The sequence below is a fragment of the Leopardus geoffroyi genome, chromosome D3, assembly GCF_018350155.1.
Source record: "Leopardus geoffroyi isolate Oge1 chromosome D3, O.geoffroyi_Oge1_pat1.0, whole genome shotgun sequence".
Taxonomy (NCBI): domain Eukaryota; kingdom Metazoa; phylum Chordata; class Mammalia; order Carnivora; family Felidae; genus Leopardus; species Leopardus geoffroyi.
Window position 1 is genome coordinate 76,156,338 of NC_059339.1, and position 270,494 is coordinate 76,426,831.

The 270,494-nt window shown below is 44.7% G+C and overlaps 2 protein-coding genes, 2 long non-coding RNA genes, 1 other non-coding gene and 1 pseudogene across 8 annotated transcripts; 4 read left to right on the top strand and 2 right to left on the bottom strand.

The window, feature by feature from the left end:
• Positions 1-722: 722 nt before the first annotated feature.
• On the bottom strand, positions 723-20,848 carry NARS1 (asparaginyl-tRNA synthetase 1). Its single transcript, XM_045459142.1, has 15 exons — positions 20,617-20,848; positions 19,271-19,350; positions 16,009-16,074; positions 15,823-15,915; positions 15,647-15,736; positions 14,195-14,273; positions 12,569-12,639; positions 10,341-10,427; positions 8,430-8,651; positions 8,125-8,324; positions 7,566-7,701; positions 6,025-6,138; positions 3,011-3,142; positions 2,585-2,716; positions 723-1,850 (listed from the first exon to the last, which is right to left on the bottom strand). Exons 1-15 carry the CDS (start codon positions 20,657-20,659, stop codon positions 1,719-1,721), a joined length of 1,677 nt encoding a protein of 558 aa, XP_045315098.1. The 5' UTR covers positions 20,660-20,848; the 3' UTR covers positions 723-1,718.
• Positions 20,849-23,540: 2,692 nt separating this feature from the next.
• Positions 23,541-61,441, top strand: LOC123588365. The gene is made up of 3 exons (XR_006707822.1): positions 23,541-23,763; positions 48,868-49,068; positions 61,369-61,441. It is a non-coding gene; the product is annotated as an uncharacterized LOC123588365 (long non-coding RNA).
• ATP8B1 (ATPase phospholipid transporting 8B1) lies at positions 60,206-188,870 on the bottom strand. Of its 3 annotated transcripts, none has more exons than XM_045459227.1 (28): positions 188,317-188,870; positions 125,758-125,960; positions 107,385-107,482; positions 104,915-105,028; positions 102,778-102,876; positions 102,602-102,663; positions 99,778-99,850; positions 99,608-99,678; positions 97,505-97,587; positions 97,228-97,386; positions 96,777-96,865; positions 94,622-94,812; positions 92,080-92,288; positions 89,698-89,741; positions 88,831-88,987; positions 83,082-83,270; positions 81,266-81,378; positions 79,023-79,187; positions 78,167-78,278; positions 76,857-76,932; positions 73,512-73,644; positions 72,814-73,102; positions 68,453-68,676; positions 66,586-66,669; positions 65,559-65,804; positions 65,103-65,241; positions 63,016-63,146; positions 60,206-61,840 (listed from the first exon to the last, which is right to left on the bottom strand). In XM_045459227.1, the coding sequence occupies exons 2-28, from the start codon at positions 125,936-125,938 to the stop codon at positions 61,616-61,618; spliced, it is 3,756 nt and encodes a 1,251-aa protein (XP_045315183.1). In that variant the 5' UTR covers positions 125,939-125,960; positions 188,317-188,870; the 3' UTR covers positions 60,206-61,615. The 3 variants fall into 3 exon arrangements, with proteins under 3 accessions (XP_045315183.1, XP_045315184.1, XP_045315185.1); XM_045459228.1 differs by lacking the exon at positions 188,317-188,870 and adding an exon at positions 179,273-179,400; XM_045459229.1 differs by lacking the exon at positions 63,016-63,146 and having other exon boundaries at positions 60,206-61,441; positions 65,090-65,241; positions 188,317-188,838.
• LOC123588364 lies at positions 65,235-71,350 on the top strand. 2 transcript variants are annotated; one of them, XR_006707821.1, is made up of 5 exons: positions 65,235-65,384; positions 65,648-65,929; positions 66,541-67,038; positions 68,461-69,964; positions 70,212-71,350. It is a non-coding gene; the product is annotated as an uncharacterized LOC123588364 (long non-coding RNA). The 2 variants fall into 2 exon arrangements; XR_006707820.1 differs by having other exon boundaries at positions 65,648-65,740.
• A 32,266-nt stretch (positions 188,871-221,136) lies between the features above and the next one.
• On the top strand, positions 221,137-221,913 carry LOC123587502 (annotated as a pseudogene).
• Positions 221,914-225,210: 3,297 nt separating this feature from the next.
• Positions 225,211-225,283, top strand: TRNAK-UUU. Its single transcript has one exon. It is a non-coding gene; the product is annotated as a tRNA-Lys (tRNA).
• Positions 225,284-270,494: the final 45,211 nt, after the last annotated feature.

Sequence of the window (270,494 nt, forward strand, 5' to 3'; positions counted from 1 at the left end):
TTCAAAATTCTCCATTCATTTACACAATTAAAATTTAGACTAACTGGGTCCAACCTCTTCCTCAAATTCTGATCAAATGAACTGCCTAGTTGAATCCAGTCAGAGCTCATTCACTTTCTTCCAAGTACTTTTTACTTAAAGATACAGGCCAAATATACGATATATCTTTTTAAGTTTATTCATTTATTTTGGAGGGGGTGGTGGGGGTGGGGGGAGGGAGGGAGGGAGGGAGAGAGAGAGAGAGAGAGAGAGAGAATGCATGTGTATGAGTGGGGAAGGGGTAGACAGAGAGAGAGAGAAAATCCCAAGCAGGCTCCACACTGTCAGTGCAGGGCCCAATGTGGGGCTCAAACTCACAAACCGTGAGATCATGAGCTGAGCCCAAATCAAGAGTCAGACACAACCGACTAAGCAGGCCAGGCGCCCCACAGGCCAAATATACTATAAATGCCCCATTTCCATCTGTCATTTCACTTAATTGCAAAATAGGATATAATCTAATGTGTCCAAAAATAACAAAGATTACAAAACTAGAGCCCACATCTAATTTTTAAAACTTGTTCCTCTTCACTATTATGTAATTTTAATAATACCTACTAAATTTGGTAATATCTAACGTCCCATATACACATTATGGAAAATAAAAAGATTGACAAAAATGAAAAAGGCATGAACTAATGTAAGACTGAGATGTTCAGCTTTAGAAAAATTAAGCCAGCAAATAGTTTTTATGTGTGTCCATTTATTGATTGCTGGGAATACAGCCTATTGAGAATACATGACATGCATTTTGGGAGAGAAATTAACCAAATCTGAAATGAAGGCATTCAATAAGCCTGCTAGGAGTTAATAAGGTAACACAGATTAGATCTAAAGACACGGTGTGGGAAGACTCAGACAGCCACGTACAATTGTCATTAAGATTCCAGCTGCAAATTCTTTTGGAATTTATTTATTCTTAATTACTTAGAAATTACCAGGAAAGAGGGAAGCTCACTGCCTCTTTAGCTTAACCTAACGCTAGGAAGCAAAAAAAAAAATTTTTTTTACTGTAACTTCAAATTGTTTAGGGCAATTCCATTTTTACAAATTCTTCCACACCAATTCATATGCTTCAGAATTATAAGCAGCTCTACACGATTAGAAAAGATTAATAACCAATGCAAAAGTGTGTTTGTTTGATTCCAGTATCTATTACTGAATCACATTGTTCTAATACTAGCAGATTTTTACACCACACTGTCAATTTTCCCCCAAGATGTTCTAACTCACGGATACAATAAAATGACATAAATTAAAGAATTCCAGTTACACTTAACAGGACGAAACGATTAAGTTACTGGAATGTCTTAGTCCATAATTAAAAACTGTTTAAGTATATATGCGGCATATATGATGCAAAAATTAAAACCTATAATTAGATAAAAATGCTGAAATGGATTTATAACTGTAGTGTTACATGCCACATGTTTCCCCCAAACTTTCTGATGGATATTATTTTTTTAAATGACAATACCAAAAAAACCCAAAAAAACCCAAAGACAATACGGATGTTACTTGATATCCAAATGATTTGGATTACTTTTGGTGGTAGAGAAAAAAGAAATAGATAAACATGAATGGAATAAAAAAGGGAAGATTTTGGCTTTTTTTTTGAAAGAGGCAGTCTGTTCCTTTCATAAACTGTATTCTTTCCTTAATGTTTCTGGAGGAATCAGTTATGGTTTGCAACGCTGGACAAATCGTGGGTATAAGCATACGTCTCGGATGTGATACCTATTCAGAATCCAGGTCAAGAATCGTTCCAAGCCCAAGCCATATCCGCCATGAGGACATGTGCCATATTTTCTCTGTTTAAAAAAAAAAAGAACAGATGTTTAAAATTTTGTCTAAGATATTAAAATTTTTCTACTGTGAAATGAGTTCACTTATTGTGGTTAAGAATTCAACTCTATTTTTAATTTTTTTAAATGTTATTTGTGAGAGAGAGGGAGAGAGAGAGAGAAGCAGAGAGAGGGGCGAGGGATCCAAAGCAGGCTCCGCACTGTCAGCACACAGCCCAATGCAGGGCTCGAACTCACAAACGGTGAGATCATGACCCGAGCCGAAGTCAGACGCTCAACCAACTGAGCCACCCAAGCGCCCCAAGAATTGAACTCTTATTCTATTTGCTTTCATAGGCCATGTGTGTAGAAATGATTTGGTATGAAAAATAAACCAGGGGTTAAGTGTCACCCTGAAAAAAAGAGATTTCAAACTTTTAAACTAAGTCAACGTCTCTTTTTATCAGAGGGAAATGCAAGCTAGCCTAGATGCTGGTAGAATCTAACAACAATTTTTTAAAATTTTAGTAGCAATGACAAGGCCAGCAGCTAGTAGCTTTTCAAATGAAGTGCACATATTATTGGACAAAGGTAAAACTAGTAATAATCCCATGCCACACTATTAGAACATCAAGCTGAATATAGCTCGTTCAAACACCAAAGTACCACACTGACTTCTCGCCTTTTAGGTTTCAATTTATACAGAACTATTATAATGAAAACAGTTAAGAGTGTAAAAACCAAAACAAAACTGTTCTTACCTGATCTGTGTACCAGTAGTAGGGAGTGGGGTCAATCCCTTCCCTTTTATAACCCGCCAGCATTTCTTCACTATCCCAGATACGCATTGAGCCTCCCACAATCTCACCAACATTTGGCATCAACACATCCACCTTTAAAAACAAGTAAATAAAATGCAGTTACTACCAAGCTGTCAGTCATGACACGGCTCTAGTTGCAAGGAAAACCACAATGAAGCTCTTACAGCTAACAGAGCACAAAAGATGTAATATTCAAATCCTGTAATTTAACAAGAAATGTTAAACCCAATCAGAAGACAAAACCCACTTCTTTAAATATTGCCATTCTAGATGTATAATGCAGCATTTGCCATGAGCTGTATCTTATTCCAGTGGCAGTCCCCGCCCCCTTAAGGAGCAAAATTATGATCTGAATCACAAACTGACAGATTCTGTAAGGCGGGAATCCTCAGGACATCGCTGCATGTAGAAGGACTTGATCTCTACGGGAAATCGACATAGCAAGATGGGCTCATTAATGGTGTCCGTCATCAGTCTCTCAGGAGCTTCTGGGATATCCTGTGGTGAAATAAGGCTTCATTAACATTTACTACTCGAAAGGCAACAAGACAGAGGCAGCTCTTACCCAGAAGCAGCCCTTATCTCATGAATGCAACACAGCAGAGAATACACACCCATCCACAACCCATACCCATGGGTGGAAGCAACAGTTTCTTTCAAAAACAATCAAGGTATTTTAAAAACTCACACGCAGTTATTAAACCAACTGCAAAAAGATCCGCTTCCTTCTACAGTACACCTCAAGAGCCATGCTGCTTGAGAGACGAAAACCAAACCACTCAAGTCGTTATCTCTGTGACTAGATACTGTTCAGTTTCTTTTCTCAGGGGCCAGTTTCGTCTAGCTCTGAAGCAAACATGGTCCGCTTAGTCCCGTATGGCATAAGATCATCAGTGAATGTTCCAGAATATCACTGGTCTACGCACAGTGTTATTAATAACACTAATCTTTAAACTCTCCTGTCATCTGTACTTCTTTTCCTGTTACAATAAATCTATGTGGCTTCAATGGTAGGAAGACAAGAGTCATAAGACAAATAACCAGTGTCAAGTTCCTAAGCGTAACCGCACGTAGAATAGTTAGCCGAGAAATGTTAGATGATGAAGAACAGGGCTAATCTGCTTCTCATTCGAAACATCATCTGGGTAAACCACACATAAATTCAAGTTAAAACTGAAAAGTCTTGTCTCAGTACAAACTGACCAAGAGAACAGGACAAGACTCATTGGTATGTTTAACCTAAGAGCCAAACTGGAGTTTAGCAATCACCTGGCACAGGGGTCACCAAGCCCCAGTCCCGGGAGGCCTGTGCCCTCTAAAGTAAAGAGAGGAAATGGGAGATGAGTTGGATAATACTGGTCCCTCAGCTTTCATCTGCTTTACCTACTAGAGTGAGATTTAACTGGGAGGAAATGGTATTAAAAAAAAAAAAATTAACGTTTATTCATGTTACAGAGAGACAGAGAGAGAAACAGAGTGCGAGCAGGAAAGGGGCAGAGAGAGAGGGAGACACAGAATCCCAAGCAGGCTCCAGGCTCTGAGCTGTCAGCACAGAGCCCGACGCGGGGCTCGAACTCACGAGCCGTGAGATCATGACCTGAGCCAAAGTTGAATGCTTAACCGACTGAGCCACCAGGCGCCCCCGGGAGGAAATGGTCTTACTGCACATTCCAAAAAGTTGGAGGACCACGTATGTACTCTGGTGTCCTCATGTGTACGGGATGACATCAGCGTACAATAAATGCTGACAAGCTTCGAGGGCCTTTTGAGCCTCGGACCTAAGCATTCAATTCACGGAGTCCTCACAACTTGGCAAAGCTGCTCTTACCTCCACAGTGGAGATAAAGAACCAGGGGGTGGGGTCACTGGCCTCCCATTATGAAGCAGTAAGGACACAGGTGGGACCTAAGCCCACCTGGAGGGCTTCTTACTCCAAACATTGTGCTGTTTCCACTCAACTTTGTGACACTACTTTGCTAAGTTTTAGGTAATAACAATTCTCAAATCTCCAATACAAACATTTTTTTAGAGTGTTTATTTTTTGAGGGAGGGAGAGAGAGAGAGAGAGAGAGAGAACATGAGCGGCAGAAGCACAGAGAGAGAGGGAGACACAGAATCCGAAGCAGGCTCCAGGCTCCGAGCTGTCAGCACAGACCCTGACGTGGGGTTCAAACTCACAGATCATGAGATTATGACCTCAGCCAAAGTTGGACGCTTAACCTACTGAGCCACCCAGGCGGCCCCAAAATTTTGTTATTATACACCACCAACTGAAACACTAGAAGTAATTTATAGAGGTCTAATATACTGTTTGTCCTCTCTGTAGATTTCTTCCAAAAATGAAACAAAACTCTAGTTAGCAGCAGCTACTCATATGTATATATATATTTTTAAATAGCAATACTCAAATTTTATCTATAAAAACAGATTTGCAAATACTATGTAAGAAATGATTAAATGCACAGGGAAGAGGGCTTAATAGCATTAACAATCTATACCTCTAATACACATTCCCAGTTTATCTGAAACACTAGACCACCTTCCCCATCAAGGCCTGCTCTCTTGGTTTGCATTTCAAACAACAGCTATTTTCTTTGACTCTTCTCCACCTGAAAAAGTTTTAATATACTCTTTTGGGAGAAGAATCCTCTTTGAAAGAGCCAGGTTACTTTCTCCAGACAAATAAAACGAACATAAACATACCAATATTTTTGTATGTAATTCCATTTATTTTTTTAATAAATTAACTTATTTTGAGGGAGAGTGAGCATGAGTGAGGGAGGGGCAGATAGAGAGGGAGGGAGAGGGAGAGGGAGAGAGGGAGAGAGGGAGAGAGGGAGAGAGGGAGAGAGGGAGAGATGGAGAGGGAGAGATGGAGAGGGAGAGGGAGAGGGAGAGAGAGGGAGAATCCCTAGCAGGCTCCACACTATCAGTGCAGAGCCCAATGCGGAGCTCAAACTCACGAACCGTGAGATCATGACCTGAGCTAAAATCAAGAGTTGGACACTTAAAGGACTGAGCCACCCAGGCGCCCCCTGCATGTAATTTTAAAGTTTACACCTTTCTGAAGCCTCCCACTAGTCTTGAGAATTACCACTAGAGTAAATCTAGACCATGGATTGATCATGGAAGAAGAGGAAAGAGGCAAAAGAGAAGATGTGACAGCTATTTATTGAATACTACAGAAATGTACCGTTCTAAGGCTTACTCTACACTTGCGGATTCTGAGTCCTAACAACCCCAGGGAGGAGGTGGGTCTGTTGTTACCATTTATTTGACCAGAAGCAGATGCCTCCTGCATTACTGGCTAAATAACCAGAGTAGCAATCCACTTACTCACAATGACACCTTTGAAACAACAATTAGAAAGCAATACATACCTCTCCAAATTCATAGAAAGTTCCATCTTCTTTCTTTATGTCGTGTTCTTTCAGCCACACAATAGCATCTGAATAGTTCATTCGCTTAAAAGGCCGTTTGGGGGGCTTGAAGTTCTATAATGGAAAGAAAAAATACAGTGTATGTAAAGAAGCAGTAACACTAAAAGCTCCATTTTAAGAAAAACTGTTTATCATTATTGCAAAATGTTATTTCAGACTAGCAAACAACGAGGACAACGAGGACATTCCTACAAATGGAATCAAAGTTTCTCTTAAAAATATAAGTACAGAGGGGCGCCTGGGTGGCGCAGTCGGTTAAGCGTCCGACTTCAGCCAGGTCACGATCTCGCGGTCCGTGAGTTCGAGCCCCGTGTCAGGCTCTGGGCTGATGGCTCAGAGCCTGGAGCCTGTTTCCGATTCTGTGTCTCCCTCTCTCTCTGCCCCTCCCCCGTTCATGCTCTGTCTCTCTCTGTCCCCAAAATAAATAAAAACGTTGAAAAAAAAAAATTAAAAAAAAAAATATAAGTACAGAAATGCGGGAACGTGGTCAAAAGGTACAAACTTCCAGTTATAAAATAAGTCAGTCCTGAGGATATAATGTGCAACAAGGGGACTATATCTAACAATACTCGATTTATAAATTTGAAAGTTGCTAAGAGAATAGATCTTAGAAGGTTGCATCGTAAGAACAAATTGTGTATCAAATCATTATGCTGTACACCTGAAACTAATAAAGCTATGTACCAATCGTATGTTTAAAAATATATATATGTTGGAGCGCCTGGGTGGCGCAGTCGGTTAAGCGTCCGACTTCAGCCAGGTCACGATCTCGCGGTCCGTGAGTTCGAGCCCTGCGTCGGGCTCTGGGCTGATGGCTCAGAGCCTGGAGCCTGTTTCCGATTCTGTGTCTCCCTCTCTCTCTGCCCCTCCCCCGTTCATGCTCTGTCTCTCTCTGTCCCAAAAATAAATAAACATTGAAAAAAAACAAAAATATATATATATATATGTATATATATGTATACATATACACACACACATACGTATGTATGTGTATACATATGTATACATATACATATATACATATATATGTATATATATGTATATATGTGTGTGTGTGTGTATATACACATAAACAGTGAGTTATTTCAGAGCTCACATCATTAAATCTAGAAAAACTGATGGTGGGGCGCCTGGGTGGCGCAGTCGGTTAAGCGTCCGACTTCAGCCAGGTCACGATCTCGCGGTCTGTGAGTTCGAGCCCCGTGTCAGGCTCTGGGCTGATGGCTCAGAGCCTGGAGCCTGTTTCCGATTCTGTGTCTCCCTCTCTCTCTGCCCCTCCCCCGTTCATGCTCTCTCTCTGTCCCAAAAATAAATAAACGTTGGAAAAAAAAAAAAAAAAAATTTAAAAAAAAAATAAAAAAAACAACAACAACAACAACAAAAAAAAAAAAAAAAAAAAAAAAAAAAAACTGATGGTGAAGACTTCATTACTTTCCGAAAAAAAATTATGATTTTGCATGCCCATAAAACAGTACTCCTACCGGGTTGAGGTCGCGCACTATGCTTGCTGCGGGTGATTTCAAGACTCTGTCCACCACATCACAAACCAAGTCCTCCAATCGATTCAGGAGCTCCTCAAAGGTCAGGAAAGGGCACTCTGCTTCCACGTGTGTGTATCTGAAGAACAAGACACTAGCTGGGGGCCGCTCTTCTTTTCTGCCAAGTTTCTCTCAAGCAAGGACATTAACATTGCAAAACTGCCCAGAAATGTGCAATTCCAGCACCACTAACCAACTCCCAACTCAGCAACTTAGTTTTAGGGCGCCTTTCTTTCCCCTGTGAATAGTGATTTGTTTATCCCTTATAAAGGATCAAGGCCAAGTGAAAAGAAGAGCCCAAAGCTAGCTCTGGCCTAGGAGGCAAAACCATACATGACTTCCATTAATTTGTTGAACTGCCTTCCACATACCCTTTTAATAGGTCAATTTTTTTTTTTTTTTTTTTTACATAGTCATCATTTTCCTACATAAAGATTGCTTCTCTAAACATACGTTCTTAAAAATATTCTTTTTAAATAACAATAAAAAGACAATTCTGTACTCAGCCAGGTGCCTTCGTGTTCTGGACTGTTCTGCCCGGTATGACTGTGCAATACAAAACACATCTCCCAGAGCCGGAATGCAGGTCTCGAGGTACAACTGAGAGGACTGAGTCAAAAATGCCTCTTCCCCAAAATAGTCCAGCTTGAAGAGCGTAGCACCACCTTCCACCTGTGTTTGCACTAACGTTGGAGGAGTAACCTGTTCCAATGGAAAGGCATAAATAAAGGCTAGTGAGTGCCACCATTCAAGTGTAAAAATGGCAGAAGGTATTGTTTGTTTTACAAAAGATGAACACACACTTACTTCATGGTATCCCCTATCAAAGAAGTGATCTCGAAAGCACCTAGTGACCACGGAACGTGCTTTCAGGATCTTGGACATGTTTTCTCCCCGGATCATCATGTGTCGGTTGTTGAGCTGGACGTCAACATCCGACTCCTCGTTTATCAGGTTATCGGCTCCTCCGGCAGGGGCCAACCCGATCAGTTCCCAGAAGTCACAGCTCAGCTCATGGCCACCGGGAGCCTACATTTTAGAAAGAGGGGTGGGGAGAAAGGAGAGAGAGGAGAAGACAAAAAACTAACATTATTGAGGATTTTAATTTATGTCAAAATTTTTGGTAACCTGGTATTGCTAAGACCTCATCAGTATTAGCCTACTTTTCCAATCACAAAGACCCAATAATTCAATTTTATATTGATATTTTTAATATTCCTCTCAGAGTAAATATGCAATTTAAAAACAAAATAGAAAAGCACTAACTAGAAAATATATGATAATCTTGCAACTTGGAGTAAGGACTAACCACCATTACCAGCCAGTGTATCTTCTCACCTTTGCCCGATAATTTAAAATAACACTTGGGGCGCCTGGGTGGCGCAGTCGGTTAAGCGTCCGACTTCAGCCAGGTCACGATCTCGCGGTCCGTGAGTTCGAGCCCCGCGTCGGGCTCTGGGCTGATGGCTCAGAGCCTGGAGCCTGTTTCCGATTCTGTGTCTCCCTCTCTCTGCCCCTCCCCCGTTCATGCTCTGTCTCTCTCTGTCTCAAAAATAAATAAACGTTGAAAAAAAAAAAAATAAAAAATAAAAAAAAATAAAATAACACTTTACTTATATTAAAAAACTCCTTAAATGCAAAGATTTTACCAAAAGCTGTTTCTCTTTGGAACAGATATATGACAGAAATTCAAATTCTCCCTAATAATTCCATTAATAGTAATTCATTTTAGAAGCCAGGCATCATGGAATATATGTAATTATCTTGGTGCCAAACCCTGGAGAGCAAGTAACACATCATAACGACTACTCCATTTTGCAAATGACATTACGTCAGTGAACTTGAATCAGATATTTATTCTTTTTTTTTTTTTTTTTTTTTTTCAACGTTTATTTATTTTTGGGACAGAGAGAGACAGAGCATGAACAGGGGAGGGGCAGAGAGAGAGGGAGACACAGAATCGGAAACAGGCTCCAGGCTCTGAGCTGTCAGCACGGAGCCCGACGCGGGGCTCGAACTCACGGACCGCGAGATCGTGACCTGGCTGAAGTCGGACGCTTAACCGACTGCGCCACCCAGGCGCCCCCAGATATTTATTCTTAATGTAGGTTCTTTTACATGAAGTCTGGGAGACCCTCTTTTATCGGTATTTCTAGTCTATCAGGAAGACTCTAGGGGCTCCCTCTGGTGGTTAATATGCCACATTCGTTCGTTTTCTTAGCCAGCCAACAAGCAGAACCACAGTAATTACCTGAACGATAATTACCAACAAGTAGCTGTAACTGGTGTGGGTTATGGGCCTGTTGGCTGGAGAACAAACAACTCTCTATCAGAATTACAGTTCACTTTTTCTAAAAGAGACTTTCAAATTCTGTTCATAAAATTTCAGATTCAGGTTACTGTCCTCTCATAAAATTTTTTGGGGAGATGGCTCTTACTTCCACCTTGCTGAAAAAGTATTCACACACCCGTAGCAAAGTGGCTTTACTATGGCCCCTGAGGGTTATTTAAGAAATCTGTAAAACTGGAAATCCCTGAGTTTGTTGTACCATGTGAGATGTACAGTGTACATATCTCGCTGGAAAAGGTAAAGGGATGTTAAATTTAGCAAGGACATCACAGCAGCGGGTTCATTTCCCAAATACAGGAAGTACAAATAGAAAGCACAGGAGAACAAACAACCACCTATTCATCCAGTGAGGAATTCAATCTACTCACCTGCTTGCCCTTTGGGGTCAGATTTAGCATCCCATAGACTGCAACGCTACTCTCGGTGGCCAAGACTACTCCATTGTAACACTGACACTGTAAAAAGATTAAAGCTCAAATTTACTGACTCATATTTACGTCAAAATATATGTTCCAATGCATAGAAAACTAAGGGAATTACTTACATAGAAGTTACCTGGTCTAAAACCGGTAAAATAATACGGCCATTAGTATTTAGTACTAATATCTACTATTAATAGCTATTTTTGTGGGGGAAGGATCCATCTATTTACAGATAAACATACAGAAGTAAATAGACACTTTATACACATATATATGCAGAAATGACAGTAGCCCACATCTCTTAAAAATATCTGAACAGTCCATTTTTTTCTTTAAAATTCAGACTGTTGAAATAATAAACAGTCCACCTAGACTATGATCGTCGATACTACTAAAATCATTAGGACAAAAGTGACAAGTACCTTTATAAGGGAGGGGTCAGACTATCAACACTTCAACTCACTATCATCAAATCATAAAAAAAAAAGACAACATGTGTCTTTATGTGTTTTATGATGTGATGCGATTGAAAGAGCAGAGCCTCGCCCAGGAAGTAGCTGTGTCAAAAACAAACAAACAAACAAACAAACAAAACGAAACTAAACCAAACCAAACAAAAAAACCCAAAAACCTGAATCTGATAAGCTTATAAGAAATACAGAGGATAGAGGAACATGTTAAATGACATCTCAGGATGCAACCAACCAAATCTAGAATGGACAAGTTCCACAAGACAACCAACTAGGCTTTTTCTTTTTCTTTCTTTCTTTTTTTTTTTTTGGCTTTTTCAAACAAATAAACAGCAAGGGTTGGTTGTGGGGGGGCGGGTGGAGGGAGTGAGGATGGAGGAAGAAAAGAAAAAGGAGGAACGGTTACAGACTGAGATTTCAGACCCACATCAACTCCAAGGAATACATAGATCTGGTTTGGGTTCTCATTCAAACCAACCAATTAGGAGTGGTCTTCATTTTAGGAAGTTGTGATAACATTAGCATGGTTATCTTAGAAATATTTTGGGGCGGGGGGCACCTGAGTGGCTCAGTTGGCCTCGGACTTCGGCTCAGGTCACAATCTCACAGTTTGTGAGTTCGAGGCCCGTGTCAGGCTCTGTGCTGACAGCTCAGAGCCTGGAGCCTGCTTCGGATTCTGTGTCTCCTTCTCTCTCTGTCCCTCCCTGCTCATGCTCTGTCTCTATCTCTCAAAAATAAATACACTTAAAAAATTTTTTTTTTCTTGGAGATGCAAATTCAAGTATATTTATATGAAATGGTACAATGTCTGGGCAGTAAAAGTGGGGGGGGGCGGTGTAGAAAACCAGAACTGGCCACACATTAGTCATTACTTAATGACTTAATGTTTTTGTCCCCCTAAAATTCGTATGTTGAAATCCTGCACCCCAATGCACGGGGTGAGGAAGTGAGGCCCCGCAGAGGTGATGAGGATGAGATGAGGTCATGAGGGTGGGTCACGGGGTTAGCGCCCTTTTAAGAGTTACCAGGGTTTGCCCCCCTCCTCTGCTGCCATGTGAAAATGCAACAGGAAGTTGGCAGTCTGCAACCAGGAAGAGGGCCCTCACCAGAACACAATCGGCCTCTAGAACTGTGAGAAATAAGTTTCTGTTTGTAAGCCACCCAATCTATGGTACTTTATTATAGCAGCTGAAACTGACGAAGATGTTAACGAAGCTAGGTGATGAACCCCTGAGGTTTCCTCATACAGCTGACCTGGAACAATCTGGGAGTTAGGGGTGCTGACCCCCTGCACCGTCAAAAATACACTTATCACTTGATTCCCCCAAAACTTAACTAACAGCCTAAGGTTGACCAGAAGCCTTACCAATAACATAAAATCAATTAACATATTTTACATATTATGCGCATTATATACCGTATTCTTAAAGGAAACTAGAGAAAGGGAGACGTCGTGAACAAGGTCATAAAGGAGAAAATACACTTACGATACTGTAAAAAAACCCACGTGCAAAGCGAACTTGTGCAGTTCAAACCCATGTTGTTCGAGGGTCAACTGTACTGTTTCCTATTTTTATGTGTTGGAAATTTTCCATAATAACAGTTTAAAATACATAAACCGCTCCTAAAATTCCCAAAACTAACAGTAAAGGAACTTACTGAAAATAATCAGATTTTCAGCTATAAGGAAGAAAAAACACTTACCAAGTCATCCGACAAGACACATTGAAGATAACCCGTACCATCCCGCAACACTAGGAACATTAAATTCTTTCCTAAACGTGAGAGAGAAAAATTTAGCCAGAATGTTCTCAAGGCACGTAAAAGTACTTTCTCATAATTTGATATTAAAAAAGGAAACTCCATGGTTAAGTGTTAAAAGGTCAAACCTCCCTTGTGGCCCCCTTCCTCCGAAGCGGCCACTGGTAACATCACTACTCAGTATTTGTAAAGTTCTTTACTTTCTGCACTCTGCTCCCAAAGCCTATGTGAGCCTCATGATCCACGTGACCATGGGAAAGCAAGACAGTAAGCCACGTGAGACGAGGGATTAGGTCTTATTCACCCCTGCATCCCCTGTAATAACCTGGTGCTGTGTGCTCAGTGGGAGGGGCATAAACATTGCTGCACAGAACCACTCTTTTTATTTATGCCCCATCTTATTTCCAAAGGATGTGATAACTCCTTACAATAAAATACATGTAATAAAAATAATAATACGAGGGGCGCCTGGGTGGCTCAGTCGGTTCAGTGTCTGACTCCCGATTTCAGCTCAGACATGATCTCGCGGTTCCGTGGGATTGAGCCCCATGCTGGGCTCTGCACTGATGGTGAGGAGGCTGCTTAGGATGCTCTCTCTCCCCTTCTCTCTGCCACTCCCCCACTTGTGCCCGACTCTCTCTTAAAATAAACAAACGTTAAAAAAAAAATAAAAATAAGAGAAAGCAGAAAGAGCCGAGGGAGAAGTAGAATGCAGATACACTAATTATAAGAGTCAACACTACTGCCATAAATAAATTTCAGATCTGGCTTTGTACTTCCTGTAATACATCCCCTGCTTTTCATTAAATAATTAAATTCAAGTAGACAAATATTTACTGGATACTTCTGATCTCTGTGGTTGCTTACCGTTAAATAGCATTTAAATAATCTTTAAATAACTTGTATCTTAAATGCTTATTTATTTATTTATTTTTGAGGGGGCAGGGAGCAGAGACAGAAAGAGAGAGAGGATCTCAAGCAGGCTCTGCGCTGACAGTGCAGAAGGGGCTCGAAGTCACAAACCATGAGATCATGACCTGAGCCGAAATCAAGAGTCAGACGCTTAACCGACTGAGCCACCCAGGTGCCCCAGCATTTAAGTAATTTTTAAACCTGTAATAGTCATATTACAGAAGAACAAAGTAAGGCCATGGTTCACATCTTTTATTTTATTTATTTATTTTTTTTTTAGAGAAAGAATCTTTTTTTTTTTTTAATTTTTTTTTTCAACGTTTTTATTTATTTTTGGGACAGAGAGACAGAGCATGAACGGGGGAGGGGCAGAGAGAGAGGGAGACACAGAATCAGAAACAGGCTCCAGGCTCTGAGCCATCAGCCCAGAGCCTGATGCGGGGCTCGAACTCACGGACCGCGAGATCGTGACCTGGCTGAAGTCGGACGCTTAACCGACTGCGCCACCCAGGCGCCCCGGTTCACATCTTTTAAAACCTAGCTTCCAATACCAAAAATTTCACCCCTCTCCCCAAGAAAAGGTTTTTAATGTTCTCCTTCACCTAAGACCAGGGATGTTTAAAATTGAAGAGAGAAAAGCAAAGCTATACCATTTACCTTGCCTACGCAGCCTGTGGACCCAGCCAAATACCTTTACTCTTTGGCCTCTGTATCCTTCCAGTGCATGAATCTTCACCTGTCAAATTGAAATCAATAACATTTGACCAACTGTGTAATTTACCACATATCAACTTCTCCACTACTATTAGACGGATGACAGTAAGTGTTAAAGATTCACAAATGGGGGGCGCCTGGGTGGCGCAGTCGGTTAAGCGTCCGACTTCAGCCAGGTCACGATCTCGCGGTCCGTGAGTTCGAGCCCCGCGTCGGGCTCTGGGCTGATGGCTCAGAGCCTGGAGCCTGTTTCCGATTCTGTGTCTCCCTCTCTCTCTGCCCCTCCCCCATTCATGCTCTGTCTCTCTCTCTGTCCCAAAAAATAAAAAAAAAAAAAAAAAAAAAAAAGATTCACAAATGGTACAAAACTACAGTCATTCTACAGCAGGTCAGAACCAACAAGTTTCACCATATTGGAGTGGTTAAAAAAAAAAAAAAAAATCCAAGTCTTCTCTTAGTGTAAAACTGACCCTGAGAAACATCGGGAATCTCAGATACTGATATATAAGCAATGATGAAATGAACTCATAATAGCAACAACCAGTCCACACAGAGCCCTCTCCTGCCCTCATAGTCCCTCCTGACATCGAAAGGTGGAAGCTAAGCAAGGCCAGCTTTTGCTTTGGAGGGGTAAGGAGAGAGGAGCACAGGAAGGGGAGCATGAATGCAGCCAAGACAGCTCATCGTTAAGGACACAGGAAAAATAGGAAAATTCATCAGGAGCAAGAACGACTTGACATTTAAGTATGTCCACTCACAGCCCAGCATCTGTTCTAGAGAAAATACAGAGGCATACAATTCACAAGATCACAAAATGTTTTATCTGTTTAAAAAAGTCATGAAAACAGGGGTGCCTGGGTGGCTCAGTCGGTTAAGTGTCCAATTTCAACTCGGGTCATGATCTCACAGCTTGTGAGTCTGAGCCCCACATCAGGCTCTGTGCTGACAGCTCAGAGCCTGGAGCCTGCTTTGGATTCTGTGTCTTCCTCTCTCTCTCTGCCCCTCCCCGCTCATGCTCTGTCTCTCTCTCTCTCTCCTTCAAAAATAAATATTAAAAAAGAAACACCACTATTAAAAAAAGTAATAATGAAAATCATGGATTTTGACCCCTTATTTTATGGTGAGGAAATGGACAGGTAGGGAGGGAGGACACTTAGGCAGCTTTTAGGCAGGGCAGGAACCATTCAACACCTAATTAGTAAACTTTATAATAAAACGAACCCCAGAAGAACCAGCTTCATAACTCGAAAATGTAATTTCTCTCTACGCCTTCTAAAAGGCAAGGAAGGGTAAATGGTGCAAAGGAACAGACCATGGGGCACGCCCCTCAGACACAGAGCTGACAGTCTGGCGTGGGAAGTCCACGATACTTGGGACAACACGTGTCACACTCACACATTTTGGCTCTGGGAGACTTGGATCGTTTTTGATGGTAATTTTCTTTGCTTCTTCCAGGTTCTTTTCTCTTCGCAAATTGTCTTCTGCCTAATTTTAACCATAAAACAATCTGTTAACACGGTTTCTAGTATTCTAACCCAAAAACCGTTCACAGTCGCAAAGTCATGACTCACCTCTTTCTTTTCCCGGGATTCACTCTTCATTTGTTCCCTATGCCACATTTTTTTAATGTTCTTCATCTGTGATTTAGAAATAACATCCCACCTCTAGAGAGAAAAACATATTTTTTCAAGACCTCCATGTTCTGATGCAAATTTATTCATAAAATGTAATTCTGTTGAGTTTTTTAGCTCACCTACCTCATTTTCTTTTTGTGAGTCTATGTAAATGGTGGGGAAGGGCTCTTTTCCTACCGTCATCAAAGCCTTGGGTGGGAAGGGAGAAAAAGAAAATTGCTTTAACGTTGCACAATATTTGAAATCAAAATAATATCCTAATTATGAGGCAACTTCAGCTATCTAGAACATAATCAAAAGCCAGGAAGAAAAGCATACAGGCCCCAAGAGCCAAAAGTCAATGTTCATAGAATGACTGGTCAGATGTACTAAAAACACTTTGCCTAAAATAGAAGTGCTCAGGTCCTTTCACAAAAATTCTAGCAAGTTCGGTTGCACATTACAGTTGACCCCTGAACACGGGTCTAAACTGAGTGGGTCCAGGGGCTCCTGGGTGGCTCCTGGCTCAGCTGGTTGAACGTCTGACTTCGGCTCAGGTCATGATCTCACAGTTTGTAACTTCAAGCCCCGCGTCGGGCTCTGTGCTGATAGCTGAGAGTCTGGAGCCTGCTTTGGATTCTGTGTCTTCCTCTCTCTCTGCCCCTCCCCTGCTCACAGTCTGCCTCTCAAAAATGAATAAACGTTAAAAAAAATTTTTTTTAACTGAGTGGGTCCACTTATGCAGATTTTTTTCCACAGATACGGTATAGTACTGTAAGTACATTTTCTCTTCCTTATTATTATTTTTTTTTAAGGTTTATTTTTATTTTTGAGAGAAAGAGTGCAATCAATGGAGGGGCGGGGGGGGGGGGACAGAAGATCTGAAGCGGGCTCCATGCTGACAGCAGAGAGCCTGATGTGGGTCTTGAACTTATAACTGTGAGATCCTGACCTGAGCCAAAGTCGGTCACTCAAATGACTGAGCCATGCAGGTGCCCCTCTTCCTTATGATTTTAACATGTTCTTTCTTCTAGTTTACTTTTTTAAAAAATTCAATATAGGGGCGCCTGGGTGGCGCAGTCGGTTGAGCGTCCGACTTCAGCCAGGTCACGATCTCGCGGTCCGTGAGTTCGAGCCCCGCATCGGGCTCTGGGCTGATGGCTCAGAGCCTGGAGCCTGTTTCTGATTCTGTGTCTCCCTCTCTCTCTGACCCTCCCCCGTTCATGCTCTGTCTCTCTCTGTCCCAAAAATAAATAAACGTTGAAAAAAAAAATTAAAAAAAAAATACAATATATAATACATATACCGTTCAAAACATGTGTTGACGTTTATGTGATTGGTAAAACTTCTGCTTAACGGGAAGCTATTAGTAGTTAAGTTTTAGGGAAGTCAAAAGCTATATACAGATTTGACTCTGGGGGGTGTATTGTTCAAGGATCAACTGTATACAGTTTCCCAGTATAAGCAGACTGGAAGAAACAGATTTTAAGGGGCTGTGGGGACCAGCAGGAAGTATACTGAGAACGACAGAGGAGAAAGAGCCAACGATAAAATACAGTCACAGATTACACCTAAACGGTTAATCTTCATTAAGAAATCAGGGAAGTTGTTTCTGAAACTCTTTCAGAAACAAAAACAATGGTTGAGAACCTTAAGGCTAAATAAGCCTCATTTCATTTGAAAAATTCCTCCATGTAGAACACCTCTTTTCATAAATATGAAGACATATCAGGTGTTGCTGTGTCATTTATATTTCATAGTTTCTATTACTTGATTCAGTCAACCACGAAATGTAACAAATTAGTCTCTCCAGGTATAGGATCTGCAGCTTACAAAAACTCAAGGTCTAGTTTCCAAACCTGGAAAATAATTTTCATCTTGTCTTAACGCTAACCCCAACTCAATGATCATCGCAGAGGAGGGAACCTGGATCTTTTAAAAACATCCAAGAGGAGGAATTCTTTGTAATAATCAGACTTTGTAGAGATGCTTGTAAATCATTAGGAATTTGCTACCCGACACTCTCTACTGATGGCTCTTTTTTTTTTTTTAATTTTTTTTTTTTCAACGTTTATTTATTTTTGGGACAGAGAGAGACAGAGCATGAACTGGGGAGGGGCAGAGAGAGAGAGGGAGACACACAATCGGAAACAGGCTCCAGGCTCCGAGCCATCAGCCCAGAGCCCGACGCGGGGCTCGAACTCACGGACCGCGAGATCGTGACCTGGCTGAAGTCGGACGCTCAACCGACTGCGCCCCCTGATGGCTCTTTTTTTATCACTGAAAGACCCAAACTTTAATTCCCCAAATTAGAATGGCACACTTTTGCTAATAGTGACATTCTGCAAACATTCACCTAAACACTGTTGTCAGTTTTGGGGAGCCATAGGAATCACCCCAAAACAACTGGAAATGAAAGATTTCCCTCTAAAAGTTATGACTCAGCCTCCCTCACATGAAATTCATGCCCAGATTTCTTCTCATTTCCCAAGAGGCCTCTTAGTGAATTTACCACTAGAATCTAGATGTGATCCTGAGTCTTGAGACTCAAAGAATCTAATTTATATTAGTATACTAAGAATGGACCCGTTTCTCAGAACAGACACTCAGTGATTCAGGAGTCTGTAGAGTGAAGACAGAATGCTAATTTACTAACGTACTATTATTTCTCATGATCTAAAAATCCTCAAGTGAGTTTTGCATGTTGTCTCTCAGGGTGATAAGAAAGAAAAAGGAGACACCTCTTCAAAATGTTCAAATTAAGTTTAAAACCTTCTTCATCCAATACTCTTTTTTTTTTTTTTTTTTTTTTAAGTTTTTATTTATTTTTGGGACAGAGAGAGACAGAGCATGAACGGGGGAGGGGCAGAGAGAGAGGGAGACACAGAATCGGAAACAGGCTCCAGGCTCTGAGCCATCAGCCCAGAGCCTGACACGGGGCTCGAACTCACGGACCGCGAGATCGTGACCTGGCTGAAGTCGGACGCTTAACCGACTGCGCCACCCAGGCGCCCCCTTCATCCAATACTCTTAAAGCTACACAGCTGTATACATTCCTCATTTTCTCTTTCCTGAAAATTCTCTTCAAATCTACTTCTTGGGGTGCCTGGGTGGCTCAGTCGGTTGAGCATCTGACTTCGGCTCAGGTCACAATCTCGAGGTTAGTGAGTTCGAGCCGTGCGTGGGGCTCTGTGCTGACAGCTCGGAGCCTGGAGCCTGCTTTGGATTCTGTGTCCTCCTCTCTCTCTGCCCCACCCCTGCTTGTGCTCTGTCTCTTTCAAAAATGAATAAACATAAAAAAAATTAAAAAACAATCTACTTCCTGAAATAAAATCATTGACAACTCACAGAGCAATAGACATAAGTCATTAATAAACACAAAGCCATTTTCCTAATGAGACGCTACCTTTAGACCTGTTTTAAAAGGTTTCTCCTTGGTTCCATCACCTGTAGCATCATTTCCCTCTCGATCGGAGACATAGAGCTCTGTTTTACAAAAGGAGAGTAAGTTACTCACTTGGCCAATAATTATTAGTCACCTCATACTGTAACTACTTCATCCATTCTTTACCTTTGTGAACAGAACAAGCAACTGATTAGCAAAAATTATCACAGTCGAAAAGAAGTATCATAATTACTTTCCCACTCCCTTATTTCAGTGACATCACATAAAAACACACTAGTTACAAATTTGGCTTTTCAAAATGAACTTTGATGATTCTAATTTGTGAGACTGCTTCTGTATCTATTGGAGTCCGAAACAAAACAAAACAAACAAAAAAAAGGCTTTGGAGTTGGCCAGACCAGACTGGAATCTTGGATGTTGTGCTTTAAAAGCCAGGTGAGGGGCGCCTGGGTGGCGTAGTCGGTTAAGCGTCTGACTTCAGCCAGGTCACGATCTCGCGGTTCGTGAGTTCGAGCCCCGCATCGGGCTCTGTGCTGATGGCTCAGAGCCTGGAGCCTGTTTCCGATTCTGTGTCTCCCTCTCTCTCTGCCCCTCCCCCGTTCATGCTCTGTCTCTCTCTGTCCCAAAAATAAATAAACGTTAAAAGCCAGATGATCCTCGGGAATTCACTTAACCTTTCTGAGCTTATTTGTCTATGAAATGAGGGAAAACATGATACCCATCTTGATCGGCTGCACGGAGGACGAAATAACACATGCAAAACAGATATCCCAGTGACAGTGCACAGATGTCAAATAAATACCACCTCCGTCTGATCTTTAAAGGATACCGAAGCTCTGAGCTTAAACAAACTGCAGAAGGCCTTATAACTAGTTGAGTGTGAACAGTGACACCAGTCCAGGTCTCTGTCTTCCTTTTTCTACTGCACCATATGGTCCCCCGGAAATCTCAATATAAATGAGGATGTGTGAAAGCGAATTAGCATTCACAAGTCCTTTCGGGATGATCTCTTGGAAGAGCTTACATATTTGGGGATTACTCTGATGTCTCACAGTGCCTCGCAGTGCCCAAGTCTCAGCTGAAATCACGAGATGGTTCGCCGTGGGGCAGGGTCCGGGGCTGCCGCCATCGCAGTCCCCGGACGTTGGGGGTTCCCGGGGAGCCGGGCCCCGCTCCGCGAGTCGGGACCCAGCGGGGGTCCAGGCCCCTCCCTCGCTCCCATCTTTCACGAAAAAAAAGCGGTGGACCGCCCACTCGGGACCAGGCAATCCACTGCAACTAGCTTCCTGCCCCACGCAGGGGCATCGCTCCACTTACACACTCCGGGGTCCCCGATCCCCGCTCACCTAGTACCATCCCTGCGGTCGGCCCGGTCACCTCCAAGGACATCGCCTGCAACGCACTGCTGCCTTGTCACCCCAACGTGCACCGGAGGATTCCTCGACTCGGACGTTGCATCAGAACGACGCGCATAGGCCGCCCCGGCGAATCACCCGAGCGTCAGGGCGCATTGGCTACAGGAAGACACGACATGAGGGCGGGCGTCACTGCAGCCGCCATCTTTGGGTCGGGCAGAGACAACTTCCGGGTCCGACGCCCCGCCCCCGCGCGCTGAGGGGCTTTCCGTCACTGTTCCCTTGGGAACTCCCGGCAGGCTTAGACCCGGGAGCCGGGGGAGGGGCTACAATCCTTTCCCTACGGTCTCCACCTACCTGTTTTCCCTGCTGAATTCTGCCCCCAGCTGTAGGTGCGCTGGGGCCCTTTTGGAAATCAGACCAGAAGTTTCGCTCTGTATCCCCAAATGTTGGAATGCTTGTGGAATTAATGTCATCAAATATATTGAGAGCTAGCCACGAGGCGGGGATGAGGGTGAGGGACAGAAGAAGCCCTCACATGGGTTGCCTGTTGTGACATATGAAGATGCTTTAACTTTCTAATGTAAATGGATGAATGTACAGTACTTACGTATTTATGATTTGGATTATGAATATTTTTATATAAAGTTGTAAGGATCACTCTTAGGCCATAATAATGCGGAAAGAACTAAGGCTTCAAACCTGGCTGAAATTCTGGTTCTGCCTTTTACTAACTGCCTTGGGGTAAATTACCTAACCTGTCTATGCTTCAATTTCCCTATTTGGGAAGGATGATACAAGTACACTGCCCAGTGCATAATAGATACTAAAAAAAAAAAAAAAAGGTAGCTAAGGTTATCATTGGTCATCATTCTCTGTTGAGTGGAATACCAGAGTTTGTCCTTGAGTCAAAGGAAAACTTATTTTTGTTATGAAAGAAACTAAAAATAACGTGTATAGGTTCAGACTCTATGGAGAATAGGAACCAAATACTTTTCTTCAAGAGTACTTCAGCTAATTTCACGGACTTTCCCTTTCCCTCTTTGCTAACTTTTTCTGTTTGTCCACACAAGTATTAGTGATCTGTTGCTGCAGAGCAAATTACCTCAAACCTTGGGCGCTTAAAACAACAAACACACGGTTTCTGAGAGCCAGGAATTCCAGGAGTGGCTTCGCTGGGGGTTGGGGCTCTGGGTCTCCTGAATCAAGCTGTGGGCAGGGGCTGCAGTCTTCTGAAGTTTGGCTAGGGGAGGATCTGCTACGGAGCTCACTCCTATGGCTGTGGGCAGAAGGCCTACTTGCCTTCTTGTCCAGCTGGATTCCCCATAGTGCTTTTTTTTTTTTTTTTTCCAACGTTTATTTATTTTGGGGACAGAGAGAGACAGAGCATGAATGGGGGAGGGGCAGAGAGAGAGGGAGACACAGAATCGGAAACAGGCTCCAGGCTCTGAGCCATCAGCCCAGAGCCCGACGCGGGGCTTGAACTCACGGACCGCGAGATCGTGACCCGGCTGAAGTCGGACGCTTAACCGACTGCGCCACCCAGGCGCCCCTCCCCATAGTGCTTTTAATGACAGGACAGCTGACTTCCCCCAAAGCGAGTGATCAGAGAGAGAGAAGCTGTGTTAACTACCTGTCGTTGTATATGATAAATTACCCTCAAACTAGCAACATTTGGCTTCTCATGTCTGTGGACCAGGAATCTGGGCAAGAATTGGCTGGGGACTCTGGCTTAGGCCTCTCAAAAGGCTGCAATCAAGGTGTCAGCTGGGGCTGCAGTCATCATAATTTAAGATGCTTAAGTCTCACCTGGGGTGAATTTTCTTCCACACTCAGGTGAGTGTTGGCGGGGTTCAGTTCCTCGCGGCCTGTTGGCCTCATTTCTTTGCCATATGGGCCCTCCAACAGGCAAACATCACCGCAAGCAAACAAGATGAAAGGCACAGTCTTTTGCAGCCTACTCCCAGAAGTGACATCCTTAACGTTCACCATATTCTGCTTGTTAGAATCCAGTCATTTGGTCCAGCCTACACTCAAACACAGGGTTTTACACCAGGCATGACTCTTAGGAGGTGAGGATCAAGGGGGCCATCTTGGAAAGCTGCCTCCCACAGTGACCAAATCCCAAGCTAAAGTGCCTTTTGTAATCTGATTAGTGAGGTAACATTTTATCCCGTTTCATCATTTCTACTTCTACTGGTCACACAAACCAACGTAGTACAGCACGGGAGAGGATTACACGAGGGGGTGAATACCAGGAGGCGAAGCTCAGTGGGAACCGTCCTAGGGGCTGCCCGTCACAACCCAGCCAGATGAATTTCTCCTCTTCACTTTGCTCTGGGTCCCAGAGGCTGACTAATGGGGAACACATCAACAGGCTCTCTGGCTTCTGGTGAGATACAGCTAGCCAGGAGCACGGGCAGGAGAGCAGAGGGAGGAGAGTGAGGCTGGGGTATTCCCCCAGCTCCCTCGCTGCAGGCTGGCTGCATCTAACTCCTGACAGGTGGCTCTAAGAAATTGTCATCTGGACTGCCCTTCATGCACTGTTTGGCCGACCAGTCTCTTAGTCCAACCTCCCTCCGAAAGCAGAACTTTAGGTCCCTATAGTATCGCTGCAAGGGTCACTTCCAAGAACAAAACTGAATGAATGAAAGGAAAGGAAATAAATAAATGCACTGTTCCTCTGTCTCCTTATGCGACTCAGGCCAGCTGGGGGCGCCCCCTTCTCATGGTGCTCGAGGGCCCGCCTTTGCGGCCACTCAGGGCTCAGGGTCATCCCAGTCAGGGCTGATTTACACTTCCCTCCACCAGGCGCGGGATGCGAGTCGTTGACCTAATTCTGTAATGGCTCTCACGGGCCACCGTAGCGGACCGCCTGCTTGAACTCAGGGCGCGCGATGCCAGCGCTGCCATGTTGTCTCCGCCCACTTCCGCTTTTACCTCACCTGGTCCTGCCTTTCGGCTCCGCGCAGCACCTCCAGGTGTGCGTGGAAGCTCCCGGGCTCGCGCTCGTCGCGGAAGCCCTGCCTTTCCCGCGCTGTCTCGGAGCAACCCTGCAGACGTCTGTAGAGTTCGCTCCTGCACCTAGCGATGTGCTCCTCGAGACAGTCTCCGGAGAGAGAAGATGCGAACTACACTGTAAGCACCTCTAAGGCTCCTTTACCCATCCCCAGGCCGGGAACGGGGACGGGTGGAGGGAGGGGAGGCCCAGTGTCCAATTAATTAGCGAGATGGCAAGCAGTCCAAAAATCCTCGTCCTCCTTAAAACCTGCCTGAAACTGCAAACAAAACGTAGGAGTTACCATGACGATGAAACTGTTAGCTTCAGGATTGTAACTTACCTTCTCGTTGTAAAGTTTAAGCACTTAGGTTTGTTCGTTAATTTCTGCGCTTTCCAGGCTCCTTGATGTTTGTGAACTCGTTCATAAGCACCTAATCTATAATCTCCTTCTAAAACAAGTTTTTTTAAAAAAGAGCGAAATCATTTTAAAACCCTGCTGGATGCTTACCCTGTAAGGATGGTGAATAATGATAACTCTGCAACTGGGGCGCTGAAGCCAGCTACGTACATAGGATTCAGGACTCTCTATCTTCTGCCTCCCTGACGCCGTCCAGATTCCGTCACCAGTGTGAGGCACAGATTTTTCCATTGTAAAATGATAATCTTCTGGAAAGGCTGTTGTGAGTTTATTGGAGATCAAGTATACAAATATGCCTCGTATGTGCTTGGCATACAGTAAGCCTCCTGAGTTAGAATAGAAATGGTATTTAAAAAAACATCATTAATTTCTTGTTTCACGATTTTGCACGAATCACATCTTCAAGCCTTCAACCAAACTGCTGAAGGACCTGCCCCATTTGCACCCTCACCCACTCAGCTCTTCCCTTGCTGAACGTCTCAGGAATTCAGTATCCCAGCGTGTCTCCGAATCTACAGACCCTTCTCACTGCCCCAGCTCTCAGCAAATGACCTGTTTCTTGCTTCAAGCTATTAAATAGTAGCTGCCTGATCGTCCTCCCTTACAGCCCTCAAACTGTCCTCTCCAACACCTGTGCTTTCCTTCTAGTACAGTGCAAGTAGTATTCTCTCTCCTGCCAACCCCTCTGCCTGTCTCCTGAAGCCTCACAGCTCTCCATTCAAGCCCTGGAGAACCTTAAAACAAAAAAACATTTTTTCTCCACTTGTCAACCTTCCCATGATTTCCCTTTGCTCTCAGGATCCACCCCAGTGCCCCTATAGACTCCCCAGGCTGTGCTCTAGCCTACCATTTCTTCCTAAAAGCATAATTAACATCAGTTTAGGCTAGTTTTTTTCACTGAGTTGTCTTGAGTATGATGTGGGATTTGGAAGAGCCTTTAAGGAAGGTGAAGACAGAGTGAAATGGAGGAGTTGGGAAGCTTTCAAAGCAGAATGGTGTTCTCTGAAAGCTGTGAGGAAGAACTAACCTCTAGGTTAGTTTGCAGAGCAATCACTTTGTCCGTTTGGCAGGAGCTGAGGCCCTAGTGAGTCTCCAGGGGTCTCTGGCCCAGCTGATGATTTCTTAGTTTGTCAGGCTTTTTATTTTTTACTATGGGAACAGGTCATGAAAGTATTTTCACCCCAAGCCACAAAATCCTGAGAAATATCCAAGTCTTAGACAAATCCAGTCAATTTTAAAAAAGGTCTTCTGGGGGACGGGGCTCCTGGGTGTCTCAGTTGGTCGAGTGTTCGACTCTAGATTTCAGCTCAGGTCTCAATCCCCTCCTGAGTTGGTCTCTGTGCTGACAGTGCAGAGCCTGCTTGGGATTCTCTCTATCCCCTCCCCTGCTCCCTCACTCGTGTGCACTGGGTGCTTTGTCAAAATAAATGAATAAACTTCAAAAAAAAAAAAAAAAAAAAGGGCTCGTCTGGGTTCACATTTACTGAAGATGTTTGCCGTGATGACATCTTGGTGCAAGTTTTCCAGAAACTTGAACCAAAACTTTCCCTTTAGAAATACTACTTTATTGAACTCTCGAGTAAGCATTAAATTTTTGTGTTGGTCACAGAAATTTAAATAAGGAAACTGAAGGTAGGTAGGAGTCTCAAGGCTGATGGTAACTGGAAACCTCTTATAGAATTTCCGTAGACTGGCTTATTTATTATACAGTTGACTCAGCAGAACCATTTTGTGATGAAACCGCAAGATGAGTCCCACCCACTTGGGACGGAGCAGGGACTCCCATTTGGCCTCTTGTCAACTTCTATTGCATAGAGAGCACAAGAGCCTGATTCAGTATCATACTTCTTTGGGGACCATGAAGGAATCCCAGGGGATCTTTCTCCCACTCTGGGAGAGGGTCTGGGACCCATTAGAGCAGCTGGACGCAATCCCTTCATGGCTGCTTCAGTGTCACTGCGCTGAGTAAGTCTGTCTCCAGCGTCGGGGGTTTGCCTACTTTCATTCAGGCAATGCAGTTCCCTTTCCCCTTCCTTCCCAGTTTCCTTCCCTCCTCCTTTAACCTTCCTCTTCTTTTTGCTGCTCTTTCCCCTCCTTCTCTGTAGGGTGACTACCAGACAGCTTCGGCTTAGCTCCTCTCAGCCTGTGAGAGCATGTTCTTTCTGGCCAGTAACTAGCCAGCAGAGGCGGGAGAGGCCTGCCTCGCACTGTGCACGCACTTTGCAGACTTTGGTTGAACGTGGCTCTCTCTGATGGACTAAGGAAAGCAGGACACCAAATTTATTTGTAAATGTGGGAAATGCTCGGCAGATTCCAAAAGACTTTCCCTTGGGTTGCATTCTTAATGATTGCAAACAGTTCTTTTTTTTTTTTTAATTTTTTTTTTTTTTCAACGTTCATCCATTTTTGGGACAGAGAGAGACAGAGTATGAATGGGGGAGGGGCAGAGAGAGAGGGAGACACAGAATCAGAAACAGGCTCCAGGCTCTGAGCCATCAGCCCAGAGCCTGACGCGGGGCTCGAACTCACAGACCGCAAGATCGTGACCTGGCTGAAGTCGGACGCTTAACCGACTGCGCCACCCAGGCGCCCCTGCAACCAGTTCTAATTAGGTGCCTTGAAGAAAAAGAAATTAGTTTTCTTTGTAACTCGGCCTGGCCCCGGTATACTTTGGGTGATCAAAAGAAATGGCTACCAGGTGCCTGGGTGGCTCAGTCGGTTAGGCGTCCAACTCTTGATTTCAGCTCAGGTCAGGATCTCACAGTTGGTGGGATCGAGCCCCAAGTCATACATCTCTGCTGCCAGCGCAGAGCCTTTTGGGGATTCTCTCTCTGCCCCTCCCCTGCTCACGCGCTCTCTCTCTCTCAAAAATAAATAAACTGTAAAAAAAATAAATTCTGTTTTACAATTGGATCTGTTTTGTAAATGTTCTCAAAAGTGGGGAGAGATCCTTTATGTACAGACCTGTATGAAACTGTGCCAAGACCCAGGCTGGCAGGACTTGCAGGATATATGTGTTGGCCTCCATTTTTACCCCACCTCCAGAGGATTGAGAGCCAGATTTGCTCATGATCTTACCTTCCAGCCACTGCCAAACCGTCTCCATTCTGAACCTCCTTTACAGGTCCCAGCTGGCTTCTCTCAGCCTCCTGCTCCAACAGCCCCTAAGCCCCATCTTCCCTAGTCAGGCTCCTAAAGAACCAGAACCCCCAAAACTGGAGCCCCCAGCACTATCCCTTGTAAGGCTCCAGGCTAGTTCCTTCCTTAACCTCAGCACCAGGCCCAGGGGCTTTATCCCCTTCGGGAGGTGGTTGTTGGGAATGGGGCAATTACTAGAGGACATGTCCCTTTCTCTGTGAGAGTTCTAGGGGCATGCAAAGAAAGGTTTGATAGATTTTCAGAAAATGCTGATAAGTTTAGGGATGAGTTTGTCAGACTGGGGCTGATGTTCTCACTGACCTGGCAGGACGTCGGTGTCATTCTAGCACACTGTTGCATCCCCGATGAAAGAGATCACGTTATGAGAAAGGCTAGAGTGCAGACAGTCTAGTAACCGCTTATCCTCACCACTAAGTCTGCAGGGTACGTGGAGAAGTGGTCCCAGAACAGGTCCCCTGCTGAGACTCTGGACAATATTGGCCAAACGAGAATGAGGCGTTCTATCACTTGTTTGTCCGGAGGGATGAAAAGGTATATAATAACACTGGTAAATTATGATAAGGTTAGAGATCATTCAAGGGAAGGATGAAAACCTGGCAGTCTCTCTGAGCTGGGTAACAGACATTCAGAAAGCATGCTGACACAGACCTGTGCACCTGGAGTGCACAGAAGGAAGGGCATTGCTCGCCATGGGTTTTATTATCCTGTCTGCTCCAGGTGTTAGGAGAAAACTACAGAAGTCGGGGGCTGGTTCTTGGACTCCCCTGTCAAACTTGGTGGAGGAGGCCTTTGAGGTCTGTAATAACAGGCAGAGTCTGGTGGGGATACCCCCACAGAATGGTTCCAGGTCCAAAACACCCATGTACAGAGCCAGTAAAATCATTCAAACCCAGTCTTCCACGTCCACCCATCACCCGTTAACCTGACAGCAAAATGTTGAGTCCACCAGCCGTGACCTGGTATACCAGTGTAGATCCCAGGTTTCCCCTATATGACACCTCTTGTGCTCTTTGCAGGACCCCCACCTGCAGCCAGGCTGCTAGAGAAACCTACATGCCCAGTACTGTTAAATGCACCTGTCCACCAAAAGGTAGTTAGCCCTACCCCTGAGCCCTGTTTCACTTTATGTACAGTCAACCATCTGCGGTTCGGACACAGCAGGAGATCCAGAAGATACAGCCCCGGTAGTGGTGTTACTCAGGTTGTTACTCAGGGTCACAGGCGTCCTGGACTGCCAACACTGAAAACCACAGAGACAGTGACAGGTACTCTTTGTGGCTTCCCCCTAACCACCCATCCTTGGGTCCCTTAGAACCACCCCTACCCAGGACTCTGATGGTTAGCTAAAGGAATCATGTTTCTGGGAGTGGTGGATGGGAAGGGAATAGCAGTTCAATACCTCGATACCAACCATACTAGCGGTGATTGGACTGCGGGGTATATTGCACCCCTCCCTCGCCCCGAGGATATTCAAGTATTCTCCCATGACCCCTGGAGCACTCAGCTATCACCATGAAGAACCAGATGAGCAGTACGTCTGCTGATTGCCAGAATAGTTCCTTGCCCGGTTCCTTGATGGAAGTAGCTGGGGGAGATGATTTAAAACAGCTCTGTCATATGCTGTGTCCCTGGTAGTGGCTGAAACAGGACAGGGTTTTAAATTCATACAAAAATCACTAGATTCTAAAGAAAAAAAAAAAAGTCCTTGGATTCTCTGGTTTCTGTGGTCTCAGATCTCCAATTAACATTGGATTATGTCCCAGCTGAACAAGGAGGCATAGGTGCTGTTGTAGATACATCTTGTTGCTTCATTAATGTTTCTTGACAGGTGGAACAGAAGGCTGACGTCATCCTCCAGCAGGCAACGTGGCTACATAATTTAACAACCCCACTGCCCAAACCACCTGGGACTCCATTAAAGGGGACCTCCCAAATGTTGACTTGGTTCTTGCCTTTTCTTGGGCCTTTAGTGGCCATGTTATTGCTGTCACTTTGTGGGTCCTGTGTTTTTAACCTCCTGGTAGACTTTGTGTCTGGTAGACTTTGTGTCTTCAACAATTCCAAGTCAAGCTAATGGTGGTGGAAGGGTTCCAACCTGCACCAGAAGAGGGGGATCCCAGTCCTTATAAATCATTAGAACAGTTAGCTAGATACTTCCAGGGCAGGATAGGGACAAGAGCCCCCACTCAGCAGGAAGCAGTTTCTGAAGATGAGACCTTTGGTCCCTTCTCCATAGGAATAAGGACAGTCACAATACTTGGAGTGGGGATTAAGATGGAGGAAGTCCCCTCAGCCCTGACTGCTAAATCCAGGGTTCCTTGGCTGCCTCCAGGAGGAGGAAAAAAAACAAAAAACTAAAACTCTGTGCCTCTTGAGTAGTACATCTTGCAGGAATGGCCGAGGGCAGATGCTTACTGCAAAGACTGAGCCAAACTAGTCTGTGCCACGATGGACCCCAGTGCTGACTTTCTCCCTTATTATAATAAAAATCCTGCCCAAGGGTAGAGATTCAACATGCTGATTAGACATGTAATGCACAAAGAAGCAGGACCTTTAAGGAAACCAGAGCTGAAAATTCCCCACCTCTCTGTGTGCAGATGTCACCCTTTTCCCACCGAAGTCTCTTTAAAAGCTCTCCTGGACCTGTCTTCAGGGAGCTAGCCCGAGAGCTCTTTCCTCTGTGCTGTCTCCCTTGTGCAGGAGCATCAGCCCCAGTAAAACCTTGCTTGGAACTCCCTATTGGGATTGGCTTCTGGTCAATTTCTATTGTTTATTAAGCCCAAGGGCCTTTGGTATCAGGCCTCTGGTTTTACCAGTCGATTCTCAGCACCTGGGAGAATTGATTGCTGATGAGAATTGCTTAAGAACCCTCCCAGGTTGGCTTCACAAGTCAGATCCAGTATCTTTCATCCTATGGTGAAAAAGAAACAAGGAGGCATTCCAGGGCTATGACAGCACTTCCAGAATGGCTGCTGTTGTTTAATAGCATCAGAGGCCAAAGGAGCATTGACCACTCCCAGCTGGAGATGATAAACAAGTTACCTGGAGTGAGTGACTGATATCCTGTATTTGGCAGGTGCGCCGTGGGTTTTTAACCAGAAAGCATGGTCAGAGGTTTGGATTTCTCTCCGTGTTAGATCCTCCTCCTCTCATATTTATTGTAAACAGCTGTATTCTAATTTTATTCAAGTTTTGGGGCCAAATGTCTAATGATTGACTAACCATGAGAGTTATTTCTTCCTAAGCATCTTGTTTACTGAGATCATCTTAGCTGATGATTGGACAGCATAGAGGCAAATCTACACTGGTCTTTGAGATATATAGGTTTCAAATACACAAGCTGTATTTATTTATCTTCAAATTATTATATATGCTCCATATACCTGTCTTTTAATCTGAAACATTCTTTTAAATTCTGTTAGAGCTTTTACTTATTTGACGTGTCCTTAAGATGTTACTCAGACTCTTCTGAGGGCAAAGAAAATGTTTACATTTTCCACATTTTTTATGGATGAATAATATTCCATTGTGTATATGTATTTATACATGTATGTAAACACACACAACACACCACAACTTGTTTATCCATCCATCAATGGACACTTAGATTCTCTCTCCGTCTTGGCTATTGTGAATAATGCTGTTATGAACATGCCAGCGTGGATCTCTTCAACATAGTGCATTTTGTTTTCTTCAGATACGTACTCAGAAATGGGATTGCTGGATCATATGGTAGTTCTACTTTTAATATTTTGAGTCAGATGCTCAACCGACTGAGTCACCCAGGCGCCCCTCCTTTTACTGTTTTTAGTTTGGAGTTTATTTTGCCCGATACAAACATAGCTACTCCTTTTTTGGGGTGTTGTTTTGTTTTGGTTACTGTTTTCTTGAAATACTGTTTTTTATCCCTGCACTTCCAGTCTGTGCATATCTTTAAGGTTAAGGTGAGTCTCTTGTAGGCAACATATTATTGGGTCTTGTTTTCTGTTTTTGTTTTTTAAATCGATTCAGCCATCTATGTCTTTTATTTGAAAATTTAATCCATTTACATTAAGGTAATTATTGACAAGTAAAGACTATTGCCATTTTGTTCATTGTTTTCTGACTGTTTTATAGATCCATTGTTCTTTGTTTCTTATCCTCTTTTTGTGTTTGATGTCTTTTGGTATCAGTAGGCTTTGACTTCTTTATCGTGTTCTTTTGTGTAGTTACTACAGGTTCTTTCCTTGAGGTTACCTTGAGGCTTAAATAAATTATCTTAAAACTATAACACCCTTTTTTTTAAAATTTTTTTTTAACATTTATTTATTTTTGAGACAGAGAGAGACAGAGCATGAACAGGGGAGGGGCACAGAGAGAGGGAGACACAGAATCTGAAACAGGCTCCAGGCTCTGAGCTGTCAGCACAGAGCCCGACACGGGGCTCGAACTCACGGACCGTGAGATCATGACCTGAGCCGAAGTCGGACGCTTAACCGACCAAGCCACCCAGGCGCCCCTATAACACCCTTTTTTTAAGTTGAAAAGGACTTCAACAGCATTCCTAAACTTTAAACTTTTACTTCTCCTCCCCCTCACAATTAAAGTTAGGATGCTAAGGTTCACACATTTTTTGATATTGTGTAGTCAATAACAGATTATTGTAGTTAAGGATATTAACTATGTTTTTTAACATTTTTTTATGTTTATTAATTTTTGAAAGATGGAGAGAGACAGGGCACAAGCAGGGGTGGGGCGGAGAGAGAGGGGGACACAGAATCTGAAGCAGGATCCAGGCTTTGAGCTGTCAGCACAGAGCCCAATGCAGGGCTCAAACTCACAAACCACGAGATCATGACCTGAGCTGAAGTCGGATGCTCAACCGACTGAGCCACCCAGGCACCCCTGTTTTTTAACTTTTAATCTAGAGTTGTAAGTGAATTACACACCACATTACCATATTACAGAATCTAATTTTGACTATATATATTTACCAATAGCATGAGTTTTATGTTACTAATTTTTATTAGTGCCCTTTTACTTCTACTCAAAGAACTCCCTTTAATATTTCTTGTAACACAGGTACAGTAGTGGATGAACTTCCTCAGCTTTTGTTAAGGAGAATCATTATCTTTCCTTCATTTCTGAAGGAAAGCTTTGCTGGGTATAAAATTATTGGTTTACAGATTTTTTGTTCTTTCAACATTTTTTAATATATCAAACCATTCTTTCCTAGCCTGAAAAGTTTCTGTTGATAAATCCACCAATAGTCTTATGGAGGTTTTCTTATATGAAACTTCCATGTTTTCCTGGTGCCTTCAGAATTCTTTTTCTGTTTTTGACTTTTGACAGTTATAATGTGTCTTGGGGTAGCCCTATTCATGTTCAGTTTATTTGGGATTCTTTGGACCTCATGGATCTGGATGTCCATTTCTCTCCTGAAGTTTGGAAAGTTTTTAGCTATTATTGCTTTAAATATGTTTTCTGTCCCTTTCTTTTTCTCTTCTGGCATTTCAGTAATGCAGATATTGTTTCTTTTGATTATATTCTATAAGTACCGTAGGCTTTCTTCACTTTTTTTCATTCTTTTTTCCTTTAGCTCCTCTGATTTCAGATGTCGTATTTTCTTTTTTTTTTTTTTAATGTTTATTTATTTTTGAGAGAGACAGAGAGAGAGAGGGAGAGAGAGACAGAGCATGAGCAGGGGAGGGGAAGAGAGAGAGGGAGACACAGAATCCAAAGCAGGCTCCAGGCTTCACGCTGTCAGCACAGAGCCTGACGTGGGACCCAAACCCATGAACTGTGAGATCATAACCTGAGCTGAAGTCAAACGCTCAACCGACTGAGCCACCCAGGCGCCCCTAGATGTCATATTTTCTAAATCAGTGATTGTTTTGCATTTCATTAGGTTGAGTCTACTTTTGAAGCTCTCTGTTGAATTTGTCAGTCATTGCATTTTTCAGCTCTAGGATTTATGTTGTTGTGGGGTTTGTGTGTGTGTGTGTGTGTGTGTGTGTGTGTGTGTGTGTGTGTCTTTATTGAACTTCATGCATTGTTTTCCTAATTATGTTTAGTTATATGTATGTTCTTTCTGTATGTTCTTTTAGCTCACTGAACTTTAAGAGGACTATCCTGAATTATTTGACAGCTTATAGATTTCCATTTCTTTAGGATCAGTCATCAGAGCTTTATTTAGGATCAGTCATCAGAGCTTTATTAGTTTCCTTTGGTGGTGTCATGTTTACCTGTTATTTTATCATCCTTGATTCCTTGTATTGGAATCTGTGCATTTGAGTGAGCAGTTTCCTCTTTTAGACTCTTAGACTCACTTTGGCAGAGACCAGTCAGCTCAGTGTGGGTTATTGGACATGTCTGCTGATAACATCCTTGGGCAGAGGAGACCTGCTGTGGAGGCCACTGCCCAGGTTTGAGGCTAGGGGGGTGCAGATACTGCTGCCTGAGAACACTTAGGACTGCTGGCTTGGTTCCCTGCCCAAGTGAGGCTGTAGGATAGGCTCTGCATTTGCCTGGGTTCTCTGGTCAGGCTTACTAGATGGTCAGGACTGAGTACTATACTCAGCAATAGATGGCACTGTGAATTTTCTTCCCTGGTGGGGCAGCAGGATGGGCCCCAGGAGCTGTGCAGCTCATTGTTTGTGAACCTGAATCAGGCAAGACTGTGCACTGAATTCCCTGGCCAGATGGGGCCACTGGTTTTGCTCTGCAGAAGGGGGAAGCCACAGGCTGCGCTCTCTGTTCAAGAGCTGCTGTAAGCAGGGCTGTTGGATGAACTGTGCGAGTTCCTGTGTGCAGTGGTTAGGTTCTCTGATTGAGTGGGCTGAAGGCTGTATTCAGCAATGGGCAGGTCTATGACTTCTGCCCAGGCTAGTTTCAAGCAGCCTCATAGGTGAACCAGGTCAGGCTTTCTGATCTGGAAGGACTGGGAGTTACAGTCAGCCATGTGCCAGGCTGTGACTCACCCCTGCCTGTGTGGGGCAGGCCAGTTCACAGGGCTTACAAAGCTCTTTGTTTGAGGACCCTACCATCAGGCAAACCTGTATCCTGCTGAGTTCCCTCATCAGACTGTGCTATTGGCTTGGCTCTGCACAGGCAAAACTGCTGGTTGGAACAGCTCCGTGGGTGCTGCAGGTAGGAATTTGGTTTAGCAAGATTTGAATGCTGGTTGTTGGTGTCGTTCCCCATTTTCTATTGCAATCAGGTCTCCAGTAGTTGAGCCCTCTAGATTCCTCCACAGTCCCTGGGGGTTAGTCCAACTAGAGGCTCCCAGGAGACAACCCACAATGCTGGGGAAGCTGGATGTCCACCCTGGGCTCTCTCTTTCCACTGGAGGAACTATAGGCTCGGGGAGACCTCTCAGCACATTGCCGTGTCAGCCTTGGGGAGAGGCAATGAGGTCAATGTATAACTGTTCCTTTTACCCTTCTATTGAGGTCTTTTTTGGTTTCTGTGATGCAAGGGGTGCTTCAAGCCTATGTTCTAGGATTCTCTCAGTGGTGTCTTGTTTATGATTAGTTGTCGAACTCCTGGTGAGGAGGAGTAGAGTCAGGAACAGACTATGTTGGCATCTTGGTGACATCACTCCTGTGTATCTTTGTTGAAGTGCCTGTTCAAATCTTTTGCCTGTATGGATCTAAGTTTTGTGGGAGGTTTTATTTGTTTAGGGTTTTTTTTGCATATGAATATCCAAATGTTCCAGCATCACCTTTTGACAAGTCTGTTCTTTCTCCATTGTCTTTGTACCTTTGTAAAAAATTGATCGTCCATATATGTGTGTGGGTTTATTTCTGGACTTTTAATTTTGTTCCATTGATCTGTTTGCTGCCTTTAGGCTGATACCAGCCTTTAGGCTGTTTTGATTATAATAGCTTTATAGTAATTCTTGAGATCAAGTAGCATTAGCCTTCCAACTTTATTTTTCTTTCTTATTTTGGTTATTTTAGGTTCTTTGCATTTCCATTTGAATTTTAGCTTGTCAACTGAATTGAAATTGAATCAGCTTGGCAATTTTCATCAAAAAATCTTGTGGGATTTTGATGGGGATTGCATTAATTCTACAGATCAGTTCATCCTCTTTCCCTCCATTGTTTTTTTTGTTTGTTTATTTGTTTTTTTTTTTTTTTTTTGTTTTTGTTTCTTTTTACAGAAAAGGCTACTGTGCACACAGTTCTGCATTTGGCTCTTCTCACTTCCTAGTGAATCATGGTGATCTCCCTCAGTCTCCATTTTAGTTTTATCGTGTTCTGTTGTTGGGATGTATTTGTTAAATTCTTTTGGTCCCTTATGATGGATTTCTTGCTCATCTCCAATGTTTTGCTTTTATCAATGGTGCTGCAGTACAATAATTATACATGTTTTTTTTTTCCCCCCCCCCTCTGTGGGCAAATAGAACTGCAGGATAAATTTGAGAAGTGTGATTGCTAAATCAAAGTGTATGTGCCTTTGAAATTTTAATGGATTTTGTTAAGTTGCCCTCCCTAGAGTTTCATCAATTTATATTCCTGCTAATAATAAGTTAGAAAGCCTGTTTTCCCATGGTCTCAACAGTGTTACCAGACCTTTCCTTTTTTGTCAGGTTGATAGGTGTGGATGGTCTATCAAACTCATTTTGATTTGCATTTCTTTAGTACAGGTAAGTTTATTTTTTTATTTTTTAAGTAAGCTCTGTGCCCAATATAGGGCTTGAGCTCATGACCATGAGGTCAAGAGTCACATTCTCTACCAACTGAGCCAGCCAGGTGTCCCTGACAGGTCTTTTTTAAGAGCTATTTGTATTTCTTCTTTTTGTGATTTTTTTTTTTTATCCATGTACTTTGCCAATTTTTTTTTTCTGTTGGAGTCTCAGAATCTTTCAGTTCCAAGGAAGTCTTTATGATTAGAGAGATTAGCCCTTTGTGTGATATGAGTTGTAAATATTTTTCCCACTTTGCCGTTGACTTTGCTTATACCATTTTTTTTTCTTCTATAAAGAAGGCTTTCCTCCTTATGCATTTGAACTCATTAGCCTTTCCTTAGAGGCTTGGATTTTTAATTTTAATTAGAAAGGCTTTCTCTACTCTTAGTCTCTAGTTGAATTTTCTCATGTTTTTCTTTAAAAAAAAATTTTTTTTTTTAGTGTTTATTTTTGGGAGAGAAAGAGCACGAGCGGGGGAGGGGCAGAGGGAGGGGGGCACAGAATCTGAAGCAGGCTCCAGGCTCTGGGCTGTCAGCACAGAGCACGACGCAAGCTCGAACTCATGAACGACAAGATCGTGACCTGAGCTAAAGTTGGCTGCTTAACCGACTGAGCCACCTAGGTGCCCCCTCATGCTTTTCTTGTAGTACCCTTATGAGTTGTTTTTTTATTTTTACAGTTATATCTTTTATATGGACTTTATTCTACTAAAATGTGTGGTAATCCAGTTTGTTTTCTTGTTGTTCCAACACCCTTAATTTAAAAACCTGTCAGGTGCCTCGGTTGGTTGAACATCTGACTCTTGGTTTTGGTCCGACTCTGGTCATGATCCCAGGGTCGTGGGACTGAGCCCCACGGCGGGCTCTGTGCTGAGCATGCAGCCTGCTTGGGATTCTCTCTCTCTCTTTCTCTCAATCTCTGTCTCATCTCCTGCCCCTTTCCCCTGCTCATATGTTCTCTGGACCTCTCTCTCTAAAATGAAATGAAATGAAATAAAATGAAAAGAAAAGAAATAAAAGGAAATGAAAAATGAAATGGAATGGGAGGTGAGAGGTGAGGTGAGGTGAGGTAAAATAAAATATAAGGTAAATACCCTGTCTTTACCCTACTGATCTCTGATACCATCTTTATGTATGGTTAGTTTCTGTGTGTTTGAGTCCATTTCTGGGTTTTCTGTTCTGTCCCATGGATTGTGTAATTATGCATCAGAATCACACTTTAAATTACTTTTTAAATTATGATTTGTTATCTCATAGGAGTAGTCTCTCCTCGTTGTCTTTTTCAGTTTTCTGGCTCTCACTAATTTTTCCATACACACTTAAAATCAGCCTATTAAAGAGAACTTGTCATTTTCATGGGGATGATATGCCATGTATAAATTAGAGAGAATCGACTCTTTATGGTGTTGTGTCTTAGCCAAGATCATGACATGCCTTTCACTTGCTCAGTTCTTCTGAATACACTGGTGTTTTGACATTGTTCGTTTTAGGTCTTACTTCTAAAGTTTATTCCCAAATATTTTGTCTTTTTAATAGCAATCACAAAAATGATCTTTTCCCTATTACATCTTCTATTAGTTGTTTGTAAAAATGGAAGTTACCTTTGTATTTTGTTTCTACTATCTTGTTGAATTATCATAGTTTTTTTTTAGTTGAATCTCTTGGATTTTCCAAGAATACCACCATACCCCCTTCAAAAATGATAGATTTGTTTCCTTCCTTGAAAATTTTATATCTCTAATTTATTTGGTTTTAGAGGTTTTCTCTTTCTTTTTTTTTTTTTTTTTTTTTTTTTGGTCTAATCGTTTTCAAATTATTTTCCCTCTCTTTTCCTTGGGTTTGCTGTTCTTTCATGGATTGTATCATTTGGAATTGCTTCCAGCCACAAATAACAGGAAACCTAACACAGTTTACACAAATAAGGCTTTATTTTTCTCACACGGAAGTTGTCTGGAGGTAGGAAGTCAGTAGTTCAGCCATATCAGTAACCTGATATTTTTCTCTGCCCTCTTAACATGTTGGCTTGTTGCCTCGTGATCACAACATGGCTGCCAGAGCTCTGGGCATCTTAATCATATTCAAAGTAGGAAGAAGTGAGGTGAGAGACAAGTAAAATGAATCTTCCATCACACTCTCCTTTTGTCTCATTGACTAGAAGTAGGTCACATAGCTATTCTTAGCTACAAGGGAGTTTGGGAAAGCGGGTATTTACACTTACAGTCTCTGTAGTGGAGGTAGGCAAGGAAGAAGGAGGTTAGGAATTGGCAGTGAGTTATCTACTCATATTTATTGGAGATATTATTTCTTCTTTGTATGCAAGAGTAAAGGAAGATCTTTGTACTGATCCCAAAGAAATTATATAATCTTGAAGGCTAAGGTGGTTTTGCTTTGTTGTTGTTGTTTGTATAAAGAGAAAATCAAGTTTTCCAGTAATTCATGTAACATAAATTTAACCATTTTAAAGTGTACAACTCAGTGGCATTAACACATTCATAACGTTGTGGAACCATCATGTCTATCTAATTCCACATTTTTATCTCCCCCCTTACCCCCCCCCAAAAAAAAAAACGAATACCCATTGTGATGGTTAATTTTATGTGTCAACTTGGGTAGGCTATAGTGCCAGTTGTTTGGTCAAATACAAATCCAGGTGTTGCTATGAAGATATTATTAACATTTGAATCAAAAGACTTCGAGTAAAGCAGATTACCCTCCATAATGTGGATGGGTCTCATCCAATGAGTAGAAGGTCTTAAGAGAAAAGGCCGAAGTTCCCCAAAGAAGAAGGAATTTGGCCTCCACACTGCACCATAAAATGTCTGCCTCAGTTTCCATCATTTAGACTCAAAAATGCAACATCCACCCTTGTTGGAATTTCAGCCTGTTGGCCTGCTGCCTTGCACATTTCAAACTTGGCAGTTCCTTAAAATCAGCCAGTCAGTTTCTTCCCCACCCTAGTTCTTCTCTCCTCCGTATACATATACATATACATATACATATACATATACATATACATATACATATACATACATACATACATACATACATACATACATACATACATCCTTCCTTTGGATACTGTTTCTTCCCTGGGGAACCCTGACTAATACACCCATTAAATTCAATCCCTATTTCTGTTGTGTGCTGGTCTCAGCCTGTCAATAACCAATGTCATGGTTGGACCCACCCTTGTAGTTCTTATTATCATTGCAAGATGCCCATCAGGAACCTGAAGAAATAAGTTTATTACCTACAGGACCCAGAAATGACACAGCATGCCTGGAGCTACACTGCAAAGGGTTCTGCTTTTATTGGGGGTGGGGAGTGGAGTCTGTGGTTTCATAGGCTCACTCTATTGGCAAACTTAAAACAGAAGAGCATGAATTCAAAGTGTGGAAAGAGAAAAGGCAAGTGGCCCAAATTGTCAGTTATCAAAATCAACCACGATCTCTAAAACAAAGGAGCCTAAGTGGGAGTAGGCAGCCTAGCTTTTTATTTAGTTGTTGCCGGCCATGTGTTTTTTCGAGATCCCCTCTTGAAGTGGATGCCTGGGCAATCAAGGCTCAAGTCAGGCACTTGCATTACAGACAACAACAACAACAAAAGTGTCAGGGCTTATACTACAATTCCCTTTTACGCATAACACCTAACAACCACATATCAGCTGTCTCCATATATTTAACTATTCTGGGTATTTCATATAATAGAATGATAAATATGTAAACTTGAACCTGGCATCTTTCATTTAGCATAATGTGTTGGAGGTTTTCCCCCCATGCAGCACATGTAGTAGCACTCCATTCTTTTTTATTTTTACTTAGTTTTTTAAAACTGCTTATTTATTTTGAGAGAGAGAGAGTGTGTGAGTGTGTGTGTGTGTGCACACATGCATAAATGAGGTGTGGGGGAAGGGGGACAGAGACAGAGAGAGAATCCCAAGGCTCTGTCCTGTCAGTGCAGAGCCTAGTGCAGGGCTCGATCTCCCAATCCTGGGATCATGACCTGAGCCGAAATCAAGAGTCAGACACTCAACTGACTGAGCCACCCAGGTGCCCCAATTCTGCCTATTTTTAAATTGGATTCTTGTTTTTGTTGTTATTGAGTTGTATGAATTCTTTATATATTTTTGATATTAACCACTTATCAGATACATAATTTGCAAATATCTTTTATTCAGTAGGTTGCCTTTTTGTTTTGCTGATGATTTTCTTTACTGTGCAAAAGCTTTTTAGTTTGATATAGTACTGATGGTTTATTTTGGCTTTCGTTTCCCTTGCCTGAGGAGACATACCCAGAAAAATGTTGCTAAGGACAGTGACCCAGAGTTTACTGCCTATGTTTTCTTTTAGGAGCTTTATAGTTTCAGGGTCTTACAGTTAGGTCTTTATTCCATTTTGAAGTTTTTAAAATTAGTTTCTTAATTTAAGTATAATTAACATACAGTTATATTAATTTCAGGTGTGTAATACAGCGATTCAGCAATTCTGTACTCAGTGCTCATCACTATAAGTGAACTCTTAATCTTCACCTATTTTACCCATCTAACTCACCCACCTCCCCTGTTCTCTATATTTAAATTTTTTTGGTTTGTCTCTTTGTTCTTCACTTTGTTTCTTCAATTCCACATGAGTGAAATCATATGGTATTTGTCTTTCTCGGACTTATTTCACTTAACATTATACCCTCTAGTTCCATACATGTTATTGCAAATGGCAATTCTTTTTTATGGCTGAGTAATATTCGTGTGTGTGTGTGTGTGTGTGTGTATGTGTGTGTGTGTGTGTATCCTGCAACCTTACTGAATTCATTTATCAGTTCTAGTAGTTTTTTGGTGGAGTCTTTAGGGCTTTCTATATGTAGTATCATGTCATATGCAAAGAATGACAGTTTTACTTTCTCCTTACCAATTTAAATGGCTTTTATTCCTTTTTCTTGTCTGATCGCTGTGGCTACGACTTCCAATAATACGTTGAATAAAAGTGGTGAGAGTGGACGTCTTTGTCTTATTCCCGATCTTAAGGGAAGAACTCTCAGGTTTTCACCATTTATTATGACATTAGCTGTGGATTTTTCACATATGGCCTTTATCATGTTGAGGTATGTTCCTTGTAAGCCTACTTTGTTGAGGGTTTTTTTTTTTTTTTTTATCATGAATAGATGTTGTTCTTTGTCAAATGCTTTTTCTGCATTTATTGAAATGATCATATGGTTTTTATCATTTCTCTGATTCAAGTGATCTGTCATATTTATTGATTTGCAAATGCTAAACCATCCTTGTATCCCAGGAGTAAATCTCACTTGATTGTGGTAATTTTTTAAATGTATGGTTGCATTTGGTTTGCTAATATCTTGTTGAGGAATTTTGCATCTGTGTTGATCAGATATATTGGTTTGTAGTTTGAGTGTTTATTTTTATTTTTATTTTTTCAACGTTTTTATTTATTTTTGGGACAGAGAGAGACAGAGCATGAACGGGGGAGGGGCAGAGAGAGAGGGAGACACAGAATCGGAAACAGGCTCCAGGCTCTGAGCCATCAGCCCAGAGCCTGACGCGGGGCTCGAACTCACGGACTGAGAAATCGTGACCTGGCTGAAGTCAGACGCTCAACTGACTGTGCCACCCAGGCGCCCCAGTAGTTTGATTGTTTAAATAATGTCTTTATCTGATTTTGGTATCAGGACAATGCTGGTCTCATAGACTGAATTTGGAAGCTTTCCTTCCTCTTCTGGTTTTTGTTTTGTTCTGTTTGTTTTTTTTTTTTTTTGGAATATTTTGAGAAGAATGGGTATTAACTCTTAAGTGTTTGGTAGAACTTACCTGTGAAATTATCTGGTCCTGGACTTTTACTGGTTGAGAATTTGGGGATTATTGATTCAATTTTACTGCTAGTAATTTATCTGTTCAAATTTAGGTTTATATGTAAAATACTATGCATACCGCAGTCTATGTTAGGTTGATGGTCATTTAAGTTCAAACCCATTCTAAAAGTGCTAAATTTTGACTCCCCTCTCCCCACCATTTTATGCATATGGTGTCAGTATACTTTACATCCTTTTATTTTGTGGATCCCTCAACTGATTTTTATAGATATAATTAATTTTACTGTTTTTGTGCTTTAACCTCCATACCGGTTTCATAAATGATTAATGTACTACTTTTATTATGTTTGTTTGTACCTGTGAAATCTTTTCCTTTACTAATTTTCTTGCTCCTGATTGAGGACTTTCCTTTCCACTCAGAGAATTCCCTCTAACGTTTCTTGTAAGACTTGTTTAGTGGTGATGAATTCCTTTAGGTTTTGTTTGGGAAACTCTTTATCTCTTTATTCTGAATGATAGTCTTGCTGGATAGAGTATTCTTGGTTTGAGGTTTTTTCCTTTCAGCACAAATGAGCACTCCCTTCTGGTGTGCAGAGTTTCTGCTGAAAAATCAGCTGATAGCCTTATGGAGTTTCCTTTGTATGTAACTGTTTTCCTTTCTCTTGCTGTTCTTAAAATTCTCACTTTTTGCCATTTTAATTATTATGCATCTCGTTGCAGACTTCCTCAGGTTGATTTTGTTGTAGGCTCTTTGTGCCTTCTGGATCTGGATTTCTGTTTCTTTTTCCACTTTAGGAAAATTTTCAGCTGTTATTTCTTCAAATAAATTTTCTGCCCCTTTTTCTCTCTCTTCTCCATCTGGGATCCCTGTAATATGAATGTTATTACACTTGATGCTGTCACTGAGTTCCCTTACCCTATTTTCATTTATTATTATTTTTTAATTGTTCCATTTGGTTGGATTCTATTACTTTGTCTTCCAGCTCACTGATTTATTCTCCTGCTTTCTCTAGTCTACTATTTATTCCCTATAGTATGTTTTTAATTTCAGTTACTGAGTTCTTCATGTCTGATTATTCTTTGAAAAGTATTTTTTACTTCTTTGTTGAAGGTCTCAGTGAGATCCTGTAATCTATTCTCAAGTTTAGTAAGTATCTTTATGACCATTACTTTGAATTCTCAAAGTAATCAGATAATCAGGTATATTGCTTATCTCTGTTTCATTTAGCACTTTTGCTGTGATTTTTGTCCTATCTTTTGTTTGGAAGATAATCCTTTGTTGCTTCATTTTATCAAACTCTCTGTGTCTGTTTTTGTGTGTTAAGAACGTCATCTACATCTCCTGGTCTTGAAAGTAATAGCCTTATGAAGAAATGGTCTTATAGTGCTGTTACCAACCTGGCTCTTGGGCTCTCTAAACAACAGAATTTGACAAGAGGCTGAACAGGAGTTCCAGGCAAGCCTTTATTGGGGCTTATGCTCTAGCACAAGGGAGACACCACAAAGGGAAGAGCCTTCAGGCTGGCTTGAGGAGAGGTCAGAAAGAGTTTTAAAGAAACTTTGATGGGAAAAGGGTGACATATAAGCATGTAGAGGTGGGGATTTCTTTTTTTCCTTCTTTTTAAAAAAAATTTTTATGTTTACTTATTTTGAGAGAGAAGAGAGAGCATGCACAAGTGGGGGAAGGGGCAGAGGGAAGGAGAGACAGAATCCCAAGCAGGCTGTGCACCAACAGCACAGAGCGCAGTGCAGGGCTCAAACTTACAAACTGCAAGATCATGACCCGAGCCAGGATCAAGACTTGGGCGCTTAACCGACTGAGCCACCCAGGTGCCCCAAGGTGGGGAATTTCTTGACACGTGTGCACTTGAAGATCATGTATTTTTATGAGTCGTATGTGTATTCGTATGTTAAATCTCCACCCTGGGTGTGATTTTTAGTATTATAATGAGGGAGAAAGTTGGTGAAAGGTCAGCAGTGAGGTCCATCATGGCACAGACTGGTTTGACTCAGTCTTTGCCAGTCTTTGTAGTAAGCATCTTCCTTTCAGTAAGCATCTCTCCTCCCCATTCCTGCAAGATGTACTACTCAAGAGGCACAGAGTTTTAGCTTTTCTTTTTTTTTTTTTCCTTCCTTATGGAGGCAACCAAAGAACCCCAGATTTAGCAGTCAGGGTTGAGGGGACCCAAGTCCAGTCCCTCCTCCATCTCAAACCCCACTCCAAGTGTTGTGACCTCCTTATTCTTATGGAAAAGGGGCCAAAGGTCTCATCGTCAGAAACTGCTTCCTGCTGAGTGGGGCCTCTTGTCCCTGTCCTGCCCTGGAGGTGTCTTGCTGACTGTTCTAATGATTTACAAGGACTGGGCTCATCCTCTACTGGTGCAGGTTGGAACCCTTCCACCACCATTAGCTTGACTTGGAATTGTTGAAGCCTAGAAGACACAAAGTCAACCAGGAGGTTAAAAACACAGGACCCACAAAGTGACAGCAATAACATGGCCACCAAAGGCCCAAGAAAAGGCAAGAACCAAGTCAACATTTGGGAGATCCCCTTTAATGGAGTCCCAGGTGGTTTGGGCAGTGGGGTTGTTAAATTATGTAGCCACGTTGCCTGCTGGAGGATGACGTCAGCCTTCTGTTCCACCTGTCAAGAAACATTAATGAAGCAACAAGATGTATCTACAACAGCACCTATGCCTCCTTGTTCAGCTGGGACATAATCCAAGGCTAATTTGTGATCTAAGATGCTTGAAGTCAGAGAGTCTAATGATTTTTGTATGAGTTTAAAACCCTGTCCTGTTTCAGCCACCACTATGGACACGGTGGCTGTGACTTTGTTGTAAATTATTTCCCTAGTCCTATCCAGGAACCGACCAAGGTGATTAATTTGGTAATCAGTAGACCTACTGTTTGTCTGGACCTTTTTGGTGACAGATGAATTACATAGTTGTCAGGGAGTCCATCCCTTCGTCCAGCTGTTCAAATAATCATATGCCCTTGGGGTCCTTTCATCATCCCCACAGAGTAACAGGTGCTAAGACTGTCTATACACGAGCTATTGTGACAGTTTCTCTGAATCTTACCTCAAGTTGTCTAGCTTAGGCCAACAACAAACATTAAAAGAGAGTTAGAACTAGAATCTAACTTCCACAAAGGTGTTATTGAAACATAATTTTTTCTCTCTAAAGCCAGTCTCATTTCCATCAAAGAGGGCCAAATAAAGATGAACCTATTTGAAAAATAAGTTCAGTCCTAATAAACTTGGCCTGATTATTTACATAAGCATAGTAAGAATACTGATTGACTATGTAAGTTTGCTATATCTTGTTTGCTGGAACTTTTTATAAGGAATTTCCAATTAAACTTTTAATAGCCTTTCAAGGCCAGAAACCAGTCCAAATACTTGCTGTCAGATTTGCCTTCAATACGTGTAGATTTGGGTGAGTTGCTTTTCTCAAGGTCTCCAAAATCTGAGGTTCCTGCACTTGCACTTTACTCACCTGGCAAAGCTGCTGGGAACTCTGTAAGCAAGGTGTCAGGCTAACATTTCCAAGGGGCTTTATTGGCTCCATAAAGTCAACCTTCATTCCTTACAGCTGTCTGGTCACATCTGAGTCTATGAATGTCTCTCTCAAATAATGACATTCCAGTCAAAGCCTTGGTTGTATAACCAGTGTTTCCAATCGTGCCCTGTTACAAGGAGAACAGATTCTTATTGAACTCTCTCTGTCTCAAAAATAAATAAACGTTAAAAAAAAAAAACAAAAAAAAAAAACAGTTGACAAGAAAATTTGGTTATTTTTGTGATGCACAGCATTTTAATAATTAGAATTTTAAGTGATAACGTTATTCCAGAACATATTAAAATTTTAGGAATTTTATATACTTTCTGGAACATTTACTCACAGCATTTACTCACACAATAAACAGCATTTACTCACACAATAGAGCCTCAGATTTATCACTGTTTGTGCACACTTCTTGTGTAACAACACACCAAATAGACAAGTCTAATTAGTTAAAAAGCCTTTAATTTAGAATTTGCACTTTGGGGAAGTTTGTTATAAACCTCAGAAGGTTCTAAAGAACATACCTAAATAGGATCATAGATTATTATAAAACAATATTTAATTATTCAACCAAGGTGGCAACAGAAGATTACAAAGGCAAATATATAGCGTTATATAGTTGTTAGCAAAAGTTAGCTCCTTTATTTTTTTTTTAACTGTATTTTGAGAGAGAGAGAAAGCATGAGTCAGGGAGGGGCAAAGAGAGAGGTAGAGAGAATACCAAGCAGGCTGCATACTGTCAGTGCAGAGCCCAACACAGGGCTTGAACCCATGAACCGTGAGATCATGACCTGAGCCGAAGTTGGGTGCTTAACTGACTGAGCCACACAGGCACCCTGAAAGTTGGCTCCTTTAATGTTGAGAGGATTTAGTTTTCTTAAGTAATCAAGGCCCTGATAAAACCAAATATAGAAATCTTGTTTTTTTCTGGGCAGATAAAGGAAAACAAAAAACTTTGTTTATAATTTATCAAGAGCAGACCAACAATCCAGGAAAACTTTGCTTTTTTCATAGAGGGAAAAACCAAATTTCAATCTTATATTAGTGTACTTTTAAGACTCCTCCATCCCCATTTTTGTTCTGAACATTCATAAATTTTTTTTTCCAGAGATTCCCTTTTACAAACCTACAACTTTTCTTTTTCATCCAGATTTTGCCCTAAGTTTTTTTTGTCTCTAACCAGTCTCATATCAGGACATAATGACTTTCTTTTCCCTCAACAAAAATGTATTTTTATTCCCCATACTTTATCTTACCAAAAACATATCTCTAACATCCCTTGATTGAGTACAGAGATGTTTTCCTTATTATTTCTAGTAGTCTCAATTACATTTATCAGTATTTTTCATGCTTAGAAACCTTAATTTCTAGTAGAAACTGAGTAGTAAGCAATTGTGAACTGTTATACTAGTATTCTTTAAAGATTTTTTTAACATTTATTTATTTATTTAGAGAGAGAGAGAGTGCACAAGCAGGGGCAGGGCAGAGAGAGTGTGTATGTATGAGTGGGAGAGGGGCAGAGAGAGAGGGAGAGAGAGAGAATCTCAAGCAGGCTCCACATTGTCAGAACAGAGCCCAATGTGAGCTCCAACCCATGAACAGTGATATCCTGAACTGAAATCAAGAGTCAGACACTCAACCAAATAAGCCACCCAGGTACACCCTCCCCCCCCCCCCCGTTTTCTGTAGATTGGCACATTTATGAATATATTTCATAATTTCTAAAACCATATTTCTTCATAGTACAGTCTTTTAATAAAGCATAAAACATATTTATTAACAAACCCAAATTGATCTTTAGTTTTCTTATAATAAGACAGTGTAGGTAAACCTGTGTTTAGTATTTAATGTTTCATTTTATCTTATTTGGAAAAGGCTTAGATATCCAAAGAGTTTGAACCAATTTATCATTTAATTACCTAGCAAAACTTAAAGGCTACTAAAGATTTTGAAAGCTATAAACCTTTTTATATGTTCAACCCATTTGTTCTTACAATTACCCATGTGAACTGCATGTGACAAAATCAACAATCATTTTAAGTCATTGTTGAGACATTGCAACAGATACAACACAAATTTAGCTCATAAATTCAGGTAGAGTAAAAGCTGATATCTGTATTATATTTGATCTCGATAACTCTAAAACTCATGTCTATTTTAATGAAACCAACAACCTTGAAGTAGCTTTAATATTGAATGTGTTGCACCTGTGTCTACCAAAAAGTTGATTGGGGCACCTGGCTGGCTCAGTGGGTGGAGCATGGGACTCTTGACGTCAGTGTTGCAAGTTCGAGCCCCATATTGGGTGTAGAGATTACTTGAGAATAAAACCTTAAAAAAAAAAAAAAAAAGTCAATTCCTTCCCCACTGTCAATTTTATCTGGAGCTCCAGTGGGGAAATCTGAAGTGGGCCACTGAAGTCCAGGGGAGTCTTCGGGCCCCTTCACGCTGATTTGGGAGGTGCTTCAGTTTGAACCTCATAAGGAAGTAGCCCGACAGCTTGGGGTGCTTTTTGCTCCTTGATAGGGTGGGGGGAGCAGGAGCTGCTGGTGTTGACGGCCCCAAGGATCGTATAGGAGCAGCCCAGGTGGAGGTACAGGAACAGGAGGAGGGGGGAGGTAGAGGCAGAGGTGGCAGGGGCACCCCCGGCAAGGCCAGAGGCAGATTCAAAGTTTGGACTAACACTTTTCCATCTGTTTCCTATCTCTCCCTCCTGCGAAACAGGCATTTCCCCTGGTTGCTTTTCAGCCCTTTCGAGGAGCTGGAGGAGCAGGCCGTGGGTTGGACTTTGGTTCTGGTGCCTGGGCTCGGGGCGGTGGATTTAGGGTGTCCAGTGTCTGCCTGTCTCCCTCCTCCTCTTCCTCATTCCGACTTTTGGGAAGGGGGTCAGGTGTCTTATTAGATTTTTGTCCACACTTGTCTCTCTGGTCCGTCAGTTGGGTCACTTCCCCTGAAGCATCTTTATTTTTATTTGTTTTTTTAATTTTAAAAGAAGTATTTTTAGAAGTGGTCACAGTGCCCCAGGCTCAGGGTGTAGGATCTGGGGTGCGGCCCCTCTGTGCACAGGTGGAAGCCCGGGGCCTGAGCTCCCCTGCTTGGGGAGCAGTAACAATGCAATGAAGCATCTTTATCATGGGGGAGCTTAAAAGCCTGAATGTAGGGAATCTCATCTCCTGTATTTGATCTCTGACAGAGTAACTCCGGTTGCGAGACGGTGTGATAATTTAACGATCCATTTAGTGGCCATCTTTTTACTGAGCTCAAAACATACACAGGCTCAGCAGTGTCACGATAAAATAGATTTTCCCTTTAGATACAGGATCACAACTGTAAGTGTGCCTATCAGACAGAATTGGCCCCAGCAGGCTGAGATGTGTGGAAACTAAATCCTCCCACCCTTATGCAGGCTACAGAAACAGACGAGGCCTATCTCAGGTCTCCCTTCTTTGAGGAGAGAGGTACAGAGTCTGTTCCCACTCAGTTCTCTTTGGAGCTGAATGACTTAGACTCTCATATTATTAGCCAGAAAATTTACACAAGCCTTCTATTAAAACATCAATTTGTATAACGCCGAAATAAAACAAATAATCCATCAACCCCTTTAGGTTATTCCCACCTAGAGAACACTACCGGTAACCATCAACAGCTGGAATCGAAGTCAGGATCATCAACTCAAATTGAGGAGGTCCGGGTATCAGGAGAAGTCCCCCGATAACACCTGTGAGGTGCTGAGAAACTGCAGTGGCACAAGGGGCCGGTGCTGGCACGGAGCAGCCGGGGTCCAGGCGACCCCCAGGTGTTCTCAGGTGAGTTGCTCTGATGTCCTGCCAGCTGTGCCAGGAAATGTCAATGCAAAATGAACAAACCTTTTCAAAATTTTTAAAAAGGAAAAGAGTTGAGCCCAAGCTAGTACGGCTGTCCAGGATACACAGTCTTCACAAAGAAGAGAGTGCTCTGGGGAAGGAACATTTGGTGCAGGGTTATATGGTTTTTTCACATAAAGATTACAAATTATTATGACAGAGCATTCTAGAAAATTCTAGACTTTCTCTCGTGGTTTTAGTATGTGCAAGGCTGAATGACTTTAAAAAAAAAATTTTTTTTTTTTTTTTAATGTTTATTTCTTTTTGAGACAGTGAGAGAGGGTGAGCTGGGGAAGGGGCAGAGAGAGATGGAGACAGGCTCCAGGCTCCGAGCTGTCAGCACAGAGCTCGAACTCACAAACTGCGAGATCGTGACCTGAGCCAAAGTCGGACGCTTAACCGACTGAGCCAGCCTGGCACCCCAAGGCTGAATGACTGTTTAATATTATGGGAACCAGGAAGGTTTTTTATCTTTACGTTTGGAATGCTTTTTGGTGATTTTTTTTTAAAAAAAAGGCAGGGGCGCCTGGGTGGCTCAGTCGGTTAAGCATCCGACTTCGACTCAGGTCACGATCTCGCGGTCCGTGAGTTCGAGCCCCGTGTCAGGCTCTGGGCTGATGGCTCGGAGCCTGGAGCCTGCTTCCGATTCTGTGTTTCCCTCTCTCTCTGCCCCTCCCCCATTCATGCTCTGTCCCTCTCTGTCTCAAAAATAAATAAACGTTAAAAAAAATAAATAAAATTAAAAAAAAAATAAGGCAGATGTAAAATGTGGGCTCAGGGCAGGGAGAGGTCCCATGCTTTGAGATTTGGTTGAATCATTTTGTCCCTGATAAATGTTAAAGTAATGCTTTCCTGGGAGCCCACATATTATTTAGGGGGTCTTCACAGAGGCAACAATGATATCTAAGTAGGCAACAAATTCTAGCGGCGAGGCCACAGAGAAGCCCACACTGTTCCTCCTCCCACAGATGGGGACAGAGGCTCGAGAAGTGTGTGCCCTGCTGTTGTGGTTGAGCCGTGTTCGCCTTCAGTCCAGGTGTCTGCAGTGGCCCTCTTTGCCTGTTGAGGGCAGAGTTTGGTCCCAATGGTCTTAAGGGGCCAGTGTGGGGCTGCCCTGGGCTTGAGTTGGGTCAGACCAGATGCCTGCCCTCAGCCCATCTCCAGAACTGGTCACACTGAACTTCAGGGCACTCTCCTTGCGTTGCCCCCTGAGAGGCTTTTCCTGGTGGGCGGGGCCTGCAGTCAGACCTGACATCTGTCCCCAGTCTGCTGGGGTTGTGGTGACCCGGAACTACCGGGCTCTCTCTTTGTACTGCTCCTTGTGAGGCTTTTGTTCATAGGCAGGGCCAGCGGTCAGATCAGATGTCTGCACCCAGCCTCTTGCCGGTTACTTTCCTCTGTCCCCAGGGCAGGAATCACTTTGGAGTGGCTGGTAGGGAGCCACTTGCACAAGGAGAAGCTTGTGGTGTCGCTTTGCATGGACTCCCGCTGAGCGGGGCAGTCGGATCGGGTAGTCCACAGGAGAATGCAGGGGCAGGATGGGGTGTTAGCAAGCTAGGTGGTGAGGGTTCACGTTGGTTCCCACAGCTGGCTGTGTGTCTACGCTGGGGTGAGGGCAGATAGTGCCCACCAGCTCTTTGGTTCTTGGAGAAGTTCCCAAAGATCTCTGCCACTCCAGTGCATGTTTTGAAGTTAGTAAATAAATCTCCTTCCTGTGTACCCCAGGCACTTTTCAAACTGCTGCTTCTTTGGGGGGGATTTTTTTGTTTTGTTTTTTGTTTGTTTGTTTGTTTTATATTATCTTTTGTTGGTGGTGTATTGTTTTTTTTTTAATAATTTATTGTCAAGTTAGCTAATACACAACGTAGTCTTGGCTTCAGGAGTAGATTACTGTGATTCGTCACTTACATACAACACCCAGTGCTCATCCCAACAAGTGCCCTCCTCGGTGCCCATTACCCAATCCCCTGCCCCTCAAACCCCCACCCCCATCAACCCTCAGTTTGTTCACTGTATTTAAGATTATTCTGATTTGCCTCCCTCTCTGTAACTTATTTTTCCTTCCCTTCCCCTGTGGTCTTCTGTTAAGTTTCTCAAATTCCACATATGAGTGAAAACCTTTATGACTTTCTCGGACTTATTTCACGTGGCGTAATACCCTCCAGTTCCATCCACGTTGTTGCACATGGCAAGATTTCATTCTTTTTCATTACTGAGTACTATTCCATTGTATGTATATATACATTGTATATGGCAGGGACCGTTTTCTATTGCCCTTGCTTTCCGGCTTTCCCAGAGACAGCCCACTGATTTTTAAAGTTCTGGCGTTAAGCCCCACTAATTGTACAAACTCGAAGTTAAGCCCCTCTGGTCCTCAAAGCTACATGTTACGGGGATTTGTCTTCCCAGTGTAGGTCCCCTGTGTCCAGAGTGCCTGGTGTGGGATCTGTTCCCTTCCCTTTGTGCACACGGTGTGTCCCTCCCATTTGTGATTAGTCTCGTAGGTTGGTTTGCTTTTTAACCGGCTCTGCCCTTCCTACCGTTTTGGATGTAGCCTCCTTTCTACAGTTACCTCTGAAGAGCCATTCTGCCAGTCCTTGGGTCATTTTCTGGGTCAGTTACACGAGTGCGGGTGGTGTATCTGTGGACCAGGTTAACCTAGGATCCTCCTCCACCATCTTCCCTGGAGTGTATTTTTGTGGATTGTGTAAGATACTGGTCCAGCTTCATTCTTTTGCGTGTGGATGTCCAATTTTCCCAACGCCATTTATTGAAGAGGCTGTTCTTTCCCCATTGTATATTCGTGGCTCTTTTTTTTGTAAATTAATTGACTGTATGTGTGTGGGTTTCTCTATTCTGTTGCATTGATCTATGTGTCTGTTTTTATGCCGATACCACCCTGTTCTGACTGCTGTAGTTTTGTAACATAGTCTGAAATCAGGGAGTATGATTCCACTAGCTTTGTTTTTACTTCCGAAGACTTCTTTGGATAATCATGGTCTTTTGTGGTTACCTACAAATTTTAGGGTTGTTTGTTCTATTTCTGTGAAAAATACCTTTGAAATTTTGACTAGGATTTCATTAAATCTATAAATTGCTTTGGATAGTATGGGCATTTAAACAATACTAATTCTTCTATTCCATGAGCACAGAATTTCTTTCCACTTATTTATGTCATCTTCAATTGCTTTTATCAATATTTTATATTTTTTAGTGTACAGTTCTCTCACCTCCTTGGTTAAATTTATTGCCAGGTATTCTTTGTGACGCAGTTGTAAGTACGATTGTTTTAATTATTCTTTCTGCTGCTTTGTTATTAACATATTGAAATGCAACAGATTTTTCTTTTTTTTTTTAATTTTTTTTTTTTTAACGTTTGTTTATTTTTGAGACAGAGAGAGACAGAGCGTGAACGGGGGAGGGGCAGAGAGAGAGGGAGACACAGAATTGGAAGCAGGCTCCAGGCTCTGAGCCATCAGCCCAGAGCCCGACGCGGGGCTCGAACTCACGGACTGTGAGATCGTGACCTGAGCTGAAGTTGGACGCTTAACCGACTGAGCCACCTAGGCGCCCCGCGACAGATTTTTCTATACTGATTTTGTATCCTGTAATTCCACTGAGTTTTTTAGTTTTAACAGATTATTTGGTCGTGTCTTTAGGATTTGCTATACATAATATCATGTCATTGACAAATAGTTACAGTTTCGCTTCTTCATTTCTGGTTTGTGGGCCTTTTATTTCTTTTTCTTGCCCAGTTTCTCTGGCTAGCATTTCAATACTTTATTGAATAAAAGTGGGGAGAGTGGGTATCCATGTCTAGTTCTTGATGATAGAGGGAAAACTTCCAGCTTGGTCTCTATTATGTTGAGATACATTCCCTCTATACCCACATTGTTGAGAGTTTTTATCAGCGGATGTTGAATTTTGTCAAATGCTTTTTTTTTTCATCTTTTGAGATGATTTTGTGATTCTCATCATTTATTTTGTTAGTGTGTTACATTACATCAATTTGTGGATGTTGAACCATCTTTGCATCCCTAGAATAAATCCCACTTGATCTAAGCATATGGTCCTTTTAAAATTTTTTTTTTTCAACATTTATTTATTTTTGGGACAGAGAGAGACAGAGCATGAACAGGGGAGGGGCAGAGAGAGAGGGAGACACAGAATCGGAAACAGGCTCCAGGCTCTGAGCCATCAGCCCAGAGCCCGACGCGGGGCTCGAACTCACGGACCGCGAGATCGTGACCTGGCTGAAGTCGGACGCTTAACCGACTGCGCCACCCAGGCGCCCCAGCATATGGTCCTTTTAATGTGTCATTGAATTTTGTTTACCTATATTTTATGGAGGATTTTTGCATCTATGTTCATCAAGTATATTGGCCTGTGATTTTCTTGTGGTGTATATCAGGATAATGCTGGCCTCATAAAATGAATTGGGAAGTACTCTTTCCTCTTCTGTTTTTTGGGAGAGTTCTAAAAGAAAGGATTGGCATTATTTGGTAGAATTCACCAGTGAACTTCTCTGGTCCTGGACTTTTGTTTGTTGGGAGGTTTTTGATTATTGCTTCAGTCTCCTTACTAGTTTAGTAAAATTAGTCTGTTTAGATTTTCTGTTTCTTCATGATCCAGTCTTATAGATTATAGGTTGACAGGAATTTTTCTCATTTCTTCTGGGTTGTTCAGTTTAGAGTATAATTTTCCCAGCGGTCAGTCATGATCCTTTGTATTTCTGTGGCACCAATCTTTTCTTGGTGTGTCTAGCTAAAGATTTACACATTTTGTTTATCGTTTCAAAAACTAGCTTACTTTCATTTATCTTTTTCTGTTGCTTTTTTAGTCTTTATTTCACTTATCTTTGCTTTGATCTTTGTTATTTTTTTCTTCTACTAAATTTGGGCCCTGCTCCTTTTTTTCTTGTTCTTTGGTGTGTAAAGTTAGGTTTTGCTCTTTTGGATTTTTTCTTGTTTCTTGGGGTAAGCATTTATTGCTGTGAACTTCCCTCCTAGAACTGCTTTTTCTGCATCCTATAAGTTTTGGTATGTTGTATTTTCATCTTCGTCAAAACACTTTTTTATTTCTGTTTGGTATTTTTTTGATCATGGGTTGTTCAGTGGTATGTTGTATGATGTGCATGTATTTGTGAATTTTCCAGTTTTCTTCTTGTAACCGATTTGTTGTTTCATCCATTATAGTAAGGAAAAGAACGCTTGATATGATTTAAATTTTCTTAAATTTATTAAGACTTGTTTTGTGGCCTAATATGTGATCTGTCCTGGAGAATATTCTTTGTGCACTTGAGACTTGGTTTTTGGATGGAATGTTCTGTATATGTTTGTTACATCCATCTGGCCTAATGTATTTTTTAAAGCCAGTGTTTCCTTATCGATTTTCTGTCTGGACGATCTATCTACTGATGAAATTGGAATGTTAAAGTACTGTAGTATTATTGTATTACTGGTTATTTCTCTCATTATGTCTGTTAATATTTGCTTTCTATATTTTACCATTTTGGGGTGCATAAATATTTACAAATGCTATATCCTCTTGGTGGGTGACCCTTTTATTGTTATATAATGACCTTATTTGTCTCTTATTACAATCTTTGTTGAAACTATAGCCACCCTAGCTTTCTTTTTAAGGTTTCCTTTTGCATGGGCTTTTTCCATCTCTTCACTTTTAGTCTGTGTGTGTCCTTCCATCTGAAGTCAATCTGTTGTAAGCAGCATATAGATGGGTCTTTTATCTATTCAGCCACTCTGTGTCTTTTGTACTTTTGGCTTTTTTTTTTTAAACGTTTATTTATTATTGAGAGACAGAGAAAGACAGAGCATGAGCCGGGAGGGGCAGAGAGAGGAGGAGACACAGAATCCGAAGCAGGCTCCAGGCCCTGAGCTGTCAGCACAGAGCCTGATGTGGGGCTCGAACTCACAAACTGTGAGATCATGACCTGAGCCAAAGTCAGATGCTTAACCGACTGAGCCACCCAGGCACCCCTCTGTGTCTTTTGATTAAAGAATTTAGTTCTTTTATGTTTAAAGTAATTCTTGATATGTATGTACTTAATTGTCACCTTGTCAATTGTCCTCTGGCTGTTTTGTAGTTCTTTTCTCTTTCCCTTATTCTCCTCCCTTGTGATTTGGTGATATTCTATAATGGTATGCTTGATTCTTTTTCTATCTTTTGTGTATCTACTATAGGTTTCCGCTTCCTGGTTATTGTGAAGCTTACATGTAACAACTTATAAGAGTATGTTTTAAGTTGATAAGAACTTAAGTTTGAACATCTTCTAAAGCTCTACATTTTTAACCCCCACCCACCTGTTTTACGTTTTTGTTCACAATTTGTCTTTTTATTTTGTGTATCCCTTAATAAATTATCATAGTTATAGCTGTCTTTGCTACTTCATGTTTCAGCTTTCATACAAGCTTTGTAAGTGATTAACCCACCACCTTTACAACATTAGACTCTGAATTTTACTATGTATTTACCTTCACCAGTGAGATTTATACTTTTGTATTTTCTCGTTACTAATTAGCACCCTTCATTTTAGCTTCAAGAAATCTCTTTAAAATTTCTTCTAAGGCAGGGCGACTGCGTAGCTCGTTTGGTTGAGTGTCCAACTTTGGCTCAGGTCGTGATCTCACGGTTAGTGAGTTTGAGCCCCACATCAGGCTCTCTGCTCTCAGCATGGAGCCCACTTCAGATCTTCTGTTCCCTTCTTTCTCTGCCCCTTCCTCTCTGGTTCTCTCTCTCTCAAAAAGAAAATTAAATTTCTTCTAAAGCTAGTATAGTGCTGATGAACTTCTTTTTGCTTGTCTGGAAGACTCTTTATCTCTCCTTAAATTCTGAATGAAAACATTGTCAGGTACAGTAGGTATTCTTGGCTGGAAGTTTTTTTTCTTTCAGCACTTTGAATAACACTCCCTTCTGGTCACCAAAATTCTCCTGAAAAATCTGATCTTACGGAGGAAAATCCCTCTTACATAAGAAATTGGTTTTCTTTTGATGCTTTTAAAATTCTTTCCTTGTCTTTAACTTTTAACATTGTAATTATAATGCGTTTGAGTCTCTTCAGCTTTGTATTTGGAACTCTCAGGGTTTCCTGGTCCTGGATTTCTGTTTCTGTCTCCAGCTTAGAGAAATTTTCAGGTAGCTGTTCTTTCTTCAGATGAGCTTTCTGCCCCTTTCTCTTTTCTCCTTCTTCTGGAACCTTTTAATACAAATATTGGTCTGTTTGATGTTATTTCATAAGTCCTATAAGCTCTCTTTTCTACATTGTTGGTTTTTTTTTTTTTTTTCTTGCTGCTCTGATTGGCTGAGTTCTGTCTGCCCTGTATTTGAGTTTTCATGTCCTTTCTTCTTCTCCATCCAGTTTACTGTTGAACCCCTCTGGTTATTTTTCAGTTCATTTATTGTATTCTTTAGCTGTCCCTTGGAGGAGGACCTAAGTCAGCACCTAGATTCAGGCTGATTGTACGTAAATCAGACTGTCAGGCAGCAGCTTTTAACGTATACAAATATATACAGCCCTATAGGACTGCAAGCATTAGGTTCTGCCAGCTACCTAGGCTGGGCACCCTGAGTGTCAGTCACAAACATTAGGGTGCCAGGCAACTATATGAGCTCCTTTCTGGGAGATACCAGCTATCTGAGGCAAGGCAGATGGAGGGCACAGGGCGGCATCTACTGACTTACCGGCTAAGTACTGCATCTTAGTAGGTCTCTAGACGTATGTCAAACCAAAAGCCAGCCCCTTCGGTCGAAAGCTCCAGGACATGCAAATAGTCCCTTCTCACAGGAAGAATGGGGGTGTGTTTCAGTCTGTATTGTGCCCTGGAGTTTGCAGCAGGCCAGAGACTGCCTGCCCGTTTGTGGCAGTCAGTCGTACGGGATACAGGGATGCTGACCCTGCTGGCCACCAGAGCGGAGCAGTTAAGGGGCATCCGTGAGGTGGTAGCTGCAGAAAACAAGGCAGCAGACGTAAAAACGGGGCACCGGACGTTGTACAAGCTCCCCTCTGGGAGATACTGGAGCACGGCAGAAAGAGAACAGAAAGATAGCCGTCTGAGGTCTCCGGAAAGGTTTGCAGTCGGCCCTTAGATGTGTGTTTGATTGCAAGTCTATCCCTCAGACGTAGCCATGGAGATTAGCTAATAGGCCTCTTTCACAGAAAGTTTGGGCTCTTCGGACCGTTGCCTCTTGCTTTGCTCTGGAAATGGTAGACAGTCAAAAACTCTTTCTCTGTTGGTGACAGTCCTGTGTGACTCATTAGCCGGTCGGCCACCACGGCCAGGCGGTCTAGAGATGTCACGTTGCAGCACCTGCAAGAATCGGGGCACCCGATGAGGGTCTGAATTCCTTTCTGGGAGATACTGACAAGCCGGAGTGAGGCAGGGAAAGAGGGCAAGCATGATGTCCACCGGCCTCCCTTCCCCGAGAGTCCGTCAGTGGGCCTCCGGACGTGTGCCAAGCCGGAAGCCTGCCCCTCAGGCCAAAGCTCCAGGACAAGCACAACAGTCCTTTATCACAGGAAGACTGGGCAGATATTGCCGTGGTGTTAGCTGGCCACGAACCGTCTCTCCAATTGTTACAGTCTTGTGGGTCCCCAGAATGCAGGCGCTGCTGGCCCCCAGAGCCAGGTGACCCAAGGGGCGTTCACACTGGGAGGCAGTTGCAAAAGCGGAGACACCCGGTATAAAACCAATACCAGGTGCATGTAACAGCTCCCCTCTGGGAGATGCTGGTGCTCTGGAGGGCAGTGGAGGGAGGGCATAAAGATGATGCCTGCTGGGGGAAAAAAAGAAGGAGCCTGGGTTAAAAAGAATTTTTTTTAAAGTGTCTGCTGGCCTCCATCCTTGGAGAGTATGCCGGCAGGCCCCTAGATGTGTGCTGAATTAGATGCCTGCCTCTCAGGCCGGTGCTTTAAGATAGGTAAAGAAGCTGCTTTCACGTAAAGTCTAGCCGCTTCTGCACTGGGCCTGGTGCCGGTGAGTCCAGGGGCCTGAGCCCTTCAACAGCCATTTCTCAGTTTGCACGATAGCCTTTTGGGTCTCAGGGATGCAAACCCTGTGGGCTTTCAAAGCTGTAAGTTTCAGGGGCTTATCTCTCAGCGGTAGGTCTTAGAAGTTGGGGTTCCCGATGTAGGGTTCAAACCCTTCACTCCTCCCTGAGAAGCTCTGGATTTCCAATGCTGGGGGTGGGGTTTTCGGCAAGATTGCATCTCTGCCTTTCCTAAACACTTCAGTGCGAGTTGTTTGCCCGATGTTAGGAGTCCCTCAGCTTTGGTTTTCAGAGGAAATTGTTCATTTGTAGCTGTACATCTGGTGTGTCTGTGGGAGGAGAGGAGTTCAGGATCTTCCTGTGTCTCCATCTTGAAGGAGCCTTATTCCTTTTTCTGACTAAATGATATTCCATTATATGTAAATCCCTTGTGTCTCCAGTCATCTGTTGATGGACGTTTAGGTTGTTTCTCCTTTCTGGCTGTTGTAAGTGCTGCTGTGAACGTTCATATACAGGTATCTGAGTGCTTATTTTCAAGGTTTTGGGGTATATATATACCTACTTGGGACAATTGCTGTTTATATGGTAATTCTGTTCCTGTTGTAGAACTGCCAAACTGTTCCAACAGCGGGTGCAACACTTCACATTCCCACCGGCAGTGGGCGAGGGATCCGGTTTCTCCACATCCTTGCCAACACTTTTTTTTTTTTTTTTTTTTTTAAGTAAGCTCCAAGCCCAGCTTGGGGCTTGAACTCACAACCCTGAGATCAAGAGTCGCACGCTCTACTGACTGAGCCAGCCAGGTGCCCTTCCTTTTTTTTATAGTTATCCTAGTGGGTGTGAAATGGTGTTTCACTGTGGTTTTGATTCACATTTCCCTAATGACTAATGTTGAGGACGTTTTTATACCCTTGTTGGCCGTGTATATATCGTCTTTGAAGAAATGTCTATTTAAGTCAAGACAGTCAATTTTTACAGTGTTTTCATAGGCCTTTTTGTAATTATAAATGCACCAGAAGTTTTATTGTAGCTATAACTTTCAAGCAGATTCTGATAGGACTTTGAGAAACCGTCTTACAATTTTACTAAGCTTCATCCACATCACATGAAGGCAACAACTTAAAATACAGACTCCATTAAGGTACGTTTTGCTATCACCTTGGAGCCTCTTTAGAGCCATTTTATCCCCACTGGATATCATTATTGGAGTTTCTGGTACTGATCATCAGTATAAAACTTTAGGTGGTGCTCTTTGATTAAAGCAGTATATTCCTCAACCAATTTAAATACAGTAGGACATCCTAGGAAGAAAAGTGGCCTTTTTTTTTTTTTTTCGAGGGATTATCTCCCAGGTCTGCTCAGAACTTTTCCTCATACAATTTCTGTTGCAGAGTCTAATCTGTCCCATCTCCTTTTACCCCATTTCCAAAGATCCGGACATGAAGTTCTCCTCCAGGAGACTGTCAGTTGTGGAATAGGAAAGAGGCAGGTCCTGATTTCGCACCATATAAAGCACCCCTAGGCTGAAACTGTCATCTGCTGGCAGTTGTGCCTCCCAAAGAAGCCCCCCACCGATGTCTTTCTGCAGAGAACCTCCTTCTCTGTGTCACAGTCCCATTTCCTTAGTGGGGTCACTGTCTGGGAGCTGCCTGCCTGTACTGCAGCTGGCTCAGCCCATTCAGCCCTCCCAGACTCAAGCCTCAGGTCTGCCTCCTCTGCTCTCCTGCCCTTCAGCATCCTGATTCCCCTTTGATCATTTGCTCACTTCCCAGCCCCATAGGTGGAAAGTTACCTATGTTTTTATTCTGGTTTCAGAACCTAGGTCATTTTAAAAAATCGTGCCTCATCTAAGTATGCTAAGATCCACCCTCCCTGGACACAGTTGGTCTTGCCAACTATAAATCCATACCCACCACCTTTCAGGTCTAATGGCCTTTTCTCAGTAGCTTCTCCCCTAATACTCAATACCCTGCCCCTAACTTGTATTTCTCACCAAAGGACCCCTGCGTTTCTTTAGAAACCTTGCAGACTTAGATTCTTCTGTCACATACCCTACTTGAAATATCCTTTCCAAAGATTTTACTAAAGCATTTATTTTTTAAACAAAAATATACATTAAATCTGATTTACAGAATATAGAAATAATTTATCCAAAGCAATTTGCATTTTACAATTGTTAATATTGCACCCAGCAGTGTAAGTCTTTGACACATTTGCGTTGTCGACCTTTCCCACAATTCACAAAACAGGAGAGAAGACGGAGAAGAATACAAGCAAACTTTTCTTTACCAAAGAAAGAAAGAAAAACAATTTACAGTTTATGTACAAAAGTTGTAAACTTCCAGAACTTTACTTCCATAGAATAAAGAGCCATACATTCTTTTATCATTCCTAGAATATGAATGATACACATGTTGTGATTTCCTCATAGGAATTCAAAGGGACAGGTATTGTGAACATTCACAGCCTAATGGTAGAGAACAGAATTATTGAAAACACTTCTGTATCTTCACTAGAATATGGGAACTAGCATGTGAAAAACTAGTGTGTGAAAAAACTCGAGAAAAATAACTTTTGCCTCTTTGAGGATAGTTTCCATAATTGCTTAAAATCATTTTCAATTTTAAAGGATACTCTGTTAGGAATGTGGCTGCCAACAGCCTTTTTTTCTCTGAAGACAAGTGAAAAAGTGGGGTCTCTGTTCAAATCCCTTATAAAACACATGTAGGCAGGCACAAAGTTTGCTTTTCAAAAGAAAGCATTACAAAGTCACAATTTATCACGGCTACCCTTAGATTTTAAGAACTTTAAAAAAAAAGCCATAAATATTTAAATGCATCTTTTCAAAATGGAGGGAAGGAAGTGGCTAAAATATGCAGTAGTAAGAGTAAACGTAGGTGATGCACACTTTTAACCTGGTAGTAAACCGAAGCACACTGAAACCTTGTACTTATGAAATGTGAAGTGATTTTCCTTGATTGAACCAACAGGAGAACATGAAACCATGCAGCTCATTATCTTCCAGGTGATGAACATTCAGGATTTTTTCTGTCGTGGCCATTATAAATAAAAGGTCTTTGTTAAGAAGGTACCCAATGGGGCAAAAAAAAAAAAAAAAAAAAAAAAAAAGTAACCTCTGGTTATGTATGTTGAAGATCCCAGGCAGGAATGATCTCATTGTAATTTTATAATGCGGTACCATTTGCACTGAAATATAAGTTTCTAATTCTGCTGTCCCAGATCGAGACTGGATTACGACATCCCCTCTGAAGCCTAATGAACACAAGCAGTTGAACAAGAGGACTTTTGAAAAGGTATTCTTGGCTTCGCCATTGCAATAGTCCAGCCCAAGTGGTTTGTTACAAAAGTTGTTGTCTTTAACATCCTCGTGACAAATTCAGTTTTTGGTTTTTTAAAAAGTCCTGAGAGTCTTTCATAAAAAAATAGACATCTGTGTGTGGGTGTGTGTGCCGGCTTCGCCGCCGCATCAGCTCTCCACAGTCCGCCGGTACTCCGCGGTGCCCTCGGCTATGATCGCGTCCAGCGGGGAGCGCTTCTTCCGGATGCTGCGCCCGGAGGAGATGAGGTCGGCGTAGCCGCGCTGGTGCGAGAAGGCGTAGGCGGAGCGCCGCGAGGACACGCCCCGGCGGAACACGTGCTGCCGCCGCTTCCACTGCTCTTCCGCTTTCAACCGCTTGCGGTGCTTCTGGATCTGCGGGGGGAGGGGGCGAGGCCGACAATGAAATGGAAGGGCTGTGGTGGCGGAGGTGGAGGGGCACTAACGTCCAGGGGGTGGGGGCCCTCCTGAAGTCTGTCTTGTTTAAGGCGGCATCGCCGTGCTCCTTTTACAGGGGATGGCACGCCGAGCGGTTACGTAACACTTTCAAGGTCTCGGACCTTCTACAAAACGGGGAGCCGAAATTCCCACTCGCCTCCGCTACCGTTCTTTGCCACTGACAAATTAGACTGGGACAGAATCGAGAGAAAATTCCGTCGTTCCCTTTCCCTTGTTGCTACTGCATCTTCTGGTCAGCAGACATGGGAGAATATCTAGGGGGCACTGAAGGTTGCTTGCCTAGCATCTTCTCTCTCCTTCCTGATGAAGAAGGAGTAGAGTCAAGAACACCTTTCCTGCATACAGTCACAACCCTCTTGGGCTGTGGAGACTGCTCCCAGGAGCAGGGCTGGTTGACTTCCCTTGCTCCGCACGAGTCTGGCAATGGCCGTGTGACCTCATCTGGCTAAGGAGATCTGCATGATGTGGCCTGGGCCCTCCCATGCACAATTCTCGGGCTGCTAAGAGAAAGCTATGGAGCAGTCTCCTGTCTTCATCTGGACAGGGGTGTGTCAGAAGGAGGTGCCTGGAACTGCAGTAGCCATCCCCCCAACTTCAAGGTGAAGCTCATAATGAGGATAGCAGAGGGGAGAGATGGAAAGAACCCCAGTGCTTTTGACAGACATTTAGGTGCTCAGTCACCAGAGCCTGAAGCCTGCTGCTGATTATGTGAATTGAAGTGATACACTGTTTGAACAACTTGTAGCTCAGACATTCCACCAGAAGACGTGGCATTTTCTATATGTACCTACATACCCCAACCTATTCGCAGGGCAAAATGTTAATATTGTAATTGTTAAATTAGGGGATGGACATATGGGAGTTCATTATACTGTTCTCTCTTTGATAATGTTTAAAATAAAAAGCATGAAAACAAAAATCCCTGTCCCAAAGGACTTCTTTACAAGACGGAGTTAAAGAGAAGTAGTATTAAATAAACCTCCATACCAAACTTCCCATGAGTTTAGAATTTGCAGGAAAGCTGCTGTGGGGACACGCTCTGATTTCTGTGAGGGGCACTCAGAATGAGGAGAATACTGGTTTTTCTATACCTTATCACTTTCTGATGGCCAAATGGTCATTGACAAGAAGCGTATGGCAACGACGGGCAGTAAGCACACTGCAACGGTCAGAATGATGGTCAACCAAATGTATGGCTGTCTCAAGGCATTTGATGCTGTGCCTGCAAAAACGTGGAGGATGAATCACAGAGGTCCTTCATCTGAAGAGCATAGTTAATATTCCGTAACCCTTACATGCATTGTCTATGGTAAAATTTTACAATCAGATTGGCCTCCCCAGAACATTCCATCACTGCTGAAGGAATGAACATTTTAAAATAGGACTAAGCAGGGGCGCCTGGGTGGCTCAGTCGGTTAAGTGTCCGAATTCGGCTCAGGTCATGATCTCGCGGTCCGTGAGTTCGAGCCCCGCGTCGGGCTCTGTGCTGACCGCTCAAAGCCTAGAGCCTGTTTCGGATTCTGTGTCTCCCTCTCTCTCTGACCCTCCCCCGTTCATGCTCTGTCTCTCTCTGTCTCAAAAATAAATAAGCATTAAAAAAAAATTTAAATAAAATAGGACTAAGCAAAACAAAATTAGGAAGGCAAATGTACATCAGCAAATGACTAAGCGAAAAAGAAAAAGTATGTTGACATCGTATTAGGTAAAAATGCAAAATTAGGCAATCTATTATACTTCTCAATTTTTCCAGGAGTTTATTTTTCAAAGTTTATAGTTTGAAACTCCAGATAACAATAACAATTAGCACTGCCGTTTGTATGACAGGTCTTAACACTAGGTGTTTTATTTGGGTCATGCTATTTAGTCAGCTCTGAGAGATAAATAAGTTTCCTCTTTGCCTCATAAGAAAATTGTGGAGAAGTAAAAAGATTCGCCCAGGGTAACAAAACTACCAATGGCCACTTCTAAACTAAAACCCACATCCATTTGACTAGAGCCATACTTTTTCCACTGCAGTTCGCTGCTGGTTTATGGCAGAGGAAGTAACAATTCTATCATACAACCAGGTAATCATATTACTACCCAATTTTAAAGCTATAATTAACATCCCCTAGAGCCAAATTTGTCACAGTGTTTTCTGTACTTACACTGTAAGTTTATAAAAATGCCTTTTTTAAAAAAATGTGTTGTTATACTGCTAAAAATGTGTTTAAAAACATTCCCTTTGGGAATATTCTAACAGGGCACTAAATTTTTTAAAACACAAAACAATGCAACCAAAAACAATCACAAGAAAAAAAATGAGTTTAATCCCAAGAAAAGGGTTACCATAGCAATGGTCTTTTTACAACTGGTCATAAAAAAAAAAAAAATACAAACTCATCTTTTACAGGGAAACTAGTTCATGGGGATTTATTTTTTCCATTGTGAACTCAAAGCTACTCTATTTAAGAAATTTGTAAATTCTGATTCATGATATAAATTTTAAAATATGTGTGAAATAGCAATTCACATTCTAGCATTTATCATTTGTCCTATTTTATATGGCTATAAAGTATTTCTAAAAATTTACTGCTCTGCATTCATTTTTATAATGATGTTATAGTTTTCCACTTTTGAATTCTAGAATTTCCTCATACGTGATTCATAGCTTGATTAGCTAATATACTATTTTTATTAGGTCTTTGAATTATTTCCACTTTTTAAAAATAATTGGAATCATGGTGGTGGTATAATGTTTGTACAAATTAGCCTTTCCAAAAATTGGTATGTTTTATCTTAAGGTGTTTTCTCCAATTGGCAATACTAGCTCAAAATGTATGAGAAGTTTTATAGGACGTGACATATTTCCAGATAGTGCTTTGAAAAAATTAAATTATATTAATAGTTTACATGCATACTCAATTTCTCATTACCTACCAATATTAGATTTTTTTTGGGGGGGGGGGATAAAAACTAACTGAACAGATGCACAATTGTATCTTAAAACTTTTTAATTTTGCTTTCTTACTGTCACATTACCACACTTCCAGCCCACCACTGTTGTTCATTTGCCAGTCAGGACATTAATTTTCACTAGCAATAATTTGCACCTTGTGTTTTACTTAGAAGTTATGTCAGAATCTAAACTAATAACATTTCTTGACACCTTTATGTTTGGAATTTAGAAAATACCAACCTGTAAATTGAAATGCAGATGGAAAGAGAACATGTATCCCAGCACTATGAAAGTCAAACATGATGCCAAAATAAAGTGCAATGCTTCCAAAAATTGAAAAAGCATTCACAAAGGTCCAGTAAGAAGTATCCAAGCCAATCTGTTGGGAAACCAGAGAAAGACAGAGCACTCATTTTGGGGAGTCACCAAGAAATAAAGGATCTAAGGATTCTGAAAACAGAATTCAGCAATGTAAGCATGATCTGGCTTGAATACTAAATAAACAAACTACCCTCGGCTCAGGTGAGAAGTAGGAAATGTGCTTGGTGTAAGGGGTGACGATAACGTTGGTATTTTGTAAAATGGCAGAGGCTTAGCTGGAGGGAGAGTGACAGCCAGATGGCTATGCGCACTGGTCTATGTACAGAAATCCTGGTAACTCACAGATACAGAGAACACTTGACCAAAGCCATGTACCTGGAAGTTGACTGTTATTATAAGAGCAGAAGCAATCGTCACAGCAAAAGACTGGTAGTCTGAAGGTGCCTCTCCATCCTGCCCCACAGTTTGCAGATAAGCTCCAAGAGGTATGAAGAAGAGGACCATCGATGTTAAAATTCCGTGCACCAAGCTTACGAAGAATCTCTTATAGTTGAAGAGTAAATCTCTTTGTCCTACTATGTACAGCCCAGGGAAGCGGAGGCTCAGTTTGTCACTCACATCCTTAAAGGGAAAACACCATTAGCTGCGTATTCGCCAGGAATCGAAGAACTCCGAGATCCATTACAGTTTATACCTCACAAAGAGTGTCAGCTTACTCAGTTTTAGGAAGGCAAAAACTCGACAAGGTAAGTCCTGATGAGTTGGCAGTGTGCAGAGGCCAACCTCTTTACTTTAGTCCACCATTACTTGATATTTAATTAAGATAAGAATAGGTAGAAATTTATTATTTTGCTGTTCATAGAAAGAAAGCAAACTAGTAATTTCAAAAAAAAAATGGAGGGAGGCTATTTTTACCTCCTGGGAAAACAGATTCTGATTAATTCTTTGGGAAAGTATTTTCACATACAAGCTGATGGGTTAATTCCAAATTATTCTTTTTATTCATTAAAGTACTTTAAGTACCAAGAACCGCTACTAGATAGAATGTGAACTAATTTGGGAATTAAACACCTAAGTTTAGAGAAATATTAAAATAGTTGACGTTTACAGTAAGTTATAGAGACATACTATACTGTCGGGTGTCTTAACAAGAAACTGTTAGTGTCCAAAAGGAAGATAATGCACTTTTTTGTCAATGAATTCAACCCAGGCACAGAAATCCTCGTTTCTTACTATAAAACAGGAAGCACAGTTCCTCTTGTTGCCTGGCAACAGGACAGCCATAGGGTTTTCTCAGGAAGAAGGGAAAACCAAAAGAATGCAGTGAAATAATATTTGCTTTTTGCTTCTCGAACAGGTGCTCGGTCTGCCCTGACGTGTCCCTGTGAGCACGAGGTCCCACCTGGTCAAGCAGCCCCATGAGGAGCACCGGCAGGCTGGAGTAGAGCACGTTGTAGAGCGTGATGAACCAGTCCTCGTACGCCGTCTGTGGGGAGGTTAGAGTCTGCGTCACAAACCAAGACCTGCTGCTGGCCTAGTCCATGCACATGCATTCTTTCTCAACTGGGAGGCCCCCAGCATGTGTGGGGGCTTCTGCCAGAGTAAAGCCCACTCCTCTGCATCTGCAGAAGGTGTGAGTTGGGTTCAACGGAACGGGCAGAATCAACACTCCGCAGAACAGACCTTCCTTCTAAAACGAATGGGAGAACATACACCAACACATTTTTTGGGAAGGGAGTCCGTCCATTCTATGTGAAGAATGCTGGAAAATATGTTGGTGCCGATCCTTTCTGTATCCCTTTGTTAACAAATTCGGAATACATAAACCCACAGACCGGCCCAAGAAGCACATAAGGTATCATGCGAATGTTTTTTACTTTTACTTTGCAAGTCCAGCATTTCTATTTACACATTTTGTGAAGCAGAATTTGAATTTTAAAAACAGGCGCCTGGGTGGCTCCATCGGTTGGGCGTCTGACTTCGGCTCGGGTCATGATCTCACAGTCTTTGAGTTCGAGCCCTGCGTTAGGCTCTGTGCTGTCAGTGCAGAACCTGCTTCGGATCCTCTGTCCCCCTTCTCTCTCTGCCCCTCCCGGCTTGCTCTCTCTCAAAAATAAACGTTTAAAAAAAATACGCTTCTGAAAAGGATGCACAGGGTTTGCACACACACACATCCTCAGGGTGGCAGAGAGGAAACAGGCCTGCTGGTCACCGCCAGTGGTGGTGGTCCTGCATGGGAGCAGGAAGAAGGCCCTCGTGTGTTCAAGGTTGCTCCTGACCCACGGTTCCCAAGGCTCCTCTGATACCATTTGAGGCACACCATCAGAAGTTTGGACAACCACAGGCGCTGACAGGTTCAATTTTACTCGTGATGCTTTTCTGCCATATCACCGTTTTAACATATATGACCCCCACTCCCATTTCAGCCATAACTTAAAAAAAAAAAAAGATCGAGAACAGATCTGTGATCATCCAAAATTTAGATAATCCCTTTAGCCTTGATCACAATAGCATTGTTGATTTGCTATCAAAGTTGAATTTATCATTATTCTTCTCTTTAAGTTTATTTATTTTGAGAGAGCAAGTGAGCACGGGAGGGACAGAGAGAGGGGGAGAGAGAGAATCCCAAGCGGGCTCTGTGCTGTCAGCACAAAGCCTGACACCAGACTTGAACTCATAAACTGTGAGATCATGACCTGAACCTAAGCCAAGAGTCAGACACTTAACCAACTGAGCCGCCCAGGTGCCCCTTATTGTTGTTCTTAATGGCAAGGTAACTTAGAAAAAATCTCAGGTGAAGGCAAAACACATAAACAAAAGCCAGGAACAAATCCCAACTTTTCAAAGGCAAACTAAAGTATTTTTAAAGCACCAGAAACATTTTAGAAACATCATCAGGGTGCCTGGGTGGCTCAGTCGATAAAGTGTCTGACTTCGGCTCAGGTCATGATCTCACGGTTCGTGAGTCTGAGCCCTGCATCGGGCTCTATGCTGACAGCTCAGAGCCTGAAGCCTGTCTTTGGATTCTGCGTCTCCCTCTCTCTCTGTCCTTCCCCTGCTCACGCTGTCTCTCTTTCTCTCTCTCTCTCAAAAATAAATAAAACATACAAAAATTTTTTTAAAGAAACATCATCTGTAATCTCAATCTGTGCCTCAACTATTAGGAGAACATCAAAACTGCAAATATGGAAGGGAAAGGTTTTTTTCAGAAGTAGAGTTTTATGTATGTAAGGGTTCTATTCATCAGATAATAATAATTCTTATATTACCTGTGCAGAGTACCCATTGAAGAAGGAGTACCAGAAATGAACCAACGTAAATGCGAAGTTTTTGTAAAAGAAATATCGAAGGAACTTGCACATCCTTATGTAAGACCACCGGCCGTGTACCAACAGCAGTCTCTGCAAGTATCTGAACTGGGCAAAGGAGTAGTCACTTGACATGACAGCTTGCATGCCTTCTTGTCCACTTATTCCAACACCAATGTGGGCAGCTGTGGGGCGGAGGGAGAAGATATGTGAATCATAAGCTAATTTTAAAGCAAAACATGGAGATGATAAAAATGTTTCCACAGCAAAACAAAGAAACAGACATTCTTGGAGCAATGAAAACTCTTGCTCACCAGCCCCGCCCCAGCTTCTGAACTCAACTTTATGTCAGAGATACAAGTGGCTAAAAAAAGCACATGGCAAGGGCTCTGAGGAGTATTTGTGGAAGGATCTCAGGTGGGTGGTAAATTCCATTTGGGTTTTCTGCCCAGCTCATAAGCCATCCTTCCCACCCACGGAGGGAACCCAAGGAATCCATGCATACTGTGTGTCCCTGCCTCCCTGGCCACAGCTGAGTCAGCTCTGGGCTGGTAGGTCATTGGTAGCATATACAAATTGGCTCTCCCAACCTTCATGTCACCCTTGTTCTATTGGAAAGGTGGGAAAGCAAATAAAAACCTAACACTGCTCTGACTTCCTCGCAGCAAGGTTCTATTTGTGAATTGGGTTCCATCGTTGCGAGCCACCTGGAGCCCAGCAGCCCTTCCCTTTGTGGCATTTCTGCAGTAGAGTTCATATCCTCTCTCCAGCTGCCTGGAGGTTGACGGACAAAAGTTTTTCAGCTGAAAAGCCCTTCACAGAAGCCTCAAAGTTAGAAGCTCCTCTGGTGCGTGACTAAGACATTCGAGGCTCAGCCTGGCACCTGCTTCTTCCTGCTTAAAGTACCCAGGGGGGTCTGTTTCTTATACTATCCTTGGCACAGAACCCAAGCTGGACCAATCCGTGTCTCTTTCACATTTTGGAACTAAGATTTGGGTTTGTGTTTGTAATTTTAACTTCTAAATTCTTGAGTTGTGGGACAGATACTGAGAGGCAGAAGTAAAGTGGTCTAGAAGGAGGATTGAACAGAAGCTGGGTTCCTGGTTCCAGCATCTTCCTGAGGTCTGGCTTTTTGGGAGGCATGAAACATCTTTAGATCTTTTAAAATAAATTTCTTTTTGTCTTAAGCTTGCGTTAGCTGTTCTTTAATATTTACAATCAAAAGTGTTTTAACTAAGATACTAGTTTATATAGTATATGATAACTATAATATACTTAGTTAACTAAGATATTAAACTTCTAGCATTTAGTCATGGCCCACCGTGACCTTAAGAGACACATTTTTTTTTTTTTTTTTTTTTTTTGGCTGCAGAAGGTTTCCAGAATGGATAAAAATGAAAGTGACAGTTCTGTCCATCCTTCCAATAGTCACTTAGTCACAGTTTCAACTTAGCAAATTACGAATTTTTATAGGTCTTTTTTTTTTTTTTGAAAATTTTTTTTTTTTTCAACGTTTATTTATTTTTGGGACAGAGAGAGACAGAGCATGAACGGGGAAGGTGCAGAGAGAGAGGGAGACACAGAATCGGAAACAGGCTCCAGGCTCTGAGCCATCAGCCCAGAGCCCGACGCGGGGCTCGAACTCACGGACCACGAGATCGTGACCTGGTTGAAGTCGGACGCTCAACCGACTGCGCCACCCAGGCGCCCCTTTTTATAGGTCTTAAGAGGCACGGAACTAAAGACATACTGAGATCTGCAGAGAATGTGTGTTGGAGAACATAACCTATTATTACTCAGACCCAGAGACGTGACTGCCAACTCAGCAGGGTTTCCAACTGAAAGCGGCTCCAAAAATCCTGCCTTAGTGGCAGAGTACAGGGTCTGGCAAATTCAAGTGACACAGTGACTTGGCCAGACCTACGTTTTCAGTAACACTTTGCAATTCTAAAAATTAGAATGAATTGCATGTCTCATTCAATATTTATGACTTCTTTTTAAACACATAAATAATTCTTATGACTAGTCGTGGTTGCCAAACTGTGCCTTCCTGCCGAACCATGGGCTACTTTTCCGATCAAGCAACAAAGGGAGATGTTGAGGTTCTCTCGGAGCCAAGGAGAAGGAGCCCCTGATGTCCAGCCCAGCCTTTTCGCTGAGCACACCAAGGACAGTGTGTGAAAGAACACAGCCACAGTTCACAGGGGATTCAAGGCAACCAAGGAGATGTACTTTATAGGGCTACATGTTTTTTTCCCTATAATCTAAATATAGACACCTAGATTTTCCTGAAGTTTCAAAAATGTGGTTTCAGATGCCTCACTGGTAGGCTCCTTCATAGTTCCTTAACAGACTCATCATTTCCTCAAGCCTTTGTGGCTCTGTCTCCCCTCTCATGCTTCTTGCTTATTCTTAGGGTCTTAGACCAAGAAAAAACACCACCCACCAGCCAGCAGACATCTTCAGGCCCAAGAGAGGGAGACAGGGGAGCCCATGAGAGTCCTTGCGTCCTTGCTAGAGGCAAAAACATGGGGGGGGTGGGGCGGGGGGTTGCAGTTCCTTCCACTTTTACTAAATGTGGAACATGCTAACAAATGGCCAAGTTTTTCTGACACTTAAATTTTACTGTATTTCTTTATAAACAAATATAATTTCTGTATATTGTATTTTATACAGGTGAAAGCAATGCCAGTTTTTCTAAAATACAAAAAGCCACTATTAATACTTGGGTAAAGCTATGGACTTCCGGGGACACCTGAGTTTCTTTGATTTGCACCCCAGATGGATGTTCCCTGTTATATATAAAAGCACCGACCATATAACAAAACTTAATAAAATTCTTAGAACAACTTAAGAAAACAAGTCTCTATAAGGTTACTTATGTTGACTTTGTGATCCCTTTTGCTATCAATTGGTAAACTCCTTGGAACAAAAAAAAATTTCAAGTCTAAGTCACATAGATGGTAAATTTGCAAGGTAACCCTCTCTCCAACATCTAGAAGTCTCCATTGCAACTCATGTTTGAGTTACTTGCCCTTTTGGCACAGCTATTTATGCTAAGGGTACACAATGGAAAATAACCTAGAACTGGCTGTAGATGAAAGAGACTGATGTAATTTGGGGCAAGAAATGCCAGTCGTATGGTAGGATGGCACATGCAAAACACCCTGGAGAAGAAATTAAACCAGCAGTGGCCACAGACACATGATAAAGAAGCAAGAAGACATACATCATATAGCTGACTCCTGCCGAGGAAGATAAAGTTGGAATATTCTTAGTATAGATCGAGGAGGAGGAGGAAGAGACTCTAAGAAAAGAAAGAGACACATGAATTACAAAACAGGCTTGAATTAAAAGTCTAGTTGTACATCATGCATTTTAGTTCTCTAGTAGAACATACGTGGTTATGTCATAGTTCCTCTGAACTAATAATATCACAAAACTGGAAGTGACCTCAGAAATCATAGTTTTCAGATGAGAAAATTGAGGCCGGAGCATAAGCCCAAGGTGACACGGCATGTCGTGGAATGAAAACCAGCATTCACAGCTCACTAGTTGGGGCATTTTCATTACAAGATGCTCCGTGACAGTAACACAGGGAGGAAAAACCACCCAGGACTCAGGCGTGTTGATGAAGCTTCGGTTCTGCGTGCTCTAACACTGGCACAAGGTATTTCTGCATGACAGGGCTCAGTTCTTCAATTTGTGAAGACGTAAAGCCCTCCCACCAGCGAAACGACCCTTGGCAGTCTCCTAGGAAGGTCAGGAGGATGGCAAGGCCATGTTAGAGTTGTGTTTCAATGCCACATGTGCTCCCTTGGGCTCATACGAGGTCACCCAATTTCCCAAAGGCAAGAAGAAAGCCCCAGAAAAAAAGATGCTGAGATAAGAAAGCAAAATACTCTCAAATACTAAAGAGAATTAAACAATTTACTCCGCGCTCAGCAGAAATTTTCACCAAGCTTACTAAATAGGATTCTAATAAGCCTTAAGGAAATGGAGGAGAAGCGGTAAGCGAGGGAAAACAAAACAAATCCACATGTGTGTAAAAGAGGGAAACAGAGGAGGCCAAATTCACTCATGTGGAGCTCATCTTCTCTTTGGCATCCTCTGAGGGGCACTGTCCTACCTGCTCTCTCCTACTGGGGTAGACTGAGCTTCCTCAGGGCAGGGTCACAGGTGTCATCATCGTGGTTACATGCCTTTATCAGCTGCTTTCTCAGAGCCTGAGCTATGGGATTTGGAACTACTACCCTCAGAAACATTCCTGCCTTTCCTTCTCTAAAGCAATTCAGGTGGCATCGGCCCTGGGTGCGACTCACTTTTGATCATGTTTACATCATTGGCCCCGTCTCCAATCGCCAGCGTGATGGCTTTCTTGTACCTCTTCACCAGGTCCACCACCATTGCCTTCTGCTTGGGGGTGACCCGGCAGCAGATGACTGCACTGCACTCACAGGCCAGGTCTACAAAGTTCTTCTGCCTCTGCTCTTTCCTGGCTTCCAGACGCCTTTTACTCTGCGTCCGCATCCGTCTTTCTTCTTCCGTCCTCGGGAACTTCAGCTTCAGAATCTTACTTCTCTTGGTCTTTTTCTCCAGAAGAATTTCATTCTGTGAGATTAGAGAGGGAGAGGATTACAACCATCTTAGTTTTTATCTCGAGGGTACCATTTCCAAGACTTGAATCTTGTGGAGGATGGTTCTTGGGTTATCTCATGGATGATACTGTTCTGATTATAAAACCTACTTACCATGGAAATTTAGAAAACACAAATGTACAAAGGAAAAAAAATTACAATTATTCATTGATTGAGAAACCAGGGCTATCCACTATTACCAGTCTGATGGATTTCCTTTCATGTATCCTATAGGAAGTCTCACACTTGGGAAATTGCCGCTCATTCATAGGCCAAGAGATTTTTAGGCTGTCAGTTTGTAGGAGAAACCATCTCAAATCAGTCCACAACGAACTGCTGTAGTTTAAGGCAAAGGCACACACAGATACAGTAAAGATACGCACCAACCAAGAACCAGTGATTATTAAAGCACGACTTTCACCAGGTGGAAAAAAAGGTTCGTGCACGGGGGGTACAAACTTTGCATAGACTCCACCTCTGTTCCTCTGGTTTTCCATCCTTGTGTGAAGAAGAGCACTGGGGGGAAAAGAAATTTAAGTGTTTAAGAGCACAAGACTATAAATGGGCCCTTGACTGTGAAGTACCTTTGACATATAATCTCTATTTTTATTTGTGTTTTTAAAAGAAACCCACGTAAAATTTATCATCTCACCTATTTCTACAGTTCAGTAGTGTTAAGTATATTCACACTGCTTTGTAACCAATCTCCAGAACTTTTTCATCTTGCCAAACTGAAACTCTATACCAGTTAAGTGACCCCCTTCCCCTAGTCCCTGGTAACTACTGCTTTATTTTCTGTTTCTACAAATTTGAACACTATAAGAGAACTCCTATAAGTGGAATCACACAGTACTTGCCTTTTTTTTTTTTTTTTTTTTTTTGCGATTGGCTTATCTCCCTGTCCTCGAGATTCATTTGCTATTATAGCACATGTCAGAATTTCCTTCCTCTTTAATAATATTCCAGCGTATGGATATACTACATTTTGTTTGTCCATTCATCCATCGGTGGACGTTTGGGTTGCTTCTGCTTCTTGGCTATTGTGAATAGTGCTGCTATGGACGTGGGTGTGTAAATATGTCTTTTGAGTTCTGGCTTTCAATGCTTTGGGATATATACCCACAAGTGGGATTGCTGGATCATATGGTAATTCTCTTTTTAACTATTTTGAGGAGCCACCGTACTGGTTTCCATAGCAGCGACACCATTTTCTTTCCCACCAACAGTGCACAAGGACTCCAGTTTTCACATGCTTGCCCATACTTGTTATTTTCTGGTTTTGTTTGTTTGTTTGATAGAAGCCATCCTGAAAGGGTGTGAGGTGATAACTTATTCTGGTTTTAACTTGCAGTTCCTTAATGTCTGAGCATCATTTCATATGCTTGTTGGCCGTTGGTATATCGTCTTTGGAGAAAAGTCTATTCAAATCCTTAGCCCATTTTTAAATCAGGTGACATAATCTTATTTAAGTCCTAATTCCTCCCCCACGGGGCACCCTGTTCTTGGTGTTCCGTTATTTGCCAAAGACAGCTAAAGGAAGATACAATTGAAAATATGCTCAGGACCAACAGAAGGAAGGCAATCTTGACCTGAATTATTATACCTGGGTATATAGTGTATTATAATTTATAGTACAGTGTATTATAAACAGTGGCTGCTATTGGGCAAAAAGCTTACTTCCACATAAAGTTATATTTGCTTTTGAGAAATTCTCAGTGCTTTGTATCAAAAAGTAATTGAGAAGACCACATGTAACACATTCACGTGATAGAAAAATTAGTCACGGAATTTTAGAGTGGAAGGCTCCATGAACATCTTATCCAAACTCTTCATGTTACACATAAGGAAGTGCAAGCCCATGAGAGAGGATGCAATTCACCTGGTGTAAGTTGATAGGCAAAGGGATTGAAGACTCAGGTCTCCTTACTCTCAGCCCACAGCTTTCCTTGTTACACACAGCCACCATTCTCCACCTTCAAGAGCAAGTTTCTCAACCTTAGCACTATTGATGTCTTTGGCCAGGTAATACTTTGTTGTATGTGGCTGACTATTGCCCTGTAGGATATTCAGCGGCGTCCCTGGTCTCTACCTATTAGAAGCCAGTAGTACCTCTCCTTCCTTCTATATTAAAACAACCAAAGATTCATGATGTCTGGAAACATTGAGAAATGGCTGCACCAGAATGTTAATATCTCGGCATAATTCAAGCAGGGGTGCTGAGTGCAAAGTAGAAATAGCAAGATCGTTAACTCCTGACAAGATAATCAACACATAATGGAACAGATTAGGGTTGTTGTTTTCACAGAGCAAGGAAATTTATACCGTCAAGTGGAAAAAGTTGTAATGTGGAATTGAATACAGGGGCTAAGTATGGAAAAGGAGCTTCCTCTCGAGTCTTTCAGGCTAAGCTCAGTGTCAACTGTCAGACTGCCACATTTCCCTGCAAGGCAAAACCACCCCCAGTTGAGAACCACTACACTAGAGGATTAGGTATTTTTTATTCTTTTTTCCACATTAATTTCTCATTTTCAAGTTGAAAATAAGGAGTGACGAAGACAAATCACCGAAAGAAAAAAAGCATGAAGTTACCCATTCAAACCATTCTATAGGAATCATCCTTTTAGGAACCACCTAGAGAGATAGATGGTTCAGCCCTCTAGAAAGGTTAACTTCGCTAAGAGCATGATCATAAAATTTGCTACTTGCATACATTTTATCTTCTAATTTAGCTCAGGGCCCAATTTTCAACACTTTAGAAAGAGAGACCAGAAATCTATTAGGCCCCCCCCCCCCAAGAAATAAAACCTGGCAATTAACCAAAGTATTTGAAACCAAGAAACTACTTAAGTAAACATGTTACTATTTATTTGTCTGTTGCTATTTTTTAAAAGCTAAAAGCACCAAGAGGCATGGTTTATGCATTCAAACAACTCATGGATGTAGATTTTAGAGCCGCTGATTTTGTGTGTCTAATTTAGCCCGAGTGCCCAATATACTGGAACAACTTGCGAAAGCCCTGTCACCATCATTGGAAAGAAGACTAACGACCTCCATCGACTCCCTCCAGCCTCTTACCAAATGAGGCAACTTCACAGCTTTTGGCCTCATGACAGCCCGGGGGAGGGGTCGTAAGGCAAGGACTTGAGGAATAAATAAAACTATCAAGATAGCACCACCAGGTAACTTCTGCCACACGTTTCTGGCTTCACCACCAGGCGGGGCTTCTCCTTACACGTTTCCAGGTCTCCTATGACTCTGGGCTCTCGAGTGTTTCAGGACAGGCTACGCTTCAAAATATCCTGCCCCATCCATACGAGACTATAGAGGTGTGTCCCATCCACCCGTTTCCTTCTAAGCAAAATTGTGCGGTTTCTTTCCTTCTGTTTGTTTCTTACAAAATTACAATTCCTTGAAAAGGCAGCACTCCAGCATCAGTTGGCTGGTGATGTCTCAGGCTCACTTTTTTTTTTTTTTTTTTTTTTTTATCAGCAGGCAAGCACTGAGGACTTGTAAGAAATGGAGAGAAATGGCCCCTGAAAGGGTGAATAAGGGCCTCAAGTTCCCCTAACACTAAAACTTGCTCAAAAGGAGATCCAGCCATGATAACCTGGAATTACCTGTGTTCTCTTGCCTTATTTAAATGTGAGGAAAACTGTCTGAATTGACATTCTCGCTCCCATTTCTCCGTATTTGCTGTGTCTACCACATCTAGTTTTGCCTTTACTTACTTGATATCTTCCCCATAGCAGACAGTCATGTCTTCAGTCAGGAGTTCACAAGCAAATCCTATATTTTCAGCAGTTTCTACAACAGAAAGAAAAAAAAAAAAACAAACTAGGTGTTGGGGTGCGGCTTAGGTCATGATCTCTTGGTTCGTCAGTTCGAGCCCCACATCAGGCTCTGTGCTGACAGTGCAGAGCCTGCTTGGGATCCTCTCTCTCTCTCTCTCTCTCTCTCTCTCTCTCTCTCTCTGTCTTTCTCCCACTAACACGTGCTCTCTCTTAAAATAAATAAACTTAAAAAAAAAAAACTAAGTGTTGTGCCTATTGATGAATAGTTGACTATCTAGTAATAAGCATTTTTTTTTCAAGTAACAGCCAGATTCAATCAAATATGGTGAGGTTTTTTTGTTTTTTGTTTTTTTTTTTTTTTTTCAGTAGCAATGTGTATACACAAAAGGGGGGCAAAAGCCTTTTTTCTGTGATAAAATAAGTAGAACTCAAAGTCCGGTTTGAGAAGTTTTCAATTATAAAATGTACTCTATTATCAAATATATAAATATACAAACTGATTAACAAATCAATGTTCATTGAATTACTAAGCACATTCAGTTCATGTGGCTTAATCATTCTGTTACGGAAAAAAAAGATAATTATTTCCATAAACCCTCACATGGGGCCCCTACTGGAGACTTTTCCCCTTTTCCCATCACCACCCACTGTTATTTGTTTAAGGTCAGGACTTCCCTTAGCTTATCAGAGTGTGTAACTCACAAATGATGTCAGAGTAAGAGAAATTATCTGGTTTCCATGAGAGGCTTGTAGAAGGGTGTCAATGCCAAATAATGCCTTGTTGAGCTCTAAATTTAAAAATTCAAATCATCCCTTGGGTGTAAAATTTTAATTATAGTTTTCAGGCAATAAAATGGGTGAAAAAAGCAAAAGTTATTACTCAGCAGTTTGTATTATGTTCTGCTCTGTGCCCAACAAATGACAAAGGGACCAAAGGGATGGTCCTTTCACGAGAGGAGTTCACGTCTGGCTGGAAAGATCAGACTGACCACACAGTTAAAATGGCCTGACCAGGAGCTCAAGTAGAAGAAATAAAACTCTTGCTACCGAGGGAGTTTCTGGAAGGATGCTGCCAGTGTGAGCTGGAATAACGGAGAAGAGTTTCTTAAAGAAAGCATCTCTGTCTCAAAGGAATGGACCGTATTTGTGCAGGATGGAAAGTCTGAGAAAATCATCTTGGGCAAGGGTCACAGGAACTCCGAACGCTTAATGAATTAACAGATATGCTTCCCCACAAACTGAATTACCCTTTTTGTCTCCAGTGAGCACCCAGATCTTGATGTCAGCTTTTGCAAGTTTTGAAATGGTTTCTGGGACTCCATCCTGTAACTTGTCTTCAATAGCTGTGGCTCCCAGTAGCTGGAATGTACATTTCAAAAAAAAGGAATTAGCAAAATAAGCTCAAAATGTTCTGTAATTGCAGTTTGCCAGCCTACAATAAGCAGAATGGCTAATTATATACCCCGATTGGCGCTCTACTGGGGCTGGTGGCCAGTAATAACAGCAGGGGTGGCTGCGGTTCATACCAAAAAATAAAACATTCAAGCCCTTTTCGCTTAAAGTAGTTTACCAAGGTAAAAATGTAAGTACAAAATCAAGGATGTTAAAAATATACTTTCGTTACATACAGGTTATTTTACGTGGACACAAGCCACTTCCTCTCCCTAAAAGTCAATACTAGCTATTTCCTTCTAATCTAAATTCTACAGGCGATAGGTATTAAACTTTGAGAAATTTCATTTACAAATGGTATCATTTTCTTGTTTCGAGGTTTTACAAGATACAAATCAGTTCAGTAATTCTCAAAGTGTAATAAAACATATGATTTGTCATCATGTAAAAATCATAATGAATTATAATAAGCGAGATAAAAAATACCAGAATCAGGCTAGAAGCTCAACGTTTTCTTTCCTTTGTTTTCTCATAGTGGCAACTTCTGTCTCGCTCACTGGACAGAAGAAATTCAAGTGACCTAGTTCCTTTGTACCAATTTGAAATGCTGAAATTAGAATTATCTTTCAAGCATGAGATTAAAAATATGACAGAACTTAGTAAAACGTCCAGTTCTGTTTAGAATAGCAAGTCATGAGGGTTAAAACTCACAATTAAGTCCTTTTCAATCTCCTCATACACTTTATCCAGAGCTTCATCCCGGTTGGTTGAGGCTATACTGGCAGCCATAAACTTTTTATTCCATTCTTCAAATTCTTTTTCTTCAATTTCCTTGTAGCAAAGGCACAGAGTTCTAAGAGTCTCACTTGCAAAGATCTATTTAAAAGATCAGCCACCCCACAAAGACGAGTTAATTTTATGTAACTCAAGATCCAGTTTGAAATCTTTCTTTGAAGTAAAACAGTATGCGCGTTTAAAAAGAGGTCGTGAAAGATAATGGACTCTGAATAAATACATTCTGTAGAGGAGATTAAACAAATACTTTGTTTTCCACTTTAAGTATTCTCAGGGTCCTATTTGTAGTTCCCAAATTAGTTAAAGAGAAAGGTATACATTTCCTCTAAATCAAGTCACTAGAGAGAAGAAAACTCTTTCTCGTAACCACACAGAAAATAACAGACAAGGGAGCTGCCTTGGGGTGTGATGATGTTGTAAACACAGGCCTGACAACTTTATAAGTTGTTCCCACAAACTGTTACAAGCCCAATCAACTGTGGACTCTCAACCAAGCATTATATCCTCAAACCAGTTCGGAAATACCTGAGCCACCGTTAAAGCTGTGGTAAAACATTTTAATGAAAACGAGTGGCTGGAAATTTTAATCATGGTGAACAGATCTAAGCTATTTTTTTTTTTAATGTTTATTTATTCTGAGAGAGAGAGAGAGAGAGAGAGTGCGAATGGGTGAGAGGCAGAGAGAAAGAGAGAGAGAATCCCAAGTAGTCTCCATGCCATCAGCGCAGAGCCCGACTCAGGGCTGGATCTCATGAACTGGGAGATCATGACGTGAGCCAAAATCAAGAGTCAGACGCTTAACCTGCTGAGCCACCCAGGCGCCCTAAGTGATTTCAAACAGCTTAAATATGAGCCAGTAAAAATGTTTTTAGTACTTCAGTCACATCTTGTTCCAACACAACACCCAACTAAGTGTTTGCTTTCAAAGATTCTTTGGAAGGTTCTGCATCTGTTTGATTAAATTGCCAGTGTTCATATCCTCATGAGAAATGATCTGTCGTAACTGCTTCAACAACCTATCGATCTTAATTTTTTAATTTTTTTTTTCAACGTTTATTTATTTTTGGGACAGAGAGAGACAGAGCATGAACGGGGGAGGGGCAGAGAGAGAGGGAGACACAGAATCGGAAACAGGCTCCAGGCTCTGAGCCATCAGCCCAGAGCCCGACCCAGGGCTCGAACTCACGGACCGCGAGATCGTGACCTGGCTGAAGTCGGACGCTTAACCGACTGCGCCACCCAGGCGCCCCAACAACCTATCAATCTTAAAACGAGACCCCCGTAAATAAACAACATATACAGGCTTCTTCCTCAAAGACCTTTGGCCCCAAACTCGACCAGACCCAGGGAAGAAATCACCCTTTACTAAGCACTTACTAAATCCTGGGAATTGTGCAAGATCTTTCCCTTGCAAGGACTCTCTTTGGTAGGAATTACCCTCTTCCTCTTTCACACGGGTCATTAATGCTTCAGCGAGGCGTCAACTGTTTCCCCCAAGGACACAAAACGGGCGAAGAGGCAGAACTGGGCTACCAGGTCTGATGGGTAGCCTCCATACTTCATTGCCATCATTAATAGAACCAAAACCATGTGAGGGTTGGTAAGCAATTCCAAGAGAGAAATTTCCAGAAGCATTCTGAATAACTGCAGTATCATTGGACTAAGTTCACATTCCCCTTAGATAACAAATTTGAAGTAATGAAGACCAAACTGATTTACTAACAAAGGTAGAACTCAGTTATCCCACGCATTGCTTTGTCATACCCCATCCTACATGAATGCTTTCTTTCCTTCATTGGCCCTTAAGAGGTTGGTGGGATTCTTGGAGGCCACACAGATACTAAGGCTACAGCTCACTATAGTTATGTGGCTTGCTCAAGGTCACTGGAAGATAGACCAGTCATTCCCCCGGGCCCGTCCTACAGATGCTGCCAACCGGGATGCCGGGAAAGAACACCATGGTCATGTCCTAGGAAGTCAGCAGCAGGGGCAGAACCAGAACACGGCTGCCATTTTCCTACAGTGGTGCTCTTTCCACACAACTGCACCAAGACAACAGAAGGGTCAACAGTTCACACAGAGCTTTCATTTCAGCTCACAAGACAGTATCAGAAAGGAAGTTTGCAATCTGCGGCAGAAAGGGTGACAGTGGGACTCACATCCAGGGCATCCTGTGTCTCTTGTTTTGTTGGATTCATCTGATGTAACCGTTCATAAATCACTGTGTCAGCGCCTTTGCAATAAAGCCTGATGTTGCCTTCTGGGGTTCTTACTAGTAGTAAGAGAAGGAAAAGCAAATCATAAAGTTAGCTTTGATTTCTTAATAGAAAACTACATTTCTAAAGTTGATTTGAAGGGTGACCCTGCTAATAATTCACCATTAGTTTAAAATCATAAATGCACCTAGAAAAACTTCCCTCTCAGCAAAGTCGGTAAGCCACTATCTACATACAATGAAATATAGTGAAATAAATATGAAAAGAATGCTGTAGTCAGCTCCGCTTTTCCTATCCTTACTTATTCTCTCAGCAAATATTGACTGATTCCCTACTATGTGCCATGCCCTGTGCTAATATCTTCTATAATGCCTTCTTTGTCCATGCTGTAGGAATCTTTCTTACCTATAAACCTGGGACGCTTACTGCCTTTAATACTCAGACCAGAACATGACTCCTTGTGACCGTTTTCTTGGATTTTTGGATCTGTGAGATAATTTAATGATAGTACGTGCCTCAGAGCTAACTTGATTTTGAGTTCAAGGTAAATGCCAGACATGATAATCGGCCTAGATCAGTGCTAGGCACACAGAAAGCACTCAGTAAAATGTGCCTAATCAGAGTTCAGTAGACAGTTGAACTTGTATATTTTTTTTGGTGAAAAACTCAATCTCATAGCGGAGAAATCTCATGAACACTTTCTGAGCAATCAAACCTAACATCACGAATAACCCTGTGCGCCCAGATGTGATATGCTGGGAGGACACAGCACCAATCCACGCACCCTTCCTGCCAACGATGCGTAACCTGAATTCAGTCACGAGGGAATATCGGACAGATCCATTTCTCCGTATATATATATAACAGTTTCTCCATATGGAGACCAAAGTTAACAATCACCTACTGCAGTATGCAATCTTGGGTCTTGAACCAAGAAGGAAGGAAGAAAGGGAGGGAGGGAGGCAGGGAAAAGAAAATTTCTGGTAAAATCTGAAAACATCCTGCAGATTAGATAATGATATTGTCTCACACTGAATTTTCTGATTCTGATCATCATATTTACGTATAAGTGAATGTTCTTGTTCATAGGAAATACCTACTTAGGTATTTAGGGGAAAGGAGCCTTAGCTCTGCAATTTACTCTCCAATGGTTCAGGAAACAAGAATCTGTATATGACGAAAATGACAACACGTGGCCAATGCCAACAGTCGAGTTAGAGAATACAAGAGTTCTCTAAACCATTTTTGCAATTTTTCTGTAAATTTGAAATTGTTTTTAATTGTGAACTTAAAAATGTCAATATTGGGAAGCCATAGTGAATGGCAGCCTGCCCTGGAGATTCACTTCTGCTCCATAAGCACAGCCTTGCTTTCCTCTGAACCCCTGTCCTGCTGCTTCTCCCTTCCCTGCCGCCAAGTGTAGGGCAGACAGGCTCGGACGGCCTCACAAAACAAAAGCGCGTATTCTGGACCCACCACCCACTGTTACCACCGAAGGTTCTGCAGCCTGCAGCCGCAGCTCACATTGCTGAAGAATGTCAACATTTGCAAGACTCAAGATAAACTGCCATTGTCCCCGTGAGCGATGGACCCCATGCAGAATAAAGGGAAAAAACGTGTTTCAAGAAGTCCATGGAAATCTCCCAGAAGCTGGAGTGGTCCCTCCATCGCCTGTTTTATTCTGGTGCCATGAAATCAAATGCATAAAAGGCAACCTCTCAATGAGCGATTCGCAGACACACTCTTGAGGGAAACCTACCAATTATAGACATTCGCTTCCGGTCACTGTTGAAGTCCAAAATGGCAAGAACACTGTAGGTCCTCTCGGTCCCCAATTCACTGATGGTGATCGTGTTCTGGGTCCTGGCGAGAAAGGCAAATCCAAAGTTCCTGGCAGCGCTCACCAGAGCGCCTTCGTCAGGAGAGGCGGCCTGGTAGTTGAGGTGACCTAACAAAGGAGGCAGGAGAGAAAACCAGAAAATCTGTAAAAACCAGACGGAGGGCTCACTGTTGAGGCTCACATGGGGGGCAAGGATGTCTCACAAAGCCCAACACATCCCCAAGAAAACAAATCATTGATTCTTAAAGAGTATGCCAATATTAACACTTTTCTTTTTCTCTTTGTTTTAACGTTTATTTATTTTTGAGAGAGAGAGAGAGACAGAGTGCGAGCAGGGAAGGGGCAGAGAGAGAGAGAGAGAGAGAGAGAGAGGGAGACACAGAATCTGAAGCAGGCTCCAGGCTCCGAGCTGTCAGCACAGAGCCTGATGCGGGGCTGGAACCCATGAACAGCGAGATCACGACCTGGGGAGAAGTTGGACGCTTAACCGAATGAACCACCCGGGCGCCCCAACACTTTTCAAACTTTATGGTTTTATTTCTAACTACAAACAGTAATATAAACCAGAGGAAAAGAAGACAAGTGTCCAGGAATAGGAAAACAAATTCCTAGACTGCCACCATCCAGAGGAAACACAGAGCCACTGGCATGCTCTTATCATTCTTTCCGGTCTTTTCGAAAATGCCGAATTCGGTAATAGTTTCTATCATACGTTTACATTCTTGTTATTTTGATCCAATATTCTGAGCATGTTGACATAACTTTAAAAATTCTTTCTAAACATTATTTTAATGAATGTAAACACGTCCCCATTTTTCCAATTATACGCACTTAGGCTCTTTCCAAATTTTCTGCTCTCAAAAATAACATTGTAGCGACCATTTTGCAGGTGTATGTATAAAGGTTTGACTGACTGTTTTCTAAGGATAGCTTCCTAGAGTGATAATACTGAGCTAAAGAAAACTGGTAATTTTGGGGGCACCTGACTGGCTCAGTCGGAAAAGCATGTGACTCTTGATCTTGAGGTCGAGAGTTCGAGCCCCACATTGGGCATAGAGATTACTTAAATATGTAAAACATAAAGAGAGAGAATACTGATTTTTTCAAGTCTATTGGCATATATCAGTCATTTGTTTTCCAAAAGGGTTGTATACTTTATCTTTGCTCTGGAAGAGTGTACTTTCTTCAGCATAGTCATATTAAAATAAAACCTCAACATTCATCAGTCTGTTCAACCTCTTGATGTTTAAAGTCAATTAATGGGAAGCTGCCTTCTCCTCACAAGGACGCTTCAACAACTGGAATAAACGTCACAATGTTGAGTGAAAGAAGCCAGACACGCAAGTCCACACTGCGTGATTCCATCTATACAGACCACGAAACCGACGAAGCATTCCCTGTGCTATTCCAGGTCAGGACTAGGACTTCTGGGGGATTCATAACGGTCGGTTTTTTAAAATCTGGGTGCTCATGACACGGGAGGATTCAGTTTGTGAAAACCTACTGAACTACACGCTGGGCTCCGTGCACCTGTTGTACTCCAGTAAAAAGTTGAAAAAGATTTTCCGTTTTTCTACTTTCGTTATTCTGCTTCAAAGCGGAAGGAGAAGTACTTCCATGGTCAGGTGAATGTTTACAGAAAAAAGGCATTTCCTTTTCCACCATGGTTTGAGCAGGAAGCAGACCATGGATGGATGGGCAGCTTTTGAAAACATCAGGCTACATAGAAGGAGAGGATGCTCCTGGGGGAATCGGCTATAGGGAGGGCTGTACCCCCGCACGCCTGCTCAGATGGCTCACTCCAAGTCAGTATCAATCAATTCCCAATTAGTAATTAAAGAGGACACTGTAGGTTGTTTTCTGCTCACCCAGAAAGGCATACATCAGAAGTTACGAATGTACACGCCAAATCCATTTCCTCAAGCACACACGGCTGCCAGAGGGCAAACTATTTTTTTAATGTTTATTTTGAGAGGGAGGGAGGGAGGGAGGGAGAGAGTGCAAGTGGAGGAAAGGCTGAGAGAGAGAATCCCAAGAAGGCTCCAACTCAGGGCTCGATCCCATGAGCTCGAGACCACGACCTGAGCCGAAATCAAGAGTAGGACGCTCAACCGACTGAGCTGCCCAGGAGCCCCGGGAGGGCAAAATACTTAACGGGAGCTGAACAAGCAGCAGTGGGGGGACACAACCACTTCAGCAAGTGTAGCTGGCACGGTGATCTCCCCGCGTCATGCTGACGGCAAGCTTACTTCCAACAGAAAAAGAGCGACGAAATGATAAAAGGTGGTAAAGTTCCCATGACTGAGACAATCATATCTGGAGCACACACTGATATTGTTATCATGACCAAAAAAACAAACAAACAAAAAAAAAAAAAAACACCACAAAAAACCCTTCCACTTGGTTCGAGCAATAGAGTCACAGAATTGCAGGCTAATGGAGACAGGAAGAAATTCAGAGAGCTCCAAACTCCAACTTGATGTTTGCAGGAAGAAACCAGGACTAAAAAATAATCCTCTGCAGTCATTTCTGGCGAGCGCTCTTTTATTTACTCTACACTCAGAGGCAACCAGAGAGGCATTGTTTTCTTTCATAAACTAATTTGCGGAGCAGGAAAACGGCGCCAATGAAAAAAGATGCTCAAACCGCAAATCCCGTCGCTGGTGATTCTGACACCGTAGCTTCCTCTGGCAGATACGAGCCCACCCCCTGGTCACCTGCCCTGAAACAAGTTACCTCTCAGACCACTCCTTCCCCTCAACAATCTCACCCCCTTCAAGTCACGCGCTGAATGCCCTCCCCACCCCCCCATCTATGGCTTCCTCATTCTTCCCAAAGACCCCCCCATAATCCAGACCCTCAGCTTCCAACCCAGTCTCCCGTGTCTCCAGGCTCCCGCCTCCTCAAACGCCACCTCTAATCACAGCACATCCTGACTTAATGACCTGCAGGTGAAGAAGAGGTCCCCAAGCCTTCCACACCCTGCTCTCACACAGCCTCTGCAGGAGGTAGGAATCAAAGAGGGCCCCAAGGACCCTTCCCTCCCCCCCCTCACCCCCAGCATAACAGCACCTCCTTCCAGTTATTCAAAATGCTAATCTAGGTACTGCTGGGAAGGGATCTTGCAGATGTAATGAAGGCCCAAATCAGTTGACCTCAAGAAAGGGTGATTATCTGAGTGTTCCCAACCTAATTAGGTGAGTCCTTAAAGACACAGGGCTTTTCCTAGGGAGAGAGCTTCAAAGCATATAAGGGGTTCCACGGAAGAGGGATTCTCTCTTGCTGGCTTTGAAGATGGAGGGGGCCACGTGGCCAGGAAGAAGGGAGGCCTCGGTCCTTCAGCTGCGGAGAACTGAATCCTGCGCTCCCACATGAGCTCGGAGGAGGACCCCGAGCTCCAGATGAGAATGTGACCGACCTTGATTTTGGGGAGATCTTGCGCAGAGAACCCTGTCACGCGTGCCCAGGCTTCTGACCTAGGGAACAATGAGCTAAAGAATGGGTGTCTTCAGCTACTGAGTTGTGGAAATTCAACAGAAACCCGATGCCTCCTCTCCACACCTTGCCCCCATGGGCCTCCACGGGGACTCAGCACTCGGGCCCCACACTGTCTGCTCCACTAGGCAGATGTGTATGGCAACAGATGTGAAAGGATTTCCTCCCTTCTCCTGTCGATGTTATGCGTAATAAAAGACTGACCAGTCTCCGTTAGTCTTACAAAGAGAGAGAAAACACAGGAGCAAGGCGCCCCACCCCAGGGATTGCAAGGGCATCCCACCGGAAGGGATTCTGACCTGCTGTCTGAGTCACACAGCTCCTTGTGCCTTCTGGGTCTGAATGTCCTTATCTATCATACCTGGAGGAGGGGTTCCCAAGGTCTTTCCAAGAGACCCTTTCAAGGTACTTCATGTATCAAAACCAATTTCTCTTTTAACCTCCTGCCACTAGAGATCAAGCTGTTCTCCATTCATAGTGGCTAGAGCAATGGCCCATCGCATGCTGTGTGAGAGAAGTTTCCTCAGGAGGTACAATTCTCTGCCTCAGCAGACAGTGGGACAGAGACCAGCACAATGTGAGGTTGAAAGGAACCTTGAATTCCAACCTTCTGCTCGCAACACTGAGGAAGTTGATGCTTGGACCGAAGATCCTGGTCTACACTGGGTGCTCCGGTAGGAACCAAAGCTGGGCTGGCCCATCTCCAGCCGAATAGGGCTCTTCCCATAATAGCCCAGTGAAAAGAAGAGAAAATAGAGACCATAGAATTATATTTGCCTAAGTTGGCTGGTTAGCTCTTAAAATGCCACCCCCCCACACACACACACATACACAAAAGGATGAATAATTTCACTAATGAGTCAAGACCTAAAATAACCAAGTTACTCAGAAAGATCATGCTTGATTCTTATCGTATGAGTAAAACATGGTTGTCTAGAAAACAGACTTTGACCTCTACATGGGTTATTCATGACCTGGCATGTCTGTCTTCCTCCACTTTGGCTGCTAATAACCTTCCATGTATCTGCCCCAATTTGAATTCCGCTGTCATCTTGCTTTATTGGACCATTATGCCCATGCTTGAAATGGATTTCTTTGAAATTTGCTGAAAGATAGCACATAGAGGTTTTACACATTCAGTTTTTCTGCGTATTCCCCCTCTGGAGATTTCGTACTTGCCACACACAAAAGCTCAGGGTCAGAAAACAGAAAGGCACCTTCCTGTGCTGCACTCACTCAAGTGCAGGAGGGGCAGGCAGCCTGCGCTTCCCTGCAGAAATGCCAAAAGGGTTGCATCTCCTCTTTCTATAACGCACAGGTGTAACTTAGTGTAATGTCCATATGTGAAAAAATGGCTTTCACTGACATCGGACAAATTTGCTATAACAAAGCTGGCACGAGCTGCGTTTAAGAACTCTGCAAAGGAGGGGCACCTGGGAGGCTCAGTCGGTGAAGCGTCCAACTCTCGATTTCGGCTCAGGTCATGGTCTCACAATTCGTGAGATCAAGCCCCACATCAGGCTCCATGCTGCTAGCACGGAGCCTGCTTGGGATTCTCTCTCTCCCTCTCTCTCTGCCCCTCCCTTGCTCACTCTCTGTGTCTCTCAAAATATATAAATAAACACTTTTTAAAAAAGAATCTACACGTCACCTTTGCTGGTTCCCATGCAAATACACGTTAATTATGCTCCTTCCGATGAAAAAGGCACCTTAAGGAAGCCGAGGCTCTGGCGGGTATTATTTCAAACCCCAAACATATCTGAATCTAGAAAATAAATTCTCTCTGAAATTATTTTGCAGTAAAGATTGTTCAAGTTCGAAGTCCAGCCACGATCCAGATAAGACTTGACTCTTCACGCTCAATAAATGTCAAGTAATAACAGGGTGGGAAGATTGTGATTCTTCTCGCATAATGCAAGAGTCAATCGTTTCTTTTAACGATAAGATTTCACTTGCAAAGTGATAAACGCATTGGGAGCTATCCCTGTGAAGAAGATGTGCATTTTCATAGACTGGGGGCTTGTCTCATGCTTTGCTGCCTCGTAGACCATCAGGGTGGGTGCTCACCCAGACGTGTCGTGCATACTACTCAACGTGCATTTGGGCGCCGGGCACGAGTTACCTGGAAACTAAAAACCTGGGCCCCGTGTCTGAGATGCCAGGAAACACTCACCATCAATTCTGTCCACCATGACCGTGTGGCAGACTGCAAGCAAGAAGAAAAACTGCCGAACTTCCGACTCTTTCCCCGACTGGATTTGCTCGATAAGATAGTGGTCGTAAAACGCAAGCTTCCCGTCAGCAAACGTGTTCCAGCTGAAATCCACTTGCTGAAAGAGGTGGGGGAGGACGAGCAAATGTGATTTTAAAAACAACAGTGTGGGCTTAGCAAATGATAGAAGCTTCTCTTGGAAGCCAAGTCTTTATGGAAAATTTTTCTTAGGATTATAACGTACTTTTTAATGTGTCAAGAGGCTCACCCTTGTCTTAAAACAAAAAGACATCCTGTTGTGGGTTGAACTGTGTTCCCTCCACCCCCCCAAAGTTATGTTGAAATCCCAACTCCCGGTGGCTGTGACTATGACCTTATTTGGAAATAAGGTCTTTGGAGATATCATCAAGTTAAGATGAGGTCACACTGGAGGATGGTGGGCACCAGTCCAATGTCTGGTGTATTTATAAGAGGAGGGAAATCTGGACACAGACACACAGATACCCAGGGAGAGCGCCATGTGACAATGGAAGCAGACATCTAAGTGTTGGGTCTATAAGCCAAGGAACGCCAAGGGTTGCAGGCAAGCGCCAGAAGCTAGGAAGAGGCCAGGGCAGATTCTTCCCTAGAACCTCAGAGTGAGCATGGCCCTGCTGATACCTTCATTTCAGACTTCTAGTCTCCAGAGCTGTTGTAGAATTTCTGTTCTGTTTCTAGAATAGCTGTAGAATTTCTGTTGTTCTAAGCCACCCTGTTTGTGGTAGTTCATTACAGCAGCCATAGGCAACTAGTACACCCCCAAACCCTCCCTTCAGTTAAAGGACTCACCTCTGTCTTGCTGTGACTGTTTTGAGAAGCGTCCCGATGGTCTCCTGAGAAACAAACAGGACAAGATAAATGGAGTCTTCCCCTGCGTGCAGAGGCCCCTCCTCCTCCCCTTGCTTTGGTTCTAAGGGTCCCGGCCTGTTGGGGACAGCTTTCAAGTTTAGAATGATTTTCACATTTTTCAAGAGTTGTAAAAACCAAACAGAACATAACAAAGAAGAAAGTCTGATACGAACCACCTTTGGCTTGCAATGGCTAGAATATTTCCTATTGGGCTCTCTACAGAAGGAGTTTGCAGACCCCTGGTCTAGAGGTTCAAACACTGGTGCTTCTTTTGTTCCATACCGCATCCTCCTCTGGGGCCAGACCCCTGTCCTCTGAAGTGCTTTATCTATCCCCCAGCTAGAAAGGGACTGTCACCATGTACGTGAGAACCACTTCCTTAATTCCCCAGTGTCCCACCTTCTTCATGGGCTCCCACATCTGAGATGCCCCTTCTGTGAAAACATATTCATAGTATAGTTTTCTACAAGGAAAAAGCACAGTGTTCCTGTAGCTATTAAAAAATTGTATTAAGCCTTTATTTAAAAGTTAGAGCATTCGAATCGAATACAGTATTAGCCTGAATATTTTTGTTAATATACAGCATGTTTTAGAATATTAGAATGGAAATTACCTTTTTCAAAATAATCGGGTGGCATAGATATAACATAAAATTTATCACCCTAACCATTTTTTTTAAGTTTATTTTGAGAGAGAGAGAGAGAGAGAGTCTGCGAGCAGGGGAGGGGCAGAAAGAGAGAGGGAAAGAGAGAAGCCCACGCAGGCTCCATGCTGCCAGCAAAGAGCCTGATGCGGGGCTTGATCTCACGAACTGTGAGATCATGACCTGAGCTGAGATCAAGAGTTGGATGCTTAACCAACTAAGCCACCCAGGCACCCTGACCTTAGCCATTTTTGTTTTAGTGTTTATTTATTTCTGAGACAGAGAGAGACAGAGCATGAGCGGGGAAGGGGCAGAGAGAGAGGGAGACACAGAATCTGAAGCGGGCTCCAGGCTCCGAGCGGTCAGCACAGAGCCCGACATGGGGCTCGAACTCACGAACCGCGAGATCATGACCTTGGCCGAAGTCGGTCGCTCAATCGACTGAGCCACCCAGGCGCCCCAGACCTTAGCCATTTTGAAGTCTGTAGTTCAGTAACACTAGATACAATCACGCTGCTGCATAACATCGCCACCGTCCACTCCATAGCTGTTTCATCTGGTAAAGTTGCAACTCTGTACTCATTAAACAATAACTTTGCATCCTCTCTTGCCCCCGGTCCCTGGCAACCACCCATTCTAGTTCCTGTTTCTATAAATTTGACTGTTCTAAGGCCTCATATAAGTGGAATCATACTAACTGCGCCCTTGTGTGACTGGCTCATTTCACTGAGCACCGGGTCCTCAAGGTTTATCCACACTACAGCGTGTGTCAGAATGTTTTCCTTTCTTAAAAAAAAAAATTTGTTTTCAAATGTCTATTTTTCAGGGGCGCCCTGGTGACTCAGCCAGTTAAGCGTCCGACTTTGGCTTCGATCGTGATCTCGTGGTCTGTGAGTTCGAGCCCCGTGTCGGGCTCTGTGCTGACAGCTCAGAGCCTGGAGCCTGCTTTGGACTTTGTGTCTCCATCTCTCTCTGCTCCTACCCTGCTCACGCTCTCTCAAAAATAAATAAACATTAAAAAAAATTTTTTTTAAGTACTGTGGCAAAAGAATGTAAAACACTGTATTAATAATTTTTTAAAAAGGTTTATTTTTTAGAGAGTGAGAGACAGAGCATGAGTTGGGGGGGGGGGGTGGTCAGAGGGTGAGAGGGACAGAGCATCCGAAGCGGGCTCTGTGCTGATGGCACTCAAACCCGTGAGCCGTGACATCTTGACCTGAGCCGAAGTCGGACGCTCAACTGACTGAGCCAAGCAGGCGCCCCAGAATGTTTTCCTTTTTAAGGCTACACCAGGTTCCGTTGTATGTGGGACCACATTTTGTTTATCCGCTCATCCACTGACTCACATTTGGGTTGCTTCCACACTTTAGCTACTGCGAATAATGCTCGTATGACCGTAGTTGTGCGAAGATCTCTTCCGGTCCCTGCTTTTGGTGTTTTCGGGATCCCCTCCGAAGCTAGATCACATGGTAATTTTGTGTCTGATTTCTTGAGGAGTGTGTGCCTGTTTCTGACCTCTGACCTCTCCCACGCGTGCGTTCCCAGTGCCGCCAGCGAAGCCACTTCAGGACTCGGCCCCAAGTGGCCACCGGGGCCGTGCGCCCGGACGGCACCAGCAATTCTGGGACAGCAGGTGCTGGTCACACGTGCTCAGGGATGGAGCGATGGCTTCCACTCACCATATATTTGCCCATTGATGCAGCACTTCTTGAAAGTCATGATGTTTTGCGTGAGCGTCCCTGTCTTATCAGAGAAGATGTAATGGATCTGCCCAAGCTGCTCATTCAGCGTGGTGGTTCTCGCCTTGGCGGGCGTGTCCTTCTCAGGATAGTACATCTGCAGGTCCCAGTTTATGAAGTAACTCTGTCCCAGACGGATCACCTCCACGCTAGGAAGGCAAGACAACACATTAGCGTGGACGGTGCTCTCCGACACGAGAGGCAGGCGGCGAGCTTTGTCTCGACTTGTGCGCGCCACAGCGAGCTGCTCATCTGCCAAGAGACAAGCCACGTGGTGGCCCGTGGGCCAAGCCTCTGGGTTCTCCCGACCAGACACCTCCTTCTCCAGCTTCAGGGTCAACGCACCTCGTTTGGCGCGATTTCCCACTCATTCCTGACAACATCTGGCCACAGCACCCCACGCTCAGAACACAGCCCTGTGGGACCAGGGACATGGTGACGATGTGGCAATCTCTACTCTCTTTTCTCTCATTCCCATCACACTCGGGACACCTGGAATGGCCGTGTTCACCCCTGCCCCCGTCATTCCCATGTTTACCTCTGCCCCCGGTTGTCGATGAGGTTCCACTAGGTTACAGAATCGGTGTGCTTTTGGCAAATGACCCCTACGTTGTGATTCCACACTTTGAAAAAACATAGTGTTTTCTCCCCCTAAAGTCTTATAAGGTTATAGACTGTCCCAAATAAGACAGTCTAAAGGAATCATCACAATTTGAAAAACTCTAAGGGATTAAATATATCTCAGTTATAAGGAAGCTGTTTACATATCCAGCAATTGTTAACTGGGCAAAAGATGTCTTTATAATAAGTTAAAGGGGTGGAAAAAGAACTCCCTCCCTCCCCCTGTTAATATTTCCTGAGTGCCTACTATGTACAGATAGCATTCTAGGTACGGGGCGGGGGGCGGGGGGTTCCCCAGGGAAACAAACCCAACAAAACCTCTGCCTTCAAGGAGGTTACCTTCTAATGGGGACAAATCCATAAACCTGTACATCTATCATGTGGTGAAAATCCCCCACAGAAAATCAAAGCAGGGTGAGAACAGAATAAGGGATAGCGTGATATTTAAGACGGAGTGGATTTTGAGCAGAGACCCGAAGCAAATGAAAGAGCAACTATGGAGATAAGAGGGAAGAACGTTGCAGACAGAGACCAGAGCAGGTGCAAAGGCTCTGTGGCAGGTACTGGCACCCGTGAGGACTATCAAGGAGGCTAATGTTGGGGGAGACCAAGGAGGAAGTGGTCATATAAGAGGTTGTAGGAGCGAGGGGATGAACAGCACAAGACCATGCTGGGCCTTGTGGGTCACAGTGTGGCCTCCATAATGAGTTTATCCTGAATGAAATGGAAACAAAGGGTAGAAAACAAAGCAGAACGACCTGATCCACTTGTGCTGTAGAAGGACCTTTATTTCTAAGAGAAAGAAGGAAACCATGTTAGTTACGTGACATGACTTTCTAAAACCAGGAACGACATACACGGTTTATTTTATAACATACATTCGTGGTTTTAGACAAAATAATCTGTTTGGTAGCTCCCTCCACAAAGGTAAATCTTATCTCAGGTTTCTGTTGTTGTTTCTCCTTTTTTAAAGCGGCTGCAAACACATGGCTCCCCAGGGCTCTACTTACTAGTGAACGAGCAATGTTAACGACATGTAATAAGATTAAAAATAAAACAAATGCACATGTAATAAAATTAAAATAAACTAAGTGCTCCTAATTACAGACGTGTATGTGATCCTGTATGTCTCTGGGCTGTTACTTAATTGGAGGTCAAGGTAGACTCTGGCTGCTGGGGATATTCCAAGGCACAACTCCTCTACCAATGGTCTAAAATCCAATCGATGAATGACAGCGAACTTTGGCAGTAAAGAAAGAAAAAAGTAAAAAAAAAAAAAAGAAGAAGAAGAAGAAGAAATCTCACTCAGCAAGGTGATCACTGTTTGTCACAGATATGACCCTGACTCCTTTATTACGGTTCAGATTAAGATAAGAAACAGAACATTTTGAGAGGCTGAATGAGGGCAGGGAGAGAGGCATTCCCAGCACGCGTTTTACAGGCAATGGATGTACCAGGTGGTAATAAGGAAGACACAGAGAAGAGATTAGGAAGGCTCCTAAAAAGAAAAACAACTAAGTTTTCCCAGGTCAGTCTAAATCTCCAGCTTTCTCCCAAGGCCCTTTCTGAAGCCTGGGCTTTGAGTCCACTGAGAAGCAATCTTACCAAGTGAGTGACTTCTGAACCCCGGTTGTCTTTATCTATAAAGCGGTCAAGATACAAAGTGCTGTGCCTGGCACAGAACAGACACTCCAAAGTTAATTTCCTCTCCCTATATTAGCCCCAATTCTGAAATGAAGCTATTTTCTTACTTGTTCCGTATGACCTTTGAAACAGTTATTGATAGAGATGAAGGGGCAAAGTTGGGAAAATGTACTGCATTCTTCCTTAAAGCAAAAGGCCGAAGAGAGGACAGGCTTACCTGACATAGAGAGAGATGGGCACCATGGTGTTTAGAACAATGATGTAGCCCCAGAAATTTAGGAATCCGCGGTAGGAGGGTGTAAAGTCTTCTCCATCATAGAGGTACCAAGAGTAATTGCCAACTTGAGCTTCCCAGTAAGCATGGCCGATGGCCAGACCAGCAGAAAGCAGAATGAGGACAACAAAGATCTGGAAGACATAACACACGGAAGTGTTTGGAAGATGGATCGCCAACCCCCAACCCCCAGACTCTCATAGATGCTAATTAACCTCACTCAATACTCCAGGACATTTATGATAACTTAGTAGTCTGTAAACACAACACACTTAAAGGAAAAACAGCGCCTACGAAGGCTTTGAAAGCCTATTTGAGTTCTACGGTTGGTTGATTTATCCTACACAATACATATAGGTGCAGTTTTCTTCCCAAAACTATTGTTCGAAAGAGAAGGTTGGTGTCTTGTATTCAAATCCTTAAACATTCCCACATTACAGGGCATCCTATCAATTACTTTTACTTTGAATAATACCATACTGTTGGGGGAAGATACCTTAGGATGAAATAATTTCAGATAACGCTGAACTGGGACATTTATGGAAAATAGTTGACGGAAATAACTTTTTAAAAGAGAACATAAGGGAATTTCACCCCGATTCAGGTAATTATTCCTGAAGACTTCATTACCACTTAAGGTTTAGACCATTTCTGAAGAGGTACAGTGAGTATTCTGTTATGGAAATGACGAGTATATACTTTTGGGATGAATGCAAAAGTCGACCATCCCAGTGGTATTCGGATAATTGTGGTAGGAAGACGATTTCCAAGGACAGATTGAAATTTCTGGCCACAGATTCCAAAAGTGCTATATCTCAAAACCACAGGGCTCAGGATGAGAGAGGAACTCGTCGTGAGTACTCTGGCCATAACCGGGACGATGACACGGAAGATGCACATGAAAAGTTTTCACGAAATGGGAGATGAAAGAAAAAAAGAACTGTTTCTTTAACGTATTACTTTTATACAACTTTAAATGTGTATATGTAATTAAAGTATGGTAAGTATTTGACGTCTCTAAAAACTTATGCTAAATAAGTTTTAGCATAAGTTAAATTGAGCTAAATACTTGGGAAAAAAATTAATTTTCATTGGGAAATTGGAGCACTGCCCAACATCTTGGGGCTGGGCCTGAGACGCTGTCCTGCTTGCAAGGTTGGCCTTTGGCCGGCATCTAGGAACTTAGATTTTGGAAAGGTTTCCTCTCTTCTTCCCCCTTCCTCTCCTTATTTCTTATTCCCTGATAAGAATGGCTCATGGTGCCTGTTTGTGTAAAACAATATGGTTTATGCTGATCCCCTACATTCCTTCAGGGAATCTGGAATTTTGGTACATCCCTGGCAGATGGGGCCTGTGTGACCAGACCCCAATAAAATCCCAGGCACTGAGTCTCCAATGAGCTTCCCTGGTAGAGACATTTCACATGGGCTGTCACAAGTTGTTGCTAGGGAAATGGAGGGGTGTCTTGCCATGTGACCCTACTGGGAGAAGACCCTTGGAAGCTTGCACCTGGCTTCCTCCAGACTTTGCCTCATGAGCCTTTTGCCTTTGCTGATCTTGCTTTGTAAATAAGTCACAATAAGTCATAGCTATGAGGGCAACTAGATGTTTTATTCTGTGAGTCCTTCCAGTGAATCACCAAACCTGGGGGTGGTCTTGGGGGCCCTCAACACACTTTATATTTAGCCTTGCTTTATATTTACACTTGTATACTACATGCTGGGGAGGAAAGTTTGCTTTTAAGAGAACTACCCCTATGGGAAACTAACAGCAGTAAAATCAACCTTATGTTGACAGGAGCCCGGCCCCACTAACTTATCTCGGGCTCCCCGGTTTTCCAACTGGTCACTCCAGTTGACAAAATACTCAACCATTCAGGGGACCCTACAAGTGGAACCTCGGTTCCCAAAAGGATTCTCCGATTAGAATACGGCGTTTCTGAGGGAAAGTAAGAGAGTTCTGTCTCTTGGAATGCCTCACGCATTTTTCTACCTGGCCTGCAGAGGTTAAGATTTCTCTACATAAGAAAAACATACAACAAAATTAGAGTAAAAGATAGTAGTCTAGCCTCTCATCTACTGAAACGGAAAGTAAATACCGTATAAACCATGTAGTTCATCAAGTAATCAATTTTAGTTCTTTTGAATCTGGTTTTCCCACTATTTTTCATTATTTTCGTGTCAGCACCTAAAAATGGAAAATTCAATACAATCAATAGTTGGGAAAGTCAATGCTTCCTTTCATTTCGATGGAGAATGAACAGAAGAGCAATCCGCTCCTTTAAATCTTAAAAGCACATATCAGGGGCGCCTGGTTAAGCGTCCGACTTCAACTCAGGTCATGAACTCACGGTTTGTGAGTTCAAGCCCCACATCGGGCTCTGTGCTGACAGCTCAGAGCCTGTAGCCTGCTTCGCAGTCTGTGTCTCCCTCTCTCTCTGCCCCTCCCCTGCTCGTGCTCTGTTTCTCACTCTCATAAATAAAATAAACATTAAAAAAAAATCTTAAAAGCACGTATCACATCAATTTCCCAAGAAACTCTGAAATTACCTGCAAAAATGACCAATCCATGGCAGAAGTCGGTGTTCCTAATTACACAGCCACGTAATAAAATTTTATCAGCATCCAAAGGAAAACTTGTGTTTCTCCAAAATAGCGTTCCTGTAAACTTATCCAGTCGGTTATTGGGTTCTTCACATTCAACGAAACCTTCAGAAAAATATGATTCACATAAGTATTCACACATGAAAGATTTTCTGGTTTTAATTAATTGGGACGGAGTTGAGCAACTAAAATCGAAAACAAAGTAAGGCATGTCTGCACAAACCATCAAATGCTGCCAGTGAATTTTCTCTCTGGAGACACTGGTGTGTGATTTCCAGCGCCATTTTGAACTTGAGATTGGTTTCTCTAAAGGGAGAGGGAGAAAAGGAATTGAATGAACAAATTCAGGATCTCAAAAAGGCACATAAGAAAAATTGTGCAAAGTAACGTTAGGTATACCTGGCAGCAGAAGCCAGATCATTAGCTTTTCCTATTTTTGAACTCTCAGTTTGCCTTGGAACTTGGAGTTTAGTGAGGTTATTTCCTGAACTACAGAAAAACTCCTGACTTGGAAGATGCTGGTCCCCTTTGCTGTTTGTTTTTGTGGAGCACTATGAATGGGACGGAGGCATTTACAAGCTTCCTGTCCTCCTTCTTACTAACCTCTTACTGCCAGTCTAGACTTAACTACCACACTGCTATTTAAAAACTTAGCTTCTGGGGCGCCTGGGTGGCGCAGTCGGTTAAGCGTCCGACTTCAGCCAGGTCACGATCTCGCGGTCCGTGAGTTCGAGCCCCGCGTCAGGCTCTGGGCTGATGGCTCAGAGCCTGGAGCCTGTTTCCGATTCTGTGTCTCCCTCTCTCTCTGCCCCTTCCCCGTTCATGCTCTGTCTCTCTCTGTCCCAAAAATAAATAAACGTTGAAAAAAAAAATTAAAAAAAAAAATAAAAATAAAAATAAAAACTTAGCTTCTAGGGGCGCCTGAGTGGCTCAGTGGGTTAAGCCTCTGACTCTTGATTTCAGCTCAGGTCATGATCTCAAGGTTGTGAGACTGAGCCCCACATCAGGCTCAGCGCATTGGGATTCTCTCTCCCTCTCTCTCTCTCTCTCTCTCTTGCCCCTCTACCATTCATGTGCTGGTGCACCCTCTCTCTTGCTCTCTCTCTCTCTCAAAATAAATACACTTAAAAAAATTTTAGCTTCTTCACGTTAAGATGATTCTACAAGACGGATTTGTTACGGAAAGTGCTTGGACTCTATCAACCTATTATTTTCCAGAGTGAACAATTGGATCCCCTATTTTTGAAAGACACTTCTATCTAGAAAATTAGGAAAGGAGGTGGGAACCTTACCCTCCAATACTTGGCATGTCCCACCCACAGAGCAGGGAAGGTGGGCGCTCAGGGACACAGAGAGTCAGGCTGGGCATCGGGACGGCGATGCTGTCTGCACATGACAGACATCCTTCTGCAGCCTTCACGAAGATAGACTCGGGGTTTCCATATATTCAGAAGTTGACTGTGGCCCTCGACCTCCCCATTCTGTTTGTTCTGACAGGGCACGTAGGATTTGCTACCTTCGGAGAGCTTCCAAGTCTCTCACTCATGGGGATAATAGCTGTTTTATAGGTATGATTGATCACCTGACTAATTTATAGACCAAAGACAGACCTGGTTGCACCGAGATGATCTCAGCGCTCCACAAACAAGTTACGTGCATCGAGGGTGTGAGGAGGGGTGTTCGTATCAGAGGGAGCGATGCAGACACTAACCTGGACAGCCAGCACAGGCGAGCACCATCCCAGCCCTGCCACTTACTAAGTGACCTCGGGCTGGCTACTTCACCTCCTTGTGTCTCACTTTCCTCAAGGGCAATGTCAAGGTAATAATCTCATCGTGTCGCTGAGAAGATCAAGTGAGCTAACACATGAAGCTAATGCAACTTACCAGGCACTCAATGAATGTATTCAAAACTGGTCAAAAACAGAACTTGATTCCCTTAAGGGCTCCTATACTAACCAAAGCCAACAAAGGGAAAACTCAGAGTCGTCCATTGACAAGCACTTTAAAAAATCTGTTTTCTCGGAAATTCATTACTCTGATCGTCCTTCACACGTGTGTGGACACTGCTCAGCTGTACGCAAAGGGCTCACGTGTCCATCCCTTTCAACCCTCCCTACAAGTGGGGGGAAGGGCGGGCGTGAGAGCCCCACTTTACAGACGGAATTGAAAAAAGAGAGGTTGGTCTGCTAGGGACACCGCGGGACGGCCAGCAAGGGGTAGAGGCAAAGCTAGATCTCGGGGCTTCCCTTCTGATGCAATTTTCGATGCAGCGAATGCGCCTTTAACGGTCGGCCTGAAAATGGGCCCAGCCAAGACCCACTTACCCATCCAGTTCAGCTGTTTCGACGTAGCAGAGGCTGTTGGGCTCGGAGCTGGACAGGAGCAGCGTGTCGGCCTGTGCAAAACAAGACACATCAACGATACTGACATCCCCAGGGCCACCCGCGGAAGACGAGAGGATAATAGATGAGGGACGCGGGGCTTCTTCACTTACGGGAATAAAATCATTCTTTTTCAGCCGAATGACGTCTCCAACTTGAATCTCTTTCCACTTGGCAATCTTGAACCTAAATGTCAAAAGGAATGAGAGTTTACCGGCCTTTCAAAAGTTACTGGCAAAGGATTTGGAATTATTCTCTCTAGGAGCCAATGATTTCTGGGGAAACGTGAAGAGCCCAGAAAAAAGGTTTCCTGAAACTTCGGCCAATTTCATGATGAAACCCCATGAAGTGGTCACGTGAATCACAGTATCCTCTGAAGGGAGCGGCGATGATGGTAATGACTGATGTGTTCTTTCCGTGTGGCGTCATGGCAGGAAGGCTCGATGGGGCTACTCAAACGTGCGGCAAGGAGCTACTGGGCTCCTCCTCTCTTTTTGCTCACATCCTGGGCTTCCAGTCTCCTGTTCTCTTGCCTCTGGGTTGTCAACCACCTGCTCAGGACGCGGGACCCAGGTGGTCCCAGGACGGGAACACATTCTGGCTCCTGCACGGGCCACCTGGAATCCTCAGGGAACTTTCGAGCATGCCTCCTCCCTATTAAGTTGCCTTTTCAATGAGCACGCATTGCTTTTCTCATAAGCCTAATAAGGACACTGATCAAATGCAAAATAAAATTAAACAGATGACTATTTTTCTGTCTTAAGTTTCACAGGAAAGAGCCATTTAAATGTCTAACAAATCAACATTTTAAAAAGTTTTAAAATACAGTGGTCTGTGTGAAAACTTTTCACACATAGAAAAGATACCCATAACAGAGATTATGAATCTATCACAACTAATAAACTTAATATTTTCGGAGGCAGAACTCCAATTACCATGTTTGTGCTCCCATTAATTCATGGATAAGAGAGACCTGGAGATTGAAACTAGTTTTGTTTATTCATTTATTAAAAAAAATTTTTTTTAAATGTTTTTATTTATTTTTGAGACAGAGAGAGACAGAGCATGAGCAGGGGAGGGGCAGAGAGAGAGGGAGACACAGAATCTGAAGCAGGCTCAAGGCTCTGAGCTGTCAGTACTGAGCCCGACACGGGGCTCGAACTCACGGACTGTGAGATCATGACCTGAGCTGAAGTCGGACACTTAACCGACTGAGCCACTCGGGTGCCCCCTCCCCCCACACTTTTAAAAAAAATTTTTAAATGTTTTTATTTATTTTTGAGACAGTGTCTTTTCATTTAAAATACACTTTAAATATACGCTTATACCCCAGCATGACCAATTTTATTAGAATCAAACACACACTTCTCCATCTCAGGATTTAAAAAAATAGAATTTGGCTTATCTTTCAATAAATTAAGTCGTAGTTAGTTTACATTTCAGCATCTCTAAAACTGTAAATTAGAATTTGCAAATGGGTGTCAAATTATAAACGAGCAAGTTAAGAACCTTCCTGCCACAGCTCTTTGGGGGTGTGAGTGGCAACTGTGTTGAGCCTTTCCACTGTGACATCTGGTTTCCCCTTGGGAGGTCCCGCTGCCCTGCCCCACAATGCGCAAGTCCCCGCACAGGCTTGACCCTCCTCTAGGGGGAGCTGGAGCCGTGGCCCTATCAGATATGCACTCTGACCCCCAAATTCAAGGCCACTCGGAGCTACTCTTTACCAGTGGAGTCAGCCAGGTTGTGAGCCATGGCCACAGTTGTGCGGGCTGGCTAAGAACCTACTGCTCTTCATCAGAGCAATTCTAAGTGATTTGAAAGGTACCCTTCGGAACAGAATCCATTTATTTGGGAGGGGAAAAAAGCCATCCCAACAGATGTATAGGCTGACGCAGTCTATCTCCAAATTAGACACAGTGGAACAGTGCCTGCAAATCACCTTATTTTTCTCAGTGTTGACACAAAAAAAGTCTTTGAACTGGGCCTTCATCACTATTTTTTTTTCTTTTTAGGGAAGTATAATTGACATACAATATCCTACAGTTTCAGGTGGACATCATAGCGACTCGACATTTTCTTAGTCGCTATTTTTAGCACTTGACTTTGTGGTTCTGCCTCCAGGCGCTTGCTCAGAGAACAACTCATTACTGGTCACAGTGGACAATATTTATTTAACATTTATTGAGCCCTTTCTGTGCGTTGGAGACTCTGATGGACAAAAAACAACCAGTTACCATCAAGACAGTCCCCTTGAGAAACTTATAGTTCAGGACAGAAGGGAAGACACCTACACGGATAATTCTCTTTTTTTTTTTTTTAATTTTTTTTAACATTTATTTATTTTTGAGAAGCAGAGAGATAGAGCACAAGCAGGGGAGGAACAGAGAGAGAGGGGGAGACATAGAATCCAAAGCAGTCTCCAGGCTCCGAGCTGTCAGCACAGAGCCCGACGCGGGGCTCGAACTCACAGACTGTGAGATCGTGACCTGAGCTGAAGTCAGACACTTCACTGACTGCGCCACCCAGGTACCCCCTCCCACACACACACACAAATAATCCTGATAAGAAAGATGAGAGCGACAAGGTCTTGATTGCACAGTGAAGGGAGAACCAGGAAAGGGGGGTCAAGACATTCGAGCAAAGTCCCGAACACCTAAGTTGGGAACAGCAGAGATGGGAGCTCCAGGCTGAAGGAGCCATGAAAACACACGAGTGCTGATGCCACAGGGCTCAAAGGACGAGCGCCCACAACCCAGTTTGGCTGTAGCCCCTGGGTCACAAGGAGGGTACCAAGTCTTAGTAAGTTAAGAGAGACTCTTATAACGAAAAGGCTGCTGTGCCAATAGACTTCCAAGTGTGGAATGGTTATCTCTGAGTATGTTTCTAGACATACTTATCCGTTCTGTTCTTGTAACTAAGTTAAGGAAGACACAGTACCTGCCATCCTTAATGACTTCACACGTCCTATTATTGATTTCATTATCCATTTTATGGCGAGCCTTTAGAAGAGAGGAGGGGAAAGGTTATTTGAATATTCTCCAAACATGAGATATTAACGCCAAACTAAGATAAGCTCACAGCAGGGAGGAGAAAGTTGCCCCAGAAATCCTTACCACGTCGTCCACCAAGTCTTTGATGGCCGTGATGCCCAGCACCAGGAGCAAGGGCACCAGGGTGGTGTACCATGCCAGCGTCGTGATTTGAGGAATTGCCTGAAAGAAATACCAGGTAGACGTGTGTGCCCACGAAGGCACGGCATCTACAGGTAACTGCTGATTCTAACCTCCAAGTCTACGTCCTGTAGGGCAGGTAGGAAAGTCACCGAAGCCTCCAGCCGACCACCTTCTGGCCGCCCTCTCTAGCTTATGGCCTCCTGGAACAGGCCCCAGAGAACAGTGGCCCCTGAAATTGTCTCATTGCGACCTTAACTGGACACCAGGGGGGCTAAAAGAGAACTGCTCCAAACTCTTTGTGACAATCGTAACTAACGGGAGGGAGGGCCGTGTGGGGAGCTGGGACAAGTAGTCCTTCAGCTTTTATAGGGAATGCATGTAGCAGGCTGTCCACTGCTGGTTGCTTAGCCAGTGGTCTCTGAGGGTCTCATGATGGAGGCAAGGACGGCAACAGGTAGTAGATGCCTCTGAAAGCCAGTGATTGCGCTGGGCCTCGGAGGAAGCCCTGCCTCCATCAAGACAGCCTTGAAGTTGGAACAAAAGATTGGGAAGCGAGTTTAGTCGAGATCTCTTGTAACCATCCTACGGATCATCAGGTCACAGGACGTAGTCGTTAAAACGACAGGCTGGGGCGCCTGGGTTGCTCAGTCGGTTGGGCGGCCGACTTCGGCTCAGGTCATGATCTCGCGGTCCGTGAGTTCGAGCCCCGCGTCGGGCTCTGTGCTGACAGCTCAGAGCCTGGAGCCTGCTTCCGATTCTGTGTCTCCCTCTCTCTCTGACCTTCCCCCATTCAGGCTCTCCCTCTGTCTCAAAAATGAATAAACGTTAAAAAAATTTTTTTTAAATAATAATAAATAAAAAAAATAAAATGACAGGCTTTGCGGTGAAGTTCCTGGATCCAAGTCCTGCCCCACTCTCTCGCTTAGGGCTTTGGGACTTTGAACAAGCTCCGGTGCCTCACGGGCCTCAGTTTCTCTGAAAATGGAGGTTATGATAGCAGTTACATCACAGAGTACAAGAAGTAAGTGAAGTAACCAGCAAAGGGCTGTCTAAAGCTATTACTATCACTTTAACTTAAATTGCCAGATCTTAAGAGAAGATGATTGGGGGTTGGTCGAAAGAGAGAACGGTCATTTGCCACAGTATTATCAATGTAACTCCCCCTTTTCCTTGCTAGAAGGAAAGAAGGGAAGACTGGCCCACTTATGACATAGCAGTACCTTCAAATTTTAGGGTTTGTCTCCACGTGGGCCGGTTTCAAAGGTCCCTCTTGGTAACAGGAACATTCTATACTGCCAAGCCAGTAGATCTCATATCCTACTAAATCTGTTGGGGATCCGGTTCTCCCTCCTGCTTCCTCGCCGCTCCCTGCTTCCCCCATCCCCACCCGGATACACACATGTTCCCATTTGCATGAAACCCTCTTCGGTAAATCCCAGCGGATGAGACGGTTTTCCAAATCCAAGGCTTGTTGTCAAGTGCTAAAGGTTGATAGTCTGGTAACTAGAGGGTGTAGAGTTCCCTCGATTATAACAACGATTTCTAGATAGGTAAAATTAACACTCTCTAGATAAGTGGATCCTTTGCCACAATCAAGAAAAAAAAAAAAAACAGCCTCAGGAAAGGAATAGGCCTTTTGTCAACACAAAAACCAACTCACAAAAACAATCTATTGAGAATTATGACCCAAACATTGGTACAAATAAATAATATTCTTGACGAAATTAAGCACCTGCATGAAAAACAAAGGGCAGGCACACAATAAATAGAATTTTAGGGTACAAATAATTGTACAATGTAAAGGTTTTAATTGTATTCACTTCAGGGAAACCAGTTTTAACATTCACATTAGTACGCGACTGATTTTTTTTTTTTAATATAGAATTAAACTCTTTCCATTTGCTTCCTTCCCCTGTTTATTTAACATTGTCGAGCTGGTTCTGTATGAGGCACTATTTCCTTGTGTGCAAAAAGCCTGCTGTTAATACAACAACTTTTAAGATTACATGTGTCCACAACTTAAATGTTACTGAGTCATCGTAACTCAAAACAGATTTCAGATATCAAAGGGCATTACCTGTAAGATAAGAAGGACCAGGAAATAGAAATTGGCTGCTCTCTTAAACTGCTCAAACAAATTCATTGGTAGAAAGGTAAAGGCATTATACTTGTACGTTTTAATTGCGTTACTCTGTTGGGAAAAGAAAAAAAAAAGAAAGGGTCATTCTACATGGGGCCGTGCTTTTATCCTGATGTATACACCCCTGTGAAAATCACTAAAGCCTGACGGCCTACAGGGACACAGGAACATGGGCCAGGAAGACACCAAGATTTCCTTTACACTTTTAAATCTAATCAGGCCTCAGAATGACTCCTTGGAGGCTGAGGTCAGAGACAGCAACAAGCAGCAGACATTTCACTTCAAAGGTCTCTGTGGCAAATCTGACTGAGCAAACGGACACGGCTGGCAGATTCCTGGACTCCTCAGAGCCTCTTAGAAAATAGGGCTGGGGCGCCGGGGTGGCTCTGTCGGTGAAGCGTCCGACTTCAGCTCAGGTCATGATCTCATGGTTCGTGAGCTCGAGCCCCCCGTCAGGTTCTATGCTGACGGCTCAGAGCCTGGAGCCTGCTTTGGATTCTGTGTCTTCCTCTCTGCCCCTACCCCGCTCATGCTCTGTCTCTCTCTCTCAAAAATAAGCAAACATTAAAAACAACAACAACAACAATAAAAAAAAAGAAAACAAGGCAAAGGGAGACGTCAGCCCGAACGACGATGCTGGCAAAGGAACACTCTTTTACTGAAGGGGGATGAAGTCTACTGTGTAAAGTAAAAGGCACTGTTGTGTGTTGAATCGTGTGCCCCTTTTAAAAGATACGCTCACGTCCTAACTCCAATAGCCGTGACTGTCATCTTATTTGGGAAGGGGGTCTTTGCAGCTGTAATCAAGTCACAGTGACGTCATGCTGGATGAAGGTGGGCCCTCTATCCAATGTCTGCTGCCTTTAGAAGAAGAAGAAGGAGAGGACAAGTGGACACAGACATAGGGACACACGGGGACAAGGCTGTGTGGAGACAGAGCCGGGGAGTGGAGGGATGCGTCCACGAGCCAAGGAAGGCCAAGGATTGTCGGCAACCTCCAGAAGCCGGCACAGAAGCCTGGAACAGACGCTGCCTCAGACCCTCCGGAAGGAACCAACCGGACCGACACCTTGATTTTGGACTCATGGCCCCTAAACTGTAAGAGAATACATTTCTGTTGTCTTAAACCAGCCCGTCTGTGGCTCTGCTGCAGCTGTCCTAGCGACTAAAAGACACGTTACGACGTGTAAGCACGCACCTGACGGGGGACCCTTCATCATATTGGATTATTTTTTTAATAATTGCTTTAATGTTTATTTTCGAGAGTGAGAGAGAGAGCAAGCAGGGGAGGGGCAGAGAGAAGGCGACAAGAGGATACAAAGCAGGCACTGCACGGTCAGCACCAAGCCCAACGCGGGGCTCAGACTCACGAGCCGTGAGATCGTGACCTGAACCGAAGTCAAACACTCGGCCGACTGAGCCACCCAGGTGCCCCGATCGTATTTTATTTTATTTTATTTTATTTTATTTTATTTTATTTTATTTTATTCATTTATTTTTTATTTTTTTTATTTTTTTTTTAACATTTATTTATTTTTGAGACAGAGAGAGACAGAGCATGAACGGGGGAGGGTCAGAGAGAGGGAGACACAGAATCGGAAACAGGCTCCAGGCTCCGAGCGGTCAGCACAGAGCCCGACGCGGGGCTCGAACTCACAGACCGCGAGATCATGACCCGAGCCGAAGTCGGCCGCCCAACCGACTGAGCCACCCAGGCACCCCCCGATCGTATTTTAAAGGTAATAAGGACTTCTGGGGTGAAAAGATCTTTGGTCTCTAAATCTATCACAGGCAGAAAAGGGGGAAATAGGTTCTTAAGATTCCTTTCAAATTCTTATTACTTTCAAACATAACGTTTCTGTGACACTGTTGTATATTCTTCTATAAAACATTAAGAGAGCTCTGCACGCACACAGGGAACTTTTCCATCTGCATAATTTTGTTTTGGCTTCTGTCAAGCCACCCCTACTCACCTTTATTAAATTCAAAGTGATGAATAAAAATGATATTCTATACGACGGACAATGATAATCAATACAACAGGCCGGGGATTATCTGGAAGGCAGGTGTCCCATGAAGTTGCTAAGCATAATGGCTATTGGAAAAAACTGGCTCTTAGCGAAGATGAGCTAGAAAGTTAAAATCCATGGGGCGCCTGGGTGGCTCAGTCAGTTAAGCGTCAGACTTCGGCTCAGGTCACGATCTCATGGTTCCTGGGTTCAAGCCTCACGTCACTCTGTGCTGACAGCTCGGAGCTTGGAGCCTGTTTCAGATTCTGTATCTCCCTCTCTCTGCCCCTCCCCTGCTTGCTCTCGATCTCGCTCTCCCTCCCACCCCCCACTCCCCAAAATAAATAATAACATTAAAAAACACTTTTTTTAAATTTAGAAAGTTAATATCCACTTACCGCATATTTGCTCTCCTTAATACAAAAGAACTTTGTGTTCATAAATTGAGGCTGTTCATGGAAGCTTCGATCATTTGCCTTGACTTGCCATGTACAATCTTTTAAAAAGAAAGAGAAAAGTAGTCCATCAAGCATAAAATTAGCGTATTGTTGTGGGCTGAACCGTGAGCTTCCCAGGTTCATCTGGTAAAGTCCAAACTCCCCCTCCAGGCCTCAGACTATGACTATTTGGAAATAGGGTGATTGCAGATGTGATCGCGTTAAAGTGAGGTCATTAGAGTTGACCCCAACCCAAGAAGGCGATGGCCTTCTTAAAAAGCGAATTTGCACACAGATATGCACAGTTGGGAGCTGGTGGGAAAACATGGCCACCTACAAGCCAAGGGCAAAAGCCTGGAACAGACCCTTCCCTCGCAGCCTCAGTAGGAACCAACTGTCCCCACACCTTGACCTCAGATTTATAGTCTCCGAATCTGTGAGACAGTAAGGTTCTGCGGTTGAAGCCATCCAGACTGTGCCACTGTGACGGCAGCCCTAGCCAATGAACGGACATGCTGTGATTCATAGAATGCTCATGGAACATTGGAGTTCTAAAAGAGTAACCCTCATTTAAACATGGCCCGAACAAAATCCCAGAGCCCCTGGAAGGTCACAGCTAAATTAAGTCAAATTATTTTTTCCAGACTCATGCACTTGGTTTATAAAATCGGTAGCCGAGTATCGAGGGAATGAAAAAAATCAAAGACAAAGGACATCACCCGACTAATCCAACACTTTTGAGTCTTGCGCACAGATCGGCATGCGCTGCTTTACCTCATGTGCTTCGTGTCACAGACACAGTACTGAGCAGACTCGGTCCATTCAATCGGCAGGTCTAAATTCCAAGGCATCTGAGAAAGTCCATAGCATCTCTACTGCCGGGGGGAACATTCCTCACCCAACAGGTGTCTCATAAAACACGTCTCCCAATCCACCCCCCACCCCTCCCCACACTCTTTCTGACCTGATTCTTCTTGGGGGTAGTTTTCTCCACACTTACTGGCAGATGTTGTCTACTGGTTCAACAGGGCAATTCCCAACTCTGAGATCACGCCCTTCCTACCTCCCCCCCTACAGCCAACGACATTCCTAACATCTGTGCTTATCAGATGTGCTTATCTTTGCCCTCTTATTTTTCCGTGTAGGTTTATCAGGTATGTAGCCCCCAAAATAAGTTGCTCAGGTTGGTTTTGAGCTGTATCACTTGTATTCTTCTGTGAACTGCTTTTCCACTCGCAATACTATAACTTTCATCTACACTAATGTGGTGTAGTATAAAATATACTATTCATTGCCGCTGTTTTCTAGCATCATGCATATGCCAAAATTGATCAATTCTTCTGTTGGCGAATAGTTTGGGTGTTTCTAGCGTCTTGCTATTGTTATGAATCATTTTGCTATAATAATAAACATTCTCTGGAACTCATAAGATGTTTTTCCCCCAGGTACCTACTTAGGAGTGGGATGTCTGGGTGATGACTTTCCTCTTTTACTTGCCCATAAACTTCCTGCACCCCTCCTCCTTCTCTTGACTGTCCCTTGAGAGGACAGGAGTCCGGTCTATGTTCAGGACCCCTTGGTGGGGAGGGGGGGGGGGCGGTGGGGAGAGAAGGAAGGAGAGGAGAGGCAGGTGGTGATGGTAGGACTTCAGCTACAGCATTGGGGAACCAGTCGGGAAGGCGTGAAGCAAGGCAGCATCCTCGCACTGGCTCTAAAGAGCATGAACGTGAGATTGGGGTCTTCTGACCGGAGACAGGGGACTCAAGCTACACCATGGTGACATCGCACCATCAGCCCACTGTGAAATTGCCACTGCCTGTGGGACATAGAGATTCCAACAGAAGATCTGTTCCATCCTGAGACGGTCTCTCTGTTTATCTAACCTGCAGAAAGGAAAGCTGGCATGGTCTCCAGCAACTCTTCTCCGAGCCTGGGCCCCCACAGTAGCTTGCTCCTCTGTCTCCTTTTTAATGAGACTCCAAGTTTACGGGCCCCCTTGCTCCCCAAACCCAGCCCCTGGCTACCCTCTGCTGTCTCCATGGCGGTCTCCATGTTCCTCGCTCCACAGCCTCGGAACCAACACCTCTCTGTCTCACGGTGGGACCACTGTTTTGTGCTAGAGCTGGCTTTGACGTTGCTCGATGGAGAGCCAACCCCGTGGCTCTCTTCCAGAATCAGCAGGAGATGGGCTCCTCCCTGGTTTGTGAAATATCCTGGGGTCCTTTGTGGTGGGGTTGCAGCTGTTGCTTCCTGGGCTGATCCAGACTTCTTTCTTTTTGTCCTCTCTAGTGGCTCCACAGCTGGCTGAAGACTCATTGGAGGTGGGTTTCTGAGTTGACCTGTCACCCCTATCTTATAGCATTGTCACCTACCCCGTGGTGATAGGAGCTCCTCCCACTGGATTTGGTCCTCCCTTCTTTCCTTCCGAGCGTTAGCACTGGGCTGGGAGACTCCTTGCCTTCCAGCCTGTCCAGTTATGGAGCCTTCACTGTGCAGAGCTGAAATAAGGGTCCCACTACTGCACGTTTAGCTGCTTGGGCAGCAGGTTCGCAGGTAGTCTCTGGGCCTGCAACCACCACACTGGGCAGCTCTCTGGGGACAGGCCAGGGCCTCCCATGACACGCTGAAAGTCCCCCCGGAGGATATGCTTGCAGACCTTCCGAATGAATAGGAAAGGCACAGCTCACCAGGTGAGGTCTAGTTTATCTCTGGCTCAAGTCCTTTTTATCTCAATGGATCACCTATTGATGGAGCCCAGCACCTCATGGAAATTTCAGCTCAAGGGACCTCTCTAACATAGAGATGACGAACCTGGCAGTCAGGCTACCTCCGCAGAGGAAAAATATTTCCACCCACCTGGCTTGTCTTTGCCCATCTACTCCTGACTTCTTCAGTCCCATCATGCACAGGTCGGTGGCTAACACATATTCAGTGCTTAGCGTGTGTCAGGCATGGCGCCAAGTAGTCCGGCTACTCTGTCCACTTTGCTGTCCTGACTGGGGCTTCTCTTGTGACCTATGCTCCAAACCACCCTGAGAACTCTGCCCACGAGCTGACGTCAGATGGTTGCTTATGAGCATAGGGTTGACCTTTCCACCAGGAAAGGTGGAAGTCAAATATCAGGTTGTGCTTGGTTTCCTAATGGGAAGGCAGAGGCATAAGCATCCACTGCTATGAAGGCTCAAGACCGGATGCTATCAATCGCGAAGAAAAGTCGAGGAAGCACCTCTTTGGCATTAGGTTCTCTAGTGACTTGTGTTTGAACGTGCACGCTAGACCAACCCCGCCCCCCGACCGTGGGATACACATGTGTGGGTGAGCCCAGTTTTGATGAACCCCTCCCCCCCCCTGCAAACTGGTAAGGGAGGGAAATTAACAACTAACGGGACTCAACTAGTTTTGGAGACGGGAAGATATTAAAAAACATTTTCAAGTAAAGAATTCTAAAAGTATCCATCTTATATAATTATCACAATAAAGATAGACTTTTAAAAATAATGTGTTACATTTTTTTCAAATGATTCACTTTCTAGACTTCTCCCTCATAGGAAGTACAGATAATTTTGCAAAAGGGACAAGCGTGGACTGCTGAAGAATGCAAATAATTAACCTTGTTACTTCTTTAAACACCACAATACCATTACTGAAAACTCCTCTTGCATCATTTTGGCTGCCCTTCATCGGGCAATCATAATGATCGTGTCACTGCAAAAGCAGAAGCTCCCAGCACCTCTGTAGCTAAAGTGCAATTTTATCAAATGAGAAGATTAAACTGGAACCATAAGACAACTCATAAGCTCTACTGCAATGTGCATTATCTACTATGCAATCAGAATATAACGTATGCAATCAGAGCATTTCTTTTCCACTCAAATAGGACACCTAAACAAAAGTAGGTAAAAATGGATATTTTATGGGATAATCCTGAATCTATTCTATGTCACGGAAATTTGAAAATGCATGTGCTTTTAGTGGTTTACTTTGGCTTGCTGATGACTTAAGACACACCTCCAGGCACCAGTGTTCCAGAACTTCACTGAGCCGCTGTTCTAAGATTCAGGAAGGCTGAGAAAAAAACGTTGACAGGATTCCTCAAGAATCAAGAAAAGGCCAAAGGGAAGGGATGAAAATCGATCTCAGAAAAACTCAACAGGAAAGAATAAGCCGCCCTTGTAATGAGCTGGATTCTTTGGTCCCCCTCCCGGCTCTTTTTCCCTCATCATTAAACCCCCCAGCTAGTGGCTCCTCTGTCTGTCCCAGCACTACACCTCATCCCCAGCCGTTTTGATGTGGACGCCTCTGACGCAAAGTAGCATTTGGCCTCAAGCAGGACCCGTGAAGGGTTTACTGGAAATGACCTCGGTCTCTTAATTTTATGCTTTTGATAACATCTTAAGGAGACCAGAGAAAGTAACCACGTTATCTTTATCTGCAACATACTGAGCTTAACCGCAGGAGTTTTCTAGTTAATTTTAGAAATCTGATTGTAGTCAAATAGTCAATAACCCCATTTCCAATAAGGTTTCTTGTCTGGCATAATTCAGACAAATCAGAGGGCAAATAAATTGATGCCTTCTCTTAATCCTCCCCTGAGTTTTATGCTAATTGCTTGAGGAATATTTCAAGCAGAGGCCATAAAAAAAGCAAAAGCTGTGTCTGTGGTCAAATACATTTGCAAAAGACAGCATAAAATACTGCATCCTTTATTTTTTTTCCCCCTTTGGACATTCAACGGACCCAGTAATATATTAAAGGCTCTAAGAAGGCATTTTAAAAATTTTATTTAATTCAGTCTTTTCAAAATCAATGTGACCACAGGCACATTTTGTTAACATTACTGAACACCTACTAATATGGTTTGAGAAATGCTCTGCTAAAGCGCATACCTTTAGGAAGGGTAGCAAAATAACATTCGGAAAGATTTGTCTTTTTGATCAAACATTAACTAATTACTCACTTGGAACAGAGAACTTTACAAAACATTTGGACCACAAGGCTAATTTACAGAAAAAGAATATATCTTGTCCCATGGGGCGCCTGGGTGTCTCAGTCAGTTAACATCCAATTCTTGGTTTCGGCTCAGGTCATGACCTCACGGTTCATGAGTTTCAGTCCCATGTCAGGCTCTGCACTATGGTGCAGAGTCTGTTTGAAATTCTCTCTCCCTCCATCTCTCTGCTTCTCCCCTGCTCGTGCTAGCACTCTCTCGCTCTCTCTCAAAATAAAATATTTAAAAAAACTTTTAAATTACTTTAAGAAAGAAGATATCTTGTCCCATTTTCTAGAATGAAAATATTGACTAAGAAAAGAGAAGAAATAATAAATTTACAGGCAAAAAATGCACGTGTGTCCCCTTGGTAAAAAGCTAGGAAGATATCAACTAACAACGTTGTGTAAAGCCATCAATGCATGTGTCCAGAGATGCATTTAACATCAACCAGCTGTGGCTCAAAACCATCCCTGAATTTGGTAAATGTGTATTCAATACGTCTAAATGTTACTACATGATACTCAGAGTGTTCCTACGGTCACCAAAACCTTTGATTGCTGCCATTTGGAAAAGGAAGTAAACTTCACCTGGCCCCACATCCTTACTGCTGGTTCTGAATTCTTGCTTAGACACCAGTAACCAAATAGCTACACGGACTGCAGTCAGCCAGCAGAGGAAAAAGATCAAAAGCTTAACATCAAAAAGAAAAAGCAACAAACAACAGAAGAGAAAATCGGGTAAAGGACATGAATAGACCTCTCCTACAAAGAGAAATTCAAATGGCTCTTCAATACGTGAAAAGCTACTCAAGTTCAGTAGAAAAGAAGCGTAATTCTTCAGGGAAATACCAATTTTTTATCTCGTAATGGCAAAATGTTGGCAAGAGTAAGGAATGTGAGGACACACTGGGTTGAAAAGAGAGTGGAGGGTCAGGCGCTCTTGGGTGGTCTCCGTGGACAGCGATTTGCCCATATCTACCAGATTTTAACACACACATGCACGGACTGAAGGAGCAATCCCACTTCTAGGAATCGATCCCCCATGTACATATTCACACATGGGAGAAATGATGCGGCTCGGCATTCTTCAGTGCAGCCCTATTTATCAGAAAGATTAGAAACAGCCCAAATGTCACCACGAGCAGCCGGTTCAACATCGACATGACAAAAGTCTAAGCAGTCTGCGAAAGAAAGAAAGAAAGAAAGAAAGAAAGAAAGAAAGAAAGAAAGAAAGAAAAGAAAAGAAAAGAAAAGAAAAGAAAAGAAAAGAAAAGAAAAGAAAAGAAAAGAAAAGAAAAGAAAAGAAAAGAAAAAGGCGGCTTTCTATGGACTCAGAGGAAAGATCTCCAAATTACGCCAAGCAACAAAAGCAGGGGGTGTGTACCACACTGTGCTTTCAGCCATGTGACACACAGAATTGACGCACGGTAGGGATGCACGCACGTACACATTCTGGCACACGTGTGTCTATGGATCTATGGGTATGCAAGGGCACGTGTCTGTAAGTCTTCTTTGCACTTACAAGCGTATGTATATTTCCAAGAGGACATTTGAGACACTGGCAACATCAGCTTCTTTCTGGGAAGGAAAACTGCATGGCTGAGGGACAGAGGAGGCACGGAAGGAGACTTCATTTTCACCACTGCCTTCAATAATTATCTCCAAATGCATGTACTACCTTTCAAAACAGTACGTTTGCAATTCAATTCAAACCTCTATAGGTTTACATATAAAGCCAGTGTGTATGTTGCTTGATTTCTTACGGTCATTATACCATTCTATTTACTATTTAAAAAAATATTTTTCTAAAAGGCAGTGGAATGGTGAGTGGGGATAAATCAAGAGGGAAGAATACAGGAAAGGATGGAAGTCTATGTGGTCATGGCTTCTGATGCCCAGCCAAGCCACAGGGCTTCAGGACAGCAATGCCACAGTCAGTTGGCGGTTTGCCCTGGTCACACTAGCAGCAGTGAGCGGGATGTATTTGAAGGGAACAAGTGTCAGGGCAGAAGACCACTGCAGCCATTGATGTGAGCCCAAGCCAGAACTAAGGGACTGGAAATAGCAGACAGATTCAAGAACTTATAGGACAACTGTCTGAATGTGGGCAAGAAAGAATGAGAACTTGAAATGAGAAAAAGGTGACCTCAGGATCCCAGCCTGGGTGACTGGACGGACAGAGATGCCAAGAGCGAGCTAGAGAACACAGAGGTGGAAGTCTAGTTGGGAGACTGGTGAACTGAACAACCTCTAGGATGCATGGGGGGGGGGGGGTGGGGAAGGAAACCATCCAGGAGCCACAAAAACAGATCTGGACTCCCAGCTGAGGTTGAGGGCAGAGATACAGATTGGAAGGTACTGGATATGCACATTCGGGTTGAAACCCTGAGCGTGAATGGATCACATCGGAAGTGAGTATGGAGGTGGTTTTAGGAGGGAGACTGAAGGAGCCAGGACAGAGAGGGTAATGACACAGGAAAAGCAAGGACACAGGAGGCCACCCCAGGGGAGGGGCGCAGAAGGATGCGTGAGTTTGCACAGCCTTGAGTTTCTCACATGGAGAGGAGGTGGCTCAAAGTGGGTGCCCTTGGGAGAGCACTGATGGTTTGAACAGCTCTTGAGAAGGCAAGAAAGGCATTAGCCATGGGCAGGCAAGAACGACGAGTCAAGAAATGATGTTTATCTGCTGGTTTGTGTGTATTCATAGCATTCAGCTCTGTTGCTCCCTTACGCCACCCCATCTCCCCAAAAAAGAAAAGCAATGAGCTCAAACACTGAGAGAATGAAAGCAAAAGGCCAGGTGCTGCGGCTTGTTTATGCACGCGCGCGCACACACACACACAGACACAACTTTGCTCCTTGTTCTTGGCACTTGCTACATAAAGTGTGGACAAGTTGGACCCGGTTAGAAATGCAGAACCTCAGGCCACACCCCAGACCCACGCACCAGAATGGCAATTTAACAAGATCCCAGATGGACTCCTATGCACTCAGCGGGATGAGTTTCTTTCAACTGGGAATCCCCGAGAGGGGCTTTTATCACATCCTGATGCCCAGGGCTCCAGCCCCAGGGATTTTTGCTTTAGTCCGGGCTGAGCCCAGAGAAGGTCCCAAGCGATCCTAATTTGCAAGCGAGGTTGCCATCCACTGCTCAGGAGCAGGGTTTTTTCTCAGTCTTTCTCCTTCTTCCCTCCCACCTGAGGGTGACCAGTCCTCCCGACAGCCCTCCCTTGTCACGGAAGCAACATACCACAGGGTTTGAGCAAGGCAGGACTTCAAATTTTCGTCTGCCTTTTGAAATTGACATCTCTCTCTCCCTCAGAGAATCTTTATTCTCGTGGTGCTTTCCCAACTTGATGTGCGTACTAGTCATCTTGTTAATAGACTCTGATTGGCTGGTCTGAGAGGAACCCAATGTTCTGCATTTAATTAGCACCCAGGCGAGGCTAGCTAACAGACCTCGCTCTCAGGAGCAGGTGCTCTAGGGGATGCGTCAGACTATTGCACCGATGTGATGTTGAACCCGGTGGGATTCGTTTTAAAATGAAATTCCAGGCACCTGTGGAGTTTAAACGCTCCACCCAAGATTCTGTTGCATCCTCGGGATTGAGACCCACCCCTCCCCCGCCCCCCAACCACCACCACCACCTTAGAGTGTCTTCCTAAGGTGACACTCCTATCATTAAAAATCTGCTTTAGAGACTCGGGTTTCAAACGGGCACTAAGAAAAACAACAGCCAAGTTGGTCTCCATGAGTAAGAGCTTCCTGGTCAAGGTTCGGTCGTAAATGACGTTACTCCCAAGCAAGTTCTATAAAATGAGATAGCACAGTCTCATCACTCCTTTCCCCATCACACGTCACTCGGCCAGGAACATCCCACACACCCTTTGTTTTATAAGCTGACAGTTACTATGGTAACCATAAAGCCAAGGCGGTAGAAGGCAGGCCACAGCTTCTTAGGGACAAAAAAAGAAGTAGCCAGCGTGGAATTTCCCCAGGGTCGAAAATTCACAATGCATCCACTTGAGTGGAGAAGAGAGCTCTCCCCGCAGCATGTTTCATGGATCTTCTATGATTTACATATTTCAGTGGGCTAATCTGTTTTTTGATCCCAGGTGAAAATTAATTCATAGGTGCTCTAGAGAGCCACAGCCTTACTTCCAGATTCTTCTTGGAAGATAGCCCTTCTATCAGGGAGACGGTGTCTTTGTTTTGTCGACGCCACATCCGATCTGAAATCATACCAAGGACAACTTCTTTTCCTCTGTATGTCTTGATGTGCACGCAGTGATACCTTTAAACCTTAACAATTGAACTTGCCATCTTAACCGCCGATCATTTCGCCCCTGAATGGAATGTGGATCAGCATTCTGAGTTGGAAGAGAGTTTTAAAGAAATGCAATTCTGCGGTGCCTGGTTGGCTCAGTTGGTAGACATACAATACTTGATCTTGGGGCTGTGAGTTCAAGCCCCACATTGGGCCTAGAGCTGACTTCAAAGAAAAAGAGAAAGAAAGGCAGTTGTATATTTTCAAGCACAGAGAGCCACCCGAGCCAGCCGGAAAGAAAGGTCTTTGGGACTGCCTGTAAAGAATAGCTGGGTGTGAATGAACCAGCTTCTCCCAGGCACACGCCTCAGAGGTGCCTAGAAGATGCTCTGGGAGCGGCTTAGCATTCCCTGCACGATGTTGTTCACAATGCTATTTTCGGCTTAAACCGAAAATCAAAGACAAATGACACTGGAGCCTCTGTTTGAATCGGCCCTAATTCCAAAGCGATAGAATCAGAATTAGTTCTAATACGCAGTAGTCCCGTGTCTTTGCTAACCTCAAGCACGAGAAGGTATGCAAACAACCAGGCAAGTGAACACCCCAGGAGCCCGGGTGCTGGCGGCTGGCTGTGCTGGGTGGGAGTGTGCACGTGTGCTTGTGGAAGGGGTGAGGGGCATGTCCTCACTGGAGAGACTCTACAGCCATTACCTGCAGTCGCTCGGTCCCCTCCGTGCCACTTACATGGGCACAGCAAACTCCAGGAGTCAATTAACTACTCTCACTGGGATGGCAGTCTGGGAACCGAAGCTCAGTGCTGTCTATCACCGCGCGGTTAAGGATTTGAAAAGCTATCACTTCCCAGCAACAAGGCTACTCCATTCTAAGTCATTTCTTACCACTTCATCAAATATTTTTAACTGCCAGGTACCCAGCAACACAAGCGGATGTCTCACCGATATCCCAAACTAGTGAGGCTCAAAACAACAGCTCTCTCTTTGACCTACGATGGGCCCTCCCCCTGCATTACTCATCCCTACAAACGGCTCTGTTATCCACCTTCACAGAAAGCACTTCCGAAGGCCATTGCAACAATATCTTCCAATCTGCAATGTAACCTTCTTACACCTCATCAACAAACGGCATCTAATTTCCCTTCCCTTGAATCAGACCTAGCCTCGGTGACTCTCTCGTAACCAAGAGGTGCTCAGCACAAGTGAGGCTGCCTGAATTCTGCAACCAGCTTCTGCTTTGATCTTGACCTTTCCGGGTGCTCGTTCTTCAGGTGGCCCCCCTCATGGGACCCTCCATTGCAGCCCAGTGCCATAGAGATGCCCAAACCACGCAGAGATGCTCCCATCTACAGACACGGCTGAGCCTTTGAGTTACCCAGCTCAGGTGTCAGACGTGAGTGAAGAAGATTCCAAACGATTCCGGGCCCCAAATGATTCAAATCATGTCAGTTGTTCAAGCCTTCACAGCTGAGGGCCCAGACATCCTAGAGCAGAAACAAACCACTCACCATGTCCTGTCTGAATTCCGGACTCACAGAATCTGTGAACATCATGATGATGATTTTATGCCAGTAAGTTTGGAGTGGTTTTTCATGCAGCAGTAGATAACTTGGAATATCCCCTAGGGCACCTAAGCCAGAAGTTATTCCTCAGGCCTCCTTTTCTCTTGACCCTCAGATCTAATGGGACTTGTGAATGTCAAATCCTTAACATTTTCTTAATTTTATTGATTGAGTGATTGATTGGGAGCGAGCACGTGTGTGTGAATGGGGGCGATGCAGAGAGAGAGGGAGAGAGAAAATCCCAAGTAGTGCTGACAGCACAGAGCCAGACATGGGGCTCAATCTCACCAACTGGGAGATCATGACCTGAGCCAAGATCAAGAGTTGGGCACTTAAGTGACTGAGCCACCCAGGTGCCCCCAAATCCCTAACATTCATCATGATCTGTCTCCTTCTCTCTATCCCGGCCATCTTGGTTTAGGTCCTCACCAGTTTTTCTTGGACTATTGTCTACTCCCTTCTCCCTGCTCTTGCCAACATGGGATTTCTAAAATAAATCCATGTACCCACTATATTTATTGGGTGACTATTATGTGCTTTGCATGGAATAAACATGGCCCCAATTGTCATGAAGTCAACAGTCTAGTGGGAGAGAGTCACACGGTCATTCAAGGACATAATCATAAGTGCCCTCACGGGTATGAAGGAAAGCTCATACTACAGGGGGTCTGCTCCAGGCTGGGGCTCAGAGAAGGCTTCTCTAAGGAAGTGAGACAACACCGAGAGCCGAAGGGGGAGGAGTCGTCAGCCACATGGAAGGAGCTGGCATCAGATCCCACGTGCAGTGAAGTCTTTGTCCCCCATGAAGGCCAGACTGGGAGGAGCAAGCAAGACCATGGAGAAGCCGCAGTGGGAGGCGGCTACTGCACATCTAGCCATGTTATTTTCAGCATGTCCAAAGTCCAGCATGGCCCATCATCTAGGTTCCAAAACTGACTCTCTGTTCCCTGAATGCTCAGCTCCTTGGAGCCTCCCTTCAAGGTGCCTCAGCCTGGAACACCACGCTCCTGACACCACTGGGGTTGATTTACCTCTCATACTTCCTGCGGACTCAGCTCAGGCATTGTCACCTCCAGGAAGCCTTCCCTGACCAGGGAAGGCCGCTGAAGCGCTCACCTGGTTCCCTAGTCATACCTGTGAAGCTCTCTGACATGTTCAATCACAAATGCCCACTGAGCCTCTCCAATGCGCCAGGCACACAGCCCGGCGCCCTGACCCCAACGGGGCACAAGACAGATTAGCCCCTGGGCCCTGTAGCACTTACAGCTTAGCTGGAAGATGGGCAATAGACAACGAGTCACTCAGCTTTTGAGTTTTTTTTTGGTGGGCAGGGTGTCTACAAACTGTACCTTTTCTTCCAAGTTTTAATTTAAATTCTAGTTCATTAACATGTAGTGTAATACTGGTTTCAGGTGTAGAATTTAGTGATTCATCACTTACATGCAACACCCAGTGCTCGTCCCAGCAACTGCCCTCCTGAATGCCCATCACCCATTTAGCCCATCCCCCAACCCTCTTCCCCTGATCAATCCTCCATTTGTTCTCTATCATAGTCACTCAATTTTTAAATTTTTTTTAATGTTTATTTATTTTTGAGAGAGAGAGAGAGAGACAGAGTTTGAGTGGGGGAGGAGCAGAGAGAAAGGGAGGGAGACACAGAATCCGAAACAGGCTCCAGGCTCTGAGTTGTCAGCACAGAGCCTGACACGGGGCTTGAATTCAGGACCAGCGAGATCATGACCTAGGCCCAAGTCAGACGCTTAGCTGACTGAGCCACCCAGGCGCCCCAGTCACTCAGTTTTTAAGTGTCACTGGGAGAGGTGCTGAAAAGCTGGTGGGGAAGCCCACAGTGACCTCCTCTTGTCATAACCGCCTTGTTCCCCAGGCTTTCAGTTCCTCTGCGTGTGGTAGGCGTACCGCCTTCCTCCTGCCGTGGAGCCTCTGTATGTGGTCCCCTACTCAGGACCCTCCTGCCTCCCCTCTCCCTTCCCCTGATGAGCTCCTCCTCATCTCTCATCTGGCAGCCCAGGCAACCTTTTTTCACAAGGAAGCAGGGCAGGCTCCTGCGTCCCAGCCCTTGGAGCAGAACCACAGGTCCGTCCATTAGGAGAGCAAGTCATTGCATGAGTGAGGCTCTTTCTGCAAGCTTTAGCTTTGTCCCTGCGGCTGTACGTGTGCAGGGGTTAACTTTTCCACAGTTTTCTGCCTTCTCTGTTTCGAGAGACTTGCGCCTTGACCTCCTGCAGGTAGACTGCCCTACTTCAGCCCAGACCCACAGCTTCACCTGAGAAACCACGGGGGCCCAGGAGAGCAGATGTGGGAGTGGCATGAGAGTCCGCAGGTCCGCGAACAAAAAGACTGGAGAAGGCTGTGTTCATGGGAAAGGCTTAGAAGATGGCAGAGGCAGGGGTGACTGACCCTAAATCACCCCAACTTTCCTCAATATGTGGGCAAATTCACTGGTGGGAAAATGAACTGTTCTTTATCCCATCCGCCTCTCCAACCATTCATCATCCTTGGATGTGGGGACAGAAGGCGCTGTTTAAAAGAAGGAGCCCACAGCTTTAACCTTGGGGGTCCAGGAGAATCTGAGTGCCCCAAAAGAAAGTAGAGGGGTCGAGAAGAAGGTTCGATGATGGACAGATGAGAGGAGAGGATAGGGCAGGGTAGACACTTTCACTTTGATATGGAAGACATTAAGGGAGGAACTGGCCAGAGGGGGTAGTGGAGAATAAGAGCTACTATTTATTGAGCATTTACTGTGTGCCTGAAGCTGTGCTAAATCCTTTACATTTGTTTTCTGATTTTTAAAATTGTTTTTTAATCTTTTTTTATTCTTTGAGAGAGAGCGCGTGTGCGCACAAGCAGGGGAGGGGCAGAGGGAGGGAGACACAGAATCTGAAGCAGGCTCCAGGTTCTGAGCTGTCAGCACGAAGCCCGACGCGGGGCTCGAACTCACGAACCGGGAGATCATGACCTGAGCTGAAGTCGGACGCTCAACCAACTGAGCCACCCACGTGCCCCATTTTATTTTCTGATTTAACCTTCACAACTACATTGTGCCCATTTCATGGATGGAGACACTGAGGCACAGAGAGAAGTCCTTTCCTCAAGGTCACAGAGCTAGAAAGCGGTCCAGCGTCCTCCCTCTTCCTCACCACGCACCTTGCCTGTCAGAGTGACGCAGAGATGTGGTAGGTGAGCAGGTTAAAGGGAGTTAGCTTGCTCAAGGAAGCCCCGTAGAGAGAGAATGGAGTACGAAGGAGGGTTGTGAACATTCTTCAAAAGGAACAAGAAAACAGGAGGGGTGCTGGGCAAGAGGGTGTTGTCTCCTGCCAAGGTCAGCACTCTCCAAGGAGAGACTGTTACAAAGGTCAAGCACTTCGGGGAAAACAGGTTGGAATATGATGGCCGACAGAAAGCTCACTGGCCTTGGCACTGGGGTTCTTGGTGACTTTTAAGACAGCATTACGCGGAGGGCAGAGGGCAGCCCATGGAGGGGAGGAATCCAGGGGCCCAAGAGGATGCAGTACGAGAGAGATGGGTTTCCAGAAGCTTGGCCAAGAGAACAGGAGACAGGACACCAACTGTGGCAGAAGGCGGGATTCAGGCAAGAATTTGTGGTAGGACAGGGAAGCTGTGAGCACATCCGTGATTTGTGAGCCAGCAGAGCAGGAAGATGGGAGAGGTCAGAAAGCAGTGCTCCCTGGGAGGCAGGAGACAGCCTTCTCATTCATCCCCAGGCTCGGAAGAAAGGGCCAGTCTGCACTGATCCAGTGCTATCCCGAGCATTTATTTATTCCCAAGGGCTTCATCTCTAAGCTGGTTCCTGGCCGGCACAGAATTGAGTTGACCTAGCGGACACCAGGATGGGTGGGATGGTTTTTTAAAAAAAAAAAAAAGGCAAATTAAAAAACTCCACAGCATTCTAGAGTCAAGGGATTTTAGGAACCTGTGGCCGAATAAAATTAAACTGGCTTATTATTTTTTTTTAATCTTTATTTACTTTGAGAGAGAGAGACAGAGAGACAGAGTGCACGTGCACGAGCCGGGGGAGGGGCAGAGGGAGGGAGAGAGAATCCCAAGCAGGCTCCATGCTGTCCGCACAGAGCCTGATGGGGGGCTCCGTCCCATGAACCGCGACCTGAGCCAAGAGTTGGACGCTGAACTGAGTGAGCCACCGAGGCGCCCTTGAACTGGTTTCTTTCGTGCCTGAATTTCTTGGATCCTTTTCAGCTAATGGACAACCTTAAACTCCAAGAAGAGGTTAAAGAATTCGGAGCTTCCGGTCTCAGGGGCTAGAGAATCTTTGTGCCCTGGCGCATCTGCAAAAGAAGGGTTTCCCAGGATGCACACTGGGAAATACTGCTCCCGTGTGCTCATCAGGAAACGAGGGTTCATCCCGTAGCATGGGAAACATTCCCACTTATTCTTCCCAATCCTTGCTCAAAGTAAACTCAGGGTAAAATTACTCCAGCAAAATCGGTGGGTTTAGCTCTTCCTCTGTGGCACATTCTAACAGCGCGTTTACTCACCCTTGTTCTGGAGCCTCACAGCTCACAACAAACGTCCTTCAACTGAAAAGCATGCATAATGGAGCTCTCAGAACGCTTGCTTAACTCAGCTGGGCTAGGGCATCTTTTTTTTTTTTTTTTTTTTTTTTTTTTTTTCCAACGTTTATTTATTTTTGGGACAGAGAGAGACAGAGCATGAACGGGGGAGGGGCAGAGAGAGAGGGAGACACAGAATCGGAAACAGGCTCCAGGCTCCGAGCCATCAGCCCAGAGCCTGACGCGGGGCTCGAACTCACGGACCGTGAGATCGTGACCTGGCTGAAGTCGGACGCTTAACCGACTGCGCCACCCAGGCGCCCCTAGGGCATCTTTAAAAAACCAACTTTCTGCCCTAAGAGGATGCTGTTGAAGAGATGAACGTGGTTCATGCACTCCCAGGCCCTGTTCTGCTACAGAGTGCCCTGGCCTCTGGTGTTCCTCAGCCTGACAGGACGTCACAGAGTGACTCACGCTCTGGTTTCTAAAGAATTAATTCCTTGGAGAAAACTATCCTTCATGGAAAATGTCAAGACAGACAGAGGGTCATTTAAAAAGGAGCGACGCCGACCTTAACTGGGAAAATGACTGAAAATATGAAAAACAATTAAGAAGGGAGAAGGAGGGGTGCAGAGGAAAAAGGAAAGGATGGAAGGAGGGAGGAGGGGAGGAAGCAGACCTGTTGGGGGGCGTGCAGGGCAGGAGAAGGAATGCAGGAGAGAGGTCTGGCACTTACTGAATGTCTTCTGTGCTTTGGGGAAGGGCAGGTAGAGGTGTGTTTCTAAAAGTCACAAGCAAGGTTGTTTGACAGGAGTTTTACGAAATGAGAACGAGCAGGGGCACCTGGCTGGCTCTGTCCGCAGAGCGTGCAACTCTTGATCGTGGGGCTGTGAGTTCGAGCCCCACATTGGATATAGAGATTACGTAAAAATAAAATCTTCAAAAAGAAAAGAAAAGAAAAGAAAAGAAAAGAAAAGAAAAGAAAAAGAAATGAGACACACCAGATTCCCTGAGAAATCTAAGCCACCACTGGAAGAGACCATGAAGAGCCAAGATCAAGTCTGGCCTCCCTGGCGACCTGCGTTCCGACGGTAGAAATCTACAAGAGGGATGACCTACAGACTGAACGATCAGGAAAGGGCCCTGAGAACCTGGATGTGAAGGTAGAGTTGGAAAAAAACCAGAGGTGAGAGTTCCCACCGAGTACGTGCTTCTCTGACATTTCTGCAGGCACCCAACCCCGGTCCTTTGTTACGTCCCGGACCACACAGCTGATAGCGTGGCACCAAGCACCAACAGCAAAGTTCACCTTGAACCCCACAGAGCCGGTTCTCTGCCAGCTCATCAGATATCCACATCTGATAGCGATTCCAAGACTGTGACAGGCAACTTAGAAGTTCAGCGGGGGAAAGAATGAGGAAGAAACACCGTATTCATGATGTGAGGCAGCCAGCTAGAACTCCCCGCTAATTTGTCAGGCTCCTTCAGCTTTATCCCCATTCGAACATCCAGTCTGGGCCTGTTATACAGAGGCCACATTTCCTGTTCAGACTGGCAGTGATTCCATTTTAATTTAGCTCAGCTACCGTGATTTTCATACCTTCTGCTTCAAGGCAGAAAAGCGCTTAAGCTTAACATTCGACAGCTTAAAATGATAGCCGGAAATCTACAGTAAGTTCTGATCGTTCTAAATGTTTGATGCAGAAAACTAAGGACGGCAAACGGTATACATAGATCAATGGCCTGCCCGGTTTTGGGGCCCAGGTTAGGACGGGACCCATTTGGACATATGTTCTCCCCCATGGAGATCCTCCCTACATGGGAGAGCTGGAGAGAGGCAGCCTCTGACCACAGCAGGAGGAATCATCCCCAAAGTCTCATTTCATGCATGTTGCTCTCTCTACCGGTGAAACAGTTTGAAAAACAAAACAAAACAAAACCAAAAAAAAACCCCAAGCTGACCAGGGAGCAGAACCCGGCAGCAAAAACGAGGGGAGCAAGGAGTGACACAAAGTAAGCAGACTTTGGGGGATCTGGGAGGACAGAAGGGCAGTGACAGAGACTTTGGGGAAGCCAGATAGAACCAGAGGTTATTCTGACTGAGGCTGTGGAGGCAGCATCCAGAGAGTCAGAAACAGTAATTTCGTGGAGATTCCTAGAAATGAGAATCTAAAGTTATTCAGCTGGAATTTGAGAGACCATGGAAGAAATATTTTGAACCTGACACCTGGAGCAAATCTGGGGCCCGAAGAGAAAAGGTTCAGCTTCCTCATGGAGCACAACCGCCACAGGGAGAGACCACATTTTCTTGCCAGGGTGGGAGAACCAGCGGAAAACGAAATAGAAAAGCCACAGCGGGAAAAGCATCCTCATAAAAGTAAGGTACACTCCGCTGTGGCCTCAAGGACTGACTGTCTACGGCTATTTTTAAGAACTATTGGTAAGCTGAGTCGTTGTGACAGAGCCTGTGTGGCACACAGAGCCTAAAACAGTCACTGTCTGACCCTGACCCCTGGTCCAGACCGGGCCTCGAAGTTGCCCTGATTCTGGGCAGGTAGGGCTGTTTGCCGTTGCCCCTCATAGCAAGCAGCCCACACCGCATCATATTCACAAACGGCTGAACCAAAGGTGTGCCAACTCCAAGCTTCCTGGTGCAGTAACAAGCAAATTCCTCCGCATACAAGTCCCTCCTAAAAGTAGACACCAACCAACACCTTCCATTTTCTGGACAGAACGTGTCAGGTGGGTCGACCAGCCCTGCATGCTGGGGACGAAGCGTCCGAACCCACTGTTGTCCAAGCCCATTGCCCCCGTTCTCCCAGCTGTGTCCGAAGAGGAGGAAGATATCTCCTGGCCAACCTAACACGGACTGGCCATCCTGTGCACCTGTGGTCGCTGCCCAGTGAGGACAGACAAGGATGGGACCCAGTCTCCGGTCCCAGTGAGGTTACCTTTTCGGAACGTCTCCCGGTTTTCCTCTGCTTCTCTGTTGACTCGATTCTGTTCTGGTTCAACCGCAGCTCCCTGGTCTTCGAGCTCATCTTCTGTTTCATCGTCACTATAGGGAACCACTTCATCATTCGGCTGAGAATCCTCCTCAAATGTCGTTTCTGAGTCTCTTTCAGAACTCATCCTGCTGGCAAACTGGAACTACCTGGTTTAAAAGAAAGAGAAACCAGAGTGAGTTATGACTCGCGCCCAGTTTCTGCCTGCGCCCAGTAGCAATGCCCTTTTAACGGAACATAATTTAAATGAACGTGCAAGTGTGTCTGAACAATGACCCCAAAGTTCAAATTACCAAGCAAATAAGAACAAAACCATTCACAGGGCACCTGGGTGGCTCAGTTGCTTAAGCATCTGACTTCAGCTCAGGTCATGATCTCACAGTTTGTGGGTTCAAGCCCCGCGATGGGCTCTGAGCTCAGAGACTGGAGCCTGCTTTAGATTCTGTGTCTCCCTCTCTCTCTGCCCCTCCCCTGCTCATTCTCTGTCTCTCTGTCTCTCTGTCTCTCTCTCTCTCTCTCTCAAATATAATGAACATTAAAAAAATCAATGTTGGAATGAGTACTGGATGTTGTATGTAAGCGATGAATCGTGGGAATCTACTCCCGAAGCCAAGAGCACACTGCATACGCTGTATGTTAGCTAACATACTTGACAATAAATTATACTTTTTAAAAAATAAAAAAAAAGGAAGAAAACCATTCATTAGTGATTGCATGCTTGAGCAAGAATTAAGAACAAAAATGTAGCTGCAAACTTTTTTTTTTTAAGCGTATACAAGCTTTAAGGTAGTATTTCAAATTGCGGGTCTCTACCGAGCAAAATAAACTTAAGTCATAACCAACGTTAAAATAAAATGAAACAGCTAATAAAGCATCGGGGCACAGCAGGCGTCGTAAGAGTCAGTACTGTTGGATGAAACCGTCTGATGAAACACACACACATTTATTTGCATTGTAGGTCTTAATGCAATTGCATTTCTTACTGCGGGTTGCTGGCAAAGTTTGAGACACAGTGCCCTAGGACATCTGGTTTCCCCTAATGCTAATATTCTGAGCTTTTACTCTGTGATATATTAAAAAAAAATTTTAACGTTTATTTATTATGGAGAGGCACAGAGCATGAGCAGGGGAGGGGCGGAGAGAGGGGGAGACACAGAATCCGAAGCAGGCTCCAGGCTGTCAGCACAGAGCCCGATGTGGCGGGGGGGGGGGGGGGGGGGGGGCGGTTCGAACTCACCAACCGCGAGATCATGACCTGAGCCGAAGTCGGACGCCTAACCGACTGAGCCACCCAGGCACCCCATACTCTGTGATACATTTAAGGCTTAGATCCTCACCTTTTACTTCCTGGGAGCACTCCCTCACCTCTCTCCCTAACTACCCCCACCGACACCCTGTATCTGGAATTTGTGCTTGTGTGTATGCTGCTGTTTAAAGTGAATGCACAAGTGATAAGCACAACTGTAGTCATATTAGGAAAATATTTACACAACTACCATGGGTCACATGAAGATAGCCATGCAGCCTGGCGTTATTTATATAAGCATCATATTGCCATGTACCTGACGTTGTTAATAACTGCAGCTCACATTTATATAGCGTTAACTGGACTCCAGGCCCTGCATGCACAGCTTCACCGACATTGGCTCCTTGAAACTTCCCACACGACCCTGGTGAGGGTACTATTGTTATTCCTACTCTACAGAGGAGAAAACCACAACTCTCTGAATAGCTTGCACAATAATTATTAAAAACGTGCCACAAAGGGGCGCCTGGCTGGCTGAATCAGTAGACCATGCAACTTTTGATCTCGGGGTCATGAGTTCAAGCCCCATGATGGGTGTACAGCTTACTTAAAAAAAAATTTGCAGCAAAACAATTGCTTTCCAAGGAGGGATCTTCTATATACTACTCTTCTGTTACAGCGTCTTATTCGTTTTCATCAAGGGTTAGTTGCCGTGAGTGGAACTACTTAGCTGATGGCATGCTTTGTACCAAATCTAGCATCTTGGACCTGTGACGTTTTATAGCCATAATTGAACATGTATGAAATGTTTAAATATTTATATTATCTATTATTAATATGTATTATCATATATTATATATTTATAATATAGATATATTTTGTCCAATATTATTTACGACCATAAAACCCAGAAGCAACTTGGGTGTCCAATGCTTGGTAACTGTGTAAATAAATTGTGATATCGTCACACTATGAGCCAATTTAGATCATGACCCGAAGCGTTTTTAATGACGCTGGAAAAGTCCAAACATGTTGAGTTGAAAGGTGGGTTAACAATCCGTATGTATAGAACAGTCCCAGTTACTCAGACATTTATTCACTGTCCAAAACGTCAACAATTGTCACGCATCCTTTACATGAAATGACCCATGTCAAGTGCTCGATTCAGTACCTAGCATACAGTAAATACCCAATACAGTGCTAACACGACAGAAAGTACGCAAACGTGATATCGTGATTTTCAATTCTTTCCAGAACTAGAAAAAATGTCCTTTATAATAACAAATGAAATGGTGTGGGGATTTATCCCTTCGTGCATTTCCATCTCCTGAAATCACTTCTAAACTGTATCTGCCTCTCACCAGGAGGTAAAACATTAGACTATTTATTATAGGACTACACTTAAGCACAGTCGGATTCCGTTTAAAAACCTTTTGACTGCAGAAGGAAACATTTTCCTGCTCTCCCAATTTTCTGTGCGCTAGTAAATAACTCTATCTCGGGGTTCCATACATGTCTCGTTTGTGGTTTTGTAATATACTGCCACCCATGCTTTAGCTGCTATTTAAATTTAATACACTCTCTTTAAAATTCCCAAGCTCTTAACGGCAAAACTTTGGCCAACAATCTTTCAGAACAAAAATACTGGAAGTGGTTCAAGCAGGACCACCCTGTGAGATCGATAATACTGTCCCATCTTCCAGATAAGGACACTGAGGGTCAGCTGCTAAGTGGCGTTAAGTTAGGATCTCATGTCTCCGTTACAGGGACATGTACGATATTAATGAGTCTGAAAGCACCATTATAGAAACAATTTTTCTTTTATTGTAGTACATAACACAAACTTAACCACTTTAACCATTTTTAGGTGTCCAGGTCAGGGGCGTTAAGCGCATTCTAGAAACATTTTGTACGTGATCGGTTCCCTCATCATTATTACGGCCAAGTGTCTAAGTGCTTATTTCCCACATTAAGACTGGATCCAGTCTTTCGAGGTTGAGGGAGGAGACAGACACCAAGGAGTGGATTCAACAGCCAGGAGGATGGGATCCAGGGTGAGCAAAGGCATTGCATAACCGGCCAGCTCAGCACTGGAACATCCACCCCAGGCCAGACTGTGTGGGCTGCTTGGAAAGCAGAGCTCTGAGCTGAGTGGAAGTTCTCTGCAGTGTGTGTGTGCGTGTGTGTGTGTGTGTGTGTAAAATGCAGACACACATGGGAACCATTTAGCTCTCTCATCAGAGCACGGCCAGAGAAAAACTGGGAAGAAATTCTCTCTTTGAAGCCCTGAGTGACGTAAGCCACTTTCCTGCTCTAAGCCACGATGTGAAGAAGGCAGGCACTGTCTAGAACGTGGATTTGGAAACTTCGTTGTGTCCCTTACCACCCCTGCAGCACACTGCAGCCCTGTGTGCACTTGCCCAGCCCTCATGAAGCACCTGCCAGGGGCTGACTACCACCCAGGCACTGGGAACAGACCCTTTGGAGACTACCAGGTCATTCAGGGATCCAGGTAAGTAAACTATACGTGACAGCCACGAGACACAGCAAGGCCAATCATTTCTGCCTGAACATACACCTCCCGTCCACTCCTGCCTCTCCGTCTCCAAGGCCACCACCCTAATCCACACTGCCATCACCTCTCTGCTGCAATGCTGCAAATACACTCTAATTACACGCCTACAATCAACTTCCGAACAGCTTCCAATCAACTTCTTGCCACTCTCCTGCTTAGACCCTTCCTACGTGTTAGGGGCAAAGCTGTGTCCCCTTCAAAAAATCATAGGCTGAAGCCCTAACCCCCAATGTGACTGTGTGGGGGAGATCAGGCCTTTAAAGAGGTAAATAATTTTATAAGGGTGGGACCCTAATCTGACAGGTCTGGTGTCCTTACAAGACGAGAGAGAGACGTCACAGAGCTCTCTCTCTCTTTCTGTGCACGCACAGAGGAAGGGCCACAGAAAGATGACGGCCACCTACAAGCTAAGAAGATGGACTCCCCAGAAACTAACCCTACTGGGACCTCAATCTTGGACTTCCAGCTTTCAGAAATATGAGAAAATAAATGTCTACGGTTTAAGCCACCTAGTCAGTAGTATTTTGCTACGGGAGCCCAAGCAGATCAATATACTATGGGTTCCCACTACTCTTTTAATCCAAGCTTTCCCCCAACTTCTGGGAGCCCTCCTACAACTTCTTTCTTCCTCACTAATCCTCAGCCCCGTGGCCTTGCTTTCAGCTTAAGCAAATGAAATCTTTCCTGCCTCAGGGCCTTTGCACATGCCCTTCCTACTGCCTGAAAAGCTCTTCTCTCAGTTCTCTTCATGGCTATTATTTCTCAGTCTTTAGCTCTCAAATTCAATATCCACTTTCACTGATGGTGTTAAAGAGGTATCTGCCCTCTTCTTCCTACCACCACCAATCTCCAAAACACTTACTTTTCTCTTTCCTTCCTAGCACTTACCACGATTTTTAAATATACATTTGCTTTCACTTGTCATCTGCCTCTTCCACGAGACTACAAACTCTGCAAGAACAGAGTCCCATCTGGGAATACTCAGTGCCTACCCTCTAGTTGCCACTCAAAGATTTGGGGGGAAAGAACAAATTCACTTTTGATAAAGCCCTCAAGGATTTAGAGAGTAATCTTCTACCAAAAACAAAGATATCTTTACCATCTCTCCATAGCTCCTACCCACCACACCGTAAAAGAGTTCAATTAGTCACTGGATGAAGGGGGAAAGTTGACGGCAATGATAAGAGCGAATAAAAACTTCTACGTTCGGAAGTTGTACACAGTGGAGATTTTTAGGAGTCTCACTCTATCAAGGCCACTGAAAACTTATTGCCTAAGATTTTACTACCTACACAAAACTAAATCAGCCTGTGGGAAGGCACTGAAGGTATTGAAGTTGAGCCCTGATCTTTCTTTGTTATCACCTGCCATATGACAAGTATGACATATGACATATAACATATAACATATGTTTGTTATCACCTGCCATATGACAAGTATGACATATGACATATGACATATAACACACAGGAGGCCCTTTTGCCTCTGTCCCTTAGGGGGTTTATAGTCCGGAGGGGAGTTCGCAAGTTACAGCCTACAGGCCAGGTTCGGCCGACCATCCGTTTTTGCAAATGAAGTTTTATTCAAACACGTCCTTGCTTATTCCTCATTGTATCGTCAATGGCTGCTTTTATACCATAGCGGAGTTGAATGGTTGTGATGGACACCATATGGCCTCAGACTGTAAAATATTTACTATCTGGCTCTTTACAGAAAAAGTCCGTTGACCTGTGGACTAAGGACTAAGGACTAAGGACTAAGGACTAAGATACTAAGAGACAGCGGCGAAACAAGTGCTTAATATCAAAGGCTCACAACCGGAGGAAATCATCACCGACCTGGGTAAATCGGGCCTGGTTTGGGAATATGAAACAAACGACCAGGGGCAGTGGTGGGAAAATGCCCCTAATACAGTTGTCCTATTGACTGGGAATAGTAGGGTCTCAATTATTGCAAGCTGTGTAACTGGAGAGGACACACGCTGGCCCAGCCAACAGACCATCGTCTCCCTCGTCGCATGAGCGAGTGGTGATCGTGTGTCTACTAACACAGCCGTACCCGGTGCAGGGTGGTATTTCTCTGGAATCAAGGCGTCCAAAGTTAGTTGGACAATAATCAACCAAGGCGTCCAAAGTTAGTGGGACTAGATGTTAGGGCAAGTAGGCAAAAGATTTATCAGAATTTTTTTTTTTAATTCATCAAAGGGATATAGCATTCAAGGATTGTTCTGGTCACATGATCTTTAGAAATTATTCTCACTCAGCTCCTGCTTAATCTGAAAAGCAGCATGGTTTATTGGAAAGAATATGGGTCTGGATTCCATTCCCAACTGTACCACTCACTACTTTATAACTTGGGTGGATTCCTTCACATTTTGGAAGCTCCTTTCTCTCATGTGTAAAAAAAAAAAAAGGAGAGAGAGAGAGAGAGACAGAGAAAGAAGGGTAGGGGATATCTACCTTCCAAATACTGTGAGAATTCCTTTTGATAACTGAAGGTTGTAAAAGCCCCTAGAGACAGCCCACAGAGAGTAGGTACGATATACATGCTAGTTTCCATCAGGTTCTTTTCAGACTCCTTGAGAGATGGATGTGCAAAACAAAGACTTAACATCCACCTGCCACAGGGGACAACTCCTCGTCCGTCCCCTCCACTTGCTCCTTCCCAAGAAAGGGGCCTTGATACAAGTACCGATCAGAGCCTGCAGCCCTAAGTAGTGGGGGGTGGGGGTCATGTGATCCCATTACCTGAGTTTAAAGTCAGGTAGTGTGTGGGTTGCTCCCCACCTTGCCATCTCCATGAGAGCAACACGCAAGGATGGGCTGTGCCTCCTGGCAACCATCCTCCTCTCTCCCTGTTCTGTCCCTGTCCAGTTAGCAGACTCCAGACTTTTCTGCAAGCCTGCCTAAAAAAGAGTACAGGGTAGTGGAGATGGTGGGGGAGGAGAGGAACCAAGAGGCATCATTTATATCAGAGCTCGATTTGGGTCTTTTCCAGCTCTTAATAAAGTGGCACTTCATCTTCCATCCTGCCTTCTGCTGTGTTCAGCCCTCTTGGTCATAAACCCCCAAAGACAAAAGGGGTGAAGGACAGAGTTTCCAAACCTGGATCCTAACACCCCATCACTTGTCACCTTTATATACTTGGCTACGAGCTACCTGCAAAGTGAATGAATGAATGAATGAAATCCTTATTCCTTTGTGGGAGAGAAGGTGCCAAAGGAGTGAGAAAAAGAGAACCCAGGCAAAAAGAATGAACTTTCTGCTTTGCAATAAAAGCTTTAAGTCAGCAGGAACAAAAACACAACCTTTTGCTGCTATCACAAGGTTTCTCGATTTAAAGGGAGAAAAAGTAGGAACAAAAAGTTGAGTTTTGTCATGGCTAGGGTATGATCTGTGTGCATACGCAAGGGGCTCAGAGGCCGGGGAAGGCCAAGTGTGCCTGGTCAATGACAGCTTTGTCGTGGGACTGGATTCCTGTCCAATTAGACAGTAAGAGTCACAAAATTCATTTTTGTTCATTCTACATCATCTTTTTTTTATGGCTCTTAAAGCCCTCAACAAGAAAGGGTATTTCTAAGATGTGTCTTAATTATATTTAATCCATATTGATTTAATATACTATATTAAATATTAAATATAAAATTAATTTAATTAAATTAATATATTAATTTTATTAATATTATTAACGATAATGCAAAGTATTTAACATAATGTAGATCATGATATAATAAATTTGTGCATTAGATTTTTATGTCTTCTATACTATGTATGTTTTTATTATATGTTCTAAACTAAATATAATAAATTACAACTCTGGCAGGCAGATACTGTGATGCCTCCCATGATGCCACCGCCTGGCGTTCACGCTCTCACGTAACCCCCTCCTCATGAGCGTGGGCTGGACGTAACACCTTGCTTTCAACCAACCTAATATAACACAGGTAATGGGATGTTTTAGTCATGATTAGGTTACAAGAGACTATGACTTCTTCTTGCCAGCCAGCTCTCTCCCCTTCCTGGCTTTAATGAAGCAGCTGTCCCATGGAGGGGCTCACATGGCAAGAAACTGAGTGAGTCTCCAGCCAATAGCCAGCAAGGAGCTGGACTCTTCAGACCAACAACCCCCACTGAAATGAATATGTGCAACAAGGGGACCACAGCTGGCCATATGTATTGTATATTTGGAAGTTATGAATAGAGTAGATCTTAAAAGTTATCACAAGAAAAAATTCTAAGTATATGAGGGTGATGAATATTAACTAAGTTTATAGTTGTATATACCTATATCAAAGCGTTATATGGTATACCTTAAACTAAAACAAGGTTATATGGCAATTATACCTCAATAAAACCGCAAAAAAAAGGTTTTTTTCGGGGTGGGGGATGGAAATGAATTTTGCCAACAATCACATGAACTTGGACGTGGATCCTGCCTCACTCTAGCCTTCAGATGAGACCCCAGCCTGGACTGATGCCTTAATTGCGCCCTTGTGAGAGAGACCCTGGAACAGAGGACCCCACTAAGTGGTGCTGGATTCCTCATCCACAAAAACCGGGAGCTAACAAAAGGGTGTTGCTTTAAGCTGCCAAGTTTTGGAGTACTTTGGAACAAGAGAGGACTAACACGCATATCCTTGATCACAAATAATAATGATTCTGGGTAAGTAACAAATACGGCCATGATTATTTCCCAGTTATCCTGAAGAAGAGCCCAATCTAGGAGGGCGGCAGAAACCTTCTCTATTATCCTAGTTGGCACTAGACATGTGCCCACCCTACTTGGAATCTGCCCGATACTCTTGAGAGTAAAATCCCAGAAGCTTGAGGACATATAATTAGGCGATCTCTTGAAGCAATAATAATAAAGCTTATCTAAGATCTAGATTAAACTTAAACTTTATACAGTTACCGAAGCAACAGGACTCTACTGTCCCTAGGACAAACGGGGTTATATATGTGTGCGTGTGTGTGTGTGTGTGTGTGTATACACACACACACACACACATATATACACACACACACACACATATATATACACACATATATATATATACACACACATATACACACACACACACACATATACACACACACACACACATATATATACACACACACATATACATATACACACACACACACACACACACACACACACACACACATATATATACACACACACATATATATATAACTTTTTTTAAATTTCTTCCTAAACCAAAACCTAGAAAGCCTGGAAGCCTGGAATAACTATCATAAAACTAAGGGACCATTGATGTCACTACCGTGGGGGGCAATCAGCCAAGACCTTTACTCGGGATAGAAGAGGCTTCTCTGAGGGCACCCGGGTGGCTCAGTCGGTTAAGCACCAGACTTCAGCTCAGGTCATGATCTCCCGGTTTGTGAGTTCAAGCCCTCTCTCTGACCCTCCCCTACTTGTGCTCTGTCTCAATCTCGCTCAAAAATAAACAAACTTTTTTTTTTTTTTTTTACTTAAAAAAAAAAAGAAAGAAGACAAAGCTTCTCTAGGTCCGCAGCGTCAAGCTCTCGGTTCCTCTGAAAGTCCACCGCGGAGCGCTTTGCCACAAAGGAGCTGACCACCATCGCATATGCACGGCTCTGCTGGCTACCGTCGCAAAAGGTGCAGGGGAAACCTAAGAACTCTGACTTCTCAGAGAAAGGCAGTTTTTTTTCTTTTTCCTGGTGCAACTTAACAGGATTTCTTGGTGATATTGTCCCAACTCTGTCATGAGCTGGCTGGTGTCCTCCAGCAAGGACGGCTACTTCCTGTTAATATGAGGCGCCCTCTTACAGCTCCCCAAGTAAGTTTCACGCCCCGCGCCTCCCACGGTCATCACGGACTTATTCTGGGATGTGCGGCCAGGCGCATTTGTTGCCCTTTTACCAAAGAGAGTGGTGAAGCCCGGGGGTGTTAGGCCCGGTGACGTCAGATGAGAGTCAAGCCCTCTGCCTGCACGGCCAAGTCTGTGCCATACAGACCGTGCGGTTCGGTCAACACAGGTGGCTGCAGACTGGAATTCAAGTTCTGTCCAGGAAACTCCTGAGCCTGATCCCCTATTTCAAGCAGCCGCTGCTTTCTGCGGCCACACACCAACTGGGCGCCTCATCAGTCACGAGAAAAACCTAAGCGACAGAAATGGAGACACTGACAAGCGAAAGAAAGCAAACTTTGTGATCTCTCCTACACCAACGGGTGGGAAAATGTTAAACGCTCCCCAGTTTCTATCACGTAGGCGTGTACTTAAACCAAGAACTCTCTCTTCTAGGTGTTTTGAGCTGGGAATATGGGAGTCATATAGGCGAGCCAGCACTCAGGGTGGACGGGGGAGAGGTTTTCAGGGAGGAGGAAGAGCTGGAGGGGGGAAGGCTGGGCAGCATCCAGCGTGAGGCACCTGCCCACCTGAGAGGTTTAGGGGTACAAAGGGAAGAGCTGGTCAAAGGCTGTCTGGCGTCCCCTTCCCTGGTCCATGAGGGCTTGGCCAGGCTCTGTTCCAGAGAGCCAGAGGAACCAGCAAAGGAGTCTGCAAGGAAAGGAACATGACCCACACGGTGCTTTGGAAAGATTAATCTGATAGAGGAGGGAGTGTGGGTGGCCCGGAAGGTGAGAGCCAGGCAGGGACACTGGCCAGAGGTCACCCTGAACACCGAGCATCGTCCGTCATGGTTTCGTCATCTGTAAAACCAAGCAGTTCGAGTCGTATTACCTCCGCAGCCACATTCAGAAACAACACTCCTTGTGTGAATGTCACTGAAGCAAGGAGGAATAAAGGCCTGAATTAGGGTGGTGGCAAACTGGAAAAATGTGTTTCAAATTAAGGCCGGGTGGGGCTGCCATGCTTTTGTCTGGAAAACTATGGGGAAAAAAAAAAAAAAAACAAAAGTAAACAAAAGACTAGAACCGGTTCCCATAGGATAATAATGCCAGAATTCCCCCAAATGTTTACTTTAGAGACTCAGCCTCAATCCACAATGTATTTTTATGATAAATACCGAAAGTTACCAGGAAAAAAGCACTGTTGTTTTTGCAGTCAAGCTTCATAGTCACTTGTCAGTGACAATGGCCTCATTTCGACTTTGTTGCGATTGCCTCTATGATTAGGTTTTTGAATTATATTCATGCTTAAGTACTATAAAACCATTGGGGCTTTACAACTCATAACTGCCCGAGAGCAAACCTCCAAGGAAAAATGAAAAGTAAATCTGTCGAGTTATTTACTTTCATGTTTGAAGAGTCACCAACCTGTTGAGAAAGAGACGCATTTAACATAAAGACTACACTACAGAAAGACATAAGAGTCAGCATAGTTTTCCAGAACTAACTATAATAAACCTTAACATTTGACGTCTACAAAGGGACAGCTTATATTCCCCATTCAGAGTCAATAGGACTGTTTGTTTGAATAGAAGGGGAAAGAGAAGATGCAGATGTGTAAGTAACTGGACTAATAAACACAAATAAGAAACACACAGACGTGTAAGTAACTGGAATAATAAAGTTACTCTTTCTAGCAATCAAAGAAGGCACACAGATGAAAATCAAGACACCATTTATGCCTATTAAGTTAATATTCGAGGACTACATCTCATGCTGCCTGGGTTTAGCTGAATGAATGAATTCCTTCTCTCATACCCCTCTCTCTCTCTCTCACACACACACACACACACACACACTGCTGCTAGCATTGAAAGTGGTACATTCCTTATGTATGAAAACAATATAACAACATTTTACGCACCAAGAACACGAAAGATATTAATAACATTTGACCCAGTGATCTCATCTATAGAAGGTCTGCCAATATAAACAAACAAGTAAAATAACTATTCACACAAAAGGTTTGATTGTCATGGTTAGCTATAAAAAGCAGGAACAGAAACCACCTGAAAGTCCAAGAGGATAATGGTTCTATAAATGATGACTTTAGGGTAGCCACTCAAAATAGCAGCCAGAGAAACGTAGGGAATGTTTTCAATACAACATTAAAAGGGGAAGTCAGAAATCAGAATTGTGTCCTAATGCTGCAGCTCTGTAAATAATACCCAGGCACATTTTAGAAAATAATTTTTTGCTCTGAAAGAAGAGACTTACAGTGTGTGTTTCTCTTTCCAAAATAATCACCAATTGATAACCCCTACCTACCCCTTGTAGCCAAAGACAACCAAGCTGTCAGTTGAGTCCTGGGCTCATTTCATGAAATCCTTACAACATAACCCCAAAGAAACTATCATCCTCGCTTTGAAGGCTTTAGTACAGGTTAGGTGACTTCTCCAAGGTCATACGATGAGGTTTCAACCAGATCTATCTGCCCCCAAATTTCTTAAGATCTGTCACAGAGGCAGAAAAATTGCCTCAGGGTATGAGGACTATGGCCACCCACGCTTTCTTTACTATCAGCCTCTCTCTTTGCAAATGACTGAAAAACCAAAAACAGCTGCACTAGAGCAGGCTGGTGTCATCCAGAGGAGGTGTCTTGATCTCAGAGAAGCGAGGGCTTCCGTGTTGGGGCAGGAAAGGTGAAACCTACCACGTTTACTCCTTTGTATCACTGCACCTTCCCAGAGCCTTAGTAAACGTTAAGATTCCAGTTCTCTCCTAACCATCCTAAGATGCCATGAAATCTAGTCTGTGTCTGTTTTTTCCCTCGAAGAGCCCTTGCTGGGTGCCTGGGTGATTCAGTTGGTTAAGCATCTCATTCTTGGTTTTGGCTCAGGTCATGGTCTCACGATTAGCGAGATCTGGCCCCACGTTGGGCTATTAGTACAGATTCTGTCTCTCCCTCCCTCTCTTTCCCCCTCCCCCATGCTCACAGGCTTGCTCTCTCTCTCAAAATAAATAAATAAACATTAAAAAAAGAGAGAGAGAGAGAGAGAGAGAGTCCTTGCTGACCTAAACTCTATACGGATGGAGACCCCAACCCAGTGACCTTCATGCGCCAAGGACAACAGCCCTCAAGAGCCCTGGACACAGGTCCAGTAACAGAGTGATTTGAAAAGTTAGCTCCTCGGGGAGCCTGGGTGGCGCAGTTGGTTAAGCGTCCGACTTCAGCCAGGTCACGATCTCGCGGTCCGTGAGTTCGAGCCCCGCGTCAGGCTCTGGGCTGATGGCTCAGAGCCTGGAGCCTGTTTCCGATTCTGTGTCTCCCTCTCTCTCTGCCCCTCCCCCGTTCATGCTCTGTCTCTCTCTGTCCCAAAAATAAATAAACGTTGAAAGAAATTTAAAAAATAAAAAAAAAAAAAGAAAAGAAAAGTTAGCTCCTCATCCCTTGTCATCTGCATTGTAAAGCTCTGTGGCCTCCACCACTGCAAATACAAGCAGTCTTAGAACTCCCTCCTTGCACCCTTTCTATACGTAAGTAGGCTTCACGTTTGCCAGATATTCACCTACAAATATGCACCAAGGTTTAAACGGATATCACGTATGACTGACACATCAAGTATGATTGGGACGCTTACCAGATACTTTTCTAGACACTGCCCTGGTTTCATGAATATCTGAGTCTGGTCAACAGAACTTCACGTTCCATTTGAAAGTTAACGCCTTCACAGATTCTGGGTGCCAGAAGTCCAAGGGATGAGGGCCGCATCTTATATTTGATCACTGTCTCCTCTGCTGGGTCTAAAGTCAGCCCAGGGGATTCAACTTAGATTACAAACCCTTCCCAGACAGCTGAATTCACACCCGAAGGTTCGGACCAAGACCGTGTTGCAAACATGTGGTTAATATTTTATATGTCCTCTGGAAACACTTACATTTGGCTTGGACCATCCCCAGAGCTTCTGACAGACACAGTTCTAACTATCTGTTCTGGCTTTCGGATTTTGGACCAGGTAAAGGAACAGGGGTGCCTCGGTGTCCACATACCTGATGGTTCTCAGAATTTGTAATAACGCTTAAACAGCTTCTGAAGCGCTCAGGGTTTTTGCGGGATGATGCTGGTGAGTGTTGCCAAGAGAGCAGACACATATTCTGTGTACCAAGCACAGGGCTGATGGCTTGATGTACGTTAACTTAGTATCATTTGTCGAGAGTCCAATTACTCTCCCCATTTTACAGATGAGGAAATGGATTCAGAGATTAAGTTCTTTGCCCAAGCACGTGTAGGTGGTTAACTGGGATAAAACTCCCGGTCAACAGTCTATGCTCTTAGTCACAACGCTCGGTACTTAATTGTACCTATTAATATCTCCGTGGCACAAAGTGGAGAAGAGCTAGTTAATCCACTTTAACCTGAAGAGACAAATAACTACAAGACATACAGTTAAATTTACGTTGGAGCTAGAATGGGTGCGTGTCCAGCCATCCCACCATCATCCTCTTGACTGCGAAACTCCGGGGCTGGAGTGTGTGGAAAATGAGAAAGAGGGAGGGGCATAAATCGGAGGACCTTTCTAGCAAGTGTGTGTCCACCCTTGGAAGAGATTTTCTCTGCTATTAGCTAGAATCCAGGTCTCTGACTTTGTATGAAATGCCTTCTGCCCTCTGTTTACATGGAGGGAAGCAGTCCCTCCAGCTACCCGGTGTCCCCCTGGCCTCTAGTCTGCACACTCCCCACGCGGACTGCTCAGGTGGTTTTCCAGGTGCCCCTGCACACCGCTCCTCTGCACAGATTCTAGAACAGCAGTTTGTCTGATGTCTCTTTTTATTTATTTTTTAATTTAAGAGAGAGCGTGAGCGCATATGTGCAGGGGATGGCGGGGGAGGGGAGGGGAGGGGGGGGGAGAGAGAGAGAGAGAGAGAGAGAGAGAGAGAGAGAGAGAGAGAGAGAGAGAGAATCTTAAGCAGGCTCAACACTCAGTGTGGAGCCCAATGTGGGGCTGGATCCCACGACCTTGAGATCATGACCTGAGGCCAAATCAAGAGTCTGACGCTCAACCAAATGAGCCACCCAGGCGCCCTTTCCATCTCTTTCAAATCTGACAATACTAGAGAATTTTTATTTAAGGAATTATGGCTTTCAAAAATAAAACAAATAAAAGGATACGATGACTCCTGCCTTAGCCCATTTTCCCAAGGAACTAAGAATGGGAGAGGTGCGTGATATTGTGATTTTGAATGAAAAATATGTATTTGGTTTTCTTCCCTGCACGGAGCTCCTAAAACCCTTGGAATTTCCCAAGTGATGGGAGTGATAAACTTCTTTTGTTATGTTAATGAGGTGGCTTTTGGAAAGTACCTAGGTAACCTAAAGAGAGGGGACCGACAGGGGCGGGAGAGGAATTCAGTCACCAATGGCCACTGATTTCATCAGTCATGCCCATGTAAAGAAGTCTCCATAAAAACCCCAAAGGAAGGGGTTTGGGGGTTGGGGGTTGGTGAACACGCGAAGATTCGGGGAGAATGACCCGCCTGGAGAAGACACACAAGCTCTGCACCTTTCCTCCTGCGTTGCCCTGTGCTCCTCTGCCATCTGGCTGTTTGTGAGTCACCTCCTTTTGTAACAAACCAGTGATCTAGTAAGTAAAATGCTTCTGAGTTCCGCGAGCTGCTCTAGCAAATTAAGTCTACCCCAAAAGGGGGTCGTTGGAACCGGCCAACTAGAGCCTGTGCGTCATAAGCAGCAGGTGACAATCTAGACTGGCAGTGGGTGTCTGAAGTCAGGGAGAAGGCAGTGTTGCGGAACTGAGCCCTGATGTTATCTCCAGGTAGACAGGGTCAGAATTGGGCACAATTGTAGGACGCCCAGCTGGTGTCAAATAGCTCAGTGGTGTGGAAAAACCACACACAATAGGGATTGGGTGCAGAATCCTTAACGCACCCAATTCCCAATGGATCCCAATGGGTCCCATTGGATCTCAATGGATCCCAATTCCCGCAGCCACTCAGGGACAGGCTGTCCCTGCCGGGACCGACCAGGGGGAGGAGGAGTTCACTGGTCCAGCTTGCCGGTACTAAGAAAGCACATCCCCTGTAGAGGATTTAAAAAATGGTGGCAAAACCAACTAAAAAGTCATAATTTGTATTACTTTATTATCACCATGAATGGATAAGGTCAGTGATAAAATACTCCTCTCAAAAATCTTTTTTGCTCTCATTACCGCTCAGTTTTGTTTTTGTTTTTGTTTCTCTGCAAATTTTGGTAACATTAAGTGTCATATAAGCACTTTAATTTTTTTTGTTTTTAAGTTTCTTTTGAGAGAGAACGCTGCAGGAGGGGCAGAGAAAGAGGGGGGAGAGAGAATCCCAAGCGGGCTCCGCACCATCAGCTCAGAGCCTGAGGCGGGGCTCAAACTCTCAAACCATGAGATCGTGACCTGAACTGAAATCAAGAGTCTGACATTTAACTGACTCGGCCACACAGATGCCCCCAAATAAGCACTTTAAAAAAGGACTTATCCCCCCCCCCAAAAAAAAAGAAAAAGACTTATCCTATAATAAACCCTGGATTCTATGGAAGCTAATTCTGAGTACTTCTGGTACACAGCATCCCCCACCCCCCTACAAGGGATGTTAAAAGTCAGATATTGCTTACTCTGTCTATAAATTCAGAATTCACCTCCCTACCATGACTGTGTACCTACAAGGGAAAACTGGGTAGCTTTTGTTAACAGCTTTTATAATTAAAACATAAGTGACCATATTTTCTTTTCTCTCTTCTAATTACCCAAAGATAAACATGCTATGTTTTACCACTTAACTAGGTTTTAAGAATTATTTGCAGGGAATACCCAGAAGAAACTGGTATTTAATGCAAATAAGGACAGCCCGCTCAGGTAGGAATGATTAATGCAGGCCTTGCACAAACACCTATTCTGCTCTGCATTTTAAGAGAAAACATAAACCCACAGAGGTATCTAATACTGATTAAAACATCAAAATGTTTTGAGGTTTTTACAGAATGCCAATTAAATAAGCTTCCTACTCCATCTCTTAAAAAATCATGACCCCCCCCCAAATACCAGTTCATTCCAGAACATTCTATGGTGATATTTTCTCTTCTTTGTCAACATTTGCTTCCCTTTGGGGAACAGTAGCTCGGTGGTGAGGGCTTGGGTTTGACTTAGCAACACCTACCCCACTCCCAACCTCCACTTGCAATGTCACGTGATACAGGAAGAGCTTTCATTTAAACTCTTAAGTGAAACAAAATGTAAAGCAGCCAACCAAGATACATTTGAATATTTTTGCTCTTTTACAGCGCCCCTTCTCCATAGATCCAGAGTTCAACCCCCATCTCTCGCAAGGGCTTTTTTTTTTTTTTTTTTTTTTTTTTTTAATGTTTATTTATTATTGAGAGACAGAGAGACACAGAGCATGAGCAGGGCAGGGGCCGAGAGATCGAGAGACACAGAATCTGAAGCAGGCTCCAGGCTCTGAGCTGTCAGCACAGAGCGCGACGCGGGGCTCGAACTCACAAACCGCGAGATCATGACCTGAGCCAAAGTCGGATACATAACCCAAGGGGGAAAAAAAAAACTACTTAAAGCCTTTGAATACCGCACAGATTTGAACTTCGAGCATTTGGAACTAGTTAAAAATCTTTTCAAAGCATGTTTTAAAAGCGCTCTGAAATCAGTTGTGCTCTGGGTTTACCTAAGGCCGTCCCTCAGTATTTCATAGTTGTGACACATGCTTTGTCATCATATAGTCAATGAAAAGCCAAACTACACTCAAGGCCCAATGTTAATTTCTTGGCCACAAAAGAGGCCACCTCTGAGCACTCCTCAGCCAGACCTGCCTAACAGGTCTGTCCCACCCCAACCCCAACTCAGAGGCTACACCCTGCCTTTTCCTCTTTTTCACCTTGGAGCTCTGGCTGTAACGAATTTGTATCTTCGCTTTCCAAAGTCGAAAACGCCGTGCCCGGAAAAGAATGCTGCCCCATCCCTGATGCAGCTAATTTGTATATGTTTGCCTGTATCACATGAGATTTACATATTACAGAGGCTGGTCCCTGTTTAAACTCTTAGGCTATCTATAAGAGAGGACTCCTTTGAATGAGACTGACATTTTGCTGTCTAGACCAAATACAAAACGCAGTTAGTGTTCAACACATTCTGAAATCTGAGCTAACAGCTCTCAAGAAATGGCTGTGGTAGGTCAGAAGAGAAATCTCTGGGATTATTCTGGGTGTCTTCACAAGCTATTGACAGATCGTCTGAGTCACGTGCCTCTGTGGAAGTTATTAGTGTCGCACAGCTTTGGAAATTAGCCTGGTTTACAGAGCCTGGAGCCTGCTTCCGATTCTGTGTCTCCCTCTCTCTCTGCCCCTCCCCCGTTCATGCTCTGTCTCTCTCTGTCCCAAAAATACATAAACGTTGAAAAAAAAAATTAAAAAAAAAAAAGAAATTAGCCTGGTCTACCTGTTGCCCACGCCCCATGGCAGGCACCTCTCTGCTCTGTCTCCCATCCATTCTCAGGGACACGTTCACATATTGCTCGCCAAGGCCAACAAGGCACTTTGTTCCCACATCCTCATATCCTGATGTAATGGCTTTTTCATCTGCACGTGAACTTACTGTCTGCCCAACCCATTCTTTACACTCTACCTTGTATCGTGGTTGGTCTTGTTTCTAATAGAAAATTCCAAAGCCTCAGGACCAAACCCGATGTCTCTTGTGTCCCAAGTGAGGCGGAATCCCTTACCACTTATGACCTGGGGGACCTTGGGGAAAATACCCTCAATTAGCCTCCTCCGTTTACAAAATGAAGATAAGGCCTACTTTACACAGTCCTCAACCTTAATCTCATGTAAAACCCTCAGCAGGGCGTATGGTACCTGGGACCCAAGCATCTACGGAGTGAACAATTTCAGTGATCCATTCGTCAGAAAATGCAACAAGACAGCATAAACAGGATAGCATGAATAATATTTTTCTCCATAAAAGTTTATTAAAAACTATAATAAGCCTACAAAGCCTGAGAACTGAAGTTAGGCTTCAGAGGGCCAGAGGGCCAGAACGAGGGGTTATCATCTGAATCCAAATCCTACCTCCTTTCTCTTCTGTCACCCTTTCTCTAGCCACTGGGGTAAGGTTTCAGGGAACTAGGACTGTGTAAGGCATCACATATTTTCTAGATTATAAATAACTCCAAGACCCCTTAAAAAGTGGACCCCGATGAAAACAAGCAAAACTATCATTCTGGTATCATCTAGAGAAGAGTGAGAGCTGGTAATCTAACCACTCAAACGCAGATTTTTGTTTTCCTCCAAGTTTGCATAGCAAACACTCTTTATCGTGGAATGAACAAGTAAGACAAACTTAAATTTCAAAGCCAGGTTTAATGTTAATGGAAAGATGCACTGGTTGAGTTTGCCTTGAAATACAAGGGGGAAGGAAGTCGAGTATAAATGGAAGACCGTTCACTGGCCATGGCCATGAACAAGTGGTGGGGGGGGCCTTCATTATACGATCGTTTCTATTTTATATGTTTGAAATCTTCCCCAGATAAAAAAAAAAAAAAAAAAAAAAAAGATGGGGCGCCTGGGTGGCGCAGTCGGTTAAGCGTCCGACTTCAGCCAGGTCACGATCTCGTGGTCCGTGAGTTCGAGCCCCGCGTCGGGCTCTGGGCTGATGGCTCAGAGCCTGGAGCCTGTTTCCGATTCTGTGTCTCCCTCTCTCTCTGCCCCTCCCCCGTTCATGCTCTGTCTCTCTCTGTCCCAAAAATAAATAAACATTGAAAAAAAATTAAAAAAAAAAAAAAAAGAAATGATAAACTAGATTTAGAAGAAACTAAGGTCTTTACTTAGCATATGCGTCCTAATTCATAACACAGGCTCTGAGGAACCACAGGCTTTGAGCAACCACCGGCCCATCTTGAGAACTCAGATATGACATAACCAAGATATTAAATAAGAAGTCTCTTCATGGGTAAAAAAGAGTATTTTTAAACGAAATGGAACATTTCATATTTCACAAAGTAAAGAGTGAATTTCACTGAATAGTTCCTAAAATGGAAAGGGCATAGAAAACAGAAACGCTTTGTAAGTCAGGGCTGTGCCATCCGAACCAGAGGAGGCATATTTGCTCTTCAGGTCACTGTGCACATTTAGCATTTACCTCGTTTTGTGCGTTATAACTGCCTTTCTTTTAAGAACAATTTTTAGCTTGGGGCACCCGGGTGGCTCGGTTGGTGAAGCATCTGACTTCAGCTCAGGTCATGATCTCACAGTTCGGCTCGTGAGTTTGAGCCCCTCACTGGTCTGTCTGCTGTCATCGCAGAGCCTGAGTTGGATCCTCTGTCCCCCTCTCTCTCTGCCCCTCCCCCCTGTCGTGTGCCCCCTCTGCTCTCATGCACGAGTGCGCGCTCTCAAAAATAAACATTAAAAAGAGGAATAATCTGGGGGCTCCTGGGTGGTTCAGTCAGTTAAGTGTCAGGCTTCGGCTCAGGTCATGATCTCACAGTTCGTGGGTTCGAGCCCCCCATCAGGACTCTGTGATGCTAGCTTGGAGCCTGGAGCCTGCTTCAAATTCTGTGTCTCCCTCTCTCTCTCTCTCTCTGCCCTTCCCTCACTCACACTCTGTCTCTCAAAAATAAATAAACTTTTGGGGCACCTGGATGGCTCCGTTGGTTGAACATCCGACTTCAGCTCAGGTCACGATCTCGCGGTTCATGAGTTCGAGCCCCACATCGGGCTCTGTGCTGACAGCTCGGAGCCTGGAGCCTGTTTCAGATTCTGTGTCTCCCTCTCTCTCTGCCCCTCCCCCGCTCACACTCTGTCTCTGTCTCTCTCAAAAATAAATAAATGTTAAAAAAAAAATAAACTTAAAAAAATTTTTTTAAAAAGAATAATTTTTAGCTCAAACACTGTCCCCATCTTTCATCACATTATTTTCTCCTCCAGCATGTGAATAAAATATTATTACCCCCATTTCAAGGATGAGCAAACTGAGGCCGAGAAAGTTTACATGGAGTGCTCAAGGTCACACAGCTCGTTGCCATAAGGGATGAAACTACAGCCAAGTCCGAATTCTCCAGTTGCCAAGGTCATTTCCCTGTGCCCGGTTACAGCATCCCCAGTCTGCCTACAGTTCATTCCGGCGCAGTGGAAAAGAGTATGGGTTCTGGAGCCACGGCTTCCTGCCAGCTGTGCGGAAAGTTCGTTAAGTAACATTGCTGCTCCTCAGCCTGCTTGTCTGCAAAATGGGTACAATAATAGTGTCTGCCTCTTCGGGTTGCCCCGAGCATGAAATGAGCTGATGTATAGAAAGCTCCTGGAATAGAGCCAGGCTCAAAGGGAAGGCACAATAAACACCAGTCGTTGTGAGTCCCACGTGAGAGGCTGAAACACTAAGAATTGTGGGACCAAACTGACACTTCGGGAACAGCTGAGAAGCTACTACGGCCCATGCCTGGGCTCAAATTTACCTTCCTGTGAATCATTAATAGCTAGGGGAATACCTAGCTCGTAACCTGCTGTGTCACCCTAGTGGTGAGAGAGACACTAGATATGTTACTTTCCCAGCTGCCCCACAACAAAGCAGCCTGGGGGTGTATCCATTACCTCCTTTTTCAGATCTCCTGAGTAAAAAGGAAACAGGTCATAAAACTCAAACTCTGCAATTGAAAGTAGAAGATAAACGCAACATCTTCCAGTCCATATTTTTGCCGGATGGATAAAAGCGGGTATTTCTTTTCTTTTAAGAAAGAGAAAGTGTTGCTCTCAGAAACAGGAGCCGTCTTTCCATCTGACACCCTTGCCACAATATACGGTGCAGAACTTGCCAACAAGAGACACACGATACCTGCCAGCCAAAAATAGTCTTGGTTGTTTATCAACAATGTGTAGTTGTACATTGGAGAGCCCCGCGCCGAACGTATTCTTGTGTTCACATATTACACTCGCATCAGAACTGCTTTATGAAACTGCTCCTAGGATAGCCTCCCGGTTGAGCAGCACAACTCACGTATCATAGAACCACGTCAACATTTGGAAAGGGAAAGGTTATAAGACACCGAATCTTCTCATTTTTTTTTTTTTCCCTACCAAGACAAAAAAAATCCTCGAGGAAATTTCTTATGGTTTTGGCAATTTCACGTCGACGGCTTAATCCAGTTAATCCTTGATTATTTGCGTGTTTAATGATTGATTTCTTCACTATCTGTGGATCCCAGGCGGGGCTCCCTCCCTGGTCAGCTGCTCAGCCTCAACTGTTGACACAGGCAAGCTCCCAGAGGGAGTTTGTAACTTTTAACTGTTTACAGAATAGAGAGAAGTAGTCAATAGCCTAATCTTTCCAGGCCTTAACTACAGAAAATCCTCCCATATTCTCTTACGAACCCTGTAGAGCGGAACATGGGGGCAGCCTTTCTGGGCACAGACATTAGATTCCCAAGCGCCCAGACCGCCTCCCGACCCCACTGGAGTTAGAGCAGAAACTACCCCCTGCCAGTTGAATGTAAATTGCGGCCTGAGTTATTTGGCTCTGTGAGGGTTCCTGGTTTATTTACATTTTAATTAGTCTCATTTTTAAAAATCTGTTGATTTTGGATAAAATCCAGATTTCCCAATTTTCTTGGGTTGAAAACATTTGGACAAGACAACCATCAGCGGGGGTGGGGTAGCAGCTCTTCTTTTGAGTGATGTGTCCTGTGCCCCACTTGTCCCCACCCGGCCAGCCCAGCCGGACCCTCCCCTGCCCCTGCAGGAATTGGATTTGTGAGAATCACATACCATTACTATTCCCATTTTACAGATAAGAAAACTGAGGTTTGGAGGTTAGGGATTTCCTCAATGTTATACAATTAGTTAAGTGGCAAGCTGGAATTGCAATCATGGTCCGTGTCACTCCAGAACTGGTGTTTTTAAGGACCATGCTGGCTCTGCTGCTCCCTCCTTCCCTTTTAGCAAAGGAATTAGCACGTCAAAGGCATGTCTGGGTAATTTTCAAATTCTCTATCTGCAAAGGAGAAAGCGTTCTCTGAAGTTAATCCACCCAGGCCGCTCTGAATTAGGATCCATAAGAGAGCCGCAAATTTGCCAAAAACTTCCTAGAAAAGCAAAAGAAAAGAAAAATCATCTGCCGAACCACAGACCATTTCCAGATTAGCAATCTTTGTTGTTGCTGACCCACAGTCGTCCGTTAACATCTTACACCAATTGCTTTACGCTTAGCTCACTCTTCACGTGTGTGCGGTGTGTGTGTGTGTGTGTGTGCGCCCACGCCAGAACCTTTTGAGGGTAAGTGACACCACATCCCTGTACCCCTAACTACTTCCTGGGTAGTCTCTTCCATCCCCTTAATCATAACGTAGCTATCACCTTTACACAATTCAACATTAATACATTATCTAATATTCTTATTTTATCATTGACTCAATAATGTCTTTAGTGGTTTTCCTCCAGGATGAGATCCAAACTAGAATCAGAGATTACTTCAAATGGCCAAGTCCTTTAATGTGGAATGTTTTTTTTTTTTCTTTTCTTTTCTTTTTTTTTTTTTTTTTTTGGTCATGGATGCACTGAGGTTTTTAAAGAATACAGTCTCCACCCCACCTCTTCCTTTCCTTTCCTCTCCTCACCTCTCCTCTCCTTTCCTTTTCAACAGAGCATTCCTCATTTGGGCTTTGATGTTTGCTCACCACTGAATCCAAGTTATGCACCCTTGCTGCAACATGCCATAGGTGATGCTGTGCCCTCCTCGGGACCCCACAGCCAGAGGCACATAGTGTCTGTCCTCCTCCCCTCATTGCTGATTTAAGTCTCACCACTTGGTCAAGGTGTTGTCTGATTTCTCCACTGTATTTTTGTTAACATGTAATCTGTGGAGAGACACTCGAAGACAATGGCAATGTCCTGCTCCTTATCAAAATTTCCTCCTGGTTTTGGCGTCCCCTCGGGATTCTTGCCCCATCCGGTCTTGGCTATCATGGCGCCCAGAACAGGACTCCCAGCTCCAGTATGCGTCAGCCGGCCTGAGCATTCCATTGGAAGCAGGGTCTCCCTTCTTCCCAGTTATTTGTCTATTTACCAACCAGTTATCAATATGGAAGCCTAAATTCTATTTTCCCTAACGGTTTATAACTCCTTACTGCCCACAGTTACTTTAGTGTTCAAATTGCCCCAGCTGTGACCAGTGGGAGTCCCATCAAGCTGGCACATATGTCCTGTGGTGGGCCCTCATCATTCTTTGAGTATTTCCATACTTTGGAGTAGGGTTTGGAAAGGAACCCTACTTTGGAAAGGAACAAGGTGTTCCGGGTTCACTGCACCTGTCCTACCGCAGCCCATTCCTTTGGGTGGGGAAGGGCATTAGAGACCAAGGTCTGGGCACTAGATGCACTCATTGCTACTGGGGTGTCTTTGCTTTTTGGCCCTTTGGTGGACAGAATATACGCACATACGTACAGATTCACTCGCACGTACAAACACATACATGTTATACGGGAATGCTTCTGCATACACATTTCAGAAATTGAGCTCATGACCAAACCTCCAATTCTAACTGATCCCCACAACTACAACTATTGTATGTTCCTTCTTCCTCAGTGAGAAGCTTGGCTCCCCAAACCATACACTTATTCATTTGATCAATGTTAACATACATGTTAACATCAGTGTTAGCATACAATGTTAACATACAACTGCCTCAGAATCGCTTTGCCAAAATCACTAGATAAAACCAGTTGAGGATGTTTTTTGCCTTTGTCCCACACATTGTCGAAGACTGAGTATTGACAGTAAAATACTGTGTTCATAGTTCCTTGGATTCATTCTCTTTCTCCCCCCCTCTTCTTTGTGGTTGTGGTATTCATTTGAAAAGCAATTGGGGGCCACCTCGGTGGCTCCGTCAGTTGAGCATCTGACTTCGGCCCAGGTCATGATCTTGTGATTCACGAGTTTGAGCCCGGCGTTGGGCTCTGTGCTGACAGCTCAGAGCCTAGAGCCTGATTCAGATTCTATGTCTCCCTCTCTCTGTGGCTCTCCCAGCTCACGTTCTGTCTGTTCTCTCTCTCACAAAACTAAATAAACATTAAGAAGAAATCTTGAAAAGCAATTGGGTTCATTCATTTCATTTTGCTTTCCACCTTAGGGGTTTTCCTTCCTTCCTTATTGGTTTAAATTTCGTTTTTGAATATGTAGAACATGAACGTGCTCCCAAAAGTCAAAACAAAAACATTGCAAAAAGGTATACTTAGCCAAGTGGCTCTCTCTCACACATCCCCTTCTTTTTGCCACCCACTCCTTGTTGGTAATTAACTTCACTAATTTTTGCTTCTTCTCCCTGCGTTTTTTTTTCAAAAAGATAAGCAGATATATGTATTGCCTATTTTTTATCTTTCATATACAGAAGTGCAACATATATGCCCCTTTGCATTTGCTTCTTTTACTTAATATCTCCCGGAAATCACTAGAAGTCACTCTTCAGGCACTGTTTACAAGTAGAAAGCCATTTATGTGTGTGTATACATCATTTCCTTGGGAGACTTTTTAGAAAAATCCACAGATCCCACCATGCTTTGCTCCCTTTCCTCGTTCTGTGAAGACAGAATTCCTCATCCGGCACTCCAGAGTGGGTGGTGGGTCTAGGGTCCAGCTCGCCTCCAGGAACTCAAGTTTACCAGGGCTATTGTATTACCACAGTGACTTTATTATTAACATCCAGGCAAGATACTTATGACTTCCAGGGACTTTCCCCAGGCCACATTTCCATCTAAAATGGTGGCCCCAATGGTAGCAAGTTAATATGGCAAGGGAACAAAAAAGAAAGGTGCTTTGTGAACCTTTCATCCCTGACAGGTCTCTGACACCTCATGTCAAAAGGAACCAGGGGAAAAAAAAATTTTTTTTTTAAGTTAGGATGACTCGAAACAAATCCATTACCACTGTTGGGAAACCCACCACCAGTCCTGAGCCTTGGCAAGTCAACTGCACCTCAACGCTAATTCTCTCCGACTGGTGTTGCTGACACCCTCCCGTCCTTCCCACCACGAAGGAGAGCCACTAGGAGATCCTTCCACTTTGTCGCCAGCGCCCAAACTCAAAGGCGCCGGAGAGAGCCAGCATGCCAAGCTCTCTGCACACCAACAGGAAGGGGTCGTGCCATGGTACGGGACTTCTCCGGGTTTGCCAATCACTCCCGTGTACAAGGGGGAAAAGAGAATGACTAAAAGTGATCAGTGACTTTAATGAGCACACAGAAATATAAATGGCAGAAAGCCACAGATGAATTCAGTGTAGTAACATAATTAATAGTCTCAGGGGATTCACATTTTAAAAACAGTCACTGTGGGAGAAGGCCTGGGTGGATGGAACAACTCATGAGCCTCTGTCCTAGGTCCACCCGAGGGGGAAAGTCCTGTCCCCAAGACCCCAAAGGCTGGGAACAGGGCGTGCCGAGCAGAGCCAGTTCCAGAAATGCCTGAGGACCCCCTCCCAGAGCCAGCCCGTCCCTACCTTCACTTTTCCCTCCCACCTTTGCCAAACTGAAAACCGGTCTCCCTTGAGGGAAAGAGAAGCCAGTGGCTCCCACAAGATACAGCTCATGAGTAATGCACGGCCTGGAGTTTATTCCCAGACCTCCGGTGACAGCTTTTCCCCTTCGTGAAACTGTGACAAGAAAATATGATCACCCTGCTCTTTGTTCCCCAGGACATTGCAGAAACAAAACTGTAAAGCCCAAAAGTTGTTTCAGAGAAATACAGCTAACATAAATAGATATAATTCACACGCCTCAAATCTGTATTTAATGGATTCTAATTAAATTGCACCTCTACAGTTTAAAAAAAAAAAAAAAAAATGGCTTCTGTCCCAGAGAAAGCATTTAAAAAGATCAGAATGTCTAACTGGAATAACATGTTCTAGAATCAGGAATCACTGAGAATTTTTATTACTCAAAGTGAAAGCAGTCATCAAAAATACCTTCACCAAAAAGATTTTCTTAGAACAAGAGGAACTTGGATTTGTCCAGCCAAGGGGCCAGCGGAATCATTTCCCGCCCCCTCCTTTTTTCTTTTTAAGGAGACCAGAGAAATTGTGCCATCTACGCTGCAAGGAACCGTTAGGATGAAATGCAGTGGCCTTTCCGGAGGTCCTCGAGATAGTACAAAGTAGTGGAGAGAGACCTACACTCTGGTCCAGCACCGCAGGCATTCGCTGTATGGCCTTAGGCAGGCCACATCCCCACCTGGACTCAGATCTCATCTGTCGGCGAAGGTTCCTGAGCAGATCACTGGTTCTAAAACCTGACCGCACGCAAGAATCCCACGGAATGCTTTTAAAAACAATAGACTGCGGGGCGCCTGGGTGGCGCAGTCGGTTAAGCGTCCGACTTCAGCCAGGTCACGATCTCGCGGTCCGGGAGTTCAAGCCCCGCGTCAGGCTCTGGGCTGATGGCTCAGAGCCTGGAGCCTGTTTCCGATTCTGTGTCTCCCTCTCTCTCTGCCCCTCCCCCGTTCATGCTCTGTCTCTCTCTGTCCCAAAAATAAATAAACGTTGAAAAAAACAAAACAAAACAAAACAAAACAAAAAAACAATAGACTGCTAATCCATACCTGAAACTAGACCGGGGAACAGGTCCTAAGGCTTTTCTAGAAGATGTCTGAGATCCCTTCTGGCACGAAGTTTCTTAAATTCATCAGCTTAAAAGAAACGTTTTTTTCTAATTAGACTTTTTCAAAAATGGTTTTAGGTTGACAGAAAAATTCAGCAAGGAGTACAGAAAATTCCCAATCCAGCCCCTTAGCCCTTGGTCTTGAAGCTGTGATGAATAGTTTGTATTAGTATGATACATTTGTTCCAAGCGAGGAGCCAATATTGACACATTATAATTAACTATTAACTAAAGTCTGCAGTTTACATTAGGGTTCGGTCTCTGTGTTGTCCATTGTATGGGGCTTGACAAATGTACAATGACATATAGGTTTCCTAGTTTAAATACCTCCTCAAGTAGGACTAGCTTTAGTGCTGATCCTGAAGTTAGGGCAAATCAAAGATATGTATATGGAACATTGGTATGAGGTCCATACATACAACATAAACACAGAAGTCTACTTTCGTGCTCTTCCACTTTTCCCTTTGAGCACTTATGATGTCTTTCCAACGGGATGTATCTCTATCACTTAAACTACCAAACCCATAGGTATTTCCGGATATGTAGTGTGCTTCCCAGATATGATACATCACAATGACTTTAGAGCCTTAAACTTTTTTTTTCTTTTTTTAAGAACTCTAAGAGATGACAACCAGGTGTTGATAGAAATTACTTCCCTTGAAAAAAAAAAAAAGAAATTACTTCCCTTGATCCAAAGATAACTGACATCTGCAATTCTATGAAATTCGGGGGCTAAAATGAGAATCTTAGGGGAAATGAAACTTCTTGAACATACACTCTTGCAGTTATTCAGTGATTTCCCTAGGATAAATTCCAAGTATAGAATGGTTGTCAAAAAACTATTCCCTAAAGTTGGAGTTGTTTCCACAAACTGCATCAGGAACCAGTAACATTTCACTATGTAAAGTTTCATATGCTTTTTTGTTTTTCAAATTCCAACAAACCTTTCCATGGGTTAACTGGAATTTTCCATTTTCTTTTTCTTTTTTTTAACATTTTTTTAAATGTTTCTTTTATTTTAGAGAGAGAGTATGAGCAGGGGATGGGCAGAGAGAGAGGGAGAGAGAGAATCCCAAGCAGGCTCCATGCTGTCAGCACAGAGCCCGCCGTGGGGCTCGATCTCCTGAACCACAAGATCACGACCTAAGCTGAAGTCAAGAGTCAGACGCTTAACTGACTGAGCCACTCAGGTGCCCCTCTAACGATTTTCTTTTAATTCAACAACTTATTATACAATAAGTCCTCAGCGTATAGGTTTTAAGTGATCAAAGAAATACATTTAAGAAAGTTTAGAGCACTTTCTCTGACATTATCCTCCAGTAAGCTTTTCTCTTTTAAGTTCTTGATTGTCAAAAACCAGAAAATAACAAGTGTTGGTAAAGATGTGGAGATCGGTTGGAATCCTTGTTCACTGCTGGTGGGATATAAAGTGATGCCACTGTGGAAAACATTACGGTTGGTGTTTCCTTTAAAACCTCAAACAGGGGCGCCTGGGTGGCGCAGTCGGTTAAGCGTCCGACTTCAGCCAGGTCACGATCTCGCGGTCCGTGAGTTCGAGCCCCGCGTCAGGCTCTGGGCTGATGGCTCAGAGCCTGGAGCCTGTTTCCGATTCTGTGTCTCCCTCTCTCTCTGCCCCTCCCCCATTCGTGCTTTGTCTCTCTCTGTCCCAAAATAAATAAACGTTGAAAAAAAAAAAAAAATTTAAAAAAAAAAAAAAAAAAAAAAACCTCAAACATACAAGGGCGCCTGAGTGGCTCAGTCAGTTGAGCGTCCGACTACTGATTTCAGCTCAGGTCATGATGCCAGGGTCGTGGGATCGAGCCCCACATTGGGTTCTGCACTGACTGTGGAGCCTCCTTGAGATTCTTTCTCCCTCTGTCCCTCTCCCCCACTTGCATTGTCTCTCTCTCAAATAAAAAAAAAAAATCAAGCATAGAAAAATAATAAAAAATAAAAATAAATAATAAAAAAAATTAAACACGGAATTACCATATCCTCTAGCAATTCCACCTCTGGGTGTATCCCCAGATGAACGGAAGCAGGAACTTGAGTAGGTATTTGTACACGTGTGTCCACAGCAACCTTTAGTCATCATAGCTAAGAGGTAGAAACAACTCAGATGGCCATCAACTGATGAATGGGTGAACAAAGTGTGGTATAGCCATAGAATGGAATAGAATTCTGCCTGAAAAAGGAAATTCTGACGCATGCTACAACCTTGAAGCTATGATGCCGAGTAAAATGAGCCAGTCCCCCAAGGACAAACACACTATGATCCCACTTATATGAGGTATCTAGAGACAGTCAAATTCATAGAGACAGAGTGTAGAACGGTGTTATCAGGGACTGGGCATACACGGAGATGGGGACTCCTGTTTAACAGGAAGAGTTTCAGTTTGGGAAGATGAAGTTCTTGAGATGGACGGTGGTGATGGCTGTACGACAATAAAGATTGACTTCGGGGCGCCTGGGTGGCTCAGGCAGTTAGGCGTCCGACTTCGGCTCAGGTCATGATCTCACAGCTTGTGAGTGCGAGCCCTGCGTCGGGCTCTGGGCTGACAGCTCGGAGCCTGGAGCTTGCTTCGGATCTCCCTCTCTCTCTGCCCCTCCCCCACTCTGTGCTCTCTATCTCTCTCAAAAATAAACATTAAAAAAAAAAAAAGATTTACTTAATGCCACTGAAATGTACAGTTAAAAATGGTTAAAATGGTAAGTTTTGTTATTTTGTTTCAATTTTACCCCAACAACAACAAAAAGTACTCAGTTGTTCTTTATCTCCTCTAGAGAACAAAGAGATTTAAATTGATTTTGGCTAAAAATTTCTGGACCGGACAAGCTGTCCAAAGAATAACTGATTATTTCTGGAGGTATTTCTTAAGGATCTACCACTCTGAGCCAGGCAGTGTGCTACAGGCTAGGGACACAGTGGCACATAGAAAGTAATAGATCCCCACCTTCACAGGGCCTACGGTTCAGCTCAGCAGGTTCTCAAGTCCTGCCTGGCATCAGACTTCCCCGGAGGGCTTGTTAATTGCAAATTAGTAGGCCCAACTCTCAGAATTTCTGATGCAGGAGGTCAGAGCCAAGGGCTGAGAATCTGCATTTCTAGCAAGCTCCTCGGTGATGCTAATACTGCAGTCCAGGGACCACACATTGAGAGACTCTAGTATAAGGGTAGAGACCCATGGGTAAATAAGCGATTTCAATCCCATGTGGTAGGGGCTATGATGGAGATCCACCTAGGATGCCTACCAGCAGGGGCACCTATCGGTCCCAGGAGGGACCATGAAAGCCTTTCCTAGAGGAGGTGCTGTAGGAATGAACATCTAAACTGACCCAGGAGGCATGCAGGAGAGAGGCAGGTGCCTGGAAGGGAAAGGGCGTTCCAGGCAGAAGGCACAGTATTTGCAAAGGGCTAGAGGGAAGAAGGCATATAGCCTATTCTTGGAACCCAAGACTTTCCCTGGGCTGGGAAGTGGGAGGGTGAAAGGGAAAGTGAACGAGAGGGTGTGAGAGGTAAGCGAGTATCAACAGCATTAAGGACCTTAGAGTTTTTCCTCAAGGCAACATGGAGCCTCAGGAAGGGCTTCCAGCATTAAAGGCTCTAACTCTAAGAACTAAGGGCAGATCATTACCTCTCTGGGAGGCCTCAAGTCCAGCACAGACATTGCCTGGGGGTTAGGGAGAAGACAGTGGCACATGTCCCTCTGATTCTAGGTTTATCCCACCTGATCCAGCTCTAGCTCCTGAGACAGAAAGCAAGACTGGCTTTAAGACCCGCCAGGCGGGGCACCTGGGTGGCTCAGTCGGTTAAGTGTCCGACTTCAGCTCAGGTCATGATCTCATGGTTCATGAGTTTGAGCCCCGCATCGGTCTCTGTGCTGTCGGTGCAGAGCCTGCTTCAAATCATCCGTCTCCCTCTCTCTCTCTCTGTCTCTCCCTCCCCTCAAAATAAATATTATTTTTTAATTTTTTTTTCGACGTTTATTTATTTTTGGGACAGAGAGAGACAGAGCATGAACGGGGGAGGGGCAGAGAGAGAGGGAGACACAGAATCGGAAACAGGCTCCAGGCTCTGAGCCATCAGCCCAGAGCCCGACGCGGGGCTCGAACTCCCGGACCGCGAGATCGTGACCTGGCTGAAGTCGGACGCTTAACCGACTGCGCCACCCAGGCGCCCCTCAAAATAAATATTAAAAAAAAAAAAAAAAAAGACTTGCCAGGCATCTCGGTTTCATAGCATTAAACCAGCATGTAACTGAGCCTTCGTAAATCAAAACACACAGGGAGCTCTAAATTGATTTTTTTTTTATTAACAGAGTAAAAACCTAGACAATTGGCAGTTTCTCACAATGTATGTCCACACTCTAAATACCCTAGACAGACATCATATGCTTGTATAAGGACAGAGGAAGAATATTTTTTCCAAGCCACTGAGGAGAATCCTAGAATCACTCTCCAAAGCCACTTCCAAATCCTCAAAGTAACCAGCCAGGGGAACTGAGGGAGGATAAAACACCCTAGATTAAAATTCTACAAGGCCATTTTACTGCTTACCTGCCAAAACCAGCTAAGCTTTGAAGGCTTTTTCTCCATTGTGTATTCTACCCAATTCAATACACAGGATTCATAATATTACATTGCTAATCCTTACTCTAAGTTCTAAAAATAAAGGGCAAGAGACATCTCATGCCAAGCTGGTAACAAACGCCCAGCCAGGACAACTGGAAACTGATGCAGGGAGGAAATGAGTTATGCTGGAAAATGAAACACACGCCCAGGCGGGAAGCTTAACCCTTGGGCTGACCATACCAGCCATCGTTTTTTAGCTAATTAAAAAGCCAAGAAGCCAGAAGAGGGTGAGGACGGCTACAAATAAAGATCCAGATATGTTTTTCTTTTCCCAGCTGTGCAGAAAGTAACTGACGAGCCTGAATATGGAGGCAACACCCAAGTTCCCACCCTCCGCCTCCCCCTTGAAGGATCTGGTGGGCAAGTTCCCAGTGAGGAGACAGGTCCTCCCAGGTTATCTGAGCAAGATCCTGATGCCAAGGGACAGGGGGCTTTGGGAAGAGTGCAGAGGCAGACCACATGTCGCCTCTTTGTTCAACATTCGCCCCGCCCAGGCGTGTTAAGGGGAGAGGCATCTCAGAAAGAAACAAGAGCTGAGTGTCTGCACTGCTCAAAACCACGAGAGCCCAGCCATCGCTTCCCCAGCCCTGTTTTCTGCCCAGATCTGCCCTGTAGGGCTGGAAATGAAGCTCTAATTGGCTCCCTCCTCCATGCTCTGATTAGAACCCTTCCTCAGGTTAAAATCAGTTTCTCTAGAGCCCTTTCAGGGACGTCCATGGCCTTTCCACTCTAAACCACCACAAGTGGAAGGCCATTTATTCACCGGTTCCTGGTTTGGTTAAAATCAGCAATGACTGGCAAGAAACTCTGCGTTAGGCCCCTTGGGTGCCAAAGTAAAGCAGGAAGTAGTTAGCCTGTGGATTACCTCAAGTGGCAGGAAACACCAAAGAGGACCCCGGAAAAATGGAGACGGGGCTTAGAGAGCTGGTTCATCGGAAGGGCCATGCCAGGAGCATTCCAGACACACAGCAAATGACATAGAGTCTCCAAGAACTGTTTACTTGTTATTCTGATTTAATGTGTTGATAACACTAGCCAGCAGTTTTTGAGCTGATACTATGTGCCAGGGACTCTCCCAAGCACTTAACGTTAAACAAGCAAATGCATCTGGAGCCCACGAGGGCCCAGTGAGATTAGATTCTGCCATTCCCATTTTACAGATGAAGACACTGAGGCCTAGAAACTCTCCCAGGATCCCACAACCAGCATGTTGTAGAGCCCAGATTCAAATCTAATCACTCTAGTCCCAGCATCCTGCTCACAACCCGTCATGCCCGGAACTCCTTTTTCTTGAATCTCACCCAGAGATTCAAAGATTTGAGTTTGCTATGTGAAGATCAGAACGGATCTCTTTCCAGAGTCGTCCACAAAATGCTCCTTTGCCTTGAGAGGCCGGTGTTCTACACAAAATGGTACCATGGGATTTAGTCACCATTGCAATAATGTTTCTTTCTGTTCAGAGTGGACTGGCAGAAGCCCTCTCCCCACTCTTCACCTGGCTCACTCTGTGGCCTGCATGAGACACAAAGCTCCTTCTACTAGTTCCGGCCCACTGGGACTCACCGCGGAACTCCCTGGAACCCACTGTGAGACAAAAGCTTCAAGGGGGCGGGGGGCAAAGGCCTGGAGGAGAAGGAGAGGTGGGATGGGGACCTCGAGCCAGCCAGAAGAGTGGCTTGTCCGTGGGGCAAAGCGCATACAAGGTCAGGTATGCTGGCGCCTGCCTACTGAGGCAGATTTCAAGTGCATGGCGATCCACCTAAAAGGGAAAACATCTCAGCATGCCCTGCTGTGGGGGTGTGTGTGTGTGTGTGTGTGTGTGTGTGTGTGTGTGTGTGTGTGTTAATGTTTGTTTTTGAGAGAGAGAAATTGAGAGACAGGTCACGAGCAAGAGAGGGTCAGGGAGAGAGGGAGATACAGAATCCGAAGCAGTCTCCAGGTTCTGAGCTAACAGCACAGAACTCGCTATGGGGCTCGAAATCACAAACCCCAAGATCATGACCTGAGCCGAAGTCGGACGCTCAACCGACTGAGCCACTCATGCCCCTCAGCATGCCCTACTGTTAAAGAGAGCTGGAAGAACAGAAAAGGGACAGTCAGACAAGGGTTATCTAATGTCCCCTCTCTAGTAGAGATATGGACTTCAATTTTTATCAGGAGGAAATTTGGATTCAGTTCCAGTACAGCTGATGGAAAAATTAAGATGGTCATTTCCCCCCTCCCCCAACCACTTCATAAACTCACAAAAGAGCCATTTCTCTTGGGGACAAGCCCCCTACTTTAGTGGATAGGTTAGTAGTCCTTTGCACACACAGATGGCTTTAGTGAGCCTCATAGAGCCCATCCCCCCCCCAGGAGTGGGCTTTGGGCATCTCATATTGCAAGACAATTCCCTCTTCTGCTTTGCTTCTGACCTTTCAATTCACCTTCTTCCTAATTCCTAAGTGATCTGAGGTTACCAGGTTTCCCTGACTAAGCTTCTAAAAATCAGGCTGAGGAGACATTTTTAGGCACCTGCACTTTAAGTCTGTCACAGTGTTTCCTTTGTGATAAGTGACCAGCCTCAGGAGTCGGTCACTCAGGCCACACGCACAGCAGCTCTGGGGTGCTGTCTCAGGTCTAAATTTTCCTACAGTCCCCGATGCTGGAGACCAATGATCCGATCAGGACACATCCAGTTTCCAAAGATCCGAGTAGCGTCCAACAAGAGAATTTAGTTTTTCAGTAACGTCAAGGGGCGCCCTCCACATTTTTCTTGAATGAAGCAGGAAAACCACATTCAGGAAGAAGCACAGCCTGAGGCCCAGAAACTCATGAAAAATCCCTCAGAAGAAACAGGCAGGCTCTCCCTTTGGCTTTGAGACAAACAAGCCAGCCACACTGTAAAGCCACGAATTCCCACCACAGGAAACCTTCCTGCACGGCGGTCAAACCTGTAACTCTGTTAACATCGGTGCGTTACAGACATAGGGAGCAGGCCTCCAAATCGTAAAATTCCACCATTTCTTCTATTAATCCCCAAATCATGTGATCGACACATTAGAAATATATACAAAGTATATTAAAGATACCTGCAGGGGCGCCTGAGTGACTCAGTCGATTAAGCGTCCGACTTCGGCTCAGGTCATTATCTCACAGTTCGTGGGTTCAAGCCCCGCGTCGGGCTCTGTGCTGATGGCTCAGAGCCTGGAGCCTGCTTCGGATTCTGTGTCTCCCTCTCTCTCTTTGTGTGTCTCCCCCTGCTTATGCTCTCTCTCTCAAAAATAAACATTAAAAAAAATTTTAATGGTATCTGCAGACGCATAAAGATATATATATAAATATGAAATATATAGAGGTATCTAAAGTATATAGTGACATAAAAAAGGAGCTTTATCTTCATGTGCTTGCAGTCTATGCAGCAACAGAGACAAATACACATCTCGCCATAATTCGGTGTGACAGGTGCTAAAAGAAGAAGCCACAGAAGAGAGCAGGGACTCCAAGAAAGGATGGAGAGAGGAGGGAAGTTATTTGAGTCAGGCCCTGAAGGTCAAGTTGGGTGGTGATCAGGGAAGTGAGAGAAGAGAGGCATTTCAGGAGATGAAACCATGGGAGGCAGGATTACACCTACAGTGTAGGGGGGGGTTGGAAAAAGATGGTTGGAAGAGGAGGCTGGAGAGGTAGACTGAGGCAAGGCTGGGAAGGCCCTGCAGGTGACAAGCATTTGGAATTTGTAGGCTAAGCAAGCAGAGGCCATGAGAAGCTTCTCGTGCTTTGGACAAACGTCTCCAAGCCTTCCAACATGTACTCAGTCAGCTGCTGGTAGGGAAGTCACGGCTCCCGTCCTTCTGAAGGTTCAGAATCGGGGGAGACAGACAGGAATAGGGGTCCACAGAAGGAGCTACACTGTGACAGGTATCGGGGACAGCGAGGACATGGAGATGTGGGAAGGGGCAGGGACGTCCCAGGACGAGTGAGGATGGCCCTGGGGTTTAAAGCATCAGCAGAGCGTGGAAGGAGGGAAACTGTCTGTGTAAAGAGCCTGGGGCCTCTTCTACAGGAACTGGCCTAATCAGATATGCAGTTTAGAAATGATAACCCTGACCAGGGACTCCTAGGAGAGATGATGTCAATCTGTGGCCGAACAAGATTGTAGGAAGTTCCTACGGTCCCCTGGCTTGCAGACGATCAAGACAGAGGCAAAGCGAAGGCAGCGCAGGCACAGGGCTCGCGGAAAACCTTTCAGCCAGAGAGGCAGCTGCTTTCACTAGATGCTGGGCACACATCTGAACAAAAGAAACAAAACCCCCTTCCCTCAGGGAGTGGACGTTCCGGTGGGAGAGACGGACAGAACAGAAGTACATGTTCAAGTCTGTTAGAATGTGGGAAGCGATATGGAAAGCGATGTAAAGGACAACCAGGGGCACCGGGCAGGTGAGGCTGCACAGTTTAAATGCCGTGGTAACTGGGCACCGAGAGCACAGTAGATATCTCATAGATGTTTGTGGATAAACACAGCCCAACACACAGTAGGTATCTCATAGATGGTTGTGGACAAACACTCACCTTGTGGCCTCCCTAGTCACCCATGCAGAACAGTAAACCTTCGTGGTCACTCTCTACCCCCTTGTCCCAAATTATTCCCCGCCCCCCCCCCCCCCCCCGTTGTATTTACCACCAGCCCGCAAACACCTGTTAGCACGCTTATTCTCTGTCTCTCCACGTGAGAACAGAAGCTCCTTGAGGGCAGGGACATGATCTCTTTTTGTCTGATGAATTCAGAACATCTAGAACAGTGCCTGGCACATAGCAGGTACTCAAGTGTTTGGTGGAAGGAAGGAAGTAAGGAAGGAAGGAAGGAAGGAAGGAAGGAAGGAAGGAAGGGAGGAGATGGAGAAAGGAGGCAGGAAGGAAGAAGGAATTCTCACTCCATATCATCAGGGTCACAGAGGAGTGGCCTAAAATAAAGGAACATTAACAGGTTCACAGACTTCTACATATAGAAAGAGGTCTTGTCAGAGAGCAGTGAAATAAGCAAGCATTCACTTGAAATCTATCCATTCATGTGTTGCTTGAGAATAAAAAAGAAGTATCTACTGGGGCGCCTGGGTGGCTCCGTTGGTTGAGCGTCTGACTTCGGCTCAGGGTCATGATCTCACGGTTCATGAGTTCGAGCCCCACGTCGGGCTCTTCACTCTCAGTGCAGAATCTGCTTAGGATCCTTTGTCTCTGTCTCTGCTTCTGTCCCACTCTCTCTCTCTTGCTCTCTCTCAAAAATAAATAAGGAAATATTAAAAAAAAGAAGAAATTTCTACTAACGATGCCAGAACAAGGAACAGACCATACATTGGACTCTAGTCAAAGGAACCGTGAGTTGCTGAATAACCACCATCCTTGTTATTTGTAAGGTGCTCTCCCCGACCATTCTCCGAACAATAAATGTAATGCATCGACCTATCTGGTGAGCGTCCTTTATGATCCAATTCCATTCAAACCCGACACTATACACTAAGGAAACAAAACTAATATCTGTGTTCAGCTGAATTCTGTCCAATTATTCTTTCACCTCTGTCGTGACTCGTTTGGCATGCCGCCTATAATTTTAAATGTAATGACTGTAATGATAATAACCACCTCAAATTCATAAGGCACCTTTCTTCCAAGGCATTTATTGGTCTTCCCAGACCATGTTAATTACGCTTCCGCCATCCTTTAAAGCTGAGGCTTCGTTACCTTCACCTTGCAGAAAGGAAACGGAGACAAGAACAGGTTAAGATGTGTTGCAAAGGTCGCAAGGCCAGTGGAGGAAGGAGTTCACTTGTTCCACAGCCCGGGACACCACCCACACCATTAACAACAGTTACTCAGAGTCTCTACCACTGAGGCAGTAAAAAGAAGAAAAGAGAGCAAGCCCTTCTCTTCACATCTGCTCTCGGGACTCACTCCACAGCTAATCGGGAGGCATCTTACTTCCCCAAAGGTGATTTGGTCCCAGAAGCAAACCAACCCCCCACCACACACACACACACACACACACACACACACCTAATTTTTCACAATATGAAGGGTTCTTAGGGAGAAAAGACTGGAAAAACTGTGGGGACATTTCCTGATACGGAGAGTTATTTTCGTCTCCCCCTTTCCCCTGAGGATCAAGAAGATATTTCATTATGGAAGGCTCTCCAGAGAAGCTCATCTGGATGTTTTAAACACTATCCTGCCTGGGGCGGCTGGGTGGCTCAGTCCATTAGGTGTCCGACTTCAGCTCAGGTCATGATCTCACAGTTGGTGAGTTCAAGCCCTGCGTCGGGCTCTGTGCTGACAACTCGGAGCCTGGAGCCTGCTTTGGATTCTGTGTCTCCCTCTCTGTCTGCCCCGCCCCCACTTGCACTCTGTCTCGCTCTCAAAAATAAACATTTGGGGCGCCTGGGTGGCTCGGTCAGTTAAGCATCCGACTTCGCCTCTGGTCACGATCTCACGGTTCGTGGGTTCGAGCCCTGCATCGGGCTCTGCGCTGACAGCTCAGAGCCTGGAGCCTGCTTCGGATTCTGTGTCTCCCTCTCTCTCTGCTCCTCCCCCACTCACGCTCTGTCTCTGTCTCTCAAAAATTAATAAACATTAGAAAAAATTTTTTTAAATACACACACACACAAAAACTATCCTGCCCAAGGCCAAGTGGGCAAACCAGATGGTTTCTCTCAGCCCAATTATTACACAACTCGTTATCTTTCTTTCTCTCAAAGGTTTTCAACGGTTTCCTTAAGTTAATTTCTTATCTGTTAAGTTCAGAGCAGAATCCAGTGGCAGACTTACATTAAGTCTTCAATCTGTTGTGTATCAACTGTACTCCTGATTTCAAGTCCAAGTTGAAAGTCAAATTCCACGGCCATCTGAGTTTTTTTTGTGGGGGCGGGATAGGTCTGTACACATTGGTAATGTACACATTTGTAAATGCAAAGACTATCTCTAGAAAGTTAACCGATAAGCTGGTAATAGCTGTTGACCGTGGGAAGGGAAATGGGCACTGACACGAAAGGGGGAAGATTGTCTTTACAATTTGTACCCTTTCGTACCTTTTGAAGATTGCATCATTCGCGTGTATTACTTATTCACGACATTAAACTGGAAAATACGTGCAACAAAACCGAAGCTTGGAAATTATTTTTGCTGGAGTCCTCCATCAGAAAATGACAATGATGGTGTCACATCTTGGTTTACCCATGATGCTTGGCGAATACAGAGCTTACTAACTACATAGATGGTGAGCACCCCAAAGGCAAGGCACGTTTTAATTGCACCTTAAACCTCTGTCCTCGTGTTTGTTATTTATTGCTGCATAACAAACGGCTCCCAAATTTAACAGTTTAAAACGCAAGTTTTGGGGCGCCTGGGTGACTCAGTCAGTTGAGCGTCTGACTTCGGCTCAGATCATGATCTCACGGTTTGGGAGTTCGAGCTCCACATTGGGCTCTCTACTGTTGGCACGGAGTCCGCTTTGGATCCTCTGTCCCCCTCTCTTTCTGCCCTTCCCGCACTCTCTCTCTCTCAAAACCAAATACACAGAATGAATGAATGAATGAATGAATGAATGAATGAATGAATAAAACACAAGTATTATCTCAGCTTCAGTAGCTCAGGATCTTGGACCTGACCTAAGGCAACTACCACAGCGCCTGCCAGGGCTTTGGCCACCTGGAGGGACAAGTGGGCTCAGCACTGATTAACCTCCGCTTCCCAGCTCTGCCTGCTGGCAGGATTCTGCTCCTCGTGGGCCGCCGGCTGGAGGCTGCCCTTGGTTCCAGGCCACACACGTGTCTCCACAGGGCGGCTGGCTTCTCTAAGAGCAGGTCAGAGGAGGGTCTTGCTTTGCACGCTAGCTTTGGAAGTGACCTCCCAGGGCGTTTCCCGTATTCTGTTCGTTTCAAGTGCATCACCAGGTCCAGCTCCCACCCAAGGAGCGAGGCCACCCACCCACAGCAGAAGCCACAGATCGCACGGAGGAGAATCCCGGAGCATTTTAGCAGGGCCCCAAATTTGGTAAAAAAAAAAAAAAAAAAAAGTCCCTTGAGACAGCTCGCATGGAGCAAGCATGAGAGGAGGTCTAGCAGTAAAATGAAAGCCAGGAGCCACGACTTCCCTCCAAAGAGCAGCGGTAGGTGTGAAGCACCATGAGCATTCACAGGGCTGGAAGGCTCCAGAGGAGGCAAAAACAAAAGTCAAAATTAGCTTTAAAAATCATGCTTCTGCTTCTGTGTCTCCCTCTCTCTCTGCCCCTCCCCCCACTTGCACTCTGTCTCCGTCTCTCAAAAATAAATAAATGTTAAAAAAAAAAATTGGGGCACATGGGTGGCTCAGTCAGTTGAGCGTCCGACTTCGGCTCAGGTCATGATGTCACGGTTTGTGAGTTCAAGCCCTGTGTCAGGCTCTGTGCTGACAGCTCAGAGCCTGGAGACTGCTTCGGGTTCTGTGTCTCCCTCGCTCTCTGTCCCTCCCCTCGCTCACACTGTCTCACTGTTTCTCAAAAATAAATAAATGTAAAAAAAATAAATAAAATCAAAGTGGTATCAGCCCTGGTCTGATACATTTGCTTTTTTATTTTAGCAACACCGAATGTAGTGTTTATATCTTATTTGGGGGGAATGATGGTCACCTGTTAACCTGTGTTATGCGATAAAAGAGAAACAAAACACCCAGGGAATCATATAAACATTCTCTTTTTGCTGAGCCCACTGCAAATCACTGCAGATATAAATACCTGACTTCAAAAGTCAGATAAATCAACTGACCTTTAAGTCCATGTTGCAGATCCTATTTGATTATCACGAATCTCATATTCACAAGTTTGTCTGTATATGTGCAACTACCTTGGAGAAGCCAATAAATACAGAGAATTTTTTTTAATCTGAAGCCAATAAATACAGAGAATTTTTTTTAATCTGAAGTTGTAATTTAAACAAGGCATTTTAATCTTTTACTCACTTCTGTAAACCCTTGAAAGGATTGAAAAATATTTAATTTGTCAATTTCTTGAAAAAGACCTTTTACAATGAAAATGCCTGAGTTCACAATGACTGTAAACCTAACCGAAGGTTTTACAGGATTTACTCCATAAATGGCTCCCTTTGGCCTGGCTCCCAAGTCAAGATGTGCAGCTGTAAGGAACATCCTGTTGCATGTTGACATACATTAACAGCTTCGGGAATTTAACAATTAGGAGTCAGATCTTATCATACTGCTGAGCGATGGTAGGCTGGCTTCCAATCAGAGCTGGGATGGGGGTGGGGGGAAAGACCTAGAAAAAGAAAACTTCTCGGAAGGTGTTTGTCAGGGCAGGGAAAGTACAATTACATTGACAATGTGGATTTTCTTTTCTTTTCTTTCTTTCTTTCTTTCTTTCTTTCTTTCTTTCTTTCTTTCTTTCTTTCTTTCTTTTTACTCATTTAGTCAAGTCTTTTTATTATATGGATGCATTTTTGGAGGTGGTGACCAAGAGTGGGGTTGATGATTGCTTTCTTGATTGTATATTTAACTATTATTTTTCTGTGGGTAGTTTTAAATAAAAGAGGAAAACTCTATTAACACTTTTGAGTGGAGTTAAATGCAGAAATAGAAAGCAGCATGAACCAAGCAAAGGGAAGCCAGAATTATATGCCTGTAACTCCAAAAAAACCTGAGAAATTTAAATAAATACCAACATTATTATGCTCACATTACAAAATTATTCATTTTAATCTTCACTGGGAAACAGGCGAGTACAATTTATACAATTTTAAGTTCGTTTGATAACCACTTACTAATCATGATGATAATTATCACTGTGGTAAACTGATTAAAATAATAGCCCCCTTCTTCACTCATTCCTATATGAAAATCTGCCGCTTGACCCCTTGAAGTTGGACTGGCCTTGTGACCTGCTTTGGCCAAAAGAATGCGGTGGAATGAGATCTTACGAGACTAGATCTCAAAAGGCCACACATGACTTTTAAATGAAAAAGTTCTCAGATATACTTGGCTGGCCCTTCCATTTTACAACCCTCAAAATCTCTTAATTGGCTTCAGCCAAAGGGATTGCCTGATGCAAATAAGATGGCACACACTATGTGAACAATTTATTTTTTCCCGCGAAGAGTGTTACCCTCGAGGAGGAAGATATGGTTCCACATTTCCTTCTGTTTGCCCGCCCCCTCCTCGCCCCGATTAGGAAGTGATTCCTAAGTGGTCAAGAGCCGGGTCTCAGTAAGCCGCGTCCCCGACTCCATCCCCTTCTGGACAGAAGTTACCTTCCTGGTCTCGGCAATACGTGTGCAGTGAATGCAGCTAGCTGACGCTGGCTGCACCAACAGGGCCACTCTGGGTTTAGAATTCACAAAAACAGGGGCGCCTGGGTGGCGCAGTCGGTTAAGCGTCCGACTTCAGCCAGGTCACGATCTCGCGGTCCGGGAGTTCGAGCCCCGCGTCGGGCTCTGGGCTGATGGCTCAGAGCCTGGAGCCTGTTTCCGATTCTGTGTCTCCCTCTCTCTCTGCCCCTCCCCCGTTCATGCTCTGTCTCTCTCTGTCCCAAAAATAAATAAACGTTGAAAAAAAAAATTAAAAAAAAAAAAAAAGAATTCACAAAAACAGGCTCAAATTTCATTCATAAAACCTCCGCTGCTCAGATGGGAGCAATCTCCAGGACAGCAAACAGCGGCCCTGAAACACTGCTTGGTCTACTTCAAAATCACTTGGGGGAACGTCACCAAAAGGGGCACAACACGGGACTTTCTACTTTCTCAACCTCCCGAGGTGATTCGGGTGTACGACAGTCAGGACCGGGTCACCGGTCCAGGTTGAAGTGAAACATGAATTTCCAATTCCTGCCAACTGGTGAGTCGCCTTCATCTTACCTCTTTCCTCGTTATTCTTGAGACTGGAGAGCTTTGTTGAGGTTTTGCAACAAATAGGTAAAATTGTAAGATAGAACCGCCCATTTTTGAGCTATAAGGGATATTAGAGAAAATTTCCAAACTCTTCATTTTTACAAGAGGAATCTGGGTCTCAGAAAAGGTTGGGGGGTGGTGGTGAGCACTGAACTGTAATTCATCTCCCGGGGCCCAGGGCCCCCCCCACCTGGCAAGTAATGATGGGTGGATGAATTAAATCATCAGTTGCTGAATGTCTTCTAGGCATAGGATATGCCCTCAAGGGGACAGAAACCGTAATAGATTATGACAGTTCAATACCCTAAGTACCAGGAGAGGACCACACGTGGAGGCTAGTCCCTAACGCAGCCTGGGAAATGCCTGGGAGGGGCTCCAGGCCAGAAGAACACTGAAGCTGAATCTTAACCGATAAAGAATCGTGCTCCTTGAAGAAAGGGCAGAGGGGAAACAGGTGCTCGGCCCTCGCTTTAGAATTCTTGTGAAAATAAGATATTGCACATGAAGGTGCTTTGTCATCAGCAAATCACTATGCAGATGTGAGCTATGAGGTCACGGACTCGATCAAGACCACCCACAGCTAATGCGTTACAGAACCCAGTCTGGTGTCTGAGTTACCCTGCTCCTTTATTTCAATCACTTCCCCCCTATGCTGATCCTCAGACATTTCCATAAACCTGGGTGAATTTTTGACACACTAAAAGACATCCCATAGACTCCTATGGCATCTACGCTCCAGGCAATTCTCAGCCTTGACAATGCATTAGAATCCACCCTCCACCCCACACCCCGGAACTCCCCTGCTTGGGAGACTCCCCCTCCCCAGCATCCCCCCCACAGGGGACTCAGGCATCAGTGCGGTTGATGCTCCCCAGGTGACCCCAATGTGCAGCCAAGTTTGAGAACCTCATTTATTGCAAGGCCAAGAAGACCGAACATTCCCCCACACAGACAATTCTCAGTCATTTCTGGTTTTTACATCTTAAGAAGGACTCCAGATAATGTGAAATCATTTGTTTGAGTCTGGACTGTGATGTGGTTCTTTTAGGAAAACAGCTTTGCCCCCTGAATGATGACTGGCCTGGATTAATACTAGTTTGTCTTTTCTAAAGATACGCTGGCTTATAGGGGAGGCGGCGGGGGGGGGGGGGGTGCCAGAAGTACGACAGGTGTCACAGAACAGACTGTCCAAGCTACAAACGTGCTTCAGAGAAACCATAGAAGAGACAATGTGCAGATTACAGGACGATGCACCTGGAGGAATGCAGGAGGGATATGTAAGTGGGTTTATATTTAACAAAGTCCTAACATGCCTGCTGTGGTCCTTTGACAACAGACATATAAGAGGGTAGATGCAAGGGGCTCACCAACAACTCTATGTTCTATTTCCTTTGATAACATAGAAAGGCCTGTGTAAAATAAGGACTTTAAGGTTATCAAACACACCTGGGAGATGCTGCCTAAAACGAAGCCATCAGATGCCTCCTGCGTTTCACGAGAAAGTCGGGAAGAAAGTTAAGTCTTGGCGAAAACACGGAAGTCATGTGTTCTACCATTTACCAAAGGGCACATGATGACAGAACTGTTACTCTTTCGATAGGGCTGGTCTGCCCCATCCTCCGGGAGACCCGCAGCTCGTGCATCATCTAGGTGAGATCGTGAGAATTGCAGGACTTCACCTTCCACCAAATCCCGAGTCTACATTTTAACAAGATTCATCAGGAGATCCATATGCACATTGATGCTTGAGAAGGCAGTGGTCTACACGGTGGAAGAAGCCACTTTCTGGATGGTCCATCGCATCCACGTGTGGGCATATCAGAGGCCTAAATTTCTTTAGGCTCCATTTAATTCCAAGGGTTTCCCCCACCCCAGCTGAATTTTTTTTTTATCATTTCCTAAACCTGGGGAACCCCCAATCGTTCTTCAAGGTTGTCCTCCGGCTTCTTGGGAAGCTTCCTGAACACCCGTGACCTGAGTTAATAACTCCCTTCTCGGTGCTCCCGCGGCCTGACATTTCCTACTTCCCTCCTTCCCTCACCCCTGCAAGCTAATTTCCCTTCCTTCACTCACCAGGCCACCCAGGCAGCAAGCACTCCCACTAACGTCCCACAAATAGTAATCCAAGAACAAGCTTCAGCCATTCTGTCAGCCACTGAGCTGTGGAGGGCGGGACACATGTGGTCCCTTCTCAGGAAGCTTCCAGACTCCAGGGGCAGCACACCAAAAATCCCACAAGTAAATAAAGGAACAAGAAAGAGGGCAAGGGGCAAGCCCTGGGAGAGACCTACCTTAATGGGGGTGGTCAGAGAATTCTCTGAGGAAATGATACATGAGCCCAAAAGCAAAAGATAAGGAGTCCTCGAGGGGAAGAGCGTTTCAGGTGAGAAAACAACAAATGAGCAGGTCCCGGGAGAGGGAAGGGGCTCGTCATGCTCCAGAGGCTGAAGTAGGACAAGAATGAAATGGGAGGGGGGGGGAGGGGAAGCGGGCTGGGCCTGGGGAGCCATGGGAAGGAGGGGAGTGTTATCAGTGCAGTGGTGAGCTACAAAAAAGTCTGCAGCTGGGCACCGATGTGCACCAGTACCTGAGTGGCTGCTCTGGGCTGGGAATGGAGACATCAGTGAGGGGGGTCCTGGGGGGAGGGGCATTCAGGAGGGTGGCGATGGTGGCGGCTTGAATAAGGGGATGGCAACGGAGCTGACAGGTGAACTCGAGATCTCGTGGATCTATGTCTCGTAGATATAGCAGATCTGAGAGACGGATTGGAAATGGAGGTCTGGGTGGTGCGATCTGGGGGAGAAAAGGGGTCGTGGTTCGAGTCCAGGGGTCTCCGATTGGGGGGTCAGCACTGGATGCGCTGTGACCGCACTGCCCTGGAGATACACGAGTGGAGACTACAGGCTGGCAAGGAGAAAAAGCTGGCTGCCGCGGAAACCCACCAGGAACCCGACTGTCAAGGGTACCGAAATGGAAATTACCTAACGGAAGGAGAAGCGCGCCTGGGGAACTGGCACTTTAAGAAGACTCCCGTCCATGGTGTCAGGAAGGACTTCTGAACCCCCGCACTGCACACTGCGGGCGGGGACACTTCGTTGTGGGAGGGGTCCTGCGTGCTGAAGGCATTCGTGGGGTGTCGTAAACACTAGCAGCACCCCCTGAGTTGCGACACCCTAAAATGTCCCCTATGGCCCCAAATCGCCTCTGGTTGATGAGGTTAGGGATGCTTTTACAAAGCCTTTACTAAAGCTGCCGTCTGACTTCGGTCCTGAAGTTCGCAACCAGCCTAGGGTAAGAGCCCCACAAATCCCTTCAACTTCCTCATGTTCTGGCTTTGTGGACAAGCAACTAGAATTGATTGAATAAAACCAGGCCCCGTGTTAAACTTGACCTTGCTCTATCTAACAAGAAACACGTGTAGTGGTACTAACCCCACTACAGTCTTAACGATCTTGAAGACTCTTTGTCTTTATTCAGTCTTCTGATAACAAACATAGACCCAAACCGAAACAGTGAGTGGAGATTGGTGCTAGCTGTTTTTCCCTTGCCCGCAAATATTTTATAGCTCAGAGTTATCAAATGGTCGAGAAGTTTCTGAGTATCAGTAGGAAAAAGACCTCTTACCCAGACCAAGATGTCACAAGAGTCTGCTTTTCCCAAGTAGGAGCTAACTAAAAGTAATCCCTGGTGTTTTGTGGCATTTGCAAAGGATGGCCATATGGACCAGAAGCTGATGCTAAAAAAAAAAAAAATCTTAAAATATCAATTTGCGTGTGTGACTATTTTAAGAAGCAATAAGGTCCAAGAACGCGGTTACTATCCTCTGGCATCTTACCAAAGGAATGAAAACCATAAAGTTCACTTGATCAGACCACGGTTGGTTCTTTTTATCCCGGGGTCACTACACAATAACCAGCCTCGAACCCCTTTTCTCAGAGGACATTTTCTAATAATGGCAGCTAGTTCCAGTGACTGTAAGTGTGGAAAAAGGCATCTGTCTGACTGCACTGCTTACCACGTCATTGTAGAACAGCTACTACGATGTAAGCACTGTGCTGGGGGGCTGGGCTGCCCCAGTGAGCCCCAAACAGGCCCTCTTCTCCCCGAGGTGACAGCCTAGTGCAGGGAGAAGTAGACCAGCGACTACAATATAGTTCAGAGGCGGCACAGCCCCGGGTCCACATCTGTCCTGCTTCTCGCCTGCGCAAGGTGATATCACCAAGGAATCCTGATACACCCTTCCCTGCCATGGCTGGACGTGACCTCAGAATCCTACTCACCGAAAGTTTCTAGACCAGCAGACCTCAACCTGGAGCAGGTGTCAGAATCATCTGAGAGTTTCGTTCAGAACCAGTTGGGTCCTACTTCCCAAGTGTCTGATTCAGTAAGTCTGCTGCTGCTGCGGCGGCTCTGGGGACTGTTCTTTGAAAACCAGTGTCTAGGGGCGCCTGGGTGGGTCAGTCGGTTAGCATCCGACTTCGGCTCAGGCCGTGATCTCGCGGTCCGTGAGTTCGAGCCCCGCGTCGGGCTCTGTGCTGACAGCTCAGAGCCTGGAGCCTGTTTCGGATTCTGTGTCTCCCTCTCTCTGACCCTCCCCCGTTCATGCTCTGTCTCTCTCTGTCTCAAAAATAAATAAAGGTTAAAAAAAAAAAAAGAAAACCAGTGTCTAGGTAACTACCGCTAAATCAAGCCGAGTTGGTAAAAGCTAGTTACCATCTCTGAGATGGTGAGATCTGGGTCAGGAATGAACAGAGAGTGACCAGAACAGAGGAGGGGCCCCTCACTTTGACCTGGGAGGGTGAAGAATCAGGAAGTCTTCAAGGAGGAAATAGCACCTGGTCAGCAGGTAGTGGGGGAGAGGGGAGTCACAGGCAAAGAACGCAGGGCAGGAAGAGACCCCGAGACAGAGCACTGTGTTCTGTCGCGTTAGAATTCAACGACATTTCATATCAGGTAAAGTTAGTGGAGGCAACTGCCTCTAAAAGAAAAGTTCTTCTCCTGTTCTTTTTCCTCTTGAAAGCATTTTAATGATCAAATATGTCATTGCCATTCTTTTTCTTTTTGTATTAAATGCTTTCCTCCTTAAGCAATAGCCTGGGCTTTATCAGAGTCTATCACAGCGGTGCCTGGCTGGCTCAGTCAGTGGAGCCTGCGACTCTTGATCTCAGGGCTGTGAGTTCAAACCCCACACTAGGTGTAGACATTACTTAAAAATAAAAGTCTTTAAAAAAAAAAAAAGAGTCTACCACAGTGCTTTATGATGAAATACTAGTAACTCTGCCATTTTAATATCACTACCAAGGACAGGAGCAAACATAGGATGCTCAGAGTCAGTGCAATGATGGTACCTGCCAGTCCAGGAAACAGGCAAAGAAATAAAATAAAAATCTCAGGATGACCTATTAAGTGGAGACCAATGGGGGCAGAGGTCGGGGAGGGAAAGATCCAGTAAGTTTAACAGAAAGAGCGATCTAGAGCTGGGAGTTTCGCTGGGTATCTTCTCATCTAAGAGTCTTCGTTTCAATCATAAATGTGGTCATCTAAAGGTTCATGAAAACCGGGAACCCCAAAAAACGTTACAGGAAGTTTTTTTTAAAAAAAAATCAAGATTTGCTTGAATACAAAGGAGAGATAATATTATCTTTGTCTAGTCAGAGAGTAAAAATACAGCCAAGTATGGGAGGTAACATTGACTCTGAACACTTTGGGACGGAAAAATGATGCCTAACAACTTCGAGCTTAGACAAATTCTGAAGTTTACAAGGACTGGCCAATAGGATGTTGGAATAAGAAGATTTAAACGGTTTGAAGTATTCAACTATAAAATCTCAACACAATGAACTGTGTGATATGAATAAATTCTAAGGGTACTCTGGACAGAAAATCATTATACCATTCCTGACAATGTAGCAAACAAAATTTTACTTTAATCAAATGCACTTTAGTTCTTGCAATGGTCACCAAAATGTATGCTCCATTAGCCCTCTGCCAGGTGCAATTAAAGTCATATTATGCTTACTGATTTCCTTAGGACACGTGCAAAGGAACCTATATGTAAGATACAACTTCGTCTGATAAAAAATAAGCATAAAGACCAGAACACTTGGGAGGGCAGGACACCCCGCAGATTTCCGTTAGTTACCCTGGCAATTTCCGTTAGTTACCCTGGCGTGGTCCATGTTGGGAGCTGCTTTCTCAAAACTGGGTTAGTGCCTCCCTGATTGCATAGCTTTACTGATTTTTAACTTCTTGAAAAAATGTTTTAGGGGTGCCTGGCTGGTTCAGTCGGTTAAGCATCAACTCTTGGTTTTGGCTCAGGTCATGATCTTACAGTTCACGGGTTCGAGTCCCGCATCAGGCTCCACGTTGCCGGCACAGAGCCTGCTTGGCGTTCTCTCTCATTCCCTCTCTCTCTGCCCCTCCCCTGCTCGCTCTCTCAAAAGAAATGAATAAAGTTAAAAAAAAATTAAAAGTGAAATCAATGACCTCCGAAGCTGTCATCAAGGATAGGTTCTGTTATAATCACTCACTCAACACATACTTGTTGAGTTCCTACTGTGTGCCAAAAACCGAGGTTAGCACTGGCTGCACACGGCAAATGTATACGCCAAGAGAAACGCAGGAAGAACTCTGTAAAATAGAGAATATGTACTATCCACATCTGGGAATACGTGGGTACCGGAGGTATCCACTGGGACTCGTACATGTTAAGCATCAGGATTTCAAAAATCCCCATAAGCATCACTGTTATTATGACAATGCCTCACGTAAGAAACCAGACTTGCTATCACAACACAGTGGCCCCTTATGCTTGTCCAATACTACTGACAACATCAGACAGCAACATACAGGGAGTCTGCCCATTAACCTACAACTTGAAATTATTTCCACCATGTCAACTTTAAAAACTGGAATCTTAGGGCATAGGAGACTGTGCAAGAGTCCTGGAATTACATCGGGAGGATATCCTATAAAACATAGGGGTGTGGCAGGAGCACAAAGAAATGGGAGCTTTGAAAATTAACTGATGCCACTGAACTGAAAGTTAGGAAGAAGGCTGGAGCCGAGCTCTAGCCAGAGGCCACCCACCTAGACCTTGATTTCTCTTGTGTTGCTCATCTGGCCCGTGGGGATACCATCTGTCCTAATAACTGCCAAATGAGAAGACTTTAAAGCCATGAAGTGGCCTAAAAACATCAAGTATGTTATTGCTAGTTAAGGTCTAAGAACTGGTCAGTGACTTGGCCAGATCCGACATCTCCTGAGCCCAAGACCTGTTCCCCAATACCAGGCCGCTGTTTCTTACAAGTAATGAATATTCATCAAACGCCAGACAAATAACACAACACAGCCATTTTGACTAGGAAAATCAATCCCCCTCCCACTCGCTCCCCAAATTTTAAAAACATGTATAGAAAATCCAGAAGTCATCAAGTGGAATATCCCAGTAGTCCTCAAATCGCAAATATCTTTATGTTCCAAAAGTTCAATTCTGGGTAATTTTTCCAAATGAAACACAGGACATGAAGTTACATTCAAATTTTAGATAAAACAATGTAATCGTTTTGGTATAAGTATGTCCCAAACACGGCATGTCCCACTCTTTATCTGAGATTCAAATTTAACTCTGTGCCCTGTATTTTTATTTGCTAACCAATCTCTGAGTCGTCTGTACTGCGTTTCCAACTCTCAGCTAGGAGGTTCTGGAAGGAACTCTCACCTTGGGAGTTGGGAAAACGGAGTTCGATTTCTGGTTTCTGAGATCTCAGGCAGGTTACAATTCCTTCCCTTACACAAAGGGGCCAGTCAATACACATACCACACAATTTCAATGCCCCGGTGTCCATGAGAAATCCCCGGACTTTGTCAAGTTCCCGTTCAAAACACACTGGCCACTTCCTGCATCTGATAAGCATTTCGATGTGTGTGGTTGTCCCGCCTGTTAGACGATACTGCATCAACCTTCCCTGTCCTCGCCATCCATAAAGCAGAGCCTGCGTATTTGCATAAGGGCTTTTTGTACTCAAATGTAAATGGTTTATTGCTCAAAAAAAAAAAAAAGTTGAATGTATAATTTCACAAAAATCTATCAAAATTAAAAGGCTGACCCCAAGGATAGAAACTGGTTTCATGAATTTTCCCATGTCCTTGTGGATCTCTGGAAATCCACCTCCACACGGCCAAGTTCCCAAATTCTGTGTCTCTCGCCGAGACTTCTGAACCTCTGGAACCTTGACCTCTAGCCACTCCTGGGTGTCCCAGCAACTGGACCTGGGCCAAAGCTGAATGCTTCCCCTTCCAACCTGCCCCTCTGCCGCTGGCCCCAATGTCTTTAGTCGCTTACATTTGAAATCCAAGAATCACCTGACACTTCCCTTCTATGAGGTCCGCAAATCTGATCCACACCAAGACCAAGATTCCACCTCTCAAACACAACTGTTACCCTCCACACCTCGTCTCCATTCCCATCATCCGGGCCCCCCCTCCGAGCCCCCATCACCTCTCTCACAAACACTGCAGGAGCCCCCTAACTGGTTTCCTGCCCCCCCAAACCTATTCTGCACATCATAGTCTGAGTTACCTCGTCCCATGCTTCTTGGTCCTACATGACTTCCCCCAGCTATTCTGGCCTTCTCGCAGCTCCTAGAACACAGACCAAATTCTCACCACATGGTCTTTGCACATGCTTTGCACATGCCATTCCCATCGACTGGACCAGGGGAAGCCTTGACTGGTGCCTTCTCATCCTTCAGCTGTCAAGTATAATCTCTTCCAAAAGACCTTCCTGGGCTAACTTTTTTCATTGTGGTAAAATATACAAAAACAAAAATGTACTGTATTAACCATTAAAAAAAAATTTTTTTTAACGTTTATTTATTTTTGAGACAGAGACAGAGCATGAATGGGGGAGGGGCAGAGAGAGAGGGAGACACAGAATTGGAAGCAGGCTCCAGGCTCTGAGCCATCAGCCCAGAGCCCGACGCGGGGCTCGAACTCACGGACCGCAAGATCGTGACCTGAGCTGAAGTCAGATGCTCAACCGACTGAGCCACCCAGGCGCCCCTCATAGATTGTAATTCTAGTATCAGTTGGTTTCATATCTCCTTTGTTCAATATCTTAATATCTACTCCTGCCTCCCCACCCCAAATGACGCTTGTAAGCTCCATGAAGAGGAGGACATTGTTTTGTTCATCCTTCTATTAACCACCATTACCTGGCTCAGGCCCTGGAGTGTAGTGGAGATTTGATAGGTAATTGTTGGATCACTGAATGAAAGAAAATCATTAAGACACCAGAAAGCCACTGGTCTTCAGATGCGCTCACAGATTTCATACACTGTGTATTCAACTGTGAAAGGGAACAAATTCATGCAAGCATGCATATGCACGTGCGCGCGCACACACACACACACACACACACACACATACGGCTCTCCGGGCACAAACAATTCCCTTTGTAACATGAAAGTTAATGTTGTTTGTGATTAACGCACATTTCCTGTGTTTTTTTTTTTTCAAGAATGCATCATGTGCAAAAGTAACTTGTGTGTTCAGCAAGGAAAAGGAGCTAAGTACTGATCAACACTACCGCAGGGATGAGAATCCTAGGTAAAACATTCTGCTAAGTAAAAGGAGTCGGTCACAAAAGAACAGATGTTGTATGATTCCATTTATGCAAAACGTCCAGATAGGCAAATACATAGAGCCGGGAAGCAGGTTGGAGGTCACCAGGAGCTGAGGGGAGGAAAGAATAGGAGGGACCGCTAACAGGTACAGGATCTTTTTTCTTGGGTGATGAAAAGGTTCTAAAATGGAGTAGGGTGATGGTTGCACAATTCTGTAAACTCCTAAAAGCCACTGGATTGGACACTTTGAAAGGATAAACGGTATGGCACGTGAATTATAGCTCCATAAAGCGGTTTCAAAAAAGAGAGCATATGTGGATGGAGATGTAGGTGGCCTGCCTGCACCCGAGGGCTGGGAAAACCTTGCCTTCCCAAGTAGGCAATGCCTGGCAAGGAGGCGGCATCCGGGGCAGCAGCCCTGGAGGGGCAGCCGGCTTTCTCCGGCACCGAAGGCCTCCTTGCCCCACAAACCCTGTGGATTACAGACCATCTTCCTTCCAGTGCAGTAAAGGCCTCTGCTTTATGCAAATCATTTTCTTTTTCTAACACCGGCCCTCTCCCCCACCCCCGTTCCAAAAGCAGGAAGACAGGCCCTGAAGATAAACAAAGGTAAAGTTCTCTGGACCAAAACTTGACCCAAATAGGCACATTTCTGAAGAGCCTCTTCACAACTTTCTCAGCTCACCCAGGTCCAAGCCTCCATCATGGCTCATCTGGGTCAGCCTCCTACCTGGTCTTCCTGCCTAGGACCACCACGACCAGAATGACCCTTTTAAAATGCAACCAGACCACAGATGATGCTACTCCAGTGGGGAACATCCTGCACCGACCTCCCCCGCGCATCCTGCACACAAAGTCAAACCCAAGGTCCTTATACACCTAGAAAGCCCTTCGTGGTGGGGCTCCCCTACCCGCTCATCTTCTCCCAGCCCCCTCCATGCTCACAGGGTTGAGAAAGAGCCAACCACCTGTTCATTGACTTCATCAGAAGAATCGGGAGCCGAGCACCTGCCCATGAGGGCCTCTGCACCGAGCCTTCAGTCCCCTCTGCCTAGGCCACTCCGCTCCCAGGTCTTCATGGTTCCCCTTCTCTCTGCTGAGAGAGAGAACATCGAGGGAGACATTCTCTCTCAAATGTCACCTTCTCCACGCTACAAATACAACCTGTTCCCTTGACCCTCTCCCCCTCTCCCCTGTTCGGCTTTCTCTTTTTATCCCCCCTTTTACTTATTCCAGACATACCGTATCATTTACCCCTTTGCTACCTTTATTATCTACGGTCTCCCCCCTCCTCTAGAACGTGAGCTCCATGAGAGCAGGGCTCTTCATCTACTTGGTTCACTGACAGATGTCAAGTGCCCAGCACACAGGATGTGCTTAACACCCGTTAGGTGGCCGGCAGCATGGATCAAGGAGGCCTCTGTTTCAGACCGTAGGGCTAAGGAGGAGGGTCCAGTCTGTGGAATGACTGGGGAGATAGGAAGTTCCCTAAGGAGACACCCAGAGCGTATTTGTTTGACCCTGGAACTCGGGAAGGGAGACCAAGAGCTAACCAAGATGCAGCTTTTTTTTTTTTTTTTTCAACGTTTTTATTTATTTTTGGGACAGAGAGAGACAGAGCATGAACGGGGGAGGGGCAGAGAGAGAGGGAGACACAGAATCGGAAACAGGCTCCAGGCTCTGAGCCATCAGCCCAGAGCCCGACGCGGGGCTCGAACTCCCGGACCGCGAGATCGTGACCTGGCTGAAGTCGGACGCTTAACCGACTGCGCCACCCAGGCGCCCCAAGACGCAGCTTTAAAAAGAGTGTCGGTCCAAGTGATCTCAAAGAGCCAGGATGCCATTTATTCACTCCCCACACAGTCTGAGGTTCTCCAAATGACCTTTGACAACTGTCACCATGTTTCTCCATGCTAAAGACTGATAAAAAAGAATTCTAAGCCATCTTCATGACGTGGAAAGAGACAAAGTATCAAACCTCTGAGGGATCAGCCATGGCAGCCCCAATCTCCCTTTAGTGGCTGTGATAGGATAGGAAGATGGAATACACCCAAGCATGTGGCATTTGGGCTTAGTTTGAAGATTTTTTAACTCTGCTTGTAAAAAAAAACCTCTGCTTTTAAAATATGCAAATGCTTATTTTGGCTAATTTTTAGGGCCCAGTATGAACATAAACTCATGAGAGTCCGTTGTTCTTTAGAAAATAGAGATGAAGATATCTTTAACCTAGGGGCACCTGGGTGGCTCGGTCAGGTGAACATCTGACTCTAGATTTTGGCGCAGGTCATGATCTCAGGACTCGTGAACTCGAGTCCTGCATCGGGCTCCTCGCTGACAGTGTGGAGCCTTGCTTGGGATTCTCTCTCTGTCCCTCTTTCTGCCTCTCCCTCCCTCACTCTCTCTAATAAATAAACTTAAAAAAAAAGATATCTTTAACCTAATAGACTGACATCTAATCATTTGAGCAAGGCTTCGGGTTTTTATCCCGCTACATGTATAAGCAACATGACATCATTCCTGCATTCTACAGTCTATAATTGACCTTTGGCCTTGAAGCTTCTATTGAAAACCATGGATTCGATCCCAAGGTAGAAATCAATCTCTCAGGTATTCAATTTTTCAAGCATGTAAATATCACATTCTAACCCTCCTTCCACCAAAAAAAAAAAATACATTTATTTTAATCCAAGTCAATTCTGAAGGAAAGTTAAGGATTTTTTCTGTCTACTACACAATGTCCTCCCCGGAAGACATCTGTGCTCTGCAGAAGTCTCCAGATTGTGAAGCCGGGTCTCCGGGGCACAGGGCAGAGTGTCAGCCACATCATGGACCAGCTTGGTAAGGGCAGCTGCAGGTGAAAAGGAGAAATGTGTCATGCCCTTCACATGCCCTCCACGCATCCAGCCTCCAGCAGTCCCACGTGCTCTCATCGACAGGCTGTTGAGGAGAAAGGTGATTTGGGAGAAATCATGCCTGCCCATCTTAAGCCACTTTCTTTTTTTCTTTTTTCTTTTTTTAATGTATATTTCTTTTTGAGAGAGACAGAGGGTGAGTGGGGATGGGGCAAAGACAGAGGGAGATACGAAATCCAAAGCAGGCTTCAGGCTCTGAGCCATCACAACAGAGCCTGATGAGAGGCTCAAACTTAGAAACTATGAGATCATGACCCGAGCGGAAGTCAGACACTTAACCGACTGAGCCGCCCGGGCACCCCTTAAGCCACTTACTATGAAAGATAAATCTCACAAAACCAAACACGATCTCAAAAACTCCTGTGAACAAACAGACAGCCACTTGCCCATATTCACAGGGACATTATTCACAATAGGATAAGATGCGATGAAAAGATGCGATGAAAAGGAAGTAGAAGGAAATTCTGACATCCACTACTACACGGATGAACCATGAGGATATTATGCTGTGTGAAATAAGCCAGTAACAAAAGGACAAATATTGCATGATTGCACTTACATGAGGAACTTGGCCACACTCATGGAGACAAATAGGTAGAGAGACCATTGGGGGCTGTGGGGAGGAAGAAATGGGGATATGTACTGTTTAACAGGTATAATATTTCAAAATGGGATGATGGAAAAATTCTGGAGATGGACAGTTGTGACAGCAGCCTGACAGCACAAATGTGCTTAATGCCACTGAGTTCACTTTTAAAACTGGTAAATTTTATGACTATTTTGCCACGGTTAAAGCAAAACGCCCATGAAGTAAACTTCTGCACGAAGGTGAGATCGTGCAGTTCTGGTGCACAGAACAGAATACAGATTTTCACATCATCCTTACAATCTCTTCTGTCTGATGAACCCCACACAGTCACTTTGCTTGTGTCATAAGCCTCCAGAATTTCTGATATAGCATTTGCTAGTGCTTGGCTTAGAAGCCCACAAATTTATTCCCAATATGGCAGTAAGGCCAATATTTTCCGGCATGAAACGTACAAAATCTGACCCATCTTCTCACGAACGTGAATATTAAACCATCCAAGACAAATGGCTGTCTATTTTCTTTTCTTTTCTTTTTTTTAATGTTTATTTAGTTTTGAAGGAGAGAGACAGAGCGTGAGCAGGAGAGACACAGAGAGAGAGGGAGACACAGAACCCGAAGCAGGCTCCAGGCTCTGAGCTGTCAGCACAGAGCCCGACGCAGGGCTCGAACTCACGGACCGTGAGATCATGACCTGAGCCGAAGTCAGACACACCGACTGAGCCACCCAGGCACCCCGGTTATCTATTTTCTTATAGAGAACATTCAATGTTTCTTTTGGATCCAGAGATCATATACGCACATCTCAGAGAATAGTCTCTGTACTCTCTTGCATCCCAAGAAGACAGAGTAAGAACCTGTGTACAAGTCACATCACACTTTATAAAATAAAAAAATGCATCCAATGCATGGGAGATTCCTTAACAGCAAGAATGGACAGTTGGAGGCTATGTAGGAACAATATTTGGTGCCTGAGGAGCTCCAAGGAAGATATTCCAGCTCAACTTGAGAAAAGGTGAGCAAACTCATTTCAAACACTGCCTGTTCTAAATCAAACAAACCTCAAGTCTGGTGGAACAAAAGCCACTCAGCAAAGAGACAAAGCCATCGACGAAGGCCCTGTAAATAAAGACCAAAGCTACTAGCCAAAGGTCAGGCTACACACGTACTCAATGCAGAAGCGACAGGATTCTCAGTCACACTAAGGGGAGGTGGCCATTGACACTGAAAGGCTGTCCCAGGACAAGGGTGACCTCAGCCGCCCAAGGAGTCAGTGCCCTTTCCCAGACGGAGAGCCAGCTTCCAGGCCCCGCTCTGCAAATTCACTAGCTTGGAGACCAATCACGGACACAGAGCTTTCAAGCAGGAAGTGAGCTGGGCCATCCTCCAGGGTCTTAGGCAACCGTCCCTCCTTGCAAGGAGGGGCAGTGTCCAGAGCAGAGAGAAAGAAAACACCGGGTCTGCTTTCTTACCAAGGAAGGAAAGAAAAACTAAAACCCCCAACTCGGGCCCTCTGCAACCTAACGGGCTTCAGTGAAGCCAGGAGGTAATCCCCAGGACAGCGCCGGGAGAAGACAGGCATTTTTACAATGAAGGAATGCATGGGACTGTCCCAGGGGTCTCTGTTATTAGCGACGCTTACTAGACAACCCAAATGAGAACCATTTGTGGAGAGCACCGATCCTTTAAGGAAGAGTCAGGCTTCGGGTCGTGAGTGTTGAGTGCTGAACAGGGAAAAGTAATTGATTTTTATTTATTTATATTGGGGGAAATCTAGAGGCCAAGGGAGAGAGGAAAGAGATAGGAAGTGGGGGGTAAAGTCGACACAGAAGTGCTCTGACGTCCCAAGGGCCTCCGCTGTGCAGAAGGAACACCCAGCAACTCGTGGCTGTGACTACGCAGGCACGTCCCCGGGTCACAGAGGACCCTCAAACACCACGCTGTCTGTCCCTGGACACCTGTGGTCCGGAACTCAAGCCCTGCATGGGGAGGTTTAGAACCTCTCCCCTACCTTAGGGAACGCTTTCTCACCAGTGCCCAGTGCAAACGGGGACCTATGTTTGCTAAATAAATACAAACACGCAGAGTGAGTCCTGCTTCCTACACCGTCTAAGAGAAAGGCAATTGCTGGATGAACAATAAATATTTACTGAGCTGTATCAATGACAACAGGAATATTAACGACTACTTTTCACCGAGGGCTGGGCCAAGCTAAAGTTCGCTGAATTCTCTCATTTGGAACTCATCACACAACCCTGTGAGGTACTGTTATTATTATTCCATTTTCCAGATTAAAAAAACCTGTAAGCTAAAAGGATTAAGTAACTTGCCCTAGGTTACACAGCTAAGAAAGCAGTAAGGCCTGGATTCCAAGCTAGGTCAAAGGACTCCAAAGCATGTGTCACCAACCTCTCTTTTACTGCTGCCTCTGGGCTCCGTACTCCCCGGGAACCAGTTATCAAACATACTTCCCATGGGGCATGTTTTGGAAACAATTTATATAAAAAAAATTTTTTTTTAATGTGTATTTTTCAGAGAGAGAGAGAGAGATGGAGCGTGAGCAAGGAACGGGGAGAGAGAAAGAGAGAGAGAAGGAGACACAGAATCCAAAGCAGGCTCCAGGCTCTGGGCTGTCAGCACAGAGCCTGACGTGGGGCTTGAAACCATGAACCGCAAGACCATGACCTGAGCTGAAGTTGGATCCTTAACTGACTGAACCACCCAGGTGTCCCTGGAAACAATTTATTTAAAAGTACAATACATTTCAAAGTATTAGGAAAAGTACTAATGTATTCCTAGCTGATCAGATGATAATTCCTCTGTTTTCTACGAATAAGTACAAGAAACAAGACTGTTTTATATACCCATGCTTTCTAGACTCTTCCTCCATCCTGCCAGGTGTTCAATAACCCAGGACCTTAAAAGATCTTAGACTGGGAGTTCTCTTTAACCAGGCACAGGGATGGGGATTCAGGAGCGACTCGGTTAACAAAATAAAGGATAAACCACCTTCTTTTTGTGTTATTAAAACTCTATGGCAAATTAATTTTTACTGATCTCAATAAGTAACAAAGCACTTACAGATGTTATGAATACAATTAATCTAATTGATGATGCTAACAAATACCTGAAAACTCACAACCCGGGGGGGGGGGGGTCTCCTCTCCCGCCCCCCACCACACACACACACACACACACACACACACACACACACACACACACACACACAGAAACTTCCCAGGAGACAAATCGAGGAGCAAATATAGAAACAGATCTAAAATTCAGTGCTTAAGAGACTTTAAAAGCAGTTTTCTTTAGACATATATGACACGAAGGGACCCCACAAAACTTGTTCTGGTAACTAGAAAGCAAGTTCCTCTGCATTCATAAGAGCACAGACTTCCTTTACAATGATGAAACTAAAGAGCAAAGGTAAGTAGGAGATTCAAATCTCTCTAGAGTTATAAGGGTCCCCTGGGTTTCATGAATGTCATTTATGAAAAACTAAAAAGGAATTCAAACTAGCAAGGCAATATTAAAAACACACTAAACATCTGGGCATTATACTATTTTTAAAATATCAGTTTAATGAAGAAAATAAAACAACATAAGAACACCTACTGTGTATGAGGGACAGTCACCTGTTCTGCCATTTAATTCTCTCAACAACCAAAGGAAGTTGATAACATCTTTTTTTTTTTTTTTTTTTTAAATAAATCGAGGTTCAGAAAATTCAGGAATTCATCTAAAGTTAGACAATTGAAAAAGCAAGTACATATTGGGTATCTGGGTGGTGCAGTCAGTTAAGCATCCAACTCTAGATCTCAGGTCACGATCTCACGGTTCTTGAGCCCTATGTCCGGGTCTGGGCTCTGCAGTGATAGTGAGGAACCTACTTGGGATTCTCTCTCTCTCTCTCTCTCTCTCTCTCTCTCCCTCTCCCTCTCCGCCCCTCCCCCAGCTCCTATGTGCATTTGCTCTCTCAAAACAAACTTTAAAAAAAAAAAAGTAAATATAACAAAAATAAATTCTAAAAATCAAATACAATTTAAAATAAGTAAAATAACGGAAACTTGTGGGAATCTAAATCCACTACTCCTTGCTTTAGAAGGAAGAAAAAGAAAGGAAAGAAGAAAGGAAGGCAGGCAGACGGGGGAGGGGGAAGAAACCTATAGCCAGATCTGGTCAATGCCATGAATGCTAACGTCTCAGAGACTGAAATCCAAATGAAACGTGGGACCAGTACTAAGCCTGCCTTATCGCACAGACTTCTTTTTGTTAAGCCATTTGCTTTACCAAACTATTATTTTAAAGCCTCAACTTAAAAACTGAAAATTAGGGGCTCCTGGGTGGCCCAGTTGGTTAAGTGACTGACTCTTGATTTCGGCTCAGGTCACGATTTCATGGTTTGTGGGTTTAAGCCCTGCATCAGGCCCTGTGCTGACAGCATAGGGCCTACTTGGGATTGTCTCTGTCTCTCTCCCCCCCCCACCACCCCCACCACCCCCCCTCCCCCCGTCTCTCAAAATAAATAAATAAACTTTAAAAAACTAAATAAATAGGGGGATGCCTGGGCGGCTCAGAGCCTGAAGCCTGCTTCGGGTTCTGTGTGTGTGTGTCTCTCTCTCTCAAAAATAAATACCCATTAAAAAATGTTTTAACTAAATAAAAAAAAAATAAAAAAAAAAAATCTCCTAGCTCTGTCACGGTCAAGAACAAGTACACATCGGCATGCATTTTCCTTAAAATAAAAACCAGAAGGAAAGTTTGAAGGTAGCCAGAGCTGCCCTGGCTCAGATGGCATTTGTGTTCACCAGCATTAAGCCACATGAGTCTCGTTTGGCCCTCGGTAACAGACACAGAGAATCACCAAGAATTACCAAAGCGCAGCCACCAGGACGTAACGAATGAAGAAAATGGTTAAGCGTTCTTACCTAAAATGAGCACAAGGACGTAATGAAAGTCATTAAGAAAATTCAGAGGGTAATTGCAGGCAGACGCCCCCACCCCCAAGAAAGTAATCGGCTAATAAACATTGAATATCTTTTGCGTAACCATTTGTAATAGGCTCAGATGAGGCCTTCACCGATAGGCTCAGGATTAATGAATGGCATTTTAGATGAAACACAAAAGTACCCGTGAGACAATGAGAATTAGAACTTTTACTGCACAGCCTGTGTTTCCTCTTTTTCATATGCGCTTGCATGCACTATCGCTGGAGATTTTATCACACATGTTTTATAGTTTTTGTTCCTGAAAGCAGTCGGCCTTCCTCCATAACCTACTGTGCGCGCGGTGGTCTTCAAGCGCTTGGCCTGTGTTGTCTCATTTAATTCTCAAGGAGCAGAGACAGAAATCTGCAGACAATGCAACCAGGAAGATGGGAGAGAATCTTTTCTCAGGCCGACAGGGCGGGCAGTTTCCGGGAGGGGAACTCGGCGGCGTCCGGAGCTACCCAAGAAGGACTTGGAGCCCGCCGGGGGCACCGCGGGCAGGCCGAAGGGGTCAGGTGGGGTCGAGCGGGACTCACTGGGCGGAAATGGGGCCCACCCGCCCCTTACTTTTGGTGTCAACTCCCCTCCCCCGTTCCGCATCCCCCACAGCCATCGCCAATGCGAGTTCGGAGCCGCGTTCCAGGACCAGGCGCGCACAACCCCCTCGGAGAAGTCGGGCTGACGACGGAAGGCTTCTCTTTCGCTTGGGGAGGTGTGAGGACGTGGGGGGGGGGGGGGTTACAACACTTGCCACTCTCTGCCACCCTCCCCGCCCCGCCCCAACACGTTGCCCCTCTACACGCACACCAGCGAAGCCGCAGCGCCGGGTATCACACCGGGGAGGGAAGGAGATGGCCTGGGGCCGCGCCGCGGGAGCTGGCGGATACGACACTACGGTCACCGGGGAAAACGTCCCTCTTCCGCATCATCTCCCAACCTGAGTTAAAGCTCGCGGTAGATGTCAGGAGGGCGCCTGGTCCTGCAGCCGCCGCGGCGGAGGCGGTCTCGCCCTCCATCCCTCCCCGCAGGTGCGCCAGGGTACCCGAGGTCCTAAGGTCTTTTTCAGACTCGTTGGCATCGGCTCCCAAAGGGGGCCCCGGCAGAACCCGGCCAGGGAGACTTCCAGAGGGGCGGCAGACACTGCAGGGAAGCCAGCGGCACTCCCCAAGGACCCGCAAGTCCTGCCAGGCTCGCCCCTCAAAGCTTAACCCCGGACATGTGCGTGGCAAACCCAAACGATCCAAACGCCACCTGCGAGTTTCCTCGCCTCCCAGCAGGTGAAACCCGCACGGACGTCTCCACAGCGCTGCCTCCCCATCCCCGAGGCCGAGAAGGCTCCCGGGACCCCTGCCTAAATCCCACCGGTGCGGGCTCCGGAGCCCGAGGGCGCGGACAGCTGCTGCCACCGCATCCCCGATCCTGGGAGTCCGCCCGCTCCGCGGCGGCCAGGGGACCTGTGGGACACTGCGGGGCCGGTTGGGTGGGGAAAGTTGGGGGCCCGGCGCCGCGCCCCTCCTTACCTGGCGCTCGCTGGCCCCTGCTGGGACATCCGTCGGGTGCGCGCCCCTCCGCGCGCGCGCTGCGCACCTGGCCGTTGTCGCCGCCACCGCCCGGCCCCAGCCCTGGCCGCCGCGCTAGCGCTTCATGGCGCACGGGGCTGGCCCGGGGCCCCGGGAAGCGTGTCCAGTTGGCGGCGGCTCCTCCGGCTCTCGCCTCTCGCCAATGGCTCCCCGCCTTCCCCCGCCCCGCGTCCGAGCGCCAGTCCTCGGCGGCCGCCCTTTTCCCTCCGTTCCCCGGGACCGGCCAAACTGGTTTCTCCGCTCCGGGGTGGTGCCTCCAGTCTCTCACTGGCAGCCGCGGCTGGGGCTGGGGGCGGGCCCGGCCGTCTGCCCTCCCTTTGTCCCTCCCGGGGGCGGAGAGGGGCTGGACGGCGAGCCCCAGGGCGGGCACACGCGGCCCAGGTCCAGCCCCGCGCCCTCCGTGCGCCCTGGCGGCAGGTGGGCACCCAGGCGGTGCCCCCGAGCTCGTCCCCTGCCTCGCCCGACCTGCCACTTGGCAGCTGCGATCGCTGTCGGCTCCTTTGGCGCTCCCGCCTCCCGGGGGGCCGCGCTAGCCACCCCGCCCCACCAGCTTCGCGTCACTTTCCCGCCGCCCTCGGCTGGCCTGGCCGCCGCCCGGGGTCGGTGACCTCCCCAGCCCGGAAAGCTGGCCGGGCCGCGGCTCGCCTGGGACCTGCCCCGCCTCGGTAAGGGGAGCTGTACCCTCTCGACGCCGCCAAGTCACGTTCCAGGACTGGTCACCGAACGCGCGTCGCGGTTCGCTGCGCAGAGGGTGGGGAAGGGGCCGGCGCCAAAAGACTTGGAGAAACTTACCTGTAGTCGCAGCAAGCAGGCTTTGTGCGGAGACCTAGCTCCTCTGCCTTTAAGGGTTTGGGGTCAAAAGCAGCCAAGGTGCAGCAGGTGAATGGCACGGAGTAGCTGGAAAATTTGGCTCGCGTGCGTGGTTGCTAGCTGGGGTCTGGGCTTGCATTCATGCCTCCTTGACAGTATATATATCACACTCCACATCGGAAACTCCACTCCGCGGGATTTTACTGCTCACCCACTAGCAAGAGTCACTAAGGAGAATGGAGGAAAGTCAAAGATGAATGAAAAGGTTTGCTTCACATGTGGTAGGGGAGGTAGAACTCCTAAGTGAATATCTAGTTACCTGCAGATCAGAGAGGTTCAGGTCATGAGCCTGAGCGTGAATTCAGACACTCAACTAGAGGCTTAAGGAGGCTCCCAGTTGGGTGTCTTCTCTGAGGAGGCCATGCTTAAGATGGGCCTCGGAGGTCCACACTTTCAGGGATCAGACTTACACGGAGAAGACATTCAAAGAGTACTCCACTCATTTTGATCTCCAGGTGCATGAGTCAACTGATATTGTTAAACCATAAACTACCCTGTTTCATTAGTCACACTTGATTAAAAAAAAAAAAAATCTCTACACCCAATGTGAAGCTCCAACTCAGAACCCCCAGACCAAGGATCTCTCCCTCTACCAGGTGAGCCAGCCCAGTGCCCCCACACACTTGACTTTTGCCTGGGTCGGCTGGTCAGTCATTCACTCTCTCTCTGGGCCTCAGTCTTCTCATGTATAAGTGAGACCGGACCAGATTATCTCAAATGGTTCCTTCCAGTTTCTGAGCCCAACACCAGAGCAAAGTTACAGAAGCCAGAAAACACAGGCATGCCTGGATGGCAAAATTAAACATCTGACTTTAGCTCGGGTCATGATCTCTCGGTCTGTGAACTGGAGCCCCACATCCAGCTCTCTGCTGTCAGTGCAGAGCCTGCTTTGGATCCTCTGTCTCCCTCTCTCTCTCTTTCACAAAAATAAATAAACATTAAAAAAAAAAGGAGGGGTGCCTGGGTGGCTCAGTCAGTTGAGCGTCCGGCTTCGGCTCAGGTCATGATCTCACAGTTGGTGAGTTCGAGCCCCACGTAGGGCCCTGTGCCGACAGCTCAGAGCCTGGAGCCTGCTGTGGATTCTGTGTCTCTCTCTCTCTGCCCCTCCCCTGCTCGTGCTCTTCCCTGTCTCTTAAAAGTAAATAAACATTAAAAAAAATTTTAAAAATAAATAAAAATAAAAAATAAAAAGAAGAAGAAGAAGAAGCTAGAAAACATAGGGCCCAGTTAGTTACGATGGGGAAGACCAGTTGGCTGACAGTGTGGTGGTAATACATAAAGCAGGAGAAGGAATCAGGGCCTAGAAGCCTTTGAAGGCAGGTTAAGGAGTTTCGGCTTCCTTTTGCCAGCACCTGCAAAGCATTGAAAGTTGGTGATTACAGCTGTGACATCCAGGTTGTGTTTTAGGGAAGGCAATGGGACTAGCTTGGAAGAAGACTCACATGGGGGCACCACTTAGGAAGCTAGTAAAGCAACAAAAGGCGGGCCTGAAGGAGTTGCCAGCAGAAGGAAAAAAGGAGGAACTCTCAGGGACGGCAGCAGGAGAAGTGACAGGGCACAGAGTGGCCAGAATCTGCAACTGAGTGGCAGACAGAGGCACGGAGGTGAGCCAAGTTCTCCAGACCAGTGGCTGGCATTAGTAGGGGCCACAGAGTCAGGAGGAGGGCTCTGCCCTACTAGGAGACATGCCAATAAACCCAGGAATCAGGACATGACTTTAGATTAAAGGAAGGATCCTTCTTTCTTGCAGGTCTACAAGAAGGCGTTCAATCTAAGAAAACATCACACAGAAGAGAGACTACCCTAAGACACATCCAATCCACCCCTGCTCTCAGATCAGATAAATAACACTGCTATGGCTGCATTTAATAGTCCTGTGTAGACACTGAAGATTTGAAGCTAGTTTGTTTCTCAGTGGAGAGTGGAGAGAGGTGTGGATAAAGGAACATCATGGGGAATGTTTCAAAGATTCGTTCGTTTAACAACTTCACATAGGAGGCGCTGTTCTAGTTGCTGGGATACATCAGTGAACCAATCAGGCAAATTGTATCAAAAGTGAAAATGCTTTGGAAAAAATAGAGGAGGACTGTCTGGGAGGAGGCCACTGCGGGAGACTTCTAGCCTCCTGTAAATGTACTACCCTTTACCCTTTATCCTATAAGCTGCTTTGAATCTTCCTAAATTGCATTTTGAACATTTTTCAAAGAATTAAATATTCTGAATATTCAGATAGAATACTTAGATAGAATTCTAAGATGCCTCTCAAGTTCCATATCTTGATCTGGGTGATGGTTAGAGGAGTGTATACATATATAAGAGTTCATCGACCTGTACGCTTAAGATTTGTACCTTCATGATCTCACGGTTCGTGAGTTCAAGCCCCGTGTCGGGCTCTGTGCTGACAGCTCAGAGCCTGGAGCTTGCTTCTGATTCTGTGTGTCCCTCTTTCTGTACCCGCCCCCCACACTCTGTCTCTCTCTCTCTCTCTCTCTCTCAAAAATAAAGATTTAAAAAAAAATAGGAAAAAAAAGATTTGTACCTTAAAAAATAATACAAATAGAGCAGGGCAAAGAGATTAGGAGTGGGAGAATGAATTGCCATTTTAAACAAATTGCAGATTTAAACAAATGACCAGGGTAGGCTTCATGAAGAGATTTGGATTTGAAGAAGACTTGTAAGAAGGCGAACGAGTTTCATCCCAGGTGAGAGAAATTCTTTGGAAACTCATTTCACCTAGAACCCACCAGACAAAGGCATGTTCAAACCTCGTCCTACTGAGTTTCCCTCCCATAATGCCTTCCGGGTCATTGAAAAGGCGACTCTCAGAACGTGTCTGCTGCTGTTGCTGATAAAGGAAGTAGCTCAACTCAAAGTCCTGACTTTTGTCCTCTCTGAAAGATCCATGCCAAATTTCAGGGTGCCTTGTCAGGTCAATCCCTAGAAGTGTTTCATGCACGCAACAAGGATTGATTTTGAAATGTGTCTTACGTGAGTCACCTCTTTGTCTTAGCGGCAGCCCTGACTTCACCAGCCTCTGATTCTTTCTCAGTGAACCCCAATGGGATTGAATAGTATCCTGTTTTTTTTTTTTTTGAATGTTTTATTGTTTATTTATTTTAAAGAGAGAGATAGAGTGCGAACAGGGGACAGGCAGAGAGAGAGACACAGAATCTGAAGCAGGCTCCAGGCTCTGAGCTGTCAGCACGGAGCCTGACGTGGGGCTCAAACCCACAAACCACAGGATCATGACCTGAGTTGAAGTCAGATGCTGGACCGACTGAGCCACCAAGGCGCCCTGCATTCTGGTTTTGTTTAGAAGCCACTCCCATTCAGCAACCAACACCTTTACCTTGCAAGGGGGAAATAATACCACATTTGGGAAAGTAATGAACCGAAACAGTCATTTCTAAATAAAGATGACGATGCTTTTCAGATTTTGTAGCTCGCCATCTCCTTTATTTCTTTTTGTTTCTTTTTTTTTTTTTTTTTTTTCTTTTTTCCTTTCTTGGCAACACTCCTATGCATTTCCATGATGTGGGTAGGAAGGCTGGGGAGGTTACCAAAAGATCTAGCTCAATTTTACTGAAAATTCATGTCCTAGAATTTTTGTTCTACAAGATATGAGCTAAAGAATAAAAACTATGTTAAAGGGAGGTGATGCTGCCTGTATTCAGTTCTTTACTAAGCTTGGTGGTCATTTAAGCTAAAGCATTTAATGCCAGTGGAAAGGTATTCATGCTGTACTAGGTCCTATTGTAACCCATGCTGGACAGTCCAGTTTAACGCATTTGGAAGATAAATTCTTCCCAGCCATCTTCCAGATGAGCTCCAGAATTTGAAACATGGTAAGAAGGTATCTATTAGGTGAATCTCTCTTTGCAACACGTGAAATTAGAAGCTTCACGGGGCGCCTGGGTGGCGCAGTCGGTTGAGCGTCCGACTTCAGCCAGGTCACGATCTCGCCGTCCGTGAGTTCGAGCCCCGCGTCGGGCTCTGGGCTGATGGCTCAGAGCCTGGAGCTTGTTTCCGATTCTGTGTCTCCCTCTCTCTCTGCCCCTCCCCTGTTCATGCTCTGTCTCTCTCTGTTCCAAAAATAAATAAACGTTGAAAAAAAAAAAAAAAGAAGCTTCAAATAGTCTGCCCCACTTTCTTTTAAATGGTATTTAAAACAACAGATAGAGATGATATAATCTGTAGTCTCTGCACAAATAATTTTCCAAATTCCTTCTGATTTATAGGCTTTCCACCTCCTTTACTACTTATTGCCTTCTTTCTCCTGACCAACACTTTGAATAAAAAAATATGATTGCAAAAGAAATCTTGACCATCAAGGTAACTAAGTGTCTCTCAGTTAGTTACTACCCATGCTCAACGTGCAAGAGGTGTTAGGGGACGTATTACTCCTCAGCACATTATTAAAGTTCATTTCTCTTTCTTTCATATTCATAAGTATATAAATATAAAGCATTAGTCCACAGTTATTTTTTTCTACAAAGAGTTCAATTACCTACGATCTCTCTATATGAAAGTGTGATTAATGAACATCCCATTGAACTGAGTTGATAACACCAGTTAAACTGAATTCATATGATGAACCAACCATTTCCCAAATTGCCTTGGGGCCATTGTTAGTATAGGTAGCCATGGTTTTATGTGATCGTAAGAAGTTTGTATGTATTGTCTTATGCTGTGTTCGTCATTTACCGTGGTGTCACGAAAGCAGTTCACATTCCCAAATTCAACCCTCATCCCTTGCGACCTAAACTCCCTCTACTGCGAGTTGCTTACACTTCACTGAATTCTAGTTAGCACTTCATATTGCCTCTGCTTGAAATGTCCTCCTCAGGGAGCCTGGTTGACTCCGTCGGTTGAGCGTCCAACTCTTGATCTCAACTCAGGTCTTGATCTCAGGGTTGTGAGTTCAAGCCCTGAGCAGGGTTGTGAGTTCAGGCCCAAGCTGATCTGTCTTGTCTCCATCCCCAGAGTAACTTCCTCTGAGTAAACCTTGCCCCACACATCCCCAGACAATAGTTTCCATAGCATAAGGAAGCCTTTAGCCCTTGTATGTTAACCATTTACCTGTAATCATTCCCAGCAGCACTGTGAGCCCTTTGATACCCAAGAATGGGCCCTATTCTTTGTGGTCTCCCTTGGCATAGAACATTGCCCTGGCACCCTATGTGCCTATTAGTTCTTGTGGGATGGTCTGCATAGTCATCATTCCCAATAGTTGTATTTTCTTCTGCTGCTGATTTATTTAATCATTGCTCCTGTTGGATATTTATTATCTGGAGATTGGCTTCCAGAAAAATCTGACCAACTACAACCCACCACTATTTTAAAGTCTTCTAAACAACTTACTTCTCTCTGGTTCTTACTACTTAGCGGGTTGTGATTTGCTCTCCTTTACTTACATCCAGAAATGGTGTGCCTCCAGTACAAGAAAAGTTTGTCTTTTACTAGAGCTAGGACATGATTAAGCCTTTGTGGCCACCACTGGAGCAATAGAAAGAAGGGTGTTCCAATTCTTCCATAAAGTTATAGCAGCCTATGCTGTGTATCAGTACTGCGTTTTGAACTTCCCTAAATTTCCAGCCAGCATGAATGATTGCCCCTTCCAATGAAAGAAACGTTAATTAAATGCAAAAACAAAACAGTAAGGAACAATTTTTCACTGATCACACTGGCAAAGACAAAAAAAAATGTCTGGAATTGCACTGCGCTGACAGTGTTTATGGGGAAACAGGCATTCGAAAGCTGTCGGTGGTTGTGCACAAGGTGCAACTTGTTTGGGAGGAAATTCAGAAACACATAACAAAACATACGTGCCTTGCGCCCTAAGAACTCACGTCTAGGAGTTTATCCCAGAGATATAGTTGAGCATTTACACAAAGGTAAGCGTACATGAATATTCATTGCAGCCTGTTTTTCACTGCAGAAGACCAGAGGTGGCCTCAATGTCCGTTAAGAGAGATTATATCCATACAACAGGATAATAACCAGACTTCTTTTTAACAAATTAGGGAGATCTAGGGGCACCTGGGTGGCTCCGTCGGCTAAGCATTTGACTTCAGCTCAGGTCGTGATCTCAGTTTGTGAGTCTGAGCCCTGCATCAGACTCTGCTGTCAGTGCAGAGCCTGCTTCGGATCCTCTGTCTGCCTCTCTCTCTGCCCCTTCCCCGTGTGTGCTCATGCGTGCTTTCTCTCTCTCTCTCTCTCTCTCTCTCTCAAAAATAAATAAACATTAAAAAAATTTTTTTTAATTAGGGAGAACTACGGGTGTTGCTGTTTGGAACATCTCCAAAATATATTGTTACAGGCAGACGCAAGGTACAGAAGAGTATGTGTGTATAAATAAAATATATGGTGTGATGTTTATAGGTTGTCTCCATTTGTGCAACAGAGTAAAAGTACTCATGTGTATTGTATATATGTGTGATAGATACATAGACATAGAGAGGTAACCTTGAAGGATGCATAAGAAATGGTTAACAGTGCTCACCTCAATGGAGGAGACTGAGTTTTCACAAATGTCTTTGTACAGTTGAATTTTTTTTTTACTGTGGTCCTGTATAATAATAAATACCTACAGTTTAAAATTTTTTTTTAATGTTTATTCATTCTTGAGAGAGAGACAGAGTGCAAGTGGTGGAGGGGCAGAGAGAGAGGGAGACAGAATCCAAAGCAGTCTCCAGGATCTGAGCTGTCAGCACAGAGTCCAACGTGGGGCTCGATCCCACAAACTGTGAGATCATGACCTGAGCCAGTCGGATGCCCAACCGACTGAGCCACCCAGGCGTCCAATAAATATCTATAGTTTAAAAACAGAAGTAGTACTACAAAGTTGCTAATGAAAGGCAATAATGCCCCTATCCCACCATTTCTCATGCTCAAATGCTGTTCTCCAAAGATAATCATTTGTAAACTTTTTGTTGGTTCTTGCATTTACTTTCATCATACCAATAACATGCTTATATTGCCATTTCTGAGGTTTTCTGTCTTAGACATCATCTACGGACTTCCTGCTATAGGGGAGGGAGAATTAACTGTCACACAGCCTATTCTCAGCACAACTACACGCCCACACATCCGCTCACCCTCTCTCCCACCATAAATAATTAGATCGCCATTTATAATTGAATCACGTTCAGTGGATACATTATTGACTACGGAAAACTTGTTTGCAGCTAAGCCACGTGGTTAGATCCAATTCTATGCTTTCATTTCCTTTCTCATAACGTTTTTGGTTTTGACCTGGGTTAATTATTGCCTCCCTTCCCCCCTTCCCCCCCCCCCCACTTTTCTACCCTGCACCTTTTTCCTACCATTAATGCAGTCCCCAAATTGCTCACATAACCACAAAGCTCCTCTCAGAATAGACCAACACATGACTTACCAGTTTACATTCTTCCTCCTTGGGACACCCCCTGCTGGAGCCCTCTGTCCCCTGTTCCAGTGTGAACAGATTGTCCTCCAGACACTTCCTGCTCCTTCACATTTTCTTCTTTGTTGAACTCACCATTTCTGCTGGAACGTATCTGAAAAAAGGAAACACGAGAGAGGAATGTTTTGAGGCTTACCATGTCAGGATGGCCTCAGTGTTCTGGAATACAAATGCATAGTTTTATCATTATCAGCATCGTCAAACCTCTAAGTCTCTGGAAGTAGAGGTTTGATTAGTGGCTCAGTGATTCCATCAGAGCCCAGGTACTTCTCATTCTTCTGCTCTGCTTCCTTTCTTTCTTTTTTTTTTTTTTAAGTTTATTTATCTTTAAGAGAGAGACAGAACGTGAGCTGGGGAGGGGCAGAGAGAGAGGGGGACACAGAATCCGAAACAGGCTCCAGGCTCTGAGCCATCAGCACAGACCCCGATGCGGGGCTGGAACTCACAAACCACATGATCACGACGTGAGCTGAAGTCAGATGCTTAACCGACTGAGCCACTCAGGTGCCCCTCTTCTGCTCTGCTTTCATCGTAGTGGTGTCTACAGCAGCTGGCTCTCTTCATTTGCCCACAAGTGGTCACACGGCCGATCCTAACTCTGCTGAAGGCTGGGAGAATGAATATATGGCATTCTCAGCACCTGTTGTGGGAACTGGTCTCTGTCAGTAGGGATGGAGGCTTGGGGGGGTAGCCGATGCACAGGCAACCCACAGGGACCATACATTTCCACAGCCGGAAATGTCTTTATTCTACTTTCATAGTTTAACTGGGTATAGAATTCGAGGTTGGAAAGCATTTTTTCTTAGGATGTTGAAGATGATGTTTCATCAGAGTCTAGATTCCACGGTTGCACTTTGGATGTTTGATGTTATTCCGAGTCCCACTTCTTTGCAGGTGATCAGCTTTCTACATTTGGGAAAGTTTTTTCTGTGGTTCCAAACTTTCACTGGAAAGTGTGTTAGTATGGAACCCCAAACTCAGTCTCTCAGCCTCCAGTACCTCACCCCAGCCTGTCCCCATTGCCTGTTATTCATATGCAAAACTGACCTAGAACCAATGCTTACCTTTTACAAGATACCCACCTTTTGCAGAGTGGGTAACGTTATAAATGAATTCACAGAGAGGTGTCAGGAACTTGACACTGTAATGAGCTTTCCTTATACCAAACATGTAGGCCTTCATGGTTTTCAGTATTCTTATCCCAAATGAATGGGTAAAAGGTGGGCATTTCAGAATAATAATTGATGATTATGATGTCCATATTTTGGGGGGTATCTGGGTGACTCTTGATCTGGGTCATGACTTCATAGTTCATGAGGTAAAGCACATCGTTGGGCTCTGTGCTGACAGTTCATAGCCTGCTTGGGATTCTCTCTGCCCCTCCCCTACTCACAGGCATGCTTCTGTGTTGTACTCTCTCTCTCTCTGAAGATAAGTAAACTTTAAAAAGAGTTCATATTTTTTTTACTCTTCAAATCATATTTCCTAATCAGCTTCTTCCTTCCTTCCTTTCTTTCTTTTTCTTTTCTTCCTTTTTCTTTTCTTCCTTTCTTTTTCTTTCTTCCTTCCTTATTTCCTCCTTCCTTCTCTCCCTCTTTCTCTCTTTCTTTCTTTCTTTCTTTCTTTCTTTCTTTCTTTCTTTCTTTCTTTCTTTCTTTCTTTCTTTCAAATTTAGATCCCTGATGCATTTGGAATTTATGTCTCATGTATGACATAAAGTATTACTCCAATTTTATTTTTTCAAGTGGCTAACCAGACAGTCCAGCACATCATTTACTTGAAAGCCAACATTTGCCTCAATGATTTGAAATGACACTTTTAGCAAATACTAATCAGACAGTTGCATCTGTCTCTCTTCTGTTGCCCCGTTGGCCTCTTTGTACCAGCACCACTCCGTGGGAATTAGAAAGCCTTTCTAGTGTTATCTCATATCTGCTGGAGCCTGTCCTGTCTCAGAGCTTTGCTTTACTTCCCTCCCCACCAAGCCTTTTGGAGATACAACTGACATACAACATTGCATAAATTTCAGGTGTACAACGCGATGATGATTCGATACACATACGTGTTGGAATTGTTTACCACCGTGAGGTCAACTAACACATATTTCCCCTCTTCTTTCTTTACTTTTTTTAAGTTGGGTACCAAGAGCGGGTTGAAATACGTTACACACCATTATTCAAAGACCCTACACACGGGGGTGACACAAAACACATTCTTTTTCTCACTGTACCAACAGCGGCCAGAGAGCTTGTCGTACTCCTCACATTTACTTATACTCTGATGCCTCTGATACACCCTGCAGCTTTAACACCCAGACTTACTGGGGGTACCGGGAACTGCGCACCGAAATCACTCCGCAGAGCTCTGTCTTCTGATTAGTACAGGACTAGAGCTTTGGTTTTGTGGTGGCATTTCATGTTTCCTGGCAGAACAGGATTTGACTAGTGCCGTGGAAATGGCACCTGAGGTGACAGAAAAATCATCGAGCCTGTGTTTCCCCAGTGTGACCCTCACCTGCGAGTGCAGAATTCCACAGATTCCTCCTAGAACCAGAGGTCAGCTCATGAGACCTCATAGATCAAGCGAAGTACCAAGAACACCCCCCCCCCATTTCTTTCCTGCTGTCGCCATTGGCTGGAAATAATACGGTATCCGCCAAGAACCACGGTCTTCTGTCAGAGGCACCGTCACCCCCAACACCCTGGGGTTTCACAGCAAAGAAACCTGTCCCTGCATCTCTAGAAAGCAAAGGAGACATGTCATCACTGTTGGAGCACTGACTTGGGGACTCCGATATCTAACGGCATTTTTATTATTTTTAAATTATTATTATTTTCTAATAGCATTTTGAATTTTTTCTAATGTTTGTTTTAGAGAATGAGAGCAGGGGAGGGGCAGAGAGAGACAGAGACATAGAATCTAAAGCAGGCTCCAGGCTCTGAGCTGTCAGCACAGAGCCTGACACCGGGCTTGAACCCATGAGCCCTGAGATCATGACCTGGGCCGAAGTCGGGCACTTAAGTGACTGAGCCACCCAGGCGCCCCGCTAACAGCATTTTTAGAACCCCAGAACAATCCATTAGGACAAGGGATAGAGTTAAATAATAAAACCCTTACTGCCCTCAGGACAACTTCATCCTCTACCTCATTAGGGACTTGGTAGTACACGAAGCCTGTTCCAACCTCTCTTTCCTTGGGATGACGACATTCCCAAGATGCTCCTCGCATTCTCATGTTCTGAGAACTCTGGCTGACTTCCCTTCCCCCAGGCACTAATGAAAATCAATGCCAGTATTTAGAACACATGCTAAGATATGCATATACGGCTTTTTAAGGGATGCTTCACTTAAAAGTAATTTTTAAACCTCTGTGTATTAAAATCGAAATAATCTATGACATTTGAGTTGTAGGGCACGTGGTAAAAACATTAGTCAGATTCCATCTCGTGAGTCAAACGTTACAGTGCTCCTTTGAGTCGCAGCACTTAAGTCCTCTGTAAGCGTGTGTCTTATGACTCACTTAAAATCACTGAATTTCTCAAAAATTAAATGTTGGCAGGTGATTAGGCCTGCGACGCTGGCTGGTCTTAAGCAATGCCCAGTGACAGCAAGTACAGAGCAGTGATTTTCAAACTTGTCTTTGCAAAGTTTTCTTTTTCTTAAACCGTAATACCTTAAAGCAGGAATGTCGTGGGAGGAGCTGACCCTTTGGAATCAATGTGGCAGGTCTACCATGAAGCCAATGGCACTTAGACTTCAGGGACCCTCAAAGGCCTTGTGCCTAATTTTGTAGTTTTCATTTTGTAGTTTATGTTTTTATTTTTAATAGAACCCACCCCTCCGCCCACTGTGTAAACTTTAGCCCCACAAAAACCTGATCCCACTCTTGGGCAAGCCCTAGAGCCTCGTCCCTTTCCCTCTCCTCTTCAGCCCCCCCCCCCCTCCCATGGAACCCCAAACCTCTGGAGAACAAAATAAAAAACAACTTGGGGGGGCCTGGGTGGCTCAGTCGGTTGAGCACTAACTTCGGCTCAGGTTATGATCTCATGGTTCGTGGGTTCGAGCCCCACGTCGGGCTCTGCGCTGACAGCTCAGAGCCTGGAGCCTGCTTCGGATTCTGTGTCTCCCTCACTCTCTGCCTCTCCCCCACTCGGGCTCTGTCTCTCTTTCTCTCAAAATGGAAATAAACATAAAAATATTTTTAAAAAATAAAATAAAAAAAACAACTTGTAAGGTGGTACAATTCTGGACTACACATCAGGAGAGAGGGTCAGGGGTCTGTGCCTGCCACAGGCCATTTGTATGCCTCATTCAGGTCACCTGACCTTTCTCGGACTGGTGTGAGAAAAGGTAAAATGGGTTATGTGTGACCAGATGATCATCAAGGTCCCTTTCAAAATTAAGGGTTTTTTTTTAAAGTTTATTTATTTATTTTGACAGAGAGAGCGCACACGCAAGCAGGGGAGGGACAGATAGAAGGAGAGAGACGATCCCAAGCAGGCTCTGCTTTGTCAGCAGCACAGAGCCCAACCTGGGGCTTGAACCCACGCAGTGTGAGATCATGACCTGAGCCGAAATCAAGAGTTGGCCACTCAACTGACTGGGCCACCCAGGCGCCCCCAAACTAAAAGTTTTTTGATCCCAAATCCCCATATATTTTCTCCCACAGGCTTTCATTTCCAGGCTTGTCCTTCCCTGAGGAGCTGGGAAACCTCATCCCAAGCCTCTAACATCCTGGACTCTGCCCGGCTCTGCCCAGGCCCACTTTCTTCAAGCAAGGTCGTCAGTGATCCTGATGGGACGGCTCTTCTCCCTACGATTCACTATAGCTTCTCCTGCTAGATGTCAGTTGAAAGAGATAAAGGACAGCTTATAGCCATGTGTGCTAACCCTTGCAAGGGTTTCTTCATTTTAAATAGAAATTAATGTTTTGTCTCAATGACATAACTCTTTAGTGGTGAAATTTTAGGTGCAGCCACATCCAAGTCTGAGGAGAAGAGATTCTTCGTGAGCTCTTGGAGCAGGCATTCCTTCAGAACCTGTCAAGTCACAGGGGCCACTGCCCATTGTTCTGGAAGCAAGAGACCAACCCAGGTTGAAGACACAAGAGTCCTGTCGACATGGACACAAAGATCGATTTCTCTCTCTTAGAATGTCATTCGCGCTAACGGAATTGTTGGGTTGAACGGTAATGTGGGAGAGACTTCACTTGCTGAGCCCAGCATCCACTCTCCACCTTCTCCTTAGTCACAAAACCTGACATTATTTGGTGCAGCAATGTGTTTGGCAAAAGGACCACATATCCCAGGCTCCTTTCAGCTAGACGTGGCCGTGCGACTAAGCTCCTGCCAATGAGGGGCAGGCAGGATGTTGGATGGGATTTCCGGGAAGGCTCTAAAAGTAAACCCTTCATTTTTCTTAGTTTTCTTATCTGCAGGCTGGTCACGATCATCGCTGAGCCAGCTGCCATCTTGTATCCAAGAGGAATTTGAAGATGAAAGCCATTTGCTGAGGAGAGTGGTCCAGAAAGATACAAGGAGCCTGGGTCTCTGATGACATCTCGGTACCACTCCACCAGCCCAGACTGCCTTCCTCTGCAGTATTTTTTATGTGAGAAAACAAAACTTTGTGTGTTTAAGCCATTGTTTTTCAGTTCTCTGTCACTCATAGCTGAATACAATTCCTCTCTGTGGTAAGTCAAGACTAAATGGGAAGTCAAAAATTTCCAAGTGTTTAAGAAAGAAGTCAGCAAAAGCTAAAATAGAACGTGTTCTATGGGAAAAGAAACAACCTTAAAACTTTCAACCAACCAGCCATTTTATGCAGTGGGAAACTGAGGCCCCAAGGAGAGGGCAGGGCAGAGCCAAGCAAAATTAACTTTCAATGGCCCCAGCACAGCTTGACTGACCTTTTAAAGCAGAGGTAGGTGCAACTCGTTCCTATTAAATGTAACTGCCTTTTAGCTACTCTAAAGTCAACTGATACTTTGTTGAAGATGGTGGGCATTTTGGGGCGACATGGCGGCTCAGTCGGCTAAGCTGCCGACTCTTGATTTCAGCTCAGGTCATGATCTCAGGGTTCATGGGTTCAAGCCCTGCATCGGGCTCTGTACTGACACAGTATTCTCTCTCTCTCTCTCCCTGTCTCTCTGTCCCTCCCCCGCTCGCACTCTCTCAAAATAAATAAATAAACTTAAAAAAAAAAGATGGTGGGCATCTTGAACATTTGTAGCTTTAAAGAAACCAAAAGAGGTTAGTATATATCCATTTTCCTGGGTAATGTCTCATGGGGACTCACTCAAGGAGACATGAATTTAAACCTTGAATCCCAGAACTGCAGACTGTGTATTGAAAGTAAAAGGAAAAAAAAAAGTGGAAACACCTTTGTATCAGTACCGGTGGGTTATTGGTCCTCCCCCCCAGGGTGGAAGATGAGAAGTTGGTCAGTCCAGTCAAGTGTCACCTGTGTTACGTACAACCTGGGATTGTTTTGGAAGGAAGAGAGATTCCCAAAGCTTGAGCAATGCGAAAGGGATCGCTGCCCTGGGGAAGCATGAGATCATCTGCACGCGCTGATTCATATTCTCTCTGATTCGTATTCTCTTGCTCCCGAGGATTCTGGCTCCCCAGCACCTTCCCGCAGACACATCTGTTTCAGCTGCCGTGGCTGCAAAATCTTCCTGCACTAAGACTTCGTTGAACCATCTGAGAAAGCTGGGTTTTCATCTTCTTTGTGAATGGGCTCAGGGCTGCATCTGTTGCATTTATGCCCTGAGGACTCACTGAGCACATCCTACGCACAAGCCCCTATAGCCGAGCTGGGGGTACATCTAGCGGATAAGCCCCATGCCTGCTTATCTAGCGGATAAGCCGTCAGGTGACTGCTCAATGGGAACATAGGTAAAGAAGCAAGCACTCAGAAGCCTGAAGGTAAATGCCCTCAAGGCAAGGGAGGGAGGGAGGCAGGAGTGGCCCTGATTCATTCTTGGAAGTCGCAGAAGGCTTCTTGGAGAAGGTGACACCTAAATAGAGACGTAGAGGATGAGTAGGAGTTTCCGTCCTCCCCTTAGTCACTGTTCAGTGACACCTGCTGTCATGTGACAGTCCTTCACTCCAGATCTATAGAGCAGAGTAGGTAGCAGGGAGGTGGCTAGAAAAATAAAATGCCCTCTCTCTTCCTTTCCTTGAGGTCTGCAAACAATACCGTTTCATTTGCTCTGGAAGGAGCCAGAAGCCAGGGCGAGAGTGGAGCTAAGGACCAGGGATGCTTTCCTCCCCTGAGAACACTGGGTCAGGAAGCACCACCCTTAGCACCTTGGAGATCATGCCCATTGGACTATGCTGGCAATGGGCAGCAGTGTTTATGACTTGGACCTTCTTCTGCCCCCTCTCACTCCAATGTATGTGTGTGTGTGTGTGTGTGTGTGTAACTATATATATGTGTGTGTGTATATAGTTTACATATGTGTGAATATATAAATGTATATTTACATGAATATAGATTATATGTAAATATAAATATATTTGTGTGAATATATATTCACATGTATAAATATCCACATAAATATATGTGTGTGTATGTAACATATATATTCATATATAAATATGATATAAATAAAATATAAAATGTAATATAATATATTCACAAATATACGTGTCTGTGTATGTATATGTAACAGCTTTATTGAGATATAATTTACAAACCACTTAAAAGCGTATGGTTTCATGGGTTCTGGTGCACTCAGAGTGTTCAACCACCTCCGTAATTGTAGAACATTTCAACACCTCAGCAAGAAACCCTGAACCTTTAGCTGTAACCCCTCGGTCCCCTCCCGCCCCCCATCTCTCTCAGCCCCGGGCAGCCACTGACAACTTCGTCTCTATAGTTTTTGCTATCCTTTCTTCTTCTTTTCTTTTCCTTTCTTTTTCTTTTTTTTTTTTTTAGAGGAGTCGTTGTGGCTGGCGATAAAGGCAAAGAGCTCCAGCCAGGTGGGTCCCCAAAGCCCTTCATTTTTTTAAGGTTTTTACTTGTGTATTCACTTAAGTAATCTCTACACCCAACGTGGGGCTCAAACTCATGACCCTTGGGTCAGGAGTCGCGAGGTCTGTGGCTGAGCCGGCCAGGTGCCCCAGCTTTTGCCGTGCTTGATGTCGGAAACGTTTCGCGTCAATGGAAACACGCAGTATGTGGTCTCTTGTGACCGGCTTGTGCACTTTGCCCTCAGCAGAGTTTTCAAGGTTCACCTGTGCTGTGGCACCTCACTCCTTTTACAGCCAAATCACACACACGCATCGGGTTTCAGGTGCTTCAGACCGGCATCGGGGCCAGTCATCAGTCGTATGCAAAAAATGCCACTGACTCATCGATTTGTTCTACAGACACACAGAGAGAAAATGCCATGTGACGCCTAGGCTTTTATGTCCCCAGAAGGTTTCCAATCCCTCTCCTTGTCGCCATTTTCATCACCACCGTCCCAGTCTACCGCCATGCGCCTCCTGGACCAGGGAACTTCCCCAGAGTGAAAGGTTAGCCTTCAACAGCGGTCTCTTCGCCCTCAATGACTTCCCCTGGTCTCAGAATACAGACCAGTCTCCCGTGTGTGACCAAGAACCACCACCACCCCCAGTCTGGGTCTCCCCCACTGCTATCTCAGCTTCTTCCTGTGGGTTCCAGCTGTCCTATCTTCCCTCAAACCCTCTTATTTGCCAGGGACCCTCCATCTGGAGGCCTCTCCCTGGAACAGGCTTCTCCTGCCCAATGCCTGCTCATCCTTCAGTTCCCAGGCCACTCATCCCTTCCAAGAGAAGTCACATGCACGCCCTCATAATTCATTCTGCTGGCATTCCGCATCTTTCCTTTGTCACAGAGCTTGACCCGGGTTCAACTGGACATTTGCGATTGGTTATGACCTGCCTCCCCTCTAGCCTTTAAGTTCTTCGAGGGTGGGTCATTGTCTCGTTTTGCTCACCCTGAATCCCTGTTACCTAACAGTGCCTGGATTAGCAACATGGAAAGGACGTAGGTACCAATATTTATAGAGCGCCCCCTATAAACAGACACTTTTACCAACTCCATTTTATGTATCCTTACACTAATCCTATGTGGAAGGTATCGTTAGCTTTGTTTTACCAATGAGATCAGTGAAGCTAAGACAGTATAAATAAATAACCTGTATCCAACGGCTCCTCTAAAAGCTGATAAGTGGCAGGGAGGATCCTCTCCTGGGCCTGAGGAATTTTCAGTTCTAAGATCTTTGCACTAATACCAGGCTGTTTCTGGAATCAAGACTACAAATCCCTTCCGTTCAAGAATCATTAGATAAGCCCCGGTTCACAAACGCCAGTGAAACACCGAAAGAGAGCAACAGGGCAAAATGTATCCTGCAAGGAAAGCATCAACCAAAGGCTGCTGAGATCACGGCCGAGATTATCTCCGGGCCTCCAGGGGGAAAGCTTCCTGATTCTTGAGACTCGTAAAAAGAACCTCCCTACTGCTGCCAGTTTTGTTCTCATTGGCTGGAAGTCTGTTCTCACATTTCTAAATGGAGACAGAGTATTTCCTTTGGAATTTTCTTACATTGTTTTATTTTTGGGTGTCAACCGTTCTCATTTTAGTCCTGCAAAGAACTGAACTGTTCATTTCCTTTGGGGGATTTTTTTTTCTTTCTTTTTCTAGGGAAGCATATTACCTCCACCAGAAGAACTGGTTACCGCAGCCAGCCCCGGAGGAGGTCGGCTGCCTTTGCACAGCCGTCAGGGAGGCGTCACCAGGTAAACGTTCTCCGTCATTTTGAGGGTGCTTCGGAGCACGTGAGCCAAGGCTCATCAGTGACCTCACCCTTCTGGACCTGGCCCAGCAGCTACGAACTTTGTCATCACAAGGCGAGTGGCTGACTTCTTGCTAACATAGTTATGTCCTTAATAACTCTTTCAGGCCAGGAATTTCCCAATTAATGTTAAACGGGAAGAGGATGGTAAGTCAAGGCCCCTGGCAGTGGGCCATCTTCAGATTACAAGGGACAGCCCAATTAAGGGAGTGACTTTTGCCCGGTGTAATAGATTCCTTTTGCTCTGAGGCATGTTCTGGGTATGTTCTTCTGCAATCGAAACTGCTGTCTGTTTCCAACAGAGACAAATTTACTAAAAAATATCATTCAGCCTTAAAAAGGAAGGAAATTCTGACGCATGCTACAACATGGGTGTACCTCGAGGACGTGATCAGTGAAATACACTGGTCACACAAGTACAACTACTGGGGACGCCTGGCTGGCTCAGTGCAGTGTGAGACTCTTGACCTCAGGGTTGTGAGTTCGAGCCCCAGGTTGGGGGTAGAGTTTACTCCAAAAAAAAAAAAAAAAAAAAAAAAGGAGCAAATATTCTATAGTTCCACTTATAGAGGTTCCCAGAGTTGTCCAATTCACAGAAACAGAAAGTAGAATGGTAGTTGCCTGAGACTAAGCGGAGGAGGGGAAATGGGAAGTCGGTGTTTAACGGGTACAGATTTTCAGTTTAGGAAGATGAAGTTCTAGCGATGGATGGTGTGACAGTTGCACAACAATGTGAATGTACTTAATGTCATTCAACTGTGCACTTAAAAATGATAAAAAAAAAAAAGGGGGGCGCCTGGGTGGCTCAGTTGGTTAAGTATCCTACTTTGGCTCAGGTCACGATCTCACTGTCCATGAGTTCGAGCCCCGCGTCGGGCTCTGTGCCGACAGCTCAGAGCCTGGAGCCTGTTTCAGATTCTGTGTCTCGCTCTCTCTCTGACCCTCCCCCGTTCATGCTCTGTCTCTCTCTATCTCAAAAATAAATAAACGTTAAAAAAAATTTTTAAAAAATGATAAAAATGAGGGGCACCTGGGCGACTCAGTTGGTTGAGCATCTGATTCTTGATTTCGGCTCAAGTCATGATCTCTCGGTTCATGAGTTTGAGCCCCACGTTGGGCTCTACGCTGACAGCACAAAGCCTGCTTGGGATACTCTCTCCTGTCTCTCTCTCTCTCTCTCTCCCCCTCTCTCTTTCTCTGCCCCTCCCCTGCTTTATGTGCACACATGTGCGTGCTCTCTCTCTCAAAATAAATAAATAAACTCTTAAAAATGATAAATTTCATGTTCTGTATATTTTACTGCAAAAACAAGGTGGCTGTAAAAAATTCTTTAAAGTCTTGCCTGCTGTCCTTCATTGTTCATTAATTGCATGCCACCCACCGCCTTGAGCCTTGTCTCTCAAAGTGCAGTCCTGGGACCAGCCCCATCATCTTCGCTGGGAGCTAGGCTCCCCCCAGACCTACTGCACTGGAATTTGCATTTCACGAGATCTGTGGGTTTTTGGGAAGCGCTGTTGTAACACTCAGGCTAGACGGCACGCCGGAGTCACCTGGGGAGCGTAAAACTCCCGATTTCATTGTGGACTGTGGCCAGATATCAGGATTTGCCACTGCTCGCCTGGGAATTCTATTTTGCATCCAGGCTATCTGCCAAGACTTGGCAGGTCAGCATGGTGGTGATTTTCTCACCTCAGCTCTGGGACATCGTTTCTGATCAGAAGACTGTGAAGTTCTGTTTGAAGAGTCTCAGCATCTGGGTTTTTTCATGATCTAAATTCATATGGCAGAGACACCTTGTGACCTCTTGTCTCATTGGACTTACCAGTAGGGCAGGACAGATTTTATATTGTTTGGTGCTCTGGACAACCGAAACTTACCCCTTTGTGACAATTTTTTTTTTAAAGAGTTTAAATCTTTGTATGTAAGTATTTCTAAATGAGCGCATGTTTCCCTGATTCAATTATTTTCGCTTATTTACTTATTTGTGGCTCTCTGCAGGTCTCTCAACATTTCCGGGTTGTGGTTTTTCACTATTAGCATTCCTAAGGCTCTGAAAATCAGGGCAAATGTTAACACAGAGCTGTATAAACGATACTGATTAATAGAAAATTGTTGTGCCTTCTGTCTGTCTCAAAAATAAATAAAAACATCGAAAAAAATTTTTAATAAAATAAAAAGTGCAATAAAGATCAATTCCTAGAAAAATTAAAAGTGGGAAAACCAAAGACCTTTAAAGCACAAGCTCAAATATCTTATTAGGGTCAAACAGAAAATATTTTCATAAATAAAATCAGAATGTAGCATAAGGAAAAGAATTACAATTGCTCCTCGCAAGGGTGTGAATAGGCACACTTGAAGAATGTAGAGAATCTTCTTTTTTTTTTTTTTAAGTTTATTTATTTCTTTTAAGGGAGACAGAGAGCACACGAGTGTGTGCGTGCACGCCAGTGGGGGAGGGGCAGAGAGAGAGGGACGGAGAGAATCCCAAGCAGGCACTGTACTCTAGGCACAGAGCCCGACTCAGAGCATGAACTTACGAAACGTGAAATCATGGCCTATAATTTTAGCGTTTTGCCACCAATGATGCCTACAAAATCAAAATCGATATACCAACATATCTGAGCAAAATTAGTATTATTATTTCAGGCTTCCTTTCTTTGAAATAACTTGTTTTCATCATTTGGTTTCTTACCACTGCCACTATGGGGAAAAGTGTGTCCTTCCTTTTGACAAAAATAGTCCAGTGAGCTTATCTTACCATCGATAAATTTGAGTTAAGGAATCGTTCTCCCACACCAAGATCTTTAACTTTTTTTTTTTTTTTCAACGTTTATTTATTTTTGGGACAGAGAGAGACAGAGCATGAACGGGGGAGGGGCAGAGAGAGAGGGAGACACAGAATCGGAAACAGGCTCCAGGCTCTGAGCCATCAGCCCAGAGCCTGACGCGGGGCTCGAACTCACGGACCGCGAGATCGTGACCTGGCTGAAGTCGGACGCTTAACCGACTGCGCCACCCAGGCGCCCCAAAGATCCTTAACTTAATCACGTCTGCAGAGTCCCTTCTGCTATTTCACAGTTGTGGGGATCGGACCATGAATATCCTTGAGGGCCAGTATTCCACCCACCACAGATAGACACGACGTTCAGGGAATGCACCTTGCTCTTTGATTCTTTCTCCAGAACCGAACACAGAGGAGTCAGCAGGGTCAGGAGCAGCGAGGTTGGATCATGAGAAGATTAACCACCACATGTCAAAGATTCCAGAGTAATCTAGGCAAGAAAGTGATCGCTCGTATGGCGGGGGTTGCCTTACTAGCTTGGACTTTTATGCGTCAGAGAAATAAACCTCTTTCTTACTGAAGCCAGTATTACGGGGGCCCTTTCTATTATAGCAGTGGACCTGGTCTCCTAACTAATTTCACCATCAGAAGAAAATAATAGGATGAGGAGTGGGAGGGAATGAAGGACGGAGGAACCAAAGTCAGTTTACTCACTTCATAGGTTGGCTCAAAAGTAATTTTGAATACATGGGAGAACGTAATAGCTAACTATAATTCATACAGAGAAATAAAATTCCTCACGTGGCAAATACCTTTGCTTTCATTTCTTCCCTTGCGGATCGGTAAAGATTCAGATCCACATACTGATATCCAACTCAAGTCGGTGACCTCAGCTCCCGGGTTAAACTTCGGCAATCTTGTCCCGTGGTCTCTACCGAAGGATAGACACATGGCCAGTGGTTTCACAGGCTCAACGGCTACAGTTACCGAATTCTCATCTCCGAATGAATTCCCTAAGTCTGTAGTTTGACCATCTTATGAAGCAGGTAAGCCTTGCGTGTAGAGCAAGCTTTTCCACCCGTGACCCTTCAATTTCACGTCGTGGCTGAGTTGAAGGTGAATGACCAAGACCTTATTTGATTGCAGTTTGCATTCCACGTGGCACGACAGGCCACAGTGCAGGCTGAGTAATCAGACGTGATTTTTGACAAGGTGGTTTAAAGACCCGCCTTTCATCTTAGAGCACAGCCTGTATCCTCCCACCTCCCCTTGGTCTGCTGTCCGGAAGTGGGGAAATGGCAGATACTGCCTTCCTCCCCGCTCTATTCTAAGCTCTCAGAGGGGAAGGATTCTACAAAGTGTCAGTCCTTTCTTAACGGGTGGGTAGAAGGAGCTGCAGGTTCCAGTCTGGATCTTAAACACTTTGAGGACATACACTTTGACTTTTTTTTTATGTATAAGCCTCCTATCTCCACCCTTCTTTTATTTCTTGCAGCTTTCCTCCTATAGTCCTTAGCTCAATTAGCTTTGTAAGCAATTGTCAAAATAACAATCGTAACAGGAGCATCAACATAGGGTGTTTTTTCACATTCCTAAGAAATTTGCCGTGAAACATTTAAAACATTGGTAAAGACGTGAAGGGAGCTACAGCAAATAAGCATGCTGCCTCCACTCAGTTGACATAATAAAATATTGCTACCATTTCTATTTCTTTTTTTTTTTTAATTTTTTTTTTAATGTTTATTTATTTTTGAGACAGAGAGAGACAGAGCGTGAATGGGGGAGGATCAGAGAGAGAGGGAGACACAGAATCTGAAGCAGGCTGCAGGCTCTGAGCTGTCAGCACAGAGCCCGACGCGGGGCTCGAACTCACGGACCGCGAGATCATGACCTGAGCCGAAGTCGGATGATTAACCGACTGAGCCGCCCAGGCACCCCTCTATTTCTTTAGTTTACTCTTAATTTGGAATGTATCATTCCCAGGCACTTCTTTATATTATATTTTTAATAGATCTGTATATATTTCTAAACAATATGTTATTTAATTTTGTATATTTTGAATATAAATAGAATAGAATATACATTCTACTGCAACTGCTCTGTCTGTTCAACATGGAGAGGTCTATCAATTGATACGTGTACCTCTAGTTCATTAATTTTCACTGCTATTTAAAAATGTATACCCATTCTCCTGTGGGTATGCATATAAACATGTCTTTTAAAAATAAGTTTCTGGGGGCGCCTCGGTGGCTCAGTCAGTCAAGCGTCTGACTCTTGGTTTCGGCTCAGGGCATGATGATCTCATGGTTTTGTGAGTTTGAGCCCCACATCGGGCTATATGCTGAGAGTGCAGAGCCTGCTTGGGATTCTGTGTCTCCCTCTCGCTCTGCCCCTGCCCCACTCGCGCTGTCTCCGTCTCTCCCAAAATAAATAAATCAACTTTAAATAAACAGATAAGTAAATAAAATAAAAGTAAGCTTCTTCGTACACAGTGTAAGTTGTGGAACTGGAACTGTTTCTTCTCGAGCTGCACTGTTGTAGACAGTAGCAGCCACACAAGCCACGTGTGGTTACTGAACACTTGAAATCTACCGAGTCTAAACCGAGATAGGATGTGGCTGTGAAATAGACACCAGACAGTGAAGAAAAGATATATAAGAAAAGGCAAGTAAAATATCTTATCAATAGTTTTTATATTGATAAACTCTTGGATATAGTGGACTAAATAAAACAATATTATAATCAATTTCTCCTATTTTTATTTTGTTAAGTTTATTTATTTTGAGAGAGAGAGAGAAAACAAGTGGGGGAGGGGCAGAGAGAGGGAAAGAGAGAATCCACGTGGTCAGTGTAGAGCCTGATGCAGGCCTTGAACCCACAAACTGTGAGATCATGACCTGAGCCAAAATCCAGAGTTTGGACACTTAAGCAACTGAGCCATTCAGGCGCCCCTCTTTTTACTTTAAAATGTGGCTCCTAGAGGGGCACCTGTGTGGCTCGGTCGGTTGAGCATCCAGCTTGGGCTCAGGTCACGATCTTGCCATTCATGAATTCGAGCCCCACGTTGGGCTTACCGCTGTCAGCAAGGAGCCCGCTTCAGATCCTCTGTTCCCCTCTCTCTGCCCCTCCCCTGCCTGTGTGCTCTCTTTCAAAAGTAAATAAATAAATATTTTTAATGTGGCTACTAGAAAATTTCAAATTACAGGGGCACCTGGGTGGCTCAGTCGGTTGAGGGCCCGACTCTTGATTTCAGCTCAGGTCATGATCCCGGGGTGGTGGGACTGAGCCCTGCGTCGGGCTCTGCACTGAGCACCCAGGCTGCTGAAGATTCTTTCTCTCCCTCTGCTCCCCCCCACACGCGCACGCACTCTCTCTCTCTAAAAAAAAGTAAAAGTAACCATAAAAATAAAATAAAATAAAATAAAATAAAATAAAATAAAAACACGTGTGTCACATTTCTGGCTCACATTATGTTTCTCCTGGTCAGCCCTCCTCTAGACAAAGCTTTTTGCGGACTGGGGCCTCGTCTGCCTTATTCATCACCGGAAACCCAATGTCTAGAACGGCAAAGGTACCAGGAGGAGCAGGGGGTACACCTGCTGAATAAATGAACGAACCCGCGAGTGACCACATGAATGAATGAGCGCTTTTATAATTCAGCCTGGGGCGCCTGGGTGGCGCAGTCGGTTAAGCGTCCGACTTCAGCCAGGTCACGATCTCGCGGTCCGTGAGTTCGAGCCCCGCGTCAGGCTCTGGGCTGATGGCTCAGAGCCTGGAGCCTGTTTCCGATTCTGTGTCTCCCTCTCTCTCTGCCCCTCCCCCGTTCATGCTCTGTCTCTCTCTGTCTCAAAAATAAATAAATGTAAAAAAAAAAAAAAATTTTATAATTCGGCCTGTTTAACCCTTCACTCTCACGAAGGCTACACAAAAGTTGTCCCAATGAAATTCTTTTAGAAACCTCCACGTGTGTGTTTTCGTCAGCTGACTCCTAGGCGGACCAGGGACCACAAGACCCTCCCCCTACCCGGGTGGGTGGAGGTTGGCCCTTGCTCTGGGAAGGGTCCCCCGCCACAGCGGCCGGGTGCAGTCGTGTTTGTGCTTGTGCTCCGGCCTGTTGCCCTGTGGTGACACTGAGGTGTGTGCTGAGGTAGATGAGGAACCGGTGAGGTCTTCTTCCAGCCACTAACGTGTCAGAGGACCATCTGCTGGAGCCTGGCATCACGTTTGTTCTCAAGAATATTTCGGTCGGGGCACCTGGGTGGCTCAGTCAGCTGACCGTCCGACTTCATCTCAGGTCATGATCTCGCGGTTTGTGAGTTCGAGCCCCGTGTGGGGCTCTGTGCTGAACGCTCAGAGCCTGGAGCCTGCTTCGGATTCTGTGTCTTCCTCTCTCTCTGCCCCTCTCCTGCTCAGGCTCTGTCTCTCCCTCTCTCTCAAAAATAAATAAACATAAAAAAAATTAAAAAAAAAAAAAAAAAGAATATTTCGGTCGAGGGGTGCCTGGGTGGCTCAGTTGGTTGGGCATCCGACTTCGGCTCAGGTCATGATCTCACACTCCGGGAGTTCGAGCCCCACATCGGGCTCTGTGCTGACGGCTCGGAGCCTGGAACCTGCTTCAGATCCTGTGTCTGCCTCTCTCTGACCCTCCCCCGTTCATGCTCTGTCTCTGTCTCAAAATAAATAAATAAATAAATAAATAAACAAACGTTAGAAAAATAAAAAAAAAAAAGAATATTTCAGTTGACAAAGGGAAGGAGGCAAACCATAAGAGACTCTTAAAAACAGAGAATAAACTGAGGGTTGATGCGGGGTGGGAGGGAGGGAAAAGTGGGTGATGGGTATCGAGGAGGGCGCCTGTTGGGATGAGCACTGGGTGTTGTATGGAAACCAATCTGACAATAAATTTCATATTAAAAAAATACTAAGAAAACAAAAATAAATAAAAAAATAATTTAAAAAAAGAATATTTCAGTCAAAAATAATAATTTTCAGGGCACCTGGGTAGCTCAGTCAGTTGAGTGTCCGACTCTTGATTTCAGCTCAGGTCACGATCCTGGGGTTTGGGATTGAACCCCACATCGGGCTCCTCAAGAGTGTGGATCCTGCTTGGGAGTTCTCTCTTTCTCTCCTCTCTCTCTGCCCCTCCTCTCTCTCTCACTCTCTCCCTTTCTCTCTCTCAAATAAAATAATAATAATAATAATTTTCCCTTTGCCTGTCCTCAAGTTATACTAAATTTTTATGCTAGTTTTTGATGCAACTGTTGGCAAGAATATCAATTCTGCTGTTCTCTCAGAATTCCAGTGTTTTCAAAATAGATGGGGTTCCTGGGGAACCTTGATGGCTCAGTTGGTTAAGCAACTGACTCTTGATTTCGGCTCAGGTCATGATCTCGTGGTTCATGGGATCAAGCTCTGTGTGGGAATCTGCACTGGCAGCACAGAGCCTGCTTGGGATGCGCGCTCTCTCTCTCTCTCTCTCTCTCTTTCTCTCCCCCTCTGTGTCCTCCCCTCACGTGCTTGCACACACGCACCCTCTCTCTCTCAAAATAAATAAATAAACTTAAAAAAAATGGCAATAAAAATAGATGGGTTCCTGAGTCACACTGGCAAGGGCACTCATACTTTCCCTTCGGAGTTGAAATTTGGTTTATTTTGGTTGATTAGGGAGGAGGTGTATATACCCCATCCTCTAACATTCTCTTGTTTTGCAAGATCTCCAACTCCAAGATGTTCTTGCTTCCTATTGCAAGAGGAGCAAGTTCAAAAGCAAAAATTCTACCAGTGAACCCTGGGCAGACTCTCATGTTTAGAACTTTGAAACAGTGACTATTTATTTCGAGCTACTTTTGGAGCCTTAAGCACATAGTCAGTTATCCACCCCAGGAGCCAGCAGCCCTCGGCACATCTGCCTCTTCCTCTGTTTCACAAATGGCAGCGTTTCAATACCAGGGATGAAAGGCGTGTGGCTGGAGAGGTGGCCGGCTGGACAGTGGTGGGCTTTATATATATATGGTGCTAAGGAGTCTGAGCTTCAATGTACAGTGAATCTAAAAAGTATTACGGAAAAAACCCATAGGAGGTCTGTTGAATCTAAGACTAGGTGAAGAGTTTTCAGAGTTGACATTGAGAGCCAATCCATAAAAGGAAATACGGATGACTTGGACCTTACCAAATTAAGAATTTTTGCTTTGTGAAAGAGGTAAGAAAGCAAAGTATGGATTGGGAGAAAATGTTTGCAAACCACATATGTCTCTGACAAAGGACTTGTATCCAGGGTATCTAAGAAGTTCTCAAAAAAAATCCAAACAATCCAGTTAAAAAATAAACAGATGTTTCACTGGAAAGCATATACAAACGACAAATTGTTTAAAAGCCCAAATAACCCAGTTAGAAAATAAACAGAGATTTCGCTGGAAAGCATATACAAAATGACAAACTGTTTAAACATCCAAACAATCCGATTAGAAAATGAGCAGGCATTTCGCTGGAAAGCATACACACATGACAAAGCTGTTCCACATTATTAGCTGCAATGGAAATGCAAGTTAAAAACCACAATGAGAGACCATGTCAAACTTCTCAGAATCGCTAAAATAAAAAATACTGATAACACGAAATGCTGGCAAGGATATAGAATCATCGAATAGAAATGTAAAATGGTTCGGCCATGCTGGAAAATACTTGGTCAGTTTTTGAAAAAAACAAAAAAACAAAAAAACAAAAAAACAAAAAAACAAAAAAACAAAACGAAACACACTTGCTGCATGGGCCAGCAATTGCACTCTTTGTCATTCATCCCCAGAGATAAAAACTTAAGTTCATGCAAAACCAGCACCCGAGGGCGTGTAGCGGCTTTATTCATGAGAACCCCAAACTGGAAATAGCCCAGATGCCCTTCAGTGGCTTGCACAAACTGTGGGGCATCCATATCAGGGAACACTACCCAGCAATAACGAGGAATGAACTGTTGATAACACCCTGCAACTCAGAGCATGGGAATTAGTCCGAACGATAAAAGCCAATCTCAAAGGTTATGTACTGTATGATTTCATGTATAGGGCATTCTTGAAAGAACAAAATTATAGATAAGAACATACTAGTGATTGCCAGGGGTTTGGGGATGGGAGTTGGGAGGATATAAAAGGGAAACATGAGGCAGCCGTGTGGTGGTGGAACAGGTCTGTATCTTAATTGTACATGAAGCTAGACTTGTGATGAAATTGCATCGACAGACACACACACAGGAGCCCTTATAAAATTGGTAACATCTGAATAAGGGCTGTGGATCCCGTGGATCGTATCAGTGTCCGTTTCCTGGTTTTGATATGGTACTTTAGATGTTACCAACTGGAAGAGGCTGGACAAAGTTCACTGGACTTTCCAGTGTTGCGGGTTGTTTTTTTTTGTTTTTTTTTTTTCCTGCAACCTCTTGTGAATCTATCATTATTTCAAAATAAAAAAAAATATTTCTTAAAAAAACTACCCTTGGGCATAAAACAACTTTTTAGTTTGGAATTACCTCGGGATATATACGTTTTAAGAACTCTTATTTTGCACCTAATGCTAATTTGCTTTGGTCAGTGCATCTACTTGTAAATCTGTCCTGCTATTCGGCACCCTGTTCTGTTCTGCTAAACATAGTGTTAAAGAGCATTTTTGGTAGGACAGTATGGACTGTTCTAGGACTTTCTAGATTTTTGCGAGCGGTATCTAGAAATGATAATGTGGGCAGTAAGTGGATCAACTTGTTTGAATGAACTTGGTTACTTTTGTAAACATCTCATGGCAGATCCTGTTAGAGCACATACAGATTCTGTGTTTCCCCATGACGGCAGTAAACTTGCTCAGTCTTGGGGGGTTGGAGGGTTATGGGTATTTTTCATAACTATCACTTCCTGAACTTGACCTTTATTATACTTTCCGTATTTGCTAATACGCGATATACTTGAAGTATGTCTTTAATATTACCTGACTTTTTATTTATTTTTTTAATGCTTATTTTTAAGAGAGAGAGAGAGCACGCCGTGCGCACGTGCACATGAGCCAGTGGGGGAGGGGCAGAGAGAGAGGAAGACACAGAATCCAAAGCAGGCTCTGGGCTCTGAGCCATCAGCACAGAGCCCGATGCAGGGCTCAAACCCACAAACCATGAGATCATGACCTGAATCAAATTCGGATGCTTAACCGACTGAGCCACTCAGGCACCCCAAAATTACCTTTTTAAAACATTTTTTTTAACATTTATTTATCATTGAGAGACGGAGAGAGACAGAGCATGCGCATGGGAGGGGCAGAGAGAGGCGGTGACACAGAACCTGAAGCAGGCTCCAGGCTCCGAGCTGTCAGCACAGAGCCCCACACGGGGCTCGAACTCACAAACTGCGAGAGCATGACCTGAGCTAAAGCCAGACGCTTAACTGACTGAGCCACCCAGGCGCCCCAAAATTACCTGACTTTTTAAAAGCACACAATACCATTCTGATCTATTAGGTGCCACTTTTTTTGCATACATTATCTCATTTAGGACTGCTATTAATCCAATGAAAAATATGCTTTCTTCCTTTCTTAAAACAGAAACATGAGAAGTTACTTGCCTGAATAAATAGTCCATGAACATTGTTATTCCAGCAATACGATTCTTGCTCACAGCACTGTTGAAACTCTCCTCTGGGGTTTTTTTTTGGGGGGGGGGGGCGGGTGGGGACACTTTGCAGCATATTCTTTTGACTGCACTCAGTTGTGGAAAATTTTCACCTTCTAAAGTTTAGAACCTTATGTATCTACGTGCCTACCTAGATCTCTCATCAAAAGGAATTCAGCACAAATTAAAACAAGGTCGTTATTTTTACTTGCCGGCTTATAGATATTCATCCCCAGTACCAGCAAGAATACGGAGGAACAGGAACCCTCTGCACTGCCAGGGACAGTATGACTCACTACAAACCTTTGGAAAGCAATTCGGCAATATATGTGTCCAAGCCATTTAGAAATGTTCACACATTTTAAGGAGGCATTCCTTTCCTGGGCATGTATCCTGTAAGAAATAAGCCCACTGACCCAGTCAAAGGAAGGAAGCGTGCGGAGCCACAGTGAAGCGAGGCTTGAATCAACGTTCTTGCAAGAGCAGGTGCCTGACAGGCATACTCGGGGCAGTTACAGCTGACAATTTATTTCCTAGCGTGCAAGCGCCTCCCCTGGTTCCCCATTGGCTGAGTGCCACCGAGGGTACAGCCTTACCAGACATCACTTGTGCCCCCGTAAAGCATAAAGTAATCTGATTAGAACAAATGTACATTCCCTGAGGTGATGCAGAGACTTTCAGTCCCTCCTCCCTTTGTTCTTTGGCACATGCTCGTGGCAAAGCTGGTGAAAATAAGCCTGCAAGGCAAAAGGGAAGAAGAACCAGGTAGTGAAGTGTCTAAGGGTTTGTGACTCCATTGTTGGTGGGTGGGGGGAAGGGGGAGGGCCATATAGATTTCCGATAGGTTATAAACCTCTTGTAAACTAGAGACACTACAACTTTCATTCTGGTATTTCTGAAGATGAATCTTCTTCCTCACTTCTCGCAATCTTATATTTTAAAGTTTATTCAAAGTGAGGTCCGATGCCATAGATATCTAATGGAAACCTAGTCCATTGCCTATGAAATATATTCCACCCTCCAATTGACTATCAGGTGACTTCTGTTCTCACCTGGGGAGTCGTGGCAGAGCCATCCAAGGAAACCATTAAACCCTGCTGCAGATCGTGGGCTAGAGGAGGTTGGGAAACTGGCACCACGGCCACCCCACTGTGAAGGGCTAGGGTTCCAGTTAGTTTCATTTGTATCTCTAAGTACAAGGTGGGTTAGCCGACTTCTCCTTTGCATGTGTAAAGAGCCCAGCATGAGTACTGCAGTTAAGAGTTCCACAGTTCTGATTTCCACCGTGTTGATCGCAAAAGCACAGCTCCTAGGACTACTATTTTGAAGTAAGAACCATTTAAGAGTGCTCCTTTGCAAATCAGTCTTATTCAAAGGCTTTTCCTCCAGGGTTAGCTTTTGCCTTTCCTTTTCAACTGTTTTTTGTTTTTGTTTTTTTTTTTGCTAACGAATCCACTATTCTCTTCCACCCTGCCCCCAAATTTGGCCTTCTATTTCAAGGGCTTAAAAGTATTTATAAAGACTCTCAAAACCAAGTGCAAATGAATCCTTGTACACACTTTAAAAGGATCCTGCGGGGCGCCTGGGTGGCACAGTCGGTTAAGCGTCCGACTTCAGCCAGGTCACGATCTCGCGGTCCGTGAGTTCGAGCCCCGCGTCGGGCTCTGGGCTGATGGCTCAGAGCCTGGAGCCTGTTTCCGATTCTGTGTCTCCCTCTCTCTCTGCCCCTCCCCCATTCGTGCTCTGTCTCTCTCTGTCCCAAAAATAAATAAACGCTGAAAAAAAAAATAAAAAATAAAAGGATCCTGCAATACCTTTCAGCATCTATCACTCCTCCCCTACTGTTTATTGCCCCCCCATGCAATGCCCATCCTTGTTCCTGTCTTATTTTGTTACATGTGTGAATGATTGCTCCCCACCCACAGTCCCTTCTTAGAAATGCTTCTGTTTCCACAGGCCAGACAAGCTACCCCTACCTGCCCATCACTGTGAACTGGACCCATGTGACCAGGGTCCAGTTCACATTCCACTTGCTAAATTGGAAGACATTCCACTTGCTCCAAGAATTTGGAGTTGGGCAGGAAGCTTGTCTCTTCTGAATTTGGATATAGGGATTGAGAGAATGGTCTGCAAAGGACCAACTAGAATGCCAACAAATCGTGGGGTGAAATCACCACTTGGGGACAGTAGCAAAGATGAGAGGCCAGGGAGGTGGTGGTGACCAGGAGAGAGAGAGAGAGAAACTGCCTGGAGTTGGTATTCTCAATCTCGAAGCTCAGTTGGGTTCCTGGGGGTCCTGTTTCTATATAATAAATCTCCCTTTACGTGAACTAGCATAAATGGGTTTTAGTTAATGACACTAAATAATCCTTGAATCATATTCTCCGAGTGGGTCTTCAAAATAAAGATTATATAAACTAATGAATAAATATTAACCATATTAGGCACCAATCCCATTCTTTCTTTTCTTCTCTTTTTCTGCTCCTTTAAAAAACTGTGAAATAGGCCATCTGTACAGAAGAGTGCATACAATTTCTATATAAGGTTAAAACCACCTCTGGTTGAAACTATGCCTCGTGTTTTATGAATTCCTCTGGGCCAGGTAGTAAATATTTTTCACTTTGCAGGACATACACTCTTTGCCAGAACTTCTCTGGTCTGTTTGCAGCACTAAAGCACATAACGAATGTGGTCGTGTCCCAGTAAATTTTATTATAAAAACAGGCAGCAGGCTGCATTTGGCCCGTAGGTCATCGTTGAAAGACTATGGCTTAAAGAAGACTTATTATCCCTGGTCCAAAGAATTTTAAAGCAAAGTTCTGCATAACCACCACCCAGGTCAATAATACAGCTAACACTGGAGAAGTTTCTGTCTGCCCATCCTAGATAATAATTCCTCACTTCCTTAAAGACACGACCACCATTCTGACACTTGTGATGGACATCTTCTTGCTTCTCTTTACAGCTTTCCCAGCAACGTATGCATTACTGGGCAGGATAGCTTACTTTTGCCTGTTTTAAAAATGCTAATACATGGAACCCTACTTCATGTGTTCTTCTTTTTCTCCTTTTCCTCCTCCTCCGGGCTTACACAATCTCTTCCAGACTTTAATAAGAGGAAACACTTCCCAAAGGCATTATGGTGGGGAGGTGACGAGGCTGTGGGGGGTGGGGAGGTTGCCCAACCCAGTCTGGCTGATGAGGTTGGAATATGCCACGAAGTTCCTCAACTTTTTCTACTTCGAGTCCCTCAGCAGATGTGTGGCAGTGACACATGGGTGGTGACCCTGTAGCTGCTGCTGGAGCCCAGTCTGGGGCCCTGCAGAGTCGGCAGTGCCAACCAGAGCAGGCAGAAGGGCTTTGTGACACCTTGAAGATCTCCTTCCAGGTCAGGGACACCCTGATGCTGGCAGACAAACCCTCTTCTTGGTGCTGGAGGAAGATGGCAGGGTGACGACAGAAGAGTATTTCCAAACCCTGACAGACAAGACAGAGTCCGTGGTCCTCCAGAAGGGGCAGAAGTAGCAGTCCCCATCAGAGCAGCTGAGGTCCCACGTGCAAGGGGGAGAACACTGAAAGCCTGGGAGAAACCCTTGAGAGGTGCCAACCCCATGCTTGTCTTGATGCAAGGGACTGGGTACTAATTTCCCCCTCCCATAAGACTGCCAAGAAGATCAAAGTGGCCTGCAAAACCTTTGACCCGTACAAAATTAACCCACAGGACTTCGTTGGTTGTTTGAGAGTGAAGGCAACTCGTGATGGGACATGCTCCATTTCCTGTGATATGCACTTCTACGGGGTCAAGTGCATCGTGAAGGAAGCTCTTTACTGGCCCCTCTGTGGCATGCAGGTCATAGGCCACATGCTGCTTGCACCTTCTGCTACACGCAGCAACTCTTGGACGCCGCAGAGGGAGGGCAGCCCCAGGGCAGGGCCACGTCTCTCTCGCCAACCAGTCTGAAGATACTACAATGAAGGTCCAAGTCCTTGGACGCCTTCCCAGCCAAAGACTAGACTGGGAACCCAATGTTCAGCTGGTAGCATCAGGCTGGCAGCTAAAGAGCTTCTTGCCTCCTCGTACCTCCCTCTCCCCAACAAGATCGTGAATGAGGAAGCATGAGGAAGGACAAGAAACCAGGTGTGGGCCGGCCAAAGGAGAACTAAGCGTTCTCGGCCTGGCCTAGTTTGTTCCTGCCCAACATAGCTTAGCTGACCAAGGCTATGGCATGAAGTCTGCTCCTCAGCAACCCATATTTTCACACGGTATATTTTCAGTACACTCCTGGCGCCCCCCCCCCCCGCCCCATGCAGAGTACTCCTGAGTGAACGCTCGAGTCCCCTAGTGCGACATTAGAATGTTCACAATAAACTATTTATGCTGGGGGAGAGGACACTCTCCACCTCATTTTATGAGCCTGGTATAGATTTGATATTAACATTGGACAAGACATTATGAGAAAGGATAATTCCAGGCTAATTTCACTCAGGAACATTAGATGTAAAAATCCTATACAAAATATTTACAGGTTCCAGCAATATGCAAAAGGCCAATATACATAATGATCAACTTACTTTCCCCCCCCAGGAAAGCAAGATGTGCTTCTCAGTCAAAAATCAACCACTGTAATTCTCTATATTCACTGAACAGAGGAGAAAAACTATTTGCGTAATCACCTCAATAGGCGTAGAAAGGGTTTTGCTTAAGTTCAGCACCCATTTATGGTTAAAAAGAAAGCTTCTAGCAATCCAGGAAGTGAACTTCCTTAATCTGATCATAAGCATTCACAAAAAGCTTATACTAAACACCATAATTAATCATTACATGTTAAAACTTTTTTTTCTTTTGGTTTTGAGAATAAGGCAAAGTGTGTTGACTAATCTCTGAGAAGCAGACGCCAAGATGGATCTCGAAGTGCAATGTACTTGTTGGAGGTGACACTTGTGAGGTTGTGACACTTGTGAGAGGGAGCAGGATTGGGCAGAGAAAGCCGCAGGCTTCAGTGTGGCTCTGACGCATGTGGTAGGAGAGGGGAGGGACGAACAAGAGACAGGAGCGGCCTCCGATCGCAGTGTAGCTCTGGGAATATCTTCACCAACCCAATGGGGAGCTGTGTCTCAATTTTTCCCATAGGGGAACCCCAGGCTGCCTAAATAAGTGACTCCTTCCACCACTGCCATGCTTACTTGTTGGCTGGAAGCCGCTCTGGAACTGCTTGGCCCCAGCTCAGAAGCTGGAGGAGATCCTGAGGCCGCCTGCAGTCGGAGGCTGTGAGCTAACCACACTCCCAAGGTCAGGCTCATTTCGGAAGGGGGATCTCAGAGGCACAGCTCCTTGGTGCCACAAGGATTTCCAGTGTGACCAAGTCTATTCAACACTGTGCTAGAGGCCCCAGGCAGGCCATAAAGAATAGGGAAATAGAAAAAAAAATTTAGGAAAGAAGAAATAACACTGACATTATTCGCAGATTCTATGAATTGCAAATGCCAAAGGAATATACAAGTAAGTATTTAGACTAATTGAGTTCAGCAAGTGTGCTACATACAATGTCTATTTTATTTTATTTTTCAATGCTTATTTATTTATTTTGAGGGAGAGACAGAATGCAAGCAGGGGAGGGGCAGAGAGAAAAGGAGACAGAGAATCCCAAGCAGGCTCCATGCTGTGAGCCCTGAGCCCGACGCAGGGCTTGATCCCAGGAACTGTGAGATCACGACTTGAGCTGAAATCAAGAGCCAGACGTTTAACCAACTGAGCCACCCAGGTGCCCCATGTACAATGTCTATTTTAAAACTGAACTGCAGGGGCACCTGGGTGGCTCAGTCAGTTGAGCATCTGACTCTTGGCATCAGTTAAGGTCATAATCTCACAGTTTGTGGGTTTGAGCCCTGTACTGGGCTCCATGCTGACAGTGCAGAGCCTGCTTGGGTTTCTCTCTCTCTGTCTCTCTCTGCCCCTCCTGTGTGCGTGCACGCTCTCTCTCTCTCAAAATAAATAAATTTTAAAAAAATTTAAAAAAAGAAAAGTTAATTGCATTCCCACATCCTAATAACCTAAGAATCATATATGTAGGAATACAATTAACAAAGGATGTGCAAATGAACAAATGATGTTTTTACACAGTGAACTGTAATACATTATTGAGAGAAACACACACACACACACACACACCCCACTAAGTATATGGAGAGATAAACCATACTCATATATTGGTAAATCAACATCGTAAAAATGTCAATTCTCTCCAGTGATGCAATTCTGATCAAAACTCCCAGTGTTTTTCTTTCTTTCATCACAGAATTTAACAAACCAATTCTAAACATTTTATCAAAATGCAAAGGACTAAATCTAGACAAGGTATTATTGAAAAATTAGATGGAGGCCATACTTCACTAAATATCAAGACTTACGAAACTATAGCAATGAGGTAGGATGGCGTTGGGGTAACAATGGATAGAGACTAATGGAAGAGACTGAGACTCCAGGAAAGACCGTGCAACATGGACAATGGATTTAGGCCAAGGACAGCACTTCAGAGCAATAGAGGATGGCCTTTTCAATAAACAGTGCTGGGCAATTGGACCTTCATATAAGGAAAATGAAACTTGACCTTACCTTACACCATATGCAAAAGTTAATAACAGATTGATTATAGATCGTGCAAGGCTAAACAACAGTGTTTGTAGAAGATAATATAAACAATAGGGAAGGATTTTTAAAGCAGAACGCAATGTTTTAAACATAAAAGGTTTAATAAATTTCCTTGAGCGTGAAAAGCAAGTCACAAAGTGGGAGAAAATATTTGTGACACACAGACCAAGAAGAACGTGTATTGGGAATATATGCCAAACACCCATACAATTCAACAAGAAAGAGATAATAAGGGGGGAAATTGGGCAAAAGAAGGGATATCCAAATAGCTCAGAAGCATGAAAATATGTACAACCTCACTAGTCATGAGGGACATGCCAACTAAAACCACAATGTAGGGCACCTGGGTGGCTCAGTTGGTTAAGCATCTGACTCTTGATTTCGTCTCAGGTCATGATTTCACAGTTTGTAGGATCGAGCCACACATCGGGCTCTGTGCTGACAGTACAGAGCTTGCTGGGATTCTGTCTCTCTCCCTCTACCCCTGCCCTACTTGTTCACGTGCCTCTGTCTGTCTCTCTCAAAACAAATAAATAAACATAATAAAATAAAATAAAATAAAATAAAATAAAATAAAATAAAATAAAATAAAATAAAATAAAATAAAACTACAATGTAGAGGTGCCTGGCTGGCTCAGTTGGAAGAGCATAAGACTTTTGATCTCAGGGTTGTGGGTTCGAGCCACATGTCGGGTGTAGAGATTATTTGAAAATAGAGTCTCCAAGGAAAACAACAACAACAACAACAACAACTGCGATGTAAAATGACACTACACGCACCAGAAAGACTGAAATTAAAAGGACTAAGAAGATAATAGCATCAATTGTATCATATTCTTCTCGGTTTTTATAACCTGAACCTAATCGTAAAGAAACACTAGACAAACACCAACTGGGGGACGTTCTACAGAATAAGTATATTTTTCAACAATGCCAATATCCTGAAAGACTATAGCTGAGGAATGGTCCCATTTTAACGAAAAGAAAGGGGAGGGGGGCCTCACTGGGTCAGTGGGTAGAGTGAGCAACTCTTGATCTCAGGGTTGTAAGTGTGAGCCCCACGTTGGGTAAAGAAATTACTTAAAATAAAATAAAATTAGTTAAAAAACAAAAGAAAAGAAAACTAAGGGGACATGAAAGCCACATGCATTGAGTGACCCGGGATTAGATTCCATCCTAGAAAAATAAAAATTACTCTACAGGAGGACATTTTTGAGACCATTGGTGAAATCTGAATAAGATCCACAAACAAGAGAATGGAATTATTTCAAGATTATAGTTTTGATTTTAGTAATTATATTATGATTACTTAAATGAATGTCCTTGTTCTTAGGAAATAATCATACTTAATCTTTAAGGATTAGAGCCTGATCCTGCAACTTAGTTTTAAATGTTTAGAAATATGTATCTATAAAGTTATCATATGCTTATACATTTATAAATGTAAATACACTTATAATATTTATATATCATGTAATGTATATTATATATGATAAATACATAATAAAGCAAATGAGGCAAATGCTTTCGATAGACTACATTGATCAAAGATACTGGACAAGGCTTTTAAAATATAACCTATAAATTAATATTGATTTATGCAAAACAAGGTTGTGAAATTCTATTGAATTAAATGAGCATCCTCAGATATATTGAGAGAAAGAGGGCATGCCACCATTGCCTCTGTAGCAAATTCCCATTTATCTCTTCTATGGCTGGTTACCAATGGCCTTTTCAGACATCCTAGATGTCCAGAGATCTCTCCCAAGTCAGTCATCTCACTTTGGATGGTAGAAAGCACATTACGGAGGTTCAATAAACTTTGGCTAATGGTAGTGACATTTGCAAGCAATAAAAGAAGGTTGGTTAATGAGTTCATTATACAGATTATACCTGATAGCTGTGTCCTGCTTTACAAACTTAGTTTAATAGTCTTGAGCCACAATTTAAGGCTGTTCATTTATTATTAAAGAAGATTAGAAGACACCATAGTCCACGCAAAGGTAATCACCGATTCCTTCTCTTTGGGAGTTTGTACTTCTCAGGGCACGGGCACATCTACCCCCATTTCATAGTAATAGATGCACATTCTTTTTCTCAGCTGAAGCCCAAAGAACTATAGTTCAGAGTCATATTTTATTTGTTTTTTACTTTTTTAAGTTTATTTATTAAAAACTTTTTGAAATGTTTATTTTTGAGAGAGAAGGAGACAGAGTGCAAGCAGGGGAGAGACAGAGAGAGGGAGACACAGAATCCGAAACAGACTCCAGGCTCTGAGCTGTCAGCCCAGAGCCCAACTCAGGGCTTTACCTCACAAACCACGAGATCATGACCTGAGCTAAAGTCGGACGCTTAACCGACTGAGCCACCAAGGCACCCCCCCTTTTTTTAATGTTTTATTTAGTTTTAAGACAGAGCACGAGCATGGGAGGGGCAGAGAGAGAGGGAGACACAGAATCTGAAGCAGGCTCCAGGTTCTGAGCTGTTAGCACAGAGCCCGAAGCAGGGCTCGAACTCACGAACCGTTGAGATCATGACCTGAGCTGAAGTCAGATGCTTAACTAACTGAGTCACCCAGGCGCCCCTTTAAGTTTATTTATTTTTGAGAGAGAGAGAAAGAAAGAGAGAAGGGAAGGGGTCGAGTGGAGCCTGATTCAGAGTCAGTGTGGAGCCTGGCTCGCGAACCATGCGATCATAACCTCAGCTGAAACCAAGAGTCGGACGCTTAACCGACTGAGCCACCCAGGTGCCCCAGAGTCATATTTTAAACTAAAGGCAGATCTATTGATGCCTAGCTAAGCACTAATTAGTAGGCACGGCTATCTCTACTATTGCTAGAAAATTAAAACCATATAAGGTTCACTGTAATAACTTTTCCTACACGCAAAAGGCAAAACTCCTGGAAGAAGATCATTTCTACTAGTGTTCCTTAGATTATCCACAGCTTAAAATATACATGAGATCTTATATGCTCATACATGCCTAAAGAAATTCTGGAAGAATGTCCCTGAAACTGAAAAAAGCAATTAGCGACCTGTGAGGGCTCCGAGATGAAAAGCGTACAGATGAAGGACCCAAAAAGTTTTCACTGCAAAGTGTTTCACGTTTTTAAGTTCATGAACTGTGTGAATTATTTATGATTGAGAAAAGAAATCCACAGCTAGCTGAGTGCACTCAACAAAGACGCAACTTTGACTTTGGAGTTTTATAAGGATAGTTTTCTGCCCCTGAAAGCCTCTTTTGTTTGCCCCAGCCCATCATGCAGGTGTTGGTGATAACAGGGCACAGAATAAGTTGAAGTTTATGAGATTATGCGCAAATAAAGGACACCTGCCCTCCCCATTGTTCCGCAATTCTCCATCCAAAGATAAACTTGGTACATTACAAATGAAGTTTGTGGCATTGCTCCAGAGAGGTAGGAATAAATGAAATCTTCTCAGTGCCAGACGGATTTATTTACGTTTCAATCACATGAAAGAAAACTTCAGAGTCCCTCTTTTTAAAAAGTATTTGTTATATTGTTTTTCTGATCGCAAGAATGAGATAGAGATTGTTGTAGGAACTTTGGAATACACAAAAACTAAAGAGGAAAGCTCACTAATCAGAGTTTAACAGAGTTTAACAGGGGTGAAGTTAGCCTTCCGCATGTAGAACACATTTACGAGGCAGAGAATGAATTTCAACTCAGCTGTGACCGGATAGTTTATTTTTTCCTAATTACGGGACATGATACACCAGCCTCTGAGTGTTGGCAGGAACCACGGCCTCTTATTAAAACTGGAAATCAGCTGTCCCAATTTATAGACATGCTATGATCCCAAATGCATTTGGAATGCAAGCATACTTTTCTCATAGAACAACATAGAAACGATGGCAAGATTCTGAGGCAAACAGAAGGTCCTCGTAATTCACAGTGACTCACAAGGCCAGCAGTGCTTTGTTACAATGAAAAAGGGAAGAGAGTAGACCTTTTGTTTGCCTAAAAAAAAAAAAAAAGTTTATACAGAAAGTATTTTGTTACACTGATATGAGAAATATACAGGATGTTTCTATCAGTGAATAAACTTCTATCAATTATTTACCTAAGGTGATTTTATTCCTTCTTATTTGTTCCAATACTTTCACCTTTAAGTCTTTTCCTCTCACCCTTGCTCACCATTACCATCGAGCCTTCATTTCTAAACGCTTTCCCCATTTTTACTATCTTCATTCTCATCAGCCCTAACTTTGAATTCAAACAAATCATTTTCAATTTCCCACGGAATTTCAAGATCGAAAAATTCTTGTGTGGGACCACATCAAACTGAGAAGCTCTGCGCAGCAAAGGAAGTCACCGAATGCAAAGATAACCTACTGCATGGTAGAAACATTTGCAAATCCTACATCTGATAAGGGGCTATTATCCAAAAGACATGAAGAATTCATACAACTCATTAGCAAAACAACAAACAATCGGTTAAAAACTGGGCAGAGGATCTGAATAGACATTTTCCCAAAGAAGACATCCAGATGGCCAACAGGAACATGAAAAGGTGCTCGATATCACCGATCATCTGGAAAATACAGATCAAAACCACATCGAACAGACTTTTAGATACGGAGGACAAATTGATGGTTGCGGGTGGGGGAGGGAGGAGGGGAGGTGATGGGGAAAGGTGAAACAGATGAGGGATTAAGTACAGACTTCCAGTTATAAAATAAATAGGTCACGGAGATGACAAGTACAGCATAGGGAATACAGTCAATAATATTGTGCTATTGCTATATAGTGACAGACGGTGAGAACACTTACTGTGGCAAGCACTAAGTAATGTATGCAGTTGTTGAATCGCCATGTTGCACACCTGAAACTAACATAACATTTTATGTGAATTACACTTCAATAAAAAAACCCACAATGAGATAACTCCTCGCACCTGTTAGAATGAATGGCTATTCTCCAAAAGACGAAAAGTAAGTGTTGACGGGGATACGAAGAAAAAGAGAAGCTTTTACCCTGGGTGGGAATGTAAATTGGTGCCATTATGGAAAGCCGCATGGAGGCGCCTCCAGAAATGGAAAAGAACTACCATGTGATTTAGCAATTCCACTGCTGGTATTTATCTGAATAAAATTAAACACTAATTCAAAAAAGCATATGCACCTCCACGTCCATGGAAGCATTGTTTATAAGAGCCAAAAGATGGAAACAATGGAAGAGTCCACTGAGATATATATCTAGATATAATATATCTTTATAGATATAGATATATAGATATAGATACAGATACAGATATAGAATAGAATATTATTTAGCCATAAAAAATATGGAAATCCTGCAACTTGTAACAACATGGATGAACCTTGAGGGCATTATACTAAGAGAAATAAGCCGGAGAAAGACAAATACCATATGATTTCACCCCTAGGTGGAATATAAAAATGAGGGGGTGCCTGGGTAGCTCAGTCAGTTGAGCGTCCGACTTCCGCTCAGGTCATGATCTCGCAGTTCGTGAGTTTGAGCCCTGAGTTGGGCTCTGTGCTGGCAGCTCAGAGCCTGGAGCCTGCTTCGGATTCTGTGTCTCCCTCTCTCTCTGCCCCTCCCCTGCCCGTTCTCTGTCTCTGTCTCTCAAAAATAGAATATAAAAATGGAAAGAGGGGAGCCTGGGTGGCTCAGTCGGTTGGGCGTCCGACTTCGGCTCAGGTCACGATCTCGCGGTCCATGAGTTCGATCCCCGCGTCGGGCTCTGGGCTGATGGCTCAGAGCCTGGAGCCTGCTTCCGATTCTGTGTCTCCCTCTCTCTCTGCCCCTGCCCCGTTCATGCTGTCTCTCTCTGTCTCAAAAATAAATAAAACGTTAAAAAAAAAATTTTTTTAATGGAAAGAAAAACAATAACAAAAAAAGAGCCCATAGAAACAGAGAATAGACTGATGGTTGCCAGAGGTGGTGGGGGGCAGGAGAATGGGTGGAGAGGGTCAAAGGTATAAACTTCCAGTTATAAAAGAAATCCTGGGGATGTAGCATATAGCATGGTGAGCATAGTTAACAATATTATATTATATATTTGAAGTTGCGAGGAGAGTAGATCTTAAAAGTTCTCAAAACAAAAGAAAATTTCTGCAACCGTGCATAATGACGGGTGTTACAAGACTTATTATAGTGACCATTTTGCAGTAGCCACAAATATCAAATCATTAGGTTGCGCATCTGAAACTAATACAATGCCATATACCAGTTATACCTCAAACACAAATCTTGTGTGTGGAGAACACATAGTTCTGGCTTTCTTTTGAGGGTGTCTGACCTTCTAGGCTATAGAGCGGTCTGAGCAACCCCTTCATCTCCGCAAGGAGCCCAACTGTGACGACGTGACCACCGCCAGCAACAGAAACAACAGCAGCGGCAAAATGACAGCTGTCATTTGCAGTTCACTTACCTGGTCCCAGGCGCTATTTTTAGAAGGCAACTTCTTTCTGTCGGTCTAAGATCGTGAGAATCACACTCCGAAACCCACAAAACAGATGAGAGCCAACAACTGTCCTGGGGTCGTGTAGGACTTTGCTAGAACCGCCCCGCGGAATACTGCCCGCAGGGGGGGCTTACATACCAGAAATTGATTTTTCCCCGTTTGAAGCCAGAAGTCTATCGAGGTGTCTTCAGGTTTGTTTTCTCCTGACACCTCTCTTCGGCTCTCAGATGGCCTCCTTCTGCCCGTGTCCTCACACCATCTTTCTTGCGGGTGCTCGACCATGGTGTCTTTTCCTCTTCGTGTAAGGACCCCAGTCCTGTTGGGTGAGAGCCCCACCCAGACAACCTCATTTAACCTTAGTTACCTCCGTAAAGGCCCTATCTCCAAATTCAATCACCTTGGGGGCTGGGGCTTGAACCTGTGAATTGGGGATAGGTGAGGACACAATTTAGCTCATAACAGGTAATATAGTCCTGCACTTTATCTCTACCCCCTGCCCCAGACCCCTACTGTAGCCAATTAGATGCCTGCCCTGCACTGGATCTCCTGGGAGTTTGGACGCAGGCAGACATGCGGGCTCTCTTTGCTGACTGCTTCCGGGGGAGGAAGCTTCCTGTGAGACTGAGCTGGGGCAAGGAAGGCTGGTCCACACAGCAACAGCACCAGCAGCACCAGCATCAGAACTTAATATGTGGTTCTCTGTGTTGTATATGTATGAGGTTCTTTAATTCTCACAATAATCCTCTGAGGTAGTAGTATTCCCTCCAGTGTATCGTGACGGAAGGAAAAGAGAGTTGAATAATTTACCCAAAGCCAAATAATAATTTATGTTAGCTTTACATAAAGAAGCAGAGAACATATGAGAGAGAGAGAGAGACAGAGGTAAAGATTCACACGCCAGAAAGGGCAAGAGCTCCTGCAAACAGAAGAAGAAAAAGACAGTTGGACAGACATTGGTACTTGGAGGAAGTGATTATCAAAATCACGATACTTTGGGGGCACCTGGGTGGCTCAGTCAGTTAAGCGTCCGACTTCGACTCAGGTCACCATCTCGCGGTCCATGAGTTCGAGCCCCGCGTCGGGCTCTGGGCTGATGGCTCGGAGCCTGGAGCCTGCTTCCGATTCTGTGTCTCCCTCTCTCTCTGCCCCTCCCCCGTTCGTGCTCTGTCTCTCTGTCTCAAAAATGAATAAACGTTAAAAAAAAAATCACGATGATTTGGGAAATAAGGAGACAAGCATCCTCAGCTGTGTTCACAAGCTGGCGGGACCTGGACGTACCTGATGACGTGTGTGGAGGGCTTCTCACAGAGCCCAACCTGAAATGAACAGTAAGTGGAGGACAGTGATGGGGACACTATGTTTCCCACTCTTCTTGAAAGCAGACACATTGGCTCCAACTTGGGAATCAGAAGAAGTTAGGCGTATAACCACCCATTTGACAAACGTTGGGTATGAATGCGTTGCCAGACCCTCAGGTAGGTGGTGCCATAGCCCAGTGGGTGAGACTGACATGTTCTCTGTGCCCCCAGAGCTCAGCACCTCGCCCGGTGGGGGGCGGGAGGGGGAGACAGAGAAGCTGGGCAATGACACCTTAGTGTGAGAGGTGCCGTGGTGGCATAAGGTATGTGGGGGCACGTGGGTTGGCACCTTCTATACTTTGGGAATCACGAGAAAGCTCCCTGGTGGAAGAAACTTCCGTTGTGAGCTTTGCAAGACAGGAAGAGCGTCACTTGTTTGCTCATTTAATTTTTGTATGTTTACAGAGGACCTTTGAAGTCCAAGGCATTATGCTAAAGCTAGGAGTACAACAATGGCAGAGAAAGATGTGACTCTGCCCTCGTGGTGCTTACGAGGCATCGGGGGAGACAAACGTGACACAAGTATGCCGAGAGTAGGTAGGAGAGAGAATGCTCCAGTCTGCAGGACCAGCCAAGGCCGAGGTCTAGGGGCCAGAGAGTGTCTGTTGGGAAGTTCCATTGAGGGGTGACAAGAGATAAGGCTGAAGGAGCGCCCAGGTAAGATCACCAACCACCTCGGGAGTCATGTGGTAAAGTGTGGGCTTCTTCCTGCTCCGGTGGAGATTTCCCGCAGGGAGTCATCAGACCCCCATTTCGCAAAGTTCAGCGGGGCTGCGGTGTGGTTGCTGGATTGGGGGAGGCAAGCCAAGAGGGAAGTCAATTTGAAAGTCTGTTGCCCCAGGCCAGGTGCCAAGTGATGGTGGTCTGGACTAGGGCTAGCGGTGCTGCAGAGAAGGAGACAGATCGGGGTTTGGGGGACAGATAAATTCAGGTTCTAGTAGAGAATGAGTGCCCCTATCCATTCTCCTGTAAGAAGGGATTCTTCCTCTTCCTCCTCTCCCTCTTCTTCCCCACCCCATCCTTCCTCATAGCATTCAAGCGAAAAGGGACTCCCACTCTGCCCAATTCTTAGGAAGCAATGGATTTTGTCCCTTCCTTCCAAGCCAGGAATGGACAGGTTGCTATCTTCCCCTCTGTGGCAATGAGAGGAGATGCCTGTTTTCCTTTAATGTCCCCTCTCCCTGTCAAACCAGGAGAGGGACAGGAGCCAGTCTTGTGGATTTGGCTTTTACTGTAAACTCCTCCCCCACCACCCTGAAATGAATGGGTGCACTTAGGGAGGGAGGGGAGCAGAGCACAAGGCCAGCAGTTGAGGGACCTGGGTTTTATTTCCAATGGTACCTCCATCCCAACTGAACCCATCCCAACTGCCCTAGCCTCTGTTTCCTCCATGGGAAAGCCAGAGGCTAAGTTAAAACCCCGTATAGCCTGTGAGCTAGATTTCAGAATGACATTTGCAGAAAAGAAAGTATTTTCTGAAGCTGTGTTTACTTTGGGGTTTGATAAAAGAACATAAAAGGTTCTGACTGGTGCTATTTAAATATTTGTTCCAGGACTGATATTTGCGTTTAGGGCGAAATGAATGGATGCACATTATTTATGATTAACTCTGAAGCTCAGAGAAAGGGGAATAACATACGGAGTCAGAAGGCAGTTAAATCAGCCTGATGAGGAGTAAAATAAAGCCCTTGCTATCAACTCTTCCTCCTACTAGCTAACCCTATCTCCATCTTGCTTGTATATTTTCATGCGTCTTCTAAAACTTACCCTCATTGCTTTCAAAGGTTTTACAACCTCTAGGGGAAAGATGCAGGCAATTGAACTACACAATAAATAGTCAACACCAACTGCCCCTCCCCCACCCAATGCAAAGCTAATGGTCTTTGAGAATGGTCTACAACTGATTCCACTCAGCCCCTAATATTTTCCTGCTAATGGTCAATCCACTTTCAGCAGTAAAGACAGGGGCCAATGACCTAATGTTTTTTTTTTTGTTAATAACAAAGGGTACATAAATGGGCTGCGAATGGCTCCTCTCTGTAGAAGCAACACTCTCAGGGGTAAATTTTCAAATTGCTAATGGCCACCATACCGGACAAGTGGGGATTTTCCTACAAAGGGATCAGAGAAGGCGACTGAAGATTATGGCTTTCATGAAGAGGGAGCTGGTAGCTAGGAGAATTAAATCCTTGGGTCTGTGGCAAGATCTGAACTGTGGAAATAGTTGAGATCAGAAAATTGTCTGGCCCTCTTGGCATTAGCTTGGGAAGGCTCTGATTGCTCGTTGCTCGTTTTAATGGTATAGAGAGACCAGAATCAGATACATCACTACAACCCAAAATCCTGGATAAATTTAACAAAATCCACCAATCTTCCAGGGGGGAAATACATAAAAATCATGCTTTTTGCACTTTGATTTGTGAGGGGGTATACACAGTCACTCCCTTCCCATGCCTGACTCCATCACTCCCCCCAGAGCGCTCCATCAACCATCAGGAAACCTTCAGCCCTCATCTAAGTGACAGGAGTATTCACTGTCTGCTTCCTGAGCTGCTGGCTTCTGTTAGCTCTTGTGATGCCCGTTTCACAGTCGGATGGATGTCCACCCATGACTCATGCTTCCTTTCCCATAAAGAAGCATGTTTCTGGGAGGCAGCTGCTCAGCGAGGCACTACATTTTCCAGACCCTTTTGTCACCCAGGTCAGGGCACAAACTAGTTCTTGCAATTGAATATGAACAGAAGTGATAAGTGTCTGTCCCAGGCTAAGAGTGTTACGGAGGGCCTTCTTTATCTTGCCCTTCTCCATCTGGCTCTGGAGGGATGGATGCCCAGGGGGACCTTGAAAGTCACCATGGCAGGTGACAAAGCCTCTGTCAGCTGGGTTCCTGAATCACTGTGTGCAGTGGGGCCCCTCTGATGCCAGTCAGGAAGACTGCTGTGGACGTGGTGTGAATGAGATGTACAAGCTTGAGACGGAAACAGTTATGGACAGCGTTGGGTCATTCTTCCCCAACATCCTTTACTGGTCTTTCCCTTCTTCTAGACCTCCAAATGCTGGAGTGCTCCAAGGCTCCAATGTCACGTGTACAAAACTGAGGTCTTGATTCTACTTCCCCAAATCTATTCCTCCTCCAGCATTAGAGGTGAGCATAGGCTGTGTGGAGCCACGGAGCGGCCCCTAACCCAGGCCACAGGGGTAAGGGGAGGTTTTCCGGAAACAATGGCACCAGAACTTAGTCTTGAAAGAATAGTGGGAAATACAGAAAGGAAATGGGGGTGGTTGAGGGCACTCCCCTCAGAAACCCAGAGGAAGGCAGGAAAGGTAGTGTGTCAGCTAGTTTGAAGAGTAAGATGTGAGTTTCAGGAGGAAGCTAGTTGTTGACAGAGCTTGGATCCTTCCCAACAAGGTATGTCTAGAAGGCCACACTGAGCCAATGGGAAGTTTAACAAACCGTTTATTATATAATTCCTGTTATCCCAGCCATGTTTATTACATAAACTTGAACAAAATTGAAGATAAGAATTAATTCCCTACCTCCCTGCCATTCAAGTCAAGCTCCTGGGTGCATAAGAAGTGAGTCCCACCCCGGGAAGGAGGCGAGCCACATCGGTGTTTCCCAAATCAGCACGCCCGTCAGAACCATTTAAAGGGCTTTTCAAAGTTAGACTCCAGATTCTGGGACTCTACCCATGACCTGCCTTCTTATTCTGCACACTGTTTCTTGGCAGCCATGCAGCTCTATGCCCCTCCAGCCATGATTCCAGCATGCTCCCAACTATAATTCCATGACGTTATGGGTCTGTCACATATATCTGAGAGTCTGAGAGAATGAAGTTCTCGACTTTTCTTTTCAGCTAACAACGGCTACACGCCCTGAAGGGAACCCAGGAAAAGCTGCACAGGGGGTTGCTGCCTCTGCATAGACCCTGCCCCTGTGTATATACGTGCCTCACTTTGTCTAACCCCTTGTTTTCTTGTCTAAGTAAACTGGGATCCTGTGGCAAGAGTGGGTGCATACAGGCATGCGTGTGTGTATGTGTGTGTGTGTGTGGCCTCTTTTCCCCAACGCCCACCCCAGTCTATACCACCATGCTGCAGAGGCCCAGCATAGATGATCCCAGATGGCTTACTCATTACCACTCCCCTCCTCCCTCTCCTGGCTTCAGTTCCCGGCCAGGGAAGCCAGAGGGACACGGTTCTCAAGGAGAGCTCTGAAAGCAGCATGCAGGGAGGGAGCCATGGGCAAAGGAGTGAGCCGGTTCTGGACTTCAGCTTTACCAGGTGTGCAATAAGACGTTTGGCCCAAATGCCTTCCAAGGAAACTTCGAGAGCTAAACTCCACGGGTCAGTGTTTTTTTGTTTTCATTTTTGTTTTTAAATGATGGCGTCTGGTAATATTGTGCAGCTATCCAAAACAAAGCCCTTGTATATTCAGCCACACCTTTGAAAGGGACTTGGAAAAAATATGTGAAATTTGAAGTATCACCGAACTGTACATAGACTGAGGACAGCCATAGAAACTTACGTATTCCCATTCGAAATGCTAAAGGTACACGCAGCTATGGAAAGTTTTTGCATTGGGCAATAAAGGGCGGGTGAAGACAATTTGCATTATGTAACTTGTTCTGAAAGTTGTTTTAATAATAAATGTTTAAACCAGTTAAAATGATAGCGGTTTAGATGGACAACGCTACCCCAGTTTTTTCTGGATATGTAAGGGGAGGGGAGGGACTGAGTGATGTACATTTCTGTGACTCGTTAACTACGACTGGAGCCCGCTCTCATCAATACTGTTTGAGAAAAAGGGTTTTGAAACATGGATATCTATTCTAATTCTTTTCTTTTTCAATCTTGTTTTTTTTTTTTTTTTTTAAATCTGAGAGAGGGTGCGCGCATGTGCGCGCGAGCGTGGGATGGGGCAGGGAGGGTCAGAATGAGATAGAGAGAGAATACCAAGCAGGCTCTACACTCAGTGCAGAGCCTCACTCGACGCCCGATCCCACGACCCTGCGATCATGACCTGAGTCGAGATCAAGAGTTAGACACTCCACTGACTGAGCCACCCAGGCATCCCTCTCTGTTTTTGAAAGAAAAAAAATTTTTAATGTTTATTTCTTAGAGAGAGAGAGAGAGAGAGAGAGAGAGCAGGGGAGGGGCAGAGAGAGGGGGAGACACAGAATCCAAAGCAGGCTCCAGGCTCTGAGCTGTCAGTGCAGAGCCCAACACGGGGCTCGAACTCACAGACAGCCACATCATGACCTGAGCCAAAGTCGGACGCTTAACCGACTGAGCCACCCAGGCACCCCTCTCTGTCTTTTTTTAAAGCTGAATTTTGCTTGTAACAATGTTCCTTTCTCAAGATTTCTTTTAATATTAATATTCCTATTAATATTCTTTAAAAATTGTCAAGGAAAAATTGTATTGATTGTAGAATGAAGATAGATGCTCGGAAACGCAGAATTACTTTTTTATTAGTTACGAGTCAGGATTTGCCCAAGTTCACTTGCAAAGAGTTTGCATCCTTCCACTCTCCCCAAGGTCCCTAATTTTGAAAAAACTGGGTGGCTCAGTCAGTTAAGTGTCCGACTTTGACTCACGTCACGATCTCACAGTTCGTGGGTTCAAGCCCCATCTCGGGCTCTGCGCTGACAGCTCGGAACCCGGAGCCTGCTTCGGATTCTGTGTCTCCCTCTCTCTCTCTCCCTCTGCCCCTCCCCCACTCATGCTCTGTGTCTCTTTCAAAAATAAGTAAAAAATGTTTAAAAAGAAAAAACGGGGGATATTTTAAAATGGGCTTCGAATCAAGCAGGAAGAAACCTTGTGTGTGAGGATACTCGACACTTATTTATGTTCTCAGTAGTCAGAAAAACAAATGGCTCAGTCAATATTTGTTGAATGAGTGGATGGATGGACGTAGTCTGCTCCTGAAGACGCGTGAATGAATAAGTGGAAATATATGGGAAGGTCTATGGAAGTGTATTTATCTAGTGTCTGGCAGACCTTCAGAGCTTTGTGATCATTGGCAAAATATTCATTTATTCCCCCTAATCTCACTTTTCACCTGTAAAGTGGGGATGACAGAACATCCGTCATCGGCGGAGTTCCCCTTAAGAGGACCCGGTGCCTGGCGTTTATCTGACACGTGAGCCATGACGCGAGAGAGAAAAAAGAACTCCTTTTCCTGGCCATCCACAACTTAAAACCCTATCTTTTTATAAGAGAAGGGGATCTAACCTTCTGTTTGTCCCTAACCAGCGGGTCACAGCAACTTCTATAAAAATGTGGACATTTGGTAGGATTTTTTTTTTAATTGTGTCATTAATGCAAATCTCACAGTAGTGCGGAACTCTGTCTTTCCTCTGAGGCTGGTTTATGCTAAAACCCGATAATCTTGAATCATTCAAGACTGATTTGTCCCTAGCTTTCGGTACTGAATCGGAATTTGGGGGGTTGGGAGGAGAAGACTCTATTGTTTCCAAAGCTCTCTAGGGGATACGGAGGCATCACTTTTCATTTCACAGGTGGGGGCCTGGAAGGAGTTGTCCACAAATACCCAAGGCTGAGAACAGTTTCTTGCTGACCTTTGGTCCTCTGCTGGATTCGACTGATCATTTTAATGCAGATTTTAATCCCGTCTCTGGTACTTTCTTGTGATTCTGTCCCTGGGGCTGTTGTAAGAAAGTCTGTACCAGGGTGGAGGGACAATCCTCCTAGCTCTGAGGGCCGCAAGTGGCATTTGCTTGGGGCTGGTCTCTGGACTATGCAAATTCAGCTGCTGACTCCAGGCCAGTAGTTAAATTCTATGAAAACAAGCCAACATCTACTGTCTGAGAAAGTTGAGCAAGACCGTTCCTCTGCCCAGTGAAACAGGTGACCTTAGTACTCCTGAGCCATAGAACAGTCAGAAGGCACTGTGAGGGCTGCTGGAGACTCTGAGGCAGCCCCGGGTGGTGGTTAAGAGCCTGGGCTTTGGAACTGGACCCCGGAGCCCATATTCCAGCCCCCGTTTACTCAGTACTCCCTTGGGCAAGTTTTCTTCTCTGTAAAACGGGGTAATAACATTACCCACCTCCTACCGTTATTAGGAGGATTAAATGGGCTAATATTTATAAGGAGCCTAGAGCAGTGAGCGACTGACATTTAGTAAGTACTCAGTAGATGCTGGGTAAGTGATTTACTAGATTCTTTTCAAAGCACTTTCCACCTGTCTTGATAAGGGGTTCCTGGTATCTCTTAGAGGAATGGTGGATTAGACCCTGTCAAAACACATGCTGTTTTGAAACATGACTTTCTTTATTGGGTCCCTGGACGGTCCACTGCTTTTCTACCCATTAAGACCTCCCGACCCAGGGGCTGGTCTTCTTCTCATGAGACAGGATGGGATCCAGCTTTCTTGGAGGACACTTCAGCTGTCATATGAGATCACACACCCCCTTTTCTGCACCCAGCTCGTACTAACTGGTGCTCGATTCAGGAGAAACTTGAGTCCTTAATGCCCTCCTTTTCTGGAGAGGCTCCATATATCTAATGCCCCGGGTGCCAACATGGCAAGAATATGCGGCAATGAAGCTCACGTATTCTGCGAGTCAGTGTTGCTGAGTAAAGTCCTCACATCCACGGAGAAAAGAACCTAATTCGGGCTCCACCTCCGGAACTAGAAAATTAATGTTTAATCAGACCGATACGTCAGCGGTTATTACATCTGACCTTCCTGAAAGTCCTTTAAGGCAATGAGAACACTTGTCGTGGGGAAATGGAAATCCTAAATTGTACTGGCCTTTTACCAACTCATTACTTCAAAAAATGGTGGCCGCTATTCTGAAGCTTATGCTAATCATTCTTTTGCTTTTCCCCATAGCTTTATCTTCGATGATATACCCGAGCATATATGTTTTAGTTTTTTGCATGTTTGTGAACTTTCTGCAAGTGGAATCACAGCGTACGTGCTCTTTTGCGTCTGGCTTCCCTAGCTCGACGTGTTGCTTTGATTATTTTAGCGTGGTCGAACACAGTAGTGTGTTGTTGATCGCCACATAGCATTCCGTTATGGGTATCTCTCTGTCCATCGACTCTACCCACAACAGAAACGAGGATCGTTCCCATTGCTTGCTTGTTTGCTATTACGGATCGTGGTGCATGCCTATAGATCTTGCCTGCTGCCCTCGTGTAAGTCTAATAACTGTAATTTTTATGAAGATGATAGACGCTATCAAGTGGCCACACTTACATGCCTTCGTTTGGACCTCAACACACCTCTGTGTGACGGCTCTTCTCTCACTGAGGATGCTGAGCGCTGGTAAGGACGTCGTTCTCGCCTTGATGCTAGGAGAAAGCCGAGTAATCGACACGAGAACGTTCTTTGAGTGCTTCACACAGCAAATGTTGCAAGGCAACTAAGTCGCGGGAACCCCAAGGAGGGAAAGGACCCCGAGGAAGGATGGATGCATGGGCTGTCCCACGCGTGGCAGAGCACGGGAGGAAGGGGCACTAGTCACCCTAGAAGCAGGTCGGAAGAAATCGCTAAGGGGGCACCCGGCTGGCTCAGTCGGTGGAACAGGCCACTCTTGATCTCAGGGCTGTGACTTTGAGCTCTGCACTGGACATAGAGGTTGCTTAAAATCTTTGAAAAAAAAAAAAGAAGAAATCAGCTAAAATTGTAGCAGATCGCTAAGGGTAGAGGATGTCCTAGCATGACAGTATAGGACCTCTGAGAAACCCAAACACGAGGGAAGTAGGCACTCGTTTGCAGCTCTTTTCCAGAGGTTTCCACTGGGTGCTCACAAGAACTTTGGAGGCAGGGTGGGAGACTAGAGAGAGGTACCCTCACTGGTGTGGGCCTGTGGGAGGGGGTTGGCCACTACGATCCTACGGCATCAAACTTCCCTGCCTGGACCCTTTGTGTACCGAGCAAAAGTTTTAAGCTGCTGGAGAAAGGGCAACAAACCTCTACCTCCAAGACCTAGATAAGGGCCTATGGCTTCTGGGGAAAGGGAAGAAGAAGAAGAAATCTACCCCTGGGGGAGGACGAGGAAAGAGCCCTGGATCCAAATCCTATGCTGTATCATTCAACGTCTCTCTCTCCCCAACTCCCTCATCAACCCCCTCCCCCCCCCCCCCCCCCCCCCCCCGGCAGACATAGAACAAAAGGCCATGTGAGGACACAGGGAGAAAGCAGCCATCTGTAAGCCAGGAAGAGGGCCCTCATCAGAAATGGATCCCTGCCAGATCTTGATCTTGGACTTCCAGCTTCCAGAACTGTGAGAAATCAATGTCTGCTGTTGAAGCCGCTCAGTCTGTGGTATTTTGTCATGGCTGCTTGAGCAGACTAATACAAGCTGTGAATGAACTTGATGCCGCTGAACTGTCCACTTAAAAATGGTTACAATGGTAAATTTCATGTTGTGTATATTTTATCAATGTGGTAATGGAGGCCAGTTAGGCCACAGGGCTGAGCTCGACACTCAACAGTGTGAAAAGCAGGTGCCCCTGCTGCCGGTGAGAAGTGAGATATACAGCGTATCATCAAACCAAAGCCAAAGGAGGACCTTTTGCTTCCTGCAAATATGTAAACATTATGCCTAACGTGTACGTACATAAAAAACACACTAAGGTAAGTAAAGTTCTGCTCAACAGCCACACAGTATGTAGAGCTGGCCTAATAGCATGATAACCATATATTTGTACAGGCAATGTGAGTCACTATTACATATTATTTGCAATGATTGCTGGTTTGTTTGGGTCTTTTAATTCCTTCATGTGTATACCTCCAGGTTTGAGGAGTCTGGGAGACATCCAAGTGGTGATATCAGGTAGACAGTTGGGTGTGAGTCTGGTGCTTGTGGGACAGGGGGCTATGAGGTTGACAGCAATCAAATTAATTTATTTATATATACAGCCCTCGGACCAGAAGAGAACACTTAGGGATTGTAGGTATAGAGAAAGGGAGATGAAGACAGATGTTCTTAAGATCATCGATACTTAGAAATCGGGCAGCTGAGGAGAAACCAGTTAAGGACGAGAGGCCAGTGCAGCGGAGGAGAGTCATGGCGTGTTTGAAATTGAAGGAGAAGTTACTTGTGTCAATCGTTGCTAAAAGATCTAGGTAGGTGAAGATTGAGAACGGACTATTGCCTTTGACGCAGGTCACCGCGAGACAGGAGAACGACCTTGGGGAGTGCCATTTTATTAGAATGGCAGACATTGAAAAAGCCCAAATGGAGCAGGTTTGAGACCTAATGAGGGGTGGGAAAGGGAGCAGGCAAGAGAGGGAGTGGCTGGAGTGGGACTCAGAGTAGTCAGGAGAGAACATTTTTTGAAAGACGTGTGATCCCACCATGTTTGTTTGCCAATGGGAATGATCGGGTTGAGGGACAAATCAACATGGTAGGAGAGTCCTTGGAAACAGAGTCCTTGGAAACAGGAAGGCATTGAAATCCAAAGCACGAGTGGAGCTGTCGGCCTCCGGTGAAAGCAGGGACCTTCCTCATCTCTAACAGGAGGGCAGGTGGAATATGCAGGAACAAACGCAGCTCAGTTGATAGACTGGGTGGTAGAGACAGAGAGTAGCTCTTTTCTAACTGCCTCCACCCTTATTGGGCAAACACCGTTGACTGAGGGCAAACACCTCCACCGTTGGGCGAGGGAGGGTGATTTGAAAAGACAGAAGAAAGTATGAAACAATCGCTACAGAAAGCAAAGAAGGGAATGTTCCAGGGAGATTGGTGGGCGTGCCCAGGTGCCACACGACAGTTGTTTTCAAATAAATCAATTCAACTTGGCTTGTGAAAAAAAAAATTTTTAAGTATTCAGCTGTGTGGGTGTGGGCATACACTCAAAACTCAGTTGGGTTAGCTCAGGGTTTGGTTTTTCCTGGGTGTACCAGCTAGGATGTTTTTGTTTGCCAGTAACAGAAAACCTTTCTCAAACCAGCTTAAACAATAAGAAAATGAATTATTTAACTAAAAGGAAGGTTCAAAGGTAGGTCAAGCTCCAGGGATGGTTGATTCCGTGCCCCATTGATGTCTTCAGGGATCTGGGTTCTTTTTTCTCTTCTCTGCGGTTCACGTATCGGTTCCTTCTTATGGCTTGTGCCTTGCAGTTGTGACATGACAGCTGCTGGCAGTTAGGGTCCACTTGCTTCCTTGTTCATGTAGAGGAGGAGAGAAGGAATAGCTTTCACCAGCCAAAGAGCACAGGGCGTTTTCTTCAGATCCTGACAATTACAGTGAGAGGGGGGCCATGGGATTACTAGGACGGATTTAAATCTGTGGTTCTCAAAGTGGGATTTTTGGACCAGCAGCATTAGCATCTCCTGAGAACTTATTTATAAAGTAAATTCTTGAGCCTCTTTGAAGACCTGTTAAATCAGAATAGGTATGGAAGCCCAGCAATCTGCCCTTTAAAAACAAATTTTTTTTTTATTAGAGCACACAAGCAGGGGAAAGAGACAGAGGGAGAGAGGGAATCCCAAGCAGGCTCTGCGCTGAGTGCAGGGCCCTATCTGGGGCTTGATCCCATGACCCTGAGATCGGGACCTGAGCCAAAATCAAGAGTCGGATGCCTAACCAACTGAGCCATCCAGGCACCCCAGCAACCTGTGCTGTAACAAGCCTTTCAGGTGATTCTGAGGCACAGCAAAGTTTGAGAACCACTGGCTTAGGATAGTGTGGTGAACTCCATGAATAAGATGGGGGTTCTGCTAGGAAGAAGGGTGTGGGGAATAGACATCTACTAGTGTCTACTGGACCAGACGAGCTTCTCAGAGTGAGACCAGGTTAGGAGGCTTAGGAGTATTTATAAGAGAGTGATTCCAAGGATGGGCCCTGAAATCTAAATTGCTTGAGAAGGGAAATGAGGACACGGAGGAATGATGGATGGTGGGAAAGTGAAGTTAGCAAACTTAAGAGCCAAGGAGGCTGGAGAATTGAAATGAGCCGGTGGGATAGAAGGTGCGGTGGCCATGAGACCATACTCATAGACCTTCAACTACAGGGAGTGTAAGTGACCAACGGCCTTGTGTTTGCCCCCAGACCACACTTACCATGGGATGTTCTCACCACCAGATGAGTGTGGCAAGGATACTAAGGCTGGACCATTCAGGGGGCACACACTCCTTAGAAGGCTGACTTCAGCTAGAGGATCTCCCCACCTCAGCTTTGATGAACCTTCCTTAGATGGCATGACGATCCAAGAACTTTCCACCCAACCTTCTCTCCTGTTCTTCTTCACTCATCTTAGATTTGTATCATGTCCTACAGCCTTATCCAACTCCCGAGTTTTTCCTCACACAGGCACTTCCCCTGTTAAAATCCTTTCACATCCCATTTTGGCATCTGCTTCTTGGAGGACCTAGACCAACACAGAAGGTGATGGTTCCTGAGTTGAGTTTGAACTTATTATGTGAGATCAGTGAGAGATGAAGATTCATAGCTGATCATTGCAGGACAGCACGAGGGCAGTCCCAGCCACCCTGGAGTTGACTTGGGCATCCTTCGAGGTGGAGGGGAAGATGGCACTTTGGGTAGCTGAAAATACCGCCATTGGCTTAGTGACACGCCTGGTGTTCAGTTGCCAGCCTCTTAGGGTTCCCCACAAATGCCTGGGTAAGTGTAGCTCAGCTCCTCCACCGAATGAGCACAGCCTCCATGGATGTCGCCTTCCCATGGCATTATAAGACAATCCCCACCCTTGTGTCCCTTCCCTGTGGCCACGAGCAAATAGCTTCGTGGGTAAGGAGAAGAGGGGCAAATATTTTATAAAGATTTGACTATGATAATCTATCTGCATTGTACCCATATTTCCCTTAGTGGTTGTCACCCTACATTGAGTGGTGCTACCGATCTTACGAGAGGGTTGGCAGGGGTCAGGAGAAAACGCTCTGGAGCTACTGTGAAAACAGAAAGCTGCTCTAATACGCACAGTGCTTAACCTCACTTTGGCGACACACACCTGAGGAGAGCAGCAAGCTGTGACCTACGTGGGCGCCGCCCCACCTACAGGGGCGCCATGTTGGGCCCCTTTTGGATTCTTAACCTGGAATTCAGGGTCCGTGAATGGCCTTTAGGGAGACTGAATCTCCTGGAGTTGTGTGTGCACTTTGTGTGAGTGAGCATTTGAAGGGCAGAGAAGGGAGTTGGGCCCATAGTTTGCATTATTTCTCAAGAGTTAGTGACTTCAAAAAAAAATTAATCAATTAAAAAAAAAAAATATATATATATATATATATATATATATATATATCTCAAGAGTAAGCCACTTCTTTTCAAAAGTATTCTAACCAGATTTTAGAGAGTAAATATCTGGCCTGTGAAAACTTTGCCATCCGAGCAGATGTGTTGCTACACTTCTCCACCTTTAGGTAAGGAAGACCTCTCTGTCTAGCTCTGTGGTGATATAGGGAATATTATGGATTCTACGGAATGGTAATGAGAGAGGGATGGTTTATGGAACGAAGGGAACCGATTTTTCGCCTTCATAAATCCTATGTCATAAGAGGATTTATAAGAGGCTTTTTAAAAAGTTTATTTATTTGTTTTGAGAGAGAGAAAGCACGCACAAGCAGAGGAGAGGCAGAGAGAGAGGGAGACAGAGAATCCCAAGCAGGCTCCTTGCTGTCAGTGCTGAGCCTGACAGGGACCTCGATCTCAGGAACAGAGAGATCCTGACTTGAGCCAAAATCAAGAGCTGGAAGCTTAACTGACTGAGCCACCCCGGCGCCCCATAAGAGCCTTTTTATCTCCACCGAACACTGGCTTGGGAAGCTGAAAACTAAAAACAAACAAAAAAAGGCATCGTAGTTTCTATTTTCTTTCTTTTCTTTTCTTTTCCTTTTTTTTTTTTTTTTTTTTTTTTTTTTGGTAGATGGTTCATCTAAGTAATCCTAGATGTTTTCATATTAACCCGTGGAGGGTTTCAGTAGAATGTTACAGGTTCAGCTGCTGGAAATTGCATGACAAACGTAATTGTGTTACAGAGATGCAAACTACAGTTTTCACAGCCTGTTTCTCTGACCCGAGAAGGGAACCCCAGCAAACACTAGAGGGAGCTCCACACCGCAGAGCCGGCTTCCTTCACTGTCAGAATCGCCTACTGTAATGGTCCGGCTCTCTTTGGCTGTTCTACATTAACTGCACGGAAATAAGCGAAGAATGCCTCGTTCCATTTGTACACCTGTCATGAGGGACCCGGCACACCCTTCCAGGTGTCTGTTCCGGTCTGGAGGCTGCAGCCGACCCCAGGCGGAGCTCTGGAACACACCCGGCGGGCAGCCCGGTCCTGACGCCTTCCTCCTACTGTGTTTTTTCAAAATGAAAAGCCAACCTCAGTTCCTTCCTAGATAGGCAACTAAGCTCGTAGATTAATAGATATGCTAATATCCTAGCAGACTAAGGCACTGACTAAGGCAGATTATGATCTGGTTGATCAGAGGAAAATGATGATGAACATGGGAGATTGGCATCAGGTTCATTTACTTATTTTTATTCACAATTTTCCACCACCTTCTCTATGCTGCGGCCTGAATAGTTCATATCGGAAGCGTCCTGACTCAGGCATTGGATGACAACTGGAGGAAGGTCTTTAGAGCCAGACTTTAGTTTTATGTGTTTTTTTTTAATTGTGCTAAAACATAACATAAAATTCGCTAACTTCTGGGTTATGCAAAAGAGACAAATGTAACCGGAAAAGGTTTCATCTGTATAAAGTATTTGCACTTGAGTAATAAAAAAAAAATCGAGTACGTGGTAAAGAACTGGGGAATCCTTGACTTAGTTGAAGAAGATGTGGTAATTCTTTTTTTTTTTTTTTTTTTAATATATGAAATTTATTGTCGAACTGGTTTCCATACAACACCCAGTGCTCATCCCAAAAGGTGCCCTCCTCAATACCCATCACCCACCCTCTCCTCCCTCCCACCCCCCATCAACTCTCAGTTTGTTCTCAGTTTTTAACAGTCTCTTATGCTTTGGCTCTCTCCCACTCTAACCTCTTTTTTTTTCTTTTTTCCTCCCCCTCCCCCATGGGTTCCTGTTAAGTTTCTCAGGATCCACATAAGAGTGAAACCATATGGTATCTGTCTTTCTTTGTATGGCTTATTTCACTTAGCATCACACTCTCCAGTTCCATCCACGTTGCTACAAAAGGCCATATTTCATTTTTTCTCATTGCCACGTAGTATTCCATTGTGTATATAAACCACAATTTCTTTATCCATTCATCAGTTGATGGAGAAACGGGAACCCTCTTGCACTGTTGGTGGGAATGCACATTGGTGCAGCCGCTCTGGAAAACAGTGTGGAGGTTCCTCAGAAAATTAAAAATAGACCTACCCTATGACCCAGCAATAGCACTGCTAGGAATTTATCCAAGGGATACAGGAGTACTGATGCATAGGGGCACTTGTGCCCCAATGTTCATAGCAGCACTCTCAACAAGATGTGGTAATTCTTAACAGTAGCCTACATGACTCGACCTTGTGATGAATGAGCCTAGCAAAAATAGATTGTAATATTGTAATGTACAATAGATTGTAATCTTGTAACATACAAGATTACAAATATTGTAATATTTGTAATCTACAAAATAGATTGTAATAATTGTTCCTGTATATTGTAACATTAACAGGAACAAGCATCTAGAACATTGCTTCTAAGTCTTGGCGGCGTATTAGAATCACCTAGAAGCTTTAAAACATATTGATGTCCAATTCTCGAGGAAGCTGACGTAAACGGTCTGGGATATGATTTCTTAAAAGCTCTCAGCCAATTCCAGCGTGCAGGCCAGGCTGAGCCCCTGAGACATTCCTGCGCTGCTGGGCTCAGGCCCAAACACACCTACTGTAACATCTGTGCGTCCCACTTAAGGGAAATAAAGACAAGCCAGTTCCTATTCAAGGGGGGGTCAGAATTGTGAAGGAACAACAATTCATTTTTATAAGAGGAACAACTGAGAAAGAAACAGGAGGACACTGGAGAGAGGGGAGGGGCAGAGTTTAGAGCTGGCTTTCAGCATCTGAGAGCTTTCTCATGGAAGAGACTTCTTTGGTTTTTTCTTTTTTTCTTTTTCTTTTTCTTTTTTTTTTTAAAGCTGAAAGTCAATTTTATTCTTTTTTTTATTTAAAAAAATGTTTCAATGTTTATTTACATTTGAGAGAGAGAGAGAGAGAGACAAAGGGCAAGCGGGGAGGGGCAGAGAGAGAGAGGGAGAGATGCAGAACTCCAGGCTCCAGGCTTCTAGCTGTTAGCACAAAGCCGGACCCGGGGCTCAAACCCCCAGAGCTCGAGATCATGACCTGAGCCGAAGTCGGATGTTTAACCGACTGAGCCACCCAGGCACCCAGAGACTTCTTTGTATCGCAGGCCCTGGGAAGGAGAACTGGGAACAAGGAATAGAAGTAGCAGCTACTGGGACGCCTGGGTGGCTCAGTTGGTTAAGCGCCTGATGCTGGCTCAGGGCACGATCTTGCGGTTCTCGAGTTCAAGCCCCTCGGAGCCTGAAGGCTGCTTTGGATTCTGTATCTCCCTCTCTCCCTGCCTGTCTCACACTCTGTCTCTCTCTCTCAAAAATAAATAAACATTACAAAAAGTAGCACTTATTATTACTACTTTTTATGAAATAAATGTTTAAAACCAGCCCAGTCCAAAGAGGGATGCTGCCCAGGGAAGCAGTGAGTGCTCTTTTGAGGGATATGCCGACGGGTCCCTCCAGCAGATTACTGGCAGGGATGTCACAGAGAGGTTCTGCGAGTGGAAAGGCTGACAGTTACCGTCAAAATGACCCTGTCCCAGCAGGAGCATTGACCGGCACTTTCTGGTGCCAGAAAGTACATTGTGCTAAGCTTCTGCATTCCCTTATTTTCAAGCTCACACTATTCCCACAGGGAGGGGGCTATTATCTTTCCAGTGCATATTGGAGGAAACGGAGGTTCCAAGGCCTGTCCAGTGTCGCATGTAACCCACAGGCACCCTGATGGCTGGTCTTCCCGGCTGGGCTTCTCTGATTCTAGAACATACAATGTGTCAATAACCAGAAACACAGGCCAAGTTTTAGCAATAATGAGGCAGTGTTTAAAACAACCTCTCTGGGGCGCCTGGGTGGCGCAGTCGGTTAAGCGTCCGACTTCAGCCAGGTCACGATCTCGCGGTCCGTGAGTTCGAGCCCCGCGTCAGGCTTTGGGCTGATGGCTCAGAGTCTGGAGCCTGTTTCTGATTCTGTGTCTCCCTCTCTCTCTGCCCCTCCCCCGTTCATGCTCTGTCTCTCTCTGTCCCAAAAATAAATAAAACGTTGAAAAAAAAATTAAAAAAATAAATAAAAATAAAACAACCTCTCTGACACTGACTTATGTAGATGAAAGGCACTATTTGAAAGCTTTATCCTTAGAATCTCAAATGTCGGCCCCTCAAAGAAGGTGAGGGGTGATCTAATTCACTCCCCCCATTTCTCAGTTCATAGATGAGGAAACTCAGAGTCCCGAGTCTCATCCCGAGTTACGCATTTACTATTCAGATCCTCTGACACGAAGAAGAAAGGCTGTCTTGCCCTTGGTGCCCTGATTGAACAGCTCTACCTTCGCTGGAGATGCTCTGGGAGCTCAGCTCCTCTCAGGGAATTGCTTTCAGGGCCAACTCAGCCAGCCCTCAGGAGAATCAATCTCTTCACTTTATCGATACATTTTGACTTTGATTCAAAACAGCATTACGGAGCCTCTGCTTTATGCTCCAGACTTGACTCTGAATGACTCATGGCTAATTTGCAAGAATTAAATCAGCCCACAAAGAACGCACGTTGCCACCACCACCGAAGAATTTATAAAGAGAGATCTTTTGTTCCCAAATTGCTTTCAAAGTAATTTCCAAAGAAGGGTTGCCAAAGACCGGGAGAGCAATGTCAGCATCACTGACACAGGGCATACCTGCCTGGGGAAATTCCACAGCCGAGCCTCGCCATCCCCGCTGGCCACACCCTGTGGTTCTTGCCCCCGACTGGCCATGCTGGCTGCCACCCATCAGAACAGCCGCCCTCTGGGAAGAGGCTGCCAGATGAAGGTGACATTTCTCAGTCCCCACCCCTGTCTACCCACCCCAACCTCAAGGCTACCTCTTCACCAGTGTAGATAGAGGAGATAAGTCACCTTCCGGGCAAAGGTGACTAGGAGAAAGGAGTGCCTTCCCTACTCTGGCTCATTTCCTATCAGGCAGCTGAGTGTCAATGACTCTCATGCCCCAGGGGAAGGTGGATCCACAAGAGGGAAAGAACCTGGGTCAGAACTGGTTCTACATTTTATCTGAACCAGAAATCAACTTGTATCGGTTGAGCTGCTAAAATAGAGAGAGATGTCATCTGTTTCAGCAGCTAGCACAACCCTAAGATAGCTGACAAAATCTGGTTTCACCAAAATCTAAATATGTAAACACAGAGCCCATCACACTGATGGGCACACCGTAGGCACTACGTACGTGTGTATCGGGTAGATGAATAAATGAACCTAAGGTGTCCGATTAACGGCATACTTTGTCGAATGGAAGTTAGCAAATGCTAATAAACAGCTTTTAGGATGTGGAGAGTGTTTTGTTTCTTGTTTTTTTAAATATGATTTACTGTCAGGTTAGCCAACATACAGCATATACAGTGTGCTCTTGGCTTCGGGAGCAGATTCCCATGATTCATCGCTTACATACAACACGCAGTGCCCATCCCAACAAGGGCCCTCCTCAGTGCCCATCACCCATTTTCCCTGCACCCGCCAACCCCCTACCTCCATCGACCCTCAGTTTGTTCTCTGTATTTAAGAGCCTCTTACATTTTGCCTCCCTCTCTGTAACTATTTTTTTCCTTCCCTTCCTCCATGTTTTGTTAAGTTTCTCAAATTCCACATGAGTGAAAACATATGATATCTATCTTTCTCTGACTTGTTTCTCTGAGCATAATACCCTCCAGTTCCATCCACATTGTTGCAAACGGCAAGATTTCATTCTTTTTCACCGCTGAGTAGTATTCATTGTGTGTGTGTGTGTGTGTGTGTGTGTGTGTGTGTGTGTATCACATCTTCTTTATCCCTCTATCAATTGATGGACATTTGAGCTGTTTCCATAATTTGACTATTGCTGATAGTGCTGCTATAAACACTGGGGTACATGTGCCCCTATGCATCAGCACTCCTGTATCCTTTGGATAAATTCCTAGTAGTGCTATTGCTGGGTTGTAGGGTAATTCTATTTAGAATTTTTTGACGACCCTCCACACTGTTTTCCAGAAGGATATAGGGGGTGTTTTGATACATGCTGAATGAGGGAATATAAGAATGAGAGAAATGAATTATAGATGGTACAGAGAAAAAGACCGCCACACCATGGAATAGATTTCCGAGTCAAATAAGGTCATTTTTATGCCTGGAGCACTCTGAAAACAGACTCCGGAGTCTCCCCTAGAAGGCGAATTGAGGGTTCTTGGCTGGCTCAAGGGTAGATATAGAGCCTCATGAGGACAGTGTTGCAACCTAGAAATGCAGCTTCCTAGGACCTCAGAGCTGGAGACTGCCAAGCACCTGAACACTGCTGGGTCCCACAGACAAGGAAGCCACAGCTCAGGGAGTGGACAACTCACCCAGGGTCCTTCAGCTGTCCACGGGTCCACACCTGGAGGCAGGATAGTGTGGATTAAGGGTGGGGGTAATAGGACCCAACTGCCCTGATTTGAATCCTAGCCCCACTCCTTGCAAATCACTTAACTTCCCCATGCCTCTACTCCCTCATCTTTAAGATGGGGGGTAGTTAGAATAGTACCTACCTCACAGGGCAGTTAGGAATCTGAAATCAGTTAGTATACTGCAAGTGCCCCAGCCGGGGGCCTGGCACACAGTAATACTAGGGAAGCGTTAGAAGTTGTCGTATTGTTACCGTTGGATTCAGATCGCCTTTCCCCCCATGTCAGCGTTCGTAGGCCTTCAGAACGAGGATATTAAAATGATGAAAAATGGGGAATCATAATGAAGCAGAGGATGCCAGAAGTTCCTTTACCAGATTTCCGAACACACAGCCTGAGAAACCAAAAGCTTATTGTAGAATACAGTTGTATGAATTGATAGTTGGCACACATGAAATCATTCATCCCGGGATGGAGAATTCGGGATGTATTCATGTCTCAGGAATGCTCTAATGGGAGTTTAAGCATTCTATTTTTCTTCAGTGTATGGTAAAGGAAAAGAAAATACAACGAGTATAAAATTCATCCTAATTGAGGGAGAGAAGATGAGAAGCAGCTCAGGGAACGAACCCGGGCAAATACTGTTCTTCTCTGGTTTGGATGGCAAGATGCGAAAAGATGGACTGCTATGGATTTGCTATTGCAAAAAAGTTTGTCAGGTTTTGGGAAGCACAGAATGTCAGGCTTTTTTAAAGCTGTCTTGAATCAGTTAGTGCACATATATCCTCTTATCAAATTCCCCCAGCCCAACCTTCGCTCCAGAGCGGAATTCCTTATTATATCCACGGCAGATGGTCGCCCAGCTCCTGCCTGGATGCTCCTTGGTGGGAGCCGCAGGGAGCCGCAGGGCCTCCCACTCATTCCCCGGGCAGCCTGAACTGTTACACAGAATCCTTCCCTAGACTGAGCCAAAAATCTGCCTCCCTGGAATGTTGGCCCTTCGTCCCTGCATTTATCTTCTGGTGTGAAACATAATAGATCTCTTTGCTTTCTTCTCTCTTGATGGTGCTGCAGTGAAGTTAGACCTCCCCGGGTGGAATGCTGGCCTTGACATTAACTTAGTCATTGGACCTCACGTAAGTTACTTAAACTCTCATTGCCGTGATTTGCTTCATCTTTAAAGAGGGGCACTGAGCTTTCAGAAGGTTCCTGTGAAGGTTAAGGTAAGTAAGCACAATGTCGATAAAGCATGGAGAATAGAGTCTGGAACCGAGTAGTTTATCCAGTAGATGGTATGGTTATCATTGTTTGGGTTCTGCTCTCGGGACCCCCAAAGTCTTCTCTAAGTTAAATATCTCCATCTCCACCAGCTGTTTCCACCTGGCCTAGGGGTCAACTCCTGCCCCCATTCTGGTTTCCTCTCTTCAAATGCTGACCTACAGGCTTTATTTCTTCCTCCATTTGTCCATTCTCCATTGGTCCTCATCCTGGAGGATAAAGACAGATGCAAGCAAGAAGGAGACAGCTGCTCTGGAGGAGGAGTACAAGAATTATAACTTTGGGGGCTAGGCCATACTGGTGGCAGGAGGCCTTCCGGGTGCCTAGGAGGAAGTCAAGGTTAGGGGTCAAGGCAGAGGTGGCCACTCCAGGGTCGTGGTGTACGGAGGGAGAGAGAGCTAAAGGGAGAGATTCGAGCTTCGCTCCCAGAATCTTTAAGCCTCCTCCAGGATTCAGTGAGGAGATTCTGTCCACAAATACGTGACTGTAACATTGGAAGCTACTTCCTTTATCTTGTGTCCCTCAAGACCCTGAACTCAGTTAATGGGGTATAAGAGAGAGATTCTTGCTAAATTGCTATTTAGCACCCTCAATATGGTCACTACAATGTCATGAAAACAACCTCTGTGTCTCCCTTTTGCAGCCACACATAGTGACTCATTGACTAAGCTTGTGGGCGACTGAAACCTTTACATTTTTTCATGAGAACCACTTTTATTTTTTTAAGATTTTATTTTTAAGTAATCTCTACACCCAACGTGGGGCTCGAACTCACAACCCCAAAATCAAGAGTCACATGTTCTATGGGAACTGTCTTGCACTGTTGGTGGGAATGCAAACGGGTGCGGCCACTCTGGAAACCAGTATGGAGGGTCCTCACAAAATTCAAAATAGAATTACCCTACAACCCAGCAATAGCACTACTAGGAATTTATCCAAAGGATACAGGAGTGCTGATACATAGGGGCACATGTACCCCAATGTTCATAGCAGCACTCTCAACGATAGTCAAATTAGGGAAAAAGCCCAAATGTCCATCAACTGATGAATGGATAAAAAAGATGTGGTGTGTGTATATATATACATGATACTTAGCAATGAAAAAGAATGAAATCTTGCCATTTACAACAACGTAGATGGAACTGGAGGGTATCACGCTAAGTGAAATAAGTCAATCAGAGAAAGACAGATATCGTATGTTTTCACTCATGTGTGGAATTTGAGAAACTTAACAGAAGACCATGGGGGAAGGGAAAGAAAAAGAAGAGTTACAAACAGAGAGGGAGGCAAACCATAAGAGGCTCTTAAATACAGACAACAGAATTGATGGGGGTGGGGAGTTGGGGGGTGGGGAAAATGGGTGATGGGCACTTGTTGGGATGAGCACTGGGTGTTGTATGTAAGTGATGAGTCACGGGAATCTACTCCTGAAGCCAAGACTACACTGGATTGTAGCTAACTTGATAATAAATTATATATATATATATATATATATATATATATATATATATATTGGGAGTCATGTGTTCTACCAACTGAGTCAGCCTGGTGCCCCATGAAAACCACTTTTATACAAGTTGTCCCCATCCTGAACACGTATCCCTGATTTTGGAAATCAAATGGGGAAAATGAATAAGAAACTACTACTGTGCACAGTTGTAAACACTAACTAAGTGATGGTATTTTATTAGCAGTATTGGTATTATCCCTGTTAGGTTTAGTTTTCCTGATTTCAGCATTTTGGCTTGTTGAGGTTGGGTAGTAATTCTGTCCTATCCACACACACACACACACACACACACAGACACACACACAACCTCCCAACTTCAACCCAAGCCCACATTTGACCTGTGTGCTGAGTCTATCTCAGAAATTAACATCATGATGGAATCTGATAGAATCTGCAGAATGCGCAACCATTGGAAGGAACTTGGCCACCCCGTTTCCCTCTTCCCGTCCAGAAATATACCCCTCACCAACATCCAACATTTTACAAGGGGAAAAATTTCACACTGGTGCCGGCATTGTCCCCTCTATTACTCAAATTTAAACTGCAAATCTCTGTGGAGGAAGCACGCGCTAATCCCCTAAAACCTTACACTGAATTAGTCAGGGAGCACGAGTGTCCTTGGGTGTGGAGAGTAGGCAGAAGCAGGAGGAGACAAACCGGGAAGAAAGGGGCAAACGGGCAGAAAACAAACTTCATTTACGTTCCACACTCGTCTTGGGAAGAAGTTTTCACGACACTCCACGGAGTGAGTGGAGGGAACCGAACGCTGGCCCCCTCTGAATCCCTGCAAGTTGTGGGTATGACCTTATTCGGAAAGAGGGTCTTTGCAGATGTAAAAACGCTAAGGATCCTGGGATGAGATCATCCTGCATTGTCTAGATGGACCCCAAATCCAATGACAAGCAACCTTCTAAGATAGAGACAGAGGGAGACTTGAGACTCCAGAGAAGGCCACGTGAAGACAAGGCAGAGCCAAGGTAGCCAGGGAATGCCGAGAGCCACCAGGACAGGAAGAGACAAGGAAGGATTCGCCCCCAGAACTCCCAGAAAACTCCCAGAGGCCCTGCTGACGCTTTGATTTACTGACCTGTGGCCTCCAGAACCGTGAGGAAATACCTTTCTTTCGTGTTAAGTCACCGAGTGTGTGACAGTTTGTGACAGCAGCCACAGGACACTGCTACAGAGGGCATGTTCCCTCCCCAAGGAACTCCTCTCAGAGTCTGAAGGATCTGCCCTGGAGAGGAAATACACCACCTCTCAGCTCTCTGACAGTCTCACCGCCATGAGGAACTAGGATGAGAGGTTTACTGTTAAGTGAAAAAACTCACACAGATGATTGAGGAATTAATCTGTCACCAGTCAGATGATAACATCTAGGTGAGCGAGAGGCATCCCAAGTTCATAATCATCAAGGCCTGACAGGCTCTGGGGAGTCACTGACAGGTCTGGCCTGAGGGGAAGAAAAGTTGCCAGGGTGACTGGTGCTGCCATCTTGGATCCCAGGGAGGCAGGAAGGTGGCGAGGCTGGCTGGAATGTGCACGTGACTGGGAGTCATCCTGGATCTGGGACTTTCCTGTTGGCGGGAAAAAGGCATTTATCTTCTCTAGTCTTCAGCTTTCTGAAGTGGGAAAAAAATAATGATGTTCCAGCTCTAAGAAAACTGCTGTGGGCTATTCTGTCCATGGCTGCCATACATGTAAGCTTTTTTTTAAATATATATATTTTAGGTTTATTTATTTATTTCCAGAGGGACAGAGACAGAGGCAGCACATGTGGGGGAGGGGCAGAGAGAGAGAGAAGGAGAGAGAGAATCCCACGCAGGCTCTGCACTGTCAGTGCAGAACCTGATGTGGGGCTCAAACCCATGCAACTGAGATCATGACCTGAGCCAAAACCAAGAGTCAGACGCTTAACCATCTGAGCCACCCAGATGCCCCTATTTTTTATTTTTCTAATGTTTGTTTATTTCAGAGAGAGAGTGAGCGTGGGGGAAGGGGCAGAGAGAGAGGGAGACACAGAAGCTGAAGCAGGCTCCAGGCTCCTAGCTATCAGCACAGAGCCGGACATGGGGCTCAAACCCACGGACAGCGAAACCATGACCTGAGCCAAAGTCAGTCGCTCAACCGACTGAGCCACCCAGGCGCCCTGTGGTGTGGTTTTTAAGAGGGCCATAAGTATTCATAGACAATTCTCATTTTTAGTCAACATGTGATTGTTTCTTTGTATCAGTCAAGATAGTCTGAGTTATGCTGTGGTAACAGACACCCTTCAAATCTCCATACCTTGAAAGAATAAAGGCTTCAGGGGCACCTGGGTGGCTCAGTCGGTTAAGTGTCTGACTTTGGCTCAGGCCATGATCTCACAGTTCATGGGTTCGAGCCCCATATCGGGCTCTGTGCTGACAGCTCAGAGCCTGGAGCCTGCTTCAGATTCTGTGTCTCCCTCTCTCTCTGCCCCTCCCCTGCTCACGCTCTGTCTCGCTCTGTCTCTCAAATATAAATAAATGTTAAAAAAAATTTTTTTTTTAAAAAACAATAAAGCCTTCAAATTGTATCCTTTCAAAATTTCACATGATGAAATCCTAACCCTCAGTACCTCAGAATGGGATCATAGTTGAAGGTAGGGGTCTTTAAATATGAGCTCATTAGGGTGGGCTCTAATCCCATACACGGGCTCTAATCCCATGTTCTCACAAGAAGAGAAAATTTGGACACACAGGTTTGTAGCCTCCAGAACTGTGAAAAAGTACATTTCTGTTATTTAAGCCATCCAATCTATAGTCATATTGTTGTTGTTGATGTTGTTGTTATTTTAATGACAGTTCCAGCAGACTACTACAAAGGCTTATTATTTGCTCACGCTGGTAAGTATCCATCGGGGATAGGGTCGCTCAGGAACCAGGGCTGATGGGGTATCCACCCTCTTGAATGTCACAAGGGATGTTGTTGTGACGTTGTTGTGGCAGGAAGAGCGCTCAGGAGGGTTTTGGCAACTAAATGTTCTGGCTCAGAACGGCACCCACCACTTAGGCTCACCACTCCCTGGTCAGGAGGAGTCACGTGGCCCCCTTCAACCACAGTGTTGAGGAGGGAGTAGGAAATGTGGTCCTACATGTGTTGGGAGGTGGTATTACAAAAGTGCACAGGTCCTTGTCCAAATGTGGATATGTGGCCACTCTGTGTGGAGAGCTACTCGCCCTCCAAGCTGGTGAGTGCATTCAGTTTACAAATTCCTCCAAAGAGAAAGACATGCTTCCCTTTGCTTGGCCTTTCAGAGCCACTACAATACTCAAAGCCTACATTTCCTATAAATAACATTAAAGATGTCTCTCAAACTGGCATCCAAGTCCTCTGCATTTTCCATGAGAAATTATACATTCTCATTTTGAGGACAGCCGATAAAAATAACCCGAATATAATTTATTTCATCTAAATTAAAAGCCATCGAGCTTTTTATGTAAAGGGCCAGATAGTAAATATTTCAGGCTTTGGAGGCCATGTGGTTTCTCCTGCAAATACATAACCCAGCCTGTAGTGCAAAGGCAGCCATTGACAGTATACTAATGACCTAAATGAATGGATAGAGCTGTATTCCAATCAAGCTTTTGATACAAAAGCAGGCAACAGGCCAGATTTGGCCAATGGGTCATCCTTTGCTGGTCCTTGATCTATGTGATTTCAGTGCAAAATGTGCAATTGCATTATTTCTCTACTCTAGCCCAATGAAAGCCGAACGGCCAAAAGTTTTGATGGGCAAATGGACACTTCTCAGTTGCTCCGAGAGAGAAAATCAGTGAGGGAATGGAGTCATGATGGGGCGCCGAGTATAATCATCAGACCAGATTATTATGAAGAACCTACCTTGTGGCAGCTGGCACCACGGTTAACGGCAGCGTCATGGAGGGATTTAGACTGTAGCCTCTGGAGCCAGACTTGTCCGGGTTCAAACCCCCAGTTCTGTGTCACGTACTGTAATGTCCGATCCTGGGCAACTTACCTGAACTTCCTGTGTCTCATTTTCCCTCCGTCTGTACAATGAGACTGTACCTGTTTTGAAGGGTTATTGGAGGCTTGGCTGAGTCGATGAGCTCATTCAGAACAGCTCCTGGTACTTACTACGTAATTACAACTGTCAATCACAGCTTAAGACGCTTATTGTACTTTTTTATGCATATTTATTGTCAAAAGAGTTCATTAGGAATAACTGTGATAGTAACTATTCTTAGTACCAGCAATATACGGACCAGCTACCCATTCAGTGATGAATTTAATAACTCAAGCTGCCTAGTTTTATCTTCGGATGGATAAGACAGTTTTACAGAGTGGGGCGCCTGGGTGGCTCAGTCCGTTGAGCATCTGGCTCCTGATTTTGGCTCAGGTCATGATCTCAGGGTTCTGGGATCGAGCCCTGCATCTGGCTCCACGCTGAGTGTGGAGCCTGCTTGAGTTTCTCTCTCTTTCTCGCTCTGCCCCTCCCACACGTGCATATGCGTACTCTCTCTCTCTCTCTCTCACTCTTACAGGCGAGCCCTGACTAAAACTGGCGTTTGAAGTCGGCTTGCAAGATACTTGTGGAAGTGTGAAGTCTTAAATCTTAAACCAGCAAAGTTTTGAATATAGATACGCAATTCTTCATAATACATTTAATCATCAGCATTACTGAGGTTAAAACACAGGAAAAGATTAAATAAAGAACCAGATTCCAGACTATATCTTTCCGTATTTAAACCCAGTGAAGTCCATTTAATTTTAGCACAATAATGTAACTTGCCACATGAAGTTGTGTTGTTAATTTGAATTTGATCAGTTTTATAGCTTTTTAAAAATTTGTAAATGCAGGGGCGCCTGGGTGGCTCAGTCAGTTGGGCATCCGACTTTGGCTCAGGTCATGATCTCACAGTTCATGAGTTCGAGCCCCACGTCGGACTCTGTGCTGACTGCTCGGAGCCTGGAGCCTGCTTCGAAATCTGTGTGTGTGTGTGTCTCTCTCTCTCTCTGCCCTCCCCCACTCGCACTCTGTCTCTCTCTCAAAAATAAATAAACATTAAAAAAATTTATAAAAAAAATTTGTAAATGCATTTTGGCTTTATAGGTTACATACAGTTTATATAAGAGCTAAAAGGAGGTAAAGGAGATTAGATATGTGCTTATACATGTTCAAGTTTATTTATCCCCAACTAGACTGAGGGATAGAGATTTTGGTCTTTTTTTCTTTTTTTTGCCATTGCCTTCTCTCGGGATCCTAGAACAAGATTATGTTCTAGATGCTTAACAGATGCTTAAGAAATATTTGCGAGGGGCGCCTGGGTGACGCAGTTGGTTAAGCATCCGACTTCAGCTCAGGTCACGATCTCGTGGTCCGTGAGTTTGAGCCCGCGTCGGACTCTGTGCTGTCAGCTCAGAACCTAGAGCCTGCTTCGGATTCTGTGTCTCCCTCTTTCCTCTACCCCTCCCCTGCTCACACTCTGTCTCTCAAAAATAAATAAAAATTTTAAAAAGGAATATTTGCTAAATTGTGTTGAATTAGCATTATAATAAAAATATGAAGGTCAACTTTGGATATTTGTGAGCTGTTAGTTTGTTCAAAATAATATCTTCTCATTGTTTTTCTGAACTAATAATTACTGACATGGGGAGACTGCTGAATTGTGTCACCGAGTCTTTTGGTGTAACTGCCTGGAGCTATGTGGGGGTCCTGGCCTTATCTCTAGCCCTGCAGTAGATAATCCATGCCTGGCTGGGCTGTTTGGGATGTCAAGTGACAAAAACCTAACTCAATTCAATTTAGTGAAAAAGAAACTTTTTTTTTTAAGGAATTGAAGAAGTCTATTAAGAGTAGGGGCTCCTATGGGCCTCAGAAACACCTAGAACTAGGGATTTAAATAACACTGGGAATAATTGCACACACACTCTCTCTCTCTCTCCCCTCCCACTTTATCTGGGATTCTTCACAAGTTCTTCTCTCTTACTTTCTCCTCCTGCAGACCAGTTTCCTCCGTAGGGCCGGGACCTGACTGCTGGATCTTCTCCTTAGCTCTAATTTGGAAAACCACGGAGAAACATTTTGATTGGTCCACCTCAGGATGGGTACCCCTTCTGGCTCAATCCAGTGGCGAGAACACTGATTTCCCCTAGCCCACCTTGGTCTTTCAGGTGTTTACTTTGTCTCTTAGCTGCAGTTCTATTAGCTGTGGTCAAGGGTCGAGCTGCAGAGCACAGGCAGGGCCACTGGCCGCCATCTGTGCAGTATTCATTGAAAGAAACTAAGAACCCAGCAAAATTTACATTCACACTAGGCCCTTCTCGATAGCTGGCTTCCTGTTCCTGCTTCAAAGTGCAGTCCTTAATTACCCACCACAGCCTGCTCGCAGTAACTGACCTCATTATGCCTGCTAAACCCTGTCAGGAAATCTCCTGAACTCCCAGAAGGGCCAGATCCTAACGCAAAGGCCACGCCCGGCACAGGCTAGACACATCTAGGCTTGGCAAGGCTCAGGGTCAGGAGAAGAGCCGCATCACATGCTGGCACCCAGTAGGTCTCATACCAATGTTTCATAAAAGGGTCAGAGCATGGATAGAGCTAGAATGTATTATACTAAGTGAAATACGTCAATCAGAGAAAGACAAATACCATGTGATTTCATTCATATGTGGAATTTAAGAAACAAAAGAGATGAATACATGGGAAGGGGAAAAAAAGAGGTGAGAGGGAAATAAACCACAAAAGATTCCTAAAGATAGACAACAAAATGAGGACTGGTGGCGGGGGGGGGATGGGCTAGATGGGCGATGGGCATTGAGGAGGGCACTTGCTGGGATGAGCACTGGGTGTTGCATTGTAAGCGATGAATCACTGATGTCTACGCCTGAAACCAATATTGCACTGTATGCTAACTAACTAAAATTTAAATTAAAAAATTAAAAAGGGTTAGAGCAAAAGCCGTGGCACCTGGGCAAGTAGGGTTACAGGGATCCCACTCCTTCAGGTGGGACCCAAGGTCTGGGGTCAGCCTGTTATGGCCGCAGGGAATTTTTCATTATGCCCCGCTCTTTTCCTCCAGTACGCTTGTCATGGTTGAACTCTACGGAGGGTGGGATTGTTGTATGTCTGTTCCTTGATCCACTCCCGACTCCACGAGGGCCTGCGTCCTTCTTTCCACACCACACGCCCAGCAGCGGCACACTGCCTTCCACATTAGGTACTCAGATAAATGAATAAATGAGTGGGCTGGTGGATATAAATGATAAGGGCCTGGGGGATGTAGCAGGGACATCTAGACACTCCACTCAGGGGCAGGAAAGACGTGACATTCCTGACATTACAGTAGGTCGCTGTTTTTCCAGGTCCGACATGATCAAAATCATTACCCAGACACGTGTCCCCAATCCGACTCTTAATATGTAATATTCCGTTGACTCTCAAGAAGAAACTATAATTGCCTAATTAGCCATTTTGCAGCCAGCACCAATTTATGAGGACAGCACCCTCTGTGCGTGTGTGTATGTGGATATGGGGAGGGGACGTGGGGGTGAAGAATGGATAACAGGAAAAGCCGAAATGGCTTAGAAGGGTTGAGAAAATAAGTAAGTAAAAAAGATGAACAAGGAAGAAAAGGACCGAGTCATTTGTTTGAATCGACTGCCTCAGAATGGACTAGACACCCCAAATAGATGCAGATGATGCTCTTAAACCCAAAGAAAACCCTTTATCCACCATCGGCGTTGGTTCAAAAGAGGTCAGTGCTAATCTAACTACGACGGGAAGCTGCCCGAATTAGAGCCACAGAGTTCTTAGCATAGCCAATGCCAGGACAGAGTAAAATCTGGAATCGACCAACTACCCAAAGTTAAAAATGCCTTATGTGGCTGAAGCCCTTCTTTCCCGAGTGGAAACACCAACGCATTAACAAATATTTAATGGGGGCTTACCACGCGCAGGGTACTCACAGAGAAGTTTCCAAAAATAGCAGCCCATTTTTGTGGCTGCCCTGTGTAGACACTGAATAAATAACTACACCATTGCATCAAATAACTGCACCTCGGATCTGCTGGTCAGAAGCACCACGCAGATGCTCCTTCAAGGAGCATCTGTTCTCCACCAAGATTTTGCAACCTATCTCATTATTTGGCTTTCTTCTCCAACAGCATTCAAAAAACAAGCAGGAGCTCGTGTTCCCCTCTGCTTCTCTCTGTTCCCTTCTTCCCTCTTTTTTCGCCAGATTGTCTTGCCCAACTGGGCGCCTTGGAGAGTTGTCCCATGGCCCAGAAAATTGTTGCACCTCTACATAGAAACCCTCTGGGCTTCCAAGAACCCCCCGTTGCTATTAGAAAATGCCACACCTGGCATAGAGAGTATTTGATGAATGAGTCCCCCCTTTCTCCCCTTATGGACCCACAGCATTCTTTCCCAGACCAAGTTCTGGAACCCATCATCCTATTTCCATCCACACCTCCCTCTAATAACAAGTAGCTGGAACATTTTCCTCCAGATTCCTATCTTGGGCAGACACCTGGAGTTTGAGGAGCCATCAAGTGGAGTGCTGTTGGTAGTTGGAGGTAGCACAACACATTTAGGAACCCAGAGACCAAGCACAAGGGAATGCCTTGACCAGGGGCCACACAGTGGATAAGTCGCGGTTACTAACGGACAGCTTATTGCAGCCAGGTTAACGTCACTTCACCAGGTATGGCAGACTGCATAATGGCTTCCAAAGACAGGAGGTCCTAATCTCCAAAACCTATAAATGTGACACTCTTTGGAAAAGATGTCCTTGCAGATGTGATTGTGTTAAGAATCTTGAGATGGGACGATTATCCTGGATTATCTGTGCCCTATAGGCATTCGCAGTGATTCTGATAAAGGGAGGCAGAGGGAGACTAGACTGGACACACGCAAAGGAGAAGACGATACGAAGAGGGAGGCAGGGATTGGAAGGAAACAGGAAAAGGAAGCCTGTACTGGAAATGTCTATCTCAGCGAGACAGGTGAAGGCGTGTGTTTGTTTGTTTTCCAACGGACTCATACGCGTGGGGTTTAGCAAAAACTGTGTTCTTATCTTTCACTCTATGGATTTTCCAGTGCTGGCAAATGCTGGCTTACACAAATAAGTAGGTAGGAGCACAGGATTTCTCGTAGAATGGTAGCACTCAATTCCTCGAGCACCTTCTAAGGCATAGATGCCAAAAATCATGTTCTTCATCTATCAGTTGACAGTTAAGTACTCCAATTTTGCTCAAGGCAGAGAATTGAAAGCCTTTTGACTTGCAAAAAGACTTGTTACCCGGTCCTCAGAGGCATTCATTTTTCTCGCTCTCTGGGAAGTACACCAAAAAAGGTTAACCAAGATTTACCAAGTTACTCTGACACCAATTACTCTCACTTCGGAAGCATATTTTCATTCCTAATATGCTCAGAAAATGTTGGAAAACCAGAAATACCGTTACTTTCAATTCTTGCTTATCAATGTAAGTAAAATACATAATTTTTTTTATTAGGTGCTTATATTGTGCTGTGTGCTAGTGTGTATGTTTTATTATTATTATTATTATTTTTTTTTTTTTGAAGCTTATTTATTTTTGAAGGGGAGAGAGACAGAGCATGAGCGGAGAGAGGGAGACACAGAATCCGAAGCAGGCTCCAGGCTCCGAGCGATCCGCCCAGAGCCCGATGCAGGGCTCGAACTCATGAACCGCGAGCTCATGACCTGAGCCAAAGTCAGACGCTTAACCAACCGAGCCACCCAGGTGCCCCCCGACTTTATTTTTTAATTCACATCATCCTGTTAACTTGTGTCCTCCATGAGGGCAACCTTGCATTTCTGATTCCTAGATGTGAGAGAGATGGGGAGTTCAGGCACGGAGCCCAAGAACAGGGTGCCTGGGTGAAACCAAGGGTTCCATCCTGGGCTGCCATCTATGGAGGAGTACATCTTTGGCAAACAGGGTCAGGGTGGGTTATGGTGGAAGAAGTGAGGTGCGTCATATGGTTTCTCCAAGACGCAGGCGGCAAGATGGGCTCAAAGATGCGAAAACTTTATTAGAGAAAACCAGGATGATTGCAAGTGGAGGCCGGGGGTGCTCTGGAGAAAGCAGAGAGACCTTTCAGACCGCAATGTAAGTGTGAGGCCACATGAAGGAGAGAGGGTGGAAATGTCCTCGGTGGCCAGGCACTCTAAGAAGAGATCAGCAAGGACATCAGAGAGTTCTGGAGCCAAAGCTGGGTCTTCCAGGACCAGGTTTGCCTCAGTACCCTGGCCATACCCAGTGGGTGGTGGAGGGCAGCCCATGGGCAGCGTGGCAATGGCTTTGGAGCGGTAACCTCCCAGAACCCTTAATCGACTGAGCAATCTGGAGTTGCAGGTCTGTGAGGTGCCTACTCATGGCCACTCCAGGAAAGACTTAAATAAAAATTGTTATTACTTCTGCTTAATAGATATGAAACAAGAACATGATGGCATGGGCCAGAACATTCCATTTCTTATTCTATGGTTTGGCCCCTACCAGCAATATACCTAAGACCGGACCGATCGCACGTTCGTAGTGATGGGGTTCAGGACAAGGCACCTTGACATAGTGGATATTTTAAGCTGGAGGAGTTTGACGAGTGGCAGGAGCAGGAAAGATTCTCTGACTTTCCCCCCGAAGCAGGCCATGGACCCTCATGTGAGAGGTGCCCTCTCTGTACATACCCGGAGGAAAGGAGCGTCCTTATCTTCAAGAGGGAGCGATCAGAGGAATCAGAACACACAGGCCTCACCAACCTTCCCCAGCTTCTTACACTGTGTCATACTCTGTCCTGTCCTATCTTTCCACGACTGTGCGCTTTTCTTCAAACCCAGCACAAAAAACTCTCAGGTTTAACCATTTCTTCGGGTCTCTGTATCCTTATGAAAACTCCCAAGTCACCTCAAACTTGCATTAAATACACATGGATGCTCTTCTCCTGTTCATTTGCCTTTATCAGTTTAATTTTTAGATCAGCCAGGGACCCTGAAGGAGTCAAGGAAAACCTTGGCCTCCCCTCCAGGAGTATCTCGAGTGAAGGAAGCCAACGCTGATATTTCAAATTCGCCTCTCATTTGATGGCTGGGGACTTTTTAATACCCCGGGGCAGTGTTTGTAGTAAGATTCCGTGTGGGTGAGAGGTATCTCTTTATTTTGTGCAACTGGAAAGGGGTGATGATGAGTGGGCAGACGGGAAAGGACCCCTTGTCCTACGCACAAGGGGATAGCCTTCCATAGACAGTTGCTTGGCCATCCCTGAGGATCTGTGTCACTTTGGGCCCTTCAGGAAGCAGATGCCAAGACGTGCAAGAGATTTACCAGGGACATGTGTGTGAATGCTAACGGGGACAAGGAGCAGGAGGAGGCAGGGAGAGCCTTTAGAGAAGGATTCTGATCTGGCGCCTGTGAAAGGAGAGGGGGAAGGGAGGAGGATCAGGGAGGACGGGTTGCAGCCAGGCAGATGAGGAGCCTGGTGTCGGGCTTGACTCCCAGGTAGTGTTCATTGGCTGGCAGCCGCAGGGGGATGGTGGTGGTGGGGGTGGTGGGAGGGGGCCCAGTATGAGGGCTGCGGTAGGTCAGAAGATACAGGGAGATGGGAGCAGCGTCCACGGGTGGCCTCCATGTGGTCCCCTCATGGGTCCACCTCTTTCCTCCCATTGTGGGTCCTTCGATATCGCCTCTCTTTCACATCCCAGGAAGCCTCTCCCCAGCCATGTCGCTCGCCCCACTCCAGTCCCCATTTGTGTCATGGAAACCAGGCTCCACCCTGGGGCAGAAGTCCCAGCTGCTGTGTGGACCGGGGAGAGAAGCCTGGGGCCTGAGGATCGAAGAGTGGAGGAAGGAAAATGGGATGCTCTTGAGGCAACAGGGCTCTTCCTGATGTTTGTTATGTTTTGTCTTGTTTTAGATATCAAAAAATGGACTGGTCCTCTGGCACTGTGCATGTTAATCTGCCACGAGCCCTCCCCAGGCCCGTGAGAGCTATGTCCTCCTACAGGTGGAACTTCGGGACAGCACGTTTCTGATAGACTGTATCATCCCCAACCTGAGTCGCGTTACAAAGCTGTGTTCTGGCAATGCAATCTGGGGGAGTGCCGTGCTCACTGCTGGGTGTGTCTCCCTTAGATGTAGCAGGTGCCATGGGGTGGACTGTCTAGACCCTCAGCGGCTCCTGGAAACCTTTATCTTCCATTCAGAAGCCTGGGCTTTGCTTCCCTTAAAAAAAAATATTTTTTTGGTGTCTTTTCCCACTTTCCCAATCTTAATCCAAAATAGATTTCATGCAAAAGAAATCTACCCCATATCATACCATTTGTGCCTAATGAGAGACTCCAAGATAAGTCTTAATAATCTCTGTATCTGGTTTTAAAGACCGAAACTAAAGTTAAACTCGTGGCAAAGAGAACAGCAGCAAAGGGCTGACACCAACTCCCGGTAGATATGTTACCTCGTGATAATGCTGTTGAATTTTTTTTTTTCAGAAAAAACATGCATTGACCATCCTTCTTAATTAGTAGCCACAACAACCCTGTGATTATAAAATGAAGTTTATGGCATGTATTGGGAAAGCTTAAAAATGAGGCATCTAGAGCCCAGAATGGCTAAGCGACTTACTCGAGGTCGCACAGTGAGCAATGGCACACTAGAACTACAAGTCTCGTGTTTGGACTTTTAGATCAGACCTCTGTGCTGAAGAGGAAGGAGAAAATGGTGGTCAGACAAGTGCGCCTTCCGTAGCTCAGGATGAAATTCTGCGCTATGAAGAAACTCAGATTTCTTAAACATTAAGATCTGATTACAAGTCAATGGCCGATTACAGTTTCTTGTCCACAATGATAGCGGATTTTTCGGGTCCAAGGGCTTCATCTTTCTCATCGTGTGTGCTATACACTATTCAATCCTGGAGGTGGGCACGGCTGTCAGGTTCCATGGAGAGAGGACGATGATGGGTTCACACAGGGTGTTGACACAGAAGACCACTGAAAAAGTCACTTAGCCTTTGGAGCAGGGGTCCTTTAGCCCAGCTGCACACTAGAATCACTTGGGAAGCTGATGCCCAAACCATACCCGGGACCAGTTACTTCAGAATGTTCTGGCAGTGGAAGCCTGGCATTGGGAGCCTTGGAAGTTCTCTAGGTGATTCCGATGCGCAGCCAAGGATAGGAACCATTGTCTTAGTGCCTAACCCCGAACCACTTCATCCATATGCGCTGAATAAATAGATGGGTGAATAACAACAACAGGAGTGAGAAAAAGAGAAACAAATTAAGAGGCTAAACATGTTTTTTACTCAGACGGGAGACCCTGAGCTCCTTACTCAGAATACATACCCTCTTAATTTAGAAATAGCTTTCCTAAGCTTTGCTGTCGGGATTCTCAGCCCACCACAAGGATGAGAAGGGGAAATGCATGCTCTTGGGAGCAGATTCACCAAGAGTGGCGAGAAGAAAAAATACGACTGAAAAGCCAAAGGAAGAAGAAATGTAAACCCTACAGAGCAGGAGACAGAACTCCGGGGAAAATTGTCTGGGGCCATGTCATAGCAGGGCAAAGTGACCCGCCCAGCCTCGTTTCCCTGAAGGCGTCGTATTAGAACAGCACAGTAATTCCTGTTCATAACGATGGCTGAGTCATCCCACGGAGGGGGCACAAGAATACAGGGCACACCACTGGATTTGAGTCACACCCCAACAAAACAGGCTGCGCCGACTAGAACCACGTTCTGGTGTTTGAAGCGTTGATGGGTTTGGTAGCTGGTAAAAGCATCCCTTACAAGTTAGAAGTGGTTTCTGCTTCCTAAGAGGTGGACGTTAAATTTCCCACCGGGGCAGGCTGTCCCTTTCTCAGAAAAAGCCCCTTGCTGAGCATAAAGCAAATGTGGAGCTAGCCACGGACCTCTTTGGGGAGAAAACCTGGGCTGGGTAACGTGGTCCAAAAACACATATCTCAGACTGAGAAGTCAAGCTTTTTTCTTGGTTTCATAAACTGCCGCTTTCTTTCTTCTTTCTTCTTCTCCTTCTCCTTCTCCTCCTTCTCCTCCTTCTCCTCTTTCTCCTTCTTCTTCCTTCTCCTTCTTCCTCCTCCTCCTCCTCCTCTTCCTCCTCTCCTTTTTTCAGCAGAGATTTGTGATTTTCTTAGAGGCGATTTTATTTTTCTCAGCAGGAGTTCTATTGCTCTGTGTCTGTAAGATATTGCCTATTCTTGACAGTTGTGTGTTCTTGAACAAGCAGGAGATCTAAGTCTGAGTTTCCATGGGAACAGGAGGGTTTTTGCAGACTTGAACTTGACCTCGCATGAAAGGAAAGACTATGCAAAGGAAGTGGGCATATCGTGGATGCAGGGTCATTGAAGTCTGAATACCTCAGAACACAGAGATGTTGGGTGACCACTGTCTGGTATAATTTCATTTGTCCCACTCAAGGCCATAATACAAGCTCTTGTGGAGGAAGAGGGACTTCCCGGAGCTCTGCGGCCGGTCCTGCTGTCAATCCTCGCAATGACCCACTAATCAGGAAATGAGACCCTGGAGAGGTGAACTTTAGACAGAGGGAGGAGGAAGAAACGCCCCCTTTTTTTTTCTCTGCAATTTCACATCAGTTTCTCTGACCTTCAGGCACAGCAATGGGGGCGCTGACACTTACACTGGGAAGTAGGTTGAGAACCAAGTTTGCTTAGCAACTCCAAGGGTGGGTCTGGGCTGGAAGCTCAGCCCAAAGCCACAACTGCGTGAAGTTATCGGCTGCTCTTTGGTTGCATTTTCTTTTTTCTGTCTCCTCAACAACACCTCAGGGAAGTCTGGTTGCCAGTGACCACTGGGCTCCTGCAATGCTTTGAGGGGGAATAGGGAAGGAGGGTCCCCGCTGTGAAATGGAGCAGCAAAGGTGGCCAGGGAGGCGCTAGAATCAGGGGCCACCAGCAGAGGGCAGAGGTGTGTTAATAGCAGTGCGCTCTCCATGGTCTTGGCAGCAAAGGACAGATACACATCTAATTTAAAGCGCTTGGTCAAAAAAAAAAAAAAAAAAAAAAAAAAAGCATGTAAAATACCTCCTTAATGAGTTTCATACTGATACCATGTTGAATATCCTGGGTATATTGGGTTACACACAAAAATACATTATTAACCATTTTCACTGGCTTTTAAATAGACAAGAATCAGTTCTCTGATCACTTTATCTATGTGGGAACCCACGCACCGGAATGATGTGGAATTAGATGTCATTGTGCCCCTTTAAATTCCATGCTGTCCAATGAACACCATTCTTAGGAGCCCCCCTCCCCCCACTCCTCCTCCTCCTTTTTTTTTTTTTTTTTAAAGTTTATTTATTTTTGAGAAAGTGTGAGCAGGGGAGGGGCAGAGAGAAAATCCCAAGCAGGCTCCACCCTGTCAGCCCTATCAGTGCAACCACCGGGCCCCCCAGCCCCCCCTCCTTCTTAGTGTATCTCTTCCTCTTCCACTTTGCCACGTTCCTTAAAATGGAGCTAAAAGGCAGAGACTATTTTCACCTGAATTTAATCTAGTTTTGATTCCAGTTAAGATCCGTGTAAAATGTCCTTTATCTCTCAGCATTTCCCCAAGCTCAGAGCGCTACACAAAACACATACCGAACAGCAGCAGATTTCTATCTGTTTTCAATGCTGTGGAGCCAGGGACAGCTTCCTTCACTATT

Coding starts and splice junctions, on each gene's coding strand:
- NARS1 (XM_045459142.1), bottom strand. CDS start 20,659: ATGTCCTTGGAGGTGACCGGGCCGACCGCAGGGATGGTACTAG. Junction 6,139..7,565: donor TAGTGCGCGACCTCAACCCG/GTAGGAGTACTG, acceptor TTTCCATTATAG/AACTTCAAGCCCCCCAAACG. Junction 3,143..6,024: donor CTTTCTATGAATTTGGAGAG/GTATGTATTGCT, acceptor ATTTCACCACAG/GATATCCCAGAAGCTCCTGA.
- ATP8B1 (XM_045459227.1), bottom strand. CDS start 125,938: ATGAGTTCTGAAAGAGACTCAGAAACGACATTTGAGGAGGATTCTCAG. Junction 105,029..107,384: donor TTAAGGAGAGCAAATATGCG/GTAAGTGGATAT, acceptor TTTTCCCAACAG/AGTAACGCAATTAAAACGTA. Junction 97,588..99,607: donor GAAACAGCTGAACTGGATGG/GTAAGTGGGTCT, acceptor CTCTCCCTTTAG/AGAAACCAATCTCAAGTTCA.